Source organism: Nomascus leucogenys, chromosome 13 (genome assembly GCF_006542625.1).
Source record: "Nomascus leucogenys isolate Asia chromosome 13, Asia_NLE_v1, whole genome shotgun sequence".
NCBI lineage: Eukaryota > Metazoa > Chordata > Mammalia > Primates > Hylobatidae > Nomascus > Nomascus leucogenys.
This window is the reverse complement of record NC_044393.1, coordinates 87,382,187-87,603,789: the sequence shown is the minus strand read 5'-3', so window position 1 is coordinate 87,603,789 and position 221,603 is coordinate 87,382,187. Positions and strand designations below refer to the sequence as shown.

Here is a 221,603-nt window from a genome sequence, read left to right as displayed (position 1 = left end):
AGAATGATCAATAAATACTAAGGAAAAAAAAAAAGAAACCTGGGCTTTCCCTTTGTTCTCTGGAAAACATCTTCATTTTACATGCAGGGTGTGTTTTCCCAGTTTGCAAACTTTTCACTGGAATAAGTATCTTTCCTCCAAATTCCTTTTCTAAGAAATTTTGTTCACAGTGCGTTAAGTGTCTAACCCATTTTTAATTGAGTTATCTGTGTGTTCTTTATAGACGTCTATTGAATATAAACTTCCACCCATTTTATGTGTCACATATATTTTCTTTCATTTTATAGTTTGCCCCTTTAGTGGTGTTTTTTGATTAACACAATGTCTTAAATTTTAATGTAGTTCAATTTATTAATGTTTTCCTTTATGGTTAAAAAAAAAAAGGTTACTCTCCTCAAAATCTTCAATGTTCTCCCATTGTTTAGAATAAAAATGCACACTGTGATCTAAAAAAAAAAATTATGCTAAATCTACTCTGCCTGTAGTTTATAAATGGAACAATTCTTAGATGACAGAATCATCTGTTTATGGCAAGGTTAATTTTTTAAGCCCATTTTTTGAGACCTACTGCTGAAAAAAAGGACTTCATCTAAAACATTACTGCTCACTGACAGTGCACCTAGTCACCTAAGATCTTGATAATTTAATGCTTATTAACAAAACATCCATTCTGCAGACCATAGATCAAGAAGTAATTTTGACTTTCAAGTCTTATTTAAGAAATATATTTCATAAAGCTACAGCTGCCACAGATAGTGATTCCTCTGATTTATCTGGGCAAAGTAAGTAGAAAACCTTCTGGAAACAACTCACCATTCTAGATGCCGTTAAGAACATTTGTGATTCACGGGAAGAGTCAGAGTAACTCAGGAGTGGGAAAGACATTGATTCGAACGTTCACAAATGACTTTTAGGGGTTCAAGATTTCAGTGAAGAAAGGTACCACAGATGAGATGGAAACACCAAGAGAACTAGAAGTGGAGCCTGAAGATGTGACTGAATTGCTGTACTCTCAAACTTGAACAGATGAGGACTTGCTTCTTGTGGATGAGCCAAGAAAGTGGTTTCTGGAGGTAGAGTCTACTCCTGGTGAAGATGCTGTGACCATTGTTGAAATGACAACAAAGGATTTAGAATATGAACTTAGTTGATAAAGCAGTGGCAGAGTTTGAGATGATTGACTCTAATTCGGAAAGATGTTCTACTGTGGGTCAAATACTATCAAACAGCATCATGTGCTACAGAGAAATCATAAAAGGAAGAGTCAATTGATGCAGCAAACTTCATTAAGGAATTTCCACAGCCGCCCCAGCCTTCAGCAGCTGCCACTCTGAACAGTCAGCAGCCATCAATATCGCGGCTAGACTCTCCATCAGCAAAAGATTGACCCGCTGAAGGCTTAGATGATCATTGCACTTTTCCGTAATGAATTATTTCAAAATTAAGATATGTGAGAAGCTATTTGGTGAAAGAAAATTAAGGTATGTACAGTTTTTAGATATAATGCTATTGCACACTTAATAGGCTACAGTATAAACATAGCTTTTATAAGCACTGGGAAACCAAGCTATTTGTGACCCTTTTGTTTGTGATATTCGCTTTATTGCAATGGTCTGGAACTGAAACCGCAATCTCTGTCGTATGCCTCTACTTATATGTTATTTGTTTTGAAACCGTTCCATGCATGCAAGACATCACACCTGTGCACACTGAACTCTTAAGGTTATATATACTGTAGAAAGAAAGCAACTAAGGTTTATGCATTTATGCATAGGTTATGCATTTAGGTTTTGCCTCTTAATTGCTGTTCAGCTGTGTAGGGTTTTTTTGTTTTTTTTTTTTTTTTTTTTGAGACAGTCTCGCTCTGTCACCCAGGCTGGTGTGCAGTGGTGCGATCTCGGCTCACTGCAAGCTCCACCTCCTGGGTTCACACCATCCTCCTGCCTCAGCCTCCTGAGTAGCTGGGACTACAGGTGCCCACCACCATGCCCAGCTAATTTTTTTTATTTTTGTATTTTTAGTAGAGATGGGGTTTCACCATGTTAGCCAGGATGGTCTCCATCTCTTGACCTTGTAATCTGCCTGCCTCAGCCTCCCAAAGTGCTGGGATTACAGGCGTGAGCCACCACACCCGGCCTCAGCCGTGTAGTCTCTTTAAAGCAGTCTATAATGGCTTGTAAGCTGCATTCCTAGATATTTTATTCTCTTTGTAGCAATTGTGAATGGGAGTTCACTCATTTGGTGCTCTGTTTGTCGTTATTGGTGTATAGAAATGCTTGTGATTTTTGCACATTGATTTTGTATCCTGAGACTTTGCAGAAATTGCTTATCAGCTTAAGGAGACTTTGGGCTGAGACGATGGGGTTTTCTAAATATACAATCATGTCATCTGCAAACAGACAATTTGACTTACTCTTTTCCTAACTGAATACCCTTTATTTCCTTATCTTGTCTGATTGCCCTGGCCACAACTTCCAATACTATGTTGAATAAGAGTGGTGAGAGAGGGCATCCTTGTCTTGTGCCAGTTTTCAAAGGGAATGCTTCTGGTTCTTGCCCATTCAGTATATTGGCTGTGGATTTGTCATAAATACCTCTTATTATTTTGAGATGTTTCATCAATACCTAGAGTTTTTAGCATGGAGTTGCTGAATTTTGTCAAAGGCCTTTTCTGTATCTGTTGTGATAATCGTGGTTTTTGTCATTGGTTCTGTTTATGTAATAGATTATGTTTATTGATTTGCGTTATGTTGAACCAGCCTTGCATCCCATGGATGAAGCTGACTTGATCGTGGTGGATAAGCTTTTTGATGTGCTGCTGGATTCCATTTGCCAGTGTTTTACTGAGGATTTTCGCATTGATGTTCATTAGGGATATTGGCCTGAAATTTTGCAAAAACTAATATTATAATATGAATGCCAAAGTATTTATTTTGGACTGTTTGTACCTTGGGTTTTCTTAACACAACCTCATTAGTGAATCCCTAAAAGGACCAGTCAGATAACCAGCATCACCGTCAAAGTCTGGCACTTGGTGGCCTAGTTTGTTGTTCCTTCTTGTTAAGAACACCCTGGGCTGAATGCGGTGGCTCATGCCTATAATCCCAGCACTTTGGGAGGCTGAGGCAGGAGGATCACTAGAACCCAGGAGATGGAGGCTGCAGTGAGCCATGATGGTGCCACTGCATGGATGACAGAGGGAGATTTGCCTAAAATAATAATAATAATAATAATAGAGAACACCCTGATTTTCCCTTGGAAAAATGCCACTTCTCAGGTCAGTACATTTTCATTTAAAAGGTGAGGAGGGCTTAACTCTGGTTGATCTGTATATTCTATCCTCTCCCCCAAAGCAGTGGCAACTGGGATCCAGTCATTTGCAATGGAAAGATTCCTGACTGAATTTTCTGGTTCAGTTGTCTTGGGGTTAAAGGCATTAGTACATACGCAAAGAATCCACATTCCCAAGTATCTTGCAGGGAATGTTAAAACAGCCTTTATTCCATACCACATGTGAAAACGTGGGAAAATAATTTTATTACATGTTTAACTTGCAACTAACAAGGAAAGATTTTTTTAGGACTCAAATTAGGACTTAATTTGAAAATTAAGGAAGCAAACAGGTTGGCCCCATGAAAGATCTGTTAAATATCCAATAGTAAATTTAAAACATAGTAATTCTCAGAAATTATGAGAATCAAAACCTTTCAAACTTTATAAGTGGAATTAACATAGCTAAATTTTTAAGTGACTTCCAAAAGTCCCCACTCTGTATCTTTCCCCCCCTTCCCCGAATAACTTCCAGACAACTAGAAGTTTTCATGGCATCTTTGGTCCTCCTACTTTGGGAGTGGCTGGTATGAGGCAGAATAATCCAAGATACTTACCACCCGCTTTCCTTCCTGTCAGTATTTTTTTTTATCTTTTAAGGCTGGTGAAATCCACGTGTTAGAATTTTAAAAAACTGTTTTTCCTATTACAGCTATTTATGGACTAGTAGCTTGCCCCTATATGTATCAATGTTACAGCTAAGGAAACAACAGAAGTAGTAATGGAGACTCAAAGTAAAGTAGTTGGAATTCTGCTGAACTAACATTCAGTAATTTTTCCATTAAAAAATCCTTGTGGTAAAATATTGACAGTAAAAATCCATCAAAGTTAATTTTTATTAAAACCAAAGCACCAATCTGCCCCCAAAAATTAAAAACAAAGACTACTGCCTCAGATGTCCCTCTCAATAAGTAAAACCTTCATGGAGAAAAATCTGTGATCTGACTGGCTAGCATTATTCTCACTCAGAAACATGACACCAGTATGTGAATTACAACAGTAAATTCACATTCAAGATGAATATGCAATAAACATTTATAAAAAGACATCAACCTTTACATAGGGCTATAAAATACTTTAAAAAATATGTACGTGGTTATTCAAAAGGAGGAGCTCAATTTCAGTAAGAAATTAGATGGTTGAACGCATGGTCACCATAATTTTTTTTTTTTTTTTTTTTTTTTTTTGAGACAGAGTTTCGCTCTTGTTGCCCAGTGCAATGGTGTGATCTCGGCTCACTGCAACCTCCACCTCCTGGGTTCGAGCTATTCTCCTGCCTCAGCATCCCAAAGTAGCTGAGATTACAGGCAACCCGCCACCACGCCCAGCTAATTTTTTTTGTATATTCTGTTGAGGTGGCGTTTCACCATGTTGGCCAGGCTGGTCTTGAACTCCTGACTTCAGGTGATCCACCCACCTCGGCCTCCCAAAGTGCTGGGATTACAGGTGTGAGCCACCGTGCCCGGCCATTCCCCATAATTTTTTTTGTGGCAGAGTCTTGCTCTGACGCCCAGGCTGGAGTACAGTGGCATGATCTCAGCTCACTGCAACCTCTGCCTCCTGGGTTCAAGCTGATTCTCCTGCCTCAGCCTCCCGAGTAGCTAGGATTACAGGTATGTGTCACCACACCCTGGTGATTTTTGTATTTTTAGTAGAGGTGGGGTTTCACCATGTTGGTCAGGCTTGTCTCGAACTCCTGACCTCAGGTATCTACCCACCTCAGCCTCCCAAAGTGCTGGGATTACAGGCGTGAGCCACTGCGCCAAACCCGTTCACCATAATTTTAATGGCCAATCAGATCACTCAATTTCTCTCATTCACAACAAATAAATATAAACCTTAAAATGAATGTATCTTCAATTTAAGCCTAAAACCTTTTTTACATATGCAGCAATTTACTTTGGGGATTCACATTAATTTGGACCAGAGCTCAGCAAAAGGAGTTCCTCTTCTCTCTCCTTGGAACTCTAAGTGTCTAAGCACAGTAACAGCATAGGATATTGAAACGCAGTTTCATAAATGGAACAATCAGCTGTATACTCACCCTTTTGACTGTGGAGGTAACCTTTATGAAAGCATTCCTAAGCAAGTTATACTCCATCTACACTACTATGTGATAGTAAAATATAGTAGTAGTAAAGCCGGTCCTTTAGCTTAGAAAAGAAACTAAAACTACATTTTCCTTTTTAGTACCTTCCACTTTCCTACCCTTCCATTCAGAAAAGACAAGCAGGGCATGTTAATTCAAAAGACAAAATGATTACAATGCCAGATACTGATCTAAAATGTATTCTGCATTCAATATGGTCTACATCCATCCATTTATACTTTTGCCATGGCCATATATATCACTGGTCAAGTACTCAGGCTTCCTTACGCAGGAAGTCAGTTGCTTGGCACCTAGAAAAGCCATCAGTGAGGTGGAACTGAGTAAATCCTACCTCCCACGTGGTCTGCTCATCCCTAAGCCCTAGCCAAAGGTGTGATAAACATTCAGCAATGGGGGCCCACTGGGCTCCTGATCCCACATCCAGAGGGAAATCTCCCAGAGTTTATGGTCAAAGATGTACACTGGAGTGTATAAGTTTAGGTCAAGGTTACCTGAATCGCACTGAACTTTTGGGGGAATACTTGATAAATGTGTGGGTTATAGTTAGGCTCATTTTATGGTTTATTTCTATTTGAATAGAATTTAAGGATGACTTAGCTGAGATCCACCTGGGCACACAGGTACTTATTAATAAAGTCAAGGGATATTAATCTAAAGACCATTACACAAGGGCTATTTACAGAGAGAAACCCAAGACCTTTACTTTTTGTTTTTGAGACTGAGTCTCTGTCGCTCAGGTTGGAGTGTGGTGAGATCTTGGCTCACTGCAACTTCTGCCTCCTGGATTCAAGTGATTCTCCTGTCTTAGCCTCCTGAGTAGTTGGGATTACAGGTGCACGCCACCATGCCTGGCTAATTTTTGTATTTTTTTGTAGAGGCGGGGTTTCACCATGTTGGCCAGGCTGATCTCGAACTCTTGACTTTGTGATCCGCCCACCTTGGCCTCCCAAAGTGCTGGTGGGGTTGCAGGCGTGAGCCACTGCACCCGGCCCCAAGATCTTTACTTTTAATATAATTATATTATGTACGACCAAAAGATGGTTCTCAACTACCTTTCATTCAGCCAAAGATGGTTAGGGTGAAACAAATACTGTTTTGAAAGATAAATATGGCACTGAATGTAATAGTGACAGTTTGGGGTTCATTAGTCACATTTAGGAAATTACAGTTTTACTCTCGCAAGTTCTAACTCCCTTTTGTGATGATTCTCAAAATAATTTATCTATCTGTGTTGCTCTGTTTTAACTTGGGAGACAAGTATGGAAGAATAAACTGTCAGACAAATAGTATTCTAAGATACTAACAATAAAAGTATTAGCAAAAGCTCTACAGCTGCTGTGCTAAAAATAAAATGCTGGAGCAAAAAAAGACAAAAGGTGTATGCACTGTTATCAAAATCTGTTCAAACACTCTTTGGAGAACAAATGTCAAATGCAACTTTAAAACAACAATGACAAACATTACCATGTAACACATATTTGGAAAAGCGATTAGGACTTCTTAACAATACGTAATTGACATATTATGAACAAGACCTATATATAAACAATGGGAAGCTATTGCTAACAAGTTATTTTCTCCCTGTATTTTATCTCTAGCAATACCTGAAAACCCAATGAATTAGTCACAGGATATTTTCCACTTTAAGAAGTAAAGCCACGTAGATAAAACCAAGTCTTCTATGTTAAATTTATGGCAGGTGATATAATGCAAATAATAGCCTTCTTTCAAGTGGGCTCTTTTTATTCTATCCTAAGGAGAAAAATTTACTCCAGTTAATGTTCTATAAATAAAGATTAACTTCAGCAAACCATTTAGATATTGTGTCAAATGCTGGATTAGTGTATGGCACAGCAATTTTCTTCTGTCTAGATCAGTTGAACCGGGTAGGTCTGGCACATTAAGAATATGCTTGTCCTCAGAAGATAGGTCTTTTGTATCTCTATCAATCAGGAGAATAAAATCAGAAGTCAGACCAAAGATTGTTTGATGTTCTGACTCTCAAAAGAAAAACATGAGATAGACGCTTCAGGAAAAAAAAAAAATCACTATTAATTCCCCCCAACTGCCTGCTCCCAAAATCCTACAACACATTTTCATTCCAAATTATAGACAGATGAAAACCACAAAAACGAGTCCCTTTCACAGGAACTTACATTTAATGCCCAGTAGGGTATATGATGAAGAAACCTCACATCAAGTACAGTGCACGCTGCTGTATTTATATTTTTTTGGTTAGTTCCACCAAAGGCTATACTGCAAACAATGAGGCTTGTTGTAAAAGGATCACCTGTACAGTTAAATCTCACATAGACAGCAAAACCAATTGTGTATACTTCCCTCAGTGGAAGAAGTTGAAAATCTAGATCTAGAAATGTATAAAAAATGGCCTTGAAAACCTGCTATACCAAACACCTCTACAGACAAGATAAAAACAAAAATCAAACATTTGTTTTCCGGATTTTTCTTTAATACAGTTGCCATCTTTCTTACATGATGTACTATTAGGTGCCTTCTTAATAGCATCTAACCTACCCTTCTGTTGCACCGTTTGGCCTCCTGGGATGGAACTCTTGTTACCACCCATGTTTGTGGAGTACTGTTCTTCAGTACAGTACACCTAACTCATATTGTCAGGCCATATAATTCATGGGTAGTGGTATTAATTTCTAAAACTGAATTAAAGCACACATCCAAACCACATATACTTTTCAACTTAAGAGTTCATACAAAGTCTATTTCCTTTCTACAGTAGCTATCGCTCCAGATTGTGGTTTAAAAATCCAAGAAGTGGGAAGAATGTCTTTGTTTTCAATGCTTCTTTCTTCCATCCTTTTTCTATCCTCCTTTTTTCCTTCTCTCCATTTTCTTTCTTCCATTCATCATCTCCTTTCTTTTCTTTCTTAGTGATAAGAGGTTAACAGAAATGGGCTATTAAGGAAATAAAAGTCTAGTAAACGTCCAAAACAGAGATGAGAGTAGTCACAAACTCTTCTTTGTAGTGATGTTAAATTACTGACAAATGTTTTTTTGAAAACAAAAAAATCTAAAAACCAGCACAAGCTAGTGGTGCTGCATATTATTTAAGCAACTGGCGTTCTTCAATGCTTTTGAGGCGTTTCTTCCGGGGCTGTACAAAGTCATCATCTGAATCATCACTAAATTTATTATCTTCTGATTCATTCCTGAATTCTGGTTTGGGAAACCTTTTTTCTGGATAGAGGTTCTTTAGAAGTTCTTCAAAATAATTTTCAAGTTTTATACCAGCATTGGCTACTTCTGAATCAGGCTGTTGAGTAAAAATAAAAATATGAGTAAAAAAAGGACACACTTTTGACTTTGGAGATTATATATATTAATGAGTTGTTTTGAAAAGTGTTCATGCATAGTCACTGAAATAATAGTCTAGGACTAGACAAAGTCTCTGTACAGAAGGCCAGCTAAAATAAAAGATTCAAAAGTGTGGAAAAAAAAGTAAAAGACTGGATTATTCTAAAAGAAGGTGGTAATGGTAGGACTGTATTGCCAAACATATATCAGTTAGGATTCCATAACCATAGGATCATGAACCAGGTATTTTTAGAACAAATTAAATGTAGTACTATTAGAATGAGTAACAGAGAACAAACCACCAGCAGCAAAAGGTTCTAAGTCTGACAGATGTTTAGATGAACTGACAAATGAGAAATTTTTAAATTAGAGCTATTTGGTCCACATCCTTAATATTTCAAGATCAACATAATAAGAAATAAAGGTGGGAATGATAAAGAATATTTCTAGGTCAGAGAAAAACATTTTGTCTTTCAGTTATCAGCTGTAATTTGCATTTCCATCACCATCTATAATAAACCTTTGAATATAAATGTGGATAGAGTTATCTGAATTCTCTCTTGCATTCCCTGATGTGAAAAGTTAGAAATTTATTCTAACTCAGACATCTTGGTCTCCTATGTTGACAAGGTGTTTAGTATAAAATGATTTTCACACTGCTATTCCTTCCTGCCCCCTTCCCTCCCCTAGCCTCACCTCATTGAATTCAGCACAGTTTTGAAAGATCAATCTAAAATCAGCTACAAAATCTTCAGGTTTTGAGTACATGGAATAATCTTCTTGTAGTCTTTTCTTGATGGTTGACAAATCCATTGGATTTTTAATTATTTTGTAATAATCAGGCACCTTTTAAAAAAATGAGATGTTATAATACAAATAGCTAAATTCTACCTTGTCCTAAATATATTCTATGAGATGTGCTCTAAAATTCAGAATGTTCTCATTGCTTTTCTCTGTGCTACTTGTCATTAGTAAAGAAATCCATTTAACAGTGTTTACAAGTGCCCACTGCCTTCCACACACACTGGTAAAGGTTTGTGTTACTTTTTCCAAAAAGTTTAACCAATTATTATTTTTGAGACAGGGTCTTGCTCTGTTACCCAGGCTGGAGTGCAGTGACACGATCTTGGCTCACTGCAAACTTTGCCTTCTGGGCTTAAGTGATCCTCTCACCTCAGCCTCTCGTGTAGCTGGGGCTACAGGCATGTGCTAACATAGCTGGCTAATTTTTGTATTTTTTGTAGAGATGGGGTTTTACCATGTTGCCCAGGCTGGCCTCAAACTCCTGGGTTCAAGCAATCTGCCTGCCTCAGCCTCCCAAAATGTTGGGATTACAGGCGTGAGCCACTGCACACAGCCCCAATGATTTTTAATGAAAAAACTTGTCTTCACACATTCCCTCTTAAATCATCTAGATTTTTTTCTTCATTATTAAACAAAAAGCAATTACTAGAAAGAATATCATTTCTAGTAGAATCTGACAGGTTTTTGCTGCATGTATTATACAAGAGGAAGAAAGACTTTGAATCTGGGTTTAATCCCCAGCTCTGCTGCTCAGTATCATGGTCCTGGGTAAGTTACTTAACCTCAGTTTCTTCATATTTCAAAATAGGGATAATCCTGCCAAACTCACAGAATTTTGTACAGACTAAATGAGATATTTATTAAGAAAAAGGGGGCTACTTTGTCATTGTTGGTATTAATAACGTAACTGTAAGCCAGGACAATAAAAAGTACAATTCAAGGTTACATTTTCAAGTTGGTAATGTTACAAGCCTCTCGACCTCTTTACCCTGCCTCTTTTAGGTACAAAAGATCCTTCTCCCTGAAAGTATTTATTTCCTATATCAAGTTCTCAAAATCTGTTCTTAAGAAGCTGACTGTATTTACTAAGCTGATTTTCTTCTTAACTTTGTATTAATTTGAGATTTATCAAACTGTAGAACAAATGAATTTTTTTTTTTTTGAGACAGAGTCTTGCTCTGTTGCCCAGGCTGGAGTGCAGTGACACGATCTCAGCTCATTGCAAGCTCCGCCTCCCAGGTTCACGTCATTCTCCTGCCTCAGCCTCCCAAGTAGCTGGGACTGCAGGCACCCGCCACCACACCTGGCTAATTTTTTGTATTTTCAGTAGACACAGTTTCACTGTACTAGCCAGGATGGTCTCTACCTCCTGACCTCGTGATCTGCCTGCCTCGGCCTCCCAAAGTGCTGCAATTATAGGCGTGAGCCACCACGCCCCCCCCACAGTCACATCAGACTTTCAATATGAACCTTTTTGAAGTCCACAGCACATGCACACATACTTCCTCAACTTTTTTGTATTGGTAAAGTCTACTTATTTACTTGAAGTCTGGACCTATAAAGAAAAATAAGTAGGGAAAATGTAGCAGGGAGAGATGTCTTTATTTCAAAGTTTTTTTCCAACAGCTTCGGAAACATGCCTAAAACTCCTGAGATACAGACAATTAACAGAAATCACCCCAAACATCCCAGTAGGAAGTAAAATAGATGAGAAAAGAGGAAAGAATACCTGAGACATGAACAGAAGTTTTGGGCCACTTACTAAAATGTACCTACGCAGGATCAAAGCATTCGGTACGTATTATTAAGATTTAAGGTTTAGATATTTAAAAATACTGAAAAATGGTATATAAGCTAAATTCTCATAAATAAAATTCCAGAAAAGCATTCCACTGTGTAAACATGCACAAAATGACATTAATACTTACAGTTAGAGGAACAGGGTCTTGAAAAGCCAGGCTCATTTCATGGCAGTAAAGAAATAAAAGTAGGCGCTCACACTTCTAAACAAAAATAAATAAAAACTGAGATAAAATATTATAAAACAATGAATTCACAGCTTATTTTAAATAGCAATCTCAGAGGTCCCAAAGTGTCAGACTAAAAATTAAAACCCAGAGGAATACAAAAAAATCATTGATTCTTGGAGTTTTGCTCTCCTTCCCAATATCTGGGAACAGGCCCTGTAATTGAATGAACTAAGACAATCCCTAGAAACCCTTTTGAAGTTTTCTAACAATAAATTTGCACTTATTGCTCCAGTCTGTGTATTAAAAATTAGTAATAGTCCATAAAGGAAGAACGTACATCTCTTAGGAGAACTGGAGGTGGACCTTCTCAATGTGCATCCAGACCTAAGGCACCTTTCTGCATGCCGAAGGTCCAACCATGTGCTCTGCTATTCATACTTCCCTGCTTATGGGTTTATCCCAGCAACCACTGAGTAGTACTGGCAGTGAATGGGCACGTCCCCTCTTGCATGACAACTTTCATATTGACTGTTCTACTTAATAATTTAGCAAAGGAGTTTTTCTGGTAACAAAGTGTTGACTTGGTAGCTTTAAATGTTATTTACAGTTAAATGTATCAGCTGGGTTTGATGCATAAGTCTAGTCTCATTCGGTTAAAAAAAAAGAATTATTTCCAGGAAGAGTAAAGAAAAAACCCAGCTCCTTGGTGGCAATTCTGAGGAAAAATCTTATCTATAAGATTATCTAAACAAAATAGAAATTTACTTAAGGTAGATTAAATTTAAAAGTCTAGGCTACATATTCCATCTTGTTCAGGTACAATAAGCTTCTATAAAATACATGCATTCTGTGATTTTTTATAGTCTAAGATTCATGTACCTTTGTAAAAAAAAAAAAAAAATACTCCTAAATAAAGAGGATCAGTATAAAATCTGGATAGATATACACCTCTTTGATGAAAGGTACTACAGTACAATAATACATCTTACCAAAGACTTACCCTTTTATCTATAGGTGTTAATTTAACAAGGCCTTCAGTTTTCTTTTTTTCTGAGTTGTGACTGGGAGCATCACAATCATATTCAACTTCTGGTTTGGATAAGTCTCGGCAGAAAGTGCAAATCCACTCTCCACTGTTGGGGGACAATGTACTTTTGAATTCCTAATGCATCGTTTCCTCTCTTCACTATTTCCCTTTCCCACCTCCTCCATGACATCTATGATACAGAATTGTTTATTTGGCATGAATTTTAATCACTGAGCATTTACCACATACCACTAGGTATACTGCACCATGCTGAGAAGAAACAGCAGAAATATAATGCAAGGGCCTAACATCAAAATCTAGTTAGGAAGGCATGAGCTACATATATGAAAAAAAACACCTAAACAAATTTAATCTAGGACTCAAATATCTAGGGCATAATTGAATTTTTTTCCTCCAAAGGATTCAGGAACCAGAAAAGCTCTTTGTACTATTCTTGTTACTCTAAGTTTATAAAGTTAAATTTTCAAAAGTATAGCCTTCCAAGAACTGAGAGATCAACCCAATGGCTCTTAACCATCTTGGTCATGATGATCATCAGCATCCCCATACGGTTTGAGAATTTACTTGAAATACTTGTAAATGATACAGTTCGATGCCTGGCAAAAAGACATAATAAACTCTGGTAGCTGTTATGCATAAGGACATTGTTCCTTATGGTGACCCCTTGTGATAATGTAAAGGGCCTGTTATTTTTCTTCTTTTTATAATGACTAGGGAGAGGGTCTTGCTCTGTTGTCCAGCCTGGAGTGCAGTGGTGCAATCACAGCTCAGTGCAGCCGTGACCTCTCAGGTTCAACCAATCCTCCCACCTCAGCCTCCTGAGTAGCTGGGACTACAGGCATGCACTACCACACCTGGTTAATTTTTTATTTTGTAGAGACAGGGTGTCCCTGTGTTGCTCAGGCTGAATGATTAGTTTTTTGAAAGAAGCACAAGGAATAAGCGGAAGGGTATGGGAAAACCTAGACTATTCATTGGGATTTTGGAGTATACACTTGTGCCAAGTGGAATTTCATTTAAGTTTTTACAAAGGCTTTCTGTTAAAATAATCTTCAAAAGTTTACAGTAAAAGAATGTGGGAAGGGAAGTACTATCTTACCTTGGAAAATTTGTCAATGTGGGCACATGACAAGAAAGATGGAATACTTTGGGGCACTTTTCACAGCAGAGGAGTTCCCCTCCATTTTGACAAACTGCACACCAGTCCTCATTGGGGTCATCCTCTTTCCTTGTCTCTCCAACATGAAGAGGTGACTTCTGCGAAGGATCCAGCCATTCAGACTTTCCATTTGAGGAATTCTCCTGGTGAAGTCCAGGCTGATCTCCTGTACTATCAGGGGCATCTGATCTTAGCACAGTCTCCTCAGAAGTAGAGCTCTGACTGCTATTTAAGAGCAGGGAGGTGAGTATGCTTCTTGGATAATTGGCCTGTAGTAGAAAAAATATATATTTAACTGGCTTTAAAAGAATTTCATCACTAATGCAATTCTGAACTGTAGACCACTTTCTAGTGAGCACCTGGCTGCTTCAAAGGAATCTTCATGAGAATAGTATATGTTTATTGCTAACTGGTTTAGAAGTCATGGACCTCTACTAAAAAATACCAAAATAGAGAAAAAATCTGAGTCTGGGGATGGCTACAGAAATTGGAGAATGGGTTGGGTAGTGTGGAAGTCAACCTCATGACCTATATATATATACACCTCACCGGAGCTGTTCATTCAAATTATACCTAAGATACAAAAATTATAAGGTGAATCTAAACTTTCTGCTGAAGCCCAGGATGGTAAAAATTTCAAATCAATAACAAAAACAATCTCTTTCAAATGTTGTCAAAAATTTCAAAGTAATAAATGTAGATATAGTTAAAAGCATTCATTCCTTGGAAGTACTAGTTTTCAAACCTAGCTTTTTCTTCTGCCATTTACCTCCACATTTCTAAATAAAATGATGATTGTTAAAAATTGCAATACATCTATAATCCTTACTAGTGAAGATCAGGAGATTAGGTTTTTACATTCTGATTCTCCAACCCCGTCCTCCTTCCATTCAGACACACACAAAACCACCACCACCATTTACCCCATCCCTTTAACCTAGTTTTGATTAAGCATTGATTGTTTTAGTTGGTAGGTACTGGTTTAACTGTTTATTGCCAGTATCTATCCCAACTGATCAGTATGATCAGTATTTGTCTTGTACTGGTTAAGTATTCTGAAAATCACAATTTTTGGTTAAGTGCGTATTCAGGTTATATCCTGATTGCATCACAGTTTTTAGTTACATTCGTACTCCGGTGTTTATATCATTATTATTATGTAAATATTGTTCACTGCAGACCCACAAAATGTACTAAGACATTTTTTGTACAACTTTTTGTTTTTACTAAGACTCTGTAATTACCTTGTATTTTCAGTTGCTTATCTTTCTAGGTACCTATTTCTATGTCATTCGCACAATCTCCAACAGGAGATTCTCAATACTGTTGAAGCATTTTTCTCCCTTGGGAGTCCTATGTCTTCCTGCTACAGACTACTGCACAAGCTGCTGCTGCTATACTGGGGGTTGCCTTTTTCTTCTGTGTCAGATTCCATTTTTGGAATCTTATGTCTTTCTTGTTTTACTATATTTTTGATGATTCATATTATCAAATATCTTCCTGGGAATGAGTACATAAGAATTATTTTGAGAACTTGCACGAAAATGTTTAATCTTCAAGTCAATCTGATTGATAATTTGCCCGGGTATAAAACTCTGGTTAGAGAATATCTCCTTTTAACTGCCCAGCCTCCATATCTGAGCCTCTGATTTTTAAAAACTTTCCTGTTTTTCTATCTTTATCTTTTTGTTTAATTTACTGAGAGATTCCCTCAAATTGTCTTTAAATCCTTTTAAATATAACATCAAAAAAAAACTCCTAAGAGCTATTTAAAAGTTTCTCTCACCCTACCCACCATGCATAGGAATAGTATTGCAAGCATTCCATAATTACATTTTGAGGCCTAGATTCTTCATCTGATTCTTGCTTCACTATAACAACAGGGAAATCATAATTTTCTGGTGGTCCACTGTTTTCTTGTTTTATTCGAATTGGCTCCAACATGACCACTGGGACTTTGTGTGTAGAGTCAGCTCCTGCTGGTTTACTGGAAGAGCCAGAGCTGTAAGTATGAGAGAGAAGAAAAAGCAATCTAAGAATGTTAAGCTAAATACCTCATAAAAAGTATAACAACTTTCTAAAATACTGTATCTTCACAACAATAAGTATGTTAACATCAGCAATTAATGATGCATAATAAATGAAACTGCTGTATGCGAGTTTCATTTATGATAAAAATGTTTTTACGAATTAACCTGTCTAAACAGTTATATATCTGGAAAGATGTTTCAATAAACCTAAACTTTTAAAAACCTGAGGCTTTACAATTAGGCAACCAGATTTAGTATCTTAGAACTGGCATCTGATTTTAGGCTTTCTCATTTCCTTTCTCTAGTCAGTAGCAAAGTGAATACTTTGGTGAAGACAATGAAATAACCATTTATTTAAACAATGCTATTTAAAGAAGGTAGGACAAAAACCTTTTACAGAGATTCACTATGTTCTCATGGGATTAAAGGCAAACTTTTCTCCCTCAGACAATTCTTCCATATGATAAAGTAAGAACTGGGTTCACTAGCTAGGAGGAATTTTCAGCCATAATGCAGGGAAGAGGAGAGCAGTTGCTTAAAATAGAATTTCAATAACTGTACATTCATTTATTTTAAAGTAGAATCAATATTTAGTCATTAGAGATCAAATTAGCATACAATTTTATCTTTTCCCTAAATTTGTGTTTCTATATAGCGTACTGAGTTATACCTATTCATTTTTATGTTTTCTTTGCTATTATAGGACTATTAAACATTTCTTATTTTCAACATATAGACAAATATTCTTCTATCTTCAAAGGTAAATTTGTACTTTTGTTAATCCCTTATTTATTAAAATATATAGTAGTTATTAAAATTTTAATTAAAAATAAATTGTTCAAAATATATTGAGTATCAAAACACGTTGAACACTGGCAAGAGAAATCTAATTAGAGATTTTATATACTAGAAAATATGGTTTAGTCAGTTTACCTTCCTCGGCTTCCAACGCTGGAGGCACTAGGTGAACGTATTGGGGGGTGTACACTAGTCATAGTAACAGGTCCTGAGGAGGGGGAAATCATACATTCATAAAACGAATGAATAATTATGCATTGAAGTCCTGTTGAATGTGTTCACTTAGCACTACATTGAAACTGGGAACCATGATGAAATTCTATGAAACGGTAAGTAGTTGCTGAATTTTCAGCAGTCTATTACAGCCTGTTACACTGGCAGGGTTTTTCAGCCTCTACACTATTGACTTTTGGGCCAGATAATTCCTTGTTGTGGAGGAATGTCTCTACATTTCAGGATGTTTAGCAACATCCCTGGCCTCCACCAATTATTAGATACCAGTGGCATCTCTCTATACTTCCCAGCTTGGGGTGTGACAATCAAAAATGCCTCCAAACATTGCCAAGTCTTTCTGTGTTGGAGTAACAGGGGTAAGATCTCAGTGAGACCCTAGTGCCAGTGGAAGCTACAGAAGACAACGAAAGGTGGTACGGGCTGATAGAAAAGGAGTTCAAAAAAGAAAACCAAGTAAACAAAATTAGACCAACTAATGGAAGACATAGAAAGTCAGATCAATGGGTTCAGACTTGAGGCAATAAACAAAAGAGGGATTCTGGACTACTGCCGTAAAAAGATTAAGAAGCTATGCTCTGGTGGTAGTTTAGACTGGAACAACGAAGATCTAATTAAAAGCAGCCAAGAAAGAAGGAAAACTGTTGCAAATAATTTTGATTTCAACTGATGAAGGCCCAAACTAAACAGTAACAGTCAGAATACAATGAAAGTGGGAAGTAGAAAAAAATTTTGAATTGACAGAAGTTCTAAAACGTTTGATGAACAACAGGATATGGCTGATAAAATGAAGAGAAAAAATTCCATTTCATTGGTTTATAAACTCTGGAGAATTTCATTTAAAAATAAAACAAAAGGCCTGGACAACAAAGACCCATCTCTAACCAAAAAAAAAAAAAAAAAAAAAAATAGCCAGGCCTGGTGGCACCTACCTGTAGTCCCCACTACTGCGAAGGCTAAAGCAGGAGGATCGCTACAGCCCAAGCGTTTGAGGCTGCAGTGAGCCATGATTGCTACACCCTGGGCAACAGAGTGAGACCCTGCCTCAAAATCAATCAAAACAATGGCTATTTATAATCTTCTGATAATATAAGAATACATGCTTCATTTAAGTATAGTTGAAAACTACAAAAAGATATAACATTTAAGTAGCCCATAACTTCTCCATCCATATATAAACACTGCTAAGGTTGATATATCTCTTTCCAGTTTTAAACATACTTTTACATCTTTTATATGGTTCTGTATACTTGTTTTCACTAAACAGTAGTCCATGAGCATGCCATTAAAAACTCTATATAAGCATTGTCTGAATAGCTAAATAATCTGTTTACAAGTGAGCACATTCTAATTTATTTTTATAATTCTCATATTTGGGCACTGCTTCAAAAACTTTTAACTCTTGCAAATAATGCTTTAATAGTCATATAAATATTAATATGTTCTGCCTATCCAGTTCCTAATTATTTCCTTATAATTGGCGTATTAAAATGGAAATTACTAGGCTCAAGGGTACATACATTTTCCAAGCCCCTTGAAGCAAATATCCTACTAGGTAATACATATAAGGTACTTTGCCCACAGTACAATATTGGATAAATGTAAACTTTGGTAATATTGCTATGATGGTTTTCAGGAATGTTTTGCCAACTCATACCCCTTCCACCTATGTATGAGAGTAACTCTCATCACATTCTCAATGACTATTTTTATTATTTAAATCTTAGCTAATTCAGTAACTTAGAAATTCTATCTTGTTTGATTTTTCTTATGACCACTAGTAAGAATGACATTTTTGTCTCATCTGCTATATTGGATAAATGTATTTCCTCTTTAGGGAATTATCTACTTATCATGTCCTTTGGCAATACCACATATGTTCCTTATTTGTATAAACTTGTCATATGATAAACAGTTTCTCTGCTATATTTTGTCATAAGTTTGTTTAAAACAGACATTCCCATTTAAATTGTGTTCATGTGACTGTTGAGTGACTTAAATTCTCTTTTCATATTTTGGTTTAAGGTACTTAACGTCCTCAGAAATAATATTGGCGTTTTTCTCGCAGAGGAAATGAGTAGGTATGTCAAGATTCACAAACACAAACACCAAACAAATCACCAAAAGAGTGATTTCTACTTATTGTCACTAATACATTTTGACCCTAGGCAAATTACATCTTAAAGACCACATCACAGGCAACTTATCAATAAGAGAGAATATAACACCAATTTTCCCCCTGGAAGTACTATAATGGTGAGAAGTTCTGTTGAAATTGAAAAGGTAAAGAAGGCCTGATGTGATGGCTCATGCCTGTAATCCCAAAGAGTTTGGGAGGCTAAGGCAGAAGGATTGCTTAAGGCCAGAAGTTCAAGACTGTCTCTACCAAAAAACATTAACCACGTTTGGTAGAGCAGAATATTTACAGTCCCAGCTACTCAGGAGGCTGAGGTGGGAGATCACTTGAGCTCAGGAGTGAGTCTGCAGTGAGCTATGATCGCACCACTGCACTCTAGCCTGGCAAGAGAGCAAGACTGTGACTCGAAAGAAAGAAAGGATAAAGAAATTTAACCTTTGTTTTCTTTGAAAGCATACTAATTTTAAATAGTGAAAAACTCAGATTAAGCATTCAACAAAAAAGAAGAAGAGGGGTAATTTTTTATTCCAAGTAAAGTGAAAACTAGAAAAACTTTCACAAAAATCAAAAGAAGCCCACTTTACCTGCAAGGCCTGGAGATGGCACTGATGAATTTGGTGACTGGACCGTTCTGTTTGAGGGTGGTCTTGGCTGGCCATGATCTATATTAGTATCTTTCCTCACAATATTGTCCAGCATAATAGTACTTGAACAGTCAATCTTACAAGAAAAGAAATTATTTCAGGGCATTCTGACTTTGCAAGTTAAAAGCTACTTTTAAATTTATAAGAAAGCTTCAATAACTTAATTATTATCAAATAACAAAACATAGATACCACATTTGCGAAGTTCTAACAGATATTTTCCCGATAAACAACCCTGAATAAAGGTTTTCACTATCTTAGTGTTTCACCTTAGTAAAATATTGAGGGCACTATTTCAAAAACAAGAGTCAAAAGGAATATCATGTCATTCACACTCTTAAAAATTGAAAAAAAAATTCTTAATTTATAAAGAAACGACAAAAGCTTGCCATATGAAAAACAAACTTGGTGAGAAGACTATCACAATTTTACATTTGTTGCAAATCTCTTTAATGTCTCCCTAAACAGCATTCAGTCTACTGTGGTGTATTCAATCTATTGTGGTGCATGGTTTTGCTTGAAAAATATGAAGAAAATCTAGCCTCACACAGATAGGACCTAGTGGACCCTCTAAAAGGGATACTTTAACAACTGATACTCTGGGTATGTGCTAGATAGATGAAGTGCATATATTTACAGCACTAACCTCACTGAATACGTTACTATTGTTTTGTAGGAGAAAAGGTGAATCCTAAAGATTCTTGCTTTAATATAACAGGAATACAAATAACACTTCTTTTCCTTATTCATTGCCAGGAAAAATATTTATAAATCCCTAATGAGTAAGCGTTTAATGCTTTAGACACAAAAATTCTTTCATGCCTACATATACCAAATTTCCCACCAATGTCTTTGGGCTTAAAATCCAGTTCAATTCTTTAACATAGTTCTACTCTTGTTCAACCAGGATTCTATAAGATAATTAAGTCCTACAGCCATAGGGCACAGTTTGTATATAATGAATCAATTTCTTGCTTATGCACCTAGAATGGTACTAATTATGAAGCACCTTTGGGAGAAATGAGAAAACAGTCATTCATTTCAGCTTATTCTGTAATTCCTAAGAAGAATTTCAGGTAAGAAAGGCTGGTGGAAAAAGGTTCACCTGTATAAGGACTGCAGAGGAATAAGCAGAAAGAATTTTACTTTCTGTGGGTTCGGGGGTGGGGGAAATCGGGCCAGGCGGTTCATACACAGGGTCATTTTTGTTTTAATATTCTTTTGGCAATACTTGGCCAATATTTTTCAGAGAGCACAAAAAGTACTAGAATGACTAAATTCATGAGAACTTAATACAAGGAAAGTTGTTTACATTGGTGGGATAATCCTAAAAGCCAAATAAAACTATGGGGATTAGATATAAGTTTTCCTATGAACCATCCACGCATGAGAAAATATGTGTATTCTACTCATTTAAAGTATACAAAACTATTTTAAAAATGGAATGACTCTGGTAAGATTAACAATGCAACTATTAGGAAATATTAACTGATCTCAACTTGGAAAACATAATGAAAATAAAAAAGTTATTTTCACAATCTTATAGGTAATTAGATCCAAGTAAAGAGTACAAGATATTTCCTAAAAGCTTCTTAATGTTAAGTGCGTATGTATATGTGCATGACAGTTATCTGTTTAAAGTCATCTAACTTTAGATTAAAAAAAAGATCAAACACAGAATCAACTTATATATGGAGATCTGTCTACAGAATGTAGACTTTCTGCCTTTGGAATAGTCATACTGCCTAGGTGTAGTGGCTAATGCCTGTAATCCCAGCACTTTAGGAGGCCAAGGCGGAAGGATCCCTTCAGCCCAGGAGTTCAAGACCAGCCTGGGTAACATAGGGTGTCTCCCCCATCTCTATTAAAAATAAAAATCATTTAAAAATATAATAACAAAAAGTCATACTGACAAAGAGTTTGGAGAGTGAGTTAATTTACATGTAATATAAACCAGAGGTAATTTTGCACTTGTCAGTATGATCTAACAGGATTTCTATTATTAAACTTGTCTTCATCTCTTCTGATGTACAGCCATTCAACTTCCCAGCATATCTTTCCATGTCCTTACTTTTCTCCTTTCCCAGCTTAGATTCCACGATCCATCACCATAATCACTCATTTACAAACACCTTTAACTCTGGTGGCTTGAAAGACATTAGGTTATGTGTCCAATGTTCATAATCTTTTTATTTTTACTACTGTTGTAATATTCTGAAGGATTAAAATTAACTTGTAAAAACAAACAACCTATAATCCAACAAATTCATGCCTTCTACCAGATCCAAATTCACTGACAATTTTCTTTCTTTCTTTCTTTCTTGAGACAGGGTCTTGCTCTGTTAGGCTGGAGTGCAGTGGCGTGATCTCGGCTCACCACAACCTCCACCTCCCAAATAGCTAGGATTACAGGTATGTGCTACCATGCCTGGTTAATTTTTGTATATTTTGGTAGAGACGGGGTTTCACCATGTTGGCCAGGCTGGTCTCGAACTCCTGACCTCAAGTCATCTGTCTGCCTCAGCCTCCCAAAGTGCTGGGATTACAAGAGTGAGCCACTGCACCCAGCCAACAGTTTTCAACAGAGGCTAGTATAAATTTTGTGTCTACTTACATCCGGAAGAGAGGGAAGATTATAAGACCCTCCCACTGGTGAGCTCAGATCGATCATAGGTGAACCAAAAGCCTTTCCATCATATCCTGCTGCACTAGTAATCGTGGGGCTGGAAGGAGTAGAGGATGTGCTGTTGGTAGTTGATGGGGTTCCCTGTCCACTGCTGATCTGCCACTACGGTAACAGGAAGAGAAGAACAAAGACTATCAACAAGCTTATAAAATACAACGTCTATCTAATCACTCATACAAAATGAAGTAGAAGAGTTCAACTGTAATTTACATGGAAGGAGAACTGGACAGCGAAAGACTGCATAAGTATATATAATTTTCATTAATCTTGTCAAAAAAAAAAAACCCAGTAAAAAGCACTGATTTTTACTGGAAGACAACAGTTAGTATATACCAGAAAATCACAGTACCCAATCTTGGCAGGTTTATACATACTGGAAAAAAAATGTAAATATATACATAGCAACTTCAAGGTAAAGATGGAGGGCTGAAAACATACATTTCTTCTATCCCTATCTGAAACACTTGAAAATAATAAGCTACAGACTGGTGCTTTCAGGATTTTATATTCCTCTTCTCATATATGAACAGATAATTAGGCCTCGATAAATATCTGAGGAAAGTACTATCATTCCTGCTGAGATAAACACATTAAGATGATGATAGGCATGCTGAAGTACATAGAGGTGAAGCATGCTGCTGTCTGCAATTTACTCAAAACCTATTGAAAAACATGATGGGCTGGGCATGGTGGCTCATGCCTGTAATCCCAGCACTTTGGGAGCCCGAGGTGGGTGGATAACTTGAGGTCAAGAGTTCAAGACCACCCTGGCCGACATGGTGAAACTCCATCTCTACTAAAACACAAAAATTAACCGGGCGTGGTGGTGGGCACTTGTAATCCCAGCTACTTGGGAGGCTGTGGCAGGAGAATCACTGGAACCCAGGAGGCAGAGGTTGCAGTGAGCCAAGATCGCACCAGTGCACTCCAGCCTGGGCTACAGAGAGCGAGATTCCGCCTCAACAACAACAACAAAAAAAAAAAAAAAAAAAGGATGACTTCATGAATGGACAAAGGAATAGATAAACATGTAATAAGGCAAGTAGAACAAAATGTTCCCTATATAATTCTTTCAATTTTTATTTCAAAATTTTCATGCTGGGAGAAGGAAAGTAACTAAGAGTACTGCAAGATGCTGTATTTTCCAAACATGGTCATTCATAAATGAACAGCACTATATAAAATGTCTGAAAGATTCCAACTTTGAAAAACCTAATTTATATATTCCCTTGTAAAAACTAAATACAGAAACATAAGAAGTTGGACATGAATGTCTTCTTTACCACCTACTCCACCCCTATGCCCCCTTTCCTCCTCCTCTACCAAGAACAATCAGTTGGTGGATCGTTTCAGGTTTTTTTTCTATGTACATGATGAGGCTGGAGGAAAACACATATACAAATGAGATAACACCTCACAAAAATTCTGTAAAATGCTTTTCCTCACATACTCAGAAAATCATATCTAGATTACTGCATTTTCTTAATATCTGGAAAGTATTCCACTGTATGAGTACACTCTAATTTGTTAAGCTCATCTACTACTTAAAACCAATTTCCCACTAGATTTTTCCCTGGCTTGTTCATTTACTTATTCATTTATCTTTACATTTTTGGTCAACAACCATTTTAAAAAAAACATGTTTAGTGTCTACTCATTAAAATATAATAAATAGGGAAGAGGTAAACATTTGAGTACTGAGCATGTGCTAGGTGCTTGTATATACATTAGAATAAACTCTCAATAGAACTCTGCAAGACACTCATTTTATAGCTGAGGCAAGTGAGATGTGAAAAGACTAAGTAAGTGCCACAAAATTATTAGGAAAATAAGTAGAATTTAAGGCCAAACTGAAGCTTGGGTCCTTTTTACTTTCCTTCTAATGATGAAATAATAGGTATGAATTTTAAATAATTAAAATATTGTTCAGGAGAATTTGGCGATGACATAGCAAAGCCAAATTGATTATACAAAGATATGTATAGACACACAGTGTACATACTTTTAAAATATTAAAATGATTTTATTAAAATGAATGTTATAGAATTATGAAAATTGCATCATCTTTATTTTGGTCTTGGAGAAACCAAAATCAGTCTACAATCAGCTAGACAGGCTGTTGTCACAGGAGTTTTGAGAAGAAAAAACACTGCGATAACTTTTACTTTAAGATAATGTAAAACAGAAAATATTTTTACCTGAAGACATTAATTATATAAATAATACAGCCAGGTATGGTGGCCCACACCTATAATCCCAGCACTTTGGGAGGCTGAGGCGGGCATATCACTTGAGGCCAGGAGTTCGAGGCCAGCCTTGCCAACATGGTGAAACCCTGTCTCTACTAAAAATACAAAAATTAGCCAGGCATGGTAGTGGGCACCTGTAATCCCAGCTACTCTGGAGGCTGAGGCAGGAAAATCACTTGAACCTGGGAGGCAAAGATTGCAGTTAGCCCAGATCACGCCCCTGCACTCCAGCCTGGGCGACAGACAGAGACTCTGTCTCAAAAAAAATAAAAAATAAAAATAAGCTGTATCATATTAAATATGCATTAAATATTAAACTTCATCAGATATATATGTATTCCCTCTTGAAACTGTGCCATAATTTTGTTTCCAAGAAATCTTGAGACGCTTCAAAGATTCATTTATTGTTCTATTTTGTGAATGTAACTTGTATTTGTTAGAATACTTTTATCTTAGGAAATTTAATATACTCACCTAAAAGTTATCCATACCATATTATAAAAATTAATACCTATGGTCATTGATTATATTGGGCCATCACTTCTACATAAGTGGTTTAATTTCTCTTATTGATAAAAAGCGTCAAACTTTGCAATTCACATTTATTTAAAAAATGAAAAAGAAGACTTGCTCTTGGCTCTTTATAACCTGTTGCTTAATCTATAAATTCTTTGTGATTTGAAAGTAGAAAGCAGCAGAAAAAGCAATTGAGAAAAGAAGGTAGATATATACCTGTTTTATGGCTTGTTGAGCCAAGAAAGCCATCTGTAAGGGGTTGGGCTTTATTGCTTGTCGTGGTATATTCTGGTTTGGTGGATATCTCAGTTGTTGAGGATGAGGAGGAAGAACTGGTCCATTGGGTTTGGGGCTGTGATTCTGAAAGTTTATCAAACGTGGAGGGGGCTGCTAGAAAAAAGAAATTAAACCAATTTAGTAACAATCTTCTTCTGAAAAACAAATTATAAATCTCTATCTTATAAAACTTTTACAGAAAAATAGAACTCTGCCACAGATCAATCAATTATTAGGATTTACATAAGGGAATGAGGGGTGGGGGATGGGCAGGCTTTCAGAATTTGTGTAAACAACTTTTTTAAAAGAACTTTATTAGGAAAGAACCTTGGGAGAGGGACTGCCACCTAGATTTTGTAAGTAGATTGTACCAGAATTGGACCTAGGCCATGTTGGGAAGTAGGTAAAATGTGTCTTTGGTATCTTTTTAAGTCCTTCACAATTACCTTTCACAAAGAACTACCCTTTTGAAACCTCCTAAAAATAAAGTGATGGTAGAATAATAACTGCTAACACTTACTGAGCAGTTATTAAATGCCAGGTACTGCTTTAAGTGCTTCACATGTATTCACTAATTTATTCTTAGCAATAATATTATAAAGCACAGATTATTTCTATTGTATAGATAAGAAAGCTAAAATAAAGCATAGAAAATTTAGTAACTTGCCCAAGATTAACAAAGACAGTAAGGCATGGAGCTGGGATTTGAACAAGTAGTCTGGCTCAATGGGTGTACTCAAAATGAACAAATCATTAATAACGAAAATAGTTGATATTAATAAAACTTAGTAAGTTTTAGATCTTACTGAGCCCTGGCAGGCATTTTACATATTATTATGTTATTGAGCCTTATGAAGTAGGTATTATTACTTTTGTTTTGCAAATTAGGAAACTAAAAGTTTGAAAACATAGATAATTTGAAAAAAGCCACACAGCTAATACCAAGCAGCACACCAAGGCTTTAATCCAAATCTAGTCTGCCATATCATTACCAAAACATGTTCGGGTGCTTAGCTGGCTGTTAAGATACTGACTAATTACAACTTAGATGATGAGTATCCATAGAAGAAAACATTTTCTGTTTTTTTGTTTTTTTGTTTTTTTGTTTTTTTTGAGATGGAGTCTTGTTCTGATCTTGGCTCACTGCAACCTCTGCCTCCTGGGTTCAAGTGATTCTCCTGCCTCAGCCTCTCAAGTAGCTGGAATTACAGGAATGCCCCACCACACCTGGCTAATTTTTGTATTTTTAGTAGAGATGGGGTTTTGCCATGTTGGTCAGGCTGGTTTCGAACTCCTGACCTCAAGTGATCAGCTCACCTCAGCCTCCCAAAGTCCTGGGATTACAGGCTTGAGCCACTGTGCCTGGCCAGAAAACATATTTTCAAAGCAAAGTCTCCAAGAACAACCCTGGCTGATTACAGGAAGGCTGGGTGAAGGAATCACAAATGAGGCTGAAGCAGAAATTAAAAAGAGAAAAACAAGTTTTCCTGTACTTAGCTGACTCACTCCAAGGCCAGCAATAGGCAGGACCCTGGCAAAGCTTTGATAAAACTATCTGGAAAGCCAGAGCCCAAAGGAAGGAGCTCCAGAGACTCTCCCAGCACCCCCTCAGAGCAAGGTTAAGAAAAACAAATTCCTTTACTATCTCCTCATGCCCCTTACCATTACTCAATTTCCAGGTTTTTTAAGTTCTTGTTCTTCCTTCAATGCAGCTGCAAGGTCACAAGCTATGCTAAGGATTATGAAACCTGTCACTGTTTGATTGACTGCCTTTGTTCTGCTTCTGTAAGCCTGCTTGCCTACACCACGAGTTCATGCCATTAGATTCCCACCACACCATTTAAACTAGCCAACCCCCTTTCAGAAGTGTGTATAAAAGTCAAGCCCTGTCTTTGTTTGGGGCTTAGTCTTTGGATGTGAATCCGTTGGGCCAGTGGCCACTTAAATAAAATCCTCCTATTCTACCTATTGGTCTCTCCAGTCCTGAAAACATTTTCTGGGGGCTTGCCCGGGATTGGAGACGACAGGTTTACTGTCTCTTTGCCTGTGAGACTGAAGCCCCCGGCCGGGGAAGACCTGTGACCCCAGGCGCCATTGGGAGAACTTCAACCCAGAGGGGCGATCAGCTCTCCCGTGACCCTACCTGACAGCACAATGGAACGTAAGGGGGTACAGGACAATTCCAGGAACAGTGCACTACAGGATCATGGTAAGGTTTGGGCCTGAGGCAGGACCTGTCTCATAAGAACGGAAGGGGAGCCTGATCACCTCCCGGGGTGTAACTAGTAGTCCAACACAGGACGTGAGAGTGGCTTGCAAAGTCAGAGAAGCTCACAAGCTCACACCCTAACCAACCCAGGACATAAGAGTGGCTTGCAGAGTCGGTTGAGAAAGAGGAACTGGGAGCGGGGAAGTGTGTGAGTTCATGTGAAAGACGCAGTTCCAGGAGGAACCAATGTGGGGAGTGACGTGTGGGGGCCGCAGGTCTCTTAGCGTAGACCATACACTCTGAGAGAACTGTGGGACCGACTGGGACTAGCAGTGATCCACATATGGCTTAGGGAGGTGCCCCACAATTTAGTAATTGTGGGGGTCAAAACAGAGCCTCCAATGCTAAGTGGCATCTGAAATACTCCTGCGAGGGGGACGGTCTAATCAGTCCAAAGCGAAAGTGACAGTGAGTGTGTGCGCTGTAACTGGGAGGAAATGGGAGGAAAGTCGTCAAAACCCACCCCATTACAACGTATGTTAAAGAATTTTAAGAAAGGTTATGCAGGGGATTACGGGATGAAGTTGACCCCTCAGAGGTTGAGAACTCTCTGTGAAATAGAATGGCCCTCTTTTAGTGTCGGATGGCCAGCCAAAGTAACTATAGATAGGGAAACAATTGGCCATGTATTTAAGGTGGTGATTGGGGTCGAAGGACAGCCAGGGCACCCAGACCAATTCCCTTATATTGACTCATGGCTAAATATAGTTCAAACTCGACCTGCATGGTTGCAGCCCTGCCTGGCACCTTACTGCAAAATACTTGTGGCTCAGACCGAGCCTAAAGTGAAAGTAAAATCAGCTTTGCTGGCAAATACGGAGACAAAGGAAAAGTCACCGGAAGGGCAAGAGAAACCAGTTTTGTAGCACCTGCCAGAGGAGATAGAAATTCCTCTTCCATATATTCCAATCTACCCCCATTTACCAAGGCCAACGGCCCCCGAGGAGTTAGATTCAGATGGTAACATGCTCCAAGACTCACCCCAAAAGGAAAGATCGGAGCCCCAGGAGGCCAGGGAAGAAAGACAAAATGATCAAGTGGGCTGCCTCCAATCTGGTCATGCTTGGGCTATGCAAATGCCTCTCAGGGAGACACAGGGACCCATCTATTATGATGAACAGGGTCAAGTCCAAGGGGGGCAATGGAACTTCATCTACCAGCCTTTTACAACCACTGATCTCCTAAACTGGAAACACCATACCCCCTCCTACATGGAGAAGACCCAGGCCCTCATAGATCTAATGCAGTCCATCTTCCAGACACACAATCCAACTTGGCCAGACTGTAGGCAGCTCCTCTTGACACTGTTTAACACTGAGGAGCACTGGAGGATAAACCAGGCAGCTCTCTGCTGGCTAGAAGCCAGTGCACCTGAAGGCACACTTAACATTCAGGCATACGCTCAGGGCCAGTTTCCAGAAGCAGACCTCCACTGGGATTCAAATTATGCAGCCCAATTACAGTACCTACAGAGGTACCGAGAAGCACCCTTGCAAGGGCTAAAGGAAGGCAGGAAAAAGGCAATCAATATAGGAAATATCTCAGAAGTTCTTCAAGGAGCTGATGAGAGCCCTAGCCAGTTTTATGAGCGACTCTGTGAGGCATTCCAGCTTTACACTCTGTCTGACCCTGAGGCCGCTGAAAATCAGTGCATGGTGAACACGGCATTTGTAGGACAAGCCCAGGGTGACATCAGGTGGAAGATGCAAAAGCTAAAAAATTTCACAGGCATGAATGCCACCCAACTTATAGGAGTGGCCACCAAGGTGTACGTTAACCGTGACCAAGAGGCAAAAAAGGAAGCAGATCGGAGGCTTAGTAAAAAGGCCAATATGTTAGCAGTGGCCCTCACGGAAAGGGAAACTAGCATTGCAAGAGGGTGCGGACATGGACACGGGCACAGACGGAGATGGGGCCAAACCAGACAGAGGCTCAAAAGCCGGCTGAGGTTAGATAAGCACCAATGTGCACGATGCAAAAAGGGACACTAGAAAAATCAGTGTCCAGAGGGCAGTGAAGAAAATGGCGGAAGCTATGAAACAAAAATGCCACCAGTCAAAGGCTGCTGCACCCTGAAGGAACCAGATACCGACCTGATCAGGCAGGGACTGAAGAATACAAGGACAAGGACAGACCAGGCTCCTTCTCCTTAGGCCCCCAGGAGCCCATGGTCACATTAGAAGTGGGGGGCCAGCTAATGGACTTTATGGTGGACACTGGGGCTGAACACCTGGTAGTAATCCGATCCATAGGACCACTATCCAAAAACTATACAACTATTGTAGGGGCCACCAGGGTCTCAGAGAAGAGGCCATTTTGTCGGCCAAGGAGGTTTGTTATAGGAGGAAGAAAGGTCCAACATGAATTCCTATACCTCCCAAATTGCCCAGTTCCCCTGCTGGGGAGAGACCTACTCCAAAAACTGCAAGCACAGATTGCTTTTGGGCCACAAGGGGATATGACTCTAAACCTAACTCACCCAAAGGCCATGGTGTTAACCCTTACCATCCCGCAAACTGAGGAACGGAGGCCATACACAAAAGAGCCACCAGAACTGTCTCACGAACCAGGAATACTTGAATTATAGAGGCTACTTAATAAAATTCCTGAAGTATGGGCTGAAGATAACCCACCCGGGCTGGCTAAAGATTAGGTGCCAGTGGTAGTAGAGCTAAAACCAGGGGCAACCCCAGTTCAGTTTGCCAGTACCTGCTTTTCCCAGAAGCCATATGAGGTGTTCACAAACACTTAGGAGTGAGCGACTCTACAAACATGGAATCATGTTTGTAGTCAAATGCCAGTCACCCTGGAACACTCTACTCCTGCCAGTATGGAAGCCATCTGGAGAATACGGGCCAGTGTAGGACTTGTGTGCTGTGAACCACACTACAGTAAACATCCACCTGATGGTACCAAACCCTTATGCTTTGATGGGACTTATTCCAGCAAGTGCTGCCTGGTTTACTTGCCTAGACCTGAAAGATGCATTCTTCTGACTTCACCTGGCACCAATTAGCCCATTTTGCATTTCAATGGGGCAAGTTGAAGTTCACCTGGACAAGACTCCCACAAGGATTCAAAAAATCTCCCACAATCTTTAAACCTCAAAGCCTACACCCCACCAAATGACAACTGCACCTTGCTACAATATATAGATGACCTTCTTTTGGCAGCCCCAACCCAAGAAGACTGCCTTCAAGGGACCCAAGACCTCCTCCATCTCCTGTATAAGGTATCCAGGAAGAAGGCTCAAATCTGCTCCAGGAGAGTCCAATATTTAGGCTTTGAAGTGAGTCAAGGGGAACAATGGCTTGGCAGTGAGCAAAAGAAGGCTGTTTGTGCACTCCCCACTCCAACCACCCAGTGACAAATAAGAGAATTCTAGGGGCAGCAGGGTTCTGCTGTATCTGAATCCCAAATTTCTCACTTATGGCCAAGGCATTATATGAAGCCACAAAAGAGGGGAGAAAAGGAGCCCCTCCTCTGGGAGGCCAACCAGGAGAAGGCATTTAAGTGGATCAAAGAAGTCTTAACTCAGGCCCCAGCCATAGGATTGCCAGAACTAAGCCTTTCTTTCTATATGTCCATGAGTGAAAAGGAATGGCTATAGGGGTCCTAACTCAGGTCATAGGATCATGGCATGGCCCGGTAGCATAATTATCCAAACAACTGGATTCTGTGGCACTAGGACAGCCCCCGTGCCTCAAAGCACTAGCTGCCACAGCCCTACTGGCACAGGAAGCTGATCAACTGACTCCAGGGCAGCAACTGACCATCCAGGTACTGCACTCGGGTATAACTTTAATGGATCAGAGAGGGCATCCTTGGTTATCAAACCTAAGAATGACTCGATACCAAGGACTCCTATGCAAAAATCCTCACATAAATACCCTAAACCCGGCTACCTTGCTCCCAATTGATTTGGAACCAGGAGGCCCCCTTCATTGTTGTGTAGATGGAGTAGGCCAGGTATTCTCAAGCCAGAAAGATCTTACAAACCAACCCCTCAAGGACCCAGATGTTGAATACTTTACAGATGGAAGCAATTTTGTATTGGGAGTCCGGCAGGCTGGGTATGCAGTGGTAACACTGGACTCAGTGGTAGAGGCTCAGTTTCTGCCCACAGAACATCAGCCCAAAAAGCAGACCTAATAGCCCTGACAAGAGCCCTTTTGCTAGCAAAAGACAAAAAAGTCAATGTTTATACCAACTCCAAATATGCCTTTGCCACACTGCATGTTCATGGAGCTATATATAAGGAAAGAGGACTCTTAACTGCTGGGCGCAAAGAAATAAAATATAAGGAAGAACTCCTACAGCTCTTAGATGCTGTATAGGCCCCAAAGAAAGTGGCTGTTAGGCACTACAAACGCATCAAAAGGCAGGAACACTAGAGGCCAAAGGAAACAGAAAAGCAGATATGGAGGCAAAACAGGCAGGAATGACTACCCCGCATTGTAAAATGGAAGCCCTAGCTTTGCCACTCCTCCCAGAGCCTCCCCTTCCAGAGGTAAAATTACTCTCCAAATGAAAGGCCCTGGTTTGTCCAAGAGACTGGAAATTACATTGAAGAAGGATGGTGGAAATTCTCCGATGAGAGGCTAGCCATCCCTGAAATAGTGGCCCCCAAATTTGTGAGACAATTCCATCAAGGAACTCATATAAGGAAAACGGCACTAGAAACACTACTTGGATGCCATTTCTATGTGCTATGGCTCACTGCTATCACCCGAGCCGTTTGCAAACAATGTCTAATTTGTGCCCAGAACAACCCACGGCAAGAGCCCACTCGGCCCCAGGAATACAGGAAATAGGAGCCACACCCTGTGAAAACCTACTAATGGACTTCACTGAGCTGCCCCGAGCCAGAGGCTATCCATACATGTTAGTGCTTGTCTGCACCTTTTCAGGATGGGTTAAGACTTTCTCCACCAGAACAGAGAAAGCATGAGAAGTGACTAAAGTATTGTTAAGAGATATTATCATCAGATTTGGACTGCCCCTGACTCCAGGGTCAGACAATGATCTGGCATTTGTAGATGAAATAGTTCAAGATCTAGCAAGGCTGTTAAAAATAAAATGGAAGTTACACACAGCCTACCAGCCACAGAGTTCAGGAAAAGTAGAACACATGAATTGGACACTTAAACAACTACTGAAGAAATATTGGCAAGAAACTCATCTGAGATGGGATCAAGTCCTGCCCATGGTCCTCCTCCGAGTCAGGTGCACCCCCACCAAACAAACTGGCTATTAACCCTATGAGATCTTGTTCGGTTGGCCATCCCCAGTCATAGGTCAAATTAAAGTGACCTCCGTGAACTAGCGGAATTAACCTTAAGAAGGCAAATGCAGGCTTTAGGGATAGCCATGCAAAGAATCCATGGCTAGGTACAGGAAAGAATGCCCATAAGCCTAACAGACCCATCACACCCTTTTAGACCTGGGGACTCTATTTAGGTTAAGAAATGGAACCCAACCGCTTTAGGACCCATATAGGATGGGCCCCATACTGTAATCTTGTCCACTCCCACTGCTGTTAAAGTTGCAGGAACTGTGCCTTGGATCCACCACAGTCAGCTGAAACCAGCAGCCCAAGACAAGTGGACCAGCCAACAGGACCCAGACCATCTGACCCGGCTGATCCTACGGCGGGACCAGATTGCCAGTGAAGTCAACAATAGCCTTGCTCTGGTCACCCCAGAAGCTGACCAGTCTATGCACGGCTGAAGCTTGAGGAGACAACAGCCCTGCTCTAGTCACCCCAGAAGCTGACTAGTCTACGCCCGGCCGAAGCGTGAGCATCATCAGGGAAGTAAATGTGGTTAGAAATCTTAGGTCCAATAGCTTTCCTTATAATACTAATTGTTTTACTATTATCCTGTCGCTTTGCCCAACCTCCTCCCCGGGGCAAAGACCTCTTTTGTCCCTGCTGGGTATAAACATGCTACTCTTTACTTTCTTCCTACTCATCCCCATCATGGCACTCCCCATACCGGTGTCAGAAAATGGACTCATAGAAGGGTGCCCCCATTGCACACATACTACACGGTCGGGGAGCACCATAACTAGGATTCTGCTGTACCATATTTATTATGAGTGCGCAGGGACCCACTTAGGAACTTGTACTCATAACCAGGTAACCTACTCAATCTGTGACCCAGGAAATACCCAGCCCTACATATGTTATGACCCTAAGTCCCCACCTATTGAGACTTGGTTTGAAGTTCATACTAAGGAAGGGGATCTTCTAAACCAAACCAAAGCCTCTTCCCCTTATGGGGGGGTCATATCCTTATACTTCAATGTTTGCCAGGAGGCAGCAATCCTGTAGTGGTCCATAATCATTGGCCCCACAGGGCACTATGGTACTTGTTCCAAGCAAAAATGTGTGCCTCTTGTTTGTTCCCCTGGGTCCCTGTTAACAGCCCGCTGGAGCTGCATGACTTGGTCCACTGATCGACAACCACTAAGGCAAGTCATACATATGAAACTACTGGAAAAACCAACTCATAAACCTAGCATTTGCTATCCCGCACATATCATCTTAAGAGCCAGGTCTGCCCATATGGACTACAGATTATCCCATGACACTGGGGTTCAAAGTCAAAGGTCAAAAAGTAAACTCAGAAGTCAGTCTGTATATTATAAGAAAACCTGGACCCGTTCAACCCAACAGTTCCCAGTTTTTGAGTCATTCTATGGGCACATCCACCAGGAGTGCCTGAACCCTCTCCCTTGGCCAGAAACCTGTTTGCCCAACTGGCAGAAAACAGTCAGTAGCCTACATGTCTCCTCATGCTATGCATGTGGAAGAACCATCATAGGGGATCAATGGCAGTAGGAAGCAAAGGAGCTAATGCCCCAAGATAACTTTACTCTGACTGTCCTCTCCCTTGAACCAATGCTCACAAGCTTGAGCATCTGGCTCTTAAACATCTTTATTATCAGGAGATTCTGCATTGCTTGCTGGGGAAAGGCCTTTACCAACTGGGTAGGAGAATTAACTTGCCTAGGACAGCAATATTACAATGAAACAACAGGAAAGACTTTATGGTGGGGCAGGATAAATAATTCCAAATCACCTCCCCCCCGCCCCAGTCCATTCTCCTGTTTCCCCTCTTTACATCACTCTTGGTATCAGCTTGAAACTCCAAATGCCTGGCAGGCACCCTCTGGCCTCTACTGGATCTGTGGGTCATGGGCATATGGGCAGCTGCCAGAGGCCTGTGTACTAGGGACAATCAGACCATCCTTCTTCCTAATCCCTCTAAGGCAAGGAGAAGCCTTAGGATACCCTGTTTATGACGAAACAAAAAGGAGAAATAAAAGGGGCATAACCATAGGAATCAGAAAGATGATGAATGGCCCCGAGAGAATAATCCAATATTATGGGCCAGCCACCTGGGTGGAAGATGGAATGTATGGATACTGTACCCCTATTTACATGCTCAACTGCATCATAACGTTATACGCGGTGCTTGAAATCATGACTAATGTCGCTGCAAGGGCCTTAAATCTACTGGCCCAACAAACCACAAAAACGAGAAATGCTATTTATCAAAATAGACTGGCTTTAGACTAGTCTCCTAGCCCAGGAAGGTGGGATATGCGGAAAGTTCAATCTAACTAATTGCTGCCTAGAAATTGATGACAATGGAAAGGTCACTGAAGATATAACTGCAAAAATCCAAAAATTAGCCTATGTTCCAGCCCAGACTTAGAAAGGATGGTCTCGATTCCCTCTTCGGGGGCTGGTTTTCATCTCTCAGAGGATTTAAAACCTTAATAGGAATAGTCCTGGCCATACTAGGAGGTTGCTTAATACTCCCTTGTCTCTTACCCCTCCTTGTTAAAAACATCCTATCGGCCATAGAGACTCTTGTCATCAGGCAAACTACCACTCGGCTAATGGCTCTAACTAAATATCAACCTTTGCCAAAGGAAGAAACCTGCCTTTTCATGAAGAATTAAGTAATAGAGATGCTTTCTATTAAACTTCATTTATAGGGAGCATCAAAGGGGGGAATGAAGCCAAAATTAACAAGAGGAAAACAAGTTTTCCTGTACTTAGCTGACTCACTCCAAGGTCAGCAATAGGCAGGGCCATGGCAAAGCCTTGAAAACACTATCTGGAAAGCCAGAGCCCAAAGGAAGGAGCTCCAGAGACTCTCCCAACACCCACTCAGAGCAAGGTTAAGAAAAACAAATTCCTTTACTATCTCCTCATGCCCCTTACCATTACTCAATTTCCAGGTTTTGTAAGCTCCTGTTTTTCTTTCAATGCAGCTGCAAGGTCACAAGCTATGCTAAGGATTACGAAACCTGTCACTGTTTGATTCAAACTGCCTTTGTTCTGCCTCTGTAAGCCTCCTTGCCTATACCACGAGTTTTGTGCCATTTAAATTAGCTAACCCCCTTTCAGAAATGTGTATAAAAGTCAAGCCCTGTCTTTGTTTGGGACGTAGCCTTTGGATATGAATCCGTTGGGCCAGTGGCCACTTAAATAAAATCCTCCTGTTCCATCCATTGGTCTCTCTGGTCCTCTGATTCCTGCAACAAGGCAAGGGCTAGAAAGCAAGCCTGCTCTGTGGGCTCATAAATACTAGCCCTGGAAATTGAGACCAGTCCTAGAAGAAAAAGGTAACCTTATATGCCAGTCTCCTCTTGACTGATTCTCTACAATTGGGAATGTATTGCAAAATAAATATTCTTTCTAGTATATCTTAACTGTATGATCACAACTTTTCAAAGAGGAGCCTATTTTCCCCCTACATTCACAGGAGGACAAACAAATAATCTTTTAAGGTTGAAGCAGCAACAGCTGAAACTTTGACACTGTGAAGGCAGACAGCTATAAAGTACAGTCCTATTCTCTTTATTATTTTTATTCTTCCTGCCATTTTTGGAATTTACTATCCTCACTTGGGTCAACTGCTTCTCTCTTAAAAATTAGTTAGCACTAGGTTTACCTCATTAACTTTCAAGAGTGGCCAGCAATTACAGACCCAGTGAAAAATACATTTAGAAGCTGATTCTAAACAAGTGAAATTTTGTAGGTAAAGAGTAGAAAAATAGTATTAGAGAAAAATAAGAAAATCTCAAAACTGTAAAAAAGTGTAAACCTAAAAGCCATAGCAATGTTTTTATTTTTCCATGAAAATTTTGTGAATTGAAGGGTTTTATATTATAGAAATACAAGCAGAACATACTTAGGAAATTACATGGAAAAACTTTTAAATTTATCTAAGGGATAATTTTTCTTAGCCTAAAATGGTCCTTAAGGGAGAATAAAGGTAGTCATATAAGTCTTTTGCCACCTTCATCCAGACTGTTCACATATTGACAACCAAAAAAATGACAATGCCAGCGTAATGTGCTATGGTATGTAAGATGTCGACCATGCCATGAAGACGCTTATGGTCTAGTAAGATATAAGGTGATTTTCCCCCCACCCTCCTGAACTGTTATGGTTGATTTGAGTTAGTGTCTAAGAATCCCATGACAGAGGAAGCAACTTAAAAAATAAAATTAGGGGCCGGGCGCAGTGGGTCATGCCTGTAATCCCAGCACTTTGGGAGGCTGAGGTGGGCAGATCACAAGGTCAGGAGATCGAGACCATCCTGGCTAACAAGGTGAAACCCCATCTCTACTAAAAATACAAAAAATTAGCCGGGCATGGTGGCACATGCCTGTAGTCCTAGCTACTCGGGAGGCTGAGGCAGGAGAATCGTTGAACCCGGGAGGCAGAGGTTGTAGTGGGCTGAGATCGTGTCATTGCACTCCAGCCTGAGTGACAGAGTGAGACTCCATCTCAAAAAAAAAAAAAAAAAAAAAAAAAAAATTGGATTATAGTAAAAATAAGAATGGTAGACAGTATATTTGCTCAGAAATAAAGTTTGAAAAAGGTAGATTATAATGAACCACACTTCTGCCCTTTTCTATTTCACTCTGCCCTAATTTCTAAGATGCAATGTAGTTTAACTAAACACTGCATCCTCACAGAGGACAGATTCTTAATGTATTCATCATTCTGAAGCACCAATATAGGAATTACAGGCACACAACTTTTCCCATCACTCACAGGCCTGCATTATTTAGGAATACAAACATTTATCCTTTGCAATAATTTAAAGACAATGAAGGGTAGATGAAAATAGATTTATCAACTCAATAAACCATTAAACCCTTTTTAAATAGGGATTAAAAACTAGGCATTAAATCAGGGATCCTTAATGTGACAAATTTTTATAAATGTAGATATTTAGATTATGGAAAATGGATGTCTTTGTTATTTTGAGCTGCTCAACACAATTATACTATAATTATCTAAGTGAGGACAGGCCTGCTTCCAAATTTACCTGATGAGAGATGGAAGGTTGCTGGATGGGCCCCTGCATTCTAGGGTTTGGTAAACCCACAGGTGCTGGCCTCCGTTGCACCTGTTGCCTCTGAGCCATTACCTGTTGCTGCATATGCTGGAGCCGTAATTGAGCTAGGCTGATCTGTGTTGGGAACTTGGATAACTGGTTTGATGATAAACCACTTGGTGGCTGTGAATTCTGTTCCACGACAGGATTCTGCTTAGGCATTTGTGGCTGGCTCTCTTTATCCTCGATTACTAAAGAACCTAATTAAAAAGAAAAGGTTAAGGGAAACAGTTTTTCAGATAGTTGGTGAAATATCATTTTCTAAGGCTATTTTTGCAGAACTTCAAAATTGCCAAGGAATTCTCTGATCTCATGAGCCCTTTTACACTCTGAAAGATAGAGAACCCCCAAACAACTTTTGTTCACCTAACTTCTAGTCATCAAAATTTATAATATTAGAAATTAAAAATTTTTAAAACTTTCTAATTCATTTAATAATAAAACCATAACCACATGCTTTTATAAAGCTATATTATAAAAAATTTGGTAAACATTTTTTGATATTTTAAAATACTGTTTGATGTTTTAAAAAATCTCTTTAAATGTCTGGCTTAATAGCTGAAATCTCATTATCTGTTTCTGCACTATCATAATATATTGTTAAGTTAAAATATATGAAAAAAATTTCAGTCTCACTGTATGGCAGACAGCACCTGACAGCAATAACTTAGGTGTACCCTGTGAGTGACCCTGTATGGCCTAAGAAGAATGGGTGTTTGGAGTTCTGCACTAAGGAACCCAGGAGTGGCCAACCTGGAGATCCATTCTTTATCAATGAAGAATATCTGAACTCCCAGCCCAGCCTGTGGAATCCAGGCCATATTGGGGATGGATGCCTTTTGCTTTGTGTTAAATGAAGGTTGCCACATGGAGGTTGCTAGCGGGAGGATGCTAAGTGCTACATAAACTACTTGCTGGTGTTTCTCCTGTCCAGCCCACTGCCACTGGACTGTGCTGTATGTAAGTTCCCTCAATAAGCCCTGTGCCTCGGACACTGGCTCCAGGTCTCTTCTTGGGCCTCTCAAACATGGTCCTATCCCTATTGAACTCAGTAGGGGTCTGGCACAACACTCATCCAGACGTGTAGTTGGAAAAAGGTGGCCTTTGTGGTCCGCTGAAAGAGTACCAGACTATACTTTGAGAACTGCTGTCATATATCCCAACAAGCGAACCTGACATTGGCTCTAAAAACAATCCCAAAAAGTATTTCTGAATCTTTACTATTAACAAGTTGTGATCTCTCAAGTTTCCTATACCTTTACAATGCATACTATGTTAACTTTTTGATACAGAATACATCGACTGGCTTAAAACTAGTTTTAAGAGTTTAATGGTGCCCTTGAAAGGCCTGATTCAAGCTTGATTTCAACATTAGAAACTTAAATGTTTATGATTTACTAATCATATGCATTCTAAAAATATACAGTTATTCATTAAACGTTTACTGTGTGTAATTCACTATGACAAGTAGGTATATGTGTATGTTTAAAAGAAACAATAACATTCTCTTTTACACATAAGGGATCTAAGGTTTAGAGAGGTTATAAAACTTATCTAAAGTCACTCAAGACAGTAACAAAATATTCATCTAGATCAGTATTTTCCCCTAGCACTCTTACATGTTTCTCAGAGCCATGGGTAATAAGTTTAGGAAACTTGTCTCCTTCTTTAGAGATTTACAATGTAAATCTCATTGTATATGAATTTACAGTGCTGTAAATGACAGCTCTAAGAAATCCTACAGTAAAATATATTAACTTCATTATGTTGGTTTCACGAACTATTAAGACTAGGACATCCTGTTTTTGTTTTGGCTAAACTAGATTTATCTGAAACTATATTCATTTATGTGTGTACAGTTTTAAATATAATTCTTAAATGTACTTATGTCTATATGTAGGTGTATTTATCTATTGTGATATAAGTACATAACACATATGACCACTTGTTTGGATTTATATCTCGTGATGGATTCTGAGTACAGATGAATGTGTGGTGGTAGAGTCAGGTGTGGCAATAAGTTACTTATACACATGTTTTGTATTCTAAAGATGCTTCTTTTTGGCAAAATGAGCGTGTGTAATTCCAGTTTCCTGCTATGTATCAATATATATATGTCTGTATCTAAACTAGTCTGCAGGGGTCTCCTTATCACCTTTGCTTCCGGGATTCTTTTTGTTCTTCCCTTATGGGTGAGATTGCCTATTTCCTCCTTTCCTGATGAGTATGGGCTTTCTCCAGCCATTTTCTTTTCTCACCCAGAATCTAGTGTTGGGGATGAGAAACCATCTTTGATGATTCTGAAGCAAATTCAACGAGCATCCGCCACCCACCACCAAAATCATCAAAGATAATATTGTTTGATGAACAGACAATGTGTAGGGAATTCTTAAATTTGTTTGTATAGTTTCCCTGTGAGAAATTAAGAAAGAAGGCAAAAAGGTGTTTCTACTCAGCAAATAGTATAATAAAGAAGCTAAAGTAGTAACTTTCTGCTGAACTGCTTACAAGGATACTTTTATTCCTAATGTTACCAAAATGACAGTCTCTTTTTGTGATAATTCAGTGAGGTCTAATATAGTCATGTGTTGCTAAAGGATGGGGATATGTTCTGAGAAATGTGTCATTTAGGTAATTTTATCTTCAGACAAACATCAGTTTACTTATGTAAACCTACACTGTATGGCCTACTACACACCTAGGTTATATGGCATAGCTTATTGCTAGGTAGAGTCTAGGCCACAAACCGGCACAGCATGCAACTGTACTGAATTATCTGGACAATACTGTAGGCAACTGTAAATGGTGGTAAGTATTTGTGTATCTAAACATATGAAAGATACAGTAAAAAAAAAAAAAAACAACCGTATTTATAAGTCATAGATGCAGTTAGTTGATTGAGATATCATTATGCAGTGATCTGGGTACTTGTCAGTATGTATGTTTTACTTCAATTAGTAAGATATCTATATAACTATTACCTGATCAGGCAAAAGAAGAAAACTAAAAGTCTTCCCTAAGCAAGATAAGGGATTGAACCATTAGGTTCCTATTGAATAGTTGTAAAGATAAGCCAATAAAAATATAGCAGTTTAAAATAAAAGTTTCAGGATATCAAAAATCCTTTATCAATGACAAGTCAAGTTAACCCACTCTGATAAATTTAGAGCTAAGAGAACAAACCAGATTTGGGGGGTTGAGGGAACAGGACAGGACACCTAAATCTCTAAGTCTAGACACCCTGTCAGTCAATGTTATAGAATGTTTTCTTATCATCTGTACATGTACGTGTGTTTATATTCATGTATATTTGTTACCATATACATACATTAATGAAATACTATTAGAAACAACATGTCTTTTTAAAACAAAGTAATGAAAACGTTTTGAAAGTGAGAGAACGTATTTTCTTCGATCCTCCAGCATCAGCCTTCCGAGTAGCTGGGACTACAAGCATGTGCCACTACCCTTAGCTAACTTAGAAATCTTATGTGGAAATGGGCTTTCCCTATGCTGCTCAGGCTGGTCTTGAACTCCTGGGCTCAGGTGATCCTTGAGAGATCCCAAAGTGCTAGGATTACAGATGTGAGCCACCATGCCCAGGCTAAGTGAACATATTTTCAGTAACATGTCATAATCATTGAGTTTTACAAACAAATGCCACTGAGAAATGTATGTAATGGTAATGGCCTACCTAAGTTGATAATATTTTGAGCCCAGAAACTAGGATCACAGTGAAATTGGATGGTGTTGTTGGTCACTGGGGACGCATCACACCTTGCACGAAGGAGGTGCCGTAACCGGTATGTAATCTAGAAGAAAAAGGAGAGACAACTAAACATTAGGCAAATAATTTATTAAGTGTCCAGTAAATATACAAAAACAGTCTCTGGTATGTACATCAATACACAATAAACAATCATATATAGGTTTGTTGGACATACAACACAATTTTCTTTCCAAAACAAGTTAAAAAAGTTTTGAGGCATAACTCAGCTGTACTATTGAACCTATTTTGAAGTGACAGGTTAAAGTCAGTTTTTTTTAATTATTAATAAAACTTTGCAGAATCACTAACTCAAATATTTGTAAAATAAAAATTATTAATGTATCTTAATGCTTTCATTTATTTTACTTACTCTCTTAGAAAAGGATTCAGAAGACTAGGGGCTAATGAGTTACAGGGAATACAAATTTGTCTCTGTTTAGGAAATGGAACTGGGCCTGTGAGTGAGGTGGTTCTCCTTGTTCCTCGTTACAGTTCTGTTCCCGCCATCGCCCTAAATACAACCAGCTTTGAATCTCATATCATCACACCACACCATCCACTTTCCTCCACGCTGCAGTCATCAATGAGCATCTACTCATTCTCCCTCAGTCCTTGAAGATTTTAGTTCTTGGTTCACTATTACCATCTCCAACATTAGTCCTGTGGCAATTTTTGATGATTTCAATATCCAACCAAATGATTCACTTCCTCTAGTCCCCAAATACCAATAATCCTACAAACCCACCAGGTCCTATAAGACTTGGCTTTTTCCATCCTTTCATCTCACTTTACCCTTGCCCTCTATCCCTGAATTCCTCCTCATTATCCAGCTTCAATTCCAGGGTAAATCATCATCATAATTTCCTTACACACACACATACACACACACACACACACACATATATCGTCAACTCCTCTTTCTCTCACTCACTCAATTATGTATGCTCACTTCACTCTCCTCAACGTTTCCACTAGATAAAACAACCTACCCTGGTTAAATCCCACATTCTGCCTGAATATAATTGAACTGATCTCACTTCAAACACATGACCACTTACTTCAGGTGGGCCATTAAGGCTGACTGGCTATCATATGACATTTCTCTAGTCCACTCACTTCCCTACTTTCCTAAATAACTATTTCCTACTCTCTTTTCTCTTTTTGAATCATCAGTATTTCCTCCCCCATTCTTAATCTTAGCTAATGTACTTGCTTAGCATTTCACTGACAATCAGCAACAATCAAAGATCTTCCACAAACTTCCACCACTTTTCAGTCAATATCCCCTCCTGTTACAATGGATGATGAAATGTCCATGTTTCTAGTTAAAGCCAGCCTTCCACTTGTGCAGTAGAGCACACCCCATCTTGCCTGCCCAGTAATTTTCATCCCTCTTCTGTAACACCAACTTTCCCATTTTACTGGATCACACCCATCAACATATAAATATGCTTTAAGTTTTTCCAGCTAAAAACAAAAACTCTTTACTCCTTTTCTCCCACCATCAACTATCCCATTTCTTTTGCAGCAAAACTCTTCAAAAGACTCCTCTAGGTTTACCGTCTCCTATTCTTCCCTGCCCATTCTTTCCTGAAACCATTATGTTCAGGCTTGTAGTAGCTTTTCACACAGGTGGTCAGTCTGCCTTCATGGAAATGCTTTTTTTCATTTGTTTTCCAGCACGCTATAATCCCATGGTTTTCCCTTGTTTCACTAGCTGCTACTCTTTTGGAGCCACTGAGAATAGATTTAGGTTCCAATGCCAAGCTGTTTTTGAACTCCCCAGTAAGGGCAGGGATTCCTCTGCTTCTTGGCAGTGCACAATCTCAGTCTCCATTGTAGGTGATTTCCTCTCTCCCACACCACTATGTGCTGGAATGCCCAGGGCTCAGTTTTTTGACTTCTCCCTTCCTCTACATTCATATGTAGTCATGTACCACACAGCAATGTTTCAGTCAACAATGGACCACATGTACAACAGTGGTCTCATAAAATTAATGAAGCTGAATAATTCCCATTGCCTAATGATGCTGGAGCTGTTGCAACATCACAGCACCAGGCATTACTCAAGTGTTTATGGTGATGCTGGTGTAAACAAACCTACAGTGCTGCCAGATGCAATGATAATAAACGACTATGTTACTGGTTTATATATTTACTATATTACACTTTTTCTCATTATTTTAGAGTGTACTCCTACTACTTACTAAAAAAAGTGACCGCCTCAGCCAAGTCCTTCAAGAGAGTCTCAGAAAAAGCATTATTATAATAGGAGATGAGAACTGAAGACTTTCCAGTGAGACAAAATGTGGAGGTGTAAGACAGTGATATTGATGATATGAACTTTGGGTAGGCCTAGGCTAACGTGTGTTTGTGTCTTGGTTTTTAACAAAAGGTTTTAAAATAAGCAAATAAATACATAAGCTTAGGAATTAAAGATAAGGAAGAATTTGTACAACGTGTTTGTGTTTTAAGCTAACTGGTTATTACAAAAGTAAAAACATTTAAAAAATTAAAAAGTTTATAAAGTTAAAAAGTTACAGTAAGCTTTCCTTAAGTAAGCTAAAATTTATTATTGAAGAAAAAATATTTTCAAATAAATTTAATGTAGTCTAAAAGTATGGTGCTTATGAAGTACCCAGTAGTGTACAGTAATGTCCTACGCCTCCACAATCATTCATCATTCTACTCACTTGCTCACCCAAAGCAACTTCCAGTCCTGCAAACTCCATTCCTGGTAACTGCCCTATACCTATACAGGTATACTGTTTTTTTTTTGACTCTCACTCTGTCACCCAGGCTGGAGTGGAGTGGTGCGATCTCAGCTCGGCTCACTGTAACCTCCATGGTGTGCCATTTTTAAATCCTTTGTATTGTATTTTGACTGTACTTTTTCTATGTTTAAATATACAAACATTTACCATTATGTTACAACTGCCTACAGTATTCAGTACAGTGATATGCTGTACAGATCAGAGCAAAAGGGTAAACCACCTAGGTTTGTGTAAGTATATCCTATGACGTCACACAATGCCGAAATTACCATTTCTCAGAATGCATCCCTGTAATCAAGCAACACATGATTGTACTTTTTATCCTCAGGTGTACTCTTCCTATAACCCTCTCCATCTCAATTATTGGTAATACTGTTTTTCCCTACAACTTAAAGTCCTTGGCTCCTTTCTTTTCTTACAGCCTATATTCAACCTGTTGGCAAATCCTGTTGGCTATACTTTTAAAACACACGTATAGGCCAGGCACAGTGGCTCACACCTGTAATCCCAACACTTTGGGAGGCCAAGGCGGGCAGATCACGAGGTCAGGAGTTCAAGACTAGCCTGGCCAACATCGTGAAACCCCCGTCTCTACTAAAAATACAAAAAAATTAGCCAGGTGTGGTGGCATGCACCTGTAATCACAGATACTTGGGAGGCTGAGGCAGGAGAATCACTGGAACCTGGGAGGCACTCCAGCCTGGGTGACAGAGGGAAGCTCTGTCTCTAAAAACATAAATAAATAAATAACTTATTTTGGGACTAGGTAGAATATGTAGCAAAGTGTTTACCAGGCAGCAGTCAATACAATATACCTTTCCCCCAAATTTCCCCTTTAATTTTTTAATTCCCACCATAAATCATACTCATAATGCTAACCATAAGTATTCTAAGAACTATGTTTTACCTAAAATTTAATAATTAATTTATCTAAAATTTAATTTGTTTTTTAAAAGCATTATTTATTTTAATTGACCAATAAAAATTGAATATATTTCTGTGTACAGCATGTTTTGAAATATACATTGTGAAATGGTTAAATTGAATTAATCTATATATTACCTCATATACTTATTTTTTTGTGATGAGAACACTTAAAATCTACTCTCTTAGCAATTTTCAAGAATACAAACACAGTGTTATGAACTCTAGTTCTCATGTCGTGTAATAGCTCTGGTGAACTTATTCCTCCTATCTAACTGAAATTTTGCAGCCTTTGATCAACATCCCTTCCAATACCCTGAATCCCTTCCAGCCCTTGGTAACCACCATTCTACTCTCTCTGACTTTAACTTTTTTCCACATATAAGTGAGATCATGAAGTAAATATAATGTCCTCCAGGTTCATCTATGTTGTTGCAAATGACAGGATTTCCTTCTTTTATAAAGCTTAATAGTATTCCATTGGGTATATGTACCACATTTTCTTTATCCATTTATCTGTTGAACACTTAGGCTGATTCCATTTTTTGGTTATTGTGAATAATGTTGCAATGAACCCAGGAGTACATACATCTATTCAAGATTTTGATTTCATTCCCTTTGAATATATACCCAAAAGTGAGATTGCTGGATCATGATACTTCTATATGTAATTTTTCAAGGAACTTCCATACTGTTTTCTATGGTTGTACTAATTTACATTATCACCAACGGGATGCAAGCATTCCCCTTTCTCCACATCCTCTCCAATACTTGTTACCTTTATCTTTCTGACAATAGCCATTTAATCATTTATTTTTAAATAATTTTGAAATCACAGAAACACTGCCAGAAAAGTAAAAGAACCCTACATTCCTTTCATCCGAATTCCCTGAGTGTTATGACCACATTTGCTCCAGTGCCCACCCAACTGCTCCTACACGTTATTAGTCTTTTTCCGAAACTTTTGAGAGCAAGCTACAGGAATGAGGTCCTGTCTTCCCTAAATACTGCACTATGGATATCCTAAAACAAAGATCTTCTAACATAACCAAATCCCACATTCCAAATTCATAAACCAACTGTTACAACACAGCCATCCAGTTTAAACACTTCATCCAAATGCCAAGTTTCAGCAGTCTTTTCCATGATGCTATCAAGGATACAAGTTGCTTAGCTGCCTCATTTTTCAGTTGCTCAGTCTTTCTCCCTTTCGTTCATGTCCCTGATGTGTTTTGAAGATTTTATGCCTTACATTTCATAGGATGACCTTTAACCTGGGTGATATTTCCTCCTGATCAGACTTAGTTACGGTATTCTTGGCAAGAATACCACACAAATGATGATGTGCCAGGAAACGTAGGATGTCAACTTGTCGTACCACTGGTGGTATTAATATTGATCTATAATTCTGCTACTCAATTTCTTAAAGTTGAAGAGGTATTCTGAGATTTTACTAATACTCTGTTCCCCATCAATCCTCTACCCAGCATATTTGCAGGCACTAATTAGTCCTCCCAAATTACCTCTACGATAGTGATCAAATGTGCTTCTGTATACCCATTGTTCTTTCTATAACTGTAACTTTTAGTTTTGTTATCAACTTCTCCCCCAAATAATCTACTGTGTACTGATTTATGTTATTATGAACTCATGTATTCTTATTTAAGTGTGTTATAATTTATTATTATAGTGACTTATTTTGATCCTCAAATTTGTTCTTGGTTTTCCCAGTGGGGGAGCCCTTTTACACTGAATCCTGTTCCCTTTGACATGTCCCCATTATTCTCCGAGCACTTTGGTAGTTTTCTGGTTTAACACATGTTCTGGGCACACCTTTTACTTTCCCCCCCTTTCTTTGGTATTTTGAAACCAAGATCTGGAAGGAAGTGGCCTCACTGCTACTGGGATGCAGCACAACAACAACAAATACATACACACATACAGATGGACATACACATCTATAACTATTTCTAGATCTGAGTCCAAGAATAAAAATAAAACTCTAAGTTCATACTTGTACTCTTAATTCCAATCCAACACATCTTTGGGCCCTTCCTAGCCTAACTTCTTTCTAAATACCTTCTCTGGAAACTTGGCTGCTATTACCTTCAATATATTTACTTACTTATTCAATCCATTTACTTATTTACTCAGTGTAACCAAAATCCAAATGACACTGGCTAATTATTCTTACCACTTCTGTATTCCACCCTCACCACTTCTCATCCGTGGCTGCCAGCTTCATGCCTGTTGTGGTTCCCCAACCCTCTCCAATATGCAGTGACCTCAGTCACCATGCTGATGCCTCCATGCCAGGAAAAGAAGGCGAGACAATAAGATTCTTGATAGTTTTTATGTGAATATATAGATACACACACACACACACACGCAGATTTTATGTATTATGTATATTGATAATTAGATATCTTGGGGATAGGGTCCAAGTCTAAACATGAAATTCATTTATGTTTCATATACTCAATACACATAGCATGAATGCAATTTTATACAATATTTCTAATAGTTTTGTGCATGAATCCAAGTTGTGTTCAATTCTTATGTGTGTAATTTCCCACTTGTGGTGTCATGATGGTGCTCAAAAAGTTTTGAATTTTGGAGAATTTCAGATTTCAGTTGGGATGCTCAACCTGTATAAGAAACTCACACAACTCAATAGCAAAAACCCAAATAACATGATTAAGGAACGGGCAAAGAGTCTGAATTTATATTTTTCCAAATAAGACATAAAAATGTCCGATAGGCGTATGAAAAGATGCTCCACATCACTGATCGACAGGAAAATTCAAATCAAAACCACAATGAGCTATCACCTCATACCTGTTAGGATCCAGCTAATATCAAAAAGACAAGAAAGACAAGTGTTGGCCAGGGTGTGGAAAAAAGGGAACCCTTTATACACTTTAGGTGGGAATGCAGATTGGTGCAACCACTATGGATAACAATATGGAGGTTCTTCAAATAATTAAAAATAGAACTACTGTAGGTCCAGCAATCCCTCTGCTGGGTATATTACAACAGGAAGTGAAATAGGACCTTGTAGAGGCATCTGCACTCCCAGGTCACTGCAGCATTACTCACAATGGCCAAGATAGAAAAACAACCTGTATCCAATGAGGCATGGATAAATACTGTGGTAGATATATACAATAGACTATTATTCAACCTTAAAAAAGGAAAGAAATCCTGCTATTTGTGATAACAAGGATGAACCTTGAGGACACTATGGTAAGTCAAATAAGCCAGATCCAGAAATGAAAATACTGTATAATCTCACTCATACGTGGAATATTTTTAGAAAGTTGAAGACAAACTAGAATTGTGGTTACTAGGGGCTAAGGTGGGTAGGAATTGTAGAGAAGTCAAAGGGTACAAATTTCCAAGTAGGTAGAATGAATAAGCACTGAGATTTAATGTACACAGTAAGAACTACAGTTAATAACACTGTAATGCCAGCCAGATGTGGTGGCTCACACCTGCAGTTCAAGACCAGCTGGGGTGACAAAGCAAGACCTTGTCTCTACAAAAAAAAAAATCTGGGCTATGGTGGCATGCACCTGTAGTCCCAGCTACTTGGGGGACTGAGGCAAAAGGCTCGCTTGAGCCTACAAGTTTGAGGCTGCAGGGAGCTATCATCATGTCACTGCACTCTAGCCTAGGCGACAGGGGAGACCCTGTCTCAAACAACAACAAAAAAACAGAAAACCAAAAGAATAAACCAAAAAAACCTCCATAATAACACTGTAATGTATATCAAAAATGTTAGAGATTTTAGGTGTTCTTACCATACACATAGATACAAGGTAACTAGGATAATGGATATTAATCTGTTTGACTGAAACAATAATTTCAATATGCATATACGTCAGAATATCATGTTGTACACTTTAAATATATAATAAAATATAAATAAATTTTTAAAAATAGCAAGCCAGGCTTGAGGTTTCAGGGCTGCTAGGCATTTCGTTTCCGTTTTTTAAGCATATAAAATCCATCATTTAAAGGATAACCTGAGTAAACATGGCTATATTTATAAAGCAGAACTCTGGAGAACAGAGTTATACAATATAATGATTTTCACATTTTCTGAAGTTAGAAAATCTTCTAAATGTTTAAAAATAATCATGAACCTCAGCTGTGCATGCATTACAGGCAAATCATTATCTACAGCTGCTACTAGAAATGCATAAATGCTCACTTGGGTTCAACAGGATTTTAAAATTTAGTTAACCAAGAATATGGTAATACTGGTACTACATGATTCACTGCTCCTATTTTCTTCCATGTATCATACAGATGACTATCTCTTTCATTCCTATTTCAACAGTTCATTGTGTAAATTAATTTATCCCATCTCCTATTTTTATTTTCTCCATAATACAATCAAACAAAATCAGAACAGAATGAAAAACACATTTTTAAACTGATAAGGAGATTGACGGAATGCTTATCTGATTGCATGAATAATGTGTCTTACACATACATACTCATGATGGATTAAGTTGAAAAACACAGTTCTCTATTCCCTCTATCCCTTTTCTATTTGACTTTCAGAAAAATGTAAGTAACAGAATACAGAAGGTATATAGTATATAGATGTTTTCCATTAAAACTAATGAAAAAATAAGACTCAGGATGGAGACTATAGCACTGATAATTATGAAAGGAAAACAAATCCTAAGAATTAAATACAATTCATGATTAAGAAAAGTTACAGAACTCTGTCTGATGTCACTCAATTATTTGAAGTTATTTTATAAAGTTTATCCAGAATCACATTTCCTTATTTTAAAATTGTATAGAAAATTTCTGGACTTCCATTTTTTGGAATAGGTGACAGAAAACTTGATTTGGAGGTAGTAATACAAGCATACCTCATTTTGCTGAGCTTTGCTTTACTGCGCTTCGTAAGTACTGTACATTTTACAAATTTAAGGTTTGTGACACCATTTTTCCAACAGCACATGCTCACATGTCTCTGTCACATTTTGGTAATTCTTAACAATAATCTGTTATAGTGATCTGTGGTCTTTGATGTTAATATTGTGACTGTTTTGGGACACCACAAACCACACCCATGTAAGAGCAAACATAAATAGTACATTCTGTTTGTGCCACCAATTTAGCCATTCTTTCTTCCTGTCCTCAGGCCTCCCTAGTCTCAGACACAACAATTTAATAACCCTACAATAGTCTCTAAGTGTTCAAGTGAAAGGAAGAGTTGCATGACTCTCACTAATCAATAGTTAGAAATGAGTAAGCTTACTGAGGAAGGCAGGTCCAAAGCTGAGACAGGCTGAAAGCTAGGCCTCTCACACCAGTTAGCCAAGTTGTGAATGTAAAGGAAAAGTTCTTGAAGGAAATCGAAGTGTTACTCCAGTAACACATGAATGAAGAGAATGCCAAGCAGACTTATTGCTGATAGGAAGAAAGTTTCGTGGTCTTGACAGAAGATCAAACCAGCTATAACATTCCCTTAACCCAAGATCTAATTCAGAGAAAGGTCCTAAAACTCTCTTTAATTCAATGAAGGCTGTGAGAGGTGAGGAAGCTGCAAAAGAAAGTTTTAAGGTGGCAGAGGTTGGTCCATGAGATTTATGGAAAGAAACCATCCATTCTGCAGTATACACAATATAAAAGTACAAGGTGAAGCACCAAGTGCTAATGTAGAAGCTGCAGCAAATTAATCAAAAGATATAGCTAAGATCATTGACGAAGGTGGCTAGGCTAAACAACACATTTCAACGTAGGTGGCACAGACTTCTATTGGAAGATGATGCCATCTAGAAATTTCAGAGAGAAGACAATGCATGGCTTCAAATCCTCAAAGGACAGACTGACTCTTGTTAGGGACTAATGTAGCTGATGACTTGAAGTTGAAGCCAATGCTCATTGACCATTCCAAATATCCTAGGGCCCTTAAGAATTATCCTAAATCTATGCTGCTTTTGTGTTCTATAAGTGAAAACAAAGCCGGGATTACAGCACATCTACTTACAGTTATCGTTTTAAGCCCACTTTTGAGACCCACTACTCAGAAAATAAAGGATTTTAAAATATTACTGCCCATTGACAAATACAACTGGTCACCCAAGAGCTCTCATGGAAGTATATGAGATTAAGGTTGTTTTCATGTCCGCTAACACAACATCCATTCTGCAGCCCATGAATCAAGAAGTAATTCTGATTCTCATGTCTTTTTTTTTTCCTTTTGGTAGCGACAGGGTCTCACCCTGTGGCGCAGGGTGGTCTCGAACTCCAAGCCTCAAGTGAGCCTCCTGCCTCAGCCTCTCAGTGTTGGTATTATAGGTGCATGGCCTCAAGTATTATTTAAGAAATACATTATGTGGCTGGGTGCAGTGGTTCATGCTGTAATCCCAGCACTTTGGGAGGCCGAGGCGGGTGGATCGCTTGAGGTCAGGAGTTTTGAGACCAGCCTGGAAAATATAGGGAAACCCCGTCTCTTATAAAAAATAGAAAAATTAGTTGGACATGGTGGCGCATGCCTATAGTCCCAGCTGTTGGGAGGCTGAGGCAGGAGAATTGCTTGAGCCTGGGAGCTAGAGGTTGCAGTGAGCTGAGATCACGCCACTGCACTCCAGCCTAGGCGACAGAGTGAGACTCCATCTCAATAAAAAAAAAAAAAAGAAATACATTACATAAGGCTAGTATAATAGCCACCATACACATTGATTCCTCTGATGGATCTGGGCAAAGTAAATTAAAAACCTTCTAGAAAGGATTCATTATTCTAGATGCCATTAAGAACCTTAGTGATTCATGGGAGGAGATAAAAATATCAACATCAACAGGAGTTAGAAATAAGTTGACTCCAACCTTTAGGGATGACCTGGAGGAGTTTAAGACTTCAGTGAAGAAGGAACTACAGATGTGACAGAAACAGCAAGAGAACTGGAATAATAAGTAGAGCCTGAAGATGTGACTGAATTGCTGCAATCCTATGATCAAACTTGAATGGATGAACAGTTGCTTCTTATGGATGAGCACAGAAAAGTGGTTTCTTGAGATAGAAATTACTCCTGGTGAAGATGCTGTGATCATTGTTGAGATGACAACAAAGAATTTAGAATATTCCATAAACTTAGGTGATACCGCAGCTACTGGCTTTGAGAAGACTGACTCCAATTCTGAAAGAAGTTCTATTGAAGGTAAAATACTATCAAATTATCATTGCATGCTATGGAGAAATCTTTCACTAAAAAAGAGTCAATCGATGCAAACTTCATTGTCATCTTATTTTAAAATATTGCCATAGCTATCCCAACCTTCAGCAACTACAACCCCAGTGGCCATCAACATTTCCACCAGCAAAAAGATTATGACTCTTGAAGGCTCAGATGATTAACATTTTTAGCAATAAAGTATTCTTAAAGCCGGGTGCAGTGGTTCACACCTGTAATCCCAGAACTTTGGGAGGCCGAAGTGGGTGGATCACAAGGTCAGGAGATTGAGACCATCCTGGCTAACATGATGAAACCCCGTCTCTACTAAAAATACAAAAAATTAGCCAGGCGTGGTGGCGGGCACCTGTAGTTCCAGCTACTCGGGAGGCTGAGGCAGGAGAATGGTGTGAACTGGGGAGGCGGAGCTTGCAGTGAGCTGAGATCGTGCCACTGCACTCCAGCCTGGGCGACAGAGCAAGACTCTGTCTCAAAAAAAAAAAAAAAAAAAAAAAAGGATTATTTAATTGAGGTATATACACTGTTTTTTTTTAAAAACATAATACTACTGCACAGTTACACTACAGTATTTATAAGCAAAACTTTTATATGCACTGGAAAACTTAAAAAAATTGTATGGCTTGGCTTATTATGATATTTGCTTTATTGCAATAGTCTGGAACGGAACCTATGGTTTATAGTATACTTCGGAGTATAAATCTCTGTTGAATCTTTAATAAGATTAATGTAAAGCAGGAATTTTTAAGACTGTAGCTAAATGTCTTCTATATCTTTGTTACTCAAAGCACAGCCCACAGACCAAGCAGCATCAGAGTCACCTGAAGGCTTGTTAGAAATTCACAAGCCCCACCCCAAATCTCCTGACCAGAATCCTCAAGTGATGTGGTAGTCATATGTTAAGTAGCAAGGTTCTAGACCAATGTCAAATTGTTCACCAAATCACAGAGCTATTTTTCTGTGGCAAAAATATCCGGCACTACAGATTGCCGTGTAGCACCAACAAGAAGAGCACAGGCTCAGGTCATGTCTGAGATCATATTATAAACCCTGGCTATACCTCATATTGTGTGATGTTAGACATGTTACATAATCACATGCCTTAGTTTCATCATGTGTACAAGGGGGGTGAATAGGTATATCTCATAAGAATGAGGTAAAAGTTTAACTATTACATGGAAATTCTTAGCATTAGTACCTGGCACACCATAGGTAATCAGAAAATGTTCACTATCATCCTTATTTTTGGTATTAACTTCAATTGCTATGAAGACAGTGAATACTTGGAAAGAACAAAAAAAGGAATTAATGATAAATTAAAACTGAAATTACACCCAAATTATGCCAGGTAAAAATATTTAAGCCAAAATATTTCGATAAATATTAGAAATAGGTAAAAAGCACTGATGCACAAGCAGAATAAATTTTAAGCATTACAATGGCTCCACTGTTTTTCTGTGCCTTTTTACAGTATATTAAATAGCATACTTTATCTTACCAGTCGTTTGCTATAAAGTAATGCTGTACTGCTGCCACTGGAAACTGCCCATTTAGAAAAATGCATGACATGCTCCAATTGTTTAGAGAGTCCAGCCACTTCCTGTTGTTGCTGCATAAGTTTCATGCGATGGTCCTTTGCAAGGCTCTGAAAACAAAATAATTTCAAAATTAGTATCAGCATGTAACACAGACTTTAATGGTCATTTCCAGGTAAACAAATTAGAATAACTACAATCTCTAAGTACTCAATTTACTGAAACTAAAAATATTCTGTTTTCCCTATTAGTATAAAGGATCACTTTCACTATAGCAAAAAACTGCATCCCAGATGTAGCCCCTCACCCCCCAAGACCCTGGATCAGGTTTTACATATTCTGGGATTTAACTCTGTTCATGCATCTTACAATACATGAAAAAGGAAAGATTAGCTATAGAACAGTAAATGCCTATGAAATTCAACATTCACAAATAAAACAGATGTACTGTCCAGCAAACCTATAAAGTAACTCGATCACGTAATTTACTCAATCGTATGATTTCACCTTTTAGGGATTCTACTTAACAGTTGGAATTGCAAGTAGTTTGTGTAAAACAGAGTCATGCTGTGTTGTAGATGACACTTGCCCTTTGTATGTGGTAATTTTTTAAAAGGCATCATATTATTTCTGTTGAGAATTAACATCAGAGCCAACAGATGCACTGAATGAGTGTGCCAATGCACTCTAAGAAAAGCTACATAAAAGAATATAGATTTCTTTAAGGGAAGTACGTATGTGCTTTCCTTAGAGAAGACGTATAATCAAAAGTAGAGCACACTGAACTTGGGTTATTTTAAAGGTTCCTATCCAAAAACCTCATCCTAGACTTAGCAAGGAAAAAGGAGGAATACAGGACTTTCTGCTGTTTCAGACAAATCAGAAATGTTTACAAGTAAAATTGCTATACTACAACATGGACTTACATTCTCAATAAAAAGCGAACCCAGAGCCTGGCCCTAGTCAGTTCCAGATTTGGAAAATACACATGAGCTACACTGAATTAAGGGGAACTGGTAGTTGTGTGTTTGAGGGACTGGTAACAGCCAATGGCTCTGCCGTATCTAATTTAAGTTCAGAGAGACAGTAATTTTCCTATTAGACTATTTTTGACCTCTGTAAAAATTTATTAAGAGTTTCTCTGGAAACATTCTAGTAGGAATAGAAATTGTTTACTTTGGAGAAGGCTGAGAATTAAGAATCAGAAGCCCTGGTTTTTTGGTCTTCTATCCTAATATCTATTTCAGCCAATTTCTTATGAGTCTTAACAGATAAAAGGGGTTATGTTTATTTGCCTTTAAAAAAGGACTCCAACCAGCCTGGGCAACATAGCGAGACCACGTCTTTACAAAGAAAAAAAAAAAAAGGAGGGGCCGGAGTGGGGAGTGGTTCCAAGATGGCCGAATAGGAACAGCTCCAGTCTACAGCTCCCAGCATGAGCGACGCAGAATTTGGGTGATCTCTGCATTTCCAACTGAGGTACTAGGTTCATCTCGCTGGGACTTGTCGGACAGTGAATGCAGGACCATGGGTGCAGCGCACCAAGCGTGAGCCGAAGCAGGGTGAGGTATCGCCTCACCGAGGAAGCACAAGGTGTCAGGGAATTCCCTTTCCTAGCCAAGGGAAGCTGTGACAGACGGCACCTGGAAAATCGAGTCACTCCCACCCTAATACTGTGCTTTTCCAATGATCTTAGCAAACGGCACACCAGGAGATTATAACCCACGCCTGTCTCGGAGGGTCCCACGCCCACGGAGCCTCTCTCATTGCTAGCACAGCAGTCTGAGATGGAACTGCAAGGTGGCAGCAAGGCTGGGGGAGCGGCGCCCACCACTGCTGAGGCTTGAGTAGGTAAACAAAGCAGCCAGGAAGCTCGAACTGGGTGGAGCCCACTGCAGCTCAAGGAGGCCTGCCTGCCTCTGCAGACGCCGCCTCTGGGGGCAGGGCATAGCCGAACAAAAGGCAGCAGAAACCTCTGCAGACTTAAATGTCCCTGTCTGACCACTTTGAAGAGAGTAGTGGTTCTCCTAGCACAGAATTTGAGATCTGAGAATGGACAGACTGCCTCCTCAAGTGGGTCCCTGACCCCCAGGTAGCCTAACTGGGAGGCACCCCTGAGTAGGGGCAGACTGACACCTCACACAGCCAGGTACCCCTCTGGGACAAAGCTTCCAGAGGAACAATCAGGCAGCAACATTTGCTGTTGAGCAATATTCGCTGTTCTGCAGCCTCTGATGCTGATACCCAGGCAAACAGGGTCTGGAGTGGACCTCCAGCAAACTCCAACAGACCTGCAGCTGAGGGTCCTGACCGATAGAAGGAAAACTAACAAACAGAAAGGACATCCACACCAAAACCCCATCTGTACATCACCATCATCAAAGACCAAAGGTAGATAAAACCACAAAGATGGGGAAAAAAACAGAGCAGAAAAGCTGAAAATTCCACAAATCAGAGCGCCTCTCCCCCTCCAAAGGAATGCAGCTCCTAGCCAGCAATGGAACAAAGCTGGATGGAGAATGACTTTGACGAGTTGGGAGAAGAAGGCTTCAGACGATCAAACTTCTCCGAGCTAAATGAGGAAGTTCGAACTCATTGCAAAGAAGCTAAAAACCTTGAAAAAAGATTAGATGAATGGCTAACTAGAATAACCAGTGTAGAGAAGTCCTAAAATGACCTGATGGAGCTGAAAACCATGGCACAAGAACTACGCGACGAACGCACAAGCTTCAGTAGCCGATTCAATCAACTGGAAGAAAGGGTATCAGTGATTGAAGATCAAATAAATGAAATGAAGCGAGAAGAGAAGTTTAGAGAAAAAAGAGTAAAAAGAAACGAACAAAGCCTCCAAGAAATATGGGACTATGTGAAAAGACCAAATCTACGTCTGACTGGTGTACCTGAAAGTGACGGGGAGAATGGAACCAAGTTGGAAAATGCTCTGCAGGATATTATCCAAGAGAACTTCCCCAACCTAGCAAGGCAGGCCAACATTCAAATTCAGGAAATACAGAGAACGCCACAAAGATACTCCTCGAGAAGAGCAACTCCAAGACACATAATTGTCAGATTCACCAAGGTTGAAATGAAGGAAAAAATGTTAAGGACAGCCAGAGAAAAAGATCGGGTTACCCACAAAGGGAAGCCCATCAGACTAACAGTGGATCTCTCAGCAGAAACTCTACAAGACAGAAGAGAGTAGGGGCCAATATTCAACAGTCCTAAAGAAAAGAATTTTCAACCCAGAATTTCATATCTAGCCAAACTAAGCTTCATAAGTGAAGGAAAAATAAAATCCTTTATAGACAAGCAAATGCTGAGAGATTTTGTCACCACCAGGCCTGCCATACCAGAGCTCCTCCTGAAGGAAGCAATAAACATGGAAAGGAACAACTGAGACCAGCCACTGCAAAAACATGCCAAATTGTAAAGACCATCGATGCTAGGAAGAAACTGCATCAACTAACGGGCAAAATAACCAGCTAACAGCATAATGACAGGATCAAATTCACACATAACAATATTAACCTTAAATGTAAATGGGCTAAACGCTCCAATTAAAACACACAGACTGGCAAATTGGATCAAGAGACAAGACCCATCAGTGTCCTGTATTCAGGAGACCCATCTCATGTGCAGAGACACACATAAGCTCAAAATAAAGGGACGGAAGATCTACCAAGCAAATGGAAAACAAAAAAAGGCAGGGGTGGCAATCCTGTCTCCAATAAAACAGTCTTTAAACCAGCAAAGATCAAAAGAGACAAAGAAGACCATTACATAATCGTAAAGGGATCAATTCAACAAGAAGAGCTAACTAACCTAAATATATATGCACCCAATTACAGGAGCACCCAGATTCATAAAGCAAGTCCTTAGAGACCTACAAAGAGACTTAGACTCCCACACAATAATAATGGGAGACTTTAACACCCCACTGTCAACATTAGACAGATCAACGAGACAGAAAGTTAACAAAGATATCCAGGAATTAAACTCACCTCTTCACCAAGCAGACCTAATAGATATCTACAGAACTCTCCACCCCCCATCAACAGAATATATGTTCTTCTCAGTGTCACATCACACTTATTCCAAAATTGACCACACAGTTGGAAGTAAAGCTCTCCTCAGCAAATGTAAAAGAACAGAAATTATAACAAACCGTCAGACTACAGTGCAATCAAACTAGAACTCAGGATTAAGAAACTCACTCAAAACCGCTCAACTACATGGAAACTGAACAACCTGCTCCTGAATGACTACTGGGTACATAACGAAATGAAGGCAGAAATAAAGATGTTCTTTGAAAACAATAAGAACAAAGACACAATGTACCAGAATCTCTGGAACACATTTAAAGCAGTGTGTAGAAGGAAATTTACAGCACTAAATGCCCACAAGAGAAAGCAGGAAATATCTAAAATTGACACCCTAACATCACAACTAAAGAACTAGAGAAGCAAGAGCAAACACATTCAAAAGCTAGCAGAAGGCAAGAAATAACTAAGATCAGAGAACTGAGGGAGATAGAGACACAAAAAACCCTTCAAAAAAATTCATGAATCCAGGAGCTGGTTTTTTTGAAAAGATCAACAAAATAGATAGACCGTTAGCAAGACTAATGAAGAAAAGAGAGAAGACTCAAACAGACGCAATAAAAAACGATAAAGGGGATATCACCACCGATCCCACAGAAATACAAACTACCATCAGAGAATACTATAAACACCTCTACGCAAATAAACTAAAAAAATCTAGAAGAAATGGATAAATTCCTGGACACATACACCCTCCCAAGACTAAACCAGGAAGAAGTTGAATCCCTGAATAGACAAATAACAGGCTCTGAAATTGAGGCAATAATTAATAGCCTACCAACCAAAAAAAGTCCATGACCAGTTGGATTCTCAGCCAAATTCTATCAGAGGTACAAGGAGGAGCTGGTACCATTCCTTCTGAAACTATTCCAATCAAGAGAAAAAGAGGGAATCCTCCCTAACTCATTTTATGAGGCCAGCATCATCCTGATACCAAAGCCTGGCAGAGACACAACAAAAAATAGAATTTTAGACCAATATCCCTGATGAACATTGATGTAAGAATCCTCAATAAAATACTGGCAAATCGAATCCAGCAGCACATCAAAAACCTTATCCACCATGATCAAGTGGGCCTCATCCCTGGGATGCAAGGCTGGTTCAACATAATGCAAATCAATAAATGTAATCCAGCATATAAACAGAACCAAAGACAAAAACCACATGATTATCTCAATAGATGCAGAAAAGGCCTTTGACAAAATTCAACAGTGCTTCATGCTAAAAACTCAATAAAATAGGTATTGATGGGAAGTATCTCAAAATAATAAGAGCTATTTATGACAAACCCACAGCCAATATCATACTGAATGGGCAAAAACTGGAAGCATTTCCTTTGAAAACTGGCACAAGACAGGGATGCCCTCTCTCACCACTCCTATTCAACATAGTGCAGGAAGTTCTGGCCAGGGCAATCAGGCAAGAGAAAGAAATAAAGGGTATTCAATTAGGAAAAGAGGAAGTCAAATTGTCCCTGTTTGCAGATGACATGATTGTATATTTAGAAAACCCCATCATCTCAGCCCAAAATCTCCTTAAGCTGATAAGCAACTTCAGCAAAGTCTCAGGATACAAAATCAATGTGCAAAAATCACAAGCATTCTTATACACCAATAACAGACAAACAGAGAGCCAAATCATGAGTGAACTCCCATTCACAATTGCTTCAAAGAGAATAAAATACTTAGGAATCCAACTTACAAGGGATGTGAAGGACCTCTTCAAGGAGAACTATAAACCACTGCTCAACGAAATAAAAGAGGACACAAACAAATGGAAGAATATTCCATGCTCATGGACAGACGAATCAATATCGTGAAAATGGCCATACTGCCCAAGGTAATTTATAGATTCAATGCCATCCCCATCAAGCTACCAATGACTTTCTTCACAGAATTGGAAAAAACTATTTTAAAGTTCATACGGAACCAAAAAAGAGCCCACATTGCCAAGACAATCCTAAGCCAAAAGAACAAAGCTGGAGGCATCACGCTACCTGACTTCAAAGTATACTACAAGGCTACAGTAACCAAAACAGCATGGTACTGGTACCAAAATAGAGATATAGACCTTTGGAACAGAACAGAGCCCTCAGAAATACCACACATCTACAACCATCTGATCTTTGACAAACCTGACAAAAACAAGAAATGGGGAAAGGATTCCCTATTTAATAAATGGTGCTGGGAAAACTGGCTAGCCATATGTAGAAAGCTGAAACTGGATCCCTTCCTTACACCTTATACAAAAATTAATTCAAGATGGATTAAAGACTTAAATGTTAGACCAAAAACCCTAGAAGAAAACCTAGGCAACACCATTCAGGACATAGGCATGGGCAAGGACTTCATGTCTAAAACATCAAAAGTAATGGCAACAAAAGCCAAAATTGACAAATGGGATCTAATTAAACTAAAGAGCTTCTGCACAGCAAAAGAAACTACCATCAGAGTGAACAGGCAACCTACAGAATGGGAGAAAATTTTTGCAATCTACTCATCTGACAAAGGGCTAATATCCAGAATCTACAAAGAACTCAAACAAATTTACAAGAAAAAAGCAAACAACCCCATCGAAAAGTGGGCAAAGGATATGAACAGACACTTCTCAAAAGAAGACATTTATGCAGCCAAAAGACACATGAAAAAATGCTCATCATCACTGGCCATCAGAGAAATGCAAATCCAAACTACAATGTGATACCATCTCACACCAGTTAGAATGGCAATCATTAAAAAGTCAGGAAACAACAGGTGCTGGAGAGGATGTGGAGAAATAGGAACATTTTTACACTGTTGGTGGGACTGTAAACTAGTTCAACCATTGTGGAAGTCGGTGTGGCGATTCTTCAGGGATCTAGAACTAGAAATACCATTTGACCCAGCCATCCCATTACTGGGTATATACCCAAAGGATTATAAATCATGCTGCTATAAAGACACATGCACACATGTTTATTCCAGCACTAGACTTGGAACCAACCCAAATGTCCATCAGTGATAGACTGGATTAAGAAAATGTGGCACATATACACGATGGAACACTAGGCAGCCATAAAAAAGGATGAGTTCATGTCCTTTGTAGGGACACGGATGAAACTGGGAATCATCATTCTCAGCAAACTATCGCAAGGACAAAAAACCAAACACCTCATGTTCTCACTCATAAGTGGGAATTGAACAATGAGAACACTTGGATACAGGAAGGGGAACATCACACACTGGGGCCTGTTGTGGGGTTGGGGGGGGGGAGGGATAGCATTAGGAGATATACCTAATGTAAACGATGAGTTAATGGGTACAGCACACCAACATGGCACATGTATACATATGTAACAAACCTGCACGTTGTGCACATGTACCCTAGAACTTAAAGTAAAAAAAATTAGCCAGGAGTGGCAGCACACGCCTTGTAGTCCCAGCTTCTCAGTCAGGAGGATCGCTTGTAGTCCCAGTTTCCCAGGAGTTTGAGGCTGCAGTGAGCCAAGGCTATACCACTACACTCGAGCCTGTGTGACAGACTGAGACCTTGTCTCTAAAAAGTAAAATAAGAAAATTCACTAGAGTGAGACTTCATCTCTACAAAAATAAAGAATTAGTCAGGTGCGGTTGCACAGCTACTCAGCAGACTGAGGTGGGAAGATTGCTTGAGCCCTGGAGATCAAGGCTGCAGTGGAAACACCACTGCATTCAAGCTTGGACAACAAAGTAAAACACTGTCTCCAAAAAAAACAAAGGGGGGGTGAGGTGGGTAGCTAATACCTGTAATCTCAGTACTTTGGGAGGCTGAGGCAGGCAGACTGCCTGAGCCCAGGTGTTCGAGACCAGCCTGAGCCAACGTGTCAAAACCCCCCCCTCTTAGAAAAAAAATTAGCCAGGCATGGTGGCATACACTTGTAGTCCTAATTACTTGAGAGGCTGCAATGAGAAGATCACCTGAGACCAGGAGGTGGAGGCTGCGGTGAGCCGTGATTCACCCTTTGCACTTCCATCTGGGCAACAGAGTGAGACCCTGTCTCAAAATAATTTTCTTTTTAATTTTAAGAATGAACCTAGTCATCAGTAGATATATACTAACCAGGTTGATTCCTACAGATGTGCAAGTCTGGTCATCTTCTTTGTAAAATTCTTCAAGTGATTCTAATGTACAGTCAAGTTTGAAAACACAGACATAGTAATGTACGCACTACTAATATCTGGGAAAGCAAATCAAAGTGATATTTGATTTTAAGCAGTTTTGGAAACTTAAAATTCTACTTAAATGTTTCTTTTTTTTAAAGTCACAGACCTTGAACAAATAGTTACTATAAATGGGGTCTGATTCTTCCTGCCCAGAATACTTCCTCACTAAATAACTACGTTTCCAAAAGAACAGAGAATTATTTTAGTCTTTGTTTCCTGTACAGCTGATAATACACAGAAATGACCATGCTTTCCCAGAAGGGATAGAACTTTCTTACAGAAACCTTTTAATTTGGTAAATTATGATATAAAAAGGATGATCTAAATTGTTTCTAGAAGTCTTATTTTTCCTCAAATCTTCAAACATTAGGATTCTTTTCTCATTTGCTTCTTTACTGTATCAATATGCTATGTCAACATACTAAAAGAATACCTAAAAATCATGCAATTAATATTATATATTAATGTACCATGTAGGTGTTATAACCTTATATTATTTGAAGTCAAACACCAAGTTTGGATCTTGACCTTCATAAGTTTTAAAAAGCTGAGGAAGATGGTAATGTTTTTCTTACCTGCAGTGAGAAACAACTAAGTGCCTTGGGCATATCTCCCTAAGTGCTGCTCTCGCAATTACAATTACAAAATGTTGAGGGCAGGGCTAGCCATATTCTTTTACCTAACTTCTCACAGGGTTAAATACATATATTTAAGAACTAAATCGAACAGTGTATCTTTCTAGAAAATTTTGCTCCACTAAACCGCCTTGGTGATGCAAAGTTTTCATTTCAGTGCATCTCGAAAATAACTCATCTGTTTAACATTCAGAGATCCTCCTACAAGCAAGGCATTATAATTTGTGCTATAAAGAAAACAATCAGTCATCAGACATTCATAGCATATTATAAAGCTTTAAATTGTCAGCTACAATACAAAACCCAGCAAAGGAAAACTTGGGAGTGGGAAAAAAAATTATTAAATCACAAATGAAACAATTATATAAAAAGCACTAGGATTTCTACTTCATAGTACTTTAGGAAATACTATGTTGAATCAATAAACTATCCCATGGGCAGTCACTTACCTCTAACTGATGCAGTAGAGCTTTTCCTTTTTTATTTATTTCTACCATCAATGTAAATATAGCAACTTTAATATCCTGTTCCACCTGCTTTTGATTTTGATTTACTTCAATAATTCTGAAAATTAAAAGGGGGAAAAACATAAGGCAGATTTTTTGTATAATATTTAAAATTGATGTTTTAATGTCTAAATTAGACCAAAATGTTTTCAGCCCTTAGAAGGTCTGCTATTTCTGAGTCCTTCACTTTAACTTGACTGTCTTGAAGATAAGACAGCAGAAATATAATTCTTCTGAAAGATATCAACACTCAGTCTTAAAATTAAGTCTTGAATCTTAAAAACACATATAAAATTAGAAGAGAATGAGTACATTTTAAGAATATGGTTTGGAAAAATTATGACAAGACATGGGAAAATCAATGCTCTATCTGAAAGGATGGGGGTGGGATGGACTAAAAAGGATTTATAAACTATGATGATTCTGAACAAGTTCTACTATATTAATTGCAACCAAAAGCTAGAAAAGTGTACATGTGACACTCTTTTCTTAGTAATCTTTTTTTTTTTTTTTTTGAGATGGAGTCTCGCTCTGTCGCCCAGGCTGGAGTGCAGTGGTGCAATCTTGGCTCACCGCAAGCTCCGCCTCCCAGGTTCACGCCATTCTCCTGCCTCAGCCTCCCAAGTAGCTGGGACTACAGGCGCCTTCTACCACACCCAGCTAATATTTTGTATTTTTAGTAGAGACGGGGTTTCACCGTGTTAGCCAGGATGGGCTCGATCTCCTGACCTCGTGATCCACCTGCCTCGGCCTCCCAAAGTGCTGGGATTACAGGCGTGAGCCACCGCGCCCGGCCTTTTCTTAGTAATCTTAACTGTTACAGTATTCATACACCTAAATAGAAAAAGACAAAAATAGTAGTTTGCTACTTAACCCATTCTTCGCAAAATTAGCAGCCAAATAACTATGTTTTATCAACCACATACTTCTCTTGAGGTGGGAAATTAAAGAAAAAAAATTAAAAAGAAAAAAGCAAGTTTGAAAAACAAGCTTTCCTGTATTAGGCTGACTTATCCCAGAGGCAGATACAGGCACAGCCCAGACCCAGGAAAGTCTTGATAATATTATCTAAGAAGCTAGGGCTCAAAGGAATGTGCTCTGAAGACTCTCCCAGCACTCCCCCAACATGGGGAGAAGAAAAAAACAAATTTTCTTTATTTTCCTTTCTCCTATGGTATGAGTAAACTTATGAGTTTATAGATTCCCGTTTTCTATAACTAGTTACTTCAAGCATTGTTTTATCTAAGCAGCTCAGCGAAGGTCATGAGACATGCCTGGGTGGGCCTGGATTATAGCCATCTAGACGCCATAGTGAAGGTTATGAGATAAGCCAGTGCAAGGCACTAGAGCAAGCCTAGATAACAGCCATCTAGGCCGCATAGTAAGAGTCATATGTAAGCCTGAGTTATGAATCTGTCAAAGTATGATTAACTGCCTTTGTTCTGCTTCTGTACCTGATGCTTCAGGCCACTGTAATCTTGTTTCAAGCTAGCCCATCCCCTTTTAGAAGTGTGTATAAAAGCCAAGTCCGGTCTTTGTTCTAGGCCCAGTCTTTGTTCTAGGCCTGGTCTTTGGATGTTAATCCGCTGGGTCTGAGTGCACTCAATAAAATCCTCCTGTTCCACCTACTGGTCTCTCCAGTCTCCTGATTCCCGCAACACTCTTACAGAAAGAAAAACATAGGGTACCACACCAGAATATCTTATAGAAAATAACAGAGCATCCACCAAAGTTTGTGAGATTAAATTAAAAGCTTCATTTTTTCTGTAAGCTTCTCCCATAGGTACCCTCCAAAATTTAAGACCAAACTGGCAGAGACTTTATTTCCTGCTGGAAATTCTTCAAGATAATTGTTTGACATCAACATTACTACAGGATCAAGGGAACCAGATAAGCCTGAGAAGCAACTAATCTCAAAACACTCATGTAAATATTCATGATGGTAGAATAAGATGAATAAGGGAAAAACAGTGCCATGGGGGCAAATGTATAAAAATGACTACCAGTTACTCTAACAAATAAATGTACCCTTTTATAATCAGACAGCCATGAAAGTGAAGTACTAGCAAATGAGAAAAACACAATGGAACAGAATAATAATCCCACACATATATATGGTCTATAAAGGTGTTGAAAAACAATTCAACAGATAAATAGTTTTTTCAACAAATGATAGTGGAAAAAATTGACAGTGGTACGTTAAAAAAAAATGTAAACTTTGACCATAACTCAAACCATATACTCAGTGAAACAGTAAGAAAAAAGTCAAAGGGATAAATTTCATTAAGGGCAGATGTTTAATTTAAAATTAATTATTTTACAATTGCTACCTTTTGCCACTAGATGGTAGAAATGCCTATAATTATCTCCATTCATTCAATAAATATTCATTACAAATTTTCAATTACTCAGAATAAAAAAATTTTAAACCCACCAATTATTCTACTTTGCAAAATATACTATTCTGATTAGAATATGGTAAATAAAGGAAATAGTATTTCATTAACTATAGTTGTGTCAAAGAGAAAAGTAAAAACAGGGCCAGGTATGGTGGCTCATGCCTGTAATCCCAGTGCTTTGGGAGGCTGAGGTGGCAGATCACCTGAGGTCACTAGTTCGAGACCAGACTGGCCAATATGGTGAAACCCCATCTCTACTAAAGATACAAAAATTAGCTGGGCACAGTGGTGGGCACCTGTAATCCCAGCTACCCAGGAGGCAGAGGTTGCAGTGAGCTGAGATCACACCACTGCACTCCAGCTTAAGTGACAGAGTGAGACTCCGTCTCAAAAAAAAAAAAAAAAAAGGTAAAAACAAATGAGAGCTGATAACGAGAAAAACTAAAAGATACACAACATAATGCATAATAATAAATAGATATAAGAATGATGCTGGGGCATCAAGAAATGGTAAAACTATGTTTAAAAATCTCTTTTAAGGAAATCAGGTAATACAGGGATTTAATTACCTTAAAAAAAATCCCCAAATGCTCCACCCCCAGCTATGTTCCAAAATGGTAATAATAGATTGTGATGACTGCCTTAAAGGCTGACACAATTTATACATAGAAAAACATTTAAATTCTCTGTGAGGTCTCTTTTACTCTGGCTCATTCTAATAAACATTTCTTGACTTATTTAGGCAGTGACATTTCTTTTGTGGGCAAAACAACAGAAGAGGTCATGGGATTTCATAGGTGTGTAAATTAAATGTCAGTATGTGCCCTAAATGGGATTTTAAAAAGGGGTTAGACAACACCTCCAGCTGCCCCCGCTCCACGGAGGTTAGTGGTTCTCCCTAATCACTGATGTCTAAGACTTTGGACAGTTGATGATTTTCTTACTAGGACAAAAGGCGTAACAAGTAATTGTGTAAGTAAGCATTTTATCAGACAAGAAGTAGAAAGTGTGTGAACAGTTTAACAATCCCTGTATCTTAGTGTCTTAAAATTTCCACCTGTTGGCAGTTTTAAAAAATCGCAGCATAAGGCAGGCATCTCAAATTTCAGCAAACCTTAAAATAACAATTAAGGGTTCATTCAAGTGTTAAAATATTTTACAATACTGGCAAAAACTGGTTGGTTTTGCATTTAAATTTTGGTATTTCTTTAAAATTGGAAAATAAGTGATAATAAATTATCAATACCTATTAGATAAATGAGCTATTAAAACACTAAGTGTAGTTTATTATCATATTAGTTTTGAAATTTTACAGCAGAAAAGAATGCTTTCCAATTAAGTTTCTGGGAAAGTCTTATCAATCATGTGTTACTGCGGTCATCTAATAACGTATTACTTAACTGTGAGTTAAGGAAAATGTTCTAAAAGTGAATATACTTAACAGATTATATAAAAATGATTATATAATACCATAAAATTACCTGTTTTGGATCTGATTTCCTGTGAATTTTATGTATTTTGTTTTTTCCATCAGCTTGGTGATTAGTGTATCTATGATCACTTTCTGATTCTGAAAAGCTTCTTCTATAAACTGGTATCTGAAGAAATAAGCAAATTATTTCATATAAAAGTACACAATGAGGAAAAAGTCCAAGAATAAAAAAAGACATAAAAACATAAAATAGGATTATAAAGAATTTATATAATAATCTTTTAAAACATCAAACGTATCCCTAATAAGGCAAGTTTCCCCCACCTCTCAAATTATCCCTCAAGAAAGATTATGGACACATAAATACTTTGAAAGTTTGAGAACCACATGCATCCATCGTTCAGTTTTATAAACTTACAGAGTTCACTTTCACTTGGTGGACTTGGCAAAAAATAGTCAATGATATATAATCAGATTTATTAACTATTTTGTAATTTCTACATTATGCAGGCCTGCTGAAAATAAACATTTTAAAAGACCACTTTTAAATAATAGGTAGCTATGTTCTAGGGGCCACAAAGATAAATCAGGATAAATACAGACAGAGAAGGGCAAAATTGTTGATGTTATGCCTTGTAATAAAACTTTAAGCAACAGTATAATAAGCACTTTAAAAAGTTTCTAATTTGAAAGTAAGGAAAGATGATTTATTTTGCCAGACTATGTTTGATAACTCAAGAGAAGTTCTAGAGAAGATAGAAAGGCAATGATATAGAAGATACATATCAAGAGTTTTATTTTTTTCTATAAAATGTACAAAATACAGTATTTCTAAATTAACAATTTTATATAATGTGATTTTAAGTGTTTACATGTAACTAAATAGGGTTGCCAGTTAGAAAAAGGGGATACCCAATTAATAATTACATTGGATTTCCTTAGTATATAATCATATCTGTGAATTACAACATTTCGAATACTTTTATAGGCAACTCAAGTTTTTTTACCTAGTAAACTTTTTCTTTACACTTATTTAATATAAGGTTACATGAAATGGTCAAAATAGTCACCCTTATGTTGTTCCTAATCTCAATGCAAAGACTTTCAATATTCCAATATTAAGTATGTTTTCTGCTTTCCATAAACAATCTTTATCAGGTTTAGGAAGTTCTTTTTTATTTCTAGTTTGCTAAGATGTTATATCATGAATGTATATTTAATTTTTATGGAATGTTTCTACTGCTTCTATTGAGATAGGCATATACTTTTTCCTTTATTCTTTTAATATGACATGAAAGATTTCAGCATCAATGATTTAGGCACGTTAAATGAATTCTGTATCCCTAAGATGAGGCCAAATTGGTTGTGATTACACTGTCCCAAAATGACAATACTATGAGATTTAAGGCAAGTTTTCCCCTCCTCTCAAATCATCTGTTTCCTACTTATTTTCCGTTTCTTGGAATTTTTACATTCATTTCACGAGTAAGACTGGCCTGTAATTTTCCATTTCTATTCCTTGTCAGTTTTGGTGTAAAGGTTATGCTGGCTTCATATAACAAGTTGGAAAGAATTCATTTTTTTTGCCATTCTCCATACAAGTTTGTATAAGAAAGGGGCTTTTTTTTTTTTTTTTTTTTTTTTTTTGAGATGGAGTCTTACTCTGTCGCCCAGGCTGGAGTGCAGTGGCACCATCTCAGCTCACTGCAAGCTCCGCCTCCTGGGTTCACGCCATTCTCCTGCCTCAGCCTCCCGAGTAGCTGGTACTACACCCACCACCATGCCTGGCTAATTTTTTGTATTTTTAGTACAGATGGGGTTTCACCATGTTAGCCAGGATGGTCTCGATCTCCTGACCTTGTGATCCGCCTGCCTCAGCCTCCCCAGGTGCTGGGATTACAGGCGTGAGCCACCTTGCCCACCCAAAAGGGGCTATTTTTACCTTAACTATACGGTACATTCATCGGTGTCATTTGCATGTGTAATTTTCTTTGTGGGAAGGTTTTAAATTATGAATGAACATTAAAGGACTATTCTGACTTTCTATTGTATTTAGCATAAGTTTTGTTAAAAAGCTTCATTTCCTAAGAGTTTTCCAATATCATGTAAAAATTTTCATTATTATTGGCAGATATCCTTTTTATCTTTGAAAATGCATTTGAAATATGGAGTAATGCCACCTTCCTACTCCTGGTAGTGGTTATTTGGGCCTGCTCTCTCAATCACTCATACAGAGAATTGTTGATTATTTATTTACTAGTCTTTTGAAAGACTGAATTTTTGGCTTTGACTATTTCTACACTTGTCTTTATTATGTTTCTTTTAAAACCCACTTACTTTGGGTTTAATTTGCTACTTTTCCTAAACTGCAATAAATGTTTAGTGAATTGACTTTATCCTTAACATATAACATATGCATTTAATAATATAAATTGTCCTCCAAATATAGCTTCAGTTATTAAAAAGAAAAACCTCAAGGCTTGATTGACTGATGTTTTCACTATCATTCAGATCAAAATGTTTTCTAACATCTACTGGAATTTCTTCTTGATGATTTAAATGTGTTAAACTGCTTACTTTAAAATAATTTCAAAGCATATAGACAGCATATATCTCCTTATACAGATTAATCAATTTTTAGTTTGCCTCCTCATAGCCCTTTAACCCCTTAATAATTCAGTGTGCATTTCCTAAAAAAAGGATTTTCTTATGTGCCCATAGTACAGTTAAAAAAAAAAATGACTGTTACAGTACTTTAACCTATAGACTTAATTATATCATGTTTCTTAATTATATCATTTGTCTCAATGTCTTCTAAATAATTTTTTCCTTTAATCTAGAATTCCAGGATTGTATATCAGTAGACTTTAGTTATCACAAGAATTTCATTTCCAAATATATGGTATTTTTCAATCTTTTCAAATTTAAGACTTTAGCATATGGTCAGTTAAAAATATTTTATTGTAAGAATGTTCCATAATGTCCATAAGACATTATATCAATTGTGCTATTCAATCTTATTTATCTTTTTTTTTTTTTTTTGAGACGGAGTTTTGCTGTTGTTGCCTCGGCCAGGGTGCAATGGTGCCATTTTGGCTCACTGCAATCTCCACCTCCTGGGTTCGAGCAATTCTCCTGCCTAAGCCTCCCAAGTAGCTGGGTTTACAGGTGTGAGCCACCGCACCCGGCCCTTATTTCTCTAACTTTACTGATTTTTTAGTCTGCTTGTTTTGTCAATTATGTATGTATATATGTATGTACTTATTTGTGTGAGCCACCATGCTTGGCCCTTATTTCTCTATCTTTACTGATTTTTTAGTCTGCTTGTTTTGTTATTTACTTATTTATTTTTTAGAGATAGGTCTTGCTATATTGCCCAGGCTGAATTCAAACTCCTGGGCTTCAGCCATCCTCCCACCTCAGTTTCCTGAGTAGCTAGGTAGCTAGCACTTAACAGGCACCTGCCACACTGCTCGGCTTCAATTATTGAGTAAAGTGGTAAGATTTTCCACTGTGACTACGGAGTTTTCTATTAGTTTGAAGTTCTGCCATTTTTTTGTAAGTTTATAACCTGTATAAATTTACAACTCGTATCTTTTAGATGAAGAGAGTCTTTCATCCTTACAAAGTGTCCCTCTTTACCTCAAATAACGGATTTTTGTCTACTATATCATCTTGCCTTTGGTTAGTATTTATATGGTGTGTCTTTTCCCATTAAATATTTTATACATTGAGATTTTAGGTATTTCTCATAAAAAGAAAATAGCCCATTTTTCTATTTTCCTTCTTATCCATTCTGAAACCTAAACATTTTGTCTGTTCACACTTAGTATAATTATAGTATATTTGTAGACCTACCAACTTACCAAGGCCTCATTATATTCTATCTGTTCTTTTCTTCTCACTTTTTTGGCCTTTGTTTATACTGATTAACTATTCCACAACCCCACAACTCTCCACACCTTGGTAATTATATGTACTTATTATTCTTTTAGTGACTACTCTAGACATTACAAAAACAGATTTTTACATATCATCTAATATTGGTACTTTTTACTCTCTTCATAGACTATGCACAGACCTTAGAACATAAATTCCATGCCCTTTTAGCACATTTGCTGCTATGTGATATACATATACACACACCACACCAACAAGATATTATTGTTTCCTAAGTCAACATATACCTATCGCTCCATATTCCTTTCTGTATCTCCTATTATTTTTCTTCTGCTAAGAGGTACTTTAAGTGAGAGTTTATCAGGGATATGCTCTCCCAGTTTATTTTGCCTGAAACGTTTTTCATCCACCTTCATATTTAAAGAATATGCTTAACAGGTACAGAATTGTAGATTTGAAAGTTACTTTATTTTTGCACTTTAAAAATATTACTTTGTTAATTATCCTGCTAGAGGTTTGTGCAACTTCTTAAATATGGGCTAAATGCCTTTCGTCAGCTTCTGAAAGTTCGCAGCCATTTACATTCTGTCTTTGAATATTGCTTCCTTCCCATTCTCTGTACTTTCCATCCTTCTTGGACTGCAATTACATCCATATTAGATCTTCAATCTCTTCTACTTTTCGTCCTCCTCTTGTTGATGATGCTTCTTTCTGGATATTTTCTTAATTTTCTTCTAGCTCATTAATTCTTGTTTCATGCTATGCCAAATCTGTTCTTAAGTCCTTCTACTGAGTTAATTTCAGTTACTGTAATTTTTAGGGTTTTCTTTCTTTTTTAAAGACAGGGTCTCATACTGTCACTTAGGCTGGAGTGTAGTAGCACTATCACTGCAGCCTTGAACTCTTGGGCTCAAGCAATCCTCCCACCTCAGTCTCCCAAGTAGCTAGGAATACAAGCACACTGTGCCCAGCTAATTTTTTCTGGGGATGCAGTCTCACTATGTTCACACTGTCTAATCTCCTAACAAACCTGGTTATTTCTAATTCTGTGAATACTGTTTTTGCAAAATTCATTATTAAGTTAAGTTGGAGGCCTAGATGTTTTGTCTTTCTAGCAAGGATTTACATTTGATTCTACCAGGAAACCTGAGGAGCCAGCGATATGATTTCACTTTAATCCAATTTTAGTTGCTCAGCTTTAGTCCCTGTGAGGAACTACTTATTAGCTAATTTATCTTTACTATAATAGTGTAGACTTTCAAGGTCCCAACTCAAGACAAGGAGACGTATTCACCGTGCATGATCCCTGCACTCTAAGCTGTGATTTCTCAGCCCTGTGAGCCTATTAAAATTACTCCTCAATCTTTAGGCAAATACCTCAAGGGGAGAAAAAGGCCCCCACCATTCTTAGCCCCAACTCCAACCCAATCCTGTCCAATAATGCTTTACTATTTTATTTGCTCTAGTATTTCATATAGACAATTTCTGTATTTTGTGCAGGTTTTCTAGTCATTCTCACTGTTGGTCCAAATTATCTACACTGCCATTATCAGGAGCCTAGACCATCATAAGCAATTATATTTGTATCAATCCGAATCTTACTAAGTCATCTGTTGCTGACCTGAATGACGGCTGAGATCAGATTTAAAAGTAAGCTTTGCTAGGAACTATAATGAACTGGAAAAGGCATGCCTCAAATGTTGACATGAAAGTATACAGACCCAGGGCTAGAAGAGCTTCTGTTTTCTCAAAAAAGCCAGAAATCTAGATATTTAAAAAACGTAAAATCTCCCCATTTTACAATGCTGGCAACCAGTTCTATGTATTTTAAAACCGTGTGTTGGCCAGTATTCTCAACTCAGGATGATTTTGCTCCATAGGACACTGCCAATGTCTGGAGCCACATTTTCTTGTCACAACTGGGGAGGGTTAGAGGGTTGCTACTGGCAACTAGTTGGTAGAGGTCAAGGATGCTAACCATCATATAATGCACAGATCAGTCCCCAACGATAAAGAATTACCTAGCCCAAAACATCAATAGTGTCAAAACTGACAAACCCCAGTACAGGCCAGCATACTGCTGGCCAAACAAAACCTATTTGCAGACTGCCATTTGATGAGGGTTGGCAGCAGTCCTTTAGTCCTCTAAAGCTGCATATGAATCTATATATATAACCAAAGATGCTGGTACCTATGCTCTTTATGTTCTAATAACTGACAGTCTCGACATGTCAGTTTGTCACATGTCTCACAGTACAGTTTCAGCTGCTCCTTTTTATGAAAAGGACAAAACACTGGTCGCTGGCTGGTGACACCAACTGCCTCTGCAGAAACAATGGGAGACAAAGAGAAGAAAATTAACATAATGGAATAGTAAATAATTATTAGATTGCCCATTTCAATTCACATCTATTGATATAAACACTACAGCTTCACCTATACTATACCATAACTTTCACTAAGAATTACAGATATTAAGAGATCACATATTGTCAGCATTTCAGGAAAAAAGTAAATAACCTTTTCATTTTCCAAGTAGAAATTAACATTAGTTCAGAAGTAAATGAAAGAACTAAGCGTGTAGTTAAAAATATGTTTTAGTGCATTAAAAAGTCTTAAGAAGACAGCCCTGGTAAATCAGCATGAACCAGCTGGATGTCTTCTATCCCAAATATGGGAGGAGATTTTTTGAAAATGCAATTTGGAAAATCAAGCCAGGCACAGCGGCCCATCCTTGTAGTCACCGCTATTCAGGAAGCTGAGTTGAGAGGATCGCTTGCTTGAGCACCAAGAGTTTGAGTCCAGCCTGGGAACACTGTGAGACCTCACACAGACAGAGACAGAGAGGCAAACAAACAGATGGAAAAAGAGGGAGGGAGAAAGAAAATATAATAAAAATGCCTAAAAGGAGTAGTCAAATAACCCACTTTTGTAAAAATCCTAACAGAGGATACCCATTAACACAGAAATAATAATGTTTTCATTATTACACTCTAGTTTTCCAGTGTGGGGATAAAACTGGAAAATGTTTATGTCATAATGTTAAATAAAAAAATCAGAATATGAATAAATATGGTTAAATAGTAAACCTCAGTTATCTTACTAATAATTAAAGGCAAAATCCAAACATTTCAGGAATAATCTTACCTCCAGAGATAATTACTATTAATAACCTGGCGTGCACTCCTCTGGTTGTTTTTCTAAGTATGGAAGTACATATGGTGCAGTGTAGTGTTACATTTTATAAAACAATAAATGGTAGTACCTATATTGTCTTTTAAAGATGTTTTTTTCTCACTTAACTCTACCTTAGATGCCTTTCTGTATTAGTATATATGTCCATGTCATTCTTATTTATTAACTGTATAGTATTTCACGATATACCACTATACCACCTGCTAAGGATATTTGTAAGTTTAATGCTGACATAAACATATGAAAATTATAAATCATTTAAATGTTTCCATAAGGTAAATTCCTCGTGGTAGAATTGTTAAGTCAAAGGGTAATTCATACAGAAAAAAGCTAAATAATTGTGCCAATTTGTACTCCAACCAATGTAGAGTGGCTATTAACCGTATTAACAGGGGAACTCTCAAAATTTTTCATCTTTGACAATTTAATAAATGCAAGAGAAAGTAAGAGAAAGAGAGAAGACACATACTTTACTTAGAATGCATTTCTTTAATAACTGAAATGAAACAACGTTCAGTAATCAGCCATTTGCATTTCTTTTTTTTTTTATAATGCACAAATCAGTCCCCAACAATAAAGAATTATCTAGCACAAAATGTCAATAGTGTCAAAATTGACAAACCAGTATGCTGGCCTATACCAGGCGTGGTGGCTCACATCTGTAATCCCAGCACTTTGGGAGCCCAAGGCGGGTGGCTCACTTGAGATCAGACCAGCCTGGCCAACATGCTGAAACTCCGTCTCTACTAAAAATACAAAAATTAGCCAGGCATGGTTGTACAGGGATTACATAATCCCAGCCACTTGAAAGGCTGAAGCAGGAGAATCGCTTGAACCCAGGAGGTGGCGCATGCAGTGAGCCGAGATCGCACCACTGCACTCCAGTCTGGGTCATGGAGTGAGATTCTGTCTAAAAAAACAAAACAAACAAACAAAAAAATACACAAAAAAACCCTAAGGTAACCTGAGAGGAATTACAGATAAAATTAATGAACTAAAAAATATAAAATTGATAATTAGATAAATACAAGAAATATTTCTGAAGATACAAATATATAAACATGTAGAATTCAGAATGAAAATAACCAGATAGAGAAAAATCGGCAATATATCACAAGAATATTAAAAGCACAACACATCAAGATGAAATATGGAATTAACTCCAGCAATGCAAAGATGGTTCATTCTTTTTTTTTTTTTTTGAGACAGGATCTCACGCTGTCGCGCAGGTGGAGTGTAATGGCAATGATCACAGGTCACTGCAGCCTCAAGCTCCCTGGTTCAAGTGGTCCTCCCACCATCTCACCTCCCAGGTTGTTGGGATTACAGGCATGTAACTATCACACCCAGCTAATTTTTTTTTGTAGATAGGGTTTCACCATGTTGCCAAGGCTGGTCTAGAACTCCTGGGCTCAGGCAATCGTCCCACTTCGGCCTCCCAAAGTGCTGGGATTACACCAAGTCTTTCACTAGTCTCAAAAAAAAAAAAAAAAAAAAAAAGTTTTGCTACATTTTGATACATGCTATTACATGGATGAATCCTTAAAATATTATGCTAAGTAAAATAAGTTAGATATCAAAAAACAAATACCATGTGATTCCACTTGTGTGAAGGATTTAGAATCAGCAAATTTATAGAGACAGAAAATAAAGGCTGGGTGCAGTGGTTCGCGCTTGTAATCCCAGCAGTTTGGGAGGCCAAGGCTGGCGGATCACTTGAGGTCAGGAGTTCGAGGCCAGCCTGGCCAACATGGTAAAACCCCGGGTCTACTAGAAATACAAAATTCAGCCATGCATGGTGGCGCACACCTGTAATCCCAGTTACAGGCAGGAGAATAGCATGAACCCAGGTGGCAGAGGTTGCAGTGAGCTGAGATCGTGCCACTGCACTACAGCTAGCCTGAGTGACAAAGCAAGACTCAGTCTCAACAAAAAGAAAACAGGTTAGAAGTTACTGGGAGCCAGGGGAAGAAAACTGGAGTTGTTGTTGTTATTATTATTATTATTATTATTATTATTATTATTATTATTATTTTGAGACGGAGTCTTGCTCTGTTGCCCAGGCTGGAGTGCAGTGGCGCAATCTCGGCTCACTGCAAGCTCTGCCTCCCGGGTTGACGCCATTCTCCTGCCTCCGCCTCCTGAGTAGCTGGGACTACAGGCGCCCACCACCACGCCTGGCTAATTTTTTTGTATGTTTTTAGTAGAGACGGGGTTTCAATGTGTTAGCCAGGATGGTCTCGATCTCCTGATCTCATGATCCACCTGCCTCAGCCTCCCAAAGTGCTAGCATTAGAGCGTGAGCCACCGCGCCCAGCCAGAAAATTGAAGTTATTACTTAAAGGGTACAAAGATGATGATTGGGGTGATAAAAAAGTTTTGAAAATAGTAGTGATGGTTGCACAATGTGTAAATGTAATACATACCACTGAATTGTACATTTAATAGTTAAAATGACAAATTTTATGTTGCATGTATTTTACCAAAATAAAAAACATATGAGTGAAGTGTACAATAAAAACAAGACAATAATAATTACATAAAACTAGAAATAATAATTACATAAAAAAGCCTCTGGCTATCCACATATCAGACAAATATCATGATACAGGTTTACAACAAGAATATCAAAAGGAAAAGAGTTATAAAATATTTAAGCCCACTCTTTGTTACCTTAGAGATATAAGAAAAATAAGAAAAAGCAATTTTTTTCTCCATTTATTCTATATTCACACCAATTGAAGACATTTATAGAAGCAGGAGGACAGGCAGTATGAATGTAAAACAGGGTTCTATATCTATTTGTACTTTCCAACATTTGTAAGTACTTAAATCTCGATAATACAAACCTCTTTTACTTAAAAGAGTGTTATTTAATACTTATCAAAACAATGTGTCAAAACAAGTCAATACAGGAAGGAAGAAAAGACGGGGAAAGACAGAAGGAAAAAAATGAACTCATTTATTACCTGGAGATACTTCCTCTTTCTGTCTGACAGTGTGGTCTTTTGTGAACTTTACCCTCTGATGAGCTCTGATACATGTCTTGCAGAGCCATTCAACACACTCTACACAAAACCCATTAGCTTCTGCGTTGTCCTCACAGCTTGTACACACCTGACAATAAAAGAACCATGGCACGTGAATTTTTGAGAAAATGAAAAGGTGGTCCTATCACAAGCTATACATACATGATACACCAATCATACCGGGCTAAATCAGTTAGCCTAATGGTGTTGGGAAATTTTAAACTGACCTTGTGTGTTACATTATACACATAAGAAATGAAAATACTGTGAAGAGACAAGAATATAAGTACATTTTCTCCTTAATTTAGCATCCCAAATATTTCAACTAGGTATTTCCCAAACATTATGCTAGGTGTGAGAACAGAACAGTCGGGAAAAGCAAACTAGGTCGCTGCCCTTATGATAACTACAGTCTTGTAGATAGTGCAGGTTCAAATCCCAGTTCCCTCACTTACTAGCTCAGTGGTCTTGGGCAGGTTACATAGAGTACTCATCTTTAATATGAGGGTAATAATACAGATATTACTGAGTAGTTGTGAAGATTAAATGTGAGGCAGATGTACATTATTAGAATAAGCACATCAATATGTAACTACAAACTGAGAATTACCATAAAGGAAATCTATGGAAAGTTGTAAGAGCATATGATGAAGAAATGGATCTCATTTTAGTCGGGTTGGAAGGCTGGGGAAAGCATGAGGAGGGATTACCCAGTGAAGGCTTTTACTTCTAGAAAGAGAGAACAGCATGTACAAAAAGTCCTAAGCAAGAAGAGCAGGCAGGTTCAAAGAACTGAACGAAGGTAAGTATGACTGAAGTGGTGCAATTGAGGGGAAGACTGGTAAGAGAAGCTAGGACATGAGACAGGGGCCAGATTAAGCAGAGTCACAAGGCAATTTTGGTGTTTGTCCAAATAAGTCTATTAAAAGCTTTTTAATAAAGTGACACGGCCAGATTTGCATTTTTATGTCACAATGGCTACAATGTAGAGAACAAATGAGAAAAGGAGCAAGTGTTTCTGTATAATGACAAGCTAGGAGGGTTTTTCAGTGGCTTTGGTGAGGGTTGCTGGAAGTGGAATGTGGAGATGAGAACAGGTTTGACAGTAAAATTTTTTTCCACTTCACTCAGCAATTGACACTAACCAAATTCCAAATACCTGATATGTCCATAAACCAAAATCTACCTTTTATCTGCTCTTATCATCTTCAATCTTTCTAACATCACTTGATATCAGTGACTCCTGCTTCCTAGAAATCATGTGAATTCCTTAATAGTTACCAATCCTCCTATCTCATCTGATTGTCACTGTGGACCCCACCCTTCCTCCTCTAATTCTGTAGTTGATTATAGGGATTGATCGCATCTACTTCCTTAGCCTCACACAGCATCTCTAAAAGGATGTAATCTGAAATTTAATCTCCACAGTAAGCTATAAAAAGAAATAAGTAATTTCTATTTACACTGCTCAGGAGAGATTGCTAGTACATAAAGTAAAATAAAACAGGAAAAGTGTGTGTGTAATGCTACTGCTTATTCAAGAAAGATGGTAATATGGTTTGGATCTGTGTGCCTGCCCAAATCTCATGCCGAACTGTAATCCCCAATGTTGGAGGTGGGGCCTGCTGGGAGGTAGGCGGATCATGGGGCTGATTTCCCCCTTGGTGCTGTTCTCATGATAGTGACTGAGTTCTCACGAGATCTAGTTGTTTAAGTGTGTGGCGCCTCCCCCCTCTCTTTTTTTGCTCCTGCTCCAGCCATGTGGACGAGCCTGCTCTCTTCACCTTCTGCCATGATTGTAAGCTGGGCAGATGCCAGCATCATGCTTCCTGTACAGCCTGAAGAACCATGGGCCAATTAAACCTCTTTTAAGTTACCCAGTCTCAGATATTTCTTTATAGCAATGTAAGACCAGACTGATACAGAAAATTGGTACTGAGGAGTGGGGCACTGCTATAAAGATACCTTAAAATGTGGAAGCAGCGTTGGAACTCGGTAATGGGCAGAATTTCAAACAGTTTGGAGGGCATAGAAGAAGGCAGGAAGGTGAGAAAAATTTTGGAACTTCCTAGAGATTTGTTAAATTGTTGGAACCAAAATGCTGATAGTAATATGACAATGAAGTCCAGGCTGAGGAGGTCACAGATGGAAATAAACTTATTGGGAAATGGAGCAAAGGTCACTTTTGTTACACCTTGGCAAACAGCTTGGTTGGACTGTGCCCCTGCTTTAGGGATCTGTGGAACTCTGAATTTGAGTGATTATTTAGAGTATCTCGTGGATGAAATTTCTAAGCAGCAATGTTCAAGTGATCTGGCTGCTTCTAACAACCTATGCTCATATGTATGAGCAAATAAGTGACCTGAAGTTGGAACTTAGATATTTCAAAGGGAAGCAGAGAATAAAAGTTTGGAAAGTTTGCAGCCTGGCACCATGTGGTAGAAAAGAAAAGCCCATTTTCAAGGGAGGAATTCAAGCAGGCTGCAGAAACTGGGGGTAGGGGGAAGGCCTTGAAGGCATTTCAGAGACATTCTGAGCAGCCACTCTTGTCACAGGCCCAGAGGCCTAGAAGGACTGAATGGTTTTACAGGCCAGGCCAGGCTCAGGGGCTCACTCCCCTGAGAAGCCTCAGGACACTGCTCCCTGTGTCCCAGCCTCTCCAGTTCCAGCCATGGCTCAAAGAGGTCCAGATATAGCTCAGGCCGCTGCTTCACAGGGTGCAAGGCATAAGCCTTGGCAGCTTCCACATGCTGTTAAGCCTGCAGGTACACAGAATGCAAGAGGTGAGATTTGGGAGCCTCTCTCTGCCTAGATTTCAGAAGACTTATAGAAAGGCCTGAATGTCCAAGCAGAAGCCTGCTGCAGGGGCAGAGCCTTCACAGAGAACCTCTACTCGGGCAGTACAGAGGAGAAATGTGGGGCTGGAGCACCCAAAGTCCCCACTGGGGCCCTCCCAAGTGAGCTGTGAGAAGAGTGCCACTGCCCTCTAGAACCCAGGATGGTAGATCCACCAGCAGCTTGCACCTTTAGTCTGGAAAAGTCAGACACTCAATGTCAACCCATGAGAGCAGCCTATGAGAGCAGCTGTGGGGGCTGAACCCTGCAAAGCCACAGGGGTAGGTACAGCTGCCCAAGGCTTTGGGAGCCCACCCCTAGTACCAGTGTGTCCTCGATGAGAGATGTGAAGTCAAAGGGGATTATTTTGGAGCTTTAAGATTTAATGACTGCGCTGCTGGGTTTTGGACTTGCACAAGGCCTGCAGCCCCTTTCTTTTGGCCGATTTCTCCATTTTGGAATGGGAGTATTTACCCAATGCCTGTACCTACACTGTATCTTGGAAGTAACATGTTTTTGACTTTACAGGCTCATAGGGAGAAAAGACTTGCCTTGTCCTTCTCATCTCAAATATGAGACTTAGGACTTTTTGAGAGTTAATGCTGAAATGGTTAAGACTCTGGGGGACTGTTGGGAGGCATGATTGTGTTTTGAAATGTGAGAAGGACATTACATTTGGGAGGGGCTGGGGTGGAATGATATGGTTTGAATCTGTGTCCCTGACCAAATTTCATGTAGAATTGTAATCCCCAATGTTGGAGGTGGGACCTGATGGGAGGTGACTGGATCGTGGGGGTGGATATCCTCCTTGGTGCTGTTCTCATGGTATTGAGTTCACATGGAGATGTGTTCATTTACAAGTGTGTGGCATGGCCAGGCGTGGTGGCTCACACATGTAATCCCAGCACTTTGGGAGGCTGAGGTGGGCAGATTACCTGAGGTCAGGAGTTCGAGACCAGTTTGGCTAACACGGTGAAACCCCACTTCTACTAAAAATACAAAAAATTAGCTGGGCATGGTGGTGCACACCTGTAATCCCAGCTACTCGGGAGCCTGAGGCAGGAGAATCGCTTGAACCTGTGAGGCAGAGGTTGCAGTGAGCTGAGACTAGCCATTGCACTGGTGCTTGGGCAACAAGAGTAAAACTCCATGTCAAAAAAAAGAAAGAAAGAAAGAAAGAAAGAAAGAAAGAAAGAAAGAAAGAAAGAAAGAAAGAAAGAAAGAAGGGAGGGAGGGGAGGGAGGGGAGGGAGGGAGGGAGGGAGGGAGGGAGGGAGGGGAGGGAGGGAGGGAGGGAAGAAAGAAAGAAAGAAAGAAAGAAAGAAAAAAAAAAAAAAAGCGTGTGGCACCTCCCACCCTCTTTTGGCTCCTGCTCCGGCCACACGTAAGACAAGCCTGCTGCCCTTCACCTTCCACCATGATTGTAAGTTTCCTGAGGCCTCCCCAGAAGCTGAGCAGATGCCAGCAACAGGCTTCCTGTACAGCCAGTGAAACCGTGAGCCAATTAAACCACTTTTCTTTATAAATTACCCAGTCTCAGGTATTTCTTTATAGCAATGCAAAAACAGAGTGATACAGATGGGATGGAGTGGGATGATTTATTTTTAAATTTGTACATTAATATAATATTTAAAAAGGAAGGATAATCCATAAAGGACATTAAATAGTTACCTATAAGGCTGGGAAGAAATAAGGTAGATGGGTAGACAAGACAGGGATAGAAGTTTACCGATTTTATTTTCAAACAACATGAATGTTTTACATGTAGTTATATAATATTTTAAAAATTTAAATTCCTAAATGTCAAAAGCAAAATTTAATAAATGAACCTGCCTAATCAAGTGGGTGACTGAACTGCACAGAGAAGATTTATTTATTTCAGGTAACTTTAAAACATGATTTGATTGGCTGGGCACAGTGGCTCACATCTGTAATCCTAGCACTTTGGGAGGCCAAGGCAGGTGGAATGCCTGAGCTCAGGAGTTCGAGACCAGCCTGGGCAACATGGTGAAACTCCGTCTCTACTAAAATAATATAAAAAATTAGCCAGATGTGGCGGTGTGCGCCTGTAGTCCCAGCTACTCTGGAGGCTGAGGCAGAAGAATTGCTTGAACCTGAGAGGTGGAGGTTGCAGTGAGCCAAGATCGCACCACTGCATTCCAGCCTGGGCAACAGAGTGAGACTCCTTCTCTTTAAAAAAAAAAAAAAAACCAACATGATTTGATTGAATATCTCCAGTGCACACATATAACTGCTGTCTTTCTTGCTTTCTGTTTTGATACAAACATTCTACAACTTCTATTTTCAGCTCCAACTCCACTCTACTATAAACTCTCATTCTGCAAGCAACATTTATGCTTTACAAGCTGGTTTCACATTCGAGTCTAACAACGGGTAGTGCTGGAGGGAGAACGCGATGTCAGAAGAAGGCACTTGATTCTCATAGTCGGCTTCCTCTTTTCTTCCTATCTGCATGTAACTTCTGTGAGCATCACACTAGTGATGCTGCTTCATCCCAGGTGCAGCAGTTCCTTCCTACAATGGAGCTAGGTCTAGTTTGCAGTTTTCCAATATTTGTAGAACCAGCTTTACTGTAATCCACTTCAGAGATGCCAGCACCACTACTTCTGCTCGTCAGAAGTCTGAGTCCCAAGCCAAACACCCAGACCCCATCACCAGCCAAGACGCACTTCCTTCTCAGGTGTTTAAGTTCCATAAGGCCCTTCCTCTGAGCTTTTAATAATTCCATCCTTTTGCATTTGTTCCCTCAGCTGTTTCTCGAAGTTGCTACCTCTGTGATACTTTAAGAATTGTATTTGTATCTTTTCAGAAAATCTTGTATCTAGTCTATAATTCTTTTTTTCTTTTCTTTTTCCTTTTTTTTTGAGACAGAGTTTCACTCTGTCATCCAGGCTGGAGTGCTGTGGTGCAATCTTGGCTCACTACAACGCCCGCCTCTGGGTTCAAGCAATTTTCCTGCCTCACCCTCCCAAGTAGCTGGGATTACAGGCAGGTGCCACCACGCCTGGCTAATTTTTTTGTATTTTTAGTAGAGACAGGCTTTCACCATATTGGTCAGGCTGGTCTCGAACTCCTAATCTTGTGATCCGCCTATCTCAGCCTCACGAAGTATTGGGATTACAGGCATAAGCCACCATGTCCGGCCTTATAATTCTTAATTTTAAGAATTAAAATGATTCCTAATTGCACCAAGACTGTATTATATATTACACATATAAATTATTTATATAATATATATTACATATATATTATACATATATAAACTTTTTTTCCTGGAGAAAACAAATTACATCAATGCAATTAAGAACCAACATTCCGGCTGGGTGCAGTGGCTCACGCCTGTAACCCCAGCACTTCGGGAGGCTGAGGAGGGTGGATAACTTGATGTTAGGAGTTTGAGACCAGCCTGGCCAACATGGTGAAACCCCACTCTGCTAAAAATACAAAAATTAGCAGGGCATGGTGGTGAGCACCTGTAATCCCAGCTACTAGGGAGGCTGAGGTAGGAGAATAGCTTGAACCCAGGAGGCGGAGGTTGCAGTGAGCTGAGATCACGCTACTGCACTCCAGCCTGGGTGACAGAGTGAGATTCTGTCTCAAAAACAAACAAACAAAAAGTCAATATAGGCTGGGGGCGCGGTGGCTCACGCCTGTAATCCCAGCACTTTGGGAGGCTGAGGCAGGTGGATCATCTGAGGTCGGCAGTTCAAGATCAGCCTGACCAACGTGGAGAAACCCCATCTCTACTAAAAATAAAAAATTAGCCGGGTGTGGTGGCGCATGCCTGTAATCCCAGCTACTCGAGAGACGGAGGCAGGAGAATCGCTTGAACCCAGGAGGCGGAGGTTGCGATGAACCGAGATCATGCCATTGCACTCCAGCTTGGACAACAAGAGTGAAACTCCAACTCAAAAAAAAAAAAAAAAGTCAATATATACTTATACTTTCTTTTATAAATAAAGTCTCTGCCAGGCATGGTGACTCATGCCTGTAATCCCAGTGCTTTGGGAGGCAGAGGCGGGCAGATCACAAGGTCAGGAGTTTGAGACCAGCCTGGCCAACATGGTGAAACCCCGTCTCTACTAAAAATACAAAAAATTAGCTGGGTGTAGTGGCACAAGCCTGTAGTCCCAGCTACTCGAGAGGCTGAGGCAAGAAAATCGCTTGAACCTGGGAGGAGGAGGTTGCAGTGGGCTGAGATCACGCCACTGCACTCCAGCCTGGGCAACAGAGCGAGACTCCATCTCTAAATAAATAAATAAAGTCTCTGTTAGATCATTCCCTGAAAGGCCTAGATAGGTGACCAACTCAATGATGATGAGCACCCATCGTACCATACTGTGGTCTCCAAATATTATTTCCCATGAAAAGGAATCAAGGCACCTACGAGAAATGGCTGCTTCAAGGTCTAGAACAGAAAAAACAGCAAGGGAGATAGCAATGACTACTGCAGACTGAAACAGAGGGGCACACACACACACACACACACACAAACACACGCACACACACACACACACACACTCCTATTAGTCACCTCTGAAGAATCCTAAGAAATTAACTTACTGGGCCAGGCGCGGTGGCTCACGCTTGTAATCCCAGCACTTTGGGAGGCCGAGGCGGGCGGATCACGAGGTCAGGAGATTGAGACCACAGTGAAACCCCATCTCTACTAAAAATACAAAAAAATTAGCTGGGCATGGTGGCGGGCGCCTGTAGTCCCAGCTACTCGGAGAGGCTGAGGCAGGAGAATGGCGTGAACCTGGGAGGCGCAGCTTGCAGTGAGCTGAGATCGCGTCACTGCACTCCAGCCTGGGCGACAGAGCGAGACTCCGTCTCAAAAAAAAAAGAAAAAGAAATTAATTTACTGCTCTAAAAATTGGCAACTAAAGGGAAGGAATCAAAATTGAACTGACCTTTCCTGGATGAACTATAGCTCAGGGTAATCAAAGAATGATGAAGGAAGCTTTCTCTTTCTATTCCACTTAAGAAATAAAGAGGAATAATAGAATAAAAATGTCACTATTTTTCAAAGCCCTAATGAAATACAGGATCTTGGCAGTGATCATTAATGGCCATTAACATCAGAAAAAAAGAAGGACAACCAGACACCATATGCTTCCTGATGAGCATACACATGGACATACGGATCAAAGTAGTCTTATCCTTCTCCCACAATGGAACCAGAACCTAAACAAGCCACTACATTTTTATTCACAGTTTCACAAGATATATAATCAGCACGTTAAATGACTTCATGGAAATTATCAGCAAAATTCAGAATAAAGCTAACTCTATTGAATATGCCACTCAGTTTATGCAACAAAAACGTTAAATAGGAAGAAAAGGAAATCAAGAGAAGCAAAGGGGTAACTTGAGATTAATCAGGTTTGAGACAAATCAACCAAATGTAATGTGTAGGCCTTGTTGGATCCTTATAGAAACAAACCATTGTTTAAAAAAACTTATAATAATCAGATCCATTTGATTACTGCTTAGATATTTGATAATAATGAGAGATCATTTAAAAAAAATTTTTTTTTTTTTTTAGATAGGGTCTCACTGTGTCACCCAGGCTGGGGTGCAGTGGCATGATTATGGCTCACTGCAGCCTCCATCTCCTTGAGCTCAGGTGATCCTTCAACCTCAGTCTCCCAACTAGCTGGGACTACAGGTGCACACCACCACACCCAGCTTGCTTGCTTTTCTTTCTTGTTCATTCATTCATTCATTCACTCATTCATTCATTCATTCGCTCAGACAGGGTTTCACCATGTTGCCCAGGCTGGTCCTTTTATTTTTACATAGAAATTCATATGGTAGTTATGTTTACAGAAAAAATATTTTATTGAAGTACATATCAAAATATTTACAGATGAGGCCGGGCACAGTGGCTTATGCCTGTAATCCCAGCACTTTGGGAGGCTGAGGTGGGTGGATCACCTGAGGTCAGGAGCTTGCAACCAGTCTGGCGAACATGGTGAAACCCTGTCTCTACTAAAAATACAAAAATTAGCCAGGCGTGGTGGTGGGCACCTGTAATCCCAGCTACTTGGGAGATGAGGTTGCAGTGGGCCAAGACCTCGCCATCGCACTCCAGCCTGGGCAACAAGAGCAAAACTCCATCTCAAAAAAAAAAAAAAATTACAGATGAAATCATACAAATTAGGCTGGAATTAACATCAATGTAATCTAGTGGTTGGGGGTGTAGTATCAGAGTATGCACAAAACAAGAGTTGATGGCTATTGATCTACGTGATGGGTCCATGGGCGTTTGTTATGTCAACTGCTTCTTTAGCAATGCTTGAAATTATCTACAACAAAAAGTTTTTAAAATTTTTCAAAATCTCCAGCTATGAACTCTTTATAGAGCACCACTCTAACCATGGATGACACCTCTACTTTACAGTCTCACAGGCAATGCAAACTCAATCCCATTCAAAACCAATTTATTATCTCTACCTAACTCCCACCCTCTTTATCATGATCTCTGTGAAAGGCACCATCCAGGCAGAAAACATCTCTCACCTTCCACACCCAGTCAGGCATATCAAGTTCTCTCTGAGTGGTAACTTCCTTTCCTTATTGTTACCATGCTAATTCAGCTCCCACTACCTCTTGCTAAGTACTGCCTGGTTCCAATTCATCCCCCATATGACCTCTCCAGTCTCCATCCTCACCAAATGCCCCCAGCAGCACCCTATGCTCATACCACATTTCCTGCCTCAACCCATGCATGCCCAGTATCAATCTTTAGGATGTCTAAATGTTGGACTGCATCTCTAGTTTAACTTCTTCCTACTATGTTTCTGTGACAGAAGCAGACTAAATAAACATAAACATACTGAAAACTAATTGATCACATGGAGGTATAAAGCAGCCTCTTAAACTTGTCCTTTGGATTAGAATCCCTTTAACTCTCATGTCCTATTATCATCATTTTATGTCATACGAATATCCTATCTGATTGACATTTATTTATGCTACTTTACATTTGAGGATTACTTATGCTACCGTATTTTTTAGTTTTCTGGATTGAGCATGCACATGTACTACTATGAGTATGACATTATAATGAGTATCCAGGATAGCTATAATCACATGTAAAGCAAAGTGACATGACGCAATGGAAGACGGACACAAAATCATTTGTATTTAGAAGAGAACTTTCAGAGGACTTAAGTGCTCAACACTGTAGCCTACATAAATAATTATGTTTCTTTCTTTAAGGGTGCTTTCACAATTAAACAATTAGAAAGTTTATCTCCCACAGCAAGCCTGTCTGTTTTGGCCTTTGATAAGGTTCACATCAGGAAGAATTGTGGATACTTTCCAAACTACAAAAACAGGTATTTTAGTCAGTGGTAGTTATGTTCATTTGAAGTGAACCTTAAATTCCTGTAGTTCTACCAAGGACAAAAAACTAAAAATTCAACAAAAAGTACAGAAATTAACCATGTGATTACTAAAGAGTCCTGAAAAACATAGCTAATAATTGCTTTTCCCTAACCAGATTCAGTTCTTTCCCAGATCTTCTGTTCCAAGTTAAGGGAACTGCTTAAAGGAATCATCAATGAATCAAGATCCAAAAGGAGACAAATACACTATACTTACCACAAGCTGTAGAATTAATCTCAACATGGCTAACCCCCACGGAGTACTACAGATTATGCATGATAGATTTGACATCTATATTTAAGAACCCAACAGAGATGTGGGTTTTAGAAATTAGAAAGAAAAGAAAAACACCATTAGATCTCTAAATCCAACACCTTGGACAATGCTACCAAATGAGGCTTCAGTTAGCTGGGCATGGTGGCATAAACCTGTAGTCCCAGTGACTCAGGAGGCTACAGTGGGAGAATCACTTGAGCCCAGGAGTTGGAGACTGCAGTGAGCTATGACTACATCACTGAACTCCAGACTGGGCGACAGAATGAGACCCTGTCTCAACACCAACAACAACAACAAAAACAACAACCCCCCAAAAACAAATGAAGCTTTCAAAGTAACACCATGTAGAAAAGGTTTTCTTAAAAATGTAAAAACCTTACTGATCAAAGACATGGTGTCTTTCATATGTATCATTATAGAGCTTATCATTAAAATAGAAAAAAAGTGAAAAACTGAGCTTGAAATAAAAATCTCATTGTCAATACACAGTAAAAGTACAAAGAAATGAAATAACGTCAAATATAGAATAATGGTTTCTCTGGAGGAGACTGGAATGTGGGTATGCAATCAAGAGCTTCTGGACTGTCACTGTTTCACTGTTTTATTTCTTAAGGTGAATAAATCATTATTCTTTATATTCCTTTTAAAATGTTATATAATTTTATAGATCAATTATCTAATGTTTGGCTCCTTTTATTTTAGAGATCTCCAGCATTTTAGGTTGCCTCATCAATAGTTAGCAAAAGAGGCCAGGCACGGTGGCTCACGCCTATAATCCCAACACTCTGAGAGGCCGAGGCGGGTGGATTACTCGAGGTCAGGAATTCGAGACCAGCCTGGCCAACATGGTGAAATGCCATGTCTACTAGAAATACAAAAATTAGCTGGGCATAGTGGTGCATGCCTGTAATCCCAGCTACTCATGAGGCTGAGATGAGAGAAGCACTCAAACCCAGGAGGAGGAGGTGGAAGTGAGCCAAGATTGCACCACTGTACTCCAGCCTGGGCAACAGCGCGAGACCCCATCTCAATTAAAAAAAAAAAAAAAAAGAGGCTGGGGGCGGTGGCTCACGCCTGTAATCCCAGCACTTTGGGAGGCTGAGGCGGGCGGATCAAGAGGTCAGGAGATCTAGACCGTCCTGGCTAACATGGTGAAACCCCGTCTCTCCTAAAAATACAAGAAATTAGCCGGGCATGGTGACACCTGCCTGTAGTCCCAGCTACTCGGGAGGCTGAGGCAGGAGAATGGTGTGAACCTGGGGGGCGGAGCTTGCAGTGAACGGAGATAGTGCCACTGAACTCCAGCCTGGGCAACAGAGTGAGACTCCATCCCCCCCCCCAAAAAAAAAAGAGCTGGCAAAAGGTTCAAGATGTAATACACTTACCTGATTTGACTTTTCTACTGTACTGCTGGGAACCTCAGTAGTGTCCTTCACAAAAAAGTTATCTATGATGTGTCTCTCTGCACATTCTTGGCTGCAAACTGGGCATCGAATGACTCCAACTGGGAAAAACAAAATTATATTCTAAGTTTTAATACAAATATAGTGAGTACTTAACCAATACATCTCATTCAAACTGTGACTTTGTTCTTTCTCAATGTCCATTCTTTTTAAATTCATACCTGCTGTCACTTAAAAACAATTGTCTATGTAAATATACTAATCTTATCTATACATCACACATGAAATATTAAACGATGCATAAATTCTGCATAATTTTAAATGAAATGCCTCCCTTCCCCCACACCATCATGGGCTAAATGCTTTTACTGTTTAGCAACTTCTCTGGCAGTGGTTTTCCAACAGAAATGTACAGAACCATATGGGAGATTCTCAAAAGAACAAGGAGCTCAGGTTTTCTCTAGACCTGCAAAATTAGGATTTCTGGAAGTAGAACACAGACATGCTCCTTTTGTTTAAAATCTCCACAGAGATTGTGAAATGCCATTTCCTTTTAACAAATGCAAACAGTATTCCTTTGAACAAAAAAGAATGGTCTTTCGTAGTGCTTGGTAAAAACAATAAATAAAAATAACAAGAGTTAAAACTCTAATATAAACGACCAGTTAATGGGTGCAGCACACCAACATGGCACATGTATACATATGTAACAAACCTGCACATTGTGCACATGTACCCTAAAACTTAAATAAAAAAAAAACTCTAATATAAACTTGATGCCATATAATTTAAACTATGGAAGACTGCAATAAGGTTCCCAGATATATTTTTTAATGAAATGCATAAGAACAAATACAAAGTAATCCAAAGGCCAATGTCATTTGTATAAACAAACAACAAACAAACATTTAATGAAAAAAAATTTTTTTTATAATAGCAACAAAAATATATTAAGTTCTTAGAAATAAATTTTAAAAGATTGTGAAGGTCGTTGTGCAGGAAAATATTAAGCTATATTTAAAAATATTTTAAAATATCTAAATCATGAAGAAAGCATGTTCATGATGGTAAAGATACCAATGCTCCCACAAACATATCTACAGATTCAATGCACCTCTAGTAACAATCCCAACAGAAATTTCCATAGAATTTTGACAAACTGAGGGGACACGCCTACCAACTAATAAAACCTACTATAAAGCTATAACAATTAAAATGGTGTGATATTTTTTAAGGCTTACATAAATGTACACTTTATATATATCAGATGTTCACTAGAAATCAGTGGGAAAAGGGATGAACTTTTCATGTTGCTGGAACAACTACTGGGGGTGGAGAATGAAATTAGAACCTACTTTATCTGATCTAAAAAAATAACTATTTTGAGTAGATTAACAACTATAAAACTTTCACAAGAAAATGTAAGAGAATATCTTTGTGACCTTGAAATACAAATTTATTGGAATAAATTTTTAAGCAAGAAAGAAAAAGCAAGAGCTATAAGGGAAAGATTAATATATTCACCTTTGTTACAGTTCTTTGTTACAGAACTACAGCTAGTGAAAACATTACCATGAACAAAATGAGAAGACAAGCCTCAAGCTGGAAGATCTATCTAAACACACAGTACTGGCAAAGAATTAATACTTAAAATCTGGAAAGATGTCACAATGCATTTCAGAGAAGAGAAAGATGGAGTAAACCTAATTTTCATTATGCCTCCAGCTTCACACAGCTAAGAACTCTAGACATTCTATATAAAACATTAAGTGTTACCCCCATTTTACAGATGAGGAAACTGAGTGCTACGACTGGCCCATGGTCACACAACCACTACTGACATGTCATGTGCACACTCTACAATGTAAGTACTTAAATGGAGATATAGCATGGACTTTAAAACTGTACAAGACCTAGATTAGCCCTCTTCATTGATTGCTCTGTAACTCCTAATCAATCTTTTTGAGCCTCTTTTTCATCTTCTATAAAAGAGTAATACATGATAATCATCATGCTAGTTAACCTATTGAGAACTTGCTATGTTCTAGTTATTGTGCTCAATATTCCACTTCCATTAGAACAACTCTGAGGCAGGATTGTTGTAACGATTTTACATGAGTAAATGCACAAAACAGGTCTAGCCTAGGCTGGTACCTGATAAACCTGGGCAGTAAGCCCTGTACTGTCCAGCTAAAATCAGATGACAATAGCTGGCTCTTTCTGAATCAGGTAGATGAGGACCAGCACAATCTCATCTATATTGACTCCCTCAAAGTATGATCTCTAAGGCTACAAATAAATTCTGAGTCATGGATATACCTCTACCTAATAAGGAACAATTAAAACCAAATGTTAGTAAATCCTAAATTTACATCTCTACCAGAATTTCATTCCCAAGCCCCAGATGTATCTTTCTTTCAGTACTAGAAAAACAAAGCACTACATATTACACAGTAAATACAATCATGAGCTGCATGATGGTTTTTTGTTGTTGTTGCTACTGTTTTGTTTTTGAGACAGTCTTGCCCTGTCTCCCAGGCTGGCGTGCAGCAACATGATCTTGGCTCACTGCAACCTCTGCCTCCCTGGTTCAAGTGATTCTCCTGCCTCAGCCTCCCAAGTAGCTGGGACTACAGGCGCGTGCCACCACACCCAGCTAATTTTTTGTATTTTTAGTACAGATGGGTTTTCACCATGTTAGCCAGGATGGTCTTGATCTCCTGACCTTTTGATCTGTCCACCTCAGCCTCCCAAAGTGCTGGGATTACAGGCATGACCCACCACACCTGACCACTGCATAACGTTTTTTTAGCCAACAATGGATCGCATATATGTCAGTGGTATCATAAAATTATAATGAAGCTGAAGGCCGGGTGTGGTGGCTCACACCTGTAATCCTAGAAATTTGGGAAGCCGAGGTGCGCAGATCACTTGAGGTCAGGAGTTCAAGACCAGCTTGGTCAACATGGGGAAACCCCATCTCTACTAAAAATGCAAAAGTTGGCTGGGTGCAGTGGCATGTGCCTGTAGTCCCAGCTACTCAGGAGGCTGAGGCAGGAGAATTGCTTGAACCCCAGGAGGCGGAGGTTGCAATGAGCCGAAATCATGCCACTGCACTCCAGCCTGGGTGACAGAGTGAGACTCCATCTCAAAAATAAATAAATAAATAAAAATAAAATGGAGCTGAAAAATTCCTATCACCTAGTGAAAACTGTGGTAATATTGATAATACTGTGGTGCAATGCATTACTCATGTGTTTAGGGTGATGCTGGTGTAAACAAGCCTACTGAGCTGCCAGTCACATAAAAGTATATAATGTTCTAGGCCCCCTTCATATGCACTCATCACTCACTCCCTGACTCACCCAGAGCAAATTCCAGTCCTGCAAGCACAACCATGATAACTGCTCTATACAGGTGTACCTTTTTTTTTTTTTTTATCTTTTACACTGTATTTTTCTAGGTTTTAGATATGTTTAGATATAAAAATACCATTGTGTTACAGATGAATACTACAGTATTCAGTACAGTAACATGCTGTACAGATTTGTAGCCTAGGAGCAACAGGCTGTACCATATTCTTTTGGTGTGTAGTAGGCTAAGCCATATAGGTTTGTGTAAGTACACCCTATGATATTTATACAACAAAATTGCCAAAACTGCACCACCATGCCTGGATATTTTTTTTTTTTTATGTACAGACTGGGTCTCACTATATTGCCCAGGCTGCTCTCAAACTCCTGGGCTCAAGGGATCCTCCTGCCTTGGCCTCCCAAAGTGCTGGGATTACAGGCATAAGCCATGGTGCCTGGCCTTAATCCTTTTTTTTTTTTTTTTTTTTTTTTGAAACAAGTCCCACTCTGGTTGCCCAAGCTGGAATGCAGCAACATGATCTTGGCTCACTGCAGCCTCCACCTCTCGGGCTCAGGTGATTCTCCCACCTCAGCCTCCTGAATAGCTGGGACTACAGGCCTGTGCCACCACACTCCACTAATATTTTTGTATTTTTAGTAGAGACAGGGTTTCACTATGTTGTCCAGGATAGTCTCAAACTCCTGGCCTCAAGCAATCCACCTGTCTCAGCCTCCCAGAGTGCTGGGATTACAGGCTTATATAATCCACCATACCTGGCCTCTTATTCCTTTTTTCTACAAATGAAATGTTTCAAGCTTTTGGGTTTTGAGATGTGAATATGATTTGTTATCTCCTTTCTGTGAAGTTTTAGTTTCTAAACCTAAGCATAATGCAGGGCTTATGTTTTGACATTATGTGCTAGGAATGGCTTGTACTTCTTTTGACTGCCTAGCTCCACAAAAGAGATGTACGTGGATTTCAAGTCTCTTATTACACACGGTAGATCACAACACAAGTGAGTTAAATGACAGGATCATGATATGGATCACCACCAATCCAGCAACTTTATTCCAACATCCACGACAGACAAGGGAGAGGATATACATAATGCAAAATAGTGTCGTCCTTGGTCCTGTCAATACCACTAATGGTATTGACTCTTACATACATAAATAACAAAAAAAAACAAAAAGCAAGTAAATGCTATCTACAAGAAATCTATTTCAAATATATAGAGAGAGGTTAAAGGAAAAAAAAAAACAGAATGCTAACAGATACACATTCAAATAATAAGCATATGTACAGGGCAGTGCTCCAGGTGGCCTTGAATCAAGCCAGTTCCCTGCCCTGACCCACATCTTTGTGCAACTGGATAACATGCTGGGAATGAAGCATCCTGAGACAAGGAGGAGCTGGTTGGAAGAGCCTCAGTTTCTGTTCCTGTCATTCTCTCAACCCTCAAACAGGATGTCCTCCAATGCTTTAGCCCAGTGAATCATGTTGCTCCTGGGACATAAACCTTCTTTCTTGGGTCCCTTAGCTGTGGTCCACAGACAAGAGACCATCCACTCTGGGCAGCTTTCCCAAACCTTGAGGGACTGATTTGCAATGAATGCTAAGCTTCTCCTGTCCCTTGCTGCCCATCTGTGGGTAATAAAACTGGGCTTCATGTAACTTGTTGTGCTTATAAATGTTTTGACTCACTGGACTCAGGCAAGTAGTAAAAATACAGCCCACGATATAGTGGGCTAAAATGGTAACCAGTACACAGTGAACATCCTTCATAATATGAAACCAGGAGGACTTAATAATAATACTCTCAGACAAAGCAGACTTCAGAACAAGGACTATTTACAAGAGATAAAGTGAGAACATGATAAAGGGGTTAACTCATCAAGACATAATCCTAAATGCATATGCATCTAATTAACAGAGCTTCTGAAAATATAATGTAGAAATTGACACAGCTAAACAAAATTTTAAAAAAAGACAAATCCACATTACATTTGTTGATTTCAACTCTCCCCTCTCAGAAATCAATAGAGCAGTAGACAGAAAAATCAGTAAACATATAGAAGACTTGAACAAAAGAATCAAACCTGATCCAACTGACATTTAAAAAAACAATGTGTGCAGGCCAGGCGTGGTGGCTTACACCTGTAATCCCAGCACTTTGGAAGGCCAAGGCAGGAGGATCACCTGAGGTCAGGAGTTGAAGACCAGCCTGGTCAACATGGTGAAACTCCGTCTCTACTAAAGGTACAAAATTAGCCAAGCATGGTGGCGCATGCCTATAATCCCAGCTACTCGGGAGGAGGAGGTAGAATTGCTTGAACCCAGGAGCAGAGGTTGCAGTGAGCTGAGATCACACCACTGCACTCCAGCCTGGGCAAAACTCCATCTCGGGGAAAAAAAAAAGAAAAAGAAAAAGAAAAAACTGTGAGCAGAAGGCACATTCTTTAAGCATGCATGAGATATTCACCAAGATATAACATATACAGGAAAATAAAACATGTGTAAATAAATTTACAACTAAACCCACACAGGGGGCCAGGCACACTGGCCATGCCTGTAACCCCAGTACTTTGGGAGGCCAAAGTGGGAGGATCACTTGAGCTCAAGAGTTCAAGACCAGCCTGGCCAACATGGTGAAACCCTGTCTCTACTAAAAATACAAAAATTAGCCTGGCGTGATGGCAGGCGCCTGTCATCCCAGCTACTCGGGAGGCTGAGGCAGGAGGATTGCTTGAACCCAGGAGGGAGAGGCTGCAGTAAGCCAAGATCGCACCCCACTGCACTCCAGCCTGGGCGACAGAGCGAGGCTCTGTCTCAAAAAAATAAAATAAAAAATAAAATAAAAAAAATTAGCCAGGAGTGGTGGCATGTGATTGTGGTCCCAGTTACTCAAGTGAGTTGAACGACAGGATCAAGATGCTGAAGTGGGAGGATGGCTTGAGCCTGGAAGGCAGAGGTTGCAGTGAGCTGAGATTGCGCCACTGCACCCCAGCCTAGGTGACAGAGTGAGACCCTGTCTCAAAAAATAAATAAGTAAAAATAAAAATAAAAAAACCACACAGGGTCAGGCTTGGAGGCTCATGCCTGTAATCTCAGCACTTTGGACAGCCGAGGCAGGCGGATCACTTGAGCTCAGAAGTTCAAGACCAGCATGGACAACATGGTGAAACCCCATCTCTACAAATAAAAATAAAAAATTAGCCAGGTATGGTGGCGTGTGCCTGTAGTCTCAGCTACTTGGGAGGCTGAGGTGGGAGGATGGCTTAAGCCCAGGAGGCAGAGGGTTGCAGTGAGCTGAGATTGCACCACTGCACTCCAGCCTGGGTGACAGAGCCAGACCCTGTCTCAAAAACCAACAACAGGCTGGGCGTGGTGATTCACACTTGTAATCATAGCACTTTGGGAGGCCGAGGTGGATGGATCACCTGAGGTCAGGAGTTTGAGACCAGCCTGGCCAACATGGTGAAACCCTGTCTCTACTAAAAATACAAAAATTAGCTGTATGTGGTGGTAGGTGCCTAAATCCTAGCTACTTGGGAGGCTGAGGCAGGGTGATTGAACCCAGGAGGTGGAGGTTGCAGTGAGCCAAGATCAAGCTACTGCCCTCCAGCCTGGGAGACAGAGCGAGACTCTTTCTCAAAAAAAAAAAAAAAAAAAAAAAATTGAAATTGTAATTGAAAATCTTCCCATTAGCCAGGCGCGGTGGCTCACACCTGTAATACTGGCACTTTGGAAGGCCAAGGTGGGAGGACTGCTTGAGCCCAGGATTTCAAGACCAGCCTGGGAAACAAGGTGAAACTCCTTCTCTACAAAAAAGATCCAAACAGAACCAACCAAACAAAAAACCTTCCAACGAAGAAAAGTCTAGACCCAAAGGGCTCCACTGGTGAATTCTATTCAATATTTTAAAAAGATAAGACCATCCCTAAACAAACTCTTTCAGAAAAGAAATAATTCCAACCTTATTTTATGAGGCCAGTATTACCCTGATACTAAAATCGGACAGTCATTACAAGAAAAGAAAATTATAGAACAATCTCTCTCATAAACAAAAAGTAACAAAAAATCATTAACAGAACACTAGAAAATCAAACCCAGAAATACATAAAAACACATATACATCATGATTAAGCAGGGTTTATTCCTGAAATACAAGGTTGGTTGCACGTTCAAATAATGCATTATGTTAACAAAATAAGGGAGAAAAGCCTTATTTGATCATCTCAATATATCTGGGAAAAAAAATCTGAAAAATTTTGGCTGGGCACAGTGGCTCATGCCTGAAATCCCAGTGCTTTGCGAGGCTGAGGCAGGAGGATCACTACAGGCCTGGAGTTCAAGACCAGCCTGGGCCACATATTGAGATCTCATCTCTACTAAAGAAAATACAATTTAAAAAGGGGAAAAAAAATCTGAAAAATTCACCTATCCATAACAAACTTTCAAGAACCTGAGAACAGATGGAAACTTCTTCAACCTGATAAAGACCATCTCTGAAAAACCTACAGCTAATATATATTTAATGATGAAATACAGAATCCTTTCTGCTGTCACTGGGAAGAAGGCAAGGATGTCCACTCTTAGTACTTCTATTCAGAACTGTTTTAGTGACTGCAAAAAGACACAATAAAAAATAAATCCAGATTGGAAAGGAAGAAGTAAAACTATATTCACAGGTGATGTGATTGTATATGCAAAAAATCCTAAAGCATTCCCAAAAAAAGCTACATAAAATAGGGGTAATATTAACCAAAGATATGCAGGACATGTATCATAAAAACCACAAAACGAAGATTAAAGAAGACCTAAATAGAGACATTAAAAACATTATTAGATTGGTAGACTCAATACAGTTGAGATTTTCCATGTCTCCAAACTGATCTAAAGATTCAATGCAATCCCAATTAAAATCCCAGCAGGGGATCTTTTTGTAGTAACTGACAAACTGATCCTAAAATTTAATGAAAATGCAAAAGACAGAGAATAGCGATAACAATTCAAAAATACCAAATTTGGAGGACTTATGCTACTTGATTTCAAGATTTACTATGGATAGAGCTACAGTAATCAGAGTGGTATTCGAGAAAGGAGAGAAATACAAACAATGAAACAGAATAGAGTCCAGAAACAGACATATACATATAGATTACATAACAAGTATTTAATCAGAGTCTCAAAAGGATGGACTGAGAGAAAATAAAATGGGCAAGAATTTTGTACAAGTGAAGTAACAGAGCCTACAAGTTTCCCAAGTCCAATGACTCTCAAGTAGAACAAAAAGAAACTAACATCTAAATATATCACACTAGACCGGACATGGTGGCTCACACCTGTAATCCCAACATTTTGGGAGGCTGAAGCAGGAGGATTGCTTGAGGCCAGGAGTTTGAGACCAGCCTGGGCAAAACAATAAGATCCCATCCCTATAAAAAAAAGATAAAGAAAATAAATATACCATCCTAAAACTGCAGAAATTAAAGACAGAGAAGCCTTAAATACAAAGAAAAAAGGATGAATTAACATGAAAAAAGACAAAAGTAGGACTGTTAGCCTACTTTTGTCAGCTACAATGTAAGTCAGAACAGTAGAAGGCTGTCTTCCAAGTGCAAAAATTGCCTAACCAGAATCCTAAATCCAGCAGAAATATTGTTAAAGACTAAGATGCATTAGTTGAAACAGACTGTCAGAATCAATAATAAAATCCCACTATGTTGCCAATTCAATACATTTTGTAGGTTCACTACTTTTAGAGTTTACTTTTAGTTTAGATATAAACTTATTTTTGAATATGTAAAACATTTACATTGATTCAAAAGTCAAAAACTTATTAAAAAGTATAGCAAATTTCTCTTCCATCTTTATCACTCAATTCCATTTGCCCTACTTCACCTTCCCTATAAATAATCATTTTTATTAAGCCGTGTTTTCTGGTATGCGAGTATTTTTTTTCCTTTTTCCTAGAAGTTCTTTTTGCAAAAAACACTGTACTGCAGCTTTTTGTTGTTGTTGTTTTCACTTAACAATACATCCTGGTGATCACTCCATAACAGTGAATACAGATCTACCTGCATTCTTTTTTTCCCTACATTGTATGTACCTCAACCAGTCTTTTTTATAGCTTATTTCCCATCTTTTGCTATTACAATGATGACTCAATGAATAACTCTGCCTACATGTCACTTCACTAGTGGCAGATGTACCCTTAAAATAAATTCTTAGAAGTGGGTTTGTGGGTCAAAGGATAAAAAAACCTGCAATTTTGTTAGAAACAACCAAATATACTCTTGTTGGAAATGTATAACAATATCCAGTTTCTCAAAGTCTCAAATGGAGTATGTTAACAAACATTTGGATTTTTGCCTGACAGGTGAAAAATAGCTATATTGGTAAAGTTTCAGTTGACACACTCCTTATTGTAAGGTTTAACATCTTTCTTTTTGTTGTTGTTTCATCTTTTTTTCTTTTTTGAAACACAGAAGGGGTGTTGCTATGTTGCCCAGGATGGTTTTGAACTCTTGCCATCAAGTGGTCCTCCTGCCTCAACCTCCCAAAGTGCTGGGATTACAGGCATGAGCCACCATTCATATTAATCACAGAAGTAATTCCAGACTAAGAGAAACATGGCCAGGTGTGGTGGCTCACACCTGTAATCCTAATACTTTGGGAGGCCGAGGCGGGAGGGTCACTTGAGGCCAGCTGTTCAAGAGCAGCCTGGGGAACACAGTGAGACCCTGTCTCCATTTAAAAAATAGTAACACTAGGCGCAGTGGCTCACGCCTGTAATCCCAGCACTTTGGGAGGTGGAGGTGGACAGATCACCTGAGGTCAGGAGTTTGAGACCTGACTGGCCAACATGGTGAAACCTCATCTCTACTAAAAATAAAAAAATTAGCTGGGCACGGTGGCAGGCGCCTGTAATCCCGGCTACTTGGGAGGCTGAGGCGAGATAATCGCTTGAACCCAGGAGGCGGAGGTTCCAGTGAGCTGAGATTGTGCCATTGCACTCCAGCCTGGGCATCAAGAGTGAAACTCCATCTCCAAAATAATAATAATAATAACAACAAGAACAACAATAATAAACAGATATAAAGGGCATTTTTGGGAAAAGGGGAAAAACGGAAGATAGACTTGTATTAGACTATTGGGAAATAATACCTATTTTAGACAGCTGCGATAAGGTTATTGGTATTATTATCAAGGTGACTGTCTTACCTTTGGTAAGAGACTGGCATGCATAAACCAGCTGTCATGACCCATTCCATAGTCCTGCTGCAACATGGGGACAGCGTTCCTAGAGTGGCTCGCTGTTGCTATAGTGAACAGTAAAGACTTTGTGCTCTAAAATGCTGGGGTGTGATTTAATTGGTATGGCAGTTCCCTGAGGATCAGCAGAGATGGTTGGCTATATTTGACCCCCTTAGGCTTATGGCGGCTTCTCTGGTGACATCTATCAGAACATTTAAAAAGGAATGCACACTATTTTTAAAAATCTAGACATCTTAAAATATGAGAGGCTGCAAGCAGATACAGAGATAATGGGACAGAAACTTCAGTAACACACATAACAAGGAACAAAGACTTCGCAAAAATCGCTTGGAAAAGTCACTATAGTAATAGACAACTTTAGACCTCAACAAACAACAAAATAAATCCCTGAGTAGAAGGAGAATCTGTTTTCCAGAGTTACCAACACATTATAATACTTAAATTGTTTGGTTCTCAACAAATGAATTATAAATCATAGAAGGCACATAGCTGGTTCATAGGAAAAAAAATAATTTGACAGAAAACTATCCCTGGGACAGCCCAGACAGTAAAACTACTAGTCAAAGATGTTAAATCAACTGTCTCAAATATGCTCAGTGAGATAAAAGAAACTATGCGAAGAGCTAAAGGATATCAGAAGAGTATATGAACAAACAGGGAATGTCAGTAAAGAGACACACATTATAGAAAAGAACCAAAATGAAATTCTGAAGCTGAAAAGCCCAAGAGCTAAAATGAAAAATTCATATAGCAGTACAATGGCAGATTTGAGCAGGAGGAAGAAACAGCAAACTTGAAGATAAAATAATTGAAATTATCCAGTCTGAAGATTAAAATGAAAAAATAAAGAAAAAATTAACAGAACCTAAGGCACCTGTGGAACACCACTGAACAAGTGCTAGAAGAGAGAGGCAAAAAACATATGGAATAAATACCTAAAAACTTCCTAAATTTGATGAAGAACATGAATCCATGCATGTAAGATGCTCAGTAAGCTCCAAGCAGGATAAACTCAGATCTTGTTACTGCGGTAACTTTAGAACTATAACATTCCAATGTCTAAGGGATGGCTTATTTTTGCTTGCTGATGGCTGGCACAGTCCATTTGAGACTTTCCCCAAACTATTCTGCAAGAGCAGTAGCCTCTCCCTTCATCAAGCACTCCCCTGACTCCACAGACTGAAAGTTGATTCTGGTCATTTTTTCCAGTTTACTGGTTGTTTCAATGTAAGGATTAACTCCTAGAAATTCCTGCTCTGCTACTTTGCAGGATGTCCCCTTCACCAAAATTAAAACTACAGTACATCAAAGGACATTATCAAGATGGTAAAAAGACAACCCACAGGATGGGAGAAAATATTTGCAAATCATGTATCTTCTAAGTGCTTAGTATCCAGAATATATAAACTTTTACAAGAAAAATACAAAAATAGGTAAAGAACTTGAATAGACATTTCTTTTCTTTTCTTTTTTTTTTGGAGACAGAGTATTATCCTGTTGCCCAGGCTAGAGGACAGTGATACAATCACAGCTCACTGCAGCCTCCATCTCCTAGGCTCAAGTGTTCCTCCTGCCTCAGCCTCCTGAGTAGCTGAGACTACAGTCATGTACCACCATGCCTAGCTAAATTTTTTTACTTATATTTTTGTAGAGACAGGGTCTCCCTATGTTGCTCAGTGTGGTCTTGAACTCCTGGGCTCAAGTGATCCTCCCACCTCAGACTCCCAAATAGCTGGGATTTTAAGTGTTGAGCCACTGTGCCTATCCGACATTTCTCCAAAGAAGATTAAAAAAAAATAGCAACCAACAAGCACATGAAATGATTTTCAACATCATTTGGGAAATGCAAATCAAAACCACAATGAGATTACCACTTCACACCCACTAGGGATGGCTCTCATCCAAAAAATTAAATAAATAAAAGGAAAAATAAATGCTGTCCAGGATGTGGAGAAATTATAACTCTTGTGCACTGCTGACACGATGCAAATGGTGGAGCTGCTGTGGTAACAGTTTGGTAGTTCACCAAAAAGCTAACAGCCATTCTACTCCTATACACCCAAAAAGAACTGAAAACAGGGACTAACAGATATTTGGACACCAATGTTCATAGCAGTATTATTCATAAGCGCTAAAGAGTGGGCAGCCTAAATATCCACTAAAAGATCAATGTGTAAATAAATTGTGCTATACCCTTACAATGGAGTATTATTCACCCATAAGAAGTGAAGTCTGATATATGCTACGCTATGGATAAAACTTGAAAATATTATGCTAAAGGAAGTAAGTCAGACCAGAAAAGGACAAATATTGTATAATTCTATTTTTATGAGGTTCTAGAATAGGCAAACTCACAAGGACAGAAGGAAAGAGGAGCAGCATGATAGCAGTTGTCAAGAACAAGCGCCTTACGAAAGGCAGCAAAGGGAGCCAAGAAGGTAGTTGATCCATTTTCTTAGAAAGATTGGTACGATGTGAAAGCTTCTGCTATGTCCAAGAAATATCAGAAAGACACTAGTCACCAGAACCAAGGAACAAAAATTGCATCTGATGGTCTCAAGGGTTATGTGTTTGCAGTGAGTCTTGTTGACTTGCAGAATGATGAAGTTGCATTTAGAAAATTCAAACTGAGCCGGGGGCGGTGGCTCATGCTTGTAATCCCAGCACTTTGGGAGGCCGAGGCGGGCGGATCACGAGGTCAGGAGATCGAGACCGTGGTGAAACCCCGTCTCTACTAAAAATACAAAAAATTAGCCGGGCGTGGTGGCGGGCGCCTGTAGTCCCAGCTACTCGGACAGGCTGAGGCAGGAGAATGGCGTGAACCCGGGAGGCGGAGCTTGCAGTGAGCCGAGATCGCGCCACTGCACTCCAGCCTGGGTGACAGAGCAAGACTCCGTCTCAAAAAAAAAAAAAAAAAAAAAAAAAAAAAAGAAAATTCAAACTGATTATCAAAGATGTTCAGGGCAAAAACTGCCTGACTTAATAACTTCCATGGCATGGGTCTTACTCCAGGACAAAATGTGTTCCAGGGTGAAAAAATGGCAGACCATGATTGAAGCTCATGTTGACATCAAGACTACTACTGATGATTACTTGTTTCATCTGCTCTGTATTGGTTTTACTAAAAAACCAACAATCAGATACGGAAGACCTTTTATGCTCTGCACCAACAGGACTGCCAAACCCAGAAGAAGATGCTGGAAATCATGACCTGAGAGGTACAGACAAATAACTTGAAAAGATGTGGTCAATACATTGATTCCGGATAGCACTGGAAAAAACATAGAAAAGGCTTGCCGATCTATTTCTCCTCTCCATGATGTTTTCAGAAGAAATGCAAAAATGCTGAAGAAGCCCAGGTTTGAACTGGAAAAATTCATGGAGCTTCATAGTGAAGGTAGCAGTTCTGGAAAAGCAACTGGGGATGAGATACGTGCTAAAGTTGAATGAGCTGTTGGATATGAACCACTGTCCAATAATCTGTTTTCTAATTGTGGCAAATAAAAAGTTCCATTTGTGAAAGCAGAAAAGAGGTTACCAGGGGCTAGGAGGAAGGGGCAATAGGGAGGAGTTCTTGCTTAACGGGTAAAGAAGTTCTGCTCAGAGAAAAGCTGAAAATTCTAAAAACCAGAGCGCCTCTTCTCCAAAAGATCGCAGCTCCTCGCCAGCAACGGAATCCATCGCAAGGAAGCTAAAAACCTTGAAAAAAGATTAGACGAATGGCTAATGAGCATAAACAGTGTAGAGAAGACCTTAAACGACCTATGGAGCTGAAAACCATGGCATGAGAACTAGGTGACGGATGCACAAGCTTCAGTAGCCGATTCAATCAACTGGAAGAAAGGGTATCAGTGATTGAAGATCAAATAAATGAAATGAAGCGAGAAGAGAAGTTTAGAGAAAAAAGAGTAAAAAGAAACGAACAAAGCCTCCAAGAAATATGGGACTATCTGAAAAGACCAAATCTGTGTCTGACTGGTGTACCTGAAAGCGATGGGGAGAATGGAACCAAGCTGGAAAACACTCTTCAGGTTATTATCCAAGAGAACTTCCCCAACCTAGCAAGGCAGGCCAACATTCAAATTCAGGAAATACAGAGAACACCACAAAGATACTCGAGAAGAGCAACCCCAAGACACATAATTGTCAGATTCACCAAGGTTGAAATGAAGGAAAAAACGTTAAGCGTGGCCAGAAGGAAAGGTCAGGTTACCCACAAAGGGAAGCCCATCAGACTAACAGTGGATCTCTCAGCAGAAACTCTAAAAGCCAAGAGAGTGGGGGCCAATATTCAACAGTCTTAAAGAAAAGAATTTTCAACCCAGAATTTCACATCCAGCCAAACCAAGCTTCATAAGTGAAGGAGAAATAAAATCCTTTACAGACAAGCAAATGCTGAGAGATTTTGTCACCACCAGGCCTGCCATACCAGAGCTCCTCCTGAAGGAAGCAATAAACATGGAAAGGAACAACTGAGACCAGCCACTGCAAAAACATGCCAAATTGTAAAGACCATCGATGCTAGGAAGAAACTGCATCAACTAATGGGCAAAATAACCAGCTAACAATATAATGACAGGATCAAATTCACACATAACAATATTAACCTTAAATGTAAATGGGCTAAATGCTCCAATTAAAAGGCAAAGACTGGCAAATTGGATCAAGAGTCAAGATCCATTAGTGTGCTATATTCGGGAGACCCATCTCACGTGCACAGACACACATAGGCTCAAAATAAAGGGATGGAGGAAGATCTACCAAACAAATGGAAAGCAAAAAAAAGCAGAGGTTGCAATCCTAGTCTCTGATAAAACAGACTTTAAACCAACAAAGATCAAAGAGACAAAGAAGGCCAATACATAATGGTAAAGGGATCAGTTCAACAAGAAGAGCTAACTAACCTCAATATATATGCACCCAATACAGGAGCATCCAGATTCATACAGCAAGTCCTTAGAGACCTACAAAGAGACTTAGACTCCCACACAATAATAATGGGAGACTTTAACACCCCACTGTCAACATTAGACACATCAATGAGACAGAATGTTAACAAGGATATCCAAGACTTGAACTCAGCTCTGCACCAAGCAGACCTAAGAGACATCTACAGAACTCTCCACCCCAAATCAACAGAATATACATTCTTCTCAGCACCACATGACACTTATTCCAAAATTGACCACATAGTTGGAAGTAAAGCACTCCTCAGCAAATGTAAAAGAACAGAAATCACAACAAACTGTCTCTCAGACCACTGTGCAATCAAATTAGAACTCAGGACTAAGAAACTCACTTAAAACCGCACAACTACATGAAAACTGAAAAACCTGCTCCTAAATGACTACTGGGTACATAACGAAATGAAGGCAGAAATAAAGATGTTCTTTGAAACCAATGAGAACAAATACACAATGTACCAGAATCTCTGGGACACATTTAAAGCAGTGTGTGGAGAGAAATTTATAGCACTAAATGCCCACAAGAGAAAGCAGGAAAGATCTAAAACTGACACCCTAACATCACAATTAAAGGAACTAGAGAAGCAAGAGCAAACAAATTCAAAAGCTAGCAGAAGGCAAGAAATAACTAAGATCAGAGCAGAACTGAAGGAGATAGAGACACAGAAAACCCTTCGAAAAGATTCATGAATCCAGGAGCTGGTTTTTTTGAAAAGATCAACAAAATAGATAAACCGTTAGCAAGACTAATGAAGAAAAGAGAGAAGACTCAAACAGACGCAATAAAAAACGATAAAGGGGATATCACCACCGATCCCACAGAAATACAAACTACCATCAGAGAATACTATAAACACCTCTACAGAAATAAGCTAGAAAATCTAAAAGAAATGGATAAATTCCTGGACACATACACCGTCCCAAGACTAAACAAGGAAGAAGTTGAATCCCTGAATAGACCAATAACAGGCTCTAAAATTGAGGCAATAATTAATAGCCTACCAACGAAAAAAAGTCCAGGACCAGACATATTTACAGCCAAATTCTACCAGAGGGACAAAGAGGAGCTGGTACCATTCCTTCTGAAACTACTCCAATCAACAGAAAAACAGGGAATCCTCCCTATCTCATTTTATGAGGCCAGCATCATAAATCTGCCAAGCCTGGCAGAGACACACAAAAAAAGAGAATTTTAGACCAATATCCCTGATGAACAACGATGCGAAAATTCTCAATAAAATACTGGCAAACCAAATCCGGCAGCACATCAAAGAGCTTATTCACCAAGATCAAGTTGGCTTCATCCCTGGGATGCAAGGCTGGTTCAACATATGCATATTGATAAACGTAATCCATCACATAAACAGAACCAAAGACAAAAACCACATGATTATCTCAATAGATGCAGAAAAGGCCTCTGACAAAATTCAACAGCGCTTCATGCTGCAAACTCTCAATAAACTAGGTATTGATGGAACGTATCTCAAAATAATAAGAGCTATTTATGACAAACCCACAGCCAATATCATACTGAATGGGCAAAAACTGACCTTTGAAAAATTCCCTTTGAAAATTGGCACAAGACAGGGATGCCCTCTCTCACCACTCCTGTTCAACACAGTGTTGGAAGTTCTGGCCAGGGCAATCAGGCAAGAGAAAGAAATAAAGGGTATTCGATTAGGAAAAGAGGAAGTCAAATTGTCCCTGTTTGCAGATGACATGATTGTATATTTAGAAAACCCCATTGTCTCAGTCCAAAATCTCCTTAAGCTGATAAGCAACTTCAGCAAAGTCTCAGGATACAAAATCAATGTGCAAAAATCACAAGCATTCTTATACACCAATAACAGACAAACAGCCAAATCATGAGTGAACTCCCATTCACAATTGCTTCAAAGAGAATAAAATACCAAGGAACCAAACTTACAAGAGACGTGAAGGACCCCTTCAAGGAGAACTACAAACCACTGCTCAATGAAATAAAAGAGGACACAAACAAATGGAAGAACATTCCATGCTTATGGATAGGAAGAATCAGTATCGTGAAAATGGCCATACTGCCCAAGGTAATTTATAGATTCAGTGCCATTCCCATCAAGTTACCAATGACTGTCTTCACAGAACTGGAAAAAAACTACTTTAAAGTTCACATGGAACCATAAAAGAGCCCGCATTGCCAAGAGAATCCTAAGCCAAAAGAACAAAGCTGGAGGCATCACGCTACCTGACTTCAGAGTACACTACAAGGCTACAGTAACCAAAACAGCATGGTACTGGTACCAAAACAGAGATACAGACCAGTGGAACGGAATACAGGCCTCAGAAATAACATCAGACATCTATAACCATCTGATCTTTGACAAACCTGACAAAAACAAGAAATGGGGAAAGGATTCCCTATTCAATAAATGGTGCTGGGAAAACTGGCTAGCCATATGTAGAAATCTGAAACTGGATCCCTTTCTTACACCTTATACAAAAATTAATTCAAAATGGATTAAAGACTTAAATGTTAGACCCAAAACCATAAAAACCCTAGAAGAAAACCTAGGCAATACCATTCAGGGCATAGGCATGGGCAAGGACTTCATGACTGAAACACCAAAAACAATGGCAACAAAAGCCAAAATAGACAAATGGGATCTAATTCAACTAAGGAGCTTCTGCACAGCAAAAGAAACTACCATCAGAGTGAACAGGCAACCTACAGAATGGGAAAAAATTATTGCAATTTACCTATCTGACAATGGGCTAATATCCAGAATCTACAATGAACTCAAATTTACAAGAAAAAAATCAAACAACCCCATCAAAAAGTGGGCAAAGAATATGAACAGACACTTTTCAAAAGAAAACATTTATGCAGCCAACAGACACATGAAAAATGCTCATCATCACCGGTCATCAAAGAAATGCAAATCAAAACCACAATGAGATACCATCTCACACCAGTTAGAATGGTGATCATTAAAAAGTCAGGAAACAACACGTGCTGGAGAGGATGTGGAGAAATAGGAACGCTTTTACACTGCTGGTGGGAGTGTAAACTGGTTCAACCATTGTGGAAGACAGTGTGGCGATTCCTCAAGGATCTAGAACTAGAAATACCATTTGACCCAGTGATCCCGTTACTGGGTATATACCCAAAGGATTATAAATCATGCTACTATAAAGACATGCACATGTATGTTTATTGCGGCACTATTCACAATAGCAAAGACTTGGAACCAACCCAAATGTCCAACAGTGATCGACCGGATTAAGAAAATGTGGCACATATACACCATGGAATACTATGCAGCCATAAAAAAGGATGAGTTCATGTCCTTTGTAGGGACATGGATGAAGCTGGAAACCATCATTCTGAGCAAACAGAAAACCAAACACCGCATGTTCTCACTCATAGGTGGGAATTGAACAATGAGAACACTTGGACACAGGAAGGGGAACATCACACACTGGGGCCTGTTGTGGGGTGAGGGGATGGGGGAGGCATAGCATTAAGAGAAATACCTAATGTAAATGATGAGTTAATGGGTGCAGCAAACCAACATGGCACATGTGTATATATGCAACAAACCTGCACGTTGTGCACATGTACCCTAGAACTTAAAGTATAATTTAAAAAAAAAAAAAGTTCTTCTCAGGATGATGAAAAAGTTCTGGAAATAGTAGTGAAAGTTACAGAACACTACGAATGTACTTAATGCCACAGAATTATATACTTGAATATGATTAAAGTAGTAAATTTTATGTTATGTATATTTTACTACTGTAAAAAAAAGTACTCGAAACATTGACAAGGCATAGTAAAATATTCCCAAAGAAAATAAAAGGAAATTAATAAAATGAAATAGAACTATTAATGTATTTTTTCAGAGAAACCAATAAAATTGAAAATCCATATTGAGGAAAGAGAAAGAAATAGGGAAGGCCTACAAAATCACCGGGAATGAAAAAGAAAATTCATAACTTTAGATGATACAGAGAAACAATTACCAAGAGGTTATTATCAACTACCTCTATCAATAACATTGAAAATTTACATAAAATGTACAAATTCCTAGAAAAAAAGAAACTGTCTACCATAGTATCTCAAGTAGAAGAGTCCTATAGATAAACCTTTAAGAAAACTGAATCCAGAGTTAAAATCTTCCCACAAAGAAAGGCCCAGTCCCTGACTGCTACCATATATTCAAGAAATACTTTAATTCCAATCTTACACAAATTCCTTCAGGGAAATTAAATAAGTAGCACTCTGTAATTCATTTTATGAAGTTTTGCCTAACTCTACAAGAAAACTCATAAGGGCAGTATTACAAAGAAAAACCACAGGCCAAGGTAATTCATAAATATAAAAGCAATAAACAAAGTATTAGCAAACCAAATCCTATAGCATGTGAAAAGAATAATATACCATCACTAAGTAGACTTCTGCCTAGGAAAGTAAGTTTATTTTACTATTAGAAAATCAATTCTTAGAACTCACCACCTAACAGATTAAAGAAAAAATTATGCTTTCACTAGATACATAAGAAAAAGTATATTTAAAAAAAAAAATCTAAGGCCAGGAGTGGTGGCTCATGCCTATCTATAATCCCAATACTTTGGGAGGCCTAGGTGGGTGGATCGCCTGAGGGTAGGAGTTCCAGACCAGTCTGACCAACATGGGGAAACCCCATCTCTACTAAAAATACAAAATTAGCCAGGCGTGGCGGCGCATGCTTGTAATCCCAGCTACTTGGGAGGTTGAGGCAGGAGAATAACTTGAACCCGGGAGGCGGAGGTTGTGGTGAAACGAGATTGTGCCATTGCACTCCAGCCTGGGCAACAAGAGCGGAACTCCGTCTCAAAAAAAAAAAATCTATTTATGATCAAAAAGACACACTCACAGACACACATGCCTCTGTGAATAGTAGGAAATAAATGGGGAGGTATATGGCCTAGAATTGAGGTTCAATATTATGTACTGCCTTGATTCTGGTAAAACTGGGAGGACTTTGAACAGCCTAACCACAAGTTCTCCTCCCCACTCTACTTCCACAGATAGGGTCCCTTAACCAAATACTCTTTATCAAAGCGACCAGGCACAATTTCTGCTTATGCTTAAATACTGAGTTTCAGTTTCCTGCCAGCCTATATAATTATTCAAACAAGCCAATCTCATCCTCCTGTAGGAACCTGGGGCACCCCATTTTCATGATACTACATAAAAAGGCTACCTCCCACAGTCCCTGTTTGTTTACTCCGTTCCGAGTGCAACCATCATGTGGCCCTGCCTGGCAATGTAGTGTCCTCCCCAGGGCTATAGAAGTCTATGTGACTAATAAACTGTTGTCAATTTCATCTGTCCAGTGTCAGATGTTATGTATTGGGCCAACCTCATAATCCTAGGGCAGGAATCCCTCCCTCACCAATGGGAATATCTATATGCTTATAAAAGATCTATATAAAATCCTACAGTAAACTTCCTATTTAATGGTGTAATGTTGAAGCTTCCTTTCTGAGATCAGGAACAAGATAGATATCCACTGGCTTGACTTTTATTCAACAATGGAGAGTTTAGGCAGCATGATAAAGCAAGAAAAAGAAAAGGCATAAATATTAGAAATAATAAACATTGTCATTATTCACAGATGATATGATTAGATACAAGAGAAGCCAAACAAAGCTACAGAGAACTTACTAGAATTAGAAAGATTTAACAAAGTTATTGAAAAAAATTTTTTTTAAACATTTGGGGCCGGGCACAGTGGCTAATGCCTAGGATCCCAGCACTTTGGGAGGCCAAGGCCAGAGGAGTGTAGGGATTTGAGGCCAGAGGAGTGTAGGGATTTGACACCAGCCTGGGCAACAAAGTGAGACCCCTACCTCTACAAAAATGAGCAAAAATTAGCTGAGGATGGTGGTACATGCCTGTAGTCCCAGCTACTCGAGAGGATGAGGTGGGAAGATGACTTGAGCCCAGGAGGCTGAGGCTGCAGTGATCCCTGACTGTGCCACCACACTGCAGCCTGGGTGACAGAGTGAGACCATGGCTCAAAAAAACAAAAACAAATTAAGATATAAAACAAGTTTGGGCCAGGCATGGTGGCCAAAAGCTCTCAGCATTTTGGGAGGCCAAAGTGAGAGGATCACTTGAGTCCAGGAGTTCAAGACCCACCTGGGCAACATAGTGAGACACCATCACTACAAAAAATAGTAAAAAGGAAAAAAAAAACCCCACACATTTGTATTTATATTTACGAGGAACAAAAAGGTAGAATAAAGTTAAAATGGAATATCATTTACAGTAGCCTATCAAGTACCTACAAAAACTTTAAGGGAAAACATGCAAAATCTCAATGGGAATAATTATACTTAATGAGTCACTAAAGAAAGCATAAGATCCTTTTGTGGTTCATAAGCTTGATGATCAGGTTTTCAGGCACACGTGTGCAATGTGCCTCCTTCAAACTCTGTTAGGATGCTAGCATGCTACCCATCTGACTTAATGGAAAAAAATTAAGAAGCATAATAATATTCTCCTCAAATTATCAATTTCTCATAATCCCAATAGCCTATCATGTTTTTTGTGAAACCTGATAGGTGGATTCTTATGTGGTAATTCAAATAGCTAACAAGTAATTAGAAGATGCTTCTGAAAAATAATTACAGGTATTGGTGAGGGGTTACGTAAGGACTTGCTTTGCCAGCTATCAAAAACTACTGTCAAGAGAATGTGGGCCAAGCAGTGGTTCATGCCTGTAATCCCAAGACCGAGACAGGAGGACAATCTGAGGTCAGGAGTACGAGACCAAATTGGGCAACAAAGCAAGACTCTTTTATCTAAAAGGAAAAAAAAAGTGTGACCCTGGTGCAGATAGTAACAAATAGATCAACAGATTAAAACTGCCTGAGAAAGAGAAATCAGATTGCTAAGAAAGAAACAGACTCACGCATACATAATTTATAAGCACGGTGGTGTAGAGCACTGGGAAAAGAATAGTACTATTTTCTGCTAATGGGGCTTGGATAACAGGTAAAAAGTGAAACTGGACTGCAACCTCACCATACATATAAATCAACTGCAGATGAAACGAAAACCCAAATGTGAAGGAAAAATTATAGAGCTTTTAAAATATTTTCTTTTTTCTTTTTTTCTTTTTTTTTTGGAGACAGGGTCTTGCTCTGTTACTCAGGCTGGAGTGCTGTGGTACGATGAAGGCTCACTGCAGCCCTGGGTCCTCTTGGGTCCAAGCAATCTTCCCACATTAGCTTCTCAAGTAGTTGAGATCACAGGCTTATGCCACCATGCCTGGCTCGTTTTGTTTGTTGGTTTGTATTGAGACAACTTGTCCCTATGTTGCCCACGCAGTCTCAAACTCCTGGGCTCGAGTGATCCTCCCACAGTACTGGGATTACAGGTGTGAGCTACAGTGCCCAGCCCAGAAAGATTCTTAAAACAAGAGTACTTACCACAGAGATTCATAAAATTCAAAAATTCAAATTCAAAAAATAAAAGACCCTATAAAAAAGGCAAACAGAATGGAAGAAGATAGCGAGAATATAAAATAACTCCTATTAAAATTAAAATAGCCAGACATGGTGGCACATACTTGTCATCCCAGATATTTGGGAGGCTGAGGCAGAAGGATTGCTTGAGCCCAGGAGTTTGAGACCAGCCTGGACAACATAGCAAGATCAAGGCTCATAAAAAAAATAACTTGGGAGGCCAAGGCAGGTGGATCACCTGAGCTCGGGAGTTTGAGACCAACCTGACCAACATGGAGAAATCCCGTCTCTACTAAAAATACAAAATTAGGCCAGGTGTGGTGGCGCATGCCTGTAATCCCTACTACTCGGGAGGCTGAGGCAGGAGAATCACTTGAACCTGGGGGTCAGAGGTTGCAGCAAGCTGAAATCACGCCATTGCACTCCAGTCTGAGCAACAAGAGTGAAACTCTGTCTTAAAAAAAATAATAATAACTCTTTAAAAAGTGGAAAAAAAAAGTTTAAATAACCCAACAAAAAGAAAAAATAGGAGAGACTCAAACAAGTGCTTCACAATAGCTGAAATCTAAATGATGGATATGAAAAGTGCTCAGTCTAACTGGTACTTAGGAAAAGCTTCTCAGATCACAATAAGTTAACAGGAAACACCCACAAGATTGCCGAAAAATAAAAAGATTGATAATACCAAATGTTAGTTAACGTCTACATCTGAGCCAACAGGAACATACATGAACTGCTAGTGGGTACATGAGAGTTGGTAAAAGTTAACTTGAGCGTTCACCTTCTCTATGATCAGGAATTCTGACTTACAGTATTTAAAACACACACACACACACACACACACACACACCCCAAAACCTCAGGACTCACATATACGAACAGCAGGATATATTAACAAGAATGTTAACAGCTTCACTGCTTTAAAAAGAGCAAAAAACAGGCAACATTTCCAATACACAGCAACAACAGAATGGAAAATTTAATTGTGGTATATTTGTGCAAAGTATTATATAGCATTAAAAATGAATAAACTATAGCTATATGCAACAACATGGATGATCCCTTCAATGTTAAATGAAGATAGGAAGAAATAAAATACACCAGCACCATTCCTTTCACAAAAAGTCCCAAAACAGACAAAGCTAGGTTACCGCATTTACCATAAAGTAAATGAAGGAATTGTAAACATAAAAGTGGGGCAGGCCAAGTGCAGTGCCTCATGCCAGTATTCCCAGCACTTTGGGAGACTGAGGTGGTAGGACTGCTTGACCTCAGGAGTTCAAGACCAGCCTGGGTAACAGTGAGACCTCGTCACTACAAAAAAAAATTTAAAAATTTATTCATCGCCCGGGCGCGGTGGCTTACACCTGTAATCCCAGCACTTTGGCCGAAGCGGGTGGATCACCTGAGGTCAGGAGTTTGAGACCAGCCTGGCCAACATGGCAAAACCCTGTCTCTGCTAAAAATACAAAAATTAGCCAGACGTGTTGGCGCACGTCTGTAATCCAAGCTACTTGGGAGGCTGAGGTGGGAGAATCGCTTGAACCTGGGGGCAGAAGTTGCAGTGAGCTGAGCTCACACCATTGCACTCCAGCCTGGGCAACAAGAGCAAAACTCTGTCTCAAAAAAAAAAAAAAAAAAGTAAAAAATAAAATAAATGCCGGGGGCAGTGGCACGCCTGTAATCCCAGCACTTTGGGAGGCCAAGGCAGGCAGATCACCTGAGACTTGGAGTTCGAGACCAGCTTGATCAACATGGAGAACCCCCGTCTCTACTAAAAAATACAAAATTAGCCAGGCGTGGTGACGCATGCCTGTAATCCCAGCTACTCGGGAGGCTGAGGCAGGAGAATTGCTTGACCCCGGGAGGCAGAGATTGCGGTGAGCCAACATCCCGCCACTGCACTCCAGCCTGGGCAACAAGAGCAAAACTCCTTCTCATACAGGCATGCTGGCACACGCCCAGCTACTCAGGAGTCTACGGCTGGAGGATCATTTGAACCCGGGAGATGAAGATTGCAGTGATCTCTGATTGCACCACTACACTCTGGCCTAGGTGACAGAGCAAGACCTGTCAAAAAGAAGAAAAGAAAAAAAAAGGTTGGACAAACGGTTACCTTCTAAGAGAGAGGGAAGAAGTGATAAAAATATAGCAGACAAGGAACTTTTGGGGTTACTGGCTATGTGTGTTTCTTGATCTAAGTGGTGGTTATATAATTATTCACTTAATATGTTAATTGTACATGTGTTTCCCTCACACTTTTTGAAAAGCTTAAGCATTCTAAGTTTTCAGTTCATGGTGGGGAGACCTCTTCAACAAAAATGAGAAGGCACCCGCAGGGGTAAGAAGCACAATTAGGAAGCAGCTGAAATGACCTCAGGATATAAAGATGGCCTGAACTAAGAAGATAAAAAGAAGGCAACCGATTTCTGAGATGTAGAAAGGAGAATTGACAGAATTTGTTAAGGGAAGGTTAGCTTTTTTAAAAAAGTCAAGGATGGAGCCTTAACTTTTAGTCTTTTTAATCCCTATTAAAATAATGAATTAGGAGGCCACTATGCTGAGATGGCCACAGCACCTTGGGTTCTTATCTAAGCAAAGAGAAACCAAACTCAAAGTGAACTTAAGCTTAACTAATCAGAAACCACCAACTAGCCTCTAGTGACTTTATGAATCAGAAACTGCCAACTAGCCTCTAACTAGGTACTTTCTACTGTCTTGATGCCAAGAATACCTTATCAAAGTTTCCCTCTCCTGCCCCTTCTGTGGAGCACTGAGCCACTTACTCAACTGATACTGCCCATTCATGAATCCCTGAGTTCTAAAATAAACAAAAACTAGCTGGGTGTGGTAGCATGCACCTGTAGTCCCAGCTACTCAAGAGGCTAAGGTAGGAGGATCACTTCAGCCCAGGGGATAAAGGCTGAAGTAAGCTGTGTTTGCACTACTGCACTCTAGCCTGGGCCACAGAGTAAGACGCTGCCTCAAAAATAAATAAATAAATAAAAAGACAGGGTTTTTGCTATGCTGCTCAGGCTGGTCTTGAATTAGCCTCAAGCGATCCTCCTGCCTGAGCCTTCCAGAGTGCTGGGATTACAGACAGGCATGAATCACCGTGCCCAAACCAAAATAACATACCCTGACCTACAGTATTAATCAATATTCTTCTCAGTTTCCTTTAATTATACTAGTACATAAACCAATTTCTTTTTAAATTACAACATTCCAAGATTTATAAACTACAAGAATTACCTGTCCAGCCTTACAGTGGAAAATGTAGATAAGCTCCCATCCAAAAATCTTTCCCTCCTTATCCTCCTGACATTTATTTCTATTAGTTTTCCAACAAATTTATAATTTGTTGGAAATCTGATAAATGAAACGTTTATATATTATGAACATTTAATAATATTCACAACTGAGCTGCAGAGCATAGTACAATATTTCCTTTCTCAAGCAATTTTATTCTCAAATTATCAATTGCCTGCATTTTAAAAATCTGCTTAGTTTTAAAGTATTTATCACTAAATCAGCAGCAAACTTTCCAAAAGAACTGCAAACCCTTTTCAATATGTTCAAATGTATCAGCTAATCAAACAGTTTTACATTTGTGCCCTCAAATGTATCCTTCTCCGAAATATGAAGTCCTTCTTCCAGCTCCAAACCTTTTCAAGCCTGCTGCAAGCTGCCATCCTGGAGCTTGCCTTCATCATTATCTTGGGAATTTCTATGCCTAATGATATTACCACAAGTATCTGTTTGCTTTACATCACATGAAATCTGAAGTTTCAAAATACCAACATAACCACTAAAACACACCACTGAATAAAGTTTTTTTGTGCTTACAATACAGCATACTAGGAATGCACAATCAATATTGTGATTTAAAAATCAGTTTCAAAAATCCTTTACTATGTAGGTAAAACTATTTGGTTGACACAGAACAATGTTCATTTGTTTCGTTTGCTGGGGAAGCAGGGAGAGTTACTTATATTTGTTTAGTTTCATAAAACATTTACAGAGTTCCAAAGTCAATACTGTGAACCAGTTACATTTACAGAGGTCTAATTTTCTTCTCTAACTCCTTCCCAAATTTTTCTTGCCCTGCTATCAGTCATTTTTAGTTATTTATTCTTCTGTTGTTTGTTTTTTTGAGATGGAGTCTCTGTCTCCCAGGCTGGAGTGCAGTGGCCTGATCTCTGCTCACTGCCTCTGTCTCCTGGATTCAAGCGATTCTGCTCACTGCAACCTCTGCCTCCTGGGTTCAAGCAGTTCTCCTGCCTCAGCCTCCTCAGGTATGAGCCACCATGCCTGGCCTCCATTGTTTATTTGTAAATATAAGCACTTATTTTCTCTTTCTCTTTCTTATTGTCATGGAGATACTGTTGCTTTAGATCCTTTTGGTGGATAGAGCTAAGAAACACACACACACAGAGAAACAAAGGGTAGCATATAATACCCATTCTTCCTGCACTTTGATTTCTACTTAACAGTACATCATGGAATTCACTCCACAGCAGTACACGTATCTTTTTCATTCCTTTTTTACATCGGCACAGTAATATACCATAGTTTATTCCACCAGTCATTTATTGGTGGTCATATCAATCTTTTATTATTATCAACAGTGCTACAAACAAATAACACTGTGCAAGCCTCACTTTATTATTTTGCATTTGTATCTCTGAGATACATTCCTAGAAGTGGAGATTGCCAGGTCAATGAGGAAATGCATTTGCATTTTACTGGATATTGCCAAATTCCCGTCCAGTTTTAGCATTCTGCATTCCCATTGGCAATATAATGGATTATCTTCCTTTCCTCAGTTTCACCCAAAAAGTATAATGTCAAAGTATAACGCCGTACCTATTTGGGGGGAATTTCTTTTTTTTTTTTTTTTTGAGACAGAGTCTCGCTCTGTCGCTCAGGCTGCAGTGCAGTGGCGTGATCTCAGCTCACTGCAACCTCCGCCTCCCAGGTTCAAACGATTCTCCTGCCTCAGCCTCCTAAGTAACTGGGATTACAGGCACACACCACCACGCCCGGCTAATTTTTGTATTTTTAGTAGAGACAGGGTTTCACCATGTTGGTCAGGCTGGTCTCGGACTCCTGACCTCATGATCCACCCACCTTGGCCTCCCAAAGTGCTGGGATTACAGGCATGAGCCACAACTCCCGGCCTGGGAGAAATTTTTAAGAGTTTTCTTTGTACCTCAATAATCATCTTTCATGAGCATCCCATGTGCGTTTACAAAAATGTATATTCTCTTATATGCAATAGATGACCCTAAGATCTACCTTTCAGTTGTGTTACTTAGGTCCTCAATAGCCTTATTGAAGTTTTTGTCCAGTTGATCTATCTTGAACTGAGACGGATTTTAGGTCTTCTATTATTAATATGTTCCTAACTCTTAATGACTCTCTTGAAGCTTTTTTTTAAATGAAAGCTGTCATGAATATCCATGCACCCAATAACGTATCTTCATTACAGACTGCAGCTTGTAGCATTATTTATAATCTGTCCTACCTCTTCAGTGATTTCTGGCCTGAGTTTTACCTTGTGCAAAATAACTATAATAACCCCTTTTTATTATATTTGTCTGGCATATCTTTGCCCAACCTCTTAATCTTTGAGTTTTTCAATTTTGCAGATGTGTCTTTTATATAAAACACAGAGTTGGGCTAGGCGCAGCAGCTCATGCCTGTAATTCCAACGCTTTGGGATGCTGAGGCGGGTGGATCACTGAGGCCAGGTGTTCGAGACCAGCCTGGCCAACATGGCAAAATGTCATCTCTACCAAGAATACCAAAATTAGCTGGGTATGGTGCATCGCTCCTGGAGTCCCAGCTGCTCGGGAGGCTGAGGCAGGAGAATTGCCTGAACCTTGGAGGTTGCAGTGAGATCGCACCACTGCACTCTAGCTAGGGCGAGAGAGCAAGAGTCAGACTCAAAACAGCAACAAAAGAAAACAAAACCACAGAGTTGGATTTTGCTATGTTAACCCAAAAATATTTTTTCTCTTAATAGGCCAGTTAAGGCCATTTACTAATATCACCATATGGTCTCAATTCTGTCACGGTGAGAATATGTAATTTCATTGCATTTGTTTCTTTTGCTCTCCTTTCGGTACCCTTCCCACCACCTCCCTCCCCCTGCCAATACTTCTTTTGTTATCTAGAAAGGTTTGGGCTTTTGTCCTAATGGTTATCTTTATATAATACCCTTAAATCCTCTCTTTGTTAGATACTATCTTTTGATTCCCTAGTATAAGCAACATAGAAATGAGCTCCATTCTTCCCTCCTCACCATTCCCATACCACAACACACAGCATCTATTTAAAGTAATAATATCCCTTGATGCCCTGGTTAAGTTTTATAAAGCAATCAATCAATGAGCCTATTAAACCATTTCTTGGCTGTCTGAAACTTAATTCTCTAACAGCTTCCTCAGGAAGTATTCACATAAATGATATCCCTTATACTCTTGAATAACTGTATTATATCTACACTGTTAGGGCGCATAACAAGTACATACTACTTTGTCACCCCTTTTCTCTGTCATTAAATTTAGTTCTACAGTTAGACACAAGGATTCCCTGCAGAACATCTTCCCTATTGTTTTCCTGACATAAGATCTCTTGGCTTTAATACAGACTCAACAGCATGATATTAGTGTAAAGATAAACAAAAAGACCAATGGAGCAGAAGAGAGTCCAGAAATAAACACAAACATGCACAGACAACTGATTTTTGACAATGACAACGCAGTGGAGAAAGGACAGTCCTCTCAACAACAATGCTGGAAAAACTGCATATCCATATATAAAATGAACTTGGATCCATATCTCATACCACATACCAACATTAACTCATAATGGATCATAGACCTAAATGTAAACCTCAAAACTATGGGACTTCCAAGAAGAAAACAGGATAAAATACCTGTGTTAGACAAAGATTTCTTAAATATGGCACAAAAGAATAATCCATAAAAGATAAACTGGATTTCACAAAAATAAGGAATTGGGGCTCCTTGGAGAGCTGGCATAGAAAAAGTACAAGACAGGCGGGGCACGGTGGCTCACGCCTGTAATCCCAGCACTTTGGGAGGCTGAGGCGGGTGGATCACGAGGTCAGGAGATCGAGACCATCCTGGCTAACATGGTGAAACCCTGTCTCTTTTAAAAATACAAAAAATTAGCCGGGCGCGGTAGCGGGCGCCTGTAGTCCCAGCTACTCAGGAGGCTGAGGCAGGAGAATGGCGTGAACCCGGGAGGCAGAGTTTGCAGTGAGCCGAGACAGCGCCACTGCACTCCAGCCTGGGTGATAGAGCAAGACTCTGTCTCAAAAAAAAAAAAAAAAAAAAAAAAGAAAAAAAAAAGAAAAAGTACAAGATAAATCTAGAAATTCTTATTTTGCCAGGAAATAAAAAAGTGCTCAACTGGGTGCCTTGGCTCATGCCTGTAATCCTAGCACTTTGGGAGGCCAAGGCGGGAGGATCACTTGAGCTCAGATGTCCAAGACCAGACTGAGCAAGGTAGGGAGATCCCGTCTCTACAATAAAAATAAAAATTAGCCAGGTATGGTGGTAGATTCCTGTGGTGCCAGCTACTTGGGAGGCTGAGGTGGGAGGATGGCTCAGGCCTGGAAGGTGAAGGCTGTAGTGAGCCATGATTGTCAACTTTAAGAGGTTTCTATTGTCCAAATTAGGGCAATTAGATTGTCAAAAGAAGTAAAGAAAGGAATGGGTATAACATACTGACTAAAATATTTCATAAGCCCATGATAGATAAATGGAAAAGAAAATGGTTATCCATACAGCAGACTATCAACTAGTAAGCATACGGTGACAGAAAAACCATTTTGTACTATCACAGTAATAGCTGATAAAGGCAAGAATCAGTGGATGCCAATCTAAGTTTTCTCGGAACAGAATATTCACACAGACTCTAAAGTATCTCCTAAAAGGTTATTTGTTAATTACAAAAGGAGAGGAGGAGATAGCTTTAGAGTGGAGAAATCTGGCAGTCACCACCTTAAACAAGTGATCAAGGCCAACACTAACAACGGGACAGAATGACAATCATGTGTTTCTTAATGTAAGGCACTGAAAAAGACAAATCACTGTTGCCCAAAATGATGCATCAGTCTGCGCACAGTAAGTAGAGAGAAACCACACATTAATTTGAAATTAAGTTTAACATAATGAATTATTATTATCATTTTTTTGAGACAGAGTCTTGTTCTGTCACCCGGGCTGGAGTGCAGTGGCATGATCTAGGCTAACTGTAGCCTCTGCCTCCTGGGTTCGAGCAATTCTCCTGCCTCAGTCTCCTGAGTAGCTGGGACTACAGGCACATGCCACCATGCCTGGTTAATTTTTGTAATTTTAGTAGAGATGGGATTTCACCATGTTGGCCAGGCTGGTCTCGAACTCCCGACCTCAGGTACCCACCCGCCTCAGCTTCCCAAAGTGTTGGGATTACAGGCGTGAGCCAACGCACCCAGCCAACATAACGAATTATTAACCATCGTAAGGGATTGAATGGGAGGCCGAGGCAGGAGGACTGCTTGAGTCTATGAGTTCAACCTAACAAAGCAAGACCCTGTTTCTATTAAAAAAAAAAATTTTTTTTTAAGAGCTTGTGTCAGAATGCAAACCAACCAAGATCATTTAGTTCAGCTGGCATTTAGTTCAGCTGGATGAAGGAAGCAGTACACTGGTTAACATTCTGTGGCAAGCTCCTTATCTTGTTTCAGACCCTAACAGTTCGCGGCTCATGCCTTGAGTAGCACTGCCCTAAAATACCCTGCTTCAAAGAGGCACTAGATAGCACTATAAGAAGACAGACAGGTATTGCTGTTAATTCATGGTCTCTAGCAGCAAACAAGCCTCAACACAACCTGCACTAAGACTACATTTTATTGGTCAACTTCAAAACTCCCTTCTCAACCTTGTTCCACTCCTGTTATCCTCTCATTCTCAGCAGATGACCTCACTTTCTATTTAAGGGAAAAATCAGTGGGGGGCTCAGAATACAGAAACTCCACCCATTTTGAGGACACACACACCTGTATTTACCACCTGTTCTTACCTTCTCTCCTGTTCACAAGAGAAAGTGTGTCTCCTATCCAAAGTCACCAATCTCTACCCATGCCTTAGATCAATGCCTTTCTGCTTTCTCAGAAGCCTCACCAAATCTTTTTTTTTTTTTTTTACAAATGCAATAGTTCTCGTGGACCCTTTCCATGTCCACTTAAATGTGTTTAAGCCTCTCTGATTTGTATAAAAAGAAAGTAAGAAATCTTCCTCAACTACTTATTTTCTTTCTCCCCTTCAGTATTACCTTATCCCATTCCTCCCCACTTCAGAGTTTTCTAAACTTTCCAACTATGTCTCTTCATCTCCCTCTCATTGTTTAACCTACCCCAATCTGGCGTTCACTATCTATCTCTCCACCTATATGCTTTTCCATGGTTGGTTTTTTTCTTTTTTTAGTCTTCTGTTACTTGACCTTGCAGAAGGAGCATGACCCTGTGAAACACTGCTGCCTTTGGTAAGAAATACAAGGGAGACTCTTCACCTATAATCAAAATAAAATAAAGATCTTCTGGTAGTCAGGATTCCTAATTCCTATAGAAGACATTTTTCTTTTAATGTATTATACTAGGCCGGGCGTGGTGGCTCATGCCTGTAATCCCAGCACTTTGAGAGGCTGAGGCAGGCGGATCACCTGAGGTGAGGAGTTTGAGACCAACCTGGCCAACATGGCGAAACCCCATCTCTACTAAAAATACAAAAATTAGCCAAGTGTGGTGGCACGCACCTGTAATCCCAGCTGTTAGGGAGGCTGAGGCATGAGAATCACTTGAACCCAGGAGACAGAGGTTGCAGTGAGCCAAGACTGCACCACTGCACTCTAGCCTGGACGACAGAGTGAGACTCTGTCTCAAAATAAATAAATAAATAAATAAAATAAAAATAAATAAATTTATTATGAGATGAGAACCTATAGATTATTTATATTAGAAAAAAAATCAGAAGAAAGTCCTTTGAGAAATAAGGTGGTTTCATAATGTCAAAGGGGATATGGCATCTGAAAAAGGTTTTGAAAGACTAGATGGAAAGCAAAAATATTGAGGCAATTCAGATAATAGTTATGTTTATTTTAGACACAAATACTTGAACATGGACTGTACATATACTATAGTGCTAGTACATCCTATACATAATAAATCATACTAGCATAAAAAATATAAGGAATAAAATCAAGATGAAATATTTTTAAATGTTTTGCTAATCAAGATAGCTTCACACTATTGTCAACTAATGCTTTCAGATGCAGTATATACTTAATGCATGGTCCATCATTTGTAATGGAGGATGTCAGTCAATTTCAAAGAGTAATCTTGTTAATTTTGAACTTTTAGGCCCACTTCTTGTTAGATCTGGTTAGATAATCAGTTGTTAACCTCACAATAAAACTGATAAGAGCCTATAAAGTGCTAGCTCTGCCACTTTAATGTTATTGTACCTGCAAAGAAGTACTATCTTTATCATAACTGAAAATAAGACTTCTAAGATTCAAATAATTTAAAGCTGGTGAAAAATTAAAGCTCCATCAACTCCACACACTGATAACATGAAACACAAAATGAGACAATAACAGCTACAGCTTTCTATAGGACAGGGATCTCCTTGCCAGCTAATCCCCTTGTCAGCTAATTGCATACTCAGGTCCCAAGAATGACAGGTATACATCCATCTATACAACCCTGGTGAAGTTACAGACTTAAATGGAACTGTCTCTGTTGTTAATTGAAACAAGGGATCACTTTTTATGGTTATTATACATGTGCCCTATATCCTACAACTTAGGAACTTACCAAACTGCTGAAATCGAGGGGCTTTTGTGAGCAGCCTCCATATGGGACTTCCCTAGGAAATGTGATTAAGGGTTTTATGCCAGAGGCCTGGTAATGGCCTACCATAATCTTCTATATTTGACAGACGTTTAGTTAAAAACAGATATTAAAACCCATAAACCTACTTACACAAGTACATATAAAATTATGTTACAAAGGCTGGGCGCGATGGCTCACATCTGTAATCCCAGCACTTCGCGAGGCCAAGGTGGGCAGATCACGAGATCAAGAGATTGAGACCATCCTGACCAACATAGTGAAACCCTGTCTCTACTAAAAACACAAAAACTAGCTGGGCGTGGTGGCACACGCCTTTGCTCCCAGCTACTTGGGAGGCTGAGGCAGGAGAATCGCTTCAACCGGGTAGGCAGAGGTTGCAGTTAGCCAAGATCACACCACTGCACTGCAGCCTGGCGATAGAGAGAGACTCCATCTCAAAAAAAAAAAAAAAAAAAAAAAATTATAACTTGTAGGAGGTAAAAAGAAACGAGAGTCCGCAGTATCGAAATCCCATTACCTCTAGGGCAGCTGTGTACAGTTAGATAGGTTATACAGTACAAGGAACTGCCTGACTGGAGGGGAAATGTAGACTTACAGGCAAATGGGGGTCCACATTCCACTTCCTAAGGCACACATCCTTTGGTCCTATATATGTCAAGAGGAGTCTTTTTTCTAACTCACACAAATACCATTTGGGCTTGAGGCAGCCTTAATCCCTTCTCTCAGGATACTCCACACAGCATATGTGAAATGTAGCCATTTGACATGCTTATTCATGTGACTGTGACAAACTATATATCAAGTACTTTAAAGCTCAATTTCTGAAAAGAAGTTCTAATGTCTTCCCTCACCTGAATGGATATTTTATTGCATATGTGGTGTGCTACACTACATTATAGAATAAAATATAATGGCATTCAGTCATGCCATTTTGGAGACTACTGGTCTAAGTGTGTATTCAAAATGCAGGAGTGAAATTAAGAAAGGGCTTGGCAGCTCACATCTGTAATCCCAGCACTCTGGGAGGCTGAGGTGGGTGGATTACCTGAGGTCAGCAGTTCAAGGCCAACAGGGTAAAACCCCGTTTGTACTAAAAATACAAAAAAATTAGCAAGGTGTAGTGGTGTGTGCCTATAATCCCAGCTACCTGGGAGGCTAAGGCAGGAGAATTGTTTGAACCGGGAGGTGGAGGTTGCAGTGAGCCAAGATGGCCGCTGCACGAGACGCTGTCTCAAAAAAAAAAATTGAGAAAGGGGTGAAGGTTACATTGCAGAAAGAAATTTGAAAAACTTGTGCATCTAGATGATAGTTTAACTTCTTGAAGAAAAATTAAAAAGAGAAATCTAGAGACCTAAAAATGAAAGTTTACAAATTACCCACATTTGCGTATATTTAAAAAGGTACAATGAAATTAAAAAGCATTCTTCTGACATCAACTTTCCACCAGGATAGAGTAACTAGTACTGAAACAAGCTTTCCTGTCATTAATTAGTGTATATTACCAGGACAGATACCTGAGGCAACTTTTCAGATAATGGACAAAAGGCAGTGCAGTACTGTGATCCATGAGGAAAGAGAAGCTCAGGTGAATAAGCCCCCTAAATCTTGATTCTCTAACTAAGGACTATTTTGTGATCATGGTTCATGGAGCTACAGCCAATGCAGAACATAGCAAAGGAGCCAGAGAGATTCGGGGATTGTGAACCAGATGGAATATATAGGGCAAAGCACTTGGGAGAAGGGGGCTGAACAGAGAAAGGGTGCCAGTAGTCTATGCAAGGGTTTTGCCAAGTCCTTGGCTGAAGGCTACTATGCATGTGCAGAGCAAGTCCATGGGAAGTTTACCAGAGAGCAGCTGCTAAGGGATTGAGAGAGAAGCAAAGATACTGGAGGCCAAGCAGGAACAAAGAGAAAACAAATAAAAAGATGTCAGTCTTAAACCTTGCCATACCAACAATTACATAAAATATAAATGGATTAAACAAAAGTAAAAATTAAAAGCTGGGATAAAAAAGTAAGACAACTATATGCTATCTACAAGAGATACTTTAAAAAGCTAGAAGTAAAAGCATGGGAAAAATATACCATTCAAACAAATAGATTTAAAAAAAATGGCATTAGTATCAGGCAAAGTAGACCACAACAAAGCATTATAGGAAACAAAGAACATTTCACCTTAAAAAAGGGCAGGCAATTCATCAAAGCTTCAAAATACCTGTAGCAAAACCAAGTGAGGTATATCTCAAGAATGCAAGATTGATTTAACATCTAAAAACCAATGTAATTCATACATTAACAAAAAAAGGAGACAAATTGCATGACCATTTCAATAGACACAGGAAAAGTACCTGGCAAAATTCATCATCCATTCATAATAAAAATTCTCAGCATATTAAAACTAGAAGGGAACTTCTTCATTTTGATAATGGGCATCTATAGAAAACAGCCAACATATTAATGGTGAACAATTGAGTGTTTTCCTCCTAAGATAAGGAATAAGGCAAGGAAATCTTCTCTCATTTAATACTGAAATTCAACTTGTAGTCAATATTGTATTGCAGTCCTTGCTGGTGCAATAAGAAGATATAAATTATTAAGAATAGAAAGAAGTAAAGCTATCTCCCTGTAGACTACATAGAAAATCCTGAGGAGTCCTTGAAACAAAAAAAAAAGATATTTAACAATCGAATTTAGCAAGATAATGGGATGCAACCAATAATCATATTTCAATATACTACCAACAGTTTGAAATGAAAATTTTTAAAATATCATGTATGGTATCATTTAACATTATAAAATGTTTAATATTTATACTATGTAAACAAAAATTGTACAAGAATGCTACAATGAAAACCATAAAACCGTACTGAGAATTTAAGAGATAAAACATATTCAGATTGGAAGAATCAATATTGTTAAGAATATGATGGCCGGGTGCGGTGGCTCACGCCTGTCAATACCAGCATTTTGGGAGGCCGAGGCGGGCAGATCACAAGGTCAAGAGATGAGACCATCCTGGCCAACATGGTGAAACCCCGTCTCTACTAAAAAATACAAAAATTAACTGGGCATAGTGGCGCACGCCTATAGTTCCAGCTACTCAGGAGGCTGAGGCAGGAGAATCACTTGAACCTGGGAGGCAGAGGTTGCGGTGAGCAGAGATCACATTACTGCACTCCAGCCTGGTAACAGAGCAAGACTCATCTCAAAAAAAAAAAAAAAAACAACAAAACACATTTCCCCCTTACCCAATTTGATATCTAGATTCAATGTAATTCCAATCAAAACCATGACAGACTTTTGTGTAGAAACTGAAAGGCTGATTCTAAAATGTATAAAGAAATGCAAATGACTTCAAAGAATCAATTTTGAAAAAGAACAAATTGTCAAATTTCAAAATTTGCTGAGAAGAGTACGTAATCAAAAAACATTATGTATTAGCTGAATGGACAAGTCAATAAAGAACAGACCACAGATGGTTGATTTTTGTATAAAAATGCCAAAATAATATAATGAAAAAGTACTCTCTTTAATAAATGGTGTTTTAGCATACAGTTTAAAAATAAAAATGAACCTCAACCTCACACAAAAAATAACTCACAAAATGGATTACAGGTTTATATTTTAAAGCTAAAACTATAAAAATGCTGGGTTAAAAAGTGGAGAAAATCTCAGTAAACTTAAGGTAGGCAAAAAATTGTTAAGACACAAAAGTCACTAACCATAAAATAAATTGATAAACCAGACAATCAAAATTTAAACCTTTAGCTCTTCAAAAGACACCAAGAAAATGAACATGCAAGCCAGAGTCAATACCTGCAATATATGTATCTGACAAAGGACCTAGATACAGAATATATATAAAGAATTTTATTTTTCAATAAAAAGGCAAACTCCCAGCCAGGCGTGGTGGCTCACACCCATAATCCCAGCACTTTGGGAGACGAGATGGGTGATCACTTGAGCTCAGGAGTTGAGAGACCAGCCTGAGCAACATGGCGGAGGTTGCAGTGGGCTGAGATGGTGCCACTGCACTCCAGTATGGGCAACACAGTGAGATGCTGTTTCGAAAAAAAAAAAAGCAACCTAATTTTTGAAATTTGCAAAAGACAAACCAAAATCTCACCAAAAAAGAATGACTACTAAGCACAAGAAAAGATGCTCATCGTTATTCATCAGAAAAATGAAAACCAAAACCATGAGATAGTTTTTCTCTCCTACTAGAATGGTTAAAATTTAAAAGACTGACAGGCCGGGCACAGTGGCTCATGCCTGTAATCCCAGCACTTTGAGAGGCTGAGGTGGGTGGATCACCTGAGGTCAAGAGTTCAAGACCAGCCCGGCCAACATGGTGAAACCCTGTCTCTAGTAAAAATACAAAAAAAATTAGCCAGGTGTAGTGTAATCCCAGTTACTTGGGAGGCTGAGACAGGAGAATCGCTTGAACCCGGGAGGTGGAGGTTGCAGTGAGCCGAGATGGCACCACTGCACTCCAGCCTGGGCGACAGAGTGAGACTCCGTCTCAAAAAAAAAACAAAAAAAAAAAACTTTTAAAGACAATACCCAAAATTGGGGAGAGTGTGAACAAACTCTGGAGAGAACTGCTGGAGGGTCTATAAAGTAGTACAAGCAGTGTAAACATACATTTATTATAAAAACAAGAAATTCCAATTCTAAGTTATTTACTCAGGGAAATGACAGTGTATCCACACCAAGACTTTTCTACAAATACCTTTAAGTTTTATTCATAATAGCCCCAAACTAAAAAATACTGATACCTACTAACAGGTGAATAAAAATATGTATATTTTTATATGTATAGGACCGACAGGTAACACAGATCATTCTTAAATATTAATCTTTTGCCATTAAAGCTTGCACTCATGAGATGATTTATACTTTTTGCCAAGAAATCAGTCCCAGAATAGTTACATATCTTGTATACTGCCAGTTAATAAATAAATCTTGGAGAAGGGATTTAGTCTTCTATTTTACCCTCTCTAGACAAATAATGTGATACCTTTCAAAAGTATGTTCTCAGTATTTGTTAAAAATAGGTCTTCAATATTGCCTTTTAGGTATGGAGGAAAAAACCGCTCTCAAACTCTCAGTTTGCTACTCATTAGCTGAACAGTACGTTAACAACACAAAATACTACACAATGTCATAACATTTCTCTAAGATCAGTTTGTTTTCTTAACGTACGTAAAAGAAAATCCATTTCCTAAAATTTTGCCTCTTTCCTAGATATATATAACTGCATACTAAGAAAATGACAGTCAAGACTGAAGGAGTCATCCAATTTTAGCTTGTGGTCATTCACCCTCATTCCTTCCAACATGTAGCCTGAGAAAAAAGGACAGTTAAACCGAAGTTTTAAAACAAATGTTCTCAAGGGGGGCTTGGTGGCCAGTGTAATTGTATCTGAGCATTTATAAATTATACTTTTCCACTATTATTTGCTTCATTTTATTTCTCCTTTTAAACAGTTCAAACATTATGTTTACTTTTGTAAGAAAAATGTGTTAGAAGGATTTTTTTTCCCATGAAATTCATTTAGGATGACAAAGAGAGCATGAAAAAGTATTTTATAGAACAGGAAACTAGATCTGAAACAGTTTTAGAATAATGCTTGCGTTGAAGAAACAATTCTAGAGCATAACTGTATTACACTCTAGCATTCTGCAACTATGCCAGATTAGGTAGAATAGGACTTTCAGGAGGGAGGGGCCTAAAAATCTGAATTTTTTTTGGATGATTTCAGTGGTGTTAAAGTTTGAAAATCTCCAGTTTTTGAAATCTAAAAAGTGTATGAAATACAACATATTTGGCCTCAACAAACCTACTGTTTGGCCTATAGCATGGGCCCATAAATGAATTGTGTGTGTGTATATATATTTATGTGTATAAATACTCACACATTTTTAATTACTTGACAATATCTAATACTAGAAAAATTTTGTTCAAAAATCCAGATTCAGAATTTGCATTAAATAAACAAAAGATCCCTCAATACTTGCCCTGTATTCACAGGACAAACTGCTATAGCTAAGAAGAGTCTGCCCCCTTGCTTGTACTCCCCATCATTTCCTATCATTTTACCCCAAGGCTCACAGAGTTCTCCATCCCAACTACCTACTTAACCTTTGTGTAATAGATATTACTTGACTTGTGATGCCTGTACTCACAAATTCATTAGGAAAATGAAGAACTGGTTTGATCAAACGAACCCGTTATTTAGTTAAGAAATGTCTAAATTTGGCCAGGTGCGGTGGCTCACGCCTGTAATCCCAGCACTTTGGGAGGCTGAGGCGGGCAGATCACGAGGTCAGGAGATCGAGACCATCCTGGCTAACACCGTGAAACCCCGTCTCTACTAAAAATTATTTAAAAATTTGCCAGGCGTGATGGCGGGTGCCTGTAGTCCCAGCTACTCGGGAGGCTGAGGCAGGAGAATGGCGTGAACCCGGGAGGCGGAGCTTGCAGTGAGCCGAGATCGCGCCACTGCACTCCAGCCTGGGCGAGAGTGAGACTCCGCCTCAAAAAAAAAAAAAAAGAAATGTCTAAATTTTTGCTTCAGCTAGTATTAAAATAAGTATGCAAGGAGAGATAAAGGGATAAAATACCCAAGTCACTAAGACTCAGGATAGCATTTTTAATTTATTAAAGATAACTTTAATCCTTTTTAGAGGTGTATTTTTAAGTATAATTTGTTAAAACCTTTTTCTTAATATAAAAACAAAAACATCTCCCAATTTAAATGCTTTCTTTGAACTCTTGCTTACAATACAGCATAAAGATAAAAAAAATTCAGATTGTAATTACACAGAACATTTTGAGAAGTATGGAATCCCAAACTTGTCTCAGAATTGAGGATAACTTTACGACCCATGTTCTCATTAATTCAAGTCCATATGTCATGGCCAGGCAAACAATATGTCATAATTCTATAATCATGCACAATTCAGATCTTCATTGGCTACTAGCCTGCTTAACCATTTAAAATATAAATGGAAGGCCGGGCGCGGTGGCTCACGCTTGTAATCCCAGCACTTTGGGATGCCGAGGCGGGCGGATCACGAGGTCAGGAGATTGAGACCACTGTAAAACCCCGTCTCTACTAAAAACACAAAAAAATAGCCGGGCGCCTGTAGTCCCAGCTACTCGGAGAGGCTGAGGCAGGAGAATGGCGTGAACCCGGGAGGCGGAGCTTGCAGTGAGCCGAGATCGCGCCACTGCACTCCAGCCGGGGCGACAGAGCGAGACTCTGTCTCAAAAAATAAATAAGTAAATAAATAAATAAATAAATGGAAGAGGCCGGGCGGGGTGGCTCACGCGTGTAATCCCAGCACTTACGGAGGCCGAGGCAGGTGGATCACCTGAGGTCAGGAGTTCGAGACCAGCCTGGCCAACACGGCAAAACTCCGTCTTTACTAAAAATTAGCCAGGTGTGGCGCCCAGCTGAGGCACAAGAATCGCTTGAACCAGGGAGGCAGAGGTTGCAGTGAGCTGAGATTGTGCCACTGCACTCCAGCCAGAATGACAAAGCGAGGTAGGAAGGTAAGAAGGTAGGAAGGTAAGAAGGTAGGAAGGTAGGAAGGTAGGAAAGTACGAAGGTAGGAAGGAAGGAAGGAAGGAAGGAAGGAAAAACCAAACCTTAAACTGTGTCTAAGAAATAAGAACAGGCCGCGTGCGGTGGCTCACACTTGTAATCCCAGCACTTTGGTAAGCCAAGGTGGGCGGATCATCTGAGGTCGGGAGTTCAAGACCAGCCTGACCAACCAACATGGAGTAACCCCGTCTCTACCGAAAAAAAAAAAAAATACAAAATCAGCCGGACATGGTGGCGCATGCCGGTAATCCCAGCTACTTGGGAGGCTGAGACAGGACAATCGCTTGAACCTGGGAGGCAGAGGTTGCGGTGAGCCAATATCGCACCATTACACTCCTGCCTGGGCAACAAGAACGAGACTCCATCTCAAAAAATAAATAAATAAATAAATAAGAACTAAGGTTTAAGCTTTCACCTGTTCGAACTTTCCAGTCGTGGGCCTCTTCAGAGCAAACTACTGTGAAGGATCTGAGTGTGTCCAACTTGCAAGCTAACAAATAACCTTACCAGTTTCATGGATAGTGACAGAAGATACTCAAGGGTCAGAGACACAGGGCAGTTTGTTTTTTACTCACAGGAACAGCATAAGCCAAAGCATCATCAAGATTTTTGCACTAGTTCTCAGAACTCCAGGTTCCCACTGGACAACGTGAAGAGAGCCAGTTGACATCTACATAGGCAGTTCCTTCTCTACAGGAGAGGAACCCTAAGCTTAGGGAACCCTAATCTTTTAAGATGGGCAGTAAGCATGCCTATCCTTCCGCTCCAGAGAGAGACATTATTCTTACTATACTGGATAATATGTATCCCCGCCTTTTGCTCTGGTGGAAGACACTATCTCTATCTTCCAAGGCTGCTCTTTAGATAATAACCGTGAAAAAATAGAAACAAAGGGCAGTCAGTATCTCCCTGGCAAGGGTGCTGGCAAGAGTGAAGAAACGGAGACCCATGGAAAACTGTCTCCTACAAGTGGATACTGCTCCTAACATGCAGTTAAATAAATGAGTCTCAAACCACAATCTATTTAAAGTATCCATTTCATACACCCCTCGACCTAGCATAATTACTTAATTAGCATTTTATTTCAAACTAAATTAACTATTTCCTCTAAAAAGTATTAAAAATGCTTTTCCAGTTACACTGTATTTTTAAAAAGGCGGTGCTCAAATATTTGCAACAATAAAATTTAAAAGCCGCCAAGTGTTCTACCCGAAACTGTACTCACTTAAACTTACTTCAAATGTTTCAAACCTGTTAAAGTTAGCAATGGGAACACCTGTCAAAAGTCTAATTTTACAGTAATAAACACCACAAAGAGAACAGTAACTTCCAGCTTTATCTATAAAATACCAGAAAACCCTGCACCCCAAATCACTTTGTATTATTTCTCTTCACCGTCTCAAAATAAAACCTTTGAAAGAGACACACAACAAAACAACGTCTCTTGGTTCCTTTGTCCCCAGGCAAAGGAGAGGGAAGAGAACTGGGAACTCATTAAGGTAAACAGCCCCTTAACGTGCAAGATAAGAAATAAATGACATCCGATCTGCAATCAATCAAAGAAAGTCACCATCACTTCATCTTCATCCCTCCCTTCTCCCCTGCAGTTCAAATAACGTGGGTATAGACGAGATGATCAGGATCATATGGACCTGGACAAAGCTTTGTGGAGGCAGCGGGCGGGTAGCAGTTAACTGGCTGCAGCCAGCAAAGAACCTAAGATTCAGGCTGCAGGAGACTCCGACAGAGGTCTGTAAAAGTGCGGGTGGCAGGGGCCGCCCGGCTGTTGAGAACGCGGAGCAGCCGCGGCGGCGCTGCCAAGTCCACAGCGCCCGGGGAAGTTGCTGGCCGAGCGCGGCACGCCGCAGAGCGCGGGCCCTCCATGTCACCGTCGCCAGCACAGACCCTCCTGCTCGCCCCTCCCCCGCCGCGCACCCCGGGCGGCGGCGACATGACAGCGGGTCGCGCCGCACAAGGGCGCCCGCCCCCTCCCGGCCCTCTCCCCGGGCTCCCCCGCGGCCGCGGCCGGTTCTCACCTTGGGTGGCGAACGGCGACGAGCCGCTGACCGGCGAGCCGGGGGCAGGGACGGGCGGAGGGGTCTCAGCCGAGCCCAGCATGGGCGCGGGCAGCATGAGGTAGCGCTGGGGCGCGGGCAGGCAGCGCTGGCAGAAAGAGTGCAGGCAGGGCAGCAGCTTGGGCGCCCGGCTCTGGATGTTCTGGTGGCACACGGCGCAAGTGTCCAACAGGTTGAGCCGGGCCGCCTCGCCGCCGCGCTCCGAGTCCGGGCCCTGCCGACTCTCGGCCTCGTTCTCCCCGCTCGGCGCCGCCGAGGGCCCCCCGGAGGCCGCCGCTGAGGCCGCTGCCGCCGCCGCCGCCGCCTTCTCCACCGCCACCTCCATTGTCCTGCCCCCGCCGCCGCCGGGGAAGCGAGAGCGCGGTCTCCGCCCGCCGCCCCCGACGACCTCCTCCTCCTCCTGCGGCTGCTCCTCAGAGGCCGCTTGGTGGACTCGCGGAAGCGCCAGCGAGGGAGGGCAAGCAAGCCGGGCGGGGGAAGCCTCCTCAGGCCCAGGGGATCCGCCTCCCGAGTGGCGCGGCCGGAAGGAGGGTATCTGTCAGCGGAGACCGTTCCTCGCACCCGGGAGGCTGCACCCCGTCCGCTTCGCCAACCGCCGCGGCGCTCGTCGAATACGCCCAACCCGCCCTTGCCTCCCCGCCTTTCTCTTCATCACCCCCGGTCCACCTCAGGCCCCGCCCCCGCCCTCCCTCTCCCAGCAACTGAGGCTTCGGCGAGGAGCGCGCCGCCCAATAGCGGCCGCGCCTGGCGAGGGGGCGGGACCTGTTGGAGCCCGCGAGGCTCCGTCGGCCGCGGCGGGAGGTTGGGAAGTGGGAGGTGCTTACCCAGCCCCGCCCCCTCCGGACGCCTGGAACCGCGGCCTCTGATTGGGCCTTTGTGTATGTTTCCTCCTCTGAAAAGATTAAGGGTTCATTTGTTAACGACCATCCGCCTGATTCGGTCCGCGGTGTTAGCTCCTCCTAGGGGGCGGGACCTCACTTGTCTACTCAATGCCGTTAATTAAGTAACTGCTTGGAAAACTCTGATTTCATTACTGGAGACCTGGTCTTGTAGGAGGAGTATATATGGTAGGAGGGTCACAGGAGGAAGGAGTGGAAGTACTGAAGAGCAAACAAGGAAATAATTTTTTAAAATACTGTGTGAAAGAGGTACTCTGAAGGCAGCATGAATGTTGCAACCTAGTTTTACTCATCTCTAGAATGAATGAGTATGAAGAATAAGGGGGGGGGGAAGTTCTCGTGCAAGTTGGAAATTTTTAAAGGGTTTCCCCAATGAAAAAGGTGAAATTAATTTTTAAAGTCAGTGATTTGCTTTTTAAGTGACTAAAAGTGGTTCGTTTTCCCAGGAATTAATACAGATTGGCAAATGTTTTTATTGCATAAATATAGCATCATTAAGTAAAAATAAACCTCAATACTGATGCCCAAATAATTCATAACTTAAAGATTCTTTTGTATTTCCTCCCTCCCTCTTATTTTATTCCCTCCCTCCCTCACCTCTCTACGCTGATAACAGAAGTTACGCACATTTTTCACTCAAAAAATGGCGCAGCTTTTAAGGAACTTGAAAAATGGAAACGGAGTAGAGGAAACAAGCTTTTGTAACACGTAATTTTAAGAAGTATATAAGTATCTTTTTTTCAATACTAATGAAGCGGTACTGGACTTTAGAGAAAGATGGAGTGGGTCATGAAAGGCTTTGCTAAAATCACAATTTTCCTGGAGGACTATATAGGATGGTAATGGGGGAGGGCTAGGCAACGTAGCCTTCCTTCAAGACCTTGCCCTTAAACACAATCTCCGTAGGCCTCAAGTGAGAGGTTCTTTTACTTAATCACAAGACATTCAACGGCTCTTCCCGCCCCCCACCCCCATTGGTTCCTGTTTAAGCTTGGGGTTTTTTGTTTTTTTGCCTGGAAGTAGCTCTTAAACCTTAGTTTGCATAAGAATAACTTGAGAAGCTTAATGAAAAGCAGGTGCTTGGGCCACCTCCGTATTCAGTTATTCAATTTTGATAGCATCTCAAGTGATTCTGACCTGGGTGTGTCCAGAAACAGAAGTCTGTCCCACATGTCTTCACCCACTTACAAATCCCTCCATGATTTCGTCCCTATATGCCTCTCAAGCTGCAGTCGCCGCGACTGTCATGCTTCATGCTGCAGCAATTGTAAGGCCACCCTGCTTTGTACACGCTGTTCCTTTGTTTTAGTTCCTTCAAAATTCTGACTTATCTGTTATCCCCTAAAGCCACCCCAAAGTTGAACACTCCTTCCCCAGAATTCAAACCGTATTGTATACTTTTGAAGCTGCACCTTGAAAACATTCACATAATAGGAATGGAATTTTGTATTCAAAAATCAACTCCCTTAATATGCTCAAAATTCATTACATAGGTGGTATACAGGATTCAAGCCTACTAAAGACAAGTCCTTCTTATTCCCCAGATGATGGTGGTAGAGAAGGAAAACTGAGAGGTAAAATTGAGTAGACTGGTTTTGAAAGAATTCCATGTAATTTGATCAAACCCACTAGCTTAAAGTTTTTCAAATCACCATGGTTTTACAGAAAATTATCTTCCATCATTTTAGCCTTCCTAATTTCACATGAGTGAAAGAATCGTACATTGCACTTTGCTCACATATATGGGACTTCAAGTCCAGAAAATGAATTTACTGTTTGTTTTTCTAATCATATGATTTCTTTATTTGGATATTGTTGCCCTACAAAGTGTGTTCAAATATATTTCACAAATATCCACACTACCAATAGATTACTCTTCCCTAATTACAGTTCTCATCCTATGTCCCTCCCTTGTCCCATAATTTTCTGTGGCTCTCCACTGCATCGAAAGCTCTCCACAATTTTATTCCCATCTGATCTTCCTGTCTGATGTTACTGCTTTGCCATATCCATCCTATGCTTCCGCCTAATTGGATGACGCGCTGTTTCTTAACTGCACCACTACCACCACCTATGAGAGAGGAGATCAAAGCCGTCTGAACTGGAAGAGAAGAGCATCGGCAAGGAGAATAAGTGCATTAGATGCTGGCCGGGCGCGGTGGCTCACACCTGTAATCCCAGCACTTTGGGAGGCCAAGGCAGGCGAATCAGCTGAGGTCGGGAGTTCAAGACCAGCTTGACCAACATGGAGAAACCCTGTCTCTACTAAAAACGTTAAATTAGCCGGGCATGGTGTTGCATGCCTGTGATCCCAGCTACTTGGGAGACTGAGGCAGGAGAATTGCTTGAACCTAGGAGGCAGAGGTTGCAGTGAGCCAAGATCGTGCCATTGCACTCCAGCCTGGGCAACTCCATCTCAAAAAAAAAGCATTAGATGCTAGTAAGATTTCTCATCCCACCCCTCAAAAGGTGTTAGTGGGTGGAAATTCTAGAACTTCCAGAGACACTTAAGAAAATCATTTTTCGGCTGGGCACAGTGGCTCAGGCATGTGATCCCAGCACTTTGGGAAGCTGAGGCGGGTGGATCACGAGGTCAGGAGATCGAGACCATCCTGGCTAACATGGTGAAACCCCATCTCCACTAAAAATACAAAAAATTAGCAGGGCCTGGTGGCGGGCGCCTGTAATCCCAGCTACTCGGGAGGCTGAGGCAGGAGAATGGCGTGAACCCGAGAGATGGAGCTTGCAGTGAGCCGAAATCGTGCCACTGCACTCCAGCCTGGGTGACAGAGCAAGACTCCATCTCAAAAAAAAAAAAAAAAAAAGAAAATGAAAATCATTTTTTCAGGACTGGGTGCCGTGGCTCACGCCTGTAATCCCAGCACTTTGGAATGCCAAGGTGAGTAGATCACCTGAAGTCGGGAGTTCGAGACCAGCCTGACCAACATAGAGAAACCCCATCTCTACTAAAAATACAAAATTATCCAGGCTTGGTGGCTCATGCCTGTAATCCCAGCTACTCAGGAGGCTGAGGCAAGATAATCACTTGAACCTGGGAGGTAGAGGTTGCAGTGAGCTGAGATCGCGTCATTGCACTCCAGCCTGGGCAACAAGAGTGAAACTTCACCCCCCCCCAAAAAAAAAGAAAGAAAAAAGAAAATCATTTTTCAGTAGAACTCTGATTGTGAGGTGTGTTTAGACATACAGGGTCTGAACCAACCCCTTCACCCAATTTCTTATAGATTTAGAGGAAGAAGGAAAACATCCTCAGACTTTCAGAAGTAGCTGAGAGGCCTGGATGACTTGAGTCAGGATAAGGAGAATGCAATGAGTAGGCACCAAAGGCCATCTCAGACTATCTCAGTGGGGTCCATGGGGAGGCCCACAGTCAAAAGCCAATGGAAGCCAAGCACAGGGGTGCACTGCTGTAGTCCTCACTTCTCAGGAAGCTGAGGTGGGAGGATCACTTGAGACCAGGAGTCTCAGGCCACAGTGCACTATAACCATGCCTGTGAATAGTCACTGCACTCCAGCCTGGGCAACATAGCAAGATTCAGTCTCTAAAAAAAACAAAAACAAAACCTGTATTGTTAGCCAGGTAGGGTGACCTGTGCCTGCAATACCCCCTACTCCGGAGGCAGAGGGGGGATGATCACTCAATCTCAGGAGTTTGAGGTCTGCCTTGGCCACATAGCAAAACCCAGTTTCTTAAAAACAACAACAAAAAATATTTGCAGATGTTTTATTGTGGGAGGCGGGGAAATGGAGGCAAGTCACACTCTACATATGCCACGGTAAACCAAGAATGCCTCCCAAAATCTGATGTGTTTCCCCACATATGCCATGGCCCTCTTAAACCCTTGGACCTTCAAATCAGCGATAGATAAAAGGGAGAATGAATATGGTATTGATTGAGTTTAAAACTTAAATGACCAAAAACAAAACAAACAAAAGCAAATTATCTCAAATATGACTACATCAAATTTTCTACCATCAGGAAGATAAAAAATTTAGATAATTTTTTAAAAATTTTGTAGTCAAGGCTGGGCACGGTGGCTCACGCCTGTAATCCCAGCACTTTGGGAGGCCGAGGCGGGCAGATCACAAGGTCAGGAGATCGAGACCATCCTGGCTAACACGGTGAAACCCCATCTCTACTGAAGAATACAAAAGAATTAGCCGGGCATGGTGGCGGGTGCCTGTAGTCCCAGCTACTCGGGAGGCTGAGGCAGGAGAATGGCGTGAACCAGGGAGGCGGAGCTTGCAGTGAGCCGAGATCGCGCCACTGCACTCCAGCCTGGGCAACAGAGCGAGACTCTGTCTCAAAAAAAAAAAAAAAAAAAAAAAACTGTAGTCAACATAACACACTTCTTGGGTGTGCAATAAAGGGTTAACTTAGCAAGCTTAGGTTACTCAAATTGTGCACATTCCAAAGACAGGATTGACCCTTGACTCGCTCCTGGGGGGTTACCTCTGCCCTTTTGGAATATCCTGCCTGATAAGAGGAGAGCTTGAGAGTTTGGGCCATGCTATATCAATTTAACCAGAGAGTTTATGCTCGGGATGTGACCTATGGCTCACACCTGTTTTATATACCTGAGGCCCTTGGCCACTATATGTCAGTTTGATCTCTGGGAAGCTGGAAAGTGAGTAGCCAAGACCAGTCACATAGGTGCTGCATGCCTACAGGACCTCCAATAAAAAACCTGGAATCCAAGGCTTGGGTGCATTTCCCTGGTTGGCAAGACTTCATATGTCTTGTTATACATGATTGCTGGGAGAATGAAGCACTATCTGTGGGACTGTGCTGGAGGGAGCAACTGCAAGCTTGCTCCTGGCTTCTCCTGGACTTGGTCTATGCACCTTTTCCCTTTGCTAATTCTATCCTGTATCCTGTTTTTTTTTTTTTTTTTTTTTTTTTTTTTTGAGACGGAGTCTTGCTCTGTTGCCCAGGCTTTAGTGCAGTGGTGTGATCTTGGCTCACTGCAACCTCCCCCTCCTGAGTTCAAGCAATACTCCTGCCTCAGCCTCTGGAATAGCTGGGACTACAGGTGTGCACCACCACACCCGGCTAATTTTTGTATTTTTAATGGAGACAGGTTTCTGCCATGTTGGCCAGGCTGGTCCTGAACTACTGGCCTCAAGTGATTCACCTGCCTCAGCCTCCCAAAGTGCTGGGATTATAGGGATAAGCCACCGTGCCTGGCTTCAGGTACAGTTTATTACAGCAAAAGGATACAGATTAGGCCTGGTGCAGTGGTTCATGCCTGTAATCCCAGCAGTTTGGGAGGCCGAAGAGGATGGATTACCTGAAGTCAGGAGTTCAAGACCAGCTTGGCCAATATGGTAGAAACCTCATTTCTACTAAAAATACAAAAATTAGCTAGGTGTGGTGGCAGGCGCCTGTAATCACAGCTACTCAGGAGGCTGAGGCAGGAGTATCACTTGAACCCAGGGGGTGGGGTTTGCAGTAAGCTGAGACCTCGCCATTGCACTGCAGCCTGGGTGATGAGCAAAACTCCATCTTAAAAAAAAAACGAAAACAACAACAACAACAAAAAAATTGTACCTGAGAGTATAGCAACTTTTCCTGAATCTTTTGAGTCCTTTTAGCAAATTGTGGAAACTAAGGATGATCCTGGGAACCCCCTACATAAAGGGCATGTAGTTTCTCCTACTAGATTGTAATTCATTTAGACTAAGAACCATTTATGATCCTATTTCTTTTTTCTTTTTCTTTTTTTTTTTTTTTTTTGAGACGAAGTCTCGCTCTGTCACCCAGGCTGGAGTGCAGTGGCGCAATCTCGGCTCACTGCAAGCTCTGCCTCCCTGGTTCGCACCATTCTCCTGCCTCAGCCTCCCGAGTAGCTGGGACTACAGGTGCCTGCCACTGCGCCCGGCTAATTTTTTGTATTTTTTTAGTACAGACAGGGTTTCACCTTGTTAGCCAGGATGGTCTCGATCTCCTGACCTCGTGATCCACCCACCTCAGCCTCCCAAAGTGCTGGGATTACAGGCGTGAGCCACCGCGCCCGGCCTATTTCTTTAATGTCTCAGAAATATCATGGAAACCAAACATCTATAACTTTCTTCCTCATGCTTTGGTCCTCTCACCCTCTGTGGTATTCTCAGTATTCGCCTCAATTGTATCTTCTTAAGTATTTAGCTCTTTTGAACCTTCTACTGAGATGGAAGAGCCAGGTGCCGTGGCTCACGCCTGTAATCCCAACACTTTGAGAGGCTGAGGCAGGCAGATCACTTGAGGTCAGGAATTCAAGACCAGCCTGGCCAACATGGTGAAACCCGATCTCTACTAAAAATATAAAAATTAGTTGGGCGTGGTGGTGGGTGCCTGTAATCCCAGCTACTCGGGAGGCTGAGGCACGAGAATTGCTTGAACCTGGGAGGCAGAGGTTGCAGTGAGCCGAGATCCTGCCATTGTGCTCCAATTTGGGCGACAGGGCAAGACTCTGTCTCAAAAAAAAAAAAAAAAAAAAAAAAAGAGAGAGAGATGGAAGGCTCAGGACAGATAATTATAGGAGATATTTCTTTCCCTCACGGCTTCCCCTCCCCAGTCTTCCCCTCCCCAGGTAAATAATGTCTTCTGAACATTTAGTGTGGAGGAAAAGAGCCAGGGAGTGGCAGTGGGGGGTGGGGGTGGGAGTGGAGGTAGGGCAAGAGAGGGGCATAGCTATTCCCCTCTCTGAAGAACAGAAGTAATGGAGTGGGCTGTAACTGAATATTGACTAATGGGATTCTGGTCAACTTACCGACTCTATGGATGGGCAATCACCAGAAGGGCTGGGGCTAGACTCAAGCAGCACTGTTCTGGGAATATCAGGGCAGAGTGAACCCCTACATGTTAACGTTCTGCCTTTCCTGTGGAAGCACTTTTTACCAGGTTTTATTATGAGGATAGGGATTGCAGAGATGAAAAAGAGGAAAAAGGCAATGGAAAACTCAATAAAGAGTAAGCCGATAAAAGGATCAAGGGAAGGAAAAGAGGGTGAGAATGAGGAAGACAATGAGAACAAATGAAGGAAAACAAATGGAGTAAAATAATGGTTGCAGATAACATAAGAAGAAAAGAAAAAGAAAAACAGAGCAACTAGGAGCTGGAAAATGAGGACATGCATCACACTGTATAAGGGGCAAATAGTGAAGAGAGCCAGGAGGTGAGATGGATGAGTGGACCAAAGTGGGAGATTGAAAGGACTCAATGAAAATGATGACATGGTTTATTCACAAGAAATAATTTCTAAGCCAAGTATCCTAGCACAATTCAACATAAAGTGCAGCAATAGCAGAAGCAATTTCTCCTTTTAAAGAAATATTTTCCTTCGAGGTAGAATTCATTGTATGCATTTGTACTTTTGAAAGTGACACTCTTGGCCAGGCGGGGTGGCTCACGCCTGTAATCCCAGCAGTTTGGAAGGCCAAGGCGGATGGATCATCTGAGGTCAGGTGTTCGAGACCAGCCCGGCCAACATGATGAAACCCCGTCTCTACTAAAAATTCAAAAAAAATTAGCCAGGCTTAGTGGTGGGTGCCTGTAATCCCAGCTGCTCAGGAGGCTGAGGCAGGAGAATTGCTTGAGCCCAGAAGGGGGTGGTGGTGGGAGTGGGACAGAGGTTGCAGTGAGCCAAGATCACACCACTGCACTCCAGCCTGGATGACAGAGCAAGACTCCATCTCAAAAAAAAAAAAAAAAAAAAAAGAAATGACATTCTTTTGCATTTTTGAAACATTTAAGTTTACTTATATGAGACAAATCTTCATTTGTTACATAACTTTTGTTTGTTTTCATGGTGGTGATGTACAGCAACTTTTATTTTATTTTTATTTTTTATTTTTTTTTTAGATGGAGTCTTGCTGCGTCACCCAGGCTGGAGTGTAGTGGGCACGATCTCGGCTCACTGCAACCTCCGACTCCTGGGTTCAAGCGATTCTCAAGCCTCAGCCTCCTGAGTAGCTGGGATTACAGGCGTCCACCACCACGCCCAACTAATTTTTGTATTTTTAGTAGAGATGGGGTTTCACCATGTTGGCCAGGCTAGTCTTGAACTCCTGAGCTCTAGCAATTCGCCCAAACTCTACCTCCCAAAGTGCTGGGATTACAGGCATGAGCCACCACGCCTGGCCTATGAACTTTTATTTATGCCTACTTTTCTACTTCTCTGTTCTATAATTTGTTCTTTTCTATTTGAGACAGGGTCTTGCTCTGTTGCCCAGGATAGAGTGCAGTGACACAATCACGCTCACTGTAGCCTTGACTTCCCTGGTTAAGTGATCCTATTACCTCAGCCTCCCAAGTGTCTGGGACTACATGCATTTGCCACCACACATAGCTATTTTTATTTTTTGTAGAGACAGGGTTTTGCTATGTTGCCCAGACTCGTCTTGAGCTCCTGGCCTCAAGCCATCCTCCCACCTCGGCCTCTGACAGTGGTGGGATTACAGGTGTGAGCCACCTCACCGGCCTATAACTTATTCTTAATGTAGACAACCAAGAGTCCCAAAGACGCCTGTCACTGCATCCCTAAATCTTACTACCACAGTTCATTATTACTTGGGGAGCATCTTTTTAGAATCTATGTAACTATACTCTATACATATACACCCGCAATACATCATTGGAATTACAATACATATAATTTTAGTGAGCTTTTAACCCAAAGGTTTGGACCAAATTGTGCCCATTCCCCCTCCCACCCACCACCACCAACACCACCACCAAATTTATATATAGAAGCCCTAATCCCCAGTGCAACTGTATTTGGGTCTTTAGGGGTAAAGTTAAATGAGGTCATCAGAGTGGGGCTGTAAAAGGAAACCACTTTTCTTCTATATTCACAACAGTTCTGGGCACCAGATGTGTGGGTTTTACACACCAAGGAATTCTCCAATTTTCTGCAAACACCAACTGGGTGTCTAAAGATTCAATTCAATTCTGGCATTAACTAGCCAGAGTTAATGTCAGAATCCACAGGCTAAAGGTTCAGTATGAAAAGACTGCCCCTCACTTTATTTTTTCTTTTTTTTTTTTATTTTTAGTAGAGATAGGCTCTCACTGTTTCCTAGGCTGGTCTCAAACTCCTGGCCTCAAGCCATCCTCCTGTTTCAGCTGCCCAAAGGACTGGGATTACAGGCCACTGCACCCAGCCTGCCTCCCACTTCAGATGCCAAATGCAAGTCCCTGGTGTCTAGTGCTTCCAATCAACTTGGTTACAAATTGAGGGCTCTCACAGCCCCTTACTCAGGTTCGATAATTTGCTAGAACAGCTTACGGACCTCAGGAATGTACTTTACTTATGTTTATTGGTTTATTATAAAGGATAAAACTCAGGAACAGCCAAATGGGAGAGATGTGCTGTGTAGGGCAAGGGATGGGGGTGGGGAGGAGATGCAGAGAGTTTCCATGTCCTTCTGGGGGCACCACATTCCCAGGACCTCCATGTGTTCATCAACCTGGAAGCCCTCCAAATCCCATCGTTTAGGGTTTTTATGGATGCCTCATTTCACAGGCATAACTGATAAAATCATTGATTAGTGGTGATTAGGTCAATCTCCAGCCCCTCTCCATTTCTCAGAGGTCGGGGTGTGGGGCTGCAAGTTCCATCTGTCCAGTCAAGTTGTTAAATATGAGTTATAAATTTCTCTTCAAAGAATTAATATGTCAGTATGTTCAATTCTTTGCCTTCTACTTTTAAACTTAACTTCCTGGTAAAGCAATCTTTCTGATTACCTACTCCACCCTCACTCATTCCGATTACCTACTCTGTCAAAACCATTTTTCCCACCAAACCACTCACCCCGTCACTCTCTTTGAATTAGCCAATCAGGGCCGGGCGCAGTGGCTCACGCCTGTAATCCCAGCACTTTGGGAGGCCAAGGCAGGCGGATCACCAGGTCAGGAGATTGAGACCATCCTGGCTAACATGGTGAAACCCCGTCCCTACTAAAAACACAAAAAATTAGCCGTGCTAGTCGCCTGTAGTCCCAGCTACTCGGGAGGCTGAGGCAGGAGAATGGCATGAACCCAGGAGACGGAGTTTGCAGTGAGCCAAGATTGCACCACTGCACTCCAGCCTGGGCAACAGAGCGAGACTCCATCTCAAAAAAAAAAAAAAAAAAAAAAATCCAATCGGAATTAGTTTGGCCTGTGCAGTCTAACCCTAGCCAATAGGGGAAGGACACCACAGCAGGGGCCATGTGCTTCAGGGATAAAAATCCCTTCCCCTCCCTTGTCCAAGTGTGCGCTCACCGTTGCTCCATCTGTAAGGGTGAACCCTTCTATAGACATAACTTGCCTTGCTGAGAATTAAAAAGAAAATTTTATATTTGAGTTATATTTCTTTTGTGGCACTGAAACTTTATTTATAACAATTTGGGGGCTTGCCCGTGATTACATTCCCCTCCGTGGGTGGTCTCTGGTTCTCTCTTGTGAGGAGGCATGCCCCGGCCCCTTGTGGCAGGCTGGGGGGTGAGAAATCAAGACCCACCCAGCGTGAGGAATAACTCCAGCTCTCAGCAACGCAGAAAGAAACTGGCCAGCAACCTATCTTAAAGGATCCTCCATAATGACCATGCAAGTCTGTGCATAGACCAAGGAAAAGACACCATGGGAGCTGGTAAAGTATTTCCTTGGTCAGGACCAAGGTAAGAAAGCTGCAAGGGGGTGGTGAAGTACTCCTTGGTCAGGGTGGCTTAGAGGTTAAAAAGAGGCAAGACATCCCCAGTTGGGGGGATTGAACCTCACACAAACCTCCAGTAGTAGAAAAGGCAAGATATTTCCGGTGGAGGAAATTGAGCCTCACCCAAAAGGCAAGAAATTTCCAGTGGGGGAAATTGAGCCTCGCCCAAAAGGCAAGATAGATATTTCCAGTGGGGGAAATTGAGCCTCACTCAATAGGCAAGAAATTTCCAGTGCGGAAAATTGAGCCTCACCCAAAAGGCAAGAAATTTCCAGTAAGGGAAATTGAACCTTGAACTTTACCCCCAAACCATCAAGATGGGAAATACCCCAAGCAAGACAGGGAGCAAGGGGGATAAAGATGGTAACAAAGATATCCCCACCGGATAGCCCCCCAGGTCTCATGCTAAAACACTGGAAGGATAATGAAAGGACTAAACATAGGAAAAAGCAACAAATGATAAAATATTGCTGTTTTATTTGGACTCAGGGACCCATCCTCAAACCCTCAATCTTCTGGCCAAAGTTTGGGTCGAATGAGGATGTAATGTGTCAGCTGTTAATACAATATGTTAATGCTAAAAGTCCAATGTCTCAAGAAGAACTAGGCTATGCCCTTTGTTGGAGGCAAGGACCTGCCCTCCTTTTTCCCTTAAAAACAAATAGAGAAGAACCCAATCTGGCACCTCAAAATGAAAAGTCAGAGGAGCCGGCTCTCATGCCTAAAGACTCCAGCACATGGGATCCCCTGGACTATCTTTCCCCGTTCAGTGTCCCCAGTCTTTCCTCCCAGACAGCCACTGCCGCCTCAGATCCTGTTCCAAATCCCCACTCTACTCACGTTATCCCTCCTCCTTATAACCCTGATTCTTGGGAATTACCATCGCACCAGCCTGTTTCCTCCCAACTTAAATACCCCTCTCTAAAAGGACTTCAGCATGAGGTAGAACAATGTAAAAAAGATATTCAGAATTTCCCGTTTCTCTCTGTACCTAAGAGGTTGACCCCAACCCTCTTCCCTTTGAAAGAGGTACCACAAGGAGTAGGGGGCCATTGGCTTTGTAAATGCTCCCTTAACCAGTTCAGAAGGCTGGAATTTTAAAAAGGAGCTTAAACTGCTACTAGATGACCCTTACGGAGTGGCAGACCAAATTGACCATTTCTTAGGACCTCAGTTATACACTTGGGTCCAGTTAATGTCCATCATGGGCATCCTCTTTTCAGGGGAAGAAAGGAGTATGATTTGTAGGGCTGCTATGGTAGTTTAGGAACGTGAGCATCCTCCCAGTGAAAACGTTCCTACGACGGACCAGAAATTCAGTACCTGAGACCCCCAGTGGGGCAATAACAATGCAGATCACCGGGAAAATATGCAGGACCTAAGGGAGATGATAATTAAAGGAATTTGGGAATCAGTACCCCAAACCCGAAATCTTTCTAAAGCATTTGATATACAACTGGAAAAGGAGGAAGGGCCTATGAGATTCCTAGACAGACTGAGGGAGCAAATGAGGCAATATGCAGGCCTCAATTTGGATGATCCCCTTGGGCAAGGAATGTTGAAACTCCAATTTGTCACTAAAATTTGGCCAGACATTTCAAAAAAGTTACAAAAGATAGACAATTGGGAAGACCGTCCCCTAAGTGAGCTTCTCAAGGAAGCTCAGAAATTATACATGAAAAGGGACAAAGAAAAACAGAAACAAAAGACAAAACTTATGTTTTCCACCTTCCAACAGATGGCTCCAAACCCAGGTACTTCTAGACAAAGTTTCCAGGGAGCCAGAAACTATAAAGGGTCCGAACCCTGTTTTGAAGGACCCCAGCCTCCATCTGGAGGACCAAGGTCCTCGTCTACCATGCCCCCTAAAGAGTATGGGGGAGCAGGGTTAAAGAATCCCAGAACTAAGAGGGAGGAAGGACAAAATAGGTGCTATAGATGTGGAAGAACAGGCCACTTCAAGAGAGGATGTCCTGAACTAAGAAAGGAGAAAGAAGCCCTTCCACTCATGACTTTCGAGGAAGAATAGGGGGGTCAGGGGCTCTGTCTCTTTTATCTTGAGTCTCACTAGGAGCCCTTGATAAATTTGGAGGTGGGGCCTAAACATGAGCTTATCACCTTCTTAGTCGATTCAGGGGCTGTTCGCTCCTCTGTTTTTTTCCCCCATCTAATCTTGTCTCCTCCTCAGAGGAACTTTTAGTCTCCAGGGTAAAAGGGGAAGGATTTACAGCAAAAATTTTAGAAAGCACAGAAATTAGATACCAGGATTGCTCAGCTCATATTCAGTTCTTGTTAATCCCTGAAGCAGGAAATAATTTACTGGGGAGAGATTTAATGTTAAAGTTGGCCATAGGTCTACAAGTCAGCCCAAGAGGATTCCTCACCTCATTAAACTTACTCACCACCGCAGATGAAAAATATATTAATCCTAATGTCTTGTCCAAAGACAGAAACTGAGGGAAACTCCAAGTCCCTCTAATCCACATCAAGCTAAAAACCCCGGGAGAAGCAGTAAGAAGGAAGCAATACCCTATTCCCCTAGAAGGTAGGATAGGGTTGAAACCTATAATCAAAGGCCTCATTAAGGATGGGCTTCTTGAGCCCTGTATGTCCCCTTATAACACCCCAATACTGCCAGTCAAGAAATCAGATGGTCATACTGGCTAGTACAGGACCTTAGAGCTATCAACCAAATAGTCCAGACTACCCACCCTATTGTCCCCGATCCTTTCACTATTCTTAGCAAGATTCCATATAATCATCAGTGGTTTATGCTTTTTGGGCATGTGCCCTGGCTGAAGATAGCTGAGATATATTTGCTTTTGAGTGGGAAGATCCCCACTCAGGGCAGAAACAACAATATCGATGGACAGTCTTGCCCCAAGGGTTCACAGACTCCCCTAATCTTTTTGGCTAAATTTTAGAACAAGTACTAGAAAAAGTTGTCATCCCAGAACAAATATGCCTTCTTCAGTACGTGGACAACATTCTTATATCTGGTGAAGATATAGAGAAGGTAACTGACTTCTCTACACATATTCCTAAACATCTGCAGTTTGAGGAGCTACAGTCTCAAAAAGAAAGCTTCAGTATGTAGAGCCCAAAGTTAAATATTTAGGCCACTTAATAAGTGCAGGCAAGTGAAGAATAGGGCCCGAATGAATCGAGGGAATCGTGTCCCTACCCTTGCCTCAAACTAAACAATAAGTCAGGAAATGTTTAGGGTTAGTCGGATACTGCCGCTTATGAATTGACTCATATGCACTACACAGTAAACTGTTATATCAAAAACTTGCTCAGGAGAAGCCTAACCATCTCCTGTGGACTTCTGAGGAAGTTGATCAAGTCGAGAAGCTGAAGGAAAGGCTCATAACTGCCCCTGTTTTAGCCTTACCCTCCCTAGAAAAGCCATTCCACCTTTTTGTTAATGTGGACAGTGGGGTAACTTTAGGAGTACTGACTCAAGAACACAGAGGCTGCCGGCACCCCGTAGCCTTCCTATCAAAGGTCTTAGACCCAGTCACTTGTGGATGGCCCCAGTGCATCCAGTCCATCATGGCTACGGCAATACTAGTCGAGGAGAGCAGAAAGTTAACCTTTGGAGGAAAATTAACAGTAAGCACTCCTCACCAAGTTAGAACTATCTTAAATCAGAGAGCAGGGAGATGGCTTACTGACTCGAGAATCTTAAAGTACGAGGCCATTCTGTTAGAAAAGGATGATTTAACATTGACCACTGATAATTCACTCAACCCAGCAGGTTTCCTAAAAGGGAATCCAAATCTAAGGAGGGAACATACATGTTTAGATTTAATTGATTACCATACAAAGGTTCGACCAGACCTAGGAGAAACCCCCTTCCGGACTGGATGGTACTTATTCATAAATGGTTCCTCCCAGGTGATTGAGGAAAAAAGACACGATGTGTATTCAGTGACTGATGGAGAAACTCTTGTAGAAATAGAATCAGGAAAATTGCCCAACAGTTGGTCTGTTCAAATGTATGAGCTGTTGGCACTCAGCCAAGCATTAAAGTACTTGCAGAACCAGGAAGGAACCATCTATAGTGATTCCAGGTATGCCTTTGGAGTGGCCCATACGTTTGGGAAAATTTGTGCTGAACGAGGTCTCATTCATAGTAAAGGTCAAGACCTTGTTCACAAAGAGCTGATCACCCAACTATTGAATAATCTTCAGTTGCCAGAAGAAATAGCTATTGTCCATGTTCCTGGACACCAGAAAAGCCTTTCTTTTGAAAGTCGAGGAAATAACCTAGAAGATCAGGTAGCCAAGCAGGCTGCTGTGTCTTCTGAAATGTGTATTTTTCACTTAACTCCCTGCCTCCCTCCTCCTACCATAATCCCCATTTTCTTTTCTACTGAAAAAGAAAAACTAATAAAAATAGGCGCCAAAGAGAATTCAGAAGGAAAATGGATACTGCCAGACTAGAGAGCAGTTCTCAGAGTTTATGATTGTATAGGAATTTATACCCTGGCCAAACAGGTTACAGATAGTTGCTTAGTATTTAAGAAAACTAATAAACATACTATAAAAAGATTACCTCTCGGGGGAAGGAATCCGGGCTTAAGGCCATTCCAAAGTATCCAAGTCGATTACACAGAAATGCTTCCAATAGGTCATCTAAAATATTTACTAATGATGGTAGACCACCTCACTCACTGGGTCGAAGCTACCCCCTTTTCAAATGCAACAGCCAATAATGTAGTTAAGGTCCTAACTGAAAATATAGTACCCAGGTTCGGACTAATAGAAAATATTGACTCAGACAATGGAACTCATTTCACCGCACACGTTATTAAAAAGCTATCCCAAACATTAGACATTAGATGGGAACACCATACTCCCTGGCACACCCCCTCATCAGGGAGAGTAGAAAGGATGAATCAGACTCTAAAGAACCACTTAACCAAATTAGTCTTAGAGACTCGATTGCCATGGACCAAGTGTCTTCCTATCGCCCTGCTGAGAATTCAAACTGCACCACGGAAAGATATTGGTCTTTCTCCATATGAGTTGCTCTACGGATTACCTTATTTGCACTCCACTGCTGATATTCCTACCTTTGAAACAGAAGATCAATTCCTTACAAATTATATACTTGGTCTATCTTCTATTTTCTCTTATCTTAAAACTAAAGGTCTATTAGCACAGGTGCCGTCCTTGCAGTTCCCGGTGCATCAGCATCAGCCTGGGGGTCACGTCCTCATCAAGAACTGGAAAGAGGAGAAGCTCGAGCCAGCCTGGGAAGGTCCTTACTTAGTGCTCCTAACTACTGAAACCGCAGTCCGCACAGCAGAGAGAGGATGACTCACCACACCAGTCAAGAAAGCACCGCCTGGGACTATGGTCATGGGCCATAGTCCCAGGGAAAAACCCTACCAAACTAAAGCTAAGAAACACTTAACTCTCTTTCATTTATTCTATTACTCTTTCTTCTTTCCTCGCTCTATTGCTGACCATCTAGTTATTAACATAACCAAGTCCATTTTGCCTCAAACTATTGCATTTGATGCTTGCCTTATTATACCCTGTGGGGACTTGTTAAGTCAAAGACAGCCCTCTACTTTAGAAAAGTACCTCTGTGCCTCCTGGCTCTTCTCAGACTGGGCATTAGTGAATTGGGACCATTTAATCCGGGGAGATTTCGATAAAGACCCCCGTGGCAACCAGGAGTCTTGCCGCCTCGATGTAGAGCTTTTGTGCTGTAGTTGGTCCAACGTTCTGTGGACCACAAAAGAGCAAGGATGGACTGCCCCAACCAGTTTTTGTAGTTTCCTAAAACCATACATTCATTTTACTAAAGGGACAGCACCCCCAACTGTCAGCTAAACCAGTGCAATCCTATACAGGTTATTATCTCAAGCCCCTAAAGTTCTTCCCCTTTTCTAAATCGGTTCCCTTCTTTTTTTTTTTTTTTTTTTTTTGAGACAGAGTCTCGCTCTGTCGCCCAGGCTGGAGTGCAGTGGCGCAATCTCGGCTCACTGCAAGCTCCGCCTCCCGGGTTCACGCCATTCTCCTGCCTCAGCCTCTCCGAGTAGCTGGGACTACAGGCGCCCGCCACCACGCCCGGCTAATTTTTTGTATTTTTAGTAGAGACGGGGTTTCACCGTGGTCTCGATCTCCTGACCTCGTGATTCGCCTGCCTCGGCCTCCGAAAGTGCTGGGATTACAAGCTTGAGCCATCGCGCCCGGCCTAAATCGGTTCCCTTCTATAAGCCAGTTTTATGGTATGGAGGCTGAGGTTTCAGGGACAGACCCTATTGGATTGTTTGAAATGCATTTCTTTCGGCCGGGCGCGGTGGCTCACGCTTGTAATCCCAGCACTTTGGGAGGCCGAGGCGGGCGGATCACGAGGTCAGGAGATCGAGATCACGGTGAAACCCCGTCTCTACCAAAAATACAAAAAATTAGCTGGGCGTGGTGGCGGGCGCCTGTAGTGCCAGCTACTCGGAGAGGCTGAGGCAGGAGAATGGCGTGAACCCGGGAGGCGAAGCTTGCAGTGAGCCGAGATCGCACCACTGCACTCCAGCCTGGGCGACACAGCGAGACTCTGTCTCAAAAAAAAAAAAAAAAAAAAAAATAAATGCATTTCTTTGATCCCCCACTGCCTGCACCTTCCTCTAAGCCTTTTTCCAAAACCTCACAGCGGAACCATTGTTCTTCTATCTAACAACAAGGCCAAGATAGTGATGGTAGAAGTTAAAGACGTAAAACAAGCTTTGGCAATTGAGACAGGATACCAAGACAAAAATGCCTGGTTGTAATGGATCAAATATTCCGTCCACACGTTAAACAAAAGCAACTGTTATGCTTGTGCGCACGGCAGGCCAGAAGCCCAGATTGTCCCCTTTCCACTAGGGTGGTCCTCCAGTCGACCGGGCATGGGTTGCATGGTAGCTCTTTTCCAGAATTCTACAGCCTGGGGTAATAAGTCGTGCCAAGCTCTCTCTCTGCTATATCCTGAAGTCTGACGCCCTGCGGGACAGCCCCTGAGGGCCATCCAGCTTCCGTTTCCCAGCACTAAGTTCACTTCATGTCTCTCATGACAGGGAGGAAACAGTGTTCCTTGGAGACCTGAAGGGATGCAGTGAGCTTAAGAATTTTCTTTCTTTCTTTCTTTTTTTTTTGAGAGCTGCTTGATTTATTCTGATTATTTAATACACAATGACGCAACTGTGATCCCAGAGTGTGCAAAGTTAAAGCTTTCAACTGCAGCTGAGGAGAGGGCAGGAACGGTACACCCAGGGACGGTGGTGTGTCAGGAATGACAGGCAGGTGGCCATGACCAGGGCAGCCTCCTCCCCAGGAGCAGGGAAGTGGCCTGAGGAGCAAGACCCAAGGGTAGTCCAGGGCCGGGGAAGGGGGCAGAGACCTCCCCTTGGCCTAGGTCAGGAGCTCAGAAGTGCCACATGGCTGAGGGGGCAGTGGCCCGGGAAGGGCCAGAGGCAGGGCCAGGAGAGCACCATTTCCTGGGGGGCTGGGGGCAGGGAGGTGCCCTACGGGAGAAGCCAGGAGGGGCCACCAGCCCCTAGGGCTGGGGCCAGGCTGGAGCAGGCTGCAGCAAGAAAGGCCTGAGTGCCCTGGCTCCCCAGCGAGGGGCCACGGACCCCTCTGGACCCCTCCTCTCTCCCTGGAAAGGAGCTGGGGAACCCATACTGCAAATCTGTGGACCACTCAGTTATGGAGGGAGGCTGTGCCCAAAGGTGGACACTGGAGTGCGCCCCCTCCACCACCTCGGCCTCCACCCCTGTCCTCAGTTTAGCCGCTTCTTATAAGAGAGCAGGCCTTGGACACCACCTCTGATCTGGGCCAACATGGTCCACTTCTGAAACTTTGAGCTCTCCTGAGTACAAAATGGACCAAAGGACAGACAGGCTGCGGGCCCCGGTATCCTGACAGCCGTGCTGGATGCCTGCTATGAGGTAGGGCACAAAGTTCTGAACGGACCCTTTGTCCTGGATGGAGCTGGAGACACCCTGCGCAATCTTCACCTTATACCCCTCGATGAAGTATTGTTTCTGGCTGCTGCTGCTCTTCTCCAGGGCATCCAGTGAGCCCATGCCCCGGTACTTCTTGAGCCACACCCCATCTGAGAAGAAGTACTCACTGAGGACCTCTGTGGTGGCGGCCAGCAGGGAGCCCATCATCACTGTGGAGGCTCCAAGGGCCAGGGCCTTGACCACGTGCCCCATAGCCTGGATGCCGCCATCGGCTATGATAGGCACACCAAAGCGCCGGGCATACTCGGCCACTTTGTACACAGCAGTGCCCTGGGGCCGACCATAGGCCATCACTTCCTGGGTGATGCAGATGGAGCTGCAGCCCATGCCCACATGCAGCCCTTCCACACAAGGGTCAGTCAGGTTCTTGGCCTGGGCTGCTGTCACCTTGTTGCCCCCAATCACCTGGAGGTGGGGGTACTTCTGTTTGATGTAATGCACCATGGCGATCTGATACGATGAGTTCCCTTGGGACAAATCCAAGACTATGATGTTGACACCCACCTGGGTGAGCAGGTCCAGGCGGTATTTGTCATCCTCACAGGTGCCCACAGCTGCCCTGCACAGCAGCTGCCTGTGGGAATCCTTGGAGGCCAGAGGGTAGTCTCAGTTCTTCTTCATGTTGGTGTGGGCGATGATGGCCACCAGCTCATTGCGATCACTGATGATAGGCAGTTTCCCTTTCTTGCTACGGCTGCAGGATCTCATTTGCCTCTTTCAGCACCACACCTGCTGGAGCCACCACCAGCTCAATCCTTGGTGTCGTCACCTCACTGAGGAGGGTGATGTGGTCCTTCTCAGCAAGAAAGTTGACGTCTCGGGAGGTGACAATGTCCACCAGCTTGCTGCCCATGGTGCCTCTCTCAGTGATGGGGATGCCAGAGAAGCCATGCTGCAGCTTGGCCTCCAGCATATCACCCACGGTGTGCGAGGGGCTCAGTACCACGGGATCCATGATGAAGCTCCGTTAAACTTCTTGACCTTCCACACCTCCTTGGCCTGGAACTCTGGGGTGCAGTTGTGGTGAATGAAACCAATACCTCCCATCAGAGCCATCGCGACACCCATGTCAGCTTCTGTCACAGTGTCCATGGGGGAGGAGATCAGTGGCGTCTTCAGCGTGATCTTCCAGGTTAGGGCTGAGGTCAGGTCCACCTCATCAGCTATGAAGTCTATGAATCCTGGGAGAATCAGGAAGTTGTTGTAGGTGAGGCCGTCGCGAGCTGCTGCACCAGCGAAGAGCTGCTGCGCCATGAGCCCGTCCTCGGGCATGTAGCCGGTGCCGCCTCTGATCAGGTAGTGCGCCATGCTGCCGTGAGACCCCGCGACCCGACATAAACACCTGCGTGGCTGCCAGCCGCTGCTGCTGCCGCTGCTGCTGATGCCATGCCGTGGCCATGCTGTCACCGCAGGCTGGGCAGGCTCGAGCTTAAGAATTTTCAAGAGCTTACCAATCAGTCAGCCCTTGTTCATCCCCGAGCGGATGTGTGGTATTGTGGTGGACCTTTACTGGACACTGCCAAATAACTGGAGTGGCACTTGTGCTTTAGTCCAATTGGCTATCCCTTTCACCCTGGCATTTCATCAACCAGAGGAAGGAAAAATAAGACATCATAAAATGAGAGAAGCCCCTTATGGGTCTTTTGACTCCACATCTATTTAGACGCAATTGGAGTCCCACGGGGAATACCAGATCAATTTAAAGCCCGAAATGAAATAACTGCAGGATTTGAGTCAATATTTTGGTGGGTGACAATTAATAAAAATGTAGATTGGATAAACTACATCTATTACAATAAACAGCGATTTATTAAGTACACTAGAGATGCTGTAAAAGGAATAGCTAAGCAGTTAGAGGCTACTAGCCAGATGGCTTGGGAAAATAGGATAGGCTTAGACATATTAGCAGAAAGAGGAGGAGTTTGCGTCATAATTAAAACCCAATGTTGCACCTTCAACACCGCCCCTGATGGAAGTATAACAAAGGCATTGCAAGGACTGACTGCTCTATCCAATGAGTTAGCCAGCAGCTCGTGGGTAAATGATCCCTTTACAGGATGGCTAGAAAAGTGGTTCGGTAAATGGAAAGGAGTAATAATAGCCTCGATTCTTACCTCCCTCGTAGCCGTAATAGGTGTACTTAATCTTGTCGGGTGCTGTGTCATATCATGCATCCGTGGGTTGGTGCCGAGGCTCATAGAAATGGTACTTGCTAAGACCTCCCTTAACTATTCTCCACCTTAACCAGGGAAGCTCCTTCTTTTGGAAAATCAAGCAGAACAATTAAGCCAAGACATGTTAAAGGAGTTTGAAGAAAAAGCTGAAAGGAAAAATGCAAGAAGAGGAAGTTGTTAAATATGAGTTATAAATTTATCTTCTTCTTTTTCTTTTTTTTTTTTTTTTGAGACAGAGTCTCACTCTGTCGCCCAGGCTGGAGTGTAGTGGCGCGATCTCGGCTCACTGCAACCTCCACCTCCCGGGTTCTTGCCATTCTCCTGCCTCAGCCTCCCGAGTAGCTGAGACTACAGGCGCCCGCCACCACGCCTGGCTAATTTTTTGTATTTTTAGTAGAGATGGGGTTTCACTGTGTTAGCCAGGATGGTCTCGATCTCCTGACCTCGTGATCCGCCCGCCTCGGCCTCCCAAAGTGCTGGGATTACAGGTGTGAACCACCACGCCCAGCTATAAATTTCTCTTCAAAGAATTAATATGTCAGTATGTTCAATTCTTTGCCTTCTACTTTTAAACTTAACTTCCACGTAAAGCAATCTTTTCCGATTACCTACTCCACCGTGACTCATTCTCTACCCTGACTCATTCTGATTTCCTACTCCACCCTGACTCATTCCTATTACCTGCTCTGTCATAACCATTTTTCCCGCCAAGCCACTGTCTCTATCACTCTCTTTAAATTAGCCAATCGGAATTCGTTTAGCCTGTGTGGTCTAACAACAGCCAATAGCAGAACGATACAGCAGCAAGGGCCACATGTGTCAGGGATAACAACCCCTTCCCCTCCCTTGTCCAAGTGTGTGCTCACCATTGCTCCATCTATAAGGGCGCACCCTTCTATAGAAGTAACTTGCCTTGCTGAGAATTAAAAAGAAAATTTTATATTCGAGTGCTATTTCTTTTGCAGCAACAAAATTTTATTTATAACAAAGTGTTGGTTTTTTTTGTTTGTTTGTTTTGTTTTTTGAGATGGAGTCTCGCTCTGTCACCCAGGCTAGAGTGCAGTGGCATGATCTCGGCTCACTGCAACCTCTGCTTCCCGGGTTCAAGCAATTCTATGCCTCAGGCTCCCAAGTAGATTGGATTACAGGTGCCCACCACCATATCTGGCTCATTTTTGTATTTTTAGTAGAGACAGAGTTTCACCATCTTGGTAAGGCTGGCCTTGAACTCCTGACCTCTACCTGCCTCGGCCTCCCATAGTGCTGGGTTTACAGGTGTAAGCCACTGCGCCCGGCCAAGTGTTGGTCTTTCTGGTTACCAGATTCCACCTTGCAAGAGTCACATCCTTACCACAAATCTTCTATGGTTAAAAGGTGCTTATTATGAATAACAAAAGGCACTGCCCTTCCCCATTCCCCATCCCTGAGGAAATTCCAAGAGTTTTAGAAGTTCTTGTGTCTGCAAGCAGGGTCAAAGACCAAATATTGGAACAAAAGGTACTCCTAGCACCCTTATCACTCAGGAAATTACAAGAACTTTAGGGGTTCTGTGTCAGAAACTGGGACAAAGATCAAATATATATTTATTTTATCACAAGCCCCGATCCAATAGAATTGGTATCCTCACAAGAACAGAAAGAGAGCTATGGTCTGTCTTCCACAGGCACACACCAAATAAATAAATAAATAAATAATAAGGCCATGTAACAGCCTAGGGAGAAGACAGCTGTCTGCAAGCCAGGAAGTGTCTTCCCCAGGAATGGAATTGGCTAGAACCTGGGACTTCCCAGCCTTCAGAACAGAGAAATTTCTGTTGTTTAAGTCACCCAGTCTATGGTACTTTGTTATAGCACCTCAAGTAGATAAAGGCGCCCAGTAATACATATGGACATCTATAGATTTATAAAATCTATTTGAATGCTTGTTTATTATTCTATAACATAATTGGTTGGAGAGGAGCTGTATTAAGAGACATTCGGCTGGTGCAGTGGCTCATGCCTCCAATCCCAGCACTTTGGGAGGCCAAGGCAAGTGGATCACCTGAGGCCAGGAGTTCGAGACCAGCCTGGCCAACATGGCGAAAACTTTTCTCTACTAAAACTACAAAAATTAGCCAGGTGTGGTGGCATACACCTGTAGTCCAGGCTACACGGGAGGCTGAGTCATGAGAATCACTTGAACTCAGGAGTTGGAGGTTGCAATGAGCTGAGATTGCGCCACTGCACTCCAACATGGGCCCCAGAGTAAGACCCTCTCTCAAAAAAAAAAAAAAAAGAAGAAGAAGAAGAGACATTTAAGCCTCTATTAGTTTAGTTATGAGTTAGGCTGATATGACAATTTCAGTGGCTCAAATAATATCAAGTTTATTTCTCTGTCATATAACATAGACCTGGGTGGGGCCACAGCTCCACTTCTCCATCATTCAAGGCAACCGGAACACCTCGCATACCCAGAGATTACACAAGTATTCATCTTTAAGATTTTCTAATGTATATATTTTAATAGGTAACACATTCTTATGGTTTAAAGATTAAAATACAACAAGAAAGCTAGACAGTGAAAAATCTTGCTACTTCCCGTAGTCCCATCTATCTCATTAACTTCCTGACCCTCTTTCTCTCCTGGAAAGTCTACTGTAAACTCATTAAAGAATGGGAGGAAAATACAGATAACATATCAGTATTATTTTAAAAATAGTTTTGACCTCACAGACCCCCTGAAATGGCATCAGGGACCATTAGGGTTTCTCACACCACATTTTGAGAACCACTGCCCCAGCCCAAGACTAGCAGGTAGAAAACTTTTCCAAAAAGCTAGTTGAGAGCCAGGCAGGGTGACAGGTACCTGTTTGTTGATGTGGGAGGATCCCTTGAGCCCAGTAGTCCTTGACCAGTCTAGGCAACATAGCAAAACCTGCATCTTTAAGAAAAAACATTTTTTATCCTGCAATGCTAAGACTTCTAGAAAATAAAAAGAAAAAAAAGGAAAAACATTTTTTAATTAAAAAAAGCCAATTGAACTGATTGATTTATTAAATAACCACATATTTGTTTAGAGATTTACAATTTCTATAATACCTTCCGTGTGACTGTTTCACAGTATTATTTATTTTTAAATCTAACCGTGGCCGGGCGCGGTGGCTCACGCTTGTAATCCCAGCACTTTGGGAGGCCGAGGCGGGCGGATCACGAGGTCAGGAGATCGAGACCACGGTGAAACCCCGTCTCTACCAAAAATACAAAAAATTAGCCAGGCGTGGTGGCGGGCGCCTGTAGTCCCAGCTACTCAGAGAGGCTGAGGCAGGAGAATGGCGTGAACCCGGGAGGCGGAGCTTGCAGTGAGCCGAGATTGCGCCACTGCACTCCAGCCTGGGTGACAGAGCGAGACTCCATCTCAAAAAAAAACAAAAAAAAATTTAACCGCTATGGAAGCTTGGAATAAAGAATAATGGCTCCCAGTCAGGTGTGGTGGCTCACGCCTGTAATCCCAACACTTTGAGAGGCTGAGATGGGTGCATCTCCTGAAATCAGGTGTTCGAGACCAGCCTGGCTAACATGGTGAAATCCCGTTTCTACTAAAAATACAAAAAATTAGCCAGGCATGGTAGCACGTGCCTGTAATCCCAGCTACTGGAGAGTCTGAGGCAGGAGAATCGCTTGAACTAGGGAGGCGGAGGCTGCAGTGAGCCGAGATCATGCTATTGTACTCCAGCCTGGGCAACAAGAGCAAAACTCTGTCTAAAATAAAATTTAATAATAATAATAATAATGGCTCCCACAGGTCTACTTAGCTCTTACTCTCCTCCTCATGGTAACCATGGTAACAGTTGTTGTACATACTTCCAGGGTATTTTTCTCTGCATATGTATTCATATACACATGTGCACTTGGGGCCTGGGGTTTGTCTTCCCCAAGCCAACACACACACACACACACACAAACCCACACACACACATAGAATTGTACTGTATATATTTTTTCTGTGACTTACCCCTTTTACTTTACAGTCTGAAGATCTCTTCATATTTTTACACATAAATATACCTTATTCTTTTGCACAGTCACGTAATATAGTAACAACTCTGTGACATGAACATTTTATTATTTCTGAAGGTGGGGAAGGGAAGGAAAACCAAATTCGTTCTTAGTTTCATATAGATGACCAGTGGTACCAACCACATTCATTAAATGGCTCATCTGTTTCTCTCAAATTTGAAATGCCACCTGTAGCTTATATCAGATTTCCATATATGCATGTGTCTCCCTTTTATTTATTGATTTGTCTGTTCTTAAATACACTTCTAATTTATGCATCTTTATTATATAGTATTTCAGTCTAACAGGCTACATCTACTCTGTTGTATTTCTCTTTTCAGATTATTTAGACTAGTCTTGAATGTTTACTATTCCAAATACACTTTGCAATTAGTTTATCAAGTTCTATTAAAAAAACCTAATTGTGATTTTTAAAAATGAAATTATATATTTTTGAACAGAAATACATGGACTTAATGCAAAATTCCAAGTGTATATAGCATACCATTGTTAGATATGAGTTCTAAATTTCTCTTTAAAGAATCAATGTCAGTATGTTCAATTCTTTGCCTTCTACTTTTAAAGTAACTTCCTTGTAAGGCAACCTTTTCCGATCACCTGCTCCACCCTGACTCATTGCAATTACCTGCTTCACCCTGACTCATTCCGATTACCTGCTTATCCTCCACCCCAACTCATTTCTATTTCCTGCTCTGCCATAACCATTTTTCCTGCCAAACCACTCACCCTGTCACCCTCTTTATTTTATTTTATTTTTTTTGAGACGGAGTCTTGCTCTGTCGCCCAGGCTGGAGTGCAGTGGCGCAATCTCGGCTCACTGCAAGCTCCGCCTCCCGGGTTCTCCTGCCTCAGCCTCTCTGAGTAGCTGGGACTACAGGCGCCCGCCACCACGCCCGGCTAATTTTTTTGTATTTTTAGTAGAGACGGGGTTTCACCGTGGTCTCGATCTCCTGACCTCATGATCCACCCGCCTCGGCCTCCCAAAGTGCTGGGATTACAAGCGTGAGCCACCGCGCCCGGCCTCACCCTCTTTAAATTAGCCAATCGGAATTAGTTTAGCCTGTGCAGTCTAACCCTAGCCAATAGGGGAACAACACAGCAGCAGGGGCCATGTGCGTCAGGAATAAGACCCCCTTCCCCTCCCTTGTCCAGGTGTGCGCTCACCATTGCTCCATCTGTGAGGGCACAGCCTTCTATAGAAGTACATTGCCTTGCTGAGCAGAAAAATTTTATATTTGAGTGCTATTTCTTTTGCGGCACAGAAACTTTATTTATAACACCTGTTCACTGAATATGTGCATACTATTGAGAAAGCAGTCATGGCAGGTGGCATGCAGATGCTAATGGTTGTTAAAAAATTAATTCATGATCTTTATGTCACTAGTCTGGGTCATTACCATTAATTCTACCTGTGAGGACCTATAGAATTAGGTTGTAACCGTATTTTGACTCATTCTTATTTTTATTATAGTTAATTGTATATACAGTTGTATCTGTCTCCCCAACACAAGTATGCGCTTCCCAGAGACAGCATTTGTGTTGCTTTCTCTTTGTATTCTAGTGCCAAGGATGTAGACCAGAGCCTTGGGATGGTATTAAGGAGAGAAAAAGAGTTGGTTTTGATGTGTGGGAGCGTGAACTATATTAAGACTGGGCTCCGCCAAGAGTAGACACTGAAAATAGAAAACAATTGTCATTTAAAATATGCAAACAAGTCTCGGCCTCCTAGAGGGAAAGCCTTGATTTACATGGAGGTCAACCATCTCTGAGTTCTAAGAAAACCATTCTCATTCTGCTTTAGTTGTGCAAATGTGAATGAAGACACTTTCTAAAGTGAAGGTGTGGTCTAAGGGCTAAAGTGCTCTTCAGGGTTCTACAACTTTTGTCTTAATGCAGACAGAATTGTATATCTAAATATTCTTCCCTTGAGACTCTCATGTAGAGAAACGCTTGTTTCCTAGACTCAGACTCCCCCATGCAATTGCTTCTGCTTACTCTTGGGCGTCGTCCATAGTTAAATCCTTTATTGTGTTGGTTACTCACAGAAAATCAGTGACACCGAACATTGCTGAAATGATGTTCAGGCCTGGTCATCCCTTCCTGCTGGAGGAAAAACTGCCAGAAAAGCACTACACTTGTCACCGGTGGCAGGTGTCCAGGTTCTCGGTGTCTTTAACAAAGAATTGGACAAAACACACAAACGAAGCAAGGAAGGAATGAAGGGATTTAATGAATATGAAAGTACAGTCCACAGTGTGGGAGTGGGCCAAGCATAGGGGCTCAAGGGTCTTGTTACAGAATTTTTGGAGTTTAAATACCCTCTACTTGGAGTATGCCTTATGTAAATGAAGAGGATGACAAAGTTATTTACTCAGCCTACACCCTATGGAGAGGATATTTCCTCTCATAGCTGAAGTGGGAATTGGCCTTATATTTCCTGCCTCCAGATGCTATTTTCCTGCCTCACACTGATCGTCCTACATGACATACACTGGATTGTTGACAGCACATTATTTAATTCAAGACTGACTATCCCATACTTTGATAACAACAACAACAAAAAGATTAGAGTCAAGTGAATTTGGTAATAATTTCTTCTTTCTTTAGATTGAAACTAGAGGAAGCTCTTTTTGGGGATATGATCAATTTCCCACAATATATAACCAATTCAGAATCAATCCATCCTTCCCTTCCTCCCTCCTTCTCTCCCTCCTTCCCTTCTTCCCTTCCTCCCTCCCTCCCTTTCTTCTTTCTTTCCTCCCTCCCTCTCTTCCTCCCTTCCTTCCTTCCTTTCTTTTTTTGAAATAGTGTCTCACTCTGTTGCCCAGGCTGGGGTGCAATGGTTGAATAACGACTCACTGTAGCCTTTCCTTCCCCTGCCCCAGGCGATCCTTCCACCTAAGTAGCTGGGACCACAGGCATGTGCCACCATGCCCAGCAAATTTTTGGTGTTTTTTTTTTTTTTTTTTGTAGAGATGGGGTTTCACCATGTTGCCCAGGCTGTTCTCCAACTTTTGGGATCAGGCAGTCCTTTTACCTTGGCCTCCCAAAATGCTGGGATTACACACTCATTGTGAGCCACTGTGCCGGTCCCAGAATTTTTCTTTCTCTTCTTGTAATTTTCAAAAACTATCATACACAATACAGTAAGCTCTCCTTAAAAACATTCAATATACTCTATTCTTATTCCCTTTTCATTTTCTTTATCTCATTCCTCTTAGTTTAATGGTTAGTTTTCTTCCCTCTGGATCTGTGTGTGTTTTTTTTTTTTCCGCCAGTACTTCTACCTTTTGGACATTCATAACTATTTTGCATTTGAACTGCTTTTTAAATAAAACTATAGCACAAAAAAAACTTTGGGACAAATGAAGGCTAAACACAAGAAGACCTTAAAACAACTTGAAGAATCTCTATCACTTAATGCATGTAGAAACATTGACAAAACAAAAGTCAAACATAGCATACAATTCAAATGTACTGCAAGCAATATTCTCCAACTAGAAACTGTCATGCCAAGGTCATCAGTGAGTGGGTCTTTGAAACCATAAGGTCAAAATATTCTCATAGGATATTTAGTTAGTATATTTTTGAGTGAAAAGTCATTGTTTTTAAGGAGTTAGAAAAGGAGCATTTTGGCCATTATGGTAAAAAGTTAGTCGAATAGTTGCTGTGGGTTAAGAATGATAAAAACCAAAAAAATGAAGTCCGATGTCTTAAAATTTTATTCTGAAATCATCAAGTATTTATTAAAGTCTTGTTAAATGTTTCAGTGAGGCTTAGTGCTGTGGCTCACGCCTCTAATTCTAACACTTTGGGGGGCTGAGGAAAGAGGGTCACTTGAACCTGGGAGGTGGAAGCCACAGTGATCTGTGATCCTGCTACTTCACTCCAGTTGGGGTGACAGAGGAGCACCTGTCTCTAAAAAAAAGAAAAGAAAGATAAAGAAAAACAAAGCGTTTCCACCAAGTCTTAGCTATCATCATTGGGAAAGGAAGGAAATGTGCACACCTGCAGTTGGGACTAGGCAGCAAGAGAGAAGGGAAAGCTGTTAAGAACCCATGGAATAAGAAGGCATCCTAAAACCTTCTGCTTCTTTTTTTTTTTTTTTTTTTGATACAGGGTCTCACTCTGTTGCCTAAGGGTGTGATCTCAGCAGTGATCAGCTCACTGCAACCTTCACTTCCTGGACTCAAGCCATCCCACCTCAGCCTCCTAAGTAGCTGGGACCACAAGAGCATGACACCGTGCCTGTTTTTTTTGTTTTGTTTTGTTTTTTAGAGACAAGATAGACAGGGTCTTGCTCTGTCACCCAGGTTGGAGTGCAGTGGCACGATCATAGCTCACTGCAGCCTCAAACTCCAGGGTTCAAGCACTCCTCTTGCCTCCGCCTCCCAAAAGTACCAAGATTACAGGCACAAGCCACCATGCTGGGCCAATTCTAAAAGCTTCTAAAGGAAGGAAAAACAAACAAACAAACCAGGTCATAGGTATAGAACTAAGAATCAGAATGAAATCAGACTTCTGAACAGCCACACAGAAAGCTAGAGACAATGGGGAAAAGCCTTCAGAATTAGGAGAAAAAATCATTACCAACCCTGAACATTTTTCTGTATTATTCAAATGATTTTTAAAGAGCTAATACCAGTGCGTAGCTCTATGATCATATTGAGAGACGAGAAAGGAATAAACCGGTCAGGTAGGCAGTTAGGGTGGGTCCTCAGTTGAATTCTTTCAAACAAAAGAACAGTCTGAAAAATCAAGCAGCAGGCACAGATAAGGGAACTTGCACAGGGTGGGGGCGGGGGGTGGGGGGCTTGCCTAAGACATGCCCACAGCCACACAGATAAGAAAGACTACACAGCTGACTTGCCTAGACATGTCTGCAATGGAAAATTCTGTCTGCTGACACATGCACAGTAAGGGGAACAAAGCAATATGGAGTAACTCAAGCTAAGGGCCCACATGGGCATTCGGAGGATGGGGTGGAGCTACCAGAAATTCACATCTTATGCAAATGAGATGCCCTGCCCTCATCAGTTTCTGATAAAAGCCTTTGCATTCAACTGTAAAAATGGCAACCCTCTTTTGGGCTCCCTCTCCACTGCAGAGAGGCTTCTTCTTTTGCTTATTAAACTTTTGCTCCAACCTCACCCTTTGTGTTCAAGCTCCTTAATTCTCTTGCTTGTGAGACAAAGAACTCCAGGTGATACCTCTCAAGGAGAGACTGCTACATTGTGGTGCATTGGCAAGACTGCAACAATATGTATTTCTACTCTTTTTTAGCCTGAAAAGTAATCTTGTGAGAATACTGTCTCTTTGCTATATAAATGTATAAATATATATTTTTTGAGGGGGAGGGGTCTCACTATGTTGCCCAGACTGGTCTCAAGCTCCTGGATCAAGTGATCCTCTTGTTTCAGTCTTCCAAGTAGCCAAGATTACAGGTGCATGCCACTGCACCCTGCTTCTCTGCTACCACTCACTCTCTGTCTTTCCATATATATATATATTTGTTTGTTTTTGAGACAGCATCTCACTCTGTTGCCCGGGCTGGAGATGCAGTGGTGCTATAACAGCTCACTACAGCATGGACGTTTCAGGCTCAAGCAATCCTGCCACCTTGGCTTCCTGAGGAGCTGAGACTACAAGCATGGGCCATCACATCGGGCTAATTTTGTTTATTTTTTGTAGAGATGTAGAGACTGAGGTCTCACTATGTTTCCCAGTCTGGTCTTGAGCTCCTAGGTTCAAGTGATCCTCCTGTGTCAGCCTCCCAAAGTGTTGGGATTACAGGCATGAGCCACTGTGCCCAACTGCCATATTTTTAACATTATAATCATAGTAAAGCATTACCAGTTACAGACTTTAATAACTAGATGTACTAGAAGTTTGTATTAGTCCATTCTCCCACTGCTAATAAAGACATACCTGAGACTGGGTAATTTATAAAGGAAAGAGGTTTATTTGACTCACAGTGCACCATGACTGGGAGGCCTCAGGAAACTTATGATCATGGTGGAAGGGGAAGCAAACATGTCCTTCTTCACATGGCATCAGGGAGAAGAAGAATGAGTGCCCAGTGAAGGAGAAAGCCCTTTATAAAAACATCAGATCTCGTGTGAACTCACTATCACGAGAACAGGATGGGGGAAACTGCCCCCTTGGTTCGATTACCTACAGCTGGTGCCTTCCACAACATGTGGGGATTATAGGAACTACAATTCAAGATGAGATTTGGGTGAGGACACACAGTCAAACCATATCAAACTTGTAGGGTGTTTCTGAAGTAGCCTCACCACCTCTCCTAACTTGACTTCCCAAAAGAATTGGAATCCTCCTTATTAGGTACAGTGAGTTCCTCTTCAAAGAATCAGCTTGTTCAGCTTCCTTCTTCTTTGTTCTCTATTTTCAGAGCCTAACTTCCTCATTCTTTGTGCCTCCTTGTCCCTAGTTATGGTAAACAACATTCCCGCCAGTCCTAATCTGATTCACACCTGTTCCCTTGGTTACCCACCCTGTAACTGTCCTTCCCACCAAAAGTATTCTTCCTGCCAAAACTGCTCACCCCACCGCTGTAACCCACACCCCTGCTCCATTTAAAATAGCCAGCTGGGATTAGTTTAGATTGTTCAGTCGAGCCCCAGCCAATGAGAGCAGGACACAGCAACAGGGACTAACTGCATTAGAGATAACAATCCCTTCCCTTCTTTGTTCGGTGTGCTCTTGGGCTTGTGACTGATGCAGGCAGCACCCTTCTGCAGAAGTAAATTTGCCTTGCTGAGAAATCCTTGGTCTGAGTGTTCATTCTCTCTGTGGCTCCAAGCTCTTATTTCCAACATCCTTTTCAGAATTCCAATGTAACTTACATTGTATTATGATCAATGGTCTCCTCATTAGACTGTTAGGGTGACCATCTCAGTCTCCTCAGCTTACTACACCCACTAGCCTCTCGCAGGGCCTTGAATATGGTAGGAGCTCCATGGCCTCATGTTGATAGTTGCTATACTTTGCAGAATCTCCTATCTTTGGAAATCTTTTCAAAAATGTCTTCATAGGGTAGGCACAGTGGCTCAGGCCTATAATCCTAGCACTTTGGGAGGCTGAGGTGGGAGGATGACTTGAGCCCAGGAGTTCAAGACCAGCCTGGGCAACACGGCAAGACTCTGTTTTTTTTGTTTGTTTGTTTGTTTTGAGATGGAATCTCACTCTGTCAGCCAGGCTGGAGTGCAGTGGGGTATCTTGGCTCACTGCAACCTCCGCCCCCACCGCAGATTCAAGCAATTCTCCTGCCTCAGCCTCCCAAGTAGCTGGGATTATAGGCACCTGCAACCACTCCTGGCTCATTTTTGTATTTTTAGTAGAGTTGGGGTTTCACCATCTTGGCCAGGCTGGTCTTGAACTCCTGACCTCATGATCTACATGCCTCAACCTCCCAAAGTGCTGGTATTACAGGTGTGGGCCACTGCGCCCAGCCAAGACTCTGTTTTATTAAAATAAAATAAAATAAAATAAATGTTTTTATTACTTCAAACTCCTTCCCCAACACCAGTTCTACCTCCAAGTAAAAAGATAAGTTATTTTATTGTATTTATTTATTTTTTTAACTTTCAGGTTCGGGTGTGCATGTGCAGGTTTGTTATATAGGTAAACTCGTGTCAGGGGTTTGCTGCACAGGTTATTTCATCACCCAGGTACTAAACATAGTACCCGATAGGTATGTTTTCTGATCCTCTCTCTCTCCTTCCACCTTGAAGTTATTTTAAAACCATGATTTTCCACAACTTATTCCATAAGGGTCAAAATTCATATTGAGATCATGAGATCCAATTACACTTTACCTCTTGAACATTTTTCTTCTTTCATATAAGTATCAATCATTGAGAGAAATAACTAGTTATTACACTCAATTCATTATTCATTGCTCATAAATATTTGAGTTGAATCACTCCAGATGAGATTTGACAGTAAAATATGCAATTTGAAGCCTTGCTTTCTACTGGAATAGTGGATTTCAGAACTTTTTAGAGCTTCAGGTATATATATATTTTCTAAATTATACAATGAATGAATCCAGTTTGTCTCTTACACTGGTGAGCACCCATTCCTTGGAAATGGAAAGCGATATCCACTTAGCCTTAGCCTCTCTAGAAGCCATTAGCTGTGTGACTGGTAGTTACTGCCTCTAATTACTTTTTTTTTTTTTTTTTTTTTGAGAGAGAGTCTTGCTCTGTTGCTCAGGCTGGAGTGCAGTGGTGCAATCTAGGCTCACTGAAACCTCTGCCTTCTGGGCTCAAGAGATTCTCCCACTTCAGCCTCCCTAGTACCTGGGATTACAGGTGTGCACCACCATGCCTGGCTAATTTTTGTATTTTTGTAGAGACAGGGTCTCATCATGTTGACTAGGCTAGTTTTGAACTCCTGGCCTCAAGTGATCTGCCCAACTTGGCCTCCCAAAGTGCTGGGATTATAGGTGTGAGCCACCATGCCTGGCCCTTGTATTACTTTTTATAAAAGCATAGTGTTACAAAAGTATTAGTGCACAAGTATAAGTCAGTTCAGTTTGAAAGGTATAGCAAAGCTCTAAATTACTTTCATATATTTGACCCAAAATTCTACTGTAAGGATTTTGTTTTTGGGAAAAAGTATGCACCAATGTAAATAATGGCATGTATAGGAGGGTTTGTTTGTTTGTTTGTTTGTTTTTTGAGATGAAGTCTTGCTCTGTCGCCCAGGCTGGAGTGCAGTGGCATGATCTCGGCTCACTGCAAGCTCCACCTTCCGGGTTCACACCATTCTCCTGCCTCAGCCTCCCGAGTAGCTGGGACTACAGGCACCTGCCACTGTGCCCAGCTAATTTTTTGTACTTTTAGTAGAGATGGAGTTTCACTGTGGTCTCCATCTCCTGACCTTGTGATCTGCCCACCTCAGCCTCCCAAAGTGCTGGGATTACAGGCGTGAGCCACCCCGCCCAGCCCCGTTTGTTTGTTTTTTGAGATGGAGTGTTGCTCTGTGGCCAGGCTGGAGTGCAGTGGTGCAATCTCGACTCACTGCAACCTCCACCTCCCAGGTTCAAACGATTCTCCTGCCTCAGCCTCCTGAGTAGCTGGGATTACAGGCGTGTGTCACCATGCTCAGCTAATTTTTGTATTTTTGGTAGAGACAGGGTTTCACCATGTTGGCCAGGATGGTCTGGATCTCTTGACCTCGTGATCCATCCACCTCGGCCTTCCAAAGTTCTGGGACTACAGGTGTGAGCCACTGCACCTGGCCAGCATGTATAGAGGGTTTTTAAAAAGTTACAGCAATAGTCTTAATAGCCAAAAAGCTAGAAACAATCAATAAATCACTACTGAGAGTTTGCTTAAATAGTTACATCTATGAATTGAAATGCTACATAGCCTTTAAGAACTCTCCTGTTGGAACACAATATAGGATATATAGGACACAATATAGGACAATATAGGATATGTCCCAGATAAATAGGTGAAGAACTAACTTATGAAAAAAAAAAAAAAAGAAGCAAGGAGGGAAGCAAGGAAGGAAGCAAGGATGGAAAGAAAGATCTAGAAGTGTATATATGAAAATGTTTCTGTGGTTTTTCCCTTAGTGATATACAGGTGATTTTGTTTTCTTCTATGCATTTTTCTGCTTTTCCAATAAACAGCTCTTTTTTTTAATCAAGCAAAATACTTTAATAAATAAAATGTCAAAGCAACCAAGAATGAACTGTAATATAAACTATGAACTTTGGGTGATAATAACATGTCAACGTAAGTTCATCAAATGTACCATGATGGTGTGGGATGTTGATATGGGGGAAGCTATACATGTGTAGGGGTAGGGAATATATGGGAAATCTCTGAAACTTTCACCAATTTTGCTGTGAATCTAAAACTGCTCTTAAAAAACTGAAGTATTTTAAAATCAACCAATAAAAAAGAAGGAAGTGGGGAGCCAAAGCATTAGTCCAGATGCTGGGCAAAAAAATGGGTTCTGTATCTAATCCCCAAAATGTGTTAATAAGCTCTGTCCTGCTTCTCACTCCTTCCTTTAGGACTATTCCTAATTATAATAAGCATAAATTTTGTACAGCTCTTTAATTAATTTGTAAAATAGCTTACTCCATGAGAAGTAACATTGTCTCAAGTTTGAGAAAAAAAGGGTTTAGAGCAGAACTGTTGCTTATTTATTTATTTATTTTTATAGAGACAAGGTCTTGCCACATTGCCCAGGCTGGTCTCAAACTCCTGGGCTAAAGTAATTTGCCCACTTTGGCCTCCAAAGTGCTTGGGTTACAGGTGTGAGCTTTTCTTTTCTTTTTTTTTTGGAGATGGAGTCTCACTCTGTCACCCGGCTGGAGTACTGTGGCACGATCTTGGCTCACTACAACCTTTGCCTCCCAGGTTCAAGTGATTCTCCTGCCTCAGCCTCCTGAGTAGCTGGGACTACAGGCATGTGCCACCACGCCCGACTAATTTTTGTAGTTTTTTTTAATAGAGATGGGGTTTCGCCATGTTGGCCAGGCTGGTCTTGAACTCCTGACCTCAGGTGATCCACCCGTCTCAGCCTCCCAAAGTGCTGGGATTACAAGTGTGAGCCACCATGCCTGGCCTTGAGCTTTTCTTTTTTTCTTTTTTTTTTGAGACGGAGTCTCACTCTGTCACCCAGGCTGGAGTGCAGTGGCTCGATCTCAGCTCACTGCAAGCTCTGCCTCCCAGGTTCACACCTTTCTCCTGCTTCAGCCTCCTGAGTAGCTGGGACTACAGGCACCTACCACCACGCCCGGCTAATTTTTTGTATTTTTAGTGGAGATCGGGTTTCACCGTGTTAGCCAGGATGGTCTCAATCTCCTGACCTCATGATCTGCCTGCCTCAGCCTCCCAAAGTGCTGGGATCACAGGTGTAAGCCACCATGCCCAGCCCCAAGCTTTTCTTACGTGATGTAATTAAACCTTCTTCTGTGAAGCATCCAGCATTTCTAAGAAAATGTTTTGAGCAATTTTCAGATAGACTTTTATTCTGACATAGGAAAAACCAGTGCTTTTCCTATTCTTTTGTTAGCATAGACAGCTGGGCAGACATGAGCAAGGCAGAGAAGAATGTTGGGCAACCATCAGGTGATGGTCAGGTGGTTGTTAAACCGGCTAGCTAAAATAATAATTGGTTACAGCTGGTGCCAGGGAAAGATGGGCTCCCAATAGATAGAAAACACCTGAAGCTGGTGACCAGCAGCTTCCTGATAAGATCTCAGGAGCTGGATGAGCAGGCTCAAGCATGAGCACTAAGAGGCAAAATGGCAGAGTTTTACCAGTATGCGACCTTCCTCAAGGAATGCTCCACTGATAAGGGAAAAAAAGTCCCAAGTGAGCACACACACATCTTCAGTAAACATACTGAGCATGCAGCCCTTCCCAAGTGCTGGCAGGCCACCACACATGCGGACAGCCCACCCTAAGGGAAGAATCAAGGGAGAAGAAATGCAAACCCCAGAAGCCAGGCCAATATATAAAACCCCAAGTCAAAGGCCAAACAGGGCAGTTGGGTCTTTCAAGTCGCCAGCTTGGCCCTCTTGCAAGTGTACTTTGCTTCCTTTCGTTCCTGCTCTAAAACTTTTAAATAAACGTTCACTCCTGCTCTAAAATTTGTCTCAGTCTCTCTCTCTGCCTTCTGCCCCTTGGCTGAATTCTTTCCTCCAAGGAGGCAACAACTGAGTTTGCTGCAGACCTGTAAGATTTGCTGCTGGTAACACTTTCACTCAACAATCAACAAAGAATGCTTCTGTGACCCCTGACATGTGTGGGGTTTTACTCCCCATGCAACAAGCAAGCAATCAGTTCTCCCGATTCTGCTGTGGATACAAACTGGGTTTCCCTAATTCAACTCAACCCTGACACTGTTTTTTTGTGTTTTTTTTTTTTTTTTTTTTTGAGACAGAATCTCGCTCTGTCGCCCAGGTTAGAGTGCAGTGGCGCGATCTCGGCTCACTGCAAGCTCCGCCTCCTGGGTTCATGCCATTCTCCTGCCTCAGCCTCCCGAGTAGCTGGGACTACAGGCACCCACCACCACGCCCGGCTAATTTTTTGTATTTTTAGTGGAGACGGGGTTTCACCGTGTTAGCCGGGATGGTCTTGATCTCCTGACCTCGTGATCCGTCTGCCTCGGCCTCCCAAAGTGCTGGGATTACAGGCATGAGCCACCACGCCCAGCCTGACACTGTCTTTTTGTTTTTTCTTTCTTACAATCCATAGACCTTATTCAGATTTCAGAGTCTGATACCATCTATCTATCTGGAGAGAGCTTCAGATCCCAAAGGTTGAGGGCTCAGCCCTACAAGGCTGTTCCCACTTCAGATGCCAGTAGCAAGCACAGTTTGTGGCCTGAGTTTCTGGCTGACTAGCTATAAATTGGGGCTCCTACAATCCTCTCCTTGGGTTTAATTAATTTGCTAGATGAGGCCAGGCATGGTGGCTCATGCCTGTAATCCTAGCACTTTGTGGGGCCAAGGCAGGCTGATCACTTGAGGCCAGGAGTTTGAGACCAACCTGGCCAACATGGTGAAATGCTGTCTCTACTAAAAATACGAAAATTAGCTGGGTGTGGTGATGTGCACCTGTAATCTTAGCTATCCAGGAGGCTGAGGTGTGAGAATTGCTTGAACCTGGGAGGTGGAGGTTTCAGTAAGCCAAGATCGCACCACTGCACTCTAGCCTGGGTAATAGAGTGAGACTCCATCTCAAAAAATAATAAATAGTAATAATAATAATAATAATAAGACCAGGTGTGGTGGCTCACGCCTGTAATCCCAGCACTTTGGGAGGCCAAGGTGGGTGGATCACCTGAGGTCAGGAGTTTGAGACGAGTCTGACCAACATGATGAAACCCCGTCTCTATTAAAAGATACAAAAATTAGCCAGGCATGGTGGCGGGCACATGTAATCCCAGCTACATGGGAGGCTGAGGCAGGAGAATTGCTTGAACCCAGGAGGTGGAGGTTGCAGTGAGCCGAGATCGCACCATTGCACTCCAGCCTGGGCAACAGAGCAAGACTCTGTCTCAATAATAATAACAATAACAATAAATTTGCTCGAGCAATTCACAGTACTCAGGGAAATACTTCATTTACTCTTACCTTTTTATACTAGAAGATATCACAAAGAATACAGATGAACAGGGAGATGGGAGAGATGCACAGGGCAAAGTATGTGGGAAGGGGCACGGAGCTCCCATGCCCTCTTCAGGAGCACCATTCTCCAGAAATCTTCATGTGTTCAGTTATTTGAAGCCCTCAGAACTCAGTCTTTTTAGGTTTTTATGGATGCTTCATTACATAGGCATGATTGATTCAATCGTTAACCATTCATGAGCAATTCAGTCTTCAGCCCCACTCCTTTCCCTGGAGGTTGGGAGGTGGTACTGAAAGTTTCAACCCTCTGATCATGCCTTGGTTTTTCTGGTGACCAGCTCCCATCCTGAAGCTATGTAGGGGTCACATGAGCATACAAAAGATAATTCTTTGTTTTATTTATTTATTTTACACTTTTCAACAGTGTCACTTCTCAAACAAAAGACTCTTTTTTTTTTTTTTTTTGAGAGGGAGTCTCGCTCTGTCACCAGGCTGGAGTGCAGTGGTATGATCTCGGCTCACTGCAACCTCCGCCTCCCGGGTTCAAGCAATTCTCCTGCCTCAGCCTCCTGAGTAGCTGGGACTACAGGCGCACGCCGCCACGCTCAGCTAATTTTTTTGTATTTTATTAGAGACAGGGTTTCACCACATTGCCCAGGCTGTTCTTGAACTCCTGAACTCAGGCAATCCACCCGCCTCGGCCTCCCAAAGTGCTAGGATTACAGGCGTGAGCCACTGCGCCCGGCAAACAAAAGACTCTTATCACTCTGGAGACTCCAAGGGTTTTAGGAGCTGTATGCCAAGAAACAGGATGAACACCGAATATATTTTCACAATATCACAAGTTTGATGAGATTAAGAGATTCTTTAAGCCAGAATGCCTTGGAGGAATGACTGATCTCAGATTTGGGGCAGAAAATGTATAAAGTGATTCTGGAACATCTTTTCTTTATGAGAGAGCAAGGAAACTATCAAAGACCACATGGTAATGTCAAAAGTATATCGAAACCGACTTGAAGGCTGGGCACGGTGGCTCATGCCTGTAATCCCAACATTTTCGGAGGCCGAGGCAGGTGGATCACCTGAGGTTGGGAGTTTGAGACAGGCCTGGCCAATGTAGTGAAACCCTATCTCTATGAAAAGTACAAAAATCAGCCAGATGTGGGTGACAGAGTGAGACTCGATCTAAAAAATAAAAATAAATAATAAATAAAAAACTAACTTGAAGAGACAACAAACTCCTATTGACAGAAGGGATAATTCAAATATCAAGAAGAAGAATGGATTGTGGTGGCTTACACCTGTAACCTCAGCAATTTGGGAGGCCAGGTGAACAGATCACATGAGGCCAGGAATTGGAGACCAGCCTGCCCAACATGACGATACCCTGTCTCTACTAAAAATACAAAACTTGGCCAGGTGTGTCAAAAAGGTGTGGTGGCACACGCCTGTAATCTCAGCTACATGGGCTGAGACACGAGAATCACTTGAACTCAGGAGGCCAAGGCTGTAGTAAGCCAAGATCGTGCCATGGCATTCTAGTCTGGGTGACAGAGCAAGACTTCGTCTCAAAAAAACAACAAAAAAAGAAGAATAGATTAGAGCATATCATGTGAAAATTCAAGAGTTGATAGTCAACAGAAAACCACATCTTTGGCCAGGGGCAGTGGCTCATGCGTGTAATTCCAACATTGTGGGAGGCTGAGACAAGTGGATGACTTGAGGTCAAGAGTTTGAGACCAATCTGGCCAACATGGTGAAACCCCATCTCTATTAAAAATACACACAAAAAAATTAGCCAGGTGTGGTGGTGTGGGCCTGTAATCCCAGCTACTTGGGAGGCTGAAGCAGGAGAATCACTTGAAATCAGGAGGCAGAGGTTGCAGTGAGCCAAGACAGCACCAGTATACTCCTGCCTGAGTGATAGAGTGAGATTCTGTCTAAAAAAAAAAAAAAAAAAAAAAAAAAGGATCAGGCTGATAGCACCAGAAACCAAAGGTTCATCTTGCATCACAGAAACAGCATTAGCTATTACATGCCTCTGGATATAATGCAACTGAGAGTGCACATTATCATCAACAAACTATTTTTGCAAAAAAGAAAAAAAATCAAACTTGAAGCTGAAGCTGATTACACCACTAGATCTAACTACGGTACCAGTTTACAGGTAGGTTACACTGGGAGCTGAAGAATATGTGTGTGCCTGAATGAGAAAATGACAGAGATGCAATTGGCAAAATCCAGATAATGGGAAATTCTATATAGAATTGCTTTGTATTTATACAAATACAAACAACTTGGGTTCTTCAACATCAATGACAACAAAATGGCTAGTAAAAAAAAAAGAGAGAGAAAAGGAGACTATAGGTTAAAGGAGACATAAGAAATATATCAACCAAATGTGGCTGGGTGCGGTGGCTCATGCCTGTAATCCCAGCATTTTGGGGGGCTCAGGCAGGCAGATCACAAAGTCAAGAGATCGAGACCATCCTGACCAACATGGTGGAACCCCATCTCTACTAAAAATACAAAAATTAGCTGGGTGTGGTGGCATGTGCCTATAGTCCCAACTACTCGGGAGACTGAGGCAAGAGAATCACTTGAATCCTGGAGGCAGAGGATGAGCTGAGATGGCGCCACTGCACTCCAGCCTGATGACAGAGTGAGACTCCATCTCAAAAAAAAAAAAAAAAGGAAATGCAATGAGAAGATCTTGTTCGGGTGCTGATTGGAACAAAACATTTGTAAAAATGAAACATTTATGAAATGGTAAAGGAACCTTGAACACTGTCTGGATATTTAATGATATTAAGGAAATATTATTAATCTTTTATATGTATGCATGTGTGTGTCCATATATATATATTTTTTTTCTTTTTTTTGTAAAGATATGGTCTCAGTATATTGGCCAGGCTGGTCTTGTACTTCTGGGCTCAAGAGATCCTCCCATTTTGGCCTCCCAAAGTGCTGGGATTATAGATGCAAACCACCATGCTGGTCTGTTAGTGTTGTTTTGTTATGTTAAAGAGAGAGGGAGAGAACATCTTAGAAGTATAAACTCAAGTATCTGTTGGGAAAGAAAATTTTCCTCTATCTTCTTAGGTCTCTGGCTTAATTTTCAAAATAAACTTACAAGAGAAAGATCAACAGGAGAAAAGTCACACAAATGGATTTGATGTTAAAAGTTTTCCATGGTGGCCGGGTGCCGTGTCTCATGCTTGTAATCCCAGCACTTAGGGAGGCCTAGGTGGGCAGATCACAAGGTCAGGAGTTCAAGACCAGCCTGGCCAGCATGGTGAAACCCTGTCTCTACTAAAGATACAAAAAATTAGCCAGGTGTGGTGGCGCGTGCCTGTAATCCCAGCTACTCAGGAGGCTGAGGGAGGAGAATCGAATGAACCCAGGAGGTGGAGGTTGCAGTGAGCCGAGATCGTGCCATTGCACTCCAGCCTTGGTGACAGGGCGAGACTCCATCTCAAAAAAAAAAAAAAAAGAAGTTTTCTATGGTGGGGGTGGGAAGTGCTTCACGGAGAGAAGAGAAAAAACCTCCAAAGAAAAAGCTAAGCTTGGAGGCTTTTATATCATTCAGGCAAAAGAGAATACATTTGAAGAGAAGTGATAAAATGAAAGAAAGGGTCTTTGCACTTCAAGGGGTGGCAAATTATAGGAAGGCAAATACATGGGGAAACTAATGGAAGGAAAGGGTTAGTGAGGTTTGTGTAGGCCCTTTCTTGGTGACTTCTTGTCTCATGTGTTAAGGTGCTTATTCCCTCCCTGGTATGGGAAGTTGCCGAGGGTGCCCTTCACAGGGGGATTTTATGATCTGCTTTCAGGCATACAGGGGCTGGCAGAGAGCTCTTCCTATGTTTGCTCTTCCTCAATTTCTGTCAGCTCAAAATAATCTTTATCCCAGAGTAGCATATTTGGAGGTGGTGTGTTCTAATCTCCTACATATCTATAGGTGAAATTTGGAATTTGCTTTAAAAGAATCCATTTGGGGTGGTGGAATAGATAGGAGTATACATCAATAAGATTGGTTATGTGTTGATAACCTTTGAAGAAAGGTGACAGGTACAGGCTATTATGTTGCTGGATGCCAGGGGTTTGGTGTAGGTCTGGTTGTTCACCTTACAGAAAGCCAATCCCTGTGACAACAAACATTGACAGGGAGAAAGGCTTTATTTTGGGTGACATCAGCCTAAACATAGGAGACAAGTCTCAAATCCATCTCCTAACCAACTAAAGTTTGGGGTTTATATAGTGAGGAAGGAAAATAGGAATTAGGAAGGGATGAGGAAGAGGAGTTGGCCAACAGGTAGCAGGTGTGTCTCATTGTCTTGGTATGATGATCTGGAACGCTTCAGTTCCTTGATCCTATCTGAAAGCCCTGACAGTCAGTTTCCTGAGAAAGGAACTCAGTTAAGACAAATGTAAGTTTCTCAAGCTTTAGTTCTATGGGAAAACTGGGCCAGGTTTTTTTTTTTTTTTTTTTTTTGAGACAGAGTCTTGCTGTGTCACCCAAGCTGGAATGCAGTGGTGCAATCTTGGCTCACTGCAAGCTCCGCCTCCCAGTTCAAGCGATTCTCCTACCTCAGCCTCCTGAGTAGCTGGGATTACAGGCACCCGCCATCACACCTGGCTAATTTTTGTGTTTTTACCAGAGACGGGGTTTCACCACTTTGGCCAGGCTAGTCTTGAACTCCTGATCTCGTGATCCACCTGCCTTGGCCTCCCAAAGTGCTGGGATTACAGGTGTGAGCCACCGCACCCAGGCTGTGGCTTAATTTTATACAAAATTAGAAAGGTAGTGTAATTGAAACTGGCCCGGGCCAGGCGTGGTGGCTCATGCCTGTAATCCCAGCACTTTGGGAGGCCGAGGCAGGTGGATCACAAGGTCAGGAGTTCAAGACCAGCCTGGCCAATAGGGTGAAACCCCGTCTCTAGTAAAAATACAAAAATTAGCCAGAGATGGAGACTCCATCTAAAAAAAAAAAAAAAAAAAAAATTGAACCACAATGCAATGTCTTATAATAGGGTTCTTCATAGGTTGTTAGATCTCCACACACAGTTTTGTAAAGAGTAACTTGCTGGAATACTATGCAGCCATAAAAAAGGATGAATTCATGTCCTTTTTAGGGACATGGATGAAGCTGGAAACCATCACTCTGAGCAAACTATCGCAAGGATAGAAAACCAAACACCACATATTCTCACTCATAGGTGGGAACTGAACAATGAGAACACCTGGACACAGGGTGGGGAAGATCACACACCGGGGCCTGTCCTGGAGTGGGGAGAGGGGGGAGGGATAGCATTAGGAGGAATACCTAATGTAAATGACAAGTTAATGGGTGCAGCACAGCAACATGGCACATGTATACATATGTAACAAACCTGCACATTGTGCACATGTACCCCAGAACTTGAAGTATAATGATAAAAAAACAGTAACTTGCACATGAAGAGCCCAATAACCAAGATAGTTTTCCTTGTACTTAGTCTAAAAATGTTATCTAGCTACCCATGAGTATCAGACAAAGTGTCCTTGAAAGAAATCTATGAACTTTCTTCAAGTTCCCTCGAGCAAGATTGAAGTAAACTTTGACTCTGCTTACAATAAATTGTTACCTTAACAATTATTTGAACAACACTGAGAGATAAGTAATGTAAATATTGGTATGCTCACTCTTTAGATAAGGAAACTGAGATTCAGAAAAGTTCACTTTTCCAAGGACAAAGAGCTCTAGTTGAATAACTGGAAGAACATTAGTAGAATCTAGATCATGTAATGCTAAGCTGTGTTTTGTTTCCTCTGCACCAGCTGCTTCTCCACAACCTTTGTTTCCTTACTAGGTGATAGAAATGTCAATGATTTCAACCCCACAGAAACCAAAGTCTCTGTGCATTGTGTAGTAGACACTGTCTTACCTTGATATTGTTCTTTTAACTTGAGATATGCACAGTGAAAGAAAAACTATTTGTTCCTCACTCTTACCCTTTGTGGGTCATCCTAGTATACGGTTATTGTATTAGAATATCACACTACTAGAGATTTACTATGGGCAAACTCAGTTCATGTATGAGAAACTATTTTAAGACCACTTAATTGTATTCACTTAGGGGGAAGGAAATTTATCAGACTGGATACAAAAGGCATATGAAACCCTGGCTTGCAAGATATGATATCTCTTCTTTGTGAGCCAGACCACTGATATGTCTCGTATTCTATGTACATTTCTGTTTTATCGTTCAATAAAGAATTTTTAAAATTTTTGGTCTGTTTCAACTCCACCTGAGGGAAGCCAGAAAAAGGCTTTTGTGCATTCTTGCTCTAGAGAGTTAACTTGGAAGCAGGTTAACCCTGTAGTCAGGATGGTGATAGGTGTAATGAAAGTCACAAGCAGAGTGTAACCCAAAGGGAAGTTGACACGCCAGTTAATTTGGTGACATCAAGTTCATTAACTAGCACATAAGATGACATGTGGGTTGAGAGCTGGCTTTCTCAGTGAGCTCTAACTTGGTAAGACTCATACCATTAATGTAAAACAACAGTAAAGGAGCTTTTGATTCATTAAGAAAAATTTGGGTCAGGTGCGGTGGTGTGTGCCTGTAATCCCAGCACTTTGGGAGGCCGAGACAGGTGGATCACTTGAGGTTGGGAGTTTGAGACCAGCCTGGCCAACATGGTAAAACCTTGTTTCTGCTAAAAATACAAAAATTAGCCAGGCATAGTGGTGCATGCCTGTAATCCCCGCTACTTAGGAGGCTGAGGGAGGCTGAGGCATGAGAATTACTTGAACCCAGGAGACAGAGGTTGCAGTGAGCAGAGATGGTGCCACTGCACTCCAGCCTGGGTGAAAGAGTGAGACTGCATCTCCAATAAATAAATAAATAAATACATACATACATACATACATACATTTATTGGAAGAGTGACAGTATTAGTTAGGTCAGCACTCTGAAACTGGACCTCTAGAAGCTGGAGAGAAGCATATTAGATGAGAAGCACAGTGATACACCAGATTGCAATGGGCTGATTGACAAAAGGAAAGGTCAAGAAAGATAATCAAGAAAGGGGCCACTTCAGCAAGAAATTAAAAATCACTTCTCCACAATCAATGCAACCAGATTCTCTTCCAAATTTCAGTGCAGCAATTCTGACAAGATTCATTTGGTTAGATACTGGTGAGTCTGAAGCTGAAACAATGGGAGAATTAGAACAACTCAGGAGACCTCCAAATGAGTTAAAGAGTAGTTGAAAAGACTAATGAATTGAGAAGGTGAGAGAGAGGAGAGAGTGGTAACAGAGCCCCAAATCCTCAGTTATCACTGCTGAAATCAATAGGTAATTGACTAAAATTGATAGATGACAAAATAATAATATAATGAAAATAGTAATAACCAATCTATATTAAGTATTAATGTGTCAAGAGCAGTTCTAAGTTCTTGACATGTATTGGCTCGTTCTCTTTTTTTTTTTTTTTTTGAGACAAAGTCTCACTCGTTGCCCAGGCTGGAGTGCAGTGGTGCGATCTCAGCTCACTGCAACCCCTGCCTCCCAGGTTCAAGCAATTCACCTGCCTCAGCCTCCCAAATAGCTGGGATCACAGTCATGCGCCACCACGCCCTGCTAATTTTTGTATTTTTAGTAGAGATGGGGTTTTGACATATTGGCCAGGCTGGTCTTGAACTCCTGGCCTCAAGTGATCCACCTGCCTCGGCCTCCCAAATTGCTGGGATTATGGGCGAGAGCCACTGTGCTTGGCTTAGTTCATTTACTTCTCTCAATAAGTCCTAGGAGTTGGGAATTATTATTATCTCCTTAAGTATGTTATTTAGATTGATGGAGATAACTAGTAAGAGTTAAAAACTGGCTCCCAGTTGGACATGGTGGCATGCACCTGCTGTCCCAGCTACTTGGGGGAGGCTGAAGTGGAGGATCCCTTGAGCTTAGCGGTTTGAATCTAGACTGGGCAACATAATGAGACTTCTCTAAAAACTTTTTTTTTTTTTAAGTGATTTCCTCTGGAAATGGAACTAAGAGGTCAAGAAGTGTAGGGAAGCATTCTACTGTTTTTATTTAACATGTTTCTGGATTGTATGATTTTTATTTTTATTTATTTAGCCAGTCAAATTTAGCAGGGGGGATTGTCTACCAACTTTAGTTACACTAATGTTAATAAGTTCTGATAACCCACTATCATTGGACCAGCCATGATTTTTGAAAAATCACTCTGGTAATTCATTATCTTGTAAAAATGTGAACATTGCCAACAAAGCTAAGGGCTAAAATACTAAAATCCACCAATATGATCTTCTACCGCCAGCAATAGTAACTATTTTATCATTTAGGTGTATTTTTTCTTGTTGTTGTTGTTTGTTTTTGGAGACAGGGTCTTGCTCTGCCACCACGTGGGAGTGCAGTGGCACAATCATAGCTTACTGTAGCCTCTAACTCCTGGGCTCAAGCGGTGCTCCAACTGTGAGCCACTGAGCCTGGTTAGTTGTGTATTTTTCCAAATATTTCCATCTGTCTTTATATATGTACATACAAACTCTTGAAAATATGTGAGGCCGGGCATGGTGGCTCACGCCCATAATCCCAGCACTTTGGGAGACCAAGGCAGGTGGATTGCTTGAGCCCAGGAGTTTGAGACCAACCTGGGCAACATAGTGAAACCCCATCTCTACACACACACACACACACACACACACACACACACACAAATTTAGCTAGCACACACACAAATCCAAAAATTTCAGCTAGCGCGCACACACACACACACAAATACAAAAAATTTAGCTAGACAAAGTAGCGCACACCTATAGTCCCAGCTACTTGGGAGAATGAGGTGGCCAAATTGCTTGAGCCTAGAGGTAGAGGTTGCAGCAGGCCAAGATTGAGCCACTGCACTCTAGCCCGGGTGACAGAGACCCTGCCTCAAAAAAAAAAGATATGGTATTTTTTTCTATATATGGTATACCATTTGTTATGGGATGAATTGTGTCTCTCCCAAAAAAGATACGTTGAAGTCCTAACCCCCAGTACATCAGAATGTTACCCTATTTGGAAACAGGGTCTTTACAGATAATGAAGGTTGTTAGGATGGGCCCTAATCCAGTATGACTGGTGTCCTTTTTTTTTTTTTTGAGACAGAGTTTCACTCTGTCGCCCAGGTTGGTGTACAGTGGCGCGATCTTGGCTCACGGCAACATCCACCTCCCAGGTTCAAGCAATTCTCTTGCCTCAGCCTCCCAAGTAGCTGAAATTATAGGCACCTGCCACTACGCTGGGCTAATTTTTGTATTTTTAGTAGAGATGAGTTTTCGCTGTGTTGGCCAGGCTGGTCTCGAACTCCTGACCTCAAGTGATCTGCCCACCTTGGCCTCCCAAAGTGCTGGGATTACAGGCATGAGCCACTGTGCCCGGCCAGTGGTGTCCTTTTAGAAAGGAGGAATCTGGACACAGAAACAGACAAGCACAGAGGAAAGGTGATGAGAAGACACAGAGGGAGAATGCCACGTGAAAAAGGAGCATTGGAGTTGTGCTGTCACAAGCCAAGGAACACCAGGGGCCACCAAAAGCCAGGAAGATTCAGCAGGTGCGGGGTTCTGCCAGCACCTTGAGCTCCGACTTTTAGCCTCTAGAACAGTGAGATCATATATAAGTTTATGTTAGCCAGCCATGTCCAACTCTTTGAATGAAAAGACTTTTTTGCTTACCTATAGTGGCAGATATCACGAAAATTATGCGCGGACCTTTTTGATTTTCTTTAGCTCATCAGCTATTGTTAGTGTATTTTATGTGTGGCCCAAGACAATTCTTCTTCCAAAGTGGCCCAGGGAAGCCAAAGGTCAGGCACCCATGTCTAGTTTGTGGTGGCTTATTAAGGAAGCCCTAGGAGACTGATACACTAGTCTATGTATCTTTAGGCTTCCTGCTTTATTTTTCTTTCCTTTTTTTTTTTTTTTTTTTGAGACAGTCTCGCTCCACCACCCAGGCTGGAGTGCAGTAGCGCAATCTCAGCTCACTACAACCTCTGCCTCCCGGGTTCAAGCAATCCTCCTGTGTCAGCCTCCTGAGTAACTGGGATTACAGGTGCCTGCCACCACACCTGGCTAATTTTTGTATTTTTAGTAGACACAGGGTTTCCCATCTTGGCCAGACTGGTCTTGAACTCCAGACCTCAGGTGATCTGCCTGCCTCGGCCTCCCAAAGTGCTGGGATTACAGGCATGAACCACCGTGCCCGACACTACCTCCTTTATTTGTTTATTTATTTAAGACACAGTTTCACTCTTGTTGCCCAGGCTAGAGTGCAATGGCGTGATCTTGGCTAACTGCAAACTCCACTTCCTGGTTTCAAGTGATTCTCCTGCCTCAGCCTCACAAGTAGCTGGGATTACAGGCGTGCACCATCAAGCCTGGCTAATTTTGTATTTTTAATAGAGACGGGGTTTCACTGTGTTGGCCAGGCTGGTCTTGAACCCCTGAACTCAGGCGATCTGCCTGCCTTGGCCTCCCAAAGTGCTGGGATTACAGACATGAGCCACGGCACCTAGCACTACCTCCTTTTTAAATGTTGCATAATATTGCGTAATATAGCTACAGTTTATGTAGCCATTCCTCTTCTCCGGATGCTGGTTGTTTCTAATGTTTCACGATAAAAATGAGTCAATGAGCCTTTGCACGAGTTTTCTTGCATGTATCTGTTAGTGCCTCTTTAGCATAGATACAAAGATGGGGAACTGCTGGTTCATAAGGTATATGCATTTTGAAAAGTACTAGATATTGCCAAATTGCCCCCGAAGTGGTTTTACTAATTATACTCTTACCAGCAATGTAAGAGACCATCCATTTTCTTATAGCCTCACCAATATGGATATTAGCAAACTTTTAAATCTTTACCAATATATTGGTTGACAGGTGGCATTTCATTCTTGTTTCAGCATTCATTTCCCTGATTACCAGTGAGGGTTGTTATCTTCTCATATGTTTATTGACTATTTATATTTTTCCTCCTATAAATTGCTCATTCATACAATTTGCTTTTCTATTGAGTTATTTGTCTTTTTCTTATTGATATAAAGGAGGCTTAAATATAGATTATCTACAAATAAAAGTACATAAACATTCTGGCTTATAACCTTTTGCCTGTTATATGTATTGCAAATATTTACTATCATCTATGCGTTTTCTTTAATTTTGTTCATAGCATATTTCTGTCGTACAGAAATTTTAAAATTTTCATGTAGTCAAATTTATCAATATTTTAAACTTTTTGTCCTTTGCCTTCGGTATCTTATCAAAGAAGATCTTCCTTGCAGGGTGCAGTAGCTCACACCTGTAATCCTAGCACTTTGGGAGGCCAAGGAGGGAGGATTGCTTGAAGCCAGGAGTTGGAGACCAGCCTGGGCAACATAGCAAGACTCTGCCTCTACAAAAAAATTAGCCAGGCATGATGGCACACATGTAGTTCCTGCTACTTGGGAGGCTGAGGCAGGAGGACCACTGGAGCCCAGGAGGCCAAGGCTGCAGTGAACCATTATCATGCTACTGCACTCCGTCCTGGGTCACAGAGTGAGACCCTGTCTCAAAAAATAAATAATAAAATAAATAAGAATTTAAAAAAAAAACACAGAAAGTTGCATGATTTAAAAAGAAACAATGACATAAAAAAAATCTTAGATTTTGAAATACTATGATAAAAAAGGAATATTTGGAATAAGAAAGGGAGGAAAAATGTACAAATATTTAATATAAATTAATTTTTAATTTTCACTTGCTGTGTTGCCCAGACTGGTCTTGAACTCCTGGGCTCAAGTGAACCTCCCACCTCAGCCTCCCTAAGTGCTGGGATTATAGGCATGAGCCACTGTGCCCAACCAATATAAACTGATGGACACAAAATTTTAACTGGTAAAAAAGTCCTATAGTTAGTAAATATATTTGGAGGAAAAGATAGTTTATAAATAATATAAATATAAAATAAAATTATAAAATTCTACAGCTTACTTTAAGGCCATTATAACAAAAGTTTGTCCATTTTAAACATGGATAAAATTCTAATGGAAGACAGCTGGATGCTTATCTTACACCATACACAAAAGTCAGCTCAAAATGGGTTAATTGAGCTGGGAGCGGTGGCTCACGCTTGCAATCCCAGCACTTTGGGAGGCCCAGGCGGGTGGATCACCTAAGGTCAGGAGTTCCAGACCAGCCTGGCCAACATGGCAAAACCCTGTCTCTATTAAAAATACAAAAATTAGCCAGGCCTGGCGGCACATGCCTGTAATCCCAGCTACTTGGGAGGCTGAGGCAGAAGAATTGCTTGAACCCAGGAGGCGGAGGTTACAGTGAGCTGAGATCGCACCACTGCACTCCAGCCTGGGTGGCAGAGGAAGACTCTATCTCAAAAAAAAAAAAAAAAAAGGGTTAGTGACTTAAATATAAGAACTGAAAACATAAAATTCCTTAGAAGAAAATGCAGGAAAAAGAATCTTGACGTTGACTTTGGTGATGATTTTTGATATGACACCAAAAGTACAGGTTAAAAGAAAGTAAAAATAGACTAGTGGGAAGTGGGAATACAACAAACTAAAAACTTTCTGCACAGCAAAGGAAACAACACAATGAAAAGGAAACATGCAGAATGGGTGAAAATGTTTGCAAAACCATAGATCTGATAGGGATTAAGATCCAAAATACATAAGAAGCTCCTACAACTCAATAGCAAACAAATTAACAAACAAGAAACCCCAAAGAAATATCCTGATTTAAAAATAAGCAAACAGAATGGACACTTCTCCAAAAAAGACATACAAATGGCCGGCAGGTATATGAGAAGGTGCTCAACATGGCTTACCATTAGGGAAATGCAAATCAAAACCGCTGAGATATCACTTCACATCTGTTAGGATGGCTATTATCAAAAAAAGACAAAAGATAACAAGTATTGGTGACGACATGGAGAAAAGGGAACCCTTGCACACTGTTGTTGGGAAAATATATTGGTGCACCCATTCATATGGCAATTCCTCCCAAAAAAAGTGCTAATGGAAGACAGACACAGTTGTGCCATATGTATGTATGTATGTATGTATTTATTTATTTTTGAGACAGAGTCTCACTCTGTCACCCAGGCTGGAGTGCAGTGGCACAATCTCGGCTCACTGCAACCTCTGCAAACTCATCTACAAGGGATAGCATCTTTGTTCACATAGACATACAATTTACTTGAGAGTGTATTATTTTTTAATTGTATGTGTTTGAAGGAATTTAGTTGCCTCCTGGGTTCAAGGGATTCTCCTGCCTCAGCTTCCCGAGTAGCTGGGACTCCAGGTGTGGGCCACCATGCCCGGCTAATCTTTGTATTTTTAGTAGAAATGGGGTTTCACCATGTTGGCCAGGCTGGTCTTGAACCCCTGACCTCAAGTGATCTGCCTGCCTTGGTCTCCCAAAGTGTTGGGATTACATGCATGAGCCACCATGCCTGGCCAGTTGTGCCTTATGATGGCAATGTGAACACATGGAAGGGAGCCGCAGCATAAGCCTTTTGGGAAAAGCCTACGCATTGAACATGGCAAGAAATCCTTGTAGCCACCAACACTGAGGAGCACAAAGACTTTACACTATAAGCGTTCTTTCTACAGAAAAGTAGAAATTTTATTTGGAAAGGATTCCACAAGAGAATTTGTGATCCAATACATATGTAACAAACCTGCACATTGTGCACATGTACCCTAAAACCTAAAGTATAATAATAAAAATACAAATAAAAATAAAAATAAAAAAAGAATTTGTGATCCAAGAAAAAAATTAAGGTATCCAGGGGGCCTAATTGAACAAGAATAATGAAGAGATGAAACTAAGGTAAAATAGGCTGGGCATGGTGGCTCACACCTATAATCCCAGCACTTTGGGAAGCTGAGGTGGGCAGATCACCTGAGGTCAGGAGTTTGAGACGAGTCTGACCAACGTGGAGAAATCCTGTCTCTACTAAAAATACAAAATTAGCTGGGCGTGGTGTCATATGCCTGTAATCCCAGGTACTCGTAAAGCTGAGGCAGGAGAATCGCTTGAGCCTGAGATGCAGAGGTTGCAGTGAGCCAAGACTGTGCCATTGCACTCCAGTCTGGGCAAAAGAGCGAAACTCCATCTCAAAAAAAAAAGAAAGAAAGAAAAGAAAAGAAAAAGAAAATAAGGTAAAATGTAGCCAGGAGAACATTTCTAAGTATTTCAGTCTCACAAACATTACAGAAGCACCCCAGGTAGGAACGTTATAGTCAGGAGTAATAAAATTCATTCACTGTGAAATTTTTCTACCAGCCTTCGTGAAGACTTTGAAAACCATCAGTGGTTCGTTGGCATCACAACATGGTTAAATTTAAATTTTAATTTATGTTCGGTTTGGAGCTCCAGCTTTCCATAGTTTAACTTGAAAAATGGACTTGCCCCCAAAGAAAAGCCTATCTTTTATTACAAGAATAAATTAAGGATTTAAAATATTCATCTGGAATAGTACTACAGAATAAAATCCTAGATAACTAAAGAATCAAAAAAAGCACTGCCCAGTGGTCATGTTATAAGAGATATACAAACATCTGTCTGAGCACTAATAAATTGAATAAATTTAGAATCAATTCCCTATGAGAATCATGAAGAGAAAAATCTGCATGTTATAGAAAGAGCATGAACGCTTAAGGGTCTGAAAAAATGGTTTTAATGCACTTCTAGCTGGGCAGATCTTGTGGGAATATGATTCTTAGGCAATCACTGAGACTGAGTTTTTTTATTTACCTTGAGAAAATGAAATATTGTTCAGCTCTCAAAATCAATGATTCTAGGTGTTTTGAAAAGATTGCATTTGATGTTTAATTTAGAGTATGAAAAAAAGAGGTACTCTATCTTTATTAAAGCAGTTAGATGAATAGACTATTAAAATAAGGGTTAGATTATGTGCACAAATGCTTCAAAATATTGAACAATTATGAAGTCTTTATAGCTGATGAATAATTAGTGAGGGCTTTACTTCAATAAGAAATTAAAAAAACCTAAATCTTTTCATTTGTAGCTGCAAAGGAATGCAGAGTACAGAGTATATAATTTATGATACATAATAATCTCATGGACAGCTGGGAAACATAAAACTCATCTACAAGGGATTGCATTTTTATTCACATAGACATACAATTTACTTGAGAGTGGATTATTTTTTAATTGTATGTGTTTGAAGGAATTTAGTTGTATCAAAAGAGATGAAACAATAACATATGCTTTACTCTGCAAGCTTTTAAAAAATACAGCAGACAATAGGATGCTGGATTGTAGGCTTAACAGTTCTCTTTTTTTAATGCCCCATAACCATCTGTCCTATATTTTCTGGGATAGACCTGGTTTCAATATCCTTTTCAATCACCTCCATAAACTTTCACAGTTCTCTAGAAATTCAAATATTTAGGAAATGAATTAATCGTTAGTATCCATTCAAATAAAAACATACATATATTTTTCAAAAGACAGGAAGTTACAAGTGACAGAGAATTATAGGTTTAAGAAATAGCTTGATCGTTTACAGGAGCTCATGCATGCCAGTTCAGTATCCACATACAGCATCATTATAGATCCAGGAGCTATGAGGAATAAGCACAGATTCTGTTCAACCCCCAAATCTCAGAATACACTTTCTCAAATAAACATGGCTCCACCTCTGTTAGTTGCTCAGTTTCCGCCCATCTGTTCTGAGAATTGCTTTTCCTTCCTCGTTATAGTTTCCTGTGTCTGGACAGGCTTATCCTGTTTCCTCTGGGTGATGTTTTTGTTTGGAATGAGTTCCTGATTCCTCTTCCTTTTCCGTTTTATCCACTCTGTTTAGTCTCTCATTTGCACAATAGACTCCTTACATGGTACATTCTAAACATGATTCCAGTAATAATCTCTAACATTTACGTATGATGGCTGTAATACCCTGGCATTTGAGTTTAATATCATATTTTTTGTAGCATTATACACACAGAGCTTTAAGAATTTGGGAATAATGTGGTGAATGGTTGGGGGGAGGAAATGGCTAAGTGCTTTAAACATATTGTGATACCTAAGTTGTATGGCTATATATAGACAAAAATAATTGATAAAATTCTACTAGAAAAGTCACAAAACATGAGAGACCATTTAGTTATATGTTGGTTTGGGGGCAATGCAATGGATAGGGTATATTTCTCTAAAGTGCCCAGTATAAATCTGCAAATTAGAAAAGAAGGAATCAAACCTGGGAGAAGATCATTAGCAAACATCCAGCTTGCTCACAGGAAAAAAAGGGGCTCATTTATAGCTATAGGAGTGAGAGGGAAGAGTCACCATAAAGGACCAAGTCCATATGGAGGCTGTTGAGAGACAATTCTCCAAGAATTTCTTGCATTTCTGCACATTCTGCAACCAGGGCACTGACTGACTTTTGTTCTAATCTATCTTTAGAGGATATTTATATAGCAAACTGTCTTGAAGGATAGAGACAGTATCCCCCTTCATAGCAAAAGAACAAGTTTGCTTACTATCCAGTGTAGTAAAATAATCTTTCCTTCTAGGGCTAAGGACAAGTGTGCTATATAGCCCATTATAATAGGATTCTTTTTCCAAGCTCAGGGTGCTTTTCCTGTAACAGAACTCACTGCCTGTGCAGACATCAACTGGAGCTCGTGTCACCCTGTGGAAACTGAGACTTGGGGAACTGGTGCCGAAATGCTGTTACTTTGGCTATTGCTATTGTTGTGAGTAATAAACTATTACTGAACTCTCGCTTCTTTTTAATCCCCTGCATCGGATCATCCGCGTGCCCCCGTATGTCAGAGGCAGCCGTAGACACCAGCTCCGAAATCACCACCAAGGACTTACGGGAGAAGAAGGAAGTTGTGGAAGAGGCGGAAAATGGAAGAGAAGCCCCTGCTAACAGGAATGCTAATGATGAAAACGGGGAGCGGAGGCTGACAATGAGGTAGATGAACAAGAGGAAGAAGGTGGGGAGGAAGAGGAGGAGGAAGAAGAAGGTGACGGTGAGGAAGAGGATGGAGGTGAAGACGAGGAAGCTGAGTCGGCTACAGGCAAGCCGGCAGCTGAAGATGATGAGGATGACGATGTTGATACCAAGAAGCAGAAGACCCACAAGGATGACTAGACAGCAAAAAAGCAAAAGTTAAACTAAAAAAAAAAAAAAGACCGCCGTCACCTATTCACCCTCCACTTCCCGTCTCAGAATCTAAACATGGTCACCTTTGAGTAGAGAGGCTCCCCCCACTGCCCACTGCCCACCACCCACTGCGGGCAGTGCCACCCGCGGATGACACACGCGCTCCACCACCCAACCCAAACCATGAGAATTTGCAACAGGGGACGAAAAAGGAACCAAAACTTCCAAGGCCCTGCTTTTTTTCTTAAATGTACTTTAAAAAGGAAATTTGTTTGTATTTTTTATTTACATTTTATATTTTTGTACATAATGTTAGGGTCAGCTATTTTTAATGATCTTGGATGACCAAACCAGCCTTCAGAGCGTTCTCTGTCCTACTTCTGACTTTACTTGTGGTGTGACCATGTTCATTATAATCTCAAAGGAGAAAAAAAAAAAAAAAAAAACTTGTAAAAAAAAAAAGCAAAAACGGCCGGGCGCGGTGACTCACGCTTGTAATCCCAGCACTTTGGGAGGCCGTGGCGGGCGGATCACGAGGTCAGGAGATCGAGACCACGGTGAAACCCCGTCTCTACTAAAAATACAAAAAATTAGCCGGGCGTGGTGGCGGGCGCCTGTAGTCCCAGCTACTCGGAGAGGCTGAGGCAGGAGAATGGCGTGAACCCGGGAGGCGGAGCTTGCAGTGAGCCGAAATCGCGCCACTGCACTCCAGCCTAGGTGACAGAGTGAGACTCCGTCTCAAAAAAAAACAAAAAAAACAAAAAAAAAAACGACAACAGAAAAGCAATCTTATTCCAAGTGTTATAAAGTTTCAGTGTCACAAAAGGAATAGCACTCAAATACAAAATTTTCTTTTTAATTCTCAGCAAGGCAAGTTACTTCTATATAGAAGGGTGCGCCCTTACAGATGGAGCAATGGTGAGCGCACACTTGGACAAGGGAGGGGAAGGCGTTGTTATCCCTGACACATGTGGCCCCTGCTGCTGTGTCGTTCCCCTATTGGCTAGGGTTGGACTGCACAGGCTAAACTAATTCCGATTGGCTAATTTAAAGAGAATGACGGGGTGAGTGCTTTGGCGGGAGTCAGGGCAGAGCAGGTAGCAGGTAATTGGAATGAGTTAGGGTGGAGCAGGTGGTTGGAATGTAGGGTGGAGCAGGTGATCACAATGAGTCAGGGCGGAGTAGGTAATTGGAATGAGTTAGGATGGAGTAGGTAATCGAAAAAAGGTTGCTTTACCAGGAAGTTAAGTTTAAAAGTAGAAGGCAAAGAATTGAACATACTGATATAGTAATTATTTGAAAAGAAATTTAGAACTCATATCTAACACGAGCATTCCAGTAACTTTTTTGTATATGTACTTAGCTGTACCACAAATAGTTGGTTTGTATGAGACGGTTAAAAAGGCCAAAGATAAAAGGTTTCTTTTTTTTCCCTTTTTTGTCTATGAAGTTGCTGTTTATTATTTTTTTTGGCCTGTTTGATGTATGCATAAAACAATGTTGTCCAAAAAGAAACAGGAATTTTATTTTGCGGAGTTGCTCTAACAACAAAAATTCTTCCTTTCCTTTCTTTTCCCCTCCCCTCCCCTCTCCCTCCCTCCCCTCCCCTCCCTCTCCTCCATTCCCCTCCCCTCCCCTTTGAGAGAGTCTTGCCATGTTACCCAGGCTGACCTCCTCGAACTGGGCTCAAACGGTAGTTCCACCTTGGCCTCTCAAAGTGCTGGTATTTCAGGCATGAGCCACCATGCCTGGCCAAATTTCTTATTGTAGCTAAATGCATTGGTGTTTGTCTTAGTCTGTTCAGGCTGATATAACAAAATACCTTAAAACTCGGTGGCTTATAAACAATGAAATTTATTACTCACAGTTCCAGAGCCTGGGAAGTCTGAGATCAAGGCAGTGGCAGGCTCTGTGTGTGATGAAGGCCAGCTTTCTCACGGATGTTATCTTTATGCTGCATCCTCACATGGTAGAAGGGACTGAGCTTCCTGAGGCCTTTTTTATATAAGGGCATTAATTCCATCCGTGAGGGCTCTGCCCTCCTGACTTAATCACTCCTAAAAGGCCCTTCCTCTTAATAACATCACCTTGAGGGTTAGGTTTCAACACATAAGTTTTGGGAAACACAAATATTCAGACCATAGCAGTATTGTTGTTTACATGTCAGTCTTCCGTTACTTTAGTGAGAGCCTGTGCTCTTAGCAAATTGACAAACGTAATTCAAATGAAGACCTACCACAAAAATGATGACTTCAACAAGGCAAATGTCACCTTGACAAGCCAGACAATAGTCAATATTCTTCACCGTGTGTCTCCTTTTAGTATTGACATTAGGCTTTATTCAGGCAATGGATGAACCATTAAAACCTTGTATGCAGGAAGGTTATATGATTGACTCTTAATCTGGAGATAGTTTGAAAGAAGAGATGACTGGGGATAGACTGGTGGGGGTGGGGAAAGGAAGGAAAGTAAGGAAAGAAATGACAAAGGAGATGATTAAAAAATTCCATCTTATTTGTTTCTGATATTTACATGAAACACGAAAGAGTCTTTCAACTCAGTCTAGTGATAGAGAACGTAGGACTACTTCACATGTATGTACCCTTCGACTCATCCAATTGTCAAGGAGTGTGAAGACAGAATGAAAGGTAATCTTTTTCATATGTGGTGAGATTGCCCAAGAACAGATAAGATTTAGAACGGCATACTTTAATTATGAGGAACATTTGCTTACAGATATTTGATTACTATTAAGTACATTCCATAAGATCAATGTTTAATTTCAAACTGAAAGTTTGCTTTTTAATTTTAATAGCTGCAAAATTCTGCTAAAAAAGAAATCATAAGAATCTACTCAAATGCAAGCTTGAGTAAATATGATATGGAAATATAAGATGCAAGAAAGACTTTTCATAAATTAAAACACATTTGTAACTCAAACATAAGTCATTTTTGTTTTTAGAATACAGGATGACTTTTATAAAAGACCAAAATTTTAAAGGCAACTGTAAAATAGGCTATAAAAACCAAAGGGTGATTTGTAAACATGGTGCTACGGCATAGAATAAAATGAGCTATAAATATGTGGATTAGTAGCTAAGCAAAAAGTAGTTGTTGGAGACATTTACGTAAAGCAACCAACAATGCATGCTTTTTTGTTGCTAAAAAATGTTTTATAACAGAGAGATCTAAAAACTGCTTATTGATTACCTTCACTATGTAAAGGACTATTTTATTTTATTTTATTTTTCCCCTTTCCTCAAAAGGTCTATTTTAGGGGAATTTGAACACTCATTACATTAGGACGTAGTCTTTCCCTCAAGCTTGGATTCCAGATGAGGAAGAAAAGGAATACATAAAAACCTAATAAGTTTTACACAATACTTGACAAATAAAAGCAATAAAAACAATATTAATAAATTTTTAGTTCTTAAAACATTTGTATGTAAAGAAGATTATTTAATAATTTTTAAAAATCAAGAAATGTCAGGGAGAAAAAAGCTTTGCCTCTGTCTTCTTAATTTCTGTAACTGGAGGTATGTGAGGTAAACTGACAAAAGACAGATTAACAGGAGAAAGTACCCAATCCACATTAGTATTTATGTGTACACGAGTTCAGAGGAAAGAAGTGAAACTCAAAGAAGAGATTAGACTCAGGGATTCATATATCCTCTTAACAATGGAAAGAGGGTTTGGACTTAAAGGATGATCATTTGTGGGGAAAAGACTAGGAAATATCTGGGGGAACTAATGGAAGATAAGGGCTACTTGAGTAAGACCTGTTTATGCAAACTCATCTTGGCGTCAACTCCCCGTCTTGAGGATGAGTGGCTCTTCTCTCCCTGGTCTGGTTGAGGGGTTAGGGGGAATGTGTGTGTGTGTGTGTGTGTGTGTGTGTGTGTGTGTGTCTGTGACACTTTCATTAAAGAAAAATTTATGGCCTGCTTTCAGGCAGATGGTGAGAACCAAACTCTTCCTGAATTTGTTGATTCTCAATTGCCTTTAGCACAAAACAATCCTTATGCCAGAGTGGCACGTGGCATATTCTGCATTGCTTCAGCCCAGTATAGCCTACCCTGATGGCCATGTTCAATAGTTGTGATAGCAATGTTGAGAAAGAAGATTGCTCTGTGGTTTGGGTGTGATGGCCCATGCCTATAATCCCAGCGCTTTGGGAGGCTGAGGCAGGAAGACTGCTTTAGGCCAAGAACTCTAGAGCAGCCTGGGCAACATAGTGAAACCCTGCCTCCACAAAAAACTTTAAAAAAATTAGCTAGGCATGGTGGTATGTGCCTGTAGTCCTAGCTACTCAGGAGGCTGAGGTGGGAGGATCACTTGAAGCCAGGAGTCCAAGGCTGCAGTGAGCTATGATCACGCCACTGCACTCCAGCCTTGGTGACAGTGAGATGCTGTCTGAAAGAAAAAAAAAAGATTGCTCTGTGGACTTCACAGATACCTAACACTGTTCCTCAGAAAGCAATGACAAATTCTGCTATCTCCTATTATAAAATTTTGAAATTTTATAATAATTTTATTGAAGGCTTAAAAATATTCATTAGATTATATTTACTTGTTTTAGGCCCCCAGGACCCAAGGGATAATACATTATGAATATTAATTAATCACTACTACCACACTGCTCCCCAGTAAACAGGAATATACCTTTTTATTTTAAAGATAATTTTTTTTACTGATTATAAACTAATACACGCTGTTCAAAGTTAGGAAAGTTCAGGATAAAAGTCCCACCATCCAGAGAGACTATCACTGTGAACATTTTTCTGTATTACTTTCTAATCATTTTTTATTTTTTAGCATATTTAAGAACATGTAGCTGGAATGGCAAAACAATGTATCTTGAATGCCAAGTCTGATTAGTATGTAGTGAAGCATGGAATGGAGAAGGCTCCTAAAGCTCCATCTAGTTTGTGCTTTTTGGTATCGAAAAATGCGTAAAATTTGTCAATTTGCCAAGTCCCTGTTTGCTATGGTTTGAATGTGTCCTGCAAAATTCATGTGGGCTGGGAGCAGTGGCTCCACACCTGTAATCCCAGCACTTTGGGAGGCTAAGGCAGGAGGATCGCTTGAAGCCAAGCATTCGAGAGCAGCCTAGGCAACACGGAGAGACTCCATCTCTACAAAAAAAAATTAAAAATTAGCCAGGTGTGGTTTCATGTGCCTGTATCAGCTACTTGAGAGGCTGAAGCAGGAGGATCACTTGAGCTCAGGAGTTGGAGGCTGCAATGAGCTATAATCATGCCATTGTACTCTAACCTCATCAAGAGAGTGAGATACTGTCTCAAAAAAAAAAAATTCACATATTGTAACTTAATCTCCAATGCAATAGCATTAAGAGGTAATGCCTTTTGGAAGTGACTAAGTCCTGGGGAATAAGTCATCCAGGCTGGAGTGCAGTAGCATGATCATAGCTCACTGCAGTCTTGGACTCCTGGGTTCAAACAATCCTCCCACCTCAGCCTCCTGAGTAGTTAGGACTAGAGACACATGCCAACATGCCTGGCTAATTTTTTTTTTTTTTTTAATTTTTGTAGAGATGGGGTTTCACTATGTTGCCCAGTCTGTTCTCAAGCCCCATAAGTGGGATTAACAACCTTTAAAAGGACTGGAGGGAACAACATAGGCCTTTGCCTCACCCTCCTTTCTGCCATATGAGGACACAGCATTTAAGGTGCCATCTTGGAAACAGAGACAGAGCCATCACCAGACACTGAACCTGCCAGTGCCCTGATCTTGGACTTCTCAGCCTCTGAAACTGTAAGGAATAAGTTTATTCCTTAAATTTATTTAATTAAATAAATTACCCAGCCACAGGTATTTTGTTATTGCAGCACAAATGGACTAAGACAGTGTTTTAGATGATTGCTGAGAACAGAGTGGCAGTTGGCTTTCACTCTTTATTAGAAATACCTTGATTACATTTTAACAACTTTATTCAGATGAAATTGACATACCATACAATTTACCCATTTAAAATAAACAATTCAAAATTTTTAGTGTATTTACAGAGTTGTGCAACCAACACTACAATCTAAGTTTAGAACCTTTTTATCAAACCCAAAAGAAACCCCCCACACCCTTCCACAGCCATTCCGTTTGTCTCTAGTCCCACCAACCCTAGACTGTCATGAATCTATTTTTTGTCTCTATAGATTTGCCTATTCTAGACATTTCATATAAATGGAATCTTACAATATGTAATCTTATGTGATTTGCTTCTTTTACTTAGCATTTGATGTTTTCAAGGTTCACTGTAGCACATATCAGTAGTATTTAATTTATTTTTATTGTGAAATAATTTTTTTATTATATGGATAGACCACATTTTACTTATCTGTTAATCAGCTAATGCACATTTAGGTTGTTTCATTTTCTGCTATCATTCATATTGCTGCTATAAACATTTGTATACAAGCTTTGTGTGGGTATACACTCTTAGTTCTCTTGGGTCTCTACTTAGCAGTAAAATTGTGTGGTCCTATGGTAAGTTTATGTTTATGGCTTTGAGGAATTGCCAGACTATTTTCCAAAACACATCCCACCAGCAATGCATTAGGGTTCTGGTTTCTTATATCCTCTCCAACACTTGTTACTATTTGTCTTTTTTATTATAGGCCATCTTTCCTAGTGGATGTGAAGTAGCATCTCATTGTGGTTTTGATGTGCATTTTCCTGATGGCTAATGATGTTGAATATCTTTTCATGTGCTTATTGGCCATTTCTTTAGAAAAATATCTTTTAGATCCTTTGCCCATTTTAAAATTTGATTGTCTTTTGATTATCAAATCATAAAGTTTCTTGTATATAGTCTATATGTGGTCCTTATCAGATATGTGATTTACAAATATATTCTCCCAATCTGTGGATGAACTTTTTCTTTCTTTTCTTTTCTTTTCTTTTCTTTTTTTCTTTCTTTTTTTTTAGATGGAGTCTCACTCTCACCCAGGCTGGAGTGCAGTGGCACAATCTTGGTTCGCTGCAACCTCCGTGTCCTGGGTTCAAGTGATTCTCCTGCTCTTAGCTGGGATTACACGCACCTGCCACTACGCCTGGCTAATTTTTGTATTTTTAGTAGAGACAGGGTGTCTCCATGTTGGCCAGGCTAGTCTCGAACTCCTGATCTCAAGCGATCCACTCACCTTGGCCTCTCAAAGTACTGGGATTACAGGTATAAGTCACCACACCCCGTTGATAGGGTCTCACTCCTACTCAGGCTGGAATGCAGTAGCATGATCATAGCTCACTGCAGCCTTAAACTCCTAGACTCAAATAAGCTTCCTGCCTTAATCTCCTGAGTAGCTGGAACTACAGCCATGCACCACCATGCCCTGCTAAGTTTTTTTTTTTATTAATTTTTTTGTAGACATGGGGTTCACTATGTTGCCCAGGCTGATCTCCAACTCCTGGCATCAATCAATCCTCCTTCCTCAGCCTCCCCAGTAGCTTGGACTACAGATGCATCCCACTGCACCTGGCTCCAATGAATATTTTTCATTATGATACATTTCACTTTGAACCAGTCACATTTGAAATTCTTGATGGTCATGTATGGCCATGGCTATTACCTTGGAGAGCGCAGGTTAGAGGATTAGATGGCATAGATTGAAACTATGGAGGTCAGAGACTGGATTTCACTCTTATATTTGTAGAACCCATCAGAGTGCCCAGGATATAGGAAATGTTCAAGAAATATTAGTTGGTTAATAAGTTATTAATAATTACACTAGCAGGTTGGGCTGTAATCACATGAAGCCCTGTGCCTGTGCTGTGCCTGTGGCTCAAGAAAATGCCCCAGGTGTTTCTGGGGTGATCAAAATCTGCTAGGCCAGTTAATAGGTAATCTTTAGTATTCTATTCAGAATCACTTCAAAGGCTGGGAAGGAGGAGGGGCTCACTTCAAAGGCTTTAGGAGAGAGAGATAGAGCAAGTTAGTAAAGCCGGTTGCCAGGACAACCTTCTCAGCGATGAAAGCGGACAAGCAGACAATCACAGGTTGTAGACCTAGGCTGGGTATAGCTGTGATCTCTGCTTTTGTAATATACTCTCCTTTTGCTTGGCTCTAAGGAAGAGCAGTTTTTAAATGGCAGTTTAAGAGTGTAATTTGGAGCCAGGAAGCTATATGGTGCTAAAAGTGTTTAAGTGCAAAGGGAAGGAAAATGGGCAGAACATTGATTGGAAGGGAACCACCTGAGGTGAAGCACAATCACTTATAAGGTTCTAGTTCAAGAGGAACTTTTAACCTTCCCTTGCAGATAGACCTCACTTAATGGGAACCCAAGAATCGGGAGCAAAATCAGTTTTTTCTTTGGCCTTAGAATGTCATTAGATTAGGCAGTTTAAGAGTTAAGAAAGTAATTATTTGATACTTAGTTTTTTCTTAAGTTTTATTCTCAATTTGTTATTTAAATATTTATACAGATGTTAGTCTGTAATTAATTTTTTTTTTTTTGAGACAGGGTCTTGCTCTGTTGCCCAGGCTGGAGTGCAGTGGTGTGATAATGGCTCACTGCAGCTTCAATCTCCTGAGTTCAAGTGATTCTCCCACTTCAGCCTCCCAAGTAGCTAGGACCACAGGCATGTGCCTCCATGCCTGGCTAATTATTTTTATTTTTTGTAGAAAGGGGTCTAAATTTTTAAATAAATAAAATTAAATAAAGTTTTGTGGGGACTATTACTGTATACCTGGCACTTTACTAAATGCTTTTTATGTATTTAATTCTCAGAAAAAAAAATTTGCCTACATTTTATAGATTTTTGTTTGTTTGATTTTTCAGCAACTCTTCTATGACTTGAATCAGACTTTTTAAAAATTGAAGTTTTGGCCAGGCGCAGTGGCCCATACCTGTAATCCCAGCATTTTGGCAGGCTGAGGTGGGAGGCTCACTGGAGTTTCAGAGCAGCCTAGGCAACACAGGAAGACCACGTCTCTAAAGAAATAAGAAATTTATTTATTTTTAATTTAAGTTTTGAGAGATTAAGTGCCTTGCTTGAAAATTGTTATGGCTGGGCATGGTGGCTCACACCTGTAATCCCAGCACTGATTCAGGAGGCTGAGGTGGGTGGATTGCTTGAGCTCAGGAGTTCAAGACCAGCCTGGGCAACATGGTGAAATCCTATCTCTAGGAAACAAACAAACAAAAAATTAGCCAGGTGTGGTGGTGGGCACCTGGGGTCCCAGCTACTTGAGAGACTGAGGAGGGAGGATCATTTGAGCCTGGGAAGTCCAGGCAGTGCACTCCATTCTGGGCGACAGAGTGAGAGAGTGAGACCCTGTCTCAATAAAAAAAGAAGAAGAAGAAGAAAAACAATTGTTTCTATAGAAATAATATAACTGTGGATAACTTTTATATTTCCATTATTTTTTATTTAAAAACTTTTAATTTACATGTAACTGTACATATCTGTTTAGTACAATGTGATGCTTTGTTTTATATATACACATGCATACGTTGTGTGATGATTACATCAGAGTAATTAAGCATATCTCTCCCCTCTGACATTATCATTTCTTTATAGTGAGAACATTCAAAATTTTCTCTTCCAGCTGTTTTGAAATATGCAATACATTATCACTCTATGTGCAGGACACCACAACTTTTTCTTCCTAATCACAACTTCCTACTTGTTGACCATTCTCTTCCTGTTACTGAACCGAACTGGGGTCTGTTTGCTGGGTGTGCTAAGGCCAAACATCCACACTGAGATTTTGCAGTGGGAGAAAGGAGGGCGTTTATTTGCAGAGCGCCAAACAAAGAGAATCAGGCAGCTCAGGCTTAAGGCCTGACCTCTCCAAAGGCTTACAAACAAGGGTTTTGCTTGTTTGTTCGAGACATAGTCTCGCTCTGTCATCCAGTCTGGAGTACAGTGGTGCCATCTCGGCTCACTGCAACCTCTGCCTCCCAGGTTCAAGCAATTCTCCTGCCTCAGCCTCCCAAGTAGCTGGGATTACAGGCATGCGCCACCACGCCCGGCTAATTTTTGTATTTTTAGTAGAGATGGGGTTTCGCAATGTTGGCCAGCCTGGTCTCAAACCCCTGACCTCAGGTGATCCACCCACCTCAGCCTCCCAAAGTGCCGGGATTACAGGGATGAGCCACCGCGCCATACATACACGCAAGAGTTTTTAATGGTGGGGTACAGATCAGGAAAGCAGAAGTTACAGGCAAAATTGTAAATCAATGCATGGAGGTTATATTTTGGCCTAAGGTGGTGGGATATCTTAAAGGTGGGTGTATTAGTCCATTGTTGCACTGCTATAAAGAAGTACCTGGGACTGGGTAATTTATAAAGAAAAGAGGATTAATTGGTTCACGGGCTGCAGACTGTACAGGAAGCATGGCTGGGGAGGCCTCAGGAAACTTAGAATCATGGTAAAGGCAAAGAGGAAGCAGGCAGCACGTCTTCACATGGCCAGAGCTGGGGGAAGTGGGTGGAGGAGGTGCTGTACGCTTTTAAACAACCAGATCTCATGATAACTCACTATCATAAGAACAGCACCAAAAGGGAAATCTGCCCCCACGATCCAATCACCTCCCACCAGGCCCCATCTCCAACATTGGGATTACAATTTGACATGAGATTTAGTTGGGGACACAGACCCAAACCATATGGCAGGGGTGGGGTGGGGGTGGGCTACTTATAGGTCATAGGGAGATTCAAAGATTGTTCCATTTGCAACTGGTTAAGGAAGGAAGGAAGGAAGGGAAGCTTTGTTTAAAGCCTTGGGGTCCTCAGAAAAGAATCTTAGATGTAGCCTGTGGGTTTGACTTCCTCCAGGTCGCTCAGGAAGAAGTTCAGAAAGAACTTCTGTACTTCTGGTGGGGGTCTGGGTTTCTGAAAAACAACTCAATGACAAATGTTAAGATGTTGTCTTTAAATTTTATTTGGAATCAATCATTTTGTGACTTGAACTTTCTTGGCTATTGCTTTAAGCTACTATTACCTTCTTGCTTATCCAGTTCATTTACTTCTCAAGGCTAGCTGGGTGCCTGGAGTTTCCCTTGAAGGAACTCAAGATTTTCCTTTATTTCCATGCTTGGGGGGTGTCCAACAGGCCCCTAAGAGGAGTCCCTGCTTCATCTCATTCTTACTCTCCCCAGCCCCTCCCTTCCCCAGTCTTTGGCAAACACTGTTGTATTCTCTACTTCTACAAGAACAAATTTTTAGATTTCACATATGAGTGAGATCATATGGTATTTATCTTTCTGTGCCTGGCTTATTTTACTTAACATAAGCACTCCAGGCTCATCCATGTCATCTAAGATGACAGGATTTCATTCCTTTTCATAGCTGAATTGTACTCCATCATGTATAGATACCACATTTTCTTTATTAATTTATCTGTTGATGGAAACTTAGGTTGATTATTTATCTTGGCTATTGTGAATTGTGCTGCAACAAACCTGAGAGTCAGATATCTCTTCGACATACTGATTTCATTTCCTTTGGATATATACCCAGTATTGGGATTGGTAGATCATATGGTAGTTTTATTTCTAATTTTTGGAAGAGCCTCCATACTGATTTCCATAATGGCTGTACTAATTTACATTCCCCCCAACAGTGTGTAAGGGTTCCCTTTTCTCCACATCCTCTTCAACACTTGTTATCTTTTGTTTTTCCGATGATAGCCATTATTCCCCTCCATTTAAAACAATTGGCAATAATTGTACGTATTCATGGGATACATAGTGATGTTTTGATACATATAATGTATAGTGACCAGATCAGGATAATTAGCATATTCATCATCTCAAACATGTATCATTTCTGTGTTAGGAACATTCAATAGCCACCTTATAGCTATTTGAAACTATATGATACATTATTGTTAACTATAGTCATTCTACAGTGATTTAGAACACTTACTATTTAGACTTTTTTTTTTTTTTTTTTTTTTCTGAGACGGAGTCTTGCTCTGTCGCCCAGGCTGGAGTTCAGTGGCGCAATCTTGGCTCACTGCAAGCTCCGCCTCCCGGGTTCACGCCATTCTCCTGCCTCAGCCTCTCCGAGTAGCTGGGACTACAGGCGTCCGCCACCACGCCTGGCTAATTTTTTTTGATATTTTTAGTAGAGACGGGGTTTCACCGTGGTCTCGATCTCCTGACCTCGTGATTCACCTGCCTCGGCCTCCCAAAGTGCTGGGATTACAAGCGTGAGCCACCATGCCCGGCCTGTTTTTTTTTTTAGTGATAGGTTCTCACTTTGCTGCCCAGGCTGGAGTGCAGTGGTGCAATCATACTCACTGTCACCTCAACCTCCTGGACTCAAGCAATCCTCCCACCTCTGCCCCCTGCACAGCTAGGACTACAGGAGTGTGCCACCATGCCTGGCTGTTTTAAAAGAAAATTTTGTAGAAACGAAGTCTCACTAAGTTCCCTGGGCTGGTCTAGAACTCCTGAGCTCAAGCAATCCTCCTGCCTTGGCCTCCCAAAGTGCTGGGATTATAGGAGTGAGCCATGGTGCTCAGCCTGGCTAATTAAAAAAATTTTGGTGGGAGGCTGGCTGCAGTGGCTCACATCTGTAATCCCAGCACTTTGGGAGGCCAAGGCAGGCAGGTCACCTGAGATCAGGAGTTCGAGACCAGACTGACCAACGTGGTGAAACCCTGTCTCTATTAAAAATACAAAACACTAGCCAGGCGTGGTGGTGCGTGCCTGTGATCCCAGCTACTCGGGAGGCTGAGGCAGGAGAATTGCTGGAACCCAGAAGGCAGAGGTTGCACTGACCTGAGATTGTACCACCGTACTCCAGCCTGGGAAACAGAGTGAGATTCCATCTCAAAACAAAACAAAAAGAATTATTTTTATTTTTATTTTATTTTATTTTATTTTTAGAAACAGAGTTCTGCTATGCTGCCCAGGCTGGTCTTTTTTTGTTTTTTTTTTTGAAACATAGTCTTGCTTTGTTGCCTAGACTGGAGTGCAGTGGTGTGATCTTGGCCCACTGCAACCTCCGCCTCCCAGGTTCAAGCTATTCTTGTGCCTCAGCCTCCCCATTAGCTGGGATTACAGGCATGCACCACCACACCTAGGTAATTTTTGTGTTTTTAGTAGAGATGGTGTTTCGCCATGTTGGCCAGGCTGATCTCGAACTCCTGACCTCAAGTGATCCACCCACTTCAGCCTCCCAAAGTGCTGGGAATACAGGCGTGAGCCACTGCGCCTGGCGCTATGCTGCCCAGGCTGGTCTTGAACTCACGGCCTCAATCGATCCTTCTGCCTTTGCCTCTCAAAATGCTGGGGTTAAAGACATGAGCCAACATATCCAGCCTATTTCTACTTTCAGAAAATACTTGTGAATATTATCCCTCATAATAGCCTTAACTAACTTGTAAAATTCCAAGTAAATGATAATATGATGCTAAATGGATAGGGCCTTCAAGAGACTGAAGGGATGAACATAGATTACAATTGCAGATTCATATAATGAAAGTGACATTTGAGGAACACATTGCCCTAAAAATTAGAAAACATTTAAAGAAGCAGATTGGAGGCAAATGCAATGTCTAGAAATATTTTGTGATAATCCCAGGAGGAGGTGAAAGGGGCCTAGAATAAAATGTTATAAACAAGAAAGGAAGGCACTGGTGATGCTCCTTGGTGACTGATCTCAATCAATCTAACTTTCTCTTGCCTTTATTTCCTACAGGGTCTTCTATTCTAACCAGCCCAGTATGAGTATTAGTTCTATTCCATTCATTGACTCATGGATTTTTTTTTTTTTTTTTTTTTTTTTTTTTTTTTTTTTTTTTTTTGAGACCGAGTCTCACTCTGTCGCCTAGGCTGGAGTGCAGTGGCGCAATCTCAGTTGAGCAACCTCCGGCTCCTGGGTTCAAGCGATTCTCCTGCCTCGGCCTCCCGAGTAGCTAGGACTACAGGCGCATATCACCGTGCCCAGCTAATTTTTGTATTTTTAGTGGAGACAGGGTTTCACCATGTTGGCCAGGCTGATCTCGAACCCCTGACCTCAAGTGATGCACCCACCTTGGCCTCCCAAAGTTCTGGGGTTACAGGGAAATGAGCCACTATGCCCAGACTGACTCATTGATATTAAATAATGCATTTCTGTGCCTGATATGCCTTCCTTGCACTCTTTGTCGAGAAGGAATTCTTGACCAAAGAACAAATTGATTCTTTTTTTTTTTTTTTTTTTGAGACGGAGTTTCACTCTGGTTGCTCAGGCTGGAGTGCAATGGCACGATCTCAGCTCACCACAACCTCCGCCTTCTGGGTTCAAGCGATTCTCCTGCCTCAGCCTCCCGAGTAGCTGGGATTACAGGCATGCACCACCACACCCGGCTGATTTTTTTGTATTTTAGAGATGGGGTTTCTCCATGTTGGTCGGACTAGTCGCAAACTCCCGACCTCAGGTGATCCACCCGCCTTGGCCTCCCAAAGTGCTGGGATTATAGGCATGAGCCACCGCATCCAGCCCAGATTGATGCTACTCCCTTGCCAAGCACTACATTAATTGGTTCATTTGAGAAAATAATGCAAAAAACATTTAGAATTCATGGAAGTATAAAGTGTCACAAAGATTTTTCAATAGTATTTGTAAACTTAATATGAATCCATTATCCCAAGTTGACTGCACTTGTTCCTCAACCCTCCTTGAGATTGAGGTCTGTTCTTTTTATTCAAAAATTCTAATAGCAAAGTCAATCATTACTACCTTTCCTCCCTGGTCCCCCACCCCCATATAAGGAGAAGCAGATAAATAAAACTACACAGATAAGACACTGAATTCTCTAACTCCCTTTTCTAGCCTAAATGATTGGCAGTGATGCTGAAATTGCCTTTGCAAAATTATGACAGCAAGACATCTGACCCAGTTGACTCCATTTTGCTTCTGACCTCCAAGCTGTCTTTGATCATTTTTGGGCATAGGCCAAGCTAACTTTGGGAGGAATTTAGTTTATAGTTTAACCTTAAAGCAAACATCTTTGCTTTAACAGCTCTTCCCAAAATCAAACTGCCTTTGTAAAACTAATGAAAGGCCACAAGATTAGGATTATGAGAGTTGCCTGAATTCTGATAAGATAGGCATAGTTTCTATAATTTTTACTAGCTCAGGAGTCATGGGGCTGGAGGTCACAAGATTTTTGACTTGCCCAATTGCTCCTGTAGATAACATCAGGATTGGATAACCTAAGATTGGTCTTTCGAAATGTTTTTCAGACTTTTGCATTCTGGCCACTGACTAACCCCACCTAGACCCATGACTCATGATGGACTCAGCTCACAAGGACTTCTTCCACACCTGCATAATTTCTTTTTTTTTTTTTTTGAGATGGAGTCTTGCTCTGTTGCCCAGGCTGGAGTGCAGTGGCTCGATCTCAGCTCACCGCAACTTCTGCCTCCTGGGTTCAAGCGATTCTCCTACCTCAGCCTCCCAAGTGGCTGGGATTATAGGCACCCATTGCCATGCCCAGCTAATTTTTGTATTTTTAGTAGAGACGGGGTTTCACCGTGTTGGCCAGGTTGGTCTTGAACTTCTGACCTCGTGATCCACCTGCCTCAGCCTATCGAAGTGCTGGGATTACAAGCATGAGCCACTGCTCCCGACCTCACACCTGAATAATTTCACCTCCAACCTATCAGCAGCACCCATTCCCTAGCTCTCTGCCTGCCAAATTATCTAGAAAAACCCCAGCCTCTGAGTTCTCCAGAAAGCTGATTTGAGTAATAATAAAACTCCCATCCTACTGTTTGGCTGGCCTTGCCTTAATTACATTCTTTCTTTACTGCAATACTGTAGTTGTATCGGTGAATTGGTTTTGTCTGTGCAGCAGGCAGGACGAACCCATCAGACAATGATAGGTATTCTGTGGTAGTCACTACTGCCATTCAGTATATGTTTTGTTAACCCCTTTCAGGCATATAAAATTGTGCTTGCTGGCCCCTTGTGTTTGTGTGGGGTCTAGCTGCTAGTCCTGACAAATGAGTTGTGAGCAGAAGTGACCTGTAATTGCTGATGTGAGAACCTCAAAGGCTTTGTTTCATTTTTGCACAGATTGGCATTGTTCCAGGTAATGACTGCTCTATCATTATGGGTTCTGAGTGACACAGCAGAGCCCCATAAACTCTCAGTAGAAGTGTAGCATCAATGGCTGGGTGTGGTGGCTCACGCCTGTAATTCCAGCACTTTGGGAGGCTGAGGCAGGCAGATCCCCTGAGGTCAGGAGTTTGAGACCAACTTGGCCAACATGGTGAAACCCCGTCTCTACTAAAAATACAAAAATTAGCCAGGAGTGGTGGTACACGTCTGTAGTCCCAGCTACTTGGGAGTCTGAGGCAGGAGAATCGTTTGAACCTGGGAGGCGGAGGTTGCAGTGAACCAAGATCCTGCCACTGCACTCCAGCCTGGGTGACAGAGTGAGACTCTGTTTCAAAAAAATAAACAAAATTGGGAAAAAAATAAGTATAGCATTAATGAGGAATAAATTTTCGTTGTATTAAGCTCACTACCATTCTGTAGTGGGTGGTGAGGACTTCCTTCTCATCGATTTGTGGATTTGACGTCTGCTTGTGCAACAGCTAGGTTAGTATTCTTCCGGTGTATGTTAGTATATTAAAACTGGTTTTGTTACAGCCCATTCACATTCTGCTTGTTCAATGCCTATGCACTGCTGCTTATTAAAATATGTTGAATATCATCCCTCTGGCTGGACAAAAATACTAGAAAGTATACAGCGCAATATTGTCATAAATATTTTGAATATGGAGAATATTTCTTTATTCATTTGAACAAATTTAACTCATGGATTACATCATTGGTGTGAAATCCCAAAAGAAGGTACATTATCTCACATTACCACAATTAAGTGATTGAGATAAAACCTGGGCTGAGAGTATGTAAACTTTATCCTAGGACTCTATAATATGAGGGATATTTAAGGCTGTTTTGTTATTTTATTTTTATAATTACTTTTTCTTTTTTTCTCTGTAAAAATAAATGACAAAAACATACTCTTTTTTTTTTTTTTTAAAGAAACATTTGAGGCTTTTGATGTGAGAATTGCAATCCAAGTTTTTCCCTGTCCCTTTATTAAACAGTACTGGGAGCAGGCATATTTTCTTTTCCCCAAGTTAAACAATTCTGGGACCAAATATACTTCCTGTCCCAGAGCTAAATAATTCTAGGGTGAAGCATGCACGCTTCTCTCTGCTAAACAATATTGAGGCCAAACATGGTGGCTCATGCCTGTAATCCCAGCACTTTGGGAGGTTGAGGCAAGCTGGTCACTTGAGGTCAGGAGTTCGAAACCAGCCTGGCCAACATGGTGAAACTGAAAACACAAAATTAGCTGGGTGTGGTAGCAGGTGCCTATAATCCCAGCTACTTTGGAGGCTGAGGCAGGAGAATCGCTTGAACCTGGGAGGTAGAGGTTACGGTGAGCCGAGATCACGCCACTGCAGTCTGGGCTGGGCGACAGAGCAAAACTCTGTCTCAAAATGAATAAATAAATAAATAAATAAATAAATAAATAAATAAATAATTGAGAACAGTAGGCCAGGGGCTGTGGCTCATACCTGAAATCCCAGGAGCATCACTTGAGCCCAGGAGTTTGAGACCAGCCTCAGCAATATAGTGAGACCTCATTTCTTTTTCTTTGTTTTTTTTTGGAGATGAAGTTTCGCTCTGGTCCAGCCTGGAATGCAATGGTGCCATCTCGGCTCACTGCAGCCTTTGCCTCCCGGGTTCAAGAGATTCTCCTGCCACAGCCTTCCGAGTAGCTGGGATTACAGGCATGTGTCACCATGCCTGGCTAATTTTGTATTTTTAGTAGAGATGGGGTTTCACCATGTTGGCCAGGCTGGTCTTGAACTCTTGACCTCAGGGGAGATACCCACCTCGGCCTCCCAAAGTGCTGAGATTACAGGCCACAGGCACCGTGCCCAGCCTCATTTCTTAAAGGAAAAAAAAAAAAAAAGCAGGGCATGGTGGTGCACATCTGTGGTCCCAGATACTCAGGCGGCTGAGGTCGGGGAATTGCTTGAGCTCAGGCAGTTGAGGCTGTAGTGAGCCCTGATCCCACCACTGCACTTCAACCTGGTGGACAGAGCAAGACCCTGTGTCAAAAACAAAACAAAACAAAACAAACCTGAGAACAAGTAAAAGCAAGTCAGGTGCTCGCTGCAGGAAATATCTTATGAATCAACAAATTAGTTTACTTATTAAGACTCATACCTACAAATCAAGACTCTGCTGCCACACTGTACTCACCAATTCAAAGTTATGCCGTAAACTATACTCAATCCCCAACAGTCCCCCATTTTGTAAGGCTTCTTTAAACATCACCCAACCCAGGCAATGAAACCCTAAAAACATTCTGTCCTAATTTCCCATTCTGAGAAACTACTGGATTCTGGCAAGATCATGTTCTTCCTTACTGCAGTACATCTAATAAACTTGCCTTTCCTTGATCAACAGGCTTTTCTAATTCATTTTAAAGGAAATCAATTCGCCAAATTGCTTTTTTTTTTTCTTGAAACAGAATCTTGCTCTGTTGCCCAGGCTGGAGTGCAATGGTGTGTTCTCTGCTCACTGCAACGTCCACCTCCCGGGTTCAAGCGATTCTTCTGCCACAGCCTCCCAAGTAGCTGGGATTACAGGCAGGTGCCACCACGCCCAGCTAATTTTTTTTGTATTTTTAGTAGAGACGGGGTTTCACTGTGTTGGCCAGGCTGGTCTTGAACTCCTGTCCTCAGGTGATCCACCCGCCTTGGCCTCCCAAAGTGCTGGGATTACAGGTGTGAGCCACTGCACCCAGCACCAAATTGCTTTCTTAAATGTGAAATTTTCACCAGCATGCATGAGGGGGATGGTATCCCTTTATCTATGCTAGCATTAAATGTGATTGTGTTAGGAAACCTTTGCTTATTTGAGAGAAAAAAAGCATTACTTTATTGTGTTAATTTTATCTTAGATTATTATTTTCCCCCCTTTTTAAATAGAGACAGGGTCTTTCCTGCCTTGTTGCCCAGGCTGGAGTACAGTGGCTATTCATAGGTGCATTTATCACACACTACAGCCTTGAACTCCTGGGCTCAAGTGATCCTCCTGCCTTAGCCTCCCAAGTAGCTGAGCCTATAGGCCTGTGTCACTGTGCTAGCTTAGATATTTTATTTTATTTTTTGTTTTTTTGTTTGTTTGTTTTTGAGACAAGATCTGGCTCTGTCACCCAGGTTGGAGTGCAGTGGCACGATCTCGGCTCACTACAACCTCCACCTCCCATACTCAAGCCATCCTCCAGCCTCAGCCTCCTGAGTATCCGGGACTATAGGCAGGTGCCATCATGCCCAGCTAATTTTTATATTTTTTGTAGAAACAGGGTTTTGCCATGTTGCCCAGGCTGATCTCCAACTCCTGAGATCAAGCAGTCTACCTCCATGGCCTCACAAAGTGCTGGGATTACAGACGTGAACCACCGTGCCTGGCTACATATTTATTTAGTTAATTTAATTAATTAATTAATTAATTTTTTGTGACAGGGTCTCACTCTGTTGGCCAAGCTGGAGTGCAGTGGTGTGATTATAGCTCACTGTAACATCGATCTCCTGGGTTCAAGTGATCCTCCCATCTTAGCCTCCTGAGTAGCTAGAACTATCAGTGCACACCACCATGCCCAGCTAATTAAAAAAAAATTTTGTAGAGATGGAATCTCCCTATGTTGCCCAGGCTAGTCTTGAATTCACTCCTAGGTTCAAGCGATCCTCCTGCCTTGGCCTCCCAAAGTGTTGAGATTACAAGTGTGAGCCACTGCACCTGGCCTAGGTGTCTTAATTTTATGTTGTCAAATTGATAAAATCTTTTCCCTCCTGATTGTTTCTGTTGCCTTTACTCTTATAATTCTTCCCCTTTAGAAATTTGGTAAGTATTAAGTTATTTTTGTATATAAGTTATTTTTTATTTGAACAGAAATACATGCACATATGTTACATGTTTATGAAAAAAAAGTCAAATTGTACTTCTTCCCAACCCAGATCTCCAGAAATTCTAACGGGTCTGTTCTTTCATCAATTCATACCCACACATATAGCCTTTAAGCAATGATAAACTGTTTCAAACTCTCTTCTGCTCTTTTTCTCTTTTACTTACTGGTATACCTGTGATATCTTTCTAGATTAGTATGTGTATATATAGCCCATTAAAAAAAAATAGCTGCACAATTTTCTACTGAATAGCTCAGGAAGATAAACAGCGATGCCTCTTAGTCTACTATGCTTCATATAATGCTGCAATGAACCATTTTGTAAATATGTCTGTGTACATAGGCAGAAATATCAACGGTTGAATTTTCAAAACTGGCATTGCTGAGTCAAAGCAATTGTTTACTAAGACTCTCCAATTTCAAGAAAATTAGTACTATGCCTATATGTTTTATTTTTTCCCCTATTTTGTTATTTAAGTTTGTTTGTGGTACTTTTGGCCATACAGAAAATTTTAAATATTTATGTAGTCCATTTACGAATCTTTTCCTTTATAGTTTCTGGGATTTGCATCTTATTTAGACACATGCCATAATTAATTTATGTTTTTGTCTACTACTTTTAAGATTTCAGTTTTACATTTAAAATTTTGAGTCATGTGAAGTTTATTTTGGCAGAAGGAATGAGGAAGGGAGCCAAGTTCATTTCTTTCCAGATGGCTTCCCAGCATCCCAACACCACTGATCACAAATCTGCTTTTTCCCTACAGTTTTTATATGTTGCCTTTATCCTCTACTAACTTTCCATGTACATTTGGATCTCTTTCTATAGTTTATATTTTGTTCCACTGGTCTGTTTGTTTATTCATGCATCAGAACCAAGGCTTTTAAATTATTATTATTTTTTTCTTTTTTTTTTTTCTTGAGACAGGGTCTCACTCTCTCACCCAGCCTCCAGGGCAGTGGTGCGATCTTGGCTCACTGCAACCTCTGCCTCCCAGGCTAAAGCGATCCTCCCATCTCAGCCTCCCAAGTAGCTGGGATTACAGGCACACACCACCATGCCCAGCTAATTTTTTGTATTTTTGGTAGAGATGGGGTTTCGCCATGTTGCTCAGGCTGGTCTCAAACTCCTGAGCTCAAGCGATCTGCCCTCCTTGGCCTTCCAGAGTGTTGGGATTACAGGCATGAGCCACCACAACTGGCCTAAATTACTATTCTTTATAACACATTCTATACATTAATTTTTATTTTACCTGGAATTGATTTTGTTATGCAATGTCATGTGAGAATCTAAATGCCAGATAAAGTCACACTGTAGACAAAAACAAGAAAGTTAAAGAAAATGGAAGTGGTGGATACTGAGCTCTCAGAGCTTGTTTGTATAATTAGTTCGTGAAAGGTGGGAAGAGAGAAAGAATATCTTATGGTGATGGTATTTTTGTTATGTTATTACTAAAAATAGATTATGGTATTCATTATTATTAAAAATATAATAAATGAATATTGGTCTTAAATACATTACTTTGATCACAGATTCCCATCTCTATAGTTCTTCTTTAAAATTATTAACAAATTTTACTATCTGAAGTAATTATGGGAAGCTATATCTTGTTATTACACTATCCTAACCTTCTATCTTTATAGTTTAGTCTTTCTTGTTTTTATAATTTTTATTTAAGAAACTATGAATTACAAAACATAATATTTGAATTTTGTCACAGGGCTCCAAAGAGGAGCAGTTTCATGATGTGACAGAAATATGTGGTGCTGAACCCAGAATCTTTGTCCAACAGATTAAACTTGCCTATAATTGTATTAGCGTCCTTCTAGTAAAATTTATTTTAGTATTATTATTTTTTGAGATGGAGTCTCACTCTGTCACCCAGGCTGAAGTGCAGTGGTGTGATCTTGGCTCACTGCAACCTCCACCTCCCAGGTTTAAGCACTTCTCTAGCCTCAGCCTCCTGAGTAGGTGGGATTACAGGCGCCTTCCACCATGCCTGGCTAATTTTTGTAATTTTAGTAGAGACGGGTTTCACCATGTTGGCCAGGCTGGTCTGAAACTCCTGACTTAAAGTGATCCACCCGCCTTTGCCTCCCAATGTGCTGGGATTACAGGTGTGAGCCACCACGTCTGACCTCCTTCTAGGAAAACTTAAAATGAACTACATCTCTAAAGAAATCAGGCCAGGCAAGGTGGCTAGCACCTGTAATTCCAGCAGTTTGGGAGGCCAAGGTGAGAGGATCGCTTGAGGTTAGGAGTTTGAGACCACTCTGGGCAACATAGCGAGACCCCATCTCTCAAAAAAAAAGTAGGCCGGGTGAAGTGGCTCCTAACTGTAATCCAACCACTTTGGAAGGCTGAGACAGGAATATTGCTTAAGCTCAGGAGTTCAAGACCAGCCTGCTGATCAACATACTGAGACCTCGTCTCTACAAAAAATAAACAAAAATTAGCTGGGTATGGGTACATGCCTGTAGTCCTAGCTACTTGGGGGGCTTAAGTGGGGGGATCTTTGAGCCCAGGAGGTCAAGGCTGCAGTGAACCGAGATCTTGCCATGGTACTCCAGCTTGGGCGGCAGAATGAGGCTTTGTTTCAAAAACAAAAAACAAAACAAAATAAAAAGACAAAAAAAGTATACAAATAAAATAAAATAAAAAGTGAACAGATGCTGTAAGTACTAGGAGAGTTTAAGCATAAGATTGCAAAAGAAAATGATGCCAGATTGCTTCCTCCTCTATGTATGTTCCAGAAAGACCTTAATTCTCCAAGGAACACAACAGTTTAGGGTTGATTTCACCTGCAATTTTGTGGTAGACACAGTTCATGGTGATCTCTACCACAAAGACTCGGAAAGCCTAGAATACTGACCTTTTCTTTTTTGAGATGAGTCTTGCTCTGTCTCCCAGGCTGGAGTGTAGTAGCGAGATCTCGGCTCGCTGCAACCTCTGCCTCCCGAGTTCCAGTGATTCTCCTGCCTCAGCCTCCAGAGTAGCTGGGATTATAGGCATGTGCCACCACTCCTGGCTAATTTTTGTATTTTTAGTAGAGATGGGGTTTCACCATGTTGGCCAGGCCGGTCTTGAACTCTTGACCTCAAATGATCTACCGCCTCAGCCTCCCAAATACTGACCTTCTTAATCTTATTTGTAGGCAATTCTGGCTGCTGGTACATAAACAGAAGACTGTTGGTGCATAGTGGGAAAGACTTTTATTTCCTCATGAAAGAGGCAGATGTGGCCAACACCATCTCTTCTGTTTTTTCTTTTTCCTCTCGTGAAAGCAGACTTAATGTCCAGAGCTCTGGCAGCTATTTTTAGTCATGAAGTATATGCAAAGAGCATCTCAGAACATTGGTCTGGACCTCGATGCCAGTATTCCCTATCTACAAACTCCTTGTATGAAAAAAAACAAAACAAAACTTCATTTTTCTGAGTCACTGCTAGTTAAGTTTTCTATAACGTGCAGACAAGAGTTGTGGACAGTATAGCAATATATATGCACCAATTATAAAAATACAGATCAAATAATTAAAGAGTTTCTTGCCTATATAATTTTTTATTATTTATTTATGTATTTATTTTTGAGATGGAGTCTTGCTCTGACGCCCAGGCTGGAGTGCAGTGGGGTGATCTCGGCTCACTGCAACCTCCATCTCCCAGGTTCAAGCGATTCTCCTGCCTCAGCCTCCCGAATAGCTGGGATTACAGGCACCTGCAACCATGCCCAGCTAATTTTGTTCTTCTAGTAGAGACAGGGTTTATTCATGTTGGCCAGGCTGGTCTCAAAGTACTGACCTCAGGTGATCCACCTGCCGCGGCCTCCCAACCTGCTGGGATTACAGGTGTGAGCCATTGCGTTCAGCCAGAGATGGGGCTCTTAAGAGGTGATTAGGCCATAAAGCCATTCCTCCCTCGTGATTGGAATTAAGGCCCTTATAAAATCAGCTTCAGGGAGCTTTCTGCTCTTTAGTCCTTCTGCCTTCTGCCTTGTGAGGGGGCACAGCACTTCTTCCCTCCTCTGGATGGAACAACATGGCACCGTGTTGGAAGCAGAGAGCAGCCCTCACCAGACACTAAACTTGCTGGTGCCTTCACCTTGAACTTCCCCGCCTCCAGAACTGTGAGAGAGTAACTTTCTATTCTTTATAAATTACCCAGTCTCATGTATTTTGTTGTAGCAGCACAAAATGGACTACAGTTTGCAGATTCGGATTATAGGTGAGGGGCAGTAACTGGAGCAATTTTCTCTATTGGCTTGCTCTCTGCAGATGAGCCTGTATGTAAAAGTCACTGTGAAAAACGGGAAGAAGATCTGAATAGAGAAGTTCCTCGTGTATTTTCTGAGCCCACTTGAGGTTAGAGACCATAAATCCAGAAAGTGAACATTCAGCAGTTTTGGTATTGAGAAGGCAGCTAGTCTGGTTGATCCAGTGGTTGGGGTTTTGCCAGGTGGATGGGACGGAAGACAAATGTTGCAAAGAAGTTGCTGATATCCTACATGAGTGATTGATGCACTCAATATTATCTGGATCGAGAGGAAAGTGACAACAGCTGAGACGTATGGGGAGAAAGTAGTGTTTGAAGAATGGAGGAAATTAGTCAGGTAAAAATATAGTTGATGTGGGAGTGAGTGAGCTAGCATAGTGGACTGATAAAAGATTGGGTCAGAAAATTTTAGATTTAAAGAGAAAATTCAACTTTACACTTTTTTCCACAAATATTTTCATTAAAGAATCATCTGATGGGCCGGGTGTAGTTGCTCACACCTGTGATCCCAGCACTTTAGGAGGCTGAGGCTGGTGGATCACCTGAGGTCAGGAGTTTGAGACCAGCCTGGTCAATATGATGAAACATCGTCTCTACCAAAATACGAAATAATAAAATACTAAAAATACAAAGATTAGCTGTGCGTAGTGGTGCGTGCCTGTAATCCCAGCTACTCAGGAGGCTGAGGTTGGAGAATCATCTTGAACCCGGGAGGCGGAGGTTACAGTGAGCTGAGGTCGCACCATTGCACTCTGGCCTGGACAACAGAGCAAGACTGTCTCAAAAAAAAAAAAAAAATCATCTAATTCAGGCACACAAAAGTTAAAGAAGTAGATAATTCCCAATCTCACCACATAGAGATAACTTGTAAATATGCTGCTGAATTTTTTCCAATTATTTATATATTTAATAAAACTTATTATGGAAATCTTAAGTATATTTTAAAGTGGAGGGGATAACAGCACAGAACTATGTAGCCATCATCTATTTGCAAAAATTATCAATTTTTAGAAATCTTTTGATGTATACTCCTTGATATGGTTTGGCTGTGTCCCCACCCAAATATCATCTTGTATGGTAATTCCTGCATTCCCACGTGTCATGGGAGGAACCTGGTGGAATGTAATTGAATTTGGGGGGCGGGTCTTTCCCGTGCTGTTCTTGTGATAGTGAATAAATCTCACCAGATTTGATGGTTTTTTAAAAAAGGAGTTTCCCTGCATAAGCTCTCTTCTCTTGTCTGCTGCCATGTGAGACATGCCTTTTACCTTCTGTCATGATTGTGAGGCCTCTTCAGCCATGTGGAGCTGCAAATCCAATAAACCTTTCTCACTTATAAATTGCCCAGTCTCAGGTATGTGTTTATCAGCAGCATGAAAATGGACTAATACACTCCTCTACTTTCTTTATTTGCTTATTATTTCATATTAAATTGCAGCATTTCACCTATAAATACTTCTGTATGTATCCCCAATGGATAAAGACATTAAATATATATATATATCATCACACCTGATGAAAAAAAGTGTTAATTTCTTAACATCTTCTAATACCCAGCTTGTGTTCCAACATTTTTGTTTGTTTGGTTGGTTGGTTTTAAGATGGATTTCACTCTTGTTGCCCAGGCTGGAGTGCAATGGCATGATCTCAGCTCACTGTAACCTCTGCCTTCTGGGTTCAAGCAATTCTCCTGACTCAGCCTTCCAAGTAACTAGGACTACAGGCATGCACCACAACACCCAGCTAATTTTGTATTTTTATTAGAGATGGGGTTTCACCATGTTGGTCATGCTGGTCTCAAGCTCTTGACCTCAGGTGATTCACCTGCCCCAGCCTCCCAAAGTGCTTGGATTACAGGCATGAGCCACTGCACCAGACCTGTGTTCCAATGTTTGAATCACAATCCAAACAGGTCTGCACATTGCATTTGTTTGATTTATCTCACAAATTTAATTAAAAAAAAGATCTTGGCCGGGCGCAGTGGCTCACGCTTGTAATCCCAGCACTTTGGGAGGCCGAGGCGGGCGGATCACGAGGTCAGGAGATCGAGACCACAGTGAAACCCCATCTCTACTAAAAACAATACAAAAAATTAGCCGGGCGTGGTGGCGGGCGCCTGTAGTCCCAGCTACTCGGAGAGGCTGAGGCAGGAGAATGGCGTGAACCCGGGAGGCGGAGCTTGCAGTGAGCCGACATTGCGCCACTGCATTCCAGCCCGGGCGATAGAGCGAGACTCTGTCTCAAAAAAAAAAAAAAAAAAAAAAAAAAATCTTTCCTCCCTTTTATAACAATTCCATTTAGTTATTGAATTTTCTACACTCTGAATTTAGACAGTATCATTTATCATGCTCCTCTTGTCCTTAAATTTCTGGTAAAACTGGAAGTTAGATCTAGTGGTTTGATTGGGTTCAGGTTTAATTTTTTTTTGCTAGAATATTTTATAGATTTAATGTAGATTGTCATATTTTTCTAGCTAGAGGACATATATGCACATATACAAAAAATGCTTATTTGTATACTATATACTAGTGTGATGTATTGTATCCTGCATTTTAACCTAACAATACTACATAGACCTCTGTTCATATCAATAGTACAGGTATGTATCCTTATTTTAAAAATGGCTGGTCAAGTATTTAGTTTTAGAACGAACAATAGTTCTACTGATTTCCTATTGATGGACAATTGGGCTTTAAAAATGATCTAAAATTATAATTAGCACTATCCTTATAAATAGATCTTTATATCTTGTTTGATTTCTTCTTTATCTTCTTTTTTTTTTTTTTTTTTTTTTTTTTTTGAGACAAAGTTTTGTTCTTGTTGCCGAGGCTGGAGTGCAATGGTGTGATCTTGGCTCACTGCAATCTCCACCTCCTGGGTTTAAGTGACTCTCCTGCCTAGGCCTCCGGAGTAGCCGGGATTACTGGCATGTGCCACCACACCTGGCTAATTTTGTATTTTTAGTAGAGATGGGGTTTCTCCATGTTGGTCAGGCTGTTCTCGAACTCCCAACCTCAGGTGATCTGCCCGCCTCAGCCTCCCAAAGTGCTGGGATTATAGGCATAAGCCATCATGCCTGGCTCTTTTTTTTTTTTTTTTTGAGACAGAGTCATGCTCTGTTGCCTGGGCTGAAGTGCAGTGGTGCAGACTTGGCTTACTGAGGCCTTGACCTCCATGGCTTAAGTGATCCGCCCATCTCAGCCTCCCAATTAGCTGGAACTACAGGTGTATGCCACCATGCCCAGCTAATATTTTTATTTTTTGTAGAGATGGGGTCTGGTTATATTGCCCACGCTGGTCTTAAACTTCTGGCTCAAGTGATCTTCCTGCCTCAGCCTCCCAAAGTGCTAGGGATTATAGGCATGAGCCACCATGCCCAGCCAATTTTTTTGTTAGGAAAAACTTCCAGGAGTGAGATTGCTGGTTCAAAGAACATGCATTTTCAACTTTTTGATAAACATTGGGAATGATAGTAAAAGAAAAAATTTTAATTTTATTTATTTTTTATTAAGATGGAGTCTTGCTCTGTCGCCCAGGCTGGAGTGTAGTGGCGCGATATCGGCTCACTGCAACTTCCACATCTCTGGTTCAAGTGATTCTCTTTTCAGCTTCATGAGTAGCTGGGATTATAGGCGCCTGCCACAATGCCTGGCTAATTTTTGTATTTTTAGTAGAGATGGGGTTTCACCATGTTGGCCAGGCTGGTTTCAAAAACTCCTGGCCTCAGATGATCCAACTGCCTTGGCCTCCCAAAGTTCTGAGATTGCAGTCGTGAGCCACCATGCTTAGTAGAAAAAAAAATTTTTAAATAAAATTGCTAAACTGTTTCGTTCCTGAAACTTTATCTGAAATCACATCAGTGCTTCTTTGTATGCCTGTTTTCTATAGCCTCATCAAATATTTGTCGAATATTTTAAATCTCATCCAAACTCATGGATGAGAAATGTTTTGAAAATACTTTACTGTATATTTGCTTAAATGTGTGTTCGAGAGAATAAACATTTTTGAGCATTTTTGGCTATTTTCATTATTAAAAATTGCCAGTTTAAGTCCTTTTGTAACCAAACTCAGGTCTGGCTGCTCACCACTTGGAAGTCAAAAAACAAAGTGCCATGTGGTAAAAGGAAAGCAATTTTATTCAAATGCTAGCAGTTGAAGAGAATGGCTGGGCTCAGGTCTCAAAGAATCATACCAAATTCTTAGGCAGAGTGAAGGGGTTTAAGAAGGGAGACCTGGGACAGGTGTGGTGGCTTATGCCTGTAATCCTAGCACTTTGGAAGGTCAAGGTGGGCGGATCACCTGAGGTCAGGAGTTCAAGACCAGCCTAATATGGTGAAATACAAAAAATACAAAAATACAAAAATTATCTAAAAATAAAAAAATTAACTGGGCGTAGTGGCACGTGCCTGTAATCTCAGCTACTCAGGAAGCTGAGACAGGAGAATCACTTGAGCCCAGGAGGTGGAGGTTGCAATGAGCTGAGATTGTGCCACTGCTCTCCAGCCTGGGCAACAGACTGAGACTCTGTCTCAAAAAATAAAAAATAAAATAAATAAATAAAAATAAATAAGTAAATAAAATTAAAAATTAAAAAAAAAGAAGGGAGCCTTGGTCTGGGAGATACATGGGAGTGGTGTAGGGGGTGCAGGGTCTGTGTGTCTTGTTGCAATGGCTGTCTTGAGTTACTGTTCACCTGGAGTGTGGGCTGGTGCCATCTTATCTTGACAATGGCCAGGTTGTAGATTAACTTCCTGAGGTAATCTCTAGATGGGAGAGAACTGCAAAACTGGGTCTCCATGCCTGGTTTCTTTCAAGATTAGCCCCTGGAAATTCTAAGGAAGCACATAATTAGATAAGTGAGCACAGGCAAGGAAGTGCCTAGTGGGAAAGAGAGGAAAACAAAGGATTTAAAAGTACATTTCAAGGCTACATTCTGAGATTAAAAAAAAAAAATCTAAGATGCATTTTAAAGCTAAGGTACTCGGTTACACTTTGTTAATTTTTTCTTTGATTTTCTTATCTTTTTATTAATTATTTAAATAATTTTGTATCATAAAAGTCACACATACTGGCTGGGTACAGTGGCTCACGCCAGTAATCCTAACACTTTGGGAGGCCAAGGATGGCAGATCACGAGGTCAGGAGTTCGAGATCAGCCTGGCCAGCATGGTGATCTCCCGTCTCTACTAAAAATACAAAAAATTAGCCAACCATGGTGGTGTGTGCCTGTAGTCCCAGCCACTCGGGGGGCTGAGGCAGGAGAATTGCTTGAACCTGGCAGGTGGAGGTTGCAGTGAGCCGAGGTCACACCACTGAACTCCAGCCTGGGCCGGAGCGAAACTCTGTGCAAAAAAAAAAAAAGTCTTAGATACTGAAAAATTCATATAGTACAGGAAGTTATAATAAAAAATGGATTTTAGTTCCCTTCCTCGAGTGCCATTCTGTAGCTTTCTGGAGAGAATTATCTTAATAACTTCTAATGTGTCCTTTAAGAGACTGATGAACTTTTAAACTGTAATTATTTGCTTTTTTTATTCAAAAGGGGTCATACTATATAACTCTCTATAACTTTGCTTTTATTTTTTTTTCTCAGTAGCATGTCATAGATATCTTTTCATTTAGCACACATAGCTACACTTCATTCTTTACTTTGGTTATATTAAATGCCATCATTTGGATGAAACATGATTTATTCTACCACTCACCTGTGAATGGATATATACAGATATTTGTTATTAAAATGTTCTAATAAATTCTCCATTCTTTTTGGGTGTGGTGGCTCACGCCTGTAATCTCAGCACTTTGGGAGGCTGAGGCAGGCAGATCACCTGAAATCAGGAGTTCGAGACCAGCCTGGCCAACATGGTGAAACCCCGTCTCTACTGAAAAAAAAACAAAAATTAGCGGAGCATGGTGGCAGGCACCTGTAGTCTCAGCTGCTTGGGAGGCTGAGGCAGGGGAATCACTTGAACCTGGGAGGTGGAGGGTAAACTGAGGTGAGATCACACCCCTGCGCTCCAGCCTGGATGACAAGAGCGATAATTCTGTCTCAAATAAACAAACAAATAAATTCTCCATTCTCAGTGTCTATATGGCTGTATATGATTATATCCATAGGATAAATTCCTAGAAAATAGAATTGCTGAGTCAAAGGTAATGTATTAATACATTAAAAAATTTGATAGACATCCCTGTAATCCCCTCTGAAGAGGCTTAACACTCCCACTAATAGTGTAATGGGAACCTGCTTCCCTGGTACTTTTCAAACTGATCTGAGAATAATGATATTTTATAATTTAAACATACAGTTATTTATATAAGTCTATCTATTCATATCATTAGTGGCCATTCTTGTAAAACGTCTGTTCGTGTCCCCTGCACATTTTTTCACCAGGCCGTTTGACTTTTTTTCTTTTTGATTTGTATTTTCTTCTTGATTTTACATTTTAAGGATTTTAGGATTTTAATATATTTTTATATTTAAGGATTTTATATATTATATTTCTATTTTCTTGATTTTATAGTTTAAGGATATTGACACATTGCTTGTCACATATGTTGCAAATATTTTTCCTTTCTGTAATTTGTCCACCTTGTTTTGTGATTGATGTCTAGACTTTTTTTTTTTCTTTTTGAGACGACGTATCACTCTGTCACCCAGGCTGGAGTGCAATGGCATGATCTCGGCTCACTGCAACCTCCGCTTCCCAGTTCAAGCTATTCTCCTGCCTCAGCCTCCCGAGTAGCTGGGATTACAGGCGCCTGCCACCGCGCCCGGCTAATTTTTATATTTTTAATAGAGACGGGGTTTCACCATGTTGGCCAGGATGGTCTCGATCTCTTGAACTCGTGGTCCGCTTGCCTTGGCCTTCCAAAGTGCTGGGATTACAGGCGTGAGCCAGTGCACCCAGCCGATGTCTAGACATTTTAATTCTTACATAAGTAACAGATAATTTTCTTCATTGTTTTGAACTGGTTTCAAGTTTTAAAAGTTCTTCATTGCAAGTGCATTTCTTAAATGATATTGGTTTAAAATCCCTCTCAGATAATTCCAATATCTGATTCATCTCACTACTGTGGCTGTTGATAGTCTTTTCTCATTTCAATTTGTGATGTTCCTGGTTCTTGGTATAACAAGTGATTCTCTGTTGCATCCTAGACATTTCTGATATTATGTTAGGAGGCTGAAATCTATTTAAATCTTGTTTTAGCAGGTAATTACCTCTATAGGTTTAATGTGTGGGTCTTGGCTTACCTTTTTGGGCTGTGGGCCCCAGGACAATTTCGTTTTCAGAGCTCTCATAGTGCTATTCTGGTCTGCGTGGTTCACCTGGGGCTTTAGGGGCACCTGCTTAGGCAGAATATACTTCTCAGGTCCTGGTGTTGCTAGGTGGGCATGGCAGACATCAGTGCTACAGGGAGGATGGCACAATTATGAGCTTGCCCAGTGCTGGTAGGGCCCCCCTCAATCCCTGCCGGTGCCATGTGTGGTGGTGAAAACACTTGCTGGGCCTACTGGTGCTGCTAGGTGGGAGTGGGAGATGCTGGTGACCAAAGGACCAAGACTGTTTCTTAGTTCTTCCAAGTGTCAGTGAGTTTCCAATCTCTGTTGGGAGCCTCTGGTGTGGGAGGAAAGGAGATTGGGAAATGTCAGGCCTGGGCTGCCTCCTGCTGCTGCATGGAGGGCAATGCCAATATATTTAGGGGTGACCTTTCAGAATGTCTGTAACTAACGTTCAAGCAAACAAACTCCATAAACCGATATCGTTCATGAATACAAATCTTTAACATATTAGTACATTGGATCCAGCAGAAGGTAAGTTGAAAATGTGAAGTTTGTATAAGGAATGCAGGATTGGTTCAGTATTTGAAAATCAATCAGCATAGTCCATGGTAAAGAGAAATTACAGGAGACCAGGCATAGTGGCTCATGCCCTGAATCCCAGCACTTTGGGAGGCCAAGGTGGGTGTATTGCTTGAGC

General features: G+C 40.8%; 1 protein-coding gene, 1 non-coding gene and 2 pseudogenes across 5 annotated transcripts; 2 read left to right on the top strand and 2 right to left on the bottom strand.

Annotated features, from left to right (window-relative positions):
• Positions 1-7,888: 7,888 nt before the first annotated feature.
• On the bottom strand, positions 7,889-133,918 carry TRIM24 (tripartite motif containing 24). Of its 4 annotated transcripts, none has more exons than XM_003261394.4 (19): positions 133,211-133,864; positions 89,525-89,643; positions 77,554-77,701; positions 73,581-73,713; positions 67,539-67,655; positions 63,602-63,716; positions 54,200-54,346; positions 41,712-41,829; positions 37,949-38,217; positions 25,259-25,432; positions 22,206-22,379; positions 19,532-19,667; positions 16,715-16,787; positions 15,585-15,753; positions 13,692-14,020; positions 12,545-12,677; positions 11,503-11,577; positions 9,467-9,616; positions 7,889-8,729 (listed from the first exon to the last, which is right to left on the bottom strand). In XM_003261394.4, the coding sequence occupies exons 1-19, from the start codon at positions 133,572-133,574 to the stop codon at positions 8,520-8,522; spliced, it is 3,153 nt and encodes a 1,050-aa protein (XP_003261442.1). In that variant the 5' UTR covers positions 133,575-133,864; the 3' UTR covers positions 7,889-8,519. The 4 variants fall into 4 exon arrangements, with proteins under 4 accessions (XP_003261442.1, XP_003261443.1, XP_030681673.1 ...); XM_003261395.4 differs by having other exon boundaries at positions 8,341-8,729; positions 38,051-38,217; positions 133,211-133,918; XM_030825813.1 differs by having other exon boundaries at positions 8,341-8,729; positions 25,259-25,429; positions 133,211-133,912.
• On the top strand, positions 111,529-111,632 carry LOC115838159. The gene has a single exon (XR_004033200.1). It is a non-coding gene; the product is annotated as a small nucleolar RNA U13 (small nucleolar RNA).
• An 18,698-nt stretch (positions 133,919-152,616) lies between the features above and the next one.
• On the bottom strand, positions 152,617-154,171 carry LOC100583694 (annotated as a pseudogene).
• A 34,882-nt stretch (positions 154,172-189,053) lies between these two features.
• Positions 189,054-189,385, top strand: LOC100597074 (annotated as a pseudogene).
• Positions 189,386-221,603: the final 32,218 nt, after the last annotated feature.

Bases quoted from the DNA above. Each gene is read 5' to 3' on its own strand.
- TRIM24 (XM_003261394.4), bottom strand. From the start codon at position 133,574: ATGGAGGTGGCGGTGGAGAAGGCGGCGGCGGCGGCGGCAGCGGCCTCA. The intron at 22,380-25,258 runs GTATATATCTAC...CTGTTACCGTAG, and splicing joins CTCAACAAGCCATAAAACAG to TGGCAGATCAGCAGTGGACA. The intron at 16,788-19,531 runs GTAAAGTGGGCT...CCCCCTCCTCAG, and splicing joins GCCATCTCCAGGCCTTGCAG to GACCTGTTACTATGACTAGT.